The sequence below is a fragment of the Lepisosteus platostomus genome, chromosome 4 (genome assembly GCF_059453375.1).
Source record: "Lepisosteus platostomus isolate fLepPlt1 chromosome 4, fLepPlt1.hap1, whole genome shotgun sequence".
Classification (NCBI taxonomy): Eukaryota; Metazoa; Chordata; class Actinopteri; order Semionotiformes; family Lepisosteidae; genus Lepisosteus; species Lepisosteus platostomus.
The window spans coordinates 51,612,033-51,900,390 of record NC_142614.1 but is presented as its reverse complement, the minus strand read 5'-3'; the positions used below and the strand labels follow the sequence as shown (position 1 = coordinate 51,900,390).

The 288,358-nt window shown below is 35.4% G+C and overlaps 3 protein-coding genes and 1 long non-coding RNA gene across 4 annotated transcripts in view; 3 read left to right on the top strand and 1 right to left on the bottom strand.

Moving 5' to 3' along the window:
- LOC148673403 (A disintegrin and metalloproteinase with thrombospondin motifs 19-like) overlaps positions 1–98,901 on the top strand; it is a 120,535-nt gene extending 21,634 nt beyond the window's left edge. Inside the window, exons 8-23 of the mRNA XM_088629823.1 lie at positions 21,179–21,284; positions 37,983–38,123; positions 41,524–41,674; positions 51,431–51,532; positions 59,808–59,953; positions 60,528–60,697; positions 65,092–65,219; positions 71,193–71,313; positions 72,886–72,966; positions 75,929–76,086; positions 77,318–77,471; positions 78,388–78,523; positions 79,911–80,115; positions 81,178–81,330; positions 93,105–93,282; positions 96,896–98,901. Coding sequence (XP_088485949.1) covers positions 21,179–21,284; positions 37,983–38,123; positions 41,524–41,674; positions 51,431–51,532; positions 59,808–59,953; positions 60,528–60,697; positions 65,092–65,219; positions 71,193–71,313; positions 72,886–72,966; positions 75,929–76,086; positions 77,318–77,471; positions 78,388–78,523; positions 79,911–80,115; positions 81,178–81,330; positions 93,105–93,282; positions 96,896–97,047 — 2,282 coding nt within the window. The 3' untranslated portion in view covers positions 97,048–98,901. The remainder of the gene's footprint in view (positions 1–21,178; positions 21,285–37,982; positions 38,124–41,523; positions 41,675–51,430; positions 51,533–59,807; positions 59,954–60,527; positions 60,698–65,091; positions 65,220–71,192; positions 71,314–72,885; positions 72,967–75,928; positions 76,087–77,317; positions 77,472–78,387; positions 78,524–79,910; positions 80,116–81,177; positions 81,331–93,104; positions 93,283–96,895) is intronic.
- Positions 72,959–93,234, bottom strand: LOC148673404 (uncharacterized). The gene is made up of 4 exons (XR_015936015.1): positions 93,098–93,234; positions 75,057–75,110; positions 74,479–74,572; positions 72,959–73,402 (listed from the first exon to the last, which is right to left on the bottom strand). It is a non-coding gene; the product is annotated as an uncharacterized LOC148673404 (long non-coding RNA).
- A 7,613-nt stretch (positions 98,902–106,514) lies between the features above and the next one.
- On the top strand, positions 106,515–111,786 carry minar2 (membrane integral NOTCH2 associated receptor 2). Its single transcript, XM_088629822.1, has 3 exons — positions 106,515–106,691; positions 107,343–107,588; positions 110,303–111,786. The coding sequence occupies exons 1-3, from the start codon at positions 106,533–106,535 to the stop codon at positions 110,492–110,494; spliced, it is 597 nt and encodes a 198-aa protein (XP_088485948.1). The 5' UTR covers positions 106,515–106,532; the 3' UTR covers positions 110,495–111,786.
- An 11,814-nt stretch (positions 111,787–123,600) lies between these two features.
- chsy3 (chondroitin sulfate synthase 3) lies at positions 123,601–274,258 on the top strand. Its single transcript, XM_088629821.1, has 3 exons — positions 123,601–124,968; positions 129,458–129,741; positions 271,803–274,258. The coding sequence occupies exons 1-3, from the start codon at positions 124,356–124,358 to the stop codon at positions 273,372–273,374; spliced, it is 2,469 nt and encodes an 822-aa protein (XP_088485947.1). The 5' UTR covers positions 123,601–124,355; the 3' UTR covers positions 273,375–274,258.
- Positions 274,259–288,358: the final 14,100 nt, after the last annotated feature.

Here is a 288,358-nt window from a genome sequence, read left to right as displayed (position 1 = left end):
TGGAATACATTGAAAAAAATGGGTAAGAAAGCTGTAGCAAAATTGAAAAGCAAAGTCAAAAAAGAATTATTTATGTGTACACTAGAAAATGTATGTTAAAAATGAGAAACTGTGCGTAAAGAATAGTTTCGACTGAGAAAATCATTTGAAACTTTGCTATATAATATTGTGATAGTCAATATATTATGTAATTGTGATCATATATTACATATATATAAAAATAAGCATTGGGCTTTTGTCTTGTAAAACTAATTTATAACCTTATTCATAAAAACAAAACAATATTTTTCACAGATATGTATCCATAAAAACTTGATTTTGCTTTTACCAGTACAGGGCTTGGATATTAATGCTTTACTGAATATTGTTTAAAGCCTCCTACTTAAACAGTAGGGTAAGGTTCATATACAGGGTAGGACTAAAGTCAGAATTTCAGTTAAACTTTGACATTCAGTAAAATTAGGAGCACATTTTATTTCAGTAAATTGTTACTTCATTCTTGTCACGAAGCATAGTTCTGGACCCTATGCAGATGGTATTATCTGGAAGTAAGTGGAAAAGGAAGTCAGGGAGGAGACGACGAGGATCAGGAGGGGTTGACAGACAGGGGGGTGTGATGATGGTGAACTGGTGCTCGGGGGGCGTACCCAGGGCAAACAAGTCCAAGGATTCTAGGGGGGAAATCCGGGGCGAAGTCCCAAAGTCCAAATGGGGAGATCCAGCCGAGATGTGACAAAACAGAGTTAAAAACCAGAACGGGATCCGGTAGAGGGACGGTGAATAAAAACGGGATAACGAGGCCAGGCGTTTAACCCCGTAGGAGGCCTATGCCCTCAAGCCGCCGACGTAGGGCGACTTGATGGTAGGCGGGGCTCTGTCTTCCAATGCAGAGCCCAGAGTAGCGAGAGTGCCCAGCTTAAATAAGGAGGGGCAGGATTGGAGGCAGGTGCATGACATCATCAAAAATGAGAAAGTGCCAGAACGTCCTTAAGAGGAGGGATTAAGATTGTAACAAGTCTAAATTGAAAAACTTGTGGGTGATATCTGATTCAGGTTTGACATTCAACCCACATGTGCAACATATTGTCAAAACATCTTCATCTCACTTTAGCATTATCACTAGAGTACATCCTATGTTATCGCTATCTGTAGCTGAAAAGCTGATCAACACATATGCCTTCTCTCGAATTGACTACTGTAACGCTCTACTTTACTTTCATCACATTGCTCCTGTCCTGACGTTTACTACTTCAAAATCCTCACGCTCATCTATAAGGCTCTGCATGGCTTGACACCCCAGTACCTGTCTGAGCTTCTATCGTCCTACTCCCCACCTCGCAACCTTCGCTCTTTTAATTCTGGTCTCCTATCTGTCCTCCAAGCCCGTCTACACTCTATGGGTGGTAAGGCCTTCTACTGTTATGCCCCAAAGCTGTATAACTCTATCCCCACAGATTTCAGAGAGTCACCTTCTCTAAACTCCTTCAAATCTAGACTCAAAACCTTCTTCTTTAGAAGAGCCTTTATTTAACTGGTTCTGTTCTTTACTCCTCTGCTCCTACTATATTCTGTACTCCCATCTACTGTCTCTTCTCACTGTGTATTCTCATTATGCAGATGTTGTGTATTTTTTATTATTTTTGTCATTCTGTAAAGTGCTTTGAGAAGCCACCTTCAAAGGTGCTATATTAAATAAAATGTATTATTATATTACATTGTAACAGTTTTCATCTGTGTCATATTGGACTATACTGCATGTTTCAGTATGGTTTAAGGTTTGGATTAGTGTTGTATCTGGAAGAGGATATAGTCTTGACATATCTATATAAGGGTTAAAACTAGAAATCCCATGAAACAGGAATGTATTTATAGTACTGTACAGTGCCTTGCGAAAGTATTCGGCCCCCTTGAACTTTTCAACCTTTTGCCACATTTCAGGCTTCAAACATAAAGATATAAATTTTTTATTTTATGTGAAGAATCACCAACTAATCAACCAATAATAACTATTCCTATACATATTCATTCATATTCATAACCTAGATATGTAATATATTGCAAAATTGAAGATTATTGTGTAGTTAGGGCAATGATAAACCTGGGAGGCTTTGCTCTATGTTATAAGCCTTTCTTTTCACCTGAATGGTATATAAATATCTACAATTGTCTTTGTTTGTTTCTATCCAGCAACAAATAGTGTTTTAATCAAAGATGGTTTTCAAAGACCGCTTAAATATTTCTGGTCATATTTTTAATTTAGTGAAACTGTTGACTGAAACAATTACTACATTCAGTATATCAAAATTAAAATAATCTCCTAAAGCTGCATTTTAACAAAAATGATTAAATGACCACATACGTTTTACTTATACAGGGAAATAAAGAATGTATGACAGAATTAAAATGTAAAGTGTTTCTTCTGTATTAGATAGAAGCTGTTACAACATATGATGCAGGAACTACAGTACAGAAGAATATTATGGCAATATAACCTCAAATGTACAGTATGTTTCACTCCCCATTAGGAATGCAATATTGTAGAAAATTACATTGAATTTATTACATGAGGAATATGAGAAAACATAATTTACTGTACATTCATGGTAATTTATTAATACATTCCTAACATTTAATAATTTTTATATATTGGATAATAGGTGTTATTATTCCAAATGAAATTTGTGAAAGAATACAAAAGATTCAAAGGGAATACTTCATTTAATAATAATAATAATAATAATTGCTTACACTTATATAGCGCTTTTCTGGACACTCCACTCAAAGCGCTTTACAGGTAATGGGGTCTCCCCTCCACCACCACCAATGTGCAGCATCCACCTGGATGATGCGACGGCAGCCATAGTGCGCCAGAACGCTCACCACACATCAGCTATCAGTGGGGAGGAGAGCAGAGAGTAATGAAGCCAATTCATAGATGGGGATTATTAGGAGGCCATGATTGGTTAAGGCCAATGGGAAATTTGGCCAGGATGCCGGGGTTACACCCCTACTCTTTTCGAGAAACGCCCTGGGATTTTTAATGACCACAGAGAGTCAGGACCTCGGTTTTACGTCTCATCCGAAGGACGGCACCTGTTTACAGTATAGTGTCCCCATCACTATACTGGGGCATTAGGACCCACATGGACCACAGGGTGAGCGCCCCCTGCTGGCCCCACTAACACCTCTTCCAGCAGCAACCTTAGTTTTTCCCAGGAGGTCTCCCATCCAGGTACTGACCAGGCTCACACCTGCTTAGCTTCAGTGGTTTGCCAGTTGTGAGTTGCAGGGTGACATGGCTGCTGGCATTTTTAGGCATTCAGTTATGTAACATACCCATACTGAGTCAGCCTGGTGGTGTTTTTTTAGCTGGTTGAAGTCTATAAATAATCAGTTTGATAGGTTTGATAGGGACAATATTGGGAGTGCCTAGTCTTCCACTTTGATCATCAAGAAAAGAATACATCCATAACATTACTCTACAGGGAAGAGACCTCAGCTCTTAGGGTGTGTGCTACAGTATATTCCTCTAACAAGAACTTGAAATGTTTGAAATGTTTTCAAGTCTGCTATATTTTTAGCAAGATATTTCTTTTTTGTATTTTCCCTCTGGTTATCATCCCAATTGTCATGTTCATGACATACAGTGCCTTGCGAAAGTATTCGGCCCCCTTGAACTTTTCAACCTTTTGCCAAATTTCAGGCTTCAAACATAAAGATATAAATTTTTTATTGTATGTGAAGAATCACCAACAAGTGGGACACAATTGTGAAGTGGAACGAAATCTATTGGATTTTTGAAACTTTTTTAACTAATAAAAAAATGAAAAGTGGGGCGTGCAAAATTATTCGGCCCCCTTGCGTTAATACTTTGTAGAGCCACCTTTTGCTGCGATTACAGCTGCAAGTCGCTTGGGGTATGTCTCTATCAGTTTTGCACATCGAGAGACTGAAATTCTTGCCCATTCTTCCTTGCAAAACAGCTCGAGCTCAGTGAGGTTGGATGGAGAGCGTTTGTGAACAGCAGTTTTCAGCTCTTTCCCCAGATTCTCGATTGGATTCAGGTCTGGACTTTGACTTGGCCATTCAAACACCTGGATACGTTTATTTGTGAACCATTCCTTTGTAGATTTTGCTGTATGTTTGGGATCATTGTCTTGTTGGAAGATAAATCTCCGTCCCAGTTTCAGGTCTTTTGCAGACTCCAACAGGTTTTCATCCAGAATGGTCCTGTATTTGGCTGCATCCATCTTCCCCTCAATTTTAACCATCTTCCCTGTCCCTGCTGAAGAAAAGCAGGCCCAAACCATGATGCTGCCACCACCATGTTTGACAGTGGGGATGGTGTGTTGAGGGTGATGAGCTGTGTTGCTTTTACGCCAAACATATCGTTTTGCATTGTGGCCAAAAAGTTCGATTTTGGTTTCATCTGACCAGAGCACCTTCTTCCACGTGTTTGGGGTGTCTCCCAGGTGGCTTGTGGCAAACTTTAGACGAGACTTTTTATGGATATCTTTGAGAAATGGCTTTCTTCTTGCCACTCTTCCATAAAGGCCAGATTTGTGCAGTGTAAGACTGATTGTTGTCCTATGGACAGACTCTCCCACCTCAGCTGTAGTTCTCTGCAGTTCATCCAGAGTGATCATGGGCCTCTTGGCTGCATCTCTGATCAGTCTTCTCCTTGTCTGAGCTGAAAGTTTAGAGGGACGGCCAGGTCTTAGTAGATTTGCAGTGGTCTGATACTCCTTCCGTTTCAAGATGATCGCTTGCACAGTGCTCCTTGGGATGTTTGAAGCTTGGGAAATCTTTTTGTATCCAAATCCGGCTTTAAACTTCTCCACAACAGTATTACGGACCTGCCTGGTGTGTTCCTTGGTCTTCATGATGCTCTCTGCGCTTTCAACAGAACCTTGAGACTATCACAGAGCAGGTGCATTTATACAGAGACTTGATTACACACAGGTGGATTCTATTTATCACCATCAGTCATTTAGGACAACATTGGATCATTCAGAGATCCTCGCTGAACTTCTGGAGTGAGTTTGCTGCACTGAAAGTAAAGGGGCCGAATAATTTTGCACGCCCCACTTTTCATTTTTTTATTAGTTAAAAAAGTTTCAAAAATCCAATAGATTTCGTTCCACTTCACAATTGTGTCCCACTTGTTGGTGATTCTTCACATAAAATAAAAAATTTATATCTTTATGTTTGAAGCCTGAAATGTGGCAAAAGGTTGAAAAGTTCAAGGGGGCCGAATACTTTCGCAAGGCACTGTATGTGTATATTTTAAGATTTTCCATAAATATAGATTATCTTAAATTCACATTTTGATGTGATTTATGGTTTGTGTTAAAAAAGCTTGTCGTATACTGTATGGTGAGATTTATGTCTGGGATAGGGTGCTGGATATATATTAAGTTCTGTGAATAGTAATATTAGTTGTAAATTGTAAAAATGTTCACTAATGCAATCTGACCATTGTCTTGTGCCTCCATTCAAAGTTTGGTGTCATGTCTTCACTACATTTTTGGTTTACTTATTCACTCTTTTGATACTGTTTTTGTCAATGTTTATTTGCTTTTTCTACTATTATTGAAAGCATAGTTTTTCTAGCTTGGTATTTCTTGGTGTTGCCTCCTAAAATCTCTTAAGTGGTTCATGAGCCTGGGATCTTTTTTGTCTATTCCTTCTGATTGGTGTCTCCAGCAAGCCTCTGCTTTGGAGAGGATAGATCTGAATGGCAGTCTCTTTGCTGTGATCTGTTGGACCTAGACAAAAATGTGATCTTGTCACTCAGGCAATTAGCTACCACTGTTTTCCCACTTTGCCTTTTCTCGTAAATCTTGTCTGTTTTGAATCTTTTGTTTTTTTCTCCCTTACTCATAGAATTCTACAGAATTCTGTGGTGGGACCTTTACTATTTAATATTCACAATAATCACCATCATAGACTAGTTTCACTGCTAGTTTTCCCATTTTTTACTTTACTCAGTTAAACCCTTTACTCTGCCTATCTAATACTGAAATACAGATGCCATTTGGACATTTGGTTAAATATATGGTTTACTAATGGAGCAGGCATTTCCATCTCAATTTGAAAGATGAAGACAGCTTTTGTAGCAAACTGAAACAAAATATACATGAATATCTGAGCCAGTGCATGGCAGACTGGTAAATTAGCTTCTGGGTCTTTAAATCTGGAAAGTCTGAACTACAGTATAAGCATCTACAGTAAGTGAATTATCATGCCCTGGAGGAAGAAGATAAAATATGATAACTACTAATCCATAATTAATCTGACAAGGAGGATACTTAGGTAGAAAACTAATGTGAGATCTAATGATTCAGGCCTTCTTACTCTGCCAAAGACCAGGCAGAACACAACAGACAATAGAGCTTTTTTTGTGTGCGACACCACAACTTTGGAACTTACTGCCCATATCCATTACACAGAAGACTCTATAAATGTATAACATTGGAAATCTCTCCTAAAGACCTAAATTTTAATGAAAGTTTTTAATCTTTAATTTAATTTTAGTATCACTAGGTTAATTTGTTGTGCATTATTTTTTCTTTTTTGTTTTACTTTCTTAGCTTTACTTATTTACTTACTTATTTTACTTATATATATATATAATGTGTGTGCTTTTGCAGTGTGCTAAGAATTTTTTGAAAAGTGCTCATAAATCGAATTATATTTCTATTATAAAACCTTTACCAATAGTTTACTGAAGGGCATTCTGGATATCATTTGTACACATGTGATGAAATATTGCAAAAAATCTTTGACAGGAAGTTATTCTGTTTCTTGAAAATAATAACTGATTCTGAGCTGTGGAAGGTTAAGTCTTTGAAAAAATTGGTGTTTTTTTATGAAGCTTTCATATGATTTTCACATAAGGCTTTCTGTTCTATGAAGTAATAGGTCAAGCTGACACACAATATTCATAGACTGCATGTTACCCCATCTTCAGGCATGTACAGTAGTTATTGCATTGGAAAGATTGGCAAGTTTAAGGGAGTAACATTTTGTCTTGAATTTTGTATGCATGTTTCCTAAACTGCATTTTATACTAATTTGTAACAGAGATCCAGTAAAAACCTGTAATCCATTCACTGACGTTACCTCTTACGGTGTATTTATTTTTAGGTCAACTTCCCAAGTTTAAAAGTTATGCATAGATACTGGCTGTCAGAAAACTGTCAGCAGCAAATTTCTCAAAAGGCTGTTTCCTGAAGCACACTGCATATTTAGAATTGTTAGAAGGCTATAAATCTACTGCAGCTCCTCAGTGGTTTGAATGATGAATTGAGTTCAGTAATGGTCAAAACTGTCATTCAGTAAAAAATTACAAAGTGAATAATTTCATCTTACAGTACTCAATAACTCAATGCAGAGTCCTTTGTGGCTTGTTTATAATTTACAAGGAATTATCAGATAACAAGCATCAGCACATCTTGTATTGCAGTTTAATTGTTGTATATCTTTGAACAGAGCTGGTCTTTTTGTATGCAAATGGTCTAGAAAATTATCCTTAAGCATTTTATAATGTTTACAATACAATGCATGCCATATTCAGTCAGATTGTATTGTACACAGAGCTTTTAAAATATATTTTGAAATAACTGTGGGTAAAAATTAATTACTGTTTCACTTAAGTTGAATAAGAATATTAAGAAGGCAGCATGATCAGGTTTATTTTTATTTGTTGTAATTTTAACCTACATTACTATACGAAAATGCCTTTAACTAAAAAAACAAGTATGCATGTTGAATACTAATCTGTATTTAAACTGTTTAAGCTGTTAACAGTTTTAACTGCTTTAGAAGTACAATGTTTGTGAGGCATTCTCATACTGATATGAGATACTTCCAAAGTCTGGGGTAACTGTCTAAAGATCATACTAAGCAGTCTTCAAAGAATGCATACAACATGTTTAACATTTATTTAGATACAGCTGTTGAAATTCTGCTTTTAAAGTTTTAAAAAATTGTCTCTTGCAGCAAATAAATATTAGAATAGTTGCTACAGTAATTTTTGCGTGGAAGTACAAGGTGAATGTTGCTAAAATAGTTGGACTTTTTTGTAAATCTGTTAATACAACAGTTCCTTTACAAGGATATTCCTTCTTCTCTATAGAAATAAATTAAAACAATCACATAGAGTAACCATTATGTACAGTCACATACAGTAATTAATTGTGGTTCAGTATGGAGATGGATTAGAGTCATCATTGCACCTTGACCAATAGGTCTCTTACCCATATTATAAGTCTTACTACAGGTACCTACTACCAGTCTGACTATTACCTATTGACAATGGCCTTCTTCTATGAAGACACCTTCTTCTATTACCTTCTTGTATGACTATTGCCTTCTTATATATCAGTTATTATACTTATCTTTATAAAGATAAATGATTGTACTGTAAGTCACAAGTAAAGATAATTAAGATTGAGTTCTTTGAACATATTTTCCTCTACAGGTTTTTTAATGGTTTTCTCAGATCTTCATTTTACCGTATTTTTTAAGCTTGCCCCTTTAGTTTTTTCTATGATGGCGGGAGAATTGTTGTGGAATTTAGAAGCAGTAAACTGAGTGCTGAGTATGAAAGGATTAGCCTTAGACTGATGAATAATCAGCCTTTTCTGTCTTTTCTGTTTTTATTATACTTACAAAGGTACCAGCTTTCTGTATCTGATGATTATGTTATACATTCCACAATATGAGACAATCACTTTTTTGGCATCTTTCCTACATAAATATCTTTCTTGTCAGATTAATTATGGATAAGTGGTTATCAGATTTAATCTTCTTCCTTCAGGTCATAGTAACTCACTTGCTGTAGTTTCTTATACTGTATTTCAGGCTTCCCAGTTTAAAAAAAAAAACAGAAGCTAATTGCCTGATCTGTCATGCTCTGGCTCAGATATTCATGTCTTTTTTGTCTCAGTTTGCACCAAAAGTAATCTTCATCTTTCATAGTGAGATGGGAATGTGTGCCCCATTACAAGGATTAAGAGTTTCATAGTAGTAATTGAGATACAATTGAAAGAAAATGCCAGTAAAACATAACCTTGTTACACTAAAACCAAATGAGCAAGTTGGGCCAAATGATGCCCTGTGTTTTTTTAACTTTTCTTCTGTTCTTCTGTTTATATTTCAGTAATAAAATAATGCATTTTCCATGCAAATTCCAAAAGCATCTGTACTCATGCAATAGGTATGTATCTGCAAGTAGAATGTTTAGTGCCCTGTGTGTGAGCAGAGGAACTTTAAGATCCACTCTAAATCTCACAGGGATTACAAGTAGTTTTGTTTAGCATGAGAGCTGCAGAATTCTGGACATGCTGAAGCCTATTAAGAACCTAAGCAGGTACAACAGCAAGTAAGACATTACAGTAATCTAATATTGATGAATAAAGACATGGCAATTTATCAGTATGTAAAAGAGCAAGTACCTTAACTTTGCAGTGTTATGCAGTTGGAAAAAATGTTTTTAACATACAGTAGACTTCAAATGACAACACAGTGTGAAAAATAAACACTAAGGTTTCGAACATTGTTCAAGACTTTAATTTCAGCACTGTTGACAACAACACTGAAATCACCAATACAGCAATGCTGATGTTGGAAGCCAGTAAGCATGAATCTAGTCTTATCAGTTTAGCTTAACAAAATTCTATAACATAGCTTTCAAGTGCAGAAACTATACCTTGTATAGTTTTGTATAGATACTCATCTAGTATCTGTGAAATACCATGAGGTATTGGGAAATTACCAGATTTAGCACAGCCAAGATTTATACATCCTGTAAATAAATTTTAAGAAAGCATCAGCAAATTATTAACTTCCTTAACAAGGTTTTTATTCTGTACTCTAAAGACCAAGTTCAAAGATTCAAACAGCTCATTAGATGCAAGATAAAATCCCAGTTGAGCTGCAATGAATGGGATAAACTAGAACAGAAGTTACTAAACACCAGACCAAGTGCTTTCAGCACAGGTTTAATCTGCAAAACTAAATTTCAAGAAGTCATTGATAAGGTTAGCACAGAGTGCAGAGAATCTAGGTTTTGAGTTAAAGCACAGGAGGTTCCAAAGCATAGTTTACCAGCTCAATCATTTAAGTAGCATTTTCCAAGTAAAATGAGAGAAATTTTAACCTGTGAGAGCAGGCATGGGAGAAGGTGAGGTGTATAACTGATTAATAATATTGTATGTCTAATTGTGTGTTTTCTTATGAACAGTTGCTTGGATGTGCTACACTGTTTAATAGTGAAATATATTAACTGGTATTAGCACTTTAGTTGGTAAAATAAAGGACTGTTGGTGTACTGTGACCCATATCAATAAGATTGACATAGAAGGAGGATCTAGCAACCATATGGACATGGGTCACCAACCCTGAGCCAAAAGGGGTTGGTGTGTTTGCCATTATTCTTTTTTGGCTGAATTGAAGCAGCTTAACAGCTTGCTGCTGCTTTTCAAGTTCCCAAGCTTTTAAGAGACTTAGCAAACCTGCACAAACATTGGCCCTCCAGGATCAGGATAGGGGATCTCCACTTAAAGGTATCTCTGTGTGGCAGCTTATGTTGTCCATAAGAAAACAAGGTTTAATAATATCTATAGACTTTTTCTTGGTCCTGGCCTTGAGGGAACCTTGTGTCAGTTGGTTTTCATTCCAACTGTGCCATTAATCGCAAGTGATAATTAACCTGACTGTACACTAGCTGCAGTAGTATTTACAGAAGACTTCATCATACAGAACTTTATGGGAATAAAAATGCATCCAACACTCACAATGAGTATTAGTAGTATTGAAACTCAACAGTGACTACTCACTCTTTAGTTTGATATCCATTAAAAATCCCATTTAATCTTTTGAGAGCTGAAAGCAAATTTAAACATAAATTTAAATTTATGTTAAACCCTCGGACAGAGAAATTTAAACCTTAAATAGAAAATTGAAATCAGTTTGCTTGTAATTAAGAACTCGACTGGAGAGAGAAAAACAGTGATTCACAACCTGTTCTAGTGCTCTCGTGTATCATTAGTTTGAGCTTGCTTCTGACTTGTGGTGGACGTCCTTGTAAAGGCCTTTTTTCCAAAATAGAGTATCGGCTTCAACAATGTGGCTGGTAGCTTGTTTCATAGTCCCACACTCCCTTGGGGCAAAGAAATGCCTCCTGTTCTTGGTTTTAAATGCACTTTCACATAGTTTCCACTTGTGCCCTCTGGTTCGTGTTTCACTGTTCATTCTCAAGGAATCGACTGTGTTGCCTTTGTCAGCTCTTTTGAGAATTTTGAATACTTGTCTCAGGACTCTTGTAGTGTTCTCTCTTCAAGACTAAAATAGTTCAGTTCCTTCAGCCTGTCAGTATAAGGTTTTCCAATCTAAATAAAACCTGGAACCCCGCTGAACATACATTTTCTATTTAAGTATTGGGATATTTTCCAGTGTGAAGGTACCCAAATGGCAGTCTCAAGACATGGCATGTTCCACACATTACAAAAATGCAAAGGAAAACAAAATTAAACTACGTGGAAGTGTGTTCTTGTGAATTCCCAAATTGTGCATAGTGGACATATTTACAGTACTTACTGTTTTGTAAGTTTACATTATGAAGAAATAAAACCACTTGCATTCTTGGCTGAAATACAAATGGTCCTTATGTAGGAATTTCCTTTGTAGATGTAGAGACACTCAGTTCACATTTTTTTAATTACACCGAGATGAATAAGTGCGCTGATAAAGAAATGGTTTAGAAAATGTTACTGTTGGAAGAGGTTTGAGTGACTCCTCTGCTTTTACAAACTGCCCATTGCAATTATTGATTTTGATATTGTGTAAATTTGTTTAAATCTAATCTAAACCATAACCAATATGTGTTCATATTGTTGGGATACAGTAAATAATATAAAGTATATATCTATATACAGTAGTTTGTTGCTTTTGTGTGAATCTGAGATCTTTGTCATTGATAGAAAAGATGTAGAGATATTAGTGTAAGCTGGTGTGACCTTTTGATTTGAGGAGTATACGTGATAATAGTAAAGTTGATCTTAAGTTCCTTCAAAACCATATAAAATCTTTTTCAAACATTCCTTGTGTTTTTTAATGTTCTTGAATGTACTACAATATAGATCTTTTGATCATTTCAAGGCATAGACTTCATACAGAACCTTCTGCTACTGTGCTTTTCATCTTTGGGACAACCTCCTGGTTAGGATTAGGAATGCTAAAGGACTAAATTCTATTAAATCTAGATCTTAATATAATGCTTATGGTTCCTTTTTAATCCTGAATGTACTCTGGAATACTTTGGCAATAATAACAAATTGCAATGGAGTGTGTTTCCCCAGTACATGGGATGTCATTACTAATTTGTATATTGTATATACTAAGACTAGTCACTGGCAATCATTAAATTTTTTCTTATTACGGAGAAATCTCAGTATTGAGCCAGTAAAAACCAATAAATTTTTTTTTGTTATTATTTATATGTTTTCCAATATACAGTATGAAATAAATGTAAAAAAAATACTCAAAATGCTCACACAAGCACATGAACTCAACACTTAAATTAAGAAAATCTCAAAATTGCCTAGATACAATGAGATGTACAGTATAATTGCATGTTAACTGCATATATCATTTCAGTAGTCTCACATCTCATTCTTTCAGGGAGTTACCTAATACCTTATTTTAAACACTTGTTTTGAATATAGAGTCCACTGCCTTTATACAGGTGATATATGGCCAGTAGGGGTCACCCATTACACTATGAACAATCAATCACCCATTACACTGTGAACAATCAAACAATCACAGTCATCTTCATGGAAAATTGTTCCTGTACCATTGTTGTAGTATATTGTTGTATGTCCGAAAAAGCACAATCATGTTGTTTTTGCAATATATATTGAAGTTACCACTCATGTTTATAAAATTACAATTCACAAACTCTTTGATTTAATTTAGTTTAAAGTATCATTTATGTCAATACATTTATGTCAAGGGCCAATGTCCATAACTTATTTCGATGGAGAAGCAAAATGCTCCTGATAAATTTCCATTGTTTTTCAGTGAGGAACATTCAGTGGTTTAGTTACAGTATTGATCAGAATGTAGACTCAGAACATTGTAGGTTTACTATATATTGTTATTTGCGATTATACTATTGGGTGGCACTGTTTAGCCTTCAATTTCACTAACACAGTTCTTCGTCTCCTCCAAATAACTTGGCAAATGATTGTGTTGCTTTGTCTCGGTCAGGGGGGCAGAGTAACTAATATTTTTCCTGTCAAGCAAAGATGGAAAAGGAGGTGAAGTCAGTGGGAGAAAATAATCCAAATTCACATGAGATTACTTTTTAAATCCTGTCCTACAAACTGTTGAATATTGTTGTTTATCATTTATTGCATGGGTTTCCAGGCACAGAGCTGACGATGAGGTGATGCATGTGGTAAGCATCATGAATAAGCTTAAGTGTTCTTGTGTTGTATATTGTATTGCTGAAGTTTAGCTGTTTTTTTATTTTAAAGACATTGTATTGTGTATGCATAAATATAGAATTAGCAGACAAGTAAGTCATTAAAGCAGTATACAATTATAAATACAATAAAACTTTTATGGAATATATATTTATGAAGTTAATAGGGCACATTCTAGAATGAAATAAGCCAAAACCAGTTTATGTATTGGTTTTTTTAAATGAAGAATATAATAATGAATGAGAATCAATAAGAAACTGATAATTACATAGAAAAAATATATACAATATTGATATATACAGGGGTGTAAGATACAATGTTTACTTGCTGTTTGCATTGGATTTATTTAACGCTTATACAGTACATTCAATTGTTAAGGCCTTATTCTCAGTAGAACATTGATAATTTGTGGAGGCTTTTTAATTTAAGAAAATACTGGTCATGAGCTTTGGTGAGTATGTTGCATTTTCATACACACTGTAGTTCTGTATTACTACTGCTACTGTCAAGAACAGAGCTAGATCAGGATTTACAAGAATCAGTTTTGCCTGATACATCTGATATATCTTCTCACATATCTTACATTTTGCAGAGTACACAGGTGTACAGCACATGTAGTGCTTTAAAGTCTGTTAGCTATGAAAGTTGTAAAAAGATTGATGTCTAACAATAAAAATCTTAAAAAGGTTATTGTGTTAGGGTGTAAGGGTGAAATTTAAAATATTAAATTTTAGAATATAGTTTAAATATATAATCTCATATTATCTAATTATTATTTCTTAGTTCGTTGCAATTATTATACTGTATTGTAATATCTCGTAGAAAAGAGAAGCAAAATATTTAAGCATCTTGTTGACTGAGGTAACGTACAAAAATTCCATGCTTGGAACATACTGTATATCCCCTCACTATACTGGGCTCATATTAAGAAATTCAAAATGTTGTTCAGAGAAAACCTTGCTTGAATATGCCATGATTAACTTTTTCTGTCTTTCATTTATCATTTCTACCTTTGTGTGAACCAAGAAACATAATATACTGGCTTGTCATTAAACAGCAGCCAAATGCTCAACCTTCTTTTACTTTCCAATAAAAAACTGTCTACTAAAAAACAGGTTTATTCCTCTTGGTTTAGGTTTCTTGGACAACACCCCAAACCAACAGCATGATTTAAAACCAATTGAAGAAGTTCAGAAGATTAGTCATGGGAAATACCTTAAAGGCACATCAAATCTTACATTCATGCAGTTACTTTTACATACTATAAGTTGTAATTTGAACAAGAGACATAATATATTAGAGGTCTGTGATCACGGCTTGTCTGTACAACTAATAAAAAGGAAGGTTAATGGATTTGTGTTGCTCCCTTTTACAATCAAATCAACAAGTCACAGCCAGTTTCATTCCGATTTTTTACCTTTTATTCTAAAATTATGTAGAATGTACTGCTGCACAGTGGAAAAAAAAGACTTAAATGAACATAAACACAGGCCATTTTGTGCTGCTGACAAATGACCCCATTATTGACAAGACATCTGGGGGTATTAGAAGTCATATCTGGGTTTTCATTTTGTTCTTCACAGTTGACCACTGTTGTGATCTTTAATAAGTTTTATTATTAAGATAAACTCAATCAAAAAACACTTTAGCGTTTTAAATTCAGTATAAAGAGCTTTTAAGATTAAAACAGTGAAAATATTTACTCAGTGTTGTTCGTTTTCATCTGAGATTTACAATGACATTACATGCTGCACATCCTTCTTTCTAATTCGAAGAGAATGATAGTAAAGAATAAAGTTCAAAGTTTATGATTAAAAGAATCCACTTTAGGGTGCAAGACTGAAAATGGTGCTATTCTCATCAAGGTAAAAGACTTTTTTAAATGTGATAGTAATTCTAATTGCACTAGTCTACAATGATTGTGAAATATTTTCATTGCACAATATTGTTCCATAACTAAATTGTGTTCAAACAATCATAAGTCTAATGTCTTAAAAGTAGTAAGTCCTATTCATAAGACCACCTTTATTCAGCAACCACTTGTGCTATACTGCAACTTTAAATCCTCGTAACGATATTCACATTTTGTAGAGGGACCTCTGTCCCTCAAACGTGAGGGGGAGGAACAGCTGCCCACTGAGCTCATGTAAGGGGTAGGCTGCCTTCAATGGACAGGGCTCCAGAGAGGAAATAGGAAACAACCACAGACGTGTCTGCCCTGCTGCTAAGGCATGTCATGTCAGTCTGCATCTTAATTAGGTCAACTGCTTCAAATGGAACTTCAGAGAGTGCAAGTCAGTGAATAAGTTGAACAAAATAAAGGAAGTGCCAACAATTGAAGACACAAGGGTCAAACTGGACAGGTCTACAGCACATGGCAGAATAACAGCTGCTGTTTGCATTTGTTGCAGGGTGGAGCCAATCTAAGACAGGTTTTGGGTAACTTAGGTTTAGAGAGGTGAAGTGGTGTAAAACGTATAATGAATTAACTTATGCTGAATACAGACTTGGGAGGAATGTCCGCTGGTTAGAATAGATTTTCTGATGCTATCAACGACATCACACCAAGTGCCGTGTTCCCATAAAGATTTTAATAAGTTTTTAATCAAGATCAATTTATTTAAAGAGTATGGCTGGAGATAGTAGATGCAATGCCTGTAGATCACATATTTAGAGCAAAACAGAATCAACAGATTATAGTCAGAATAGTGAAGAATCAGTACAACTATGGTTCTGAATGACACATTTTAAGTATTAAAGCAATTCAAAAAGGGAAAAACAGTTAACAATATATATTGTTAACATTTGAAAAGCCCTCCACTCTAGGGGAAAGCAGGAATATATTATTGAATTAGGGAAATATTCACAAGGACTGTAACCCAAAGGGCTGTCTAAATTGTGCACAGATATGCCAGAGAATAACATACCACGTAGTTCTTAATGAATATGCATAAATAATGGTAGAGTTCCATGTAACAGAGTAAACTGGGAGAAGTCTTAAAAGAGCTTGTTGGTATGGTCTTAAAAGAGGATGTTGGTAGACTATAGAGCTGGGCAAAGCAGTCCCCTTGTACAGTAAGTATACAAAATAATTCTTTGCAATATGAGGCATTGTGCTGTTCCAAATAAATTAAGAAACTGGACTATTAACCACATGGAAAAATACTTTGAAATGAAGCAGGAATACAGTGAAAATAAATTAAAAAAAACATTGAAAGGATTTTCATTTTAATACCAACAAGTTAAATTATCCAGTTTAAACAGCTGACGTCTTGTTTACTGTGCTCTAAAGGATAGATTAAATTGGCAGCAAATCATTATATGAATGTGTTCATGAGGAACAACATCAGGTCAAGAATTATATGCATTTGAGGATTTTTATGTAGTGCTTAAGCACAGTATAGTGAGATTTTTCTTAACCTGCTTGGCTGACAGCCAGCCTCTTTGCTGTGGGACAAGGAAACTAGGACCCCCAAAAGATCCATGTTGGAACTCAGCACAAATGGGAACCCTTTCTTAGAGGAAGATAAATTCATGAACATAATTCATAATTGTTGTAGAATCATATTGTAATGTGAGTGAGTATCAGATAATTATAGGTCTGATTAAAAAAGAGATAATACACAGAGATAAAAATCTGTCAGTGGAGATAAGATTGTTGTGTTTCTCAGATTCTGTCTATACTTAGCACATCAGGATTACTACACAGTTTACTAGGCAGTGGTTATATTGTAATAGAAAATGGAGCGAGAGAGTATTCCTGTCTAGCATCACAATGAAAGAAAAATATTCCGAATTTGTATTGTTGGTGCAGATCAAGGATATACAGTACCGCAAAATGCAATTAATAATTGATGTCAAAACCAAATTTATGTAAGCTAGTATAATTGCATTCATCCTAACTGAAGCCCTTCTTTACCTTCAAGGGAGAAGGAAGAATGTCCAATCAAGGTTATTTTAAAGGTTAGGTAAGATCCCCTTTTCAGGCCATAAAGGTTCATGGGGGAATGGCCACCATTTTTCTCAACCATCCAACACTGGAGATAGAGGTGATAGGGTCAGCATCCTACTCTGGCCAGCCTATTACCCCCCGAAGGATTAACCCCCAGAACTCATTTGGAAAGCAGGCTGAGTAGACCTGGGTGCCATCTGGAAGGAATTGGAGCAAGCTACATCACTTGCCCTTACCTGGGATTGAACCTGGGACCTTCCAGTCAGGAGCTAGACACCCTTGCTGTCTGAGCTACCATGGCTCCAACTATCTTAAAGGTAAATGTAGAAAATTAAAAAAAACACCTACGATTGAAATATGGCATCTTACCCCACACAAAACCTCTTTGGTCTGGAGAGATTATGGAGGAGGGAATTGATTCAATGCAGTTAAGGCTTTGGCAATTACTTTAACATCTGTATTGAGGAGTGAAATGGGGAGATATGAGCTACAGTCATGCTGATCTTAATTTTTCTCTAGAAATAGTGACATTGAAGTTTTATACACTGTAGGAAATAAGACTGAATGTGAAAAAGATTCAGTAAGCATAGAATTCAATTTGGGGGGAGAACTGGAATTTGAATCTTTAATAAATCCTATCAGATAGACCCCATCTGGGCCGGGTGATTTATCAATTTGCATGTTGCCTATTACAATAGGAGTTTCATCTTTGGTGCATGGCTCTTAGAGAGAAAAATAAAGATGGAACATCATTTGGAACATCAAAATGTACATGTAAAAACAACATAAAGCATTGAAAAGAGTTCAGAAATTGCAACATTAGCATGAGCTGTTCAAAGTCAGGGCTGATGTTTACTTGAATACTCATGGCAGAACTTTGGTTAAGTGTATTGCATACAACACAGAATAAAAGCAAAATGTGAAACATGTTTGCTAACACCAAAGAATGCTGATCTTTAATATATTAAAGAATTTAATAAAAAATTACATTAAGTCAATTTGTTTCATATCTTGAAAGAGAAGGTCAATACATACTGTATTTCACCAAAACAGTTTTTAAAGCCAATTAATATTCAGCTGTTGCAAATCCAAGAACATCAAATGAACTGCCAAACCTCACAAGAATAAAGGAAGGCACTGAATATACATTGGAGAGAAAAGCAGATAGAGCTATTTTTCATTAGCGAATAGTTTCAGATTGGTGCCTTGTCTCCTGAAAAGGTGTCACATTATCAATTATGGTTTCACAGCTCTACTTATTCAAAACTGTTTTGGTGTGGTGTGATGTAAAATAGCTACATGATATTTTGCAATACTGTATGTTGGCTATCAATTTATAGAAAATAATAAATTGATTTTAAAAAGTAGCAATAAAGGCATGTTTTTTCTATTTTCTTTGACTTCAAGAAGTTTACACTTGGATCAGTTTCTAGAAGTTTCTAGACGTTTACACTTGGATTAGTTATAGGAAGCCAATACATGTCAGGACATAGATATATAGAGCAAGAAAAAATGCTTTCATTTAGCATGATGTTGTGTGTACTAAGGAGATACAGCTGTTTCTTACACATGAAATTAATAAGCATGAAACAGACATGAAACTAACTTCTTTTAAATAAGAGGGTGATTTACATCAAGTAGCCTTTTTATTGAAAAGCTCAACTGTGTTTAATAAGGAGTAAAACCACACCGCATTAATTGCACTTTTGATGTATTAGGCAGATTTTGAAGATTAAAGCTCTCTTTTATCCTGAGAGAAAGCAGCCTGAAATCTGAAGCTTTAGGTGCAGTAAGTGCCAGAGTGTGATATATGTAAACTTGAACGAGTAATGGTGTATGGAATTTCATACATCCTTTTTTTTGCCTGTTTTCACTCAGAATGACTTTTCATTGAATTATTTTCCCTGTATTTTTTCTTGAGTTACTTCTTGGTCATGGGAATTAAAATAAATCTGATTTGCCAATCTGACACAGTTTAAAATACAGCAAGATTGGAACTGAAATTAGAACGCTGGAACATTTTGGAGAGGTACCAAGCAATTACTAGTGTCATGATATTATATAGTGAAGCAATGAAGCAGTCAAAGATTTTAATAGTAGAATTTTGTACAGCATCATGTACTGTATATTAACAACACAAAAAGTAGTCAGATTGCAAATTAGGGATTTCACAAGAAAACCCTTTCAAAATCCTGTTATTTTACCAATTTAATGAGTGCTAAGCCCATGAACCTCTAGTTAGTGTGTAGTTGATTGAACACACAACTTTGTACAGGACTATTTTAAAAAAGTACTGCGGCAAAATATCAGGTGCATGTCTGAAGCAGGTTTAAGTGTTGAGAGTGACTGGTGTGGGACAAATCAGATGTTTTAGCTTTTCTTAAAATCTGAGAAGCTTCGATTCAATTGAAGGAGTAGTTTCCATGACAGAAGAAGTTCAACTTCAAATGTCAGTTGTGTTACAGTCTTACTTTATGCATAAACCTTAGTAATCATCAGTGTTAACTGTGTGTTAACTACAGTGATCCGTACCATTTTCAGAACTTTTTTAATCATGAGTTGATTAAATGGGCTACATATTTACAGAAAAAAAATGGTGGTCAGATGACCAGATTACTTTATATCTATACTATAGATTTCCAAACACTGGAAACTTATAGAAAGTTCTCCCACAATTCTTCCAACTTTTGAAACTAATTGTAATTGAAGACTGGGAAGCTGAAAAACTTAATAATAGGCACAAATACTAGGACAGATAAAGTATTAAATTCATGGCAAAAATTGGAGTCCTGCATCAACCTGCATCATCTTGTCCTGACAAACACATCCAAAAACTCTTCAGCCCTGATTGAATTTTAAACTTTGTACATTTTATCAACAACCAGAGCTTTTTCAGTTATGCTCCTGTAAAGTTGCATCCATAATCTTTATCTCTAAGCAGGTTCTAAACTATGTACAGTATGCCGCTCCTGCCCATAAAGTATGAAGCCGATTAATTATAATTTTAACTTGTATAATTTGGATTGGGTGTTCAACAGGAAGTGTACGCTTTTCAATTGTATATGATATTTTCATATACATATATGAAATATAGGGTTTGTGCATCAACCAGGATGGCTCACTTTCATTTCAGTGTTTGGCTAATAAACCTAAATATATATGTTTATAAATAAATCTGTTTTTGTTTGCTGTTTATACTATTATCATTACTATTTTTATGTATTTTGCTGTTATTAGCAGTAGCACTAGCTCTGTTTGGAGGTGTGGAATTAATTAAAAAAAAATTATTGTTTTTTTAATGGTCCAAAATTGAGTTCTTTATTGTACCTATTATGATGTACCATTGCTTAGAGTAAAGTCTGCACTTGACATTTCAAACATTACTGATCTAAAGGTAGCAAACACTTTTTTTACATTCTTGTTAGAGAACAAATAGTCCTTTACTGCTTATATAGAAATTGTCTGTTTTTTTTGCAAGAACTTTCACAGAGATTCAAGAGACAAGGAAGGAGATTCAGAAGATGTTCTAGCATGTTCTAGCATTCATCACTGATTGGATATTCAGAATCCAATATCTACATGAGAAACAGAACTCACAATTTACCACAGTTTTCAGTTTTTAAAGTACTGATCATATTTATTGAACACAAACATTCAGTATATCATATAAGCAATTAAACATTGTTCTTTGTCATTTGATAAACTGTATTTTGATTCAACTTTTTTATAGGAATCGCATATCTTAGTGGAATGTGCAGTGAGAAAAGAAAGTGCATTTTGGCTGAAGACAATGGGCTCAGTCTTGCTTTCACAATTGCCCATGAGATGGGTCACAAGTAAGTGAATCTTTTTCCTGGAATGCTGGATCAGCATTACATATTTTTAGTGGTAAATATATTGATATCATTCGTTAGTATTGTTGTTTCCAAATGTGCAACATATCTTAAGGGAATTGCTGATGGATTAAACACGTTACATGAGACACATTCTTCTGTAATCCTGAGAAGACTTTTCGCACATGGTTTTAACTCAGACATTTTTGGGATACACAGCACAACTAGGCTTAAGTTGTCTTAAAATATATGCTAAACTTTAAAACAAGCAAGGGGGAAATATTAATCTCCCCATCTCTCATAAGCAGCAACAGACATAGTGTCCTGGGAGCAGTTGAATATACATACGTATGTGTAGGGACACACACCAGCACAGAACAACCTTAATTATACATTTTATGTAAAATGGGCATGAAACCTATGATACCAATAATTACATTACACATGTTTTTGCCTCTACAATCATGACTCATTCCCATCTTTTTGTTTAATATTTAAATTCCCTTTGTCAGTGGACTATCACAAATTAATAGATACTGTATACTGTACCTAAAAGGAATGTTAAATTCTTATTGGTTATAATTTTTCTCCACTGGTATACACTGATAGGCTATGTTGTTTGGTTAACTGTTGGTGATAATTTTTTGAAGACAAATTGCATTTTCTTGTGAGGTTAGTGGTTTATTGAGCAGATGTTTGGGTGGAGGTCAAATTCTCATCTCGTACTTCTGCTTCCCAGTGCACAAAAGCTCAAAAATACTACCTAGCCCATGAAAATATCAGTGTCTGAACACCTTTCTGGCAGCAATGTACTAATGCTGTAAATGCATGAATTTTGGTATTATTGAGCTACAGTATCATGATCTTGGTTTAGACAAATATTTCAGTTTGAAGATGAAAAATATGGAAAAGGTTCAGTATAGCTGGACAAGTTTTCTTTTATATATTCAGACGAGATTTGCATACTGCAATAAATGTTGCATCTGAAGCCTCATAGAGACAAATGCTATTATTTCCATTGTAGTATTAACTAGAATAGAAGTTTGTATTTTTCTATAATATTAAAAACTTTATTAATATACTGTAGGATCTCAGTCACAAACACAACAGATTGCCACCTCAAATATAAAATAGAATATCCATAATATATTGTTTTAATATAAATGGTAATTTGTTTGAAAAGTACTCAATTAATATACTCAAGCAAGCAAAGACGTTTCAGAGGTTTTTTGTTTTACTTGCACTGATTTAATGTACAGAGGATACTATAATGATTTTGTGCCTTACCACCACCAAATTATAGTTGTAAGGCTATACGGTATATATGTATATATGTAATATACAGTACTATACTGTATATATGTAATAAATGGTCATATAATATAGGTAATAAATGCAGTGTGTAGGTTTCAGGAAGGCAAAATAGGGAATTCAAAACCACGTTTTATTCTTTTACATTTGCTGATAATCTTTTTGATATATTGTAAGTGCAATAGGATTGCGAAACAGATCTGGGAACACCTATTTTTATTTAAATGCCAAGCAGCGTATACTGTTGTAATCAAAGTGGTTGTGTGATCCTCACTATGATTACATTTTCAATTACATAGTAATTGTTTTAACTGTTGTACAAGCCTTCTGCTTCTTGGGTACATTGTTTTTAAACCAACACAATTATTCAGACTTTAAAGGAAATGCAAAAAATACAAGAAAAATTACATTTAGTTGTAAAGAAGTAATTTTTACGTTGGACTGATTAATGTAAAGTGCACTGCAGAAAACAAACAAGCAAAAATATATATAATTTATTTAAAAAATCATATTTCATAATGCACAAATTAGGAGTAAATTGGAACAAAAATATCTTTATTAGATATACCTTTATTAGACAATCATTTGTATGTTGATGGTTTCCTGTAGCATTTGAATTGTTGTATTTGATCATCTTATGTTTTGTAAACCTTGGAACCATGCTGGTTTTTAATTATGCAGTAAATGAATTAAATAAGAAAAATAATCCTGAAAGTGATTATGAAAATAATCCAAGAAATTGGCAGACTTCAGCAATCCTGCATGAGAGTTCAACATCATATTAAGATATTAAGACAGAATGAACTGTGAGACGTGTTGCCTTCCTTTAAGTAATTGTCTGTTTTCACTAGATCCTGTAGAAATCTGTCAATAATAATTGCAATGTAAACCAAATGTGTATACTGTACATAGTGTTTGTATATCCTTAATATTGCTGTCTGGAAGCTTGGCTGAATTTATTTCTATATTTATTTAAACATTTGAAAAAGTGCAGATCAACATGTTATTTAGAGAGGTGGTATTTGATGTTGCAGATCAAACCAATATAGTGTGAGGCATGTGTTCCCAGGTTTGTGCTGTAGTTGTTTAGCATATTTTATTACATAATTTAATAATCATCTTTTCATAACTAAAAGAAACAATTTTTATTTAAATTACATTTTTCAAGATAAACTCAGAATTACTCATTTTGTTCATTTAAGAAGAAGTACTGCATAAAATATATCTAGTAATGTCTACATGCTCAGATCAGAATCTAAGCTTCGTTGTGTGGCTTCAGCTCCAGAAAGAGTGAAGTTAGTTTTAATTTTTTTATGTGTGCCTTTTTTCTGTTCTGCCTCCAGTGTAAAGATACAAAAACCCTGGATGAATCTTAGTGTGCTTGCCTGTTTGCCAGACAAACTCAGAGTGGTTTGTCATTTCTTGGCAGTGGCTTTACAAAAGCAGCACTCTTTCATCCAGTGATGCAAACACCCCAACTCTGGGTCATTTTCAAGGCTAAGTGACTTCTGAAAAAACATTTGACAAAATCATGGGAAAGTGGGTCAAATAGTCAAGACTAATTTGTGCTAATGAGGAAGAGCTTTTGGGTTTTGTATGAAAGAGTCTTTGTTTCACTGACAATATGCATTTATTAAAGCAACTCTCATTTTCTCTTTCTGCTATACAAAGGAGCTGGTGAATCCTTGTTTAAGAGGTACAACAAGGACCATGAGCGTCTGTTTGGTCTCTGTTATACTAGTACTCCAGCAAAGGAGAATTTGTAAGACTTGTTTATATTGCTTATATCTTGTGCATTTTGGCCTGACACAGTTTTGTTCTGTATGTATAAGCTTAATGGGATTGCTTTTTATGAGGCATATTGGTTGATTGTGAGCAAATAGCTGAAAGAAAAAGAAAATTCCTCAGAATCCTTGTAAGCTGAATTATTTCAAGACATCAAGTATAGAACATACATGCTCAGTTTTATCTTTAAAATAAATAGAATAGAAATAAAAACATCTAAGGCAAAATTGCTTTGTTATAAATACTTTTTTTCTCCATTACTCTTTGTAAAGCTCCTTTCAGATTTTTATTTAAAATGGGCACAAACATTTTACAGAGTTATTTCAGTTTACGAGACCATTAAAGCTTGTGGCAGCAATCAAGAAAAAGAACAAGAAAATGACCAACGTAAGACTTATTTCTGATTTTACATTTTAGCATTGGTCACAAATTCCATTCTGTAAAACTATCAAAATAAAGCTATGCAGAAAAACAATTATGAAGGAGTTTACAGGTGTACATACTGTGTAGGTGTATGCTTTACCGTTGTGTAAGATGCAAATAAAATAGTAGGCAAAGTAAAACCATTGAAGATAAAAGCTATTCAACTGTTACCATGTACCAGACTGGAAAAGAATTTACCTTACAGGGAATTTAGTTTCAAACACAATGGAAATAGTTAAGATGCTAAGGTCAAAGATCATAGTTTTCTGCATATATGGGGGTACATTTACTACACAGATTTATTATATATTTATTAAATAACATGTAAATTAATGTGTACAAATACGCGTTTAAAGAACTTTCAGGTGTTATGCCAGGCCCGACAAGGTGTTGAAACGGGCTCGGCGAAAATTAGAGTTAGTGAGCCAAGATATGCAGCAATCAAGATAATTTATTCGATGACAGCACTGAAGAGGACAAACAGAGCTGAGACTGAGGAAACAGCTGAGGCAGGCAGAGCAGAGGCTGAGGTCTGAGGTGATGAAGAGATGATTAGTGGCAATGATGACTGAGGAACTGGAAACTGAGGATTAAGAAACACTGAGAAATACTTCTGAGAACCTGAAACTGAAACAAACTCAAAGAAGGGTTAGTTACTCAATGTCTGAGCCCTGAGGAATGGTTCTGTGCAAGGTTCCATAATTGGCCTGATAGGCCCATCCTGATCTCGTAGAGGATGGCCCCAGTGAGTCTCCAGCATGTGTGGAATGCGCATTGGTAATTGGTGGAGCTAATGCGGCGGTGCTGGAGCTCATTGGGACGTAACAACAGGTACAGTAAGTAACTGGTGTGGTGGCTCTGTGGTTAAGGATCTGTGCCTGTGGCTGGAAGGTTGCTGGTTCAAATCCTGCAGCCTGCAGAGGAATCCTACTGTGTTGGGACCCTGAGTAAGGCCCTTAACCTCAACTGCTCTAGGGGTGCTGTATAATGGCTGACCCTGTGCTCTGACCCCAAGCTTCTTTCTCCCTGTCTGTGTGTCTCACGGAGAGCAAGCTGGGATATTTGTAAAAGACAAATTCCTGATGCATGAAATTGTATAGGGCTAATAAAGTGATCTTATAGTCTCATAGGCTGTGAGATAGCTAACAAGTTGCAAAGAGACAAGTGTAATTTCTTTACAGTTTCTTCAATCTAAATTTCAAATGTACAGTAGAAACTATAAATGAGTGAATGAATTAATAATTTGACATGAATTTAAATTACAGTCTATTTCATTATACAGTATATTTTAGCACAAATGTTATTTACCATCTTGCATGAGCTCCTGCTACCCCACTACCCTGTACTGGAAAACGGATGGATGAAGTATTTACCATGACAATATTACCTTGCACTTCCAAAACGGACTTCTTGTTAAAAACGATAACTTGTACAACTGGCTGTGGGCAGTGTACTTCAGTCTACAGTGGTAACTGCAGCATACAACGTTAGCAACCAAGAGCGTATCTTAATGCAAACAGTTTAAACACGTTCCCCAGTTCACTTTCAGACAGTGGTGTCTTTCAATTAGTTAAAATGTATCAAAGAGAAAATGTGAGACTGTGTAGAAATACTGTATCATTGAACTGTCAATCAAATGTCCACGCAAATAAGGGAAATCTCTTAGGAAATGTACTTGCTCCAAATCACTGCACTTCGGCCCTCTTCAAAGACACGCATGCAACCTCACTGTCTAATTGCCATGTCTATCTGCAACGATGTAGAGTTTGAGCAAAAACCCTTAAGGCTTATCTTGCAAAGAATGGAGGAAGTAGTCTTTCCAGCTGAAATAATTTCTGTTATTGTCCTCTCCAATCCTGTTGTAACGTTTATGCAGTCGAAATAAAGTTTAATTTTAGAAGAAATGAATTCCAGAGTGATTGGAAGCCATTTTTGCTTACTATCCTACTGTATATTCTTAAATATGCAACTGATGTTAAAGGTAATAGTTTATGGTTGATATACTTACATATTTATTTTGCCTTGACTTTGACTATATTTATATACTGTATACAGTATATGTTTTGCCTTATATTACATTTTATATATTCCCCTTTAATGTTATGTTACAGTATATGTCGTGTTCAAAAGTAAAATAAAAAAGGAAAAAGTTTATTTTTATATACTGTATCTTCTAATTATTATGAATGAAATAAAATAGTGTTTTAAAAAAGATATGTCAAAAATCAGAAAAAAAGTGTTAAAATTCTGCACCTCAGACTGTAGGAAAATCTGCCCTGAACATAATTTTAATTACATGTTAAGACTACACAACAAAACATTTTCATCTATGCTCCCATATATTGCCAATATGAGTCTTGCCTCAGGTCAAGCTGTCAAAAAAAGAAATGGACGAGTTTGACATCAGAAGCAAACAGTTATATGTTTGTAGGAATAGAATTTCAGGAGGTTAATAAAATACGCAAGGCATATGTGGAGAAGATTAGAAATAGCGTAAGAAAAAAAAATCTGTAAATGGTTAAGAGTTCTGTGATTGTCAAAAGGACCACCATGTCAGAGTCAAGGTTTTATGACATGGCATTCCATTATTTGGAACAAAAAATGAAAACATAGCGAAATTTAATTTAGATATGCAGAAATCTTCAATTTTTTTTTTCAATTTTTGGATTGGTCATGCATGGTAATATTGTGCATGTCAAATTCTGGGGCATGCAAAATCTAATATTTTATGGACTATAATCAGATTAAATTTTGTATTTTAAGTTTATTTTGATTTCATAGTGGGCATTGATGTTTAAATGCAACCCTACATTACAGTATATATCAATGATCAAGAAAACACAAAAGCAAGAAAGATCAACATTCAGTGCAAACAGAAATGTTTTAACATAATAAAGTAATCTATTATAGTAACATAGCTGTGATCTGCAGCTTTTATATATAAACATCTTTGAGATCCTAGAGATACACAGTATATATAAAATCTGTAACACTCCTCTTCAACCATTTAATAAAAATTAAGAGTTACAAATACTAAGATTTACACAATGAGCAGTCTGTCTTACAGCAGAGATTTATATATCTCACAAGAATAAACTATTTAATCTTTTCTAAAAAAAATTAAGAATTATCGTGCCAAAATATACTTTGTATATGACAATGTTTGAAAAACATACAGTATATTTTGTAGTCTCTCATCTAAATTCAGCAAGAAGACAGAAATCAGAAGTGGAATTTCTTGCTATAGTTTTTAATACAGTATGTTTATTATGATAAAGTCCCCTCAAGATTTATTCATAACCCTCATGAAATAAGAGCAAAAACATTACAGAATGAGTTATAGAGAGGGTAATGTGTCTTGCTTAAAAATTTATATATGAAATTGTCATACTGCAATCAGAATAAAGCTGCACAGAACAAAGCTATATTTATCATAAATTATTAACTGAATTCCAGGAAACACAAGGTCACATTTATTCACACTCCTATTCACAATTTAAAGTATTTCTTTAAATATAGTCCAACATATTCAAATCTTCAATAATGTAATAACATTTTACTCTTTGGAACTGCAGTGGAACCCTCTAGTGTGGTATAGAGGCCTATAAAAATATTCTGTTTACCTGGGGTATACTGTAAATGGACATGTTTATACTGTACGTCCTTCCCCTATTCTGTAGTTCATACAGTAATGTGCCTCATAAGGTTAAAGGACAGAGAGCTGTGAAGACTATAGGCAAATGGTCATTAACCTCTACAAGTTGGGGAATGGCTATTAAAGAATCCACAAAAAGCTGAATCTTCAACTTTTCACTGTAGAATCCTTTATTAAGAACTATAAGGCAGCTATTTTAGTGGAAACCCTGCCTGGACGGACGATGCAAGTGGATCTTGCTTTGAAGCCAGTGGATTTTGGAGACAACTTCAGGTCCAATCCTAAATAATTGTACTACCATTGGAACAAGTTAAGTGGCATTTATGGTCAGGTTGCAAGGAGCAAGGCTTCTCTGAGGGTGAACCACAGTTAATTGTGACACGAATTAGCCAATCTGCCAATAAAACAAAACCAGAGTTTTTGGACAAGGTTATTGTTACAGTATTTTCAGCATAAACATTGAAGCTCATCTTAAGATAATACTCGAGCCCACTGTAAAATATGGTGTTATTTTACATTTATTGGTTATAGAAACCTTCTTAAGGCAGAAGCAATCACAAACTTCATCAGCTACCAGGACCGACACCAGGTTACCTCTGCCAACAACTTCAAATGTGATCAAAAATGGACATCATGACAATTATACAAAAAATACATCCAGACTGAGAAAAATAAGATAACTTTATTGGCCATATACAATTTCTTGTATTTGGAATTTGTCTTTTCGCATACCCCAGCTTGCTCTCCATGAAACACACAGACAGGGAGAGAAGCTGGGAGTCAGAGCGCAGGGTCAGCCATTTATAAGGCACCCCTGGAGCAGCTGGGGATAAGGGCCTTGCTCAGGGACCCAACGGAGCCGGATTCTTCTGCCGGCTGTGGGATACAAACCGGCATCCTTCCAGCCACAGGCGCAGATCCTTACCCACAGAGCCGTAAATTATCCACAAAATAAATATTCTCAACATTTCACATCATCTCCAGACTTCTATCCAAATTAAAATTTGTGGTTTGAACTCAAGAAGGCAGTTCTCAAAATCAAACCAAAGGAAATGAAGGACCAACAGCAATTCTGCTGAACCCCTCGACCCCATAGCAAACTACAGGAAGTAGAATTGACAAAATACTATACACAGCAGTTTGGATTAATGCAATCCTTGTGTTTTCTGACCTTAATTATTTATGATAATTATTACCTTGCTGTGTGCAATGCTATTATACTTACAGTATAACATTTTTATTTTTTTTAAAGCAAGACACATTAGCCAAAGCTTTCCGTTTTATAATTAGTTCCTCTTTCATTCGTTCGATTTGTTCAGCTAAGCACTAGATTGTGAAATGAATGATGCTGTACATGCACGCTCAGCTAATTGTGGTAAACCATGATTATTTATGCAAATACAACAAAATTACAGGATGCTAAGAGTTAATTGTGATTTGTATCAGATGTTGACATATCTGTGTTAAAATTACTGTACTTGATCTGCCTGAAAAAGGCCCTTCATTCACTTCTTCAAGACTTGTTGGATCTACAGTACATGTACTCCTTGTCCCTTATACTGTAGGTAATCCTCTACCGGATAATAACAAAATACTTAGGTCTGATGATTATTCTCTGGATATATAGTAGCTCTCTTATATCTCTCCACATCTTCGCACTACTGTTAACTGACCTTGAACAACAGTCACGATACTGTAGCTGACATGGGCCCCAAAATCCAATGCCATGCTTAAGAATTGTAGTAAGTAAAATAAGTAGTAAGTGAATGCTAACCCTAACCCTAGCTCTGGTGTCAACTCAGCAGAACTGCAGTCTATATCTAAACCTCACCAGGCATTGGATTTTGACATGTTCCCAAAACCTAAAAGAATGAGTGTGAAACAATGAAAACCATTGATAAAAGCTCTCGTAAATGTATTCGATTCAGTAATGATTTTTTTGATCCGGCGGACTCACTTTTGGGATACAATCAGCGATGTGTCCATTGAACCAGCCAAGCACCAAAAAGTCTCATGGAAAAAAAATCAGATAGGAGCAAAAAATGACTCATCCTATAGCTGACTTGGGCCTGAAAATCCATCGCTGTGCTTAAAAAGTGTCTAAGTAATAAGTGAATGCTAACCCTAACCCTAGCTGGGGTGTCAACTGAGCAGTTCCGCAGTCTATATCTGAACCTCACCAGGCATTGGATTTTGACTTGTGTTCCAATCAAAAAAGTATGAGTGTGAAACAATCAAAACCTTTGATATAAACTATTGCAAATATATTAGATTCAATAATGCTTGGTTACAAGCTTTGATCCGACAGAATCAGTTTTGCGATACAATTAACGATCAGTCCATTGGGACATCCAACCACCAAAAAGTCCCTGAAAAAAAAATCATATAGGAGCAAAATATGACTTTATCTTTTGCTGGTTAAGTTTTTCAATTAAAATAAAAAGATGCAAAAACATGTTATCTGTTATTTCTGTACAGCATGATACATGAGTACCTTTTATGAAAGGTATTTGAATTCTTTTCCTTCATTTTCCCCTTGAACTCTCAGCTTTCAATAAGACACAGCACTGCAGTAGCCCTCTCAATGTCAAGGTAGAAACTGCAGTGAGTAATGTGGTTATTGAGTACAGCTGGGTCTGAATTTGTCTTGGGATCTAGCACTCTTGCCAAGCCAAGACATTTTTAAGGCAGTGCCTACAGGAAAATGCTGAGACAGTACAATAAAAACAATCTCAAACAGTGAGCTGTTTAGCATATCGTACAGCCCACTGTAGTATGGTATGGTACGAAAGACAATATTGTTTTTAAAAGTACCAACTAAAGATCTTTAGGCACAAAAGTTTGAATATTTCAAAAACAAATAGAGGCGAAATATTGATATAATAACAAAAATATTTATCTGTACTCATAGATGACAGTTGTTTTCTTTACTTTTGCATTTCTTACACCTGCACCCACATCTGCTATGTTTTAATTTTCAAATGTTTTTTTTCTGCTGCTTTTTATTGTTTTCTTTATTCTGTCTCTACCTGATCTGCATTACAAAACTCATGTTGGTCTTTTCATTTTTCTTCCCTTTCTTCTTTTAGCTCTGACTGTCTTTGCAGTACTGTACATACTCTGTATTGTACCTCCAGCCTTACATGGTCCACTCTGAGTATGTTCAAATCTCACTACAAGCAGTTGAATATAATTTATATACAGTACAGCAAGTCTTTTGTGCTTATATGGTCAGATACCTAATTGCCCTTCTGTGTTCTACAAATAAGATGTCTTCTTATTTCTTCATTACTAAACACCAAGCCCTCCCACTATGTAAAACTGAATTTACACATATTATGTGACAAGAATAGTAAAAAATAAAACATAAAAAATAAAATTATATAGAACATAAGATTTCACAATGGTGTAGAAAAGTCTTTTCTCTAGTAAGCTCTGGTTTTTATTTGAGGAACAGAAAGGGGGGTGCCTGAAGCTGAACAGTTCACCTAGGATCAAATTCCATTGTATCCAGGTTTAGACAATTTACAGCACTTACTCAACAGTATACACTGCTCTGACAAAGGGCAATGGGTTTGAGAAATGGTTTTGGCAACATGTTTTTACTCTTATTTCTTACCATAGTGAGGAAAGACTTAATTATATTGTGGTAATTTACTATTAATAGCTTTTTATTTTATTTCTCATTATTGCTAACTTAAAAGTGTTCAGTCTTTTTACTAATACATCCCTCCATTTTCTAACTGCTTTATCCACTAAAGGGTCATGGGAGAGCTGGAGCCTGTCCCAGCACGAGGCAGGACATATGCTGGACAGGATACCACTCCATTGCAAGGCACACAGAAACATATGCGTGCACAAACTTACACCTGGGTCAATTTACTCAAAAGCTGAGTAAGTCTTTGGGCTGGGGGAGGAAACCAACTCAAGAATACAAATTCCACACGGATGACACCTGGAAATGGAACCCAGGGCCCTAAAATCATGAGACAGCATTGTTAACCACTGTGCCACCTGCAATAATGTCATGTAAATTTATTAGAACACCATTTTTTTTCTATAGTTTTATGTTTTTAATTGTACATTAAACTGGAAAGAACTGAGAAAAAAACCTTGCAAATCTATCAAAACAGACAGAGCAGGTTAATTTTTTATTATATTAATATGCTAATGACATTTGCTATGTCTAGAGCTCCTTTCAAATCTTAAGAGAAAAAAGAATACATACTGTAGCTAGGAAACATAGGACTTTCTGGATGTGGGTTTTCATAAAACACAATCATGGATAAGAAAAATAATAAGACTGAAATATTGGTATCATTTAATTTTTTTCAAATATAAGTGTTTTCTGCAACATCATTTTAAAATGTACATTAAAATAACCAAAAGGAATAATAAAAGTGGGTTTTGCAATTCAAACATTCTTTTAAGGGTTGCCTTTAAAAGTTTGCCTGATACACACAGCTGCAAGGATTAATGACCAAACGAAACACATATTATTACAGGTTGGCTCAAGATGTTGAGTTTGATTGAATGAATTGTCAAACACTGTGGAGGATGACATCTTCATTATCCTTGTCCTTTGACATAGTGGTCTGACAGTTAGGGCTGTTGCCTTGATACCTGACTGAGTAGGCTTTTGTGGGGGTTGCATGTTCTGCTCTTTCTTGGGTGTATATGCTTTGCTTTTCTGGCATCTTCCAAAGACATGATGGCTAGGGTAATCCTAAATGTTGCTGTACTGTACAGTATGTGCATGTACAGTATGTAAAGGCTGTTATGGGCATCTTGCCCTGCGTCTGCTTGAGTAGGTTATAGCTCTCTGAATACCTCTGTAGGAAAAAGTCCTCTGTGTATTGTGTGGATTATTACTAAAATTAATTCTGCTATTATTACTACTTATCTATACTACTTCTACTATGTTAACTATTATTCTTACTTCTCACTTTATCATGTATTTCTTTATTTGGTTGTGTGAACAGAAATATAAGTATATACAGTACATGTCATGCATTATCTATATAGCTTGACCCACCAAGCTTCTTTCCCTGTCTGTGTGTCTGTCTCATGAAGAGCAAGCTGAGGTATGTGAAAAGACAAATTCCTAATGCAAAAAATTGTATATGGCTAATAAAGTGATCTTATATTGTGCCAGCAACACTTAACATCTCCTGTCAGTCTATACCAGTTACTGTGGTGATTAATATGATAGGAGACTTGTACCACCTGAGGTGGTGTGGTAGATAATTGCCTCCAGGTGGTACAAGACTCCTTTCGACTTAGACTTAATAGGAGTACATAAGCCGTGTTCTGGCAGTACAGTTCAAGTTCCTGAATATGTTTGTTTCCTGGTTTCGGGACCCTTGCTTTGCCCTGACTTTGTTCATTGGATTCCCCCTGGTGTTTTGTACTGTGTCTATTTGTTTATGCATTCTGCTTGTTTCCCTCAGCTCTGAGTTTGGACTTCCCTTTGTTCTGTGTTTCCCTCTTTACCTGGCTTTGAACCTCGCCCGTTGCCTTGGCTCACCATCCTATCTCTGCTGCTGGCTGTAAACAGTGTTCTGATTGCTCACGTAGCTGCATGCCTGCTTGCTTGTGTACAGTATATCGGCCTGTTTTGGGGTTTATTTTATGAATATGCACCTGTGCTTTACTATGTTCAGCAGTGGCACATTACATATAGATAGATACTTTATTGATCCCGTGAGGGAAATTGATCTATATTTGATCTACTGTATATATACCCTTATATAGATCAAATGCCTAATGAATATAATGTGACTTATTCACATGCTTTCCTTGAATATGAATTTGCTGTCTTGTTTGTCTTTGTTAACACAAATAAAAGAATCTTAATGCTAGTATCTGAACCTCATTTCCTGGATATTGCTGCTAATTCCTTCTTATCCATATTGCTCAGTATTTGGACTCCTTCACTTCTTTCAGCTATTACCTTTTAATTGATGCAGCTCATGTCTTCCTCTCCTTTCTCTGCTTCTTCTCATCATCTGTATATGGCTTAATTGCTCGGTGTTTGTAATTCTCGGTGCTTGTCATTGCTCGGTGTTTGTAATTAAAATTATTTAATTTTTGAGCTTTAGATTTTTTTTACAGTTCAGTACTGGTTTCCAATGAAAGTCACTGCAACAGTTAAAAGACATAAACTTAAAAAAGCATAAAACATTTTATAGAGTATTTTTCATAAATTTGGAGACACAAAACACAGAGGACCTGTTAGGAAGGACAATTTTGTTTATTTTTTTTTAATTCTCTTGGTTCACCAATATATTTGCACGCTTCCAAAGTAGATCATTTGCATGCTCTTTTAAAAAATACAATCAACATTGATATCTAAGTATGTCCCCGCATGTGTCCTGTAGAACTAATCCCGTGATCCTGTATCTCACTATACTTATATTTAAACTACACAATTATAAAGTTCAGAAATATACATTTCTTTGAATGAAGAAAAATTACTTTGAAGAGTCATTGAACAAGAAGTTACTGAAATCTACAGTTCTTTGTTAGAAGCAAAATATATTTTTGTATATTTTGTCACCCAAATTTAAAATTAAGTATGAAAAATATACATTTATATGAGCAAACTTAATTTTTTATATAATACTAAATGTAAAAAGAAAATGCCTGTGGGGCATAGTACAGTATCATATTGATAAAGGCTCTCCACAACAGTTCAGTATGGCTTAAAAATGAAAGACAAATCTGGCCCAAAAGTGGAACACATTGGGAGTGAAATGGAATGACTGCGAAGTCAGTTCTGGAAAAAACGTATCGACTTAATCTTCACTCGTAAGCCAAGATATTATACAGTAATATTCTGTAAGCAAACAGTTCATTCAGCACATCGCTTTCTGAAGTAGTCAGTAACTGAAACCCCGCTTATGGTATTGGGTTATGAGAAATGTCAGTGGATGAACTTGAAGTAGAAGAAATAAAAAAAGCATCTCAGGATTTTTCCCACTTGTACAGCTTTATTAGCTTTGTCTAAATACCTTGCAAAAGGCTTTGGCTGCAGTCCACTGGATACAGCTGTTGCTTAATCAACCTAATCAACCTTGCAAAACTCGAACCTATTCTACTACACATGTGAGATTATGATTTTACACACATACATGTCAGAGGACATATAGAAACTTATTTTGTCACATCACAAATTGAGTCTACATCCCCTTCTAATGCATAAAAGATGCCTAAACATCACTGGATGTGCGTGGTAGCAACCAAATCATAGTTCAGGAGACTTCATCAGTAAAGATATTTCAAAAATCCCAAAGCTTCACTGTGATAAACAGTAAACCACACAACACGTCTGCAATATCGTGGTAAATAAGGTGGTTAATAAGTAATTTGTAATATGTTATTTTTATTACATTGTATTGCCGTGTTACAATTTAAAGGAATAACACCATATACAAAAAATGTACACCTGAAGAAAGCTGCACAGCATGGAATAAACCTTTACTTTGCATAACACAATATATGTGAATTTTCAAAAACATCATTGTTAATAGAACTGTATTGTTTATTTTATTGAAAATTATTTTTCTTATCACCATTTTGTTATATTATAAACCCCATTTATTTATTATTTTACATAGATTGCACATTGTTTCACAAGCTTTAAGTACCATTAAGATTAGTAGTCCATTGTTGTCAAATATGCCTTTTGAATGAGAGAGAATGCAGTACTTAAGTAATGTTATTATCACTGTTTTTTTTCTCTGTCTTAGTAATTGCAGCAGAAATCAAGTTAGAAATATCTTTAAATAAACAAAAACATCTGAAATGTGGTAGACTTGGGCAATTTTGCTGGCATAATGTGCATGTTTGGCAATCGTCTTCTCATGCTGATGTGTTTTATAAATTTAATCAATCCAAAAGTGCAGTTCAGTGACTTAGCTGTTTTTTTCATACATTAGAAATGACATTTGTCGGTTATTAGATTAGGTTTAGTTTCAGATCATTTAGTTTACAAGTTTAGCTGGTTTATGAACTGGCCAGTCCAAAATATGAAAGCTGTTATACTCAATGCATCTCAGATAAGTGTCAAATATGTTTTGCTTTCCAATGTTATAACTCACTGATTTAATACATTTGACTTCTTTTTAAATATTTTTGTGTTTTAAACAAATAAGAAATAAAATAAAATCCTCTTTATTATTTTACCATTTTAAATAATATACAAAATATGACCAAATAAGTGTTCATTGTTATTGTTGGAATGATTAGATATTAATAAAACTACAGAGATCGATACATTTACTGTTTTTGCTGTCTAAATTCAAATAATTAAACTTAAATTTAAACTTAAAATAATTAACTAATTTCCTTTTGTTTTTCTGTTTAGAAATTCTCCTGGTTGATAAAAAAGCTTATTATGAACAAAGAAACCATGAATGAATGCCTTTGCAACATAATATACTGTACCATTCTGTGCATTTATTTCTGTTTGTTATAGGTTGTGAATTTGTTGGTTACTCAATTAGTGCACTTTTAAATACATAGGACGTTTGAAAAATTGAATCTCCTGTGTCTTTTAAAATGAGTTATTTTTCATGTAGTATGGCATTATGTCTTTCTAAACTTAGAAATGCTATAAATGCACAAACGACTTTGGTTTCATTGTTTCACCAGAAGCATATATTCACAAATTATCAGTAACAATATTTTATTCATTTCGTTTCTGAACACTGAATTGGCCAAATCGGACCAATTGGCCAAATTGGCCAAAAACACATCTTGGTACTTGGTACATGCTACTTACTGTACCACATCATACTGTACATGTTAGCATGGTCTGCAGGTTGTAAAATCATGGAAGTGATCTGTGTCGGTATTTATACTGTAGGTTACTGTACTGTGACCCTGGGTACAAAGAACATAGTAATCATGGCTGAACTAATATACCAATATACTGTTTCAACCTAGTAGACAGGAGGTCACTGGGATATTGAGAGCAAGAATACCACTGTCCAGGATTGGAAAATGTCAGTATCCTGGTGTGTGTGGGTTGACAACATCATATCTGACCGAGTCATGTCCAGAATCAAAAATGTTCAGCATCTCCAATTGTCGTAGAGACACCAGGATGTTGACATATCTGGTGGAACCTCCAGGGTGGAGGCATTAGAGCCAGTATTAATTTAGTCACCAGTTTTTGATTTTGTCATAGTCTTAGTCAAGCTGACTAAAGTGTCTGTTAGTCATAGTGACTTTCTAGGCTAGCCCAGTAAGTTCAAGTTTAGTATATACGACAGCTTGGATGTGAATAACGTAAAATAGAGTAAAATTTCATACATGAGCATAAAAACATTCAAACAGAAACTGGCAAATGCATATTAGTGCAATGATGTGTTCAGTGACAAGTCATAGTTCAGTGTGTTCTGGCATTCCAGCACGGAATTTAAAAATACACATTTTATTATGGGTGTGAACTTGGAAATGTTTTATTTAAGTTTTAGGTCACAAAATTCATTTTCTGCTGTTTCACTGATTTACAAATTTAGCATGGGAGTAAGCCATGACAATGATCACCCGACCTGTGCGGATGGCCTCCATATCATGTCTGGGGAGTGGATCAAAGGGCAGAAGCTTGGAGATGTGTCCTGGTCTCGCTGCAGCCGGGAAGATGTGGAGAGGTTTCTCAGGTAAAACAAAACAGAGAAAAGTCATACCATTAAAGGAATCCCTTGTGTTATCCTTTAAGATACTGTATATACTGTGTATTCATATAGAAGACAATGTTACTAAATGTTACTAGAAGACATGCTACTACTATGATAATAAAACATTTTAAAATCTGCTTTTCCAAATTGCATTAGAGGTGTTTTCTTAGATATTTTTACTTTATTGTTACTATAAAAGAGCACAGTGGGATGAGTCTAAGGGAACAAGTTAAGATTTATTCCATGCTGAAAAGAGATGAAAAGAAGCACAACGTTTTGGCTGTGGAGCCTTCTTCAGGTGGGAGAAGGCTCCACAGCTGATATGTTGTGTTTCTTTTTCTTCTCTTTTCAGCATGGAATAAACCTTTACTTGTTCCCTTGCAGCCTATGCATGCTGACATAGTTACCTACTTGGACTACTGCAAAATGATTCCATTTCACTTTTTACATGTTTTTGTACTTCTGGCCTGGTTTGTAAAATGCCATAGTTCACTGCATGAGTTAATTGCTCTGAATTTGAAGCTACCTGTATTGTATGAGGGTTCTCTCTGAAGATGTCAGCATATGAAAGAAACAATGACACCTGAAATGTAGTTTGGAGTGATGGTATGTACACTCCCAGTTTTACATTTCATAACATTTTTTATACTTAAAATTTAAAAGACGTTTGCTAGAGGTCAGATAGTCCTTGGAAGTTGTGAGTATTTAATTTCTTACACAAATTACTGGTCTTTCATAATCAGAATGCAAACCACTTAGGAAAACATAGACTAATAAATATAATACCATCAGGAAATGTAAACTACTGTAAAATTAATATAAACTTGTTTAATGTACAAAGGGCTTTTTTATTTTTTATTTTTTTATTTAATTGTTAAACAGTTTTCTCTGACTTCCATAAAAAACACATACAAATGTAAATCACAGACAAGGTAAAGTGTCTTTAAGTTGTATTTAAATAAATTATTATATCTTCAGTGAAGGAAAAATATATATAAATGCCCCTAATGCATAGAACACATTTTGATAAGTAAAAAATATATATTTACTTGAAAATTACCATAGTATTTTATTGCCTAAGACTGAAATTAGTGTGATTTAATGGAGTAGGCAAAAAATTATGCTAACACAGCACAAGGGTATAATGTACGATGTTTAGAATTGGAATTTATGTTTGATTGCATTATCAGAACTGGTTGCCATGCTACAAAGAAGACATTTCTGCTCTAGAAGTAAAAAAAATAAAGCTATAAGTTGGATACTGTATGTCATACACAGGTGGCCTCAAACTGTCTCCAACAGCAGACATTTTGTAAGGCCTTGATGCAAATATTTAAAATTCTGAATTGTATTGATAAGTCAATCCAATGGACTATTTCAGAATCAACAGAGGAACAAGGGCCCAAAGAAACACATGGAAATTAAATATATAGTCAGAAAGCAGTCCTTTTTACAAAGGATAGTATCTGGAATATACTCAACATCTAAGTTGTTAAATTACTTAACAATTAGATTTTGGTCTACTTTTTTGTAAGGTGCAGTATATTCTTAAAAAGTGTTCATAAAATTGATTATATTCTATCATAACTGCATTGTGTAGGTGATGGAAAACAACATGCATTTACAATCTGTTAGAATAAAAAACACATACTGTATGGCCCCTCCATTATTTTTACTGGCATGCAGGGAAAATATCTGTTGTGAATTGGACAGCAAGGCTGGATGTAACATTTTCGGGGCCTCATATGAGGTTGTAGCCTGGGGCTCCCTTTAATCCTCAATCTAAAAAACAAAGCAATTCATCAGTGTTATAATGTCAGTCAGAGAAACAACTGCAGTTCAAGGATTGCTTCATTTCTCACTCACCTTTTATTTAGAAAGATCAGCAATTATGGGCGTGAGGGTATTATGTAAAACATTAAACATTAACAAAAGCAATTTTAGCTAGTAAATTAAATAACAGGGCAGATTGGTGGCACACGTATTGTTCCCTTGCAGTACTGGGCCATGGGTTCAATTCTGGTCCTGGGGTGCTATCTGTCTGGAATTTGTATGTTCTCCCTGTGTTCACATGGATTGCACTGGTTTCCTCACACAGTCCAAAGGCACACTGGGAGATTAATTGTCGTCAGGAAAGACTGGCCCTGGTGTGAGTGTGTGCATGTTTATTTCTGTGTGTGTGTTTGTGTCTGTGCTGTGATGGACTGGCATCCCACCTAAGTATCCTGCCTTGTGCCTGTTGCTTGCTGGGATAGAATTGGAAAAAGTGGTTAGAATAACCTCTTTGTTTTAATCTCTGTCCCCGTATTTGGGATATAAATGATAAAAAAGAACAGTAGTAGACTATACGGTATATGCTTATATACAGCACATACAGTATGTCAGTAAACAAAAGAAACCAAACACTGTAAAAGTCTGTGAAACTTAAAATTTACTTCACAGTTCTTATTATATGTGGCCATGACCATAATATCTATTTGTGATATTTGATTAGTTAGAACTGTTTTTAATTTAGTAAAAAATGTTTACGTGGTGCAAAACTATTATCAAATGTGTATAGGAATTATGAATTAATTAGGTTTAAAAAACAACTCAATTATATTGTCATATTACCAAATCAATATTATTTTTACAGTATATCTAATTTGTATAAGTTGTTTTTTATTGTTACGTTGACAAATGCTCATTTATTTTATATTAGAAAATCAAAACCTTGTTTATTGAACACTGTTATGTGAACAGAACAAAAGGCATTTGGTTAAAATGATACACCAAGTAATTACTGTTGCTCACATTATTGCAAGATCAATACAATACATACATGTATTTGTGTTAGCAAAAATTTTTGTAAATTTCTGAACAGGTAAGCTCTTATACACAGCTCTAAGCATACACACTTTCCTATATTAGAATTTAACTTGCTTTTTATAAGGTTTTATTTGATGTATTTTGCAGCAGAAACATTAATTACATTTATTCAAGTAGTCTATTTGGCCTACAGTCTTGAAGATAATTGTACTTAGTAGGCTGATACATGTGTGCATCAAGTGCAAAATGGTTTAACTTTGGGTCTCTAAATCACTGCAAAAAGCAGAAATCCTTCCCTTTGGATTAGGATGTTTCTTTAATCACACACCTGTTAAAGAATGGAGGCTGTTTGCTGGATAGTGTTTTAGAATAGTGACAGACAACTGTAGGCTTAACATACGGGAGATCTATTTCTTTAGAGTGATTGTATGTTCATTTCTGTATTTTATTAAAATAATTTGTGCAAGAAAGTACAGTTTGAAATTATGAGTCTTCTAGTTTAATGATTTGGAGGGAATAATATTTTGTGTATGAATAACATGTTTAACAATTTTGCTGTGTATTTTTGTTCCAGGTCTAAAGCGAGCAGTTGCCTGTTGCAGACAGATCCCCTAAGCCTCAATTCTGTGATTCTTCCTTCTAAGTTACCTGGGATGACATACACAGCAGATGAGCAGTGTCAGATTCTGTTTGGGCCAAAAACATCCTATTGCCAAAAAATGCAGGTACAATATGTATAATTACTTAACAATTGTGGTGGCTGCATAATAGAAGAGTCAGAAGCCATATTTAAATTTAAGATCATTACAATTTATGTTGTAAATGATATACACTTGAGAATAGATAAATACTGTATTCAATTAGACTAAAAAATATCACACGAGACAACACTGCCCTCATGACAGTTGACTGTGCTAAATTTACCACAGGATATTTGCAAGGGATTATCATGTCTGCCATAACAAACCTTTATATCTCAGACAGCTTTATTATTGTATACCAGGCAAGTAAAGCATTGTGGTAACACAGAACACCCATGGTCAAGCTACAGTACAAGTAAACAATCGGACAAGTTTGAAAATCCTGTTGTAAATTTCCAACAGTAGACATCCCTCTACAGTATGCAAGTATAAATCTGTTCAATTTAACACTATTCAGCATGTTGTAGAACCATGGTGCACGTTATTTGCTTCTCTATACACTTCCAAGATACAGTATCATTGAAAATGTCCTTCTAAAGGCTCCTTTTCCTGAATACTGTTCTATTTAAACACAGTAATGAGAATCATGCTGATTAGAGATTGCATGACATCCAACAAGTTTTGAATATTAGGACAACAGATGTTCAGTTCAGATTTAATTTAAATATAACATGTACAATAATTTGTGAATTTGTTATGTTCTTTTTGAATACTTATCATGTCTGTATATTCTTACCTTAGAGACCACAAAGATATACTGTACATGTCAGTAAGAGGTTTTACAAGCTGTATAAGTAATGCAGTTAGGAACATACAGTATTCCTCTATCAAAGTGGTAAATCCCTTTATTTACATCGTTTATGGTGATAAAGGAAATGGTACTGCTTCACAGAAAACTCAAGACAGTTCATGAGAAAAGGCAAAGTATGTTACTTTATATCATTGTTTTTTCTACAGAATACTTTCATGGATCATTAAAAAATAGGTGGTTGCTGTCATGTTAGTGTTGTCCTGAGGCTACAATATCTCAGAAATTAGAATGAATATAGTATATTATTAACCTCATTCCCTCAAAACAGAAAAAATATACACTAAAATAAACAACCTGCCAGAATAAAAATAAACTTTTTATAGATGATCTATAATTACAGTGCATTCATTTTTGCTCATGGTGTTTAGTATTCATGCATTTTCTTGTGAGCAGCGAGTAGTGCAGCATAATCAATTTCCATGTGTAACATGGTCTCAGAGAGTCCGATGAAACATCATTCTTTATGATTCTTGATGACTCTTAAGAGTGTTTTAATGACCTACCCCAGTGGCTCAGCATTTGTTTTCGAGATGTTTGACCACTGAAGGTGCCTGAAAGACAGCAAATTAAATTAAGATCAGATTGCAAACTACATGAATGTGTAGTTATTTTAACAAAATAAAGTAGTAATACATATGTAGGTTTGTAAATAGGGTTGATAAGCATTTTTTTTTCATGGCCAAAATAAACAGCCTTAGAGAAGGATGTTTTGTATCTCTTGAGCTCAAAGGACGACACCAGTTTCATGTCAAAAAGTTCATGATCTCATTCTGTTTTCCTTGACAACTGTATAAAAGTATAAAGAGAAATAGATTACTTTCCACAGCTTGAACCCAAATTATTTGCTGGTTATGCATTGGGTTTAGATGCTATTTTATAAACAATAGTTGAGAGAGCATGTCTGGACATTGCAATAAATGTATAAACTCCATTATAAACTATCTGGACAACCTTGGCATATCCAGACAGTCTTGGAAGGTATCTAACAAACATTGTATAGTTCTTTTGGCCCTAAGTGGGGTTAATCAAACTATCAACACTCATCGTTTTCTTCATTCCTCTGACATTATTACAGCAGTGAATATTCCAGGAACTTCAAATTTAACTGCTGCAAAGTACAGCTTAAGACTTTATTTGCCCTGATCAAGCTATCTCGGGATGGAAATTAAACACCGTTAAAAATATTTAAAAAAGCAATCTGGCAGGATGCTGCTCATAGATGGAAAAAATTGAAATAAGCTGTTCAACCTGTTACAGGCTGAGGCATTTATGAACATATGGAGACAGATGGCAGAGCTAGACAAAAAATATACAAACCAATACGAATGTAGAATCTTTAAATCACCTCAACACTAAATAAAGGCAATGCAAAAATTCTAAAATAAAATTATTTTATGTATTATTCTACAAGCTTTGTTGTTATTTAACTCAATTTAAAATTTAACTAAAGTTTAAAAAAATTAGAAAAATTCTGTTCAGTAAGAATTTCATTTAATGATATTATTATTAACCTAAAGGTGATTTATTTGCAATACCAAGAAAGTTGTGTTGTTTTTTTCTTTCAATTTTATGTGTGTCTTGGAAAAGGTTTTCATGTTTTCGCTGTTAGTAATCAAGACGCTAATCCATTTTTTCTAGAAAGATACAGGTATTATCAAAAAGAAACTAAGTTGATCAAATCACCATCTACATTTCTAAAAGTCCATGTTAATTGTATTATATTTCCATTTAAAGTGCAATGTATCGTGTGATACCTTCAAAACAGAACCCTTTGGCAGGGATTCATAGTGACATCTTGTGGCAGCAACAAATCAAATATTTTACTTGCTTAAAAAGGAATAATAACAGCACCTTCAGTGACAGCACCTTCTATATTGTTCCACATTAAATCTTTTGATATTAGATACATACAGTATAAACCAACCTCACAAAACTCTATTTAGGCTTTATCCTATTCTTAGCAATAGACATCAATGAACTGCTTTGACTTATCAGACTTTATTACTTAATATATTATTTTATTTAAATACATTGAAATTAGACCTGGTGAAATAGCAAATCATCATATTCGCCATTGATGTTTCGCATTCATGATGTTCACCATTATAATGAGCAAGAATTTACTATCGATGGCAACATGAAGGCTCATACAGTTAATACTTACTGTGCGTTTGTACGGTTTGAGACATTTTTACAAGTGTGTCATGTTAGACTTTATAACTGATTTCATATACAGTACCATTTAAGAAAATGAATTGCAGAACATAATGCTCAAAAGCAGATGTGACTGGATAATAATATCAAGTATGGAATTTATCTGTTGTGTCAAAGGACATCTGTACAGTGGAATGTCTTTTGGATGCATTTTAAATTCTAATTTTGACCAGCACTAACAAAAGAGATGCCCAGTGTTGCTTTCAATCAAGCAGAATTAACTGGGATCTGGAGTAGATCAGGCTATGATAGTGAGATTGTATAGCTGTTAACTTTAATTTAAGTCTATACCCTACACTCTCTGTATCTGCAAGAAATACAGTACAGTATATGGTCTATATATTTGGTCTAAGCAGACACCTTACACTAACAATAACTAATTGACATAGATTCTTTATTTAAAGAAAATTTCATTTTGTTAAATTGGCTTGGAAAAACTGCAAAATATCAAGTAAAACATAAATATTGTTTTAATATTTTTTTTCTTTCTGGTATCATTATGCTCTTACTAAAAATATTTTGTTCTACTAAGAATATTGTATTAATTGTAATCTATGATTAAAATTGGTTTGATAAAATATAGAATAAAAAAAACATAACCTGGCTATTTAGTCATTCCTAGAATATGCAATAACATCATGTAATCAGTCTTGGATTGGCTTTATATAGTATAGTTGAAAATTAAATATAAAAAAAGATATAAACTTAAACAAGTTACTTAAAATGGTATGAACATTTTCCAATATATCTGTTCACTTTTTCTAATTTTATTATCTTACTTCATTACATTTCTGGCACTCATGTAATGCTGATTTGCTTGACATATGAACTTCATATTGTATTGCATGTGGATGAGTTTAAATACCTGTATGTGACATTCCTAACAGATTGTACAAATACAGAATGTAATTTAAACCAAATGAAAAAGTTTCTCTACTGTAGTAGATGTACAGTGCCTTGCGAAAGTATTCGGCCCCCTTGAACTTTTCAACCTTTTGCCACATTTCAGGCTTCAAACATAAAGATATAAATTTTTTATTTTATGTGAAGAATCACCAACAAGTGGGACACAATTGTGAAGTGGAACGAAATCTATTGGATTTTTGAAACTTTTTTAACTAATAAAAAAATGAAAAGTGGGGCGTGCAAAATTATTCGGCCCCTTTACTTTCAGTGCAGCAAACTCACTCCAGAAGTTCAGCGAGGATCTCTGAATGATCCAATGTTGTCCTAAATGACTGATGGTGATAAATAGAATCCACCTGTGTGTAATCAAGTCTCTGTATAAATGCACCTGCTCTGTGATAGTCTCAAGGTTCTGTTGAAAGCGCAGAGAGCATCATGAAGACCAAGGAACACACCAGGCAGGTCCGTAATACTGTTGTGGAGAAGTTTAAAGCCGGATTTGGATACAAAAAGATTTCCCAAGCTTCAAACATCCCAAGGAGCACTGTGCAAGCGATCATCTTGAAATGGAAGGAGTATCAGACCACTGCAAATCTACCAAGACCTGGCCGTCCCTCTAAACTTTCAGCTCAGACAAGGAGAAGACTGATCAGAGATGCAGCCAAGAGGCCCATGATCACTCTGGATGAACTGCAGAGAACTACAGCTGAGGTGGGAGAGTCTGTCCATAGGACAACAATCAGTCTTACACTGCACAAATCTGGCCTTTATGGAAGAGTGGCAAGAAGAAAGCCATTTCTCAAAGATATCCATAAAAAGTCTTGTCTAAAGTTTGCCACAAGCCACCTGGGAGACACCCCAAACATGTGGAAGAAGGTGCTCTGGTCAGATGAAACCAAAATCGAACTTTTTGGCCACAATGCAAAACGATATGTTTGGCGTAAAAGCAACACAGCTCATCACCCTCAACACACCATCCCCACTGTCAAACATGGTGGTGGCAGCATCATGGTTTGGGCCTGCTTTTCTTCAGCAGGGACAGGGAAGATGGTTAAAATTGAGGGGAAGATGGATGCAGCCAAATACAGGACCATTCTGGATGAAAACCTGTTGGAGTCTGCAAAAGACCTGAAACTGGGACGGAGATTTATCTTCCAACAAGACAATGATCCCAAACATACAGCAAAATCTACAAAGGAATGGTTCACAAATAAACGTATCCAGGTGTTTGAATGGCCAAGTCAAAGTCCAGACCTGAATCCAATCGAGAATCTGTGGAAAGAGCTGAAAACTGCTGTTCACAAACGCTCTCCATCCAACCTCACTGAGCTCGAGCTGTTTTGCAAGGAAGAATGGGCAAGAATTTCAGTCTCTCGATGTGCAAAACTGATAGAGACATACCCCAAGCGACTTGCAGCTGTAATCGCAGCAAAAGGTGGCTCTACAAAGTATTAACGCAAGGGGGCCGAATAATTTTGCACGCCCCACTTTTCATTTTTTTATTAGTTAAAAAAGTTTCAAAAATCCAATAGATTTCGTTCCACTTCACAATTGTGTCCCACTTGTTGGTGATTCTTCACATACAATAAAAAATTTATATCTTTATGTTTGAAGCCTGAAATGTGGCAAAAGGTTGAAAAGTTCAAGGGGGCCGAATACTTTCGCAAGGCACTGTATGTCATGAACATGACAATTGGGATGATAACCAGAGGGAAAATACAAAAAAGAAATATCTTGCTAAAAATATAGCAGACTTGAAAACATTTCAAACATTTCAAGTTCTTGTTAGAGGAATATACTGTAGCACCCACCCTAAGAGCTGAGGTCTCTTCCCTGTAGAGTAATGTTATGGATGTATTCTTTTCTTGATGATCAAAGTGGAAGACTAGGCACTCCCAATATTGTCCCTATCAAACCTATCAAACTGATTATTTATAGACTTCAACCAGCTAAAAAAACACCACCAGGCTGACTCAGTATGGGTATGTTACATAACTGAATGCCTAAAAATGCCAGCAGCCATGTCACCCTGCAACTCACAACTGGCAACCCACTGAAGCTAAGCAGGTGTGAGCCTGGTCAGTACCTGGATGGGAGACCTCCTGGGAAAAACTAAGGTTGCTGCTGGAAGAGGTGTTAGTGGGGCCAGCAGGGGGCGCTCACCCTGTGGTCCATGTGGGTCCTAATGCCCCAGTATAGTGATGGGGACACTATACTGTAAACAGGTGCCGTCCTTCGGATGAGACGTAAAACCGAGGTCCTGACTCTCTGTGGTCATTAAAAATCCCAGGGCGTTTCTCGAAAAGAGTAGGGGTGTAACCCCGGCATCCTGGCCAAATTTCCCATTGGCCTTAACCAATCATGGCCTCCTAATAATCCCCATCTATGAATTGGCTTCATTACTCTCTGCTCTCCTCCCCACTGATAGCTGATGTGTGGTGAGCGTTCTGGCGCACTATGGCTGCCGTCGCATCATCCAGGTGGATGCTGCACATTGGTGGTGGTGGAGGGGAGACCCCATTACCTGTAAAGCGCTTTGAGTGGAGTGTCCAGAAAAGCGCTATATAAGTGTAAGCAATTATTATTATTATTATTATTATTATTAAATGAAGTATTCCCTTTGAATCTTTTGTATTCTTTCACAAATTTCATTTGGAATAATAACACCTATTATCCAATATATAAAAATTATTAAATGTTAGGAATGTATTAATAAATTACCATGAATGTACAGTAAATTATGTTTTCTCATATTCCTCATGTAATAAATTCAATGTAATTTTCTACAATATTGCATTCCTAATGGGGAGTGAAACATACTGTACATTTGAGGTTATATTGCCATAATATTCTTCTGTACTGTAGTTCCTGCATCATATGTTGTAACAGCTTCTATCTAATACAGAAGAAACACTTTACATTTTAATTCTGTCATACATTCTTTATTTCCCTGTATAAGTAAAACGTATGTGGTCATTTAATCATTTTTGTTAAAATGCAGCTTTAGGAGATTATTTTAATTTTGATATACTGAATGTAGTAATTGTTTCAGTCAACAGTTTCACTAAATTAAAAATATGACCAGAAATATTTAAGCGGTCTTTGAAAACCATCTTTGATTAAAACACTATTTGTTGCTGGACAGAAACAAACAAAGACAATTGTAGATATTTATATACCATTCAGGTGAAAAGAAAGGCTTATAACATAGAGCAAAGCCTCCCAGGTTTATCATTGCCCTAACTACACAATAATCTTCAATTTTGCAATATATTACATATCTAGGTTATGAATATGAATGAATATGTATAGGAATAGTTATTATTGATCTTTTAGGTCTATTTTTTGAAAAAGCAGAATTTCTTCTATAAGCATATGCTGTAATGTGCACTGCAGCATTTGTAGCATTTATCCAACTGCAGTAGGCACTGAGGAAACACACGCTTGCAGTCTCTCTGTTACCTGCATACTGTATCACACTTCACCAGCATCTCTTTCATGTTCTGCAATTCTGCAATAAAGTGCATTGCTGTCATATACATTTTCCTTATTCTAGTATCCCCTACAAACTTTAAGATTTACAGTATGCTTCTCATAAACTTGTTGCATTTGATTTAAAATGCATTTTGAAGTAACTGCATTGTCTACAGTATGTGGAAGTACTGTACAATGTACAGAACTTTACAAGCACTTCACTAGTAGATGTGTATCCTATGAGAGTGCCCTCCACTTTTTCGTCTCATTATTGTTTGTCTATTGTTTTCTTCTTGAGAAAAAAAAAAGCTTCCTCTTCTGCAGATATACCATATTGATATTCTTTTAATATATTAGTTCACATAAATGATTGTATATAGTAGTTAGAGCAAGACTTTATGTAAAACTACCTACGAAAACTATTTGAGAAACATGAAGCTTGCAGATGTGGAGTGATATTTTCAAACATTAGCTCTTTCATTATAACATACTGTAGTTTCACACAACTATTTTATTAGTTTTCTCAGTACCTCCTGTGTCATTGCCTGCAATAAACAGCCCAGCTTCAATTTTGTTCATAAAATTAATCAGTTTTAAAAGTTTGTTGTAGTAATATATACTTTTCAGGGAACAGCAAAATATTTAATCTTGTTTCCTGGAGACTTTAATATCAGATGTCACTTCACTTTCATATCAAATCTCCCAAGTCATTCTGTAATTCAAATTCCAAGTTATGTCTTCAATTCCCTGGACACTAATAAATCGAATTTTAGTTTCCTTTGCTTATTTTGCTGCCCTGCCAATTATTTGCTGTGTAAATATCATGCTCACTATTCAGATTTCATTGATTTTATTTCACATGTATGGTCCTCAAATAATGATGTCTGACAACCACCTATTAAGCTGTTTTTTATTCAAATTGTGCAAAAGATCAAAATAAGTACTCATTAGCTCTTTCTCCATTTTGTGACAGAAACACCAATATTATAAAGTGCTGCAGTAGTTTATTAGAATTTCTATTAAATTAAAACTCCTCAGAGAATTTATCAGAGTACATCTGATACATTTCATGCTTTCAAAACTGTGTATTGAACAGAATTTTAACATTTATCTGTCTTCTGTTCTTCTCAGACTCTAAGCTGTGTATTTCTACTCTCAGAAGATAACACAAAGGAGGGAGAGTTCTGGTCCTCATAATTAACTCACTGGGAATCTTGCCCATGTTCTTTTTGCACTGGAATCAAACCTTTGAACTATAATGATGAATACAGTACAATTAACAGCAATTAACAGGATCCTCACGGCCTAACAAGATGCGCATACTGTAGTGCGGAGAGAAACTTTGCATTCAGTTTCTGTATGCATTTCATGCACTGAAAACCTGTAAATATTTTGTTCGACTGATAAAAGTAGATATACTGTGGTATCACCCTGAGAAAACTGATCTAAAAGTGCATACCCGAAATTTCTAGTGCCGAAATACTGAGGATTCATGAGAATAGCTGATTAAAGAGATTAGTCTTAATTTTGTTATATACTGTATCATAATTGTTTCAGTTAAAAGTTTCATTGAGTCAAAAATACAAAATGACAATTGTAAGTAATCTTTTTCTGAAAACCCTTTTCTATGACCCTTCATTAAATTTTCTTTTGTAAATGACGTAATGTTAGCTTATTTTTAAATGACTTCACTAATGAAATTTGGCTTAAAGTTGCCTGTACTTTTACTTATCTTTTATGTTCCAGTAAAACCGAGGACCTTTTGTTTCCTCATTTTATTTCTTACGTAACAGCAGAATAATAAATTAATGTATTGTCTAGATAAAACTAAATCATGCCAATTAGACAAATTAATATGCATTATGTCAGAAGTTATATTTTGGTTAAATATTTATGATTTATTAAATGCTTTGCATTTGCTGTCAACTATTTTTGAATATCATACAGTATGCTGAAATGGATCTGTGTGTCAAGAAAATAAAAGTCTCTCTAACATCTAGTCATACCAACTAGCAATCTGTAGGAGCTCTCCAGTTCCATGCGTGCATACATTCTTTGACTAATGTTTTTAAAATGCTTCGTTTTGTTTTAAGATTATGTAATAATAAAAATAATACAAACTGGGAATTGAATATTGATGAATAGTTTCAAAGAACATTTTGACCCCTTAAGAACAGATTGATTTATCCGCTATGACATAATACCATTGATCAGCAATTGCGTTTTTAATGAAATGTCTTAAAACAAATTACATTTGCATGCCTGAGACCCGGAGTTCAGTTCTATATAAAGCAAAGAATGTCATGTCATTTACCAAACCACTAGCAAACCACTATGTGTCTTAATACCTTTGTTTATTCCTTTGCCATACTCAGCATGTTATTTGCTCCGGACTTTGGTGCAAAGTGGAAGGGGAGAAGGAGTGTAAGACCAAGCTTGACCCACCAATGGATGGGACAGAGTGTGACACAGGAAAGGTAAACTATTCTTACCTTAGAGTTGTACAAATGGTATATATGAAGAGAAAAAAACATTTGTTTTAATCGTTTATTAGCAATAAATAACGAAAATGTCTATTTTGCTTAATTTAATAGACAGCTCCTCATTTTGACTTTTAATGATTCTTAAAATGTGTGAGCCACAGACTGAGAAGGGGTGTGCGAGTGTTTCACCCGAAGACGTGAATGATCTTTGTTCATTTCTGTAAAAAGCATAAATTAGCTGACCTTAATGTGGACATTGCATTTTCTCCTTGTGTCCCCGTGCCCATAGAGGATTGCTCTATTTACTCTGGTATTCCCAGTCCAAAAGCATGCTTTCTAGGTCAATTAACATCTCTGGATTGCCCCCACACACATGCGTGTATAGGCACCCTGATAGGCATTAGCGAATTACCCAGAGTGTAGTTCCAACTGGCACCCTCTGCCTTCCAGGTTGGATTCCATCTCACCTTAACTCTCTAATGAAAAAGCAGGTCCTAAAAACAGGTGGAAAGGGACATAACCATAGTTAAGTATCTGGGATTATTTCTGAATCCCAGAAGAACATAAGTATGGTGCACTTAATCTTAAATACACAATGTATCCTTTGCACTGTGCTTTTCATCCTGAATTGCAGCTTCTGCTTCACAGTGTCCCCTGTCACCATACTAAGGTACCGGTGTAGAAATTCTGTTTCCTACGAATATTGACCCCTACTTGTCCAACAATACCATTTACATGTATATCAGCTTCCTGTTTTCCACTTTGAAACCTGGTTATTAGCCTCCCGTCCCAATACGGACCATGTCCAGCTGTGCTTAGTTTCTGAGATCTGACTACATCAGGCTACAAAGTGGTAATAGTGTGGTCCATTAGTGTGTTAATGTAACTCGCACATGTACTGTATATTTGAATATCTCATAAACTAAGTCAAATTTTAATGTAAGTTATTACTTTTCACCTACAACTGTTATTTCAATACAAAACCTTTGTGAAATAATCGCCTTTTCGAAAAAAAGAGGTTTAACTATGAATGTCTATCTGCAAACAGAGTTCTATAGCATACTCAAAACTAGGCCTGTTGTTTCTGGCACTGTTAATAGACGTTTCTCCATTGAGATTTGGTTAACAGTCTTCCAAAGCATTGTCAGTATGAAAACCAATTTAAAGATAAAATAAAATGTTGGAAATAGTCTTTGAATACGATTACTGGAGTATAAGCCACCCATAACTTGTTCTGTTTGTTTTTGACATTATATATCATTTCTCTGAGGAATTTAAATTTTAATTTCCATTTTATTCCAGTATTATATTTCTATTCTATCATTTTTTTTATGTGTGCCTCCTAAATTACTTGCATGTCTTCTAAATCAAACCTCCTAGAAAAGCAGAAAATTGAAAAGTTATTTTAACTCTATACTCCCAACAGAAGAATGCTTAAATCTCATCAATTGTGACTATAGATATTAATTAGCTCTTTCTATATACAGTAACAACACTACAGGAGACACTGTAAGACTAATACACTAGTAAAAGTTAGCTGTCACACTGATAAACATGAATCAAGGGTGTTTGCAGCAGCTAACTCTTGACTTTATTGCACAAAAGGCCAGGATAAGAAACTGTTACCACAAGACAGTTCAGTTCCCAAAAGCATTGTGATTCATTGCCATCGCTGCTCCCAGCCTAACCTAGAAGGGTGTTAATATTAAGTTAGTCATACAAGTTGCACTTAACACAAAGGTGTAAGATTACAATTAAATGAGCTAAGAGGCAGGAAACTCTCTGTGATGGTGGTAGGCCTGACCAGGAACAGACCTTTAACTGACTAAACCACAGCTATAGTATGTATTCAGAGCATTGGAACTGGTTTCTGGGGAAGTTTCAGCAAATGGATAGAAGAACTGAACACTCAAAAGAGCAGAATGGGCATCAATGGACATCTGAGTAGTTGTATTCCACAACAAGCCAGAAAGGGTTTACAGAGCCCATAGTGCGGGCAGAAAGACTGTCTACTTTTAGCAGAAGTTGTCCTGGAGATTCTGCAGTATGCAGGCTACACAACATTATTCCTGAGCTCCAGTGGAAGTTTAAGGAGAGAGCTGCTGGTCATGGATCAATACTTTTTAGGTCTCAGAATTTAGACTGACAACAGAAATCAGAAAAGATAGTGCAGGATTGTGTCTGTTTGGATCAACCTTTCATAACTACAGAACAATTGAATGAGACCACCACAAAATATATGGTTTGAAACTGTGAAGTGAGGATATTTGCATTAACAAAGTAGTGGGGAGTGTGAAAGGACCATCCATCTCAAAAAGCACTATTAGGAACTTGCTGAATGTATTTTTCCATCACAAAGGACGCACTCGAATCTCTAAAACAGAATCTTATGTTAAGTTTCAAACCATTTTGTTCAGTTACACTGTAAATATTTAGGAATTTAGTACATGTATTTGTATACAAATCTTTTAATTTCTTTAAATTTGTAAGACCAAACCTTCAAAGATTAAACACTTTAAAGAGAGTCATAAAAGTTATAGCACTCATCCGATGAGAACGGTTTTGGAAAAAGAAAAAATGTCTCTAGTGTTTAGTACCTTTACTGAAATAGTGTAAAGATTATTTGGCAATAAACCCCCTAAACATTCTCTGACAGCTGAATTAATGTTCATTTAGTAAATCTGTTTATTATTGCTATAAACAGCTTCATTCTCCTTAGAGATTCCCAAACACACGTGTGTGCAATCAGTTGATCTCATAATCATTGGCATATTAGCCATATCTTACTATTCCTGCTTGGCTTCTTTGGGAAGGATTTGTGGTCATAGGGAATAATGATATAATTTCCAGGCATTTGAAAAAGAGAAAATTGCGATGTGCATTATACATTTTATAACTGATTAGCTTTCTTATTTTTCCCTTTGCTATATGAAATGTCCCAGTACTCTGCTGGCAGAAACTGAACTTACTGTACATTAATATGGTAATATTATTTTATAAGGAACAGGTGAAGGTTTATTCCATGCTGAAAGGAAAAGAAAAGAGATACAATCTTTTGTTTCCTGTGGAGTCTTCTTCAGGTGTCATAATTATTCATAATTATTATAATTAATACAAAAGCAGTAAGGTCTCCCTGCTCTAATATTGTTGGAATACAGTTGGAAACATACTGTACTGTACATGGCCAAGCTTAGCTAATTTGAATGAAACCTCTAATTCATGGTTTCTGGTGTATTTTGTATGTGAAACGACATTCAAACTTTTCTTTACTACATTTTTTAAAATGTGTTTAACACGTGTCACTACAGGTAATTTCACTGTTTAAACAAAAACATATTTAAGTCACATTTATGGAGCAACTGCTGCTTAGTGGTAATTAAGCTGCAGGCAAAAAGCTTTCTATGCCAGGACTGTCCTATCAGGCAAAATCAAAGTCACAAGGCTGAGCCAACATATACTCTGAGAACCAAAAGTGGAGTTATGTTTATCATAACATATTTTTCTTCTTTTCAACAGAAAAACTGGCTTCCAATTCCACTTCAGTCAAAAAAGCACTGAGATTTATATTCTCAGACGGCAAAGCTTCTAGATCCAATTATGCTTTGAATTTTGTTATTTGTATACTAATTGAATTAGTATACAAAAGTAAATAAAAAACAGTTGAGTACGATGACTCAATTTATTTAGGTTTTTATTATTTTGTAAGATTGATATTGATGATTGTGCCCTAATTTATAGTCTAAGTTCAAAGTCAATCAAGCAGTCAAAGGGGAAATGTTAGGCCAGAGGTGCCCAACTGCAAGGTCTGCTATCTAGCAGGTATTGTAGGTTTCTCTTTAGAACAAAGAAAGGTTTAAATTTTTCAACTAGGACAAATAATGAGTTCAATTAGGTAATTTAGGGCATAAATGAAAAATGAAACAGAATCCCTCTGGCCCTTTTGAATCAGAGTTGTGCATAAATGCATTAGGGCAGTGGTTCTCAAACTTTTTGGACCAAGTACCACCCCTGATCAAACCAAAGCATCCAAGTACCACCTACAAGTCATCTTCTCATAGGAACCCCAGAAATTCTCAATGACTAACATGAGCGTGCGTGTGCGCACACACTCACACACACATATACATATTATAATAATAAACTTTATTTGATATAGCGCCTTTAAAAGTGGCTTCTCAAAGCCCTTTACAGAAAAAACAGGAACAACAACAAATAAAAATAAACAATAAAAAGCACCATTTCAGTGAGAGGGGTGAGCCTGTTTAGTCGAGCAAAGCAGATGTGAATTCATTTTGTGAGCCTTGATACAATTCACAACAGAGTCTTAACAGATTTTAAGTCATCAGGGATTTTCTTGACAGCAAAGGTTTCGCGGTGGATGTTGCAATGCGCCCATTCATTTCTGCAGCAACATCTCTAATTCGTGCAACTACACCGCTGTGTCGGCTTGTCATTGCTCTAGTACCATCTGTACAAACTCCGACGCATTTTATCCAGTCGATGCCATTCTATTCTATAAATTAATTTAGAAGCTGAAATATGTGCTCTCCTGTAGTTCCTGTTGGTAGCGGTTTACATAACAGAAAGTCCTCATGGGACGTACCCTCAAACTCGTATCTAAAGTAAACGAGCAAACTGGCCAAATCGACTACAGACTCATCTAATTGCAGTGAAAAAAAATCTGCTCATCTTAACGCGCTCTACCAGCATACTTTTGATATCATCCGCCATATCAATAATTCTATGAGTGACTGTGTCTTTCAGAGGGGGCAGCAGGTCGAGCTGTTTAGCAGCTTTTTCTCCACACATAATACATGTCAGCTCTTTTCCCAATGGTAAATAAAGTTCTTCAAAAATAGTGTGGGGCTTACCTGCTTTAGCAAGCTTGCATTTTTCCCTGTTTCCGTTTGAGGAGTCGGTCTCACAAGTTAAAAGAAGTTTTTATTTCATGTGCATGGGAGCAAAACACAGAGATGCTCTGTGTATTTTTCTCAAATTAACCTAGAACAGTATTTTTCTGTTATCTATCACGCTTTCCTGTGCTCGCAAGATTACCAGCGTTCCTAACAAGCATTTCTATGCATTTCTGTGTTTACAACATTGGCATTGTTCCAAAATCACGCACATTCTCCTACCTTTCTATTTGCTGGAGATAAGTTTTTTTTAATACAATTGGTCACTTATGTTCGTAGCACGTATAGAATTACATTGTAGCTCTGTGTCCACTCAAGTATAAGCGTCCACTGTATCGTAGTACGTAGACTGCGTTTTCGACACGTCTTAAAATAGAAAGTATGAAAACCCGTCCCGATTTTTCAGCGCACACAACAAAGTTCCAGGGTCATATGGCGTACCAGCTGGCGGTGGAGTGGTACGCGTACCACAGTTTGAGAACCACTGCATTGGGGCAATAGGGTTACTGCCCAGAGACAGGATTTAACATGAGAAGCATTTTGCAGTCACAAGTTTTATAATATTTTGAATATGGGTTATTGAATTCTCTGCTGTCCAATATAAAGTAACGACCAGCCATCATTTGTAATGCTCCTGAAATGTAGAATGGCTTGTTAGGGCCTGTCAGTGCCACATTTTTCAAGGCAGATGTAGATTGTTGATTTGGTTTACTTGGCAGCAGCTCCTGAACTAAGACCACACAGCAAAGTTCCAGTCAGTACCTATGGTAAGTTTACATTAGAAACAAAACACCAAGTGGGCAGGCATCCTAATTCTGTCTCCATTAAAATTTTAAGCACCCGTGAACAGAAGCCAAAATTGCTTTCTATCCCAGTTCTTCTTTTTATTATTTTTTGTGAAACCTGTATATCTCATTTAAACCTATGGTTGATGTATTTATTTATTGTGGCACACTGAATATCAGTGATCCCCTTGAAACAATGAAAAAAAAAGATAATTTCAAAGTAAAGTCTCTTTGGCCCCCTTTAAACAAATCATCCAGTATCTGGAGAGAAATTCAAATCCCTTCCTTATCCTCCCTTTGCCCCTTTGTTTGCTTTTATTAGCTTATCTCTAATACAGTGTGGTCCACAGACTATGTCAGCTTCAGACCAGTGTAATGCATGGGAATGGAAAGACATTTTAAAGGAAGAGATATCCCTTTGTCACAAGTGAATTATACTGGGGTCTATGGTAATATTTATAATAGACAGTATGCCAATACCTGATTTAAATGTATGTCCATGTTTTCTCATGTGCAAGTATTACATGAATGGAAACTGCAAAGAGGATGGAAACCATCCAGTTGGTTTCATTAAACACACACAGGCTTGTAAAGTCACACTACTATGATGGAACTAGTGGTGTGATCCTGGAGTATAAAGAGAGCCCAAATTCTGGGTGAGAGGCACCAGAGTCTGGGGAACTGCAGGCAGGGACCCCAGAGCTGCACAATTACAGGAACCGGGCTAATAAAGGAGAGCACACACTGGAAATGAGTAGCAGGTTGCTTGCTGAAAAGCCAGCTGAGTGAATCAAGCAGGCAGGCAAATGTGGTGCTCTGGCTAGCTTTAGACTCAGAGGTATGTGCAGAGCTGAGTGTACAGAGCAGAAAACGCAGTACTAGTACGTAGTCAGGCAGGTGAAGGTCAAAGGTCGGGAAACTCGTTAGACCAGTCTGTAGCAGGTGCAAAACCAGGAGACAATGTCTCAAAGGTAAGGACTGTTCAAAACCGAATCAATCATAGAGAAAAAGCCAAGGGAGAATCTGGGAATAGGGTCAGAAAACAAGGCTGAGGTCAGGAATGCAAGAAAAGCATCGCTAGGGAAACAGGAACAAGAAAAGGACAAAGCTAGGGAAAACAAGGTACAATACTCTGAGGGCTCAGATACAAATCTAAAAACGAGCCCTGAACTCTGTCAGGTCAAAGTATTTATGTTGAAAAACACCTGGAATGGCCTGGGTCGAAAACCATCTCCAAGTCTTGCGATTGGTTTCCAGCCCAGGGAGAAGGGTTGATGGTGAAGTAACCGGCTGTTGTGCCACAGCTAGCTCTCATGGAATTTCTCCTGGTCTATTATAACGTTTTTGTAGTTTAATATGTACAATCACTACAGTTTATGATGATTAAATGCTGACCATATTGTAATGTTTATTAAACATTGGCTTATGCATAGCAATGTCCAAAACATGCAATGGCTCAAAACCCTGATGTAATATGCAGTACACTGAACTCTTCTGAGCATTTATAAATAAGTATAAATTATTGAATCCTTCCCCTTGAAAGATATTGGAAGGAAGGAAGTTGGCAACTTTAATGGCATTATACAGTATTTCTTCAGACAACTACAGTATATGAACTAAAGTGTCCAATGTTGATCTGAGAGTCCAACTGCAATTATTTCAAAAGCTGGACCTCCACCATACTCAACCTTCTGAAAATATTAGGAATCACCAATCAACAGATATACAATGAGTGACAGACAGCACATAGCTGGCTAAGCTACAGTACAATGCCATTATCTGCCCTGGCTAAATAAATACTAGATCGCAATGCTATTAAAACCTGGTGGAACACCTAGGGATTAAGTGTACTGAAATGATTATGGAGTGTTTCATGAAAATTTGACTTAACCTTTTGGCTATGGGCTGACCTCCTGGCCATAGGACGAGGAGGCCAGGACCCCCATACAGAGTGAGGAGTGACCAAGCGGCAGCTGCAGAGGTGCAGATGGGGTGGAGGTGGAATGCAAAAGACGTATGTGAGGGAGAGAAGGGAACATGTAGGGTATTTATGGTATTTTAGCAGAGGAAATTATGTCAAGAGTGATTGCAAATTACTGACAGCCGAGCCTGATTGAACTTGGCCGTTGTCATCCCTCCCAAACTTTTGTTACAAACTCCATATAAAGATGGGCACATGGCACAGTAGTTAGCATTGCTGCTTCACAGCTCTGGGTTCAATTCCAGACCATAGGTGCTATCTGAGTGAACATGTTCTCCCCACGTTCCTCTGGGTACTCCGGTTTCCTCCCATAGTCTAGACAGGAGGCATACTGGTATGCTAATTGGCTTCTGGGAATACTGACCCTGGTGTGAGTGTGTACTTGTCTGTGTTTTTGTCTGTGTCTCTGTCCTGTGACAGACTGGCGTCCCCTCCAAGATGTGTCCCACCTTGAGCCCATTGCTTGCTGGGATAGGTTCTGGCTCCCCTGCAATACCATACTGAATAAAGCAGAGTAGAAAATAGATGGAGGGATATATAAAGAAGGGAGCTGGGGCAGTTTAAATGCTGTGCTGAATCTGTCTTTGCAGTGGTGTAAAGCTGGAGAGTGCATCAGCAAAGCTCCCGTCCCCGAGTCCGTACACAGTGAGTGGAGCTCCTGGGGGTCATGGGGAGCCTGCAGCCAAACCTGCAGCACTGGGATCAATGTCCGGCAGCGCAAGTGTGACAACCCCCGGTAGGCATTGCTCCAGTCTCTTCTTATTTTATTCAATTTTTAATCTACAAAGTCTCATATAGGATCAAGGGTTCGTTAGTCCTTTTCTAATGAAAATAAAGTGAAGGGGAAAGGCATGTATGTGCTACTTTAACACGTTAAAAAAGGACTGCCTGCTTTACTGTACATTTAGATGAGGTTTCACAACTTGTTAGGTTTATGCTTCAAAATCTTTTATGTGTTTATCACAGGGAATGATAATGCACACAATAAAAATCTTCCACTTAGATGAAAGATGGGCAAGCCCAGGTCTTGAGGACTTCTGCTTCAGCTTTAAATGACTTCTTTAGATAAACTGTTTGGATCAGAGATTGCAGAGCCTGTTTTTTTTCAGATCTGTTGCTTATTAAAAAGCACCTGTACAGTAACCATCAAGGAGGAATTGCCCATCCATGCTTTACAGACTACAACCTTTTTAAATGATGGAAATTCATCATGATGATGGAGTATGAAATAGGTTAAAAATTATAAAACAGTTAAAGCTGATTTAAAATGTATATTAGTGACGTGAAGATTGTGTTTTCTGTTTCTGCAGAATTGGTGCTAAGGGGAAGGACTGTCCTGGTCCCAGAACTCAGTATAAAGTGTGCGAAAACATGCCATGCCCTGCAGGTGTGCCAAGCTTCAGGGATTTGCAGTGTCAGACTTTCAACAGACTTTCCTCACAGAAGCACTCTGTCCCATGGTTCTCTGTAACAGATGATGGTAAATAGGATTGCTTTACTATGGAATATATATTACGTAGTAATATTTCAGATATTAACGGACATTTCATTACAATTAAACAAAGCTGTAATTATAAGTCTGGAAAGAAACAATGGCAGACCTACCATCTATTAATTATTGAAACATTAAAATGTCTATTCATGAATAGCATATACAGTATACAGTATATAGAAGTTGTTTATGTTGACATCTGACATTCAGGATTTAATTAAATTAAAACTAAACAAATTTAGTCACAAGTACATGGTAATGCAGTGCTTTCATAAATCTCTTTTATCATAAGATACCTTTAGAATTAGTTTAATCAAAATGCAAACATATTTTTACTGCATTTAGAATTTGCTGCAGTTGCCAAAGCTAAAAAAAATTTGAAAATCTAAATGATCAGATCTGTTTAATCACAATATCATTACCACAGCCATATATACAGCTTAAATACTGCTTGAACCAGTACAGTGTAAATGGCCTTTCAGAAATGACTGCTGTTTATCTGGAAGTGCTTTAATGTGGAAGATGTTAGACATGGCACAAAGTAATCTTGTGAGATTACATCACCGTGAAGACTGTCTGCCTGGTAGAACACAAAGATCCTTTCATTTTGATCCTCTTTATTCTCTGTAAGGCCTGGGAAGCACTCCACAGACTGGCTCTGACAAAGAACAGAATCTTTTGTTTTCTTTGGAAGAACTTAGCTCTGGTCAAAGTATATCTTTCAATACACAAAATAAATGTATTATTAACTTGTAAACAAAGTGATATATTTTTGTATATTTTAAAAGGAAACAATCCATTCTGCATTTAAGAATTAACGTTAATGTACAGAACTGTGGTAATATTTTCTTTCTGTTAGTTTTTGTTATTGCTATTCAGCACAGGTTCAACACTGATGACAGGCACACAATCTAAGCAAAATTGCTACTGACAGTCAGTGATCTGTTAACTTAAAATTAAATAAACACATAGTGCCTTTTATGTTTACATGTTTCTGTTTAATTAGTAGTTACTGTATGTAGAACTTTTATCAAACATATTAAACATTTCCTCTTAACAGCATCTGATTCACTGTTCATAAATGAAGTAATATGAACATTTTTGTCCTGCAATAGTTTCAGGAATGTAAGTTTTTTGCTTCCCAGATTTATCTTTTAGAAAGAAACAGTTTCAAAGAATCATTCTTTAATACAAATTGTAGAACACAAACTTAAGAACATAAGAGCAGATTCAAATTAGAGGATGCCTCTGTGTATCTTCTTGGTTTTCACTGTCTATCTACTTGAGTCTCCTGGTTCACTGAGGTCAGTATTTTTGAGGATTTTGAAATCCTCTTTGACGATGTTAAATCAGGTCCCTTAAGAACATAGTCGTCTCTGTTCAAGACTAAAAAAAATTGTGTTCTTTTAGTCTGAATGTAGGACATTCTTTAAGCCCTATAGTGTATGTGGTTACTTTTCTCTGGACTCCTTCCAGAATAGCAATCTTTTTTCTAACATGGTGATCAAAACTACATAATATTCTAAATGAGATCTTGCTACCAAATTGTACTTGCATTTTAACATCCCTCAATTTAAATACTAACCTTTTAACTATATCCATTTGCCATTTTTACGACTTTTCCACAGAAGATATAAATTATTTCGTAAACTCCAAAGTGTTTTTGATGAATAGCCTTTTCAATTTCAGCATTTCCATTTTGTGTTTTCAGTTTATGTTTCTGCTACATGTACAATATGTAGGATTCTGCCCATCTTTACATTAAATATCACCTGCCGCATAATTGCCAGGTTTTATCCCATTCCTTGTTAAGTATTGTTTTTTCTAATCTTCTTATTTTGAAACGGAAAACTATTGTACAAACTATGCCAGAATCTAGATCCTTGATGTACATTGGGAAGAGCAGTAGTCCCAGGACAGATATATTTTCATATAAGATGCTTAATTATGCCTGATTACATTAAGCAGGATCTGGGTGAACTAGCTTGTTATAGGGAAAACAGCAGTGCTGACCTGGGACACTAAGCACTCCTCTGCCAGATCTACAGCGTGTGCAAGCTGTGTGTTTTGATTGTTAATAAAGCTGTTAGAGCAACTCTACTACATGTTATAATCGTAATTGTCTGATGATGACAGTTCCTTTTTTGGTACAACTTGAACTTGAATTTCCATAATCCAGGTTTATTTGACAACGTTAGTTTTTCATTATACAGTTCATTTTAATACCCAAATACCTTTACAGTAACTGAACCAACAATGCTTCTTCAGGTGATTATTGAAAGGCCTGAAATAATATTATTCCAGTACTTTTATTTATGACTATTTTTATTTTAATAAACTTTTATTTATTTAATTTTATTAGATTCATTAATGCATGTATTTAAAAACATATAATTGCATGCACATATTGTTGAGGAATATTTACTTTTTTAGTTACTTGGATTTTCTTTGAACAAAAAAACAGCTAAAAGGAGAACAAGAATTCCATTAAATGATTTGTTAACACTTTCTTGCCACTGTGTAATTTTAGATTGAAAATATAAAAACTAATAATATGAAAAAGAAAAAAAGTATAAAAATCTTTGATATATCAAGCTGTTTAGGCAGCGTGCATTGCACAGTCTTTGGCAAGGGTACAAGAAAGACCGAAAATGTTTTGGCTTTTAACTCTGAGATTTTTGTGATAGCAAGAACTGGAGTTTGGCTCTTTCCCACATCTAATGGATGCCTTGGATTGAGGTTTTGACCTCAGCCAGTTTTTAGTGCCAAGTCCTGGCATATTGCACAAATCAGACCAATATAATAAACCTGTCTGTTTCTTCGGCATGTGCTTAAGTGTGCAAAGAGCGGGATCAGATGTTTACAGCTTAAGTAAATCACAATGAGCAAATAATGTCAAATAAAAGTTACTTTTCCACACAGCCTTTTTGCAGATACATTTCTTCATCTTAAATTGCTATCCATGATTGAATTATGATGAAGAAATATTCAAACTTTACTTTTGAATTTGATTTACAACATTTTGATTTTTTGTGAAACTAAGGAGGAGTTACACATGCAGGTGTTTTTACTGTTACAATTTTAGATTCTATATCTTCTTTGTCCACTATAAATTAATTTGACCATTTGTTAGTATATTAGGTATCTATGGAACTGAACCTGTTACAGAATATATTGTCATCCCATTAAAACACAGATAGTGCACAAAATCCCTTGTCCAAAGACCAGGTATTGTAACATACAGTAGCAGTGTAATGTTTACTGCTGTTTTGGGTGTGGTGCTTTGTGCCTTATGGCTGTAATTGAATCCCAGCAAAGGTATAGAAGAGCTGCACCTGTCATGTTAGCATTATGAACCATAAAGATGAACAACTGGCCCAATTTAGTCCTAAATACGGGCTCAAATTAAGGTATGTATAAAATATTTTTTTGTCAACTTGCATCTTTGTATAACTGTAAGTCACACATACAGTATATACAGTGTACTGTATACAGTATTTATTATTTTATTTTGTATCATTTTACCATGTAAGTGTTCCATTTATTGTAAAAACAACTGAATCTGAGCACCTTGTATCCCGTAGGTGAATGAGTTCAGAATTTTATAAATATTCTATGATTATATTTCGATTATTATTCTCTTCATAATGGCCTTGTATTATCTCCTGACATCCAGTTTAGGATGTGTTTGGTTAATTAGAAATATTCCAAGTACTATGGTGAATTGTTCCACCCCTGTTACAGTACAATACTGCCTTGAAGATTATACCCTTTAAACTAGAAGACAGTAAAGTTAATTATATATCTTTTATTATTAACATGCCATCTAATGCATTTCTCAGAGAGGTGACCAGCTACTGTATAGTCAGTGTGTTTCTTGATGAATGGATTCCCATCTTGCTTGGCTATACAATTAATTGGATGAAAATGCAATATCATGCAGATTATTTTACAGGTCATATGTACAACTGCCAAAAAATGGAGGATTATTTTTGTATTTATCCCTGCTGATTAGACATGAGCATTTTTTTTACGTGATTGCATACGCTTTCTGTTGTTACTGTAGACATTCGTTTCTAAAAAAGTAACTACCACATGTATAATATAGCCCAGACATACTAATTAAAATAGTGCCCTGAAACATATACTGTATTAAGATTAAAGAATTACAGTGCTTATTTTGTTTTACATTTTGTGTTTGATTTCTACCACGTCCCAAATGTGTTTCTGTTCTTTCTCTCACTTTCTGCTCAGTAAGAATTGCTAATGTTTTACATGCCATTATCCAAGCATAGAGTCAGGAGGAAATTATATATGTAGTCACAAATAGCAAAAGAGTAGAAAAAAACAATTGATAAAGTTTCTTTGTTCTTCCCTGTTAGAGAAACCATGCGCCCTGTTCTGTTCCACATCTGGGAAGGAACAGCCGTTTCTCTTGGCAGAAAAAGTGCTCGATGGAACCTCTTGTGGACCTCAGGAGTCAGGGATCTGTGTTAATGGAACATGTCAGGTAAAGATATAAATTTCTAGTCACAGCTAATCAGTCACACCGATTTATATTTTTAAACCCCATAGTTCGTTCAACTACAGAAATGATACCATCAGTTATAGTCTAATAAAATAATTGAAAATTTCCATTAAATTAAAATCTGCTCTACAAAAATAATGGATCTGTTCATATATAACAACACAGTGTAATTTACTATAAGTAATGTAAATAATGATTTTATCTTTTATCTGAGGTAAGATACAATGAAAATGATAAGACAGAACTAAAAAAAAATCATATTAAACTCACACTATTTAAAACAGTATAAAAAAACATTTAGCACTTAAGAACATAAAGTACATTACTGGAAGCAAAATACTGAATGATCTGTGTATTAGAGATTTTATATTATAGCAGATAAGGCAAATAAAATGGGTGACTTTAAAAGGTCACAGTTACAAGCTGACATATGGATGGCTTGACATTCCCCTCCATCATTTGCTGATACAATACCACATCTGTGAAACTTTTTCTTAGCACTATACAGTATACAGTGTATTTAGCAAATTTAGCAAATTTAGCAAAAAATATTGTCTTCCAACTGAAGAACACCATCCCAACTGTCAACCATGATGGTAGAAGTATTATGGTTTGGGGATGCTTGATTTTGTGTCCAATTATATTACCAGGACTAATGAGTGTATCCATAATCGAAGGTAAAGACACAGTGGGATTCAAAAAATGCAGTAATATATCATCTGTATATATCATAGAGACATTTGTGCTCTACTCCACCATGTGTCACACCCCAAGTGCTAACATTTTGATAACAAGACTAAAACAAAGAAAGAGGACAACAGTGGACAGCACAAAGAGTAAACAACATTAGTGCACACTGAAGCCAATGAAGTGTTTGAAGAGAAATATTATCCTTTAAACTGAGTCCATTCCAAAGTTTTACTGAATGCTGAAAGATTTTTTGCAAAAAAAAAAAGCTTCAGTGTCTAAAGGAAGCAGGAATTTCAGGAACATTGGAAGTGTAGAAATGTTTAATAAAGTACATCGGTTAAAAAAATGACTGAGTTAAAAAAGCATGTCTGATCAGCTTTGTAGGTGATGTTCTAGAACCTTTGACAGAATCTTTATATCTGGATTCAAGAGAAAAATGGGAAAATATGAAACATCACAGCACGTCTTTATTTTTCTTGCATAATACTGCTTGCCGGATTAAGTTCAGGCTTCCACTGCGGCCCTGTACTGGATAAAGCAGTTTAGAAAATGCAAGGATTGTATACTAAAAACTTTATCTAATTGAAAGCTGGAGGATGAAGTCAATGTGAAGGAGATTCTGTGAGAACTGAACACATAAATCGCAATAACAGAAAAGAAAGCATCTCATAAAATTTGATTGAAAAGCTGTCATAGTCTGCGGATGTACTGCTCTGCATAGCCTTCATTGGCCTTGTTAACAAATTTTTCATAAGATAATGAAAGCGAATTAAAGTGCCAAGTGCATCAAGATAGGTATTGGCTAGCACATGAAAGTTCCATAACCGTCGGAGTGCTGTCAGAGTGCAATACATTGCTGAGACATTTTCATGAAGCTAGAGAAAGTAATAGTTTGTTGTCCAGAAATTGGTCTGTGAATATAAATAATGAAAAGAAAAAAGAATATTCCCTTGCAGAAAGAAACACAAATTTCCACCAATCCAAAATTCTGCGTCAAGAAAGGAAGGAAAGAATAACTTTAACAGATTGAAGAGGCATGTTGATTTACTGTAGTAGCTGAATAGTCCTGCTACGGATCTAAGACACATCCAGACTTTTACCCCATTTCAGCTGGTGTGTATGATATTCAGAGCCTTCCTTTTATTTTTTTTTATGATTTAATTTTAGTCAAATACATAAAGGTTGTGCATAGAAGGATATGTTCCACAAAAACGTTAACATTAGTACAGGAAGTGTGTTGATTATTAGCCTCTCCTCTTCAATTTAAATTTGCTGGAAGGCTAAAATTTGGGAAAAAAAGTGAAATTACCATGTAAATTAATTACCATGTAAGATTAAAGAAATATGTGTCCACATCACAATGCCAGACAGCACCACCAATGTATTGTATTTTAACTATGTTTGATACCTCATGGTTATAAGCACTATCTAACAGTGCTTAGAACTGTGATGCGATATTTTAAGACACAGAAAGCTTTAGATTCTATATCTGTACTACTAGATTTTGGGATAGTTTCAACAAAAGGTCAATGAAAAGACTGTTCAATAATCATTAATTCTAATTACACTTAAGACTTGTACAACTTGAGAATCAGTCATAACTAAGAGAAGCACATACAGTATGCTGTAAGCAATATATCTCGAGTGAAAGAATGTGCTATTACAATTCATTTTTTATTACAGATATGTATTTCATCCATTTTCAATGATTCAATATTTTTTAACTATTGTCTGGTAAAATGCAAATTATCATCATAATTTGCTTTATCAAAGAGAAAAAAGGAAAAATTGTTTTAAAGAAATACAATGTGCCAATGAAGTAAATTTTACAAGTGAATTGTAAATGCTTAAGTGCAGAAGACCTCAAAGGATTTCTTGGAAAGGATTTACAGCTGCTATTTTTTATTATGTGTCAGGAGTATGCAATGACATTAATGACATAGCTTTCCAAGAATTAGCTCATAATGTGAGGGCCGACCATTGGTCAGACATTGGCAGAAAAAATGAGATATCCTACAGATAATAACTTTATACTTTATTTGCTATGCTTGACAGTGTACAAAAACATTTCCTCTTAAAGACATTAGTGTTTTCCATTACCTTACAAAATAATTTTTGTCCCCAGTTTTTACAGTAAAATTAATTTATTAGAAACAAGTTTGCTTTAAATTTAGGACCCAGAGGTTTCACTCAATAGTCAACCTCTCTCTCCTCTTCACTGGTTTCCTCCCTGTTGCTTATTCTGTACATGAAGATGGAGCCTGGGAACAGTTGGAGCTCCTGCAATGGAGATCTTCATGTAAGAACATTTGTTACAATTCAGCAAGGCGCAGCAGACTGGGCGGAGAAGTACAGGCAGAATCCGCACACTTGTGCTGCAGGCATCTGTGGAGGGTTAGTGCCCCGAACCCAAACATATGAGCTCATGGGTCTTTGGGCATTTTCGGTGTACTAAAGGAAAGACTCAGGCAGAGCTCGGCGGGGGCAGCCGAAGGTTCTGCAAGGGGGCCAAAGGCTGAGTCCTGGAAAAGGAAAGGTGACTTCGAACAGGGGCGGCAGAAAAAAAAATGCTTGGAAGCTTAGTCTTCGTCAGGACCCAGAGGTGAAGCAGCTACCCGAACTTCAAGTGAGGTTTGTCAGGTTTGCTGGTGGTGGTCACACTGATGCGCAGGGAACTGATCCTCTGTAGAGGTCTCAATGTCAGAGTGCTTCCACCTCAATGTTGAGAAAGGAGGAGAAACTTCCAGAGAGGGAATAAATACTGAATTGTTAATTGGACAAGTGGGCACTCCTTGGTAGGAAAAGGGCTGGACAGAAAAGTGCCTGGCCTGACTCCTCAACTCCACGGGAAAATACTGTGAGAAACTATCTCTACTGCGGACCTCCTGAGTGGCTCAACTGCTAAAGGGACCTGCCTGAGCACAGGTTGAGCTCTGTGATGACATGTTCACAGGTACCTCCTCCCCCTCTGAGTAGTACATAGGGTAGGGTTGATTAGACAGTCAATAACACAGTGACACCAGCAACCTGGATGCCTGCTGGCAGGCTGTGCTGTCAGAGACTTGAGAAGATTTGAAAAACACACCATTGGCTAATCAACATTGGGGGGTAAATCAGAACTAATTGGTGATTCTAAACTTAGGAAAATATACCTAGCAGAATCTAGTGTGAGTTTATGCATTAAGTGGTAAAAATCAAATTAACATGATCTTTGTGTTCCAGTATTTCATGCATTTTAACTACAGTAGATATTTGATATCTTACATATGGTTAAAATAATACAAAAATTATAATTGTAAACTCTATAGTTATATATCATAGCTGCGTGTGAAGAGAATGAAATAAATACTTGATCACCCCTTATTCAACATTGAACTCTGTATAAATATATTTATATGTAGCCAAGCAGACCAGAATGCCTGTAAATCATAAGACTAGCAAGCATCTTTTAAGCCTTTGGCTATCCTATGTTATTTTTATAGACCCCTTAGGGATCAGAATGTGCACTTTATTTCAACAGTTTGGTTTTCCCTTCAGTTCAGAAGAACATTTCAGAAACAAAAATGTTAGTCAGGAAATATATGGTTTCCAATTAATTGAAACCAAGGGAAAAAATGACATTGTTTCAATTCTGATTAGAGCATTTGAGAGGAAAAAGGAGTGATGCAATTAGAATGCAAACTTGTTTCCTTACTTTCAGCTGCTTTGTTGGACAGTGGTTTGTCTATTATTTATGCACATGCATTACTTGCTAGCCCATCTGCAGTATCCTTGCACTGGCACATAACAGCCTTAAGGAATCTAGCTCCAGGGCCAACAATATTCTATTGAGTCCTGGGATTAGGCAAGTTCTCCGGGTGATGCAGCTGAGTTTCTATCGCTGAATCATGTATTGAAAAAAGAAGAGGAGATAATGAATTGAACCTAAGAGATTTCAAAAATGTGTTTTTTGGTACTATCTAAGTGTACAAAAATGAATGAATGACTACAAGCAGTTAGTTACTTTGTATGAGGAATGGAGTTTCAGGATTCTTTCTTAGATTCATTCAAGAAGCTGTTTTCTGGGCAGTTATGGTTGAATTAGAAGGACAATCTATCATTATAGATTGTTTCACAGCTCTTTTATAGGTGTTATTTCTCAGATATTCTTAATTCAATTTTACACTCAGCATACAGAGATGCAAAAGTGATGGCTAGCAATATACATTATCCCTCCACTCAGATAAAGTCTTGCACATTTTCTATCACAATGTGGTGAGCCAAAAACAGATTGCAATCAACAGTTGTTACTGTGTCAGTGTCACCAACCAATACTTTGTAAAGTATAATAAGTGTTGGATGACTGTAGCTAATCATTAGTGGGATGATTGTAGTTAGTCTCTGAGCAAAAGATTACACTAGCAATGGATCCAAAGTTGTTCCTGATAGCAGGTACTCTCTAGTTGACACTAGAACAACTATCTCGTGAGTTTCCTGCCTTATAAAGGTATAAAGCTTTATATTCTGGGACTCACAGATGTAGTTTTTTTTATATATTTGGTGTCTTGTGGAGTAAGATCCACGGCACTCAACAGCAATTATTTCCCACGTCTGAATTTTTTTTTATTAATAATGCCATTGATTAAAGTATTTTCTAAACACTTGCTGTTGAGTTGCATGTAGCAAAAAATCCTTCTTTTGGTGATTATATGCAATTAAAACTGTATATTGTATGCAAGACACTGAAAAATAACAGAATGCCTTGCAAAAGTATTCAAGCCCTTGCTGATTTCATATTTTGTAGAGCTTGTAGTCATGTCAGCAGACACTTTGAAGTAGCTATTAATATTTGTTATACACACATATTCAAAACAATCAAAATAATTGTGAATTAATACAAAAGAAAAAGGGATTGCCTCGATTGCATAAGTAAGTATTCAAATGATTTGTTGTGGCAAACCTAAATTAAATTAGGCACAAAAAATGACCTTAACAAAAAACACAATTAGCTGATTGACCTGTATGTGTAATCTAATTATTTCACCATAAGTAACATGTAAAGTATATCTATGTTTGGAAATATACAGTATACTGTGTATAGTGCAACCATATTCAATATACTCATACAGTAACTACAACAAATTAAACTGCATACATTCAGATTTTATGGTTCAATCAAACCATTACTGTGATTTTTATGATTCAGGTATTATATTCTTTTATACACACAGTATAGCCAACTTAAATAAATAACCTGCTGAGGATAAAACTTTATTGTTGCTGCAGAAAGTGGGCTGTGATGGCGTAGTAGGCTCCTTGGCCAGGGAGGACCACTGTGGAGTGTGCAACGGAAATGGGAAGTCATGCAAAGTTATTAAAGGAGACTTCAACCATACTAGGGGGGCAGGTAGAGTAAATGCTTGCTGTATTTACTTTTATTTTACATACCACTTGCAAACTAAAAAAAAATAATAACCAAGGATGGGAACCTGTTATCAAAGCTACTTTTGTATTTCTTGCAAATAGAGAAAAGGACTATCCCTGTACTTTACATTATTTTTTCACATCACTCAGATGTATATACTGGAGAGAGAACAAAAAAACAATACAACTTTATATACAGCTTTACATAAATATAACTTTGACTTATTGCAAACATATTATTCTACATAACATATATTTACACATCTTCATGTATATCACCTGATTTCCATCATGATGTGAGAAAATGCCATCGACATCAGCTGATAAATCTCTGTAGATGATGTGTTCAGTACCTTGTTTTGTATTGAACCCTGAATCTTGTTTCCTTAAGGTATTTTTTATCCACCACCCATGGCCTGCAAGCCTCTGAAGCTCCGATTTGGCATGCCTGCAGCACACACACCAACAATTTTGCCTCTTGTGAGGCCATTTTCAGGGTATCAGTTTTCTTTCAGAACACCACTCTGAGGAAAAAGCCCTGGTACTTTACTTTCCCCAGGAATAAATGAACATACCACAAACCAGACCTTTCCTTGGCCTTCTACAGAAGGGGTCACTCCTGGGGAAAATACTTCTCTGTATTATTTTAGAAGAGTAATCCCTAGCACAGTTTATTAAAGGGATTTACAGTACCAAGAGCATACACATTGATATACAGTATTGACATTTACTATATTTTGCCTGTGCAGGTAAAAAAAAACAACAGTAACAACATTTTTTGTCACTCATACAGAATTACACAGAAAACCATTAACTAGCTGACTATGTCAAAAATATTTTTCACAAAGTAGCAGGTCCCATTTACAGTATGTCACAACTACAACAGCAAGTAATTAACAGAAGGTTGAGTGAGGCAAACTCATTATGTGTCCAAGTGATAAAGTCCATTTAAAATACAAAAATGAGCTTGGTGGCATACACCAATATGCAACACAGCTAGAAATAAACGTACAGTTAAACCTCAGTTTAATGACCTAATAGGGGGAAAGTGTTCCGTTACTTCCTAAACTCCATTAAATAACAAATTATATTTTTTCTGCACAAAAACACACTGTTATATGAGAAAGCATTTACTGGATATTTTGACAGTCAATGAAAATTCTTCCTGTACTTTTTTTCTCATGAATATATAAGCTCTTTTTATTCAGTGTATCATAAATACAGTGTAGAAAGTTGACCAAAGTATATGAAAAATATCCTTTGTAACGAATTGACCTACTACTATAGAGCACCAATATTCCTGAATTTCTAAACAATGTAATTATCATTTTAACTCTCTTTTATTATTTGTACATTACAACATTGGGGGGGGGGGGGGATCCAGGAATTCTGATTTTAGAAACATATGCCATATTTTGTCTGTTAAATCTGAAGTCTTTTAAAGCAAATTCTGTTAAACTGAGGGTTTACTGTACTCAAAATGTAAAGAAATGAAACATTAATGTCCAGAATGAATGCATTGTGTACAAGATTAAACAGTTTTGTTACTCTACAGGTTACATTGAAGCTGTAGTGATTCCTGCAGGGGCAAGAAGAATCAGAGTTGTTGAAGAAAAGCCTGCACACAGCTATTTGGGTAATAAAGACAGTCATCAAGTAATTTGTAACTAAAGTCAATTTTAAATGATTTATAGTAATGATTCTGTTTAAGCATATAAAAGCAGGTAAAAGCTAAAACAGAAATACCTGTGTAGATGAAAGTAATGTGTGGTTAGATAACTTTACACACTATCAACATTTTAAAACTGCTGTAGGGTGGCGTGTTGGGGCAGTGGTTAGCATTGCTGCCTTGCGGCACTCAGACCCTGGGGTCAATTCTGACCCTGAGGTGCTACTGTACTGTATATGTGTGGAGTTTACATGTGCTCTCCATGTTCATGTGGATTTTCAGCAGGTATTCCCAGTCCAAAGACATACTACAGTATGTCTCTCTGCCCTGTGATGGACTGGTGTCTCATCCAGTGTGTAACCTGCCTTATTCCTGTTGCTTGCTGGGATAGGCTCTGTCTCCCCTGCAAACCAAATAGAACAATTATTTAGAGTGAAAAGGCATGATTTAAATGGCACAGCATACCATGAACGAAGTCATATACTGTATACTGTTTACTCACATTTTGGTAATCACATACAAAACTTAAAGTAGGCATTTTATGGGTTCCCAATTAAGAGTATGTATATATATGTATTTATAAATTGTTTAACAGTTTTCTTTAAGCTTTTTTCATTCATAAGGCAAACATGAGTTTTCATTTGAACAGATTCTTATTTTTCTTTGGTGTCCCTGTCTGAATAATACATTATGGGTTATAGGTGTGGTTTACATTTTAAGATCCAGAATTGTACAATTAATATATTCAGAATGTTGTTTTAAACATTTTATGATGTTATCTTTAAGGCCTTTGCTATTGCTGTCAATTTTTTTAAGTTAGAGGAAGACAATAGAGAAATAGAGAAGTACATGCTGTTCTTACATATTTTAGAAACTTCTCTTTAAACATATGTACAGTAAATGAGATATTAAACCATTTTGTCTTCTGATTTTTAGCTTTTGATTTAGTTACTCTTAAGATGAATATATTCTGTGGTTCTAGCAAAAAAAATTTAAACTGCTGCCTTTAGTTTTCTATTGATTTTGTGTCAGTCTTATTCTGCTAATGTTCTGTCTCATTCCCTTGTGGTCCGCTTTCCTAAAATTGTGTCACATTGTTTTGGACTTTACCTATAGAGGTTCAAGTGCATATTATGTTAAGAGTTGTCTGATGGTTGTCTCACCTCTGTTTTACTCATTAAGCCTGATGCTTTGAAAGCAGTAGACGAATACAAACATTCCTCCTAGCATGTGTTCTGACAACAAGAACACAGATAATCGTATAAGTAAACAATATTTAGATGTAACTTTTCAACTACATACCTACTTGTTTTCTCAGAGAGTTTGAGGACGATTAAACCTTCTCACAATAGCCACCTCTTCCTTTACACACCCATCCATTCATATATAAGAATGTATTATAATGAATAGGTGAATTGGGTGGTCCATAGCATACTATGCTGTTTTTGATGTACTACTGTGTAGAGTGTGCACCTCCACCTTTTCCACCTTTCCGGTCCTGTTGGAATGTTCAAGTAGGTAGCTGCGTCAGCATGCATAGGCTGGAAATGAACAAGTAATGGTGTTTTCCATGCTGAAAAGAAAAGAAACACAACATTTTGTCCGTGGAGCCTTCTTTGGGTGGCTCAGAATGTTGGACTGTTGGAATGTTGTGTATCAGCTAATGCTACATTGGACTAATCACCTTCTGGGATGTTTTAGGGATGTCTCCCCTGACATAGCCAGGGCCCTCTGCCTCTGCCATACTGTGTTTTCTAACATTCTGAATATTTCTTGGAGACATTTTCTAAAGCAAATGTCTTTCATGGAGAACATAATCATCTCTGTCTCTGGACATATTGTTTTAGGAAAACTAAATGTGCTCTTATCAAATAATGTATGTACCAAAAGCCAGTATTCCATGTGGTTCTCATTGTACAGAAGGGGCCATAATATGTGTCAGCTGACAGCTACCAGTAAAATTACATCTGCCAAAAGGCCCTCTTTTATGTAGCTAGATGAATCGTCCAGAATGACTCACATCAATCACAAGGCCTTTACTCTTTAACACAGCTTACCCACAGTCAGACAGCTTCGCTCTGGGCATAGGAGGATCCCTTCTGATCCGGGTGCTTTTTGAAATGAAGATACAGAAAATTACTTTCATAAGCATGAAAGAAAGTTCTGCCTATCTTATATTTAATGGGGCACTCTCTATAAGTCCTTTTAAATAAAATATGTGGGTAATTCTCTGAAATTAAATCATGTCCCGTCCCATGCACTTCTTATCTTTTTTTATACATTTTAAGACATTCATTTTTATTCTCCTGGCAATTGTAGTGGGCAGCATGGTGGCACAGTGGTAACATGGCTGCCTTGCAGCACTGGGGGCTTGGGGTGCCATCTGTCTGGAGTGCCATCTGCCATCTGTTTGTACTATATTCTCCCTGTTTTCACTTGGATTTCCTCTGGGCGCTCTGGTGTTCTCCCGCAGTCCAAAAACATACTGATTGGTTAAATAGCTTCTGGGAAAATTGCCCCTAAGTGTGAGTGTGTCTGTGTGTGTCTCCTCTGAGATGGACTGGTGTCCCATCCTTGCATACCGGTGTAGTCGCTCCCCTGCAACTCTGAATTAGAAGAAATGGCTAGAAAATAGATACATTAATGGTAATTGCAGCAATTTGTATACGGTAACCAAAACAAAAAAAAATATTGAATTTGAAAGGACAACACACCGATTCAATCATCATTGAATTGTATAACATAATTGTCATTTTTAATTAGAAAATGTATTTAGTATTTCTTAACTGTTTCCTTTTTGTGTTACATTTGAAAATCTGGGTTAATATGTTGTTCTGTTCTTTATTTTCTATTACTGGTCATAACCCTTGCTATTAACAGGTCTACATTTTAGGAATCACTCTGCTTGAAAAAACGTTTCTCATTGCAGCTCTCCGAGATGCCAGCAAGCATTCCATCAACAGTGACTGGAAGATCGAGCATCCAGGTTCATTCAACATAGCTGGTACTACAGTTCATTATGTCAGAAGAGGACTGTGGGAAAAAATCTCTGCAAAAGGCCCCACTACTTCCCCTCTGCACCTTTTGGTAAGAAGGAAGCAGACAAGGTTTCTCTGGCATACAATTCTCATCCTATCTACTAAATACTCTCACTTCATTACAATAATTTGTTATTTGGTTAGGTTTTTTACAAGAGGCATTGCTTTTTCCACGTTAATTGTAGACAGTGATAACAGTTAAACATCACAGAAACCACCAATCAGGTTTGAATCTTGAGTTCATTTTAAATAAATAAGATCCTTCAATAAGCTAAATTCTTACATAAAAAAATCAATTTATATATGTTAATTACAATTAAGGCACAGGTGTGTTCTTTTTAAAGACACTCCATTATGCCAAAATATATGTAGAAAAAAATGTCAATAATTGCATGACCCTCTCTACTACAGTAGATATCATCTTAAACCACCTACACCTGAATTTTGTCTTAATACCCTATCTCTCCCAAATGTAAGGTTTTTGTTTTCTTAAATCGGGGAAATTTAAACAGCCTACATGCTCTTTGAATGGACAGTCCCATCTATTACAGCAGCATCCTTTTAATTTGATGAATTTCCGAATGATCAGCATCACTTACCAATCTTGTTAATGAGAACAAATAACATCTTGAAAGAAGTCTGGTCACCCAGTTAAAGAATATTATTTGGTTATGCTGGGTACGCTTAATGAATGCATTTGCTTATTTTCCATTTGATTGTTTTTTTTTCTAATAAAAAATAATTGTTTATTGCAATATAATATTCACACAACCATTAACATTAAAAACAGATGGTGCAACTAATAATCAGCTTTTACCTATCTGTGCCTAGCTGTATTTTTAACAATCAATCTTTTCCCTTTCTCTTGAAAACTTCAAAGCATGTACTGTACGTATTACTTGCAATTATTATTGTTTAGTTCAATAAAAGTTTTTTATCTGTTTAAGATGAGCTCAGATTAAGGGTAAGGTCTCAAACATAACCCCAAACAAACATTTTTTTATAGTTTCCTTCAACATAGAAAGCCATTCATGTTTTAGAAATTGGGCAATTTCCTTTAAGTGAAACAATTTTCCCTTCCTGTTAAGAATGCGCTTTAGCTGTCAGGTGAGCTTGTGATTTAGTACACGGCTACAGGGCGCTTTCACTTCATTTTGTATCCAAGCCTGAAAACCTGGCCTAAGTATGATGGTGCAGGAAGTAAGTCACAATGCCAGAGCTCTTTATAACTTAAACACACTGCCTGCCACACCCTGGTTTTATTGTGTCCTTGGTTCCAGGTGCTTCTTTTCAATGAACAGAACTATGGCATCCATTACGAGTACACCATCCCCATGGAGCCCGTCCCTGAGAACCACAGCACCAAGGCCAATGAGCCTCTCTTCATGTGGACACACTCAGGCTGGGAAGACTGCCACGTGGTGTGTGGTGGAGGTAGGAGGGGACCCTCCCTGTGACTCGAAAGACAGTGTACACTATAATGATGAGGGCACATTCTCATGCTTTGTCAATTAAAATTTGATAAATTCAGTTCACACAGTACATTTTTGTGGCTGGTAAGTCAGCACTTCATCAAAGTGTATCATAAAACAATTTAACATAAAAATATATTATACTGGGTTGCTTCAGTATAAAAAAAATAAATCAGTAACAGGACTAAGATGGTAGTTAATAGCTAGATGAAAAGTTAAAGCAGTATTAGCAGCTTAGAAATTTAGCAAAGCTATTCCTGGTAAGAACTGGGATGGGAGATGTTAAAACTAGGTTGCTGCTGAAAGTGGAGAAGGAGGTGACACTCTTCCTTTGGGATCAAAATTTTGTAACTATTTACCGAGTATGGTGATAGTGAAAGGTGTGCCTGAGCAATTCCTTCCCTTGGATGAGATGTTACAGGAAGGTTCATACCCAAAGATCCTGTGACAAGATGTTAAACCCAGTGTCCTGGCTGAATTACACTTGAGCTTGCACAAGCAGTCCCCCATAAACATTCCCTTTAAATGCAGTTGCTTAAGTTATTCCCCATTTCCTTATGATCTGCTGTGTAGTAGGGCTGCTGGCACCTAACCAGAGATACTGCTGCACTGTAGGAGTGGAGGAAGTACCACCCAACCCCTGGATGAAATGATCTGGGATTCTTTGGAATGACACTACAGAAATATAATATATTTTTATTAGGATAATTATGACTATTATGTGATATCAACTGGATTTTAGTTAAACCACTAACTCTTGACAAATGAAAGGTTGTCTCATTATCTGAAATACATTACTATATTGCAAAGACAGGAACAGCGCTCTACCTTCTTAAAGGATTAATAGGCTTCTCATTGGTTTTTTTCACTCATTGCAGGGGAAAGAAAGACTATAGTGTCCTGCACAAAGATCATGAACAAGACAACAAGCGTGGTAGACAACAGAAAGTGCCGCCACCTGACTAAACCGGAGCCACAAGTACGCAAATGCAATGAGCAGCCCTGCCAGGCAAGGCAAGTTTGTAAAGAACTTCTCTCAGAACTGTTCAGGGCTTAGTGCACAAACAAAGATGTTAGTGTTTAGGATTATTGGAAGAAATGCATGCTGTTGAAATATCGAAGATGCCATGCCTGTGTTTTCAGAAGAAGAAAGGTTATTAGCACCAGGGTGCTGGAAAAATACCAAGATCTAGCTTGGCTTCAACCTTTCAACCCCGACTAAACTAAAAAAAAGCATAATTTTCTCCTTTATCTTTATTAACTGTCTGTATCTCTTCACATTTGGTAGCAACATTTGCAAGTCATTCTTGTTCTTCAGAGAATTAAGACTGGTTACTTTGTCAGCAGTTTTAGTTTTAAATGGAAGTTACTAACTGAGCTTTGGGAGGGATAACAATGACAAGTCTCACACAACTGTACCTAATCACCATCATTACAAAACTAGCTACATATACTGAACTCAAATGCCTCTCCTTGCACTCATCTCAAGCATCCCTCCTCTGGCCCATCCTCTACCTCTTGTCTCAATCTGAATGGGGTTTGAGACTCCTTGTCCCTTGGCCAGGAGGCTACCCATTAATCAAGCAGGTTAAGCCAAATGTTTCTCACCAAGCATTCCAAGCATTCACAAAGCATTCAGATTCTTGGGGGTTGTTTTCTGTAGTGAATTAACATTATTTGTCTAATGAAAAACAATATTTTGAATAAAAAACTAGATACATTCTTGTGCTTGAAATAATATATTATTTTTGCAATTGGTCAAATGCTGACATCCTGTTCTTCACAAAGCAGTTTTCCCTGGAGGTTGTCCTTGTCTGTTCTTTCTAGACAAAAAAAGATTATGATACAATTCTGTAATTATCTAAGCAATTCTAAGACATAATTAGTACAGTGGTCACAGATTATTCATTACCTTCTAAATAAATTATATGCCAGTATTAAAGAAAACATCCCAGTCACCATGACTATAGAAGTCTGCTTGTTCTATCAACATAAATTACAGTAAGTGAAAAGGTTAGTGTCTCTGGTAAAATAATTGTTCTCCTAAAGCAATAAACGTTATTTACAATCCAAGTAGTAAGATTCAGTGCATGACCTAATTGAACTGTACAGTTTTTGTCCATCTGTTATATTAAAGGAAAATCAATATAGGCTGTATATGTTACATATAATCTTTAGGCTCTCATTTATGCATACTACACAGTGAAATTCCTTTCATATCTTCACCATGGCTCAAATAAACAGCTGCCAAAAATAACATTTTGTTGCTTGAGGCACAAAGTAAAGAGTTAGTAGAAACTGATGATCCTGCACCTGTGAGATGACTTTCTGAGTAATGCTCACCATGTTGTTCAATGGAACAAGACTCCGTTGCCTTAGAAACATGTTGTTTTTACCTCAGGTGGATGATGACAGAATGGACCACTTGCTCAAGGACCTGTGGAAAGGGAACTCAAAGCAGACAGGTGGCCTGCACACAGCAGCTGCACAATGGTGCTCTTGTCAGAGCCAAAGACCGTGACTGTGTTGGCCCCAAGCCTGCTACAACCCAGCGCTGTGAGGGACAGGACTGTATGACAGTATGGGAGGCAGGAGAGTGGTCTGAGGTAATATAAATTTCTTCCACCTGCACAAGATGCAAATGGTTGCAATACACAAATCTTTTATTAGCTGAAAACTCTTGTAGAGACGTTGTGACATAGTGTGTTTTTAAAGTTTTTGACATACACTTTCTTCTTGAGCAGTGGTTTGTAACCTGGGGTGCGCACACATTCTGGGGTTTGAGATGCCCTTTCTGGGGGTGGGATTTTCTGGGTGGATGCCAGATTTTTTTAGAAGGTGAATCATCAAAAACACAAATTAAGCACAGGCATGTAGGTACACTACAGCTCACGAGACTTAGATATTTTAAGATAAACTTAAAAAAGAGTGTAACTTTTCATGTATTATTAATTTTACTGCAAAATTCAAATAAATAATTCTACCTTTCATTCTATAGTCATGATATATCTTAGGTTTAAAGCACGGACCTACTTCACCAATTTTTGAAAAGGTATGCAAGAACATCCAAAGGAGTGTAGGATGCAGTAAAGAACCACTGTCCTAGAGCACTGCCTCTAGTAAATATGAAAAAGAATTGCCCCGAGAGAGAGATTTCATCTTAATGGTTATGTAGAGCACAAATGTATACCGTAGAGGCATTACTGTTAGGGATTATGTGATAAGGGTGCTACATTAAAATGCTAAATTCTTAGTCTGGTCCAGTCAGCTTCTGCATTTTGATTTGAAAAGTACGTCTTTACCATTGCCAGCACAGCATCCTTGTCTGGACCTTCCAAAGAGACCCATTAGAACACGTGATTTAATGCCAGTTTCGCACAAGGTATGCACAGGCCAATAATTCACCTGTGGATGTAAGCAATCTTGAAGATCTAAACCAAAACAGCTGCCAGGAGTGTCTACTGACACCAAAGGGAAGAAATATTTTTTTCCCCTTTGATCAGCCGGCTGAATTCTTGTCACAGCCATGTGTGTGTGTTTGGTTTTTTTTTTTCCATGAGACATGTTAGAACAGATGATGGGAATGTAAGGTGACATCTGTGATCTTGTGCAAAATCCTGCCTTCTTTGTAGACTGTAACCACTTGGGGGGGGGGGGTTGCGTTTCAGTGCTCTGTGAAGTGCGGCAAGGGGGCTCGTCACCGTTCTGTGAAGTGCACCAACCCCCGCAGGAAGTGTGACTTGTCCACGCGTCCTCGGGAGGTGGAGGATTGTGAGGATTACTCCAAATGTTACCTCTGGAGAGCGGGAGACTGGTCAAAGGTGATATTAATGTACACTGTTATGACTGTGCTTAGCATGTACCTCTACCAACACACTCTCACAATCTTACTTGATGTAAAAGATTTCAGCAGACAGCACATTATAAAAAAAAACATTACAATTTGTAAAAGATGCCAGGTCAGTTCACAGACTGTAAATATCACACATAGCACATACTGTAAAATGACAAAAGCGTTGTAGTAAGTTCAATGAATGTTTTCACAACTTCTAAATAAACCTACAAAGGCCTTCTTTGTTTATTCCATTCCAACGCCTCTGCTTTTTCAGTTATTGGCCTTCACATATGCCTCTTGTCATGCTGTTGATTTAAACCAGCTGTTGATAGGAACTATATCTTCAGAAACAATACAGTATATACTTTTTGCATATTTTAGAATTCAGACTTTTTTTTTCTTTACCTAGTACCATACTTTGGATATAAATACAGTCAAAGGACCTCAAAAAGTGATACTTTTTATTACACTTTAGTCTAAAAAAGACTTTCTGGAGTGCCACATCAACTGGTATTTATATTGTCTGAAATTACACAAACATCAGCTTGTTACTTTAATATTCTAGCAATTTCTTTTATAATACACTAGTATTGAGCTTCCAGCTCATTATCAGCCTATACTCTGTTATTAATTTCATATAACTGCTATATAATGAAAATTGATAATCCACAATGGAAACTTTTTGTGTATGAGGTCTATAAAATTGTTTTTTGTTTTTTGTTGTTTCTCATAGTAGTAATAATTTTTATTATGGATATTGCTTTTTTATGACTTCATTTTCTTGCTCTTGTTTGTAAAACTTTGGCTTGTTGTTTGTAATGCCTCAGCTTGTAAACTCAGCTGAGTTTAAATTGTTTTCCTTGTTAATTACATGCTGTAGTATTTCATCGCCCTATTCAGCTTCCTAGAAAATCACTCAAGTGTTTTAAGAGAAATGACATTGTGATTATTACTCCAGCATTCTTAATATTCAGCCTAAAAAAAACCTCAAGAATATTACTGAGAATCATCCTAAGTGTGTTTAGTAATACAAGTGCACAGAGCTGCAAGTTTACACTGCTGTGCCTGTTGGGTGACATCAGAAGATTTTATTTGAAAAACCAAGCACTTTATTTTTGCAAAGCTCCATCAAATATCTGACTTTCCTTTTGGTGCTTTGATCTCAACCACAGAAAAATCTTAGCTTGTCAAAAGTCCTCTGAGTTGAGGGCTCTATATTGGATCAGACACTCATCTCTTTTCATTATCTTTGTTGAGGAACGCACCCAATTTAAGTCTTTGCTCTTTACTGTTTTGTATTTATGTGGTTAAACAAATGACAAATCAAAGACACTTAATTTTGTGTTATTTGGCTATTGCTTATGATCAGTTTGCTCCAAATTATTATTGAACATCAAATAACTGATTAAAAGCTTTTATAAGTCCACAGAGATGTTGCATGACATAAGATTAATAAGAACATTTAAAGAGGTTACAAACATGAGGACATCGCTTAGCCCATTTAGAGCATTTGGTTGTAATTAGCTAAGAATCTCATTTCTTTGTTTGTTGAAGGATCACAGAGTATACTGTAAGTCACAACAGTGTAGCTGGGTAGATGGTTCAAGGCTCCCACAACCCTTTTGAAAACAATGTGCTCAGTCTCAAATGCACTTTTACATAAATTCAATTAAAACCTGTTCACTGCTGATCCAGAGAAAGTGCATTGTTTTTCTTAAGGGTTTTAGTATTCTATTCAAACTACATATCAACTTTTTCTATTCACTTCCTTTAACCTGTTTGTATAGGGGCATTGCTTTAAACCTGGGAAAATAAACTGTTTTCATTGAAATAATCCCCATTAACATTACTTTCCATGATGCAAATTTTACATTTATAGCTATGTATCCCAACATTTACAGTATTATGTTGCAATTAGTTAGTGTTGTTTTGCCCATATCTCTGAGGACGGATCAGAAATGTGAACAATATTTGCAATTTTCCTGTTGATGGACGTTAACACTGAGTAATGTTACTGTTCATGGTCAACATTCCTTGTGGTACAACTGGGAAAAACATCCTCAGGTTTTCATAGTAAGTTTGCCATTATGGTGAGATTATTCAATAGTGAGTAATATTGTTTCATATCCTAATGCATGTTGATAAATAAATATGTGTAATAATTTAATACATTAGCTATTTCCCTTTAATTGTATTTACTTATGTAAGGATACTTGTATGTATCCTTATACATAAGGATTACTTGTATCCTTATGTCTGTTGAATGCCCTCTGGATACAGTTATGCAAAATCCCAGAAACTATGTGCATTGCATGTGTGTACTTGTATGTATTATTTGTTTAATGAGAAGTAATTTTTTCTGCATTTTCCTTTTTTACTCTTCTATTTTATGAGGCTAAAATTATGTTTACTTGTTTTGTTTTGTGTGTTCCGCAATTTGTTTGTGTTTAGTGCACATATAGAGGATTTTGAAGTTTCTGCAAACCATGTTTCCCTGGATACCACACTCAGAAATGTTATCAATGTAGTTTAACCCCTGAAAAAATAACACAACAATGTTCAGAAAACAAAATAAATGTACCTTAGTTACATCTACTTTAATTTACATTTTGGTAGCTCTGCAAAATATTTAGAAAAAGATTTCTAAAAGTTTTTTTTTCTAAATAGAAAGATCATTTAAAATGTATCACAAAACACCCCCCTAATCTCCTGATAAAGTAAATGAAGTTCCCCAGTGTGCACATTTTTGGCTTTGGTTAAAGTTTAAAAATATTATTCTTCCTTTGAAAAGGCACTTTACAGACCATTTATCTTATTTGTTTAAATTAACATAACAAGAGGAGTAGAATTAAAGCCTAACCTACTTCTATTTACTGTACAAACATGAGCCCATTCACCAGGCACGTGTTCAGTTGCTCAGCTTGCAGTCTGAATACAGATGCTTTCCTAAAGGTCAGGAAAGGACAGCTGCAGTCTCAGTTTGCTACACCATAGAATATCCTCATGTATTTCTCTTCTTTAAACACAAATTGGCTGGATTAAACAGTTTCCCCTTAAGATTCCTTTGTCCTGAATTTTGCCGAGGTCAAATTATCAAATGGGTCTGTGCTGAACTTTTCAGTTATTGATGGCTATAAAAAATTGAAAACAAACATGTCCTATGGGCATATGCTGTGTTTTATTTTTTAAAACAGGAATTACCCATTTAAGCTCTTATTATCCATAGTTAAGACTATTTTTAGTATGGCTCCTAAACACATAAACACATGCTACTAGCATAAATGTACAATACACTACACTTTAGTTTCAGGATTTTTGGAAACATGGTATTAAATGTTTTTGAAAGCCAAATGTCCTGTTACAGCCACATACAAATGAAATAATTTACTTAAGGGCAGTAGTGAATCAAAACGCAAATGCTTCTATGTAGATTTTGTTACTGTATAGTATTGATAACATCTTTAAGAATAATTAATTATTCACAGAGTGGTTTAAATCAACTTTTTTTTAGATTTTTTATTATTTCATTTATGAAAATCATATTTATTTTTTGTAAAGTTCTGTTTATACAGTTTATATAGCATTTAAACATTAAGTAGCAGTTCATTTTCTGGTCAGGCCTGTGGCAAATTTCTGAATGGGTATGAACTAGTTCTAAGCACATGAGCTGCCATGACATGAGTTTTGAGAGTGGCACTTGTTACACTATATGCATCTCTTGAGTGATGTTTTTACTTAGCTCACTGTGAGGAAAACCCTATTATCTATTAGGCTGACCTCGGGCATTTTGCACTATGTGCATTTATCTACTGTGAGGTGAGCATTAAGTGGTCAGGATAATACTTGTTTTGTTCTGCACCTTAAGGGCCTGTTTACCCTGAGGGGTCAGTAAAACTGGAGCTGAATTTGTCTTGCATGACCTCCTTAATCTAAATCTGTAGTGAATTTCCTGCTCTTTGAAAAGTTTGACATGCAGTCCTGAAATTCAGCCCATTTTCATGTCACGTTAAGGATTGCAGTAAATTACTAAGTAATAATGTAGGAACATTTTTTGAGATTTTATACATACAATTTTATTTATAAGCACTTTCCAAAAAATCCAAAACACTGTATAGCAGACTATGGATAATACACATAACTGGAATAAAAAAGAAAAGAAAAAAGCACTGTAATGGACCCAATTAAATCAATGGTGAAATGAGTTTTAAAAATATTTACAGTCACAAAATCTCTAATGGATTTGGGCAATGAGTTCCACAGATGTGGTGGCACAGAACAGAATGCTCTGTTGCCTATAAAGTGAAGCCTGATATTCAGTAAAGAAAAAAGGCTTAAATGAGAAGATCTCAGATCATGTGTTGGACTATACTCATGCAGTAAGGCCTTAACAAAACATTAAAGTACCCTCCAAATTTCAAAGGGAGTCAGTGCAGTTTACATGGGATGAGAGTTTTTTTTAACACACGAGCTGCAGAATTTTGAGAATATGGACATCTACAGTATAGAGCACCTTAGTAAATACTCAAATTATTAAGACTGGTCTTATTGTAAAATAGAATGTATTAATTAGCACACAAAGCAAATTAAGCACACACATACAAAGCAAGGACCTTAACAGAACAATGCTACTGCTGAGTGATAAAGGTACCCTTTTGATGTTCTTTACATAAGCTTCAAATCACAAAACATGGTCAAGAGAAACACCAAGGGTTTTATTTCAATTAAACCCTGTCAATACAAACACTGAAATCACCGATTTCAGGAACCTACAGTATAACCTCTGTTTTGTCACAGTTTATCTTAACATTTTGCTGGGTTCATATCTTAATGTAAGACACAGATCTCTATAAAGGGCACAAAGTTGACAAACATAGGAAGGTTTGACTTCTGTTGTGTTACATTCTTAAAGATTTACAGAAACCAACTGTTAGAGCTTATAATTACTGAGCACTGTTATATTTGGCATCATACCTGAATTGACCATTCAATGCTGGATTAAGCCATTAAAGAAAGGTTTTCATTGAATGAGGATAGTTATTGCAACTGCTGCACAGACTAGAGTGTGCAGTACATAGCTCGGCAGCACATACATTTCCATGTAGTCAATATATAATAAAATCCAGTTCTGTATTTGAATAAATCTTACATTAAAGAATATTTGACATCTGCTTGTAACAATCAGGAGTTTTTAATCACGATGTCTCCGGTGTAAATGATCTGATGTCTTAGCAGAATTATAAGTATTTATGACTGCCTTTTGTGCTTGGCAAATTTTCATAGCCAGTTAAATACTCTAATGGCAGGAGCCAAATGCAATCCTGGTGTTTCACTCATGCCTTGGCAAACACTATAGGCTTCAAAGTTTGGCTTTGCTTGTGGTAGGATGACTGGTTAACATAATGTATCTGATTAATAATTGAAAGCAGGAGTCTGATGAAAAGGGGAATATTATTATTATTGGTAAAAAGTGTAAATAAATTAATTAAGTATATTTTTCTGTTTTGATCCTTAAGCAGTGTGATTTTCATCTGACCACAGTTTATTTTCTTATTTTGTGTCTGTAGGTTTGAATAATAATAATAATAATAATAATAATAATAATAATAATAATATGTGATTCTGCAAAATGTAAGGTTTAGTATCTGTGTTGCTATGCAGTGTACTTTTAGAATAAAATTACCAATTCAAAATATCCTTTTTTTCTTTGGTGATTGTCAAGGATGATTGTCTCCCATAATTGTCAAATATAGTGGTCTGAGGTACGCTAATGAATAGGTTTTGGGATCCCAGTTTTGGCATCTACAAACTGGTGTTTGTGTTTATGAGTAGCATGAATGGCCCTGGATTGCTGATTCGGACTGCGGCATGTTGTTTCTTCCACTCCCAATTTTACTTTTTCCTATTTTTGTCACATGAAAATTGAAAGATTTTTGAAGTGCAGAGATTCCAATGTTTTCCACAATCTGATGTATCACACATCATGCATCAGAAATGCCGGAAGTATTGTACTTATCTGCTTATTGGCTGCTTGTTTGGTGGAGGATCTTTGCTTAATAAGTACTAAACATCAGTCCCATTTTCTTGCATGCCTTACTAAAGTTACTGACAATTGCCTGGAGATATGCTTCCAAATGATCATATGCTACAGCATCATTACTTGTGCCAGAAGAATAAAGAAGGGAGCTCTTTTTCAGCATCAGCATAGTTTAGCATCTATCTAGCTTGTTGGTGGTCAGGTGTAGCATCATGGTAAAAAATATAAAGGACGGCATTAGAGTAATATTACAACATTCCCTGACTCCTGTCTTAACCTCCAAAGAATTGGTGATGCATAATTGCTGCCTACATTTGTTGTCATGTTTACTGAGTTTTGCGCCATGATTGTACTGCGTTACTCTGAACGTCTGTCATTAGGGCTCTGACGGTCATAATCTTCAAAGGCCTACATTTCTATTGCGTCATTGATTTCTACTGCAGCAGAGGTGGTTCCATTGAAAATGGTTACACAGTCACGACAAACAGACAGCTAGACAGTACTGTCTTCCCTATCCCCTCCCAATGTGGGGTGAGAAGAACAGATTCCTGAAAAGGGTCTTTAGTTTGCCAATATTTCTAGTGCCATATCCACGTTTCCCAACCTTCTTGTAACTGCCTCCTTTGTTCCAGTGTGTCATTAAACACTGGAATCCATAATCCACAATCCTATTTGCATTGTCGCTAACAGGCCACCTTGGCTTTCCAAGAAGGAAAATATTTCTGTCTGTTGCCCATACTTCTTTCTGGTGTTGACACTGCTACCTGGTCTGTAACGGCTTATTTTTCAATGTTATCTCTACTTATTTCTTAGCTAATCTTCACTGACGATTGTTCCACTATAGGTAGTCGCCACTGTTGGAATAGCTACCACTGAACTACCTAGGCTCTAGTACTCTGAGTAGTATAATGACCAAATGAATAACAACCAAAGACAACACTAGAACCAATGAACATTCCGCTTCAGGGACAAAGGCCATAGCTGCACTGGTAGAAAAGCTTATATCCCAATGTGTGGCCAGAAGTGTGCCAGGATATCATTATCTAGAAGGGATGTATTGTGACACAAGGAGATATACTACATTCAAATTGAAAGACCAGCATCTTAGTCCACCTTGGGCAATAAAGGAAGATATCACTGATGTGTTTTCCATCTGCACAAGTATGTTAAACTACTGTTAAAGTGCTGAAGGGTCAAAATCCCGCTCTAGTTATAGAGCACTGATTTTCACTGACCTGCAGCCACTTCAAATATCATAATGTAACGTCTCGTGCAGTGATGACTTTCCTGTGAAATAACCAACCTAGGAGAACCCTGTGTGAGAGATTGTTCAGATATGTCTGTCAGTGGAGGACATGTTAGAGTGCAGGCCACCACACAGAAACCTTCTATCTCCTCTGTCCTTTCCTCTGAGGCAGTGGTTCTCAAACTGTGGTACGCGTACCAGTTGTGGTACACGGCGCTCCGCCAGGCAGTTCACAATATGACTTAGTTGTGTGCACTGAAACATTGGGCTGGGTTTTCATATTTTCTATTTTAATAAAATTAATTTGTGTCGAATACGCAGCCTACGTACTATGATACAGCACGCGCTAATACTTGAGTGGACAAAAGAGCTACAATGTAATTCTATACCATTCTATAGGAATGCGTGCTACGAACGCAAGTGACCAATTGTATTTAAAAAACGTTATCTCCAGCAAATAGGGAGGTAGGAGAATGTGCGTGATTTTGGAACAATGCCAATGTTGTAAGCACAGGAAAGCATAGAAATGCGTACTATGAAAATATTTAATATACAAAAAATACAAAAATATTTAAGAACTGTTCTAGGTTAATTTGAGAAAAATACACCGAGCGTCTCTGTGGTTCGCTCCCATGCGCATGGAATAAAAACTTCTTTTAACTTCTGAGACAGACTCCTGAAATGGAAATGGGGAAAAATGCAAACTTGCGGATGGCTAAAGCAGGTAAGCCCCACGCTATTTTTGAAGAACCTTATTTACCGTTGGCAAAAGAGCTGACACATACTGTATTATGTACGGAGAAAAAGCTACTAAACAGCTCGACCTGCTGCCACCTCTGAAAGACACAGCCACTCATAGAATTATTGATATGGTGGATGATGTCAAACGTACGTTGATAGAGCGTGTTAAGATGAGCAAATGCTTTTCACTGCAATTAGATGGTCTATAAATGTTGTTGATTTGGCCAATTTGCACGTTTACGTTCTATATGAGTTTGAGGGCGTGTCCCATGAGGACTTTCTGTTCTGTAAGCCGCTACCAACAGGAACTACAGGAGAGCACATATTTCAGCTTCTGAATGAATTTATCAAAGAGAATGGCATCGACTGGATAAAATGCGTCGGAGTTTGTACAGACAGTGCTAGAGCGATGACAAGCCGAAACAGTGGTGTAGTTGCAAGAATTAGAGAGGTTGCTCCAGATATGAACTGCAGCATCCACTGCAAGGCCTTGGCCGTCAAGAAAATGCCTGATGATTTAAGATCTGTTAGGCTTTGCTCGACTTAACAGGCTCACCCCTCTCACTGAAAGGGTGCTTTTTTATTGTTAATTTTTAATTGTTGTTTTTCCTTTTGTCATTCTGTAAAGTGCTTTGAGAAGCCATCTTTAAAGGCGCTATATCAAATAAAGTTTATTATAATATTTTTATATGTGTATGTGAGTGTGTGTGTGCACGCGCACTCATGTTGGTCATTGAGATTTTCTGGGGTTCCTAGGAGAAGATGACTTGTAGGTGGTACTTGGATGCTTTGGTTTTATTAGGGGTGGTACTTGGTCCAAAACATTTGAGAACTACTGCTCTGAGGAGTTCACTTCTGAAAGCCTTGTTAAAAACACAATCAGGATGAAGGGAAAGTGTGGAACAATTTCTTCAAAAATTAAAAAAAAAAGTATTTTGTAAAAAGGTGAATAAAGTTTTTAAACACAAAAATAAACAAACAGAATAGCAAAAATTTTTAAGGCAAAGATTAGAAACTAAAAATACAGGTAGAAATGGAAATCTTACTGTACTGTTTTGAAAGCAATAGCTAGTAGCTTAACAATAATTCAAATAAGGCAGAGAAAATGGCAATACCTCAGTTTATGCCCAGAACATGGTAGATCAAAGACACCAGCTGTCAATCAATCCACAGAAAAAGCAAAAGCTAATAGACTTGACAATAAACTGTAAAGATAGAAGAGATAAGAGATAAAATGGTCTCAGTCACTTGCCTAATGTGAACAATGAAAGAGGAAATGTAAGGACTGGCCTATCCATCTATCCCCTCAGGAAGAGGGTGGAGTTAGGACCTCAGGCTTATAACAGGCCTATTGGTGGTATCAGTATAAATGCTTGGTGTGAAGCCCCAGGGGCAGCAATATCACACTGCCTGGTGGCTACACTTTGAAATGGAAGCTTGACAGACTGCAGGAGCTTAGGCATAGGTTTCATTGCCTACAGCCATCTCTAAATGTGGAAGCAGCATTGTTACCTGCTGGGTAGTAAAGCTTTATGAGACATGCTCTGTGTTGTGAACTCAGGATGAATAGCTTTTCAGCCAACATGCAATTATGTCCTTTGTGTTCTCTGCACTATGGAATATATCACCACTAGGTGGTGAATTGTTTTCACTACCATTTCCATGCCCGCTATCCCATTTATGTATCCTGTGAATTTTATGTAAACTGCATGAAAAAGTACAGAGGTACTGTATTATTCACTCTAATCCTCAAAATCATTTGTACAGTGTGCTCCAAGAATATCTGGGACAATAAAGTCCAAGCTATGTTAACCTTACAGTCATGTCTTCATGATCATGAGATTAATATACTGTAAGTACAGTATAATATACAAAGGAACAAGTAATAGGTTTATTCCATGCTGAAAAAAAGAAGAAAGAGAATACAACATTTCGGCCATGGAGCCTTCTTCAGGTGTCAAGGCTTCATGGCCGAAACGTTGTGTTCTCTTTCTTCTTTTTTTCAGCATGGAATAAACCTATTACTTGTTCCTTTGCAGCCTATGCATGCTGACGCAGCTACCCACCTGAACTACTACAGTATAATATACATTATATTTTGGGGTAATTCATACATACTTTCATCATATTAAAACAAGTACTTTGTGTTCAACCCAATGGTTTTAGGGAACTAAAGTATTGAGACACATTGACCTCAATGTGTAAAACTCAAAATTTGGTTGCAGTTTGCTTTGACAGAATAACTGCATAAATGACCACTTTTGGAAATCATTAACTAGTTCTGAGGGTGTACACCAACATTCTTTCTGCTTATATCGAAGAAAATTATTCCATACATTTTGGGTGGTGCTTCACCCAATAGTTTTTTTTTGGTCACAATGACCCAATACCTTATCAAGGAGTTGCATCCTTGAAATCAGGAGTCAGTCTCCAGATTTAATTACAGTTGATTATATATTTTACATTCTGGAGAAGAAATTGAAACACTTATTCAGAACAATTCAAGATTAGGTATGAATTCAATCAGACTGTAGCAAAGTCTCAAATGGTTAAGTGAGCTCAGTGGGTTGCAAACTTCATGCAGCTATTACTTCTAAGGAATATGCAACCAAAAACTGATTTTCTACTCCCTGCACTTTGCATAATGTAATTGTACTACTATTTACCTACAGTCTTTGGCATTTTAATAATTTACTGTTTATACCATGCTCTAAAATGCATCTATTCTGCTTTGAAAACAAAATCAATATTAAGACAAAATACCACCTTTAAACATTTAATTAAAGATTTGCTAGGTTCATAACTTAATATTTAAACAGTGATAAACATTGGAAAAATTAGTGTTCCCTACTGGGCAAGAAGATACTCAGATTAAAATAGTGAATTACTGTATAATGGAAAATGAAAAACAATATTCTACTTTAAATAAATTCTATTTTTTCCTTTCTTAGCAAAATGTTTTCTTTTTTAAAGTCATACAATCCTTGGAGAATATCAAGGTCACATTTGTCAAAGGAAAGCACAACACTGAGGCCACAGGAAGCTCACTAGTCTGTTTTGTTATTTTTTCCAACTCTCCCATGTCTATACTACTGTCTACCTACATTAAGCACACATATTTTAAAACAGTTCTGTTTCAACAAATGAAATGCCTGTGCTCATCAGAGAATTGTACTGTATTTTGTGTAATTAGTCATTTAATGTTTGTGCAAAGGTGTACTCAGGTGAAACAGTTAAATCACTTTGAAACAACAGCATTTAAAGGAATCTGAAAGTAAGAGAAAGGAGCATTCATATGTTACAAATTATATTGTAGAAACATTTTAAATTTTAAAAGTGCTACATTATAACAAAAGGTCACGAAAACAAAAGTGTGCAATATAGTGCTGCTAATTCTTAAGAGCCAATTAAGAATTAGGAAATACATGTGTATTTGCATAAAAGCCTCTTGCAGTATTTCTATTTTGACGTGTGTATGTATCATAATATTTAATAAGTATATAACCTTCATTTCCTTTTAATTTGCTTTTGATTTATGTTTTAAAACAATTTATTTTTATTTCTCATTTTAGACTTTGCATTCACCACAGGCTTAAATCAATACATTTCATCTAACAGTCACATTGACAAACATAGGTCCTTATATAATCTTTTAATACTGCATATTTTTACAGTTGTAACTATGAGCCATCTTTTGCTTAAACTTGGGGTTGTAATATAGATATACTTTACCTTGCAGTGCTCAGTTACCTGTGGAAAGGGGATGCAGTCCAGGGTGATTCAATGTATGCACAAGATCACAGGACGCCATGGCAATGAATGTTTCTCATCCGAGAAACCTGCAGCTTACAGACCCTGCCACCAAGAGCCCTGCAACGAGAAAATTAACGTGAACACTATCACGTCTCCGAGACTAGGTGAGTGATGAACAATAACATATGTTTTGTATACTTATCAAAACAATTCATCCCCTTCCAGTGAAGTCCCAATCTGTTACGTATTCTGGTGAATTACAAATGGTGTTTACTCATTTTTTTAAAGGTAACATTTTAGCCGAATTGAATGCTGAACCTAAACACTTTTATGAGTGAAAAAACTTAACTGTTGGCAAAAACTGCAAATGAAAAATAAAAAAACACTAACTGCATAAGTAATAATTGCATAAGACCGGGGGTCAGTATTTGGTGACTTTCTTTTGTCTTTACTGTATGTCTCTGGGTGTCATTCTTTTTGGATAAATCTCTTTGAGATACTAACTTTGCACTGCAGGATGGTGCAGTTTTCACCTGTTCTTCACCTATTCAAACTCTGTCACATTGGTTTGGAATCATTGATGGATATCAGTTTTCAAATCTTGCAACAGAATTACTGTCAGATTCTAGTTAGGACTTTAACTGGGCCATTCAAGGACATTCACTTTCTTCCTGTTAAGCCACTTCAGTGTACAATAGTTTTGACCTTGTGCTTTGGGTTATTGTCCCCCTGATAAAATGTTTTCATCCCAGTTTTAGGTCTGTAGTAGACTAAAGCAGGCTTGTGTGTTTTGCCTGTTCTTTGCTCCAGCCATTTTCCCCTCAGTTTTGACAAGCTTTCCAGTTTCTGCTGATGAGAAGCAGCCCCATAACAAATGTTTGACCTTAGGAGTGGTGTTTACTGGGGGATGCACGTTGTTGAGTTAGTGCCAGATGAAACGGTTTGCATTTAGATCACAAAGTTTCATTTTGTCTCCTTTAAATAAAACCTTTTGCCACATGTTTGCAATATCACTTAAATGCTTTAATATGTGTTATTGTTCACTAATGGCTTCCTTGTTGCCACCCTTCCAATGGGGCCATCATTTTGGAGAAAATTAGATATTGTTGAGGCTTTGACATTCTCTACCATCTCAAACATTGAACTCTGTACCTCTTTTAAAGTGACCATTGTTAGACACCCCTAACCAGTTTTCTCCTTGCTGGGTTGGTCACGTTTGGAAGGACTGTCTAATCTCAGCAATGTCTGGGTTGTATGACACACCTTCCCTTTCTTAATGATAGACATCACAACAGTCAAAGGGATATTCAGTATCTTTGAAATGTCTTTACACCCCGTTCCTGATCTGTGTGATACATGTCTGATATGTGTCTTTTACACATTTATTTCTGAGGTGTTTTGAAAGTTCCTTGGTCTACTCCATGATATACAGTAGGTGGCTTACGAAGAGAGGTGTATTTTCTTCTGGAATCATGTGAAACACTGTCATTGGTCACAGAGGCCAATTATCAAATTGTGTGACTTGCCAAAATAATTTGCTCACTTTAATTTTAGGATTTTCAAATCGTTACCAAAAGGGGTGAATACCTATCCAATCCAAATATTTGTATTTTTATTTTACAGTTGTTATTATATTATTTATATATCATTACAATGTTTTCTTTGTCGTTTTGCTTTTACCCATAAAAATGTTAAGTTTGAGCATTCAAGTACTGATTAAAAATATTTTTATTTTAAAAAATCTGTACACATTATGTGTAATTCAACAAAATGGGACATCATTGAAAGGGGGTGAATATTTTTGTAATCTTGTAGATACTGTATGTTTAACCATTATTCAAAGTTCTGTGACCATGAATATGATTGTGCAAAGAAAGTAAATTTTAGCTGGTAATACACCTAATAGAAAAGCAAATAAATATATTAATATTTTCTCTGTATTTTTCAGTGGTAGGAACAGGGCTTACCGTAGGCACCCATACATTTTCTAATCATTTTGTCCAATAAGCTGGAGTCTGAATAGCCAGGGGCTATTTAATTGAAATTTAATTGCATCCTTATATATTGTAATGGTAAAACCACTGTAATGATTAAAAGAAATACAGTTGCTAACAAATGTGTACCTGCTTTTGCAGAGCACTGGGTTCAGAAACAGTTGTTTTCCCAGACACTGAGAATTATTTTGTATGTTTAATAGACAACCATTTATTTTGTTTCTTATTGTTGTCTGAAAAGAGATGTCTTTTTAAATTTCTACATTACTTAAAATAGTCCACAGATCAAAAAGGAATTTTCCTTAGTCATAATTTAACAAGAGATTATCAAAGTCAATTAAAGAAGTGAAACAGTGCTATTATGCCTGCACGTGTTATAATGTTGAATTAAATATCTGGCAGAGTCATTCCCAATGGAACTATTCCAAAGTTACATGCATTATAAATCATATATTAACCATATTAGGTGTGGTGAGGCACAGTAATAACATGACAAAGGTTTTCCAAGATTTTAGAAACCTATTAACTACGCAAAACATATGAAGACATACCGAATTACGGTCAAAACAAAGTTATTTGTGTGATATTAACTGAAATGCAATGTCATAAACATGCAGCATTCCCATACTGATTTTGCAGAGGTGATATAAAATTTAAGAAGCATTTTTGCAAACGTTGTTCTTAATGTTCTAATGTCTTTGTAAATCCATCAAGCACTCCAGACAAAGTCTTAAAAAAGCTTTGAAGAAAACTATACTTTGTTTCTAAGTCATATTTGCATCTTTTACAAAATCATAAATCTTCATGTAAACATAACAGATGTTTTTATTTACAAAATACTATTTATATAAAAAGCAATTTTTTTGTGTATATTGCCTATACAAAGTAAAACTGTGTAAATCTGTTTCTGTATATTGAGATGTGGTGTGTTAAGATAATACCTCCAGCACTGACATTTACCCTTGTGGAATCTGTATCTGATTTAAAAATAGACATGCAATCTCAAAAACCATTCTTAAATGACAGCTAAGTATATAAATCAACTTGTCTCTTTTAATTCAATAGTAAAGAATTAAACAGTGGTCTAGCAGTCTTCTATGTAGTCTTCTTATGTCTTTTTATGTCTCTGGCAGACATAAATGTTTATTAGTTTTTGTTTCATTAAAGATCCTTACTTATATAGTTATATCAACACAATGGCACTAAGTATATTTTATGTGTTTCAGTAAACAGCTAGTGTGAGTGGAACAGTATACATAATTGCATACTGTTAACAAATTTAATAGATAAATCTTGTTTTCTTTGTAGTATGCTCAATTGTTAAAGTATACAAATAATAGCAGGGCCTAGGCTGTAGGTGAAAAAAAGCTCTGTATCATCTAATTACTGTATATTTGTGGGAAAATACAATTCTTTTTTTTTCCTTTCAGTATTCTCAAAATATAGAATTACTAAAATAATGCAATGAAAATATTAAAAAAAACGTATTTTTTGTGCTGTCCCTTTAAGTGGTCATGTCAGATTTCCTGCACTCAGCAATGTATTTAGTGACACCTAATGGAGAAAAAAAACTATGTTAATGCAGAAAGGCTGATTCATAATTTCCAGACCTGTCTGGACATTGCAGGAAAATACGTGATATACTAGTAGGTAGAGTCACTTAACTGCCACACATTTCTACTGAACATTTTCTTTTTCAAACTCCAGTTGAAAAATGTCGACCAGTGTAATCTTGACAAAAACATCTAAAATATATGTTGCACGTGTTTTTCTTCTTTTTTAGCTGCCTTAACATTCAAATGCCTGCAGGATCAATGGCCTGTGTACTGTAAAGTGATCCGAGAAAAGAACCTGTGCCAAGACATGAGATGGTACCAGCGCTGCTGTGAGACATGTAGGGACTTTTATGCGCAAAAAATGCAGCAAAAGAGTTGACGACAGTATGAGAATTTGTTTGAAATTCCACCATTATTTATATCAAGAACATGCACACAAAAAAAAACATCCCTTTTCAAGCACACATATTCTGGATAATTTAAATGGTGTAATTTATTCTTATAGTCTGTGGATTGTTTCTGTTATGTCTGTTGTGTAGTGTGTGAAAACAAAAAACATGCTGTTCTATGAAAAATGTAAATGTTTAAAAGCAAATGCCACTCTTTCAGAAATAGCACATTTATTTCAGCCTCGTTTGGCTTAGCCATAGAGCAAGATGTTCTATGGTTTGTAACGGAGTCAGCCCAGATAATAATGTGTAGCTCAGAAATGAAATGTGATAACAGCAGATGTGCTGAGTTTTATAAAACCGTGTACTGATATTAAAGATGGCTGCATATAACCCTATACATTTTATATTAAACAGTATTGGTGCTTCTCAAGACTAATCAGACATTACAGTTAGCATCCCTGTCATATATATCTATGCACAAAAGAAACTTAACATTCTTGTCTAATGGAACATAATATATTTTAAATATTTGAATCATAGATCCTTCCATCCATTTTCAGTAAATGTTTTATCTTTAGTGGCTCATAATGAGCCAGATCCTAATCCAGCAGGCACAGAGCCATGGGGCTACACTTTTGTTGGGACACAATCCATTGCAGGGCACACAAACACTTGCACTCACACATACTGTACTTGCATATGGGGGTAATTTAGAGATGTCTGTTAGCCTGGACAACATGGATTTCAACTGTGAGAAGAAAATGTAGTTTACACATAGATGTTGAACAAAATCACAGAAAATGTGAACAAACATACATATCAAAGAATCATGATATGGTTTTTAGTGTGAGATACAGTATGGCACAATGTCAAAATGAAAATATAATTAAGTCATTGTCAGGAATACCATCCCTGTGTGCTAACACTGTCCTGGCATTATTGATGCGTAGATCTGATGAGCCTGTGGGCAGAATACTGTAGGATATTCCACATCTGGACTGACGATGCTCTATTAGACATAATGATCTAGCTATAGGAAGACATTTTTGCAAAGGTGTGCCATTTTAATACTATCCCTGTGTGGTTTGTCCTGCTGGAAAATCAACACATCTAGACTGACCTGCTGAGGAAATTAATAGCTTAAAGACTTTGCCAATTTATCACTAAGCAGTAGGCTTGCCCTCAATGTGTATACAGTATGTTAAAAGACATTCTTGCCCATGATATCATTCCTTCACTACACCACATATTGGCTTCAATAATACACCAGACACTACGACAACCCCACACATTGTCACCAATCACGTCTGTCAAGGGCAAAACCACATTCTTTGATGGGAAAAACACACCACCACTCTGCAGCCCACAGAAAACAGTGATTCCATCTCTTCTCTGTGAGCGTGTTTCCCCTTGAATAGTCTCCAAACATGCAGATTATATTCAGGTAGATTGATGAGTACAGTTGTTCTTGTGAAGTGTGACTCCAGTTTGAACATTCAGATGGATCAGATAGATGTGATGTAGTGGACCACCATGGTTGCCTTTGCCCTCAACAATATGGTGTCACTCAAAGAAAAGGTTTCTTGTCTTTTGGTCTAGTCTGCTGATTGTTCAAGCTGTTGTAGAACGTTTTTGCAAAAAGCCTAAGACTATGTTTTGTTCTTTTTACAGCACACTTTAAGGTTAAATATGCAGAACATATTGAATGCAAACTATAGTATAGTGCCCATGGATGATACTTATTTTCTCATTAGTAATAAGAATGTGAACATGACATTCTTATTTTCTGCACATACTGTACATGAGTGGTATACAGTCATGCTGAAAGCAGAATGACCAAAGTCATTGAAACATAAAAAATGTTTTTAAAAATGTCTGGGTGGATATTTTATATTTTCTAACTTGTCTAGCCATTTATTATATCCTTCACCATAACAGTGCATTAAATATATTAGCTAAATTCTGTATTTGTGAGGTGCAACTTTAAAATATAAATTAAGCACGGTCCCAGTTCTAGTCTGGCAAATTTCATGTTTTTATTATTTTATCATTTCAAAGTTGATGTAATAAACGCTACTGTAATTCAGAAATATTCACAAGAGAAGCTGGTATCCACCCATTCTCAAAATTATATTTCAAGACATCAATAAAAATATAGTGGTTCATGGAACAGGTACAATATATACAATTAATTTTTTTCCTTCAGTTTTATTAGAAAAGTTTTATTAGAAAACAGCAAGTATGAGATAGTTGTAAAACAGTACAAGTATCAGATTACAGTGTATGTGGAGTATGTGCAAAATATGTCTATCATCTAATAGTCAGCTTGTGAGAATGGGATTGGGATATCAATTAATCAAAATGCTATAGAAATGGGTCAAAAAAGGAACTGTTGGCTGTATTTAGGAAAATAGTTACAGATGGAAAAATTTCAGCAACAATAGAGTGCAACTTCTTTCACTGGCACTTGGAACTTTAGTGTCACCTGCTGGCTAAAGAAACACATTAAGTCCTTTCCCTCAGGTGGGGGGGCAGCTTTTCAAGTTTTTCTCAAACTTAGTTTATGGTCTTATCAAATACATTATCAAAGCATTTGAGCTCAAAGGTTGTTTGAAATAATCTGAGAGGAGTTTTGTTACATGTGGCTTCTAATATTATGAGGTTTTACAACAATTATCCATTGCAGAAGGTATTTTTACATCAAGGTTTTGCAGCTTCTAGCATTTCAGGTCTGCTGTTGTTTTAGTGTGAGAAGTCGTTTTTAATGACAAGTGGATCCGGAGGAGCTGGAGCTTTATGATAACTAATTTATTTGCTTTCTTTTTATTTCAGCCTCTTGTAATTTATGGATTTTAAGAGCTGTGCAATACATATACATTTTTTCCATTTTATTATGAATGTTATTTGTTTATCTGACACCCTTATTCAGGGCAATGTACAAACTAGATTTTATGTAACGACAAGGAACTATTGTGCAGGTGATGATGAAGAGGCGCTGTCTTTATTATACTGATTTTCCTGTTTACTCTTCCATTTAGGCCAGAACAATGTTAAGGAGGTAATAAAAAAAAAAACAAGTACGATGCTTAAAACTCAGACAAGTCTGAGGTATTTTGAATTCATTCCATAAGACCTGTCTCCCAGAATCTGTGACTTATAGAACTGTGTACTTTGGAAGGTAACTGTAAAAAACCTTTACATGTAACATTTGATTTTTCCATACTTAAATAACCTGTGTTGTAGGTACAGGAATTACTAATTTTCCAGTCCATATGCTGCAATAAAGATTATCAGTTGCCAGTCATTTTAAGCTCAACATGGGGACAGAAAGACATAATAAAACACTAAGACAGCTGCTGTAATAGCCAGTTATTCTCATAAATGGCAACCTGAAAATGGATTTCTGCTGCCTAGTGAATCCTAAAATCATTTTTATCAATGTTTAAATTTTTTTTAATTTAATTTTATATCATATTTAACATTCCTCATTCTCCTTTGTAACAATGGTATTGAGGTGACTTACTGCCACTAGGATTCTGTAATCCCTTATCATTTACTACTACTTAATATAAGAAAATCATATATTTATGATTTACAGAGATACAATGAACCATCTGTATTTTCTTGTTAATTTCTGACTTCTGTGAAAATGTGAAATTCTGTTCACATTCTTTTCCCTTTTCAATGTTTTATCCCAGTGACAGATTAGGTTTAAATCTCGTGGTGGTCTGCCAGAAAGAAGGGTTTAAAAGAAATTGGTATTTAAATGGGTAAAGAAAAAAATGCTTCAGCAATGCGATTTGAGTTATTCTGGGATGCTAATTAACTAATTAGCTTTGAGAAGTTACAGAAGCTCAGGAAGGGTTTTTTGTTGGAACACTTATTAGACAAAAATGTCTGCTGGGCATTAAAACATGAAAAACAAGTGAAACACAGTTCAGATTAACTATTGTATTCTTTCAAGGTCATGCTAGTAAATTGGTGTTTATTCATTTTTTACTATAATTCTTTTTCTAATATTTCACTTTCTACCTGACTGCCAGTGGTTTCATAAAGTAGGGCAAAAATGAATGAAACTATAACATTCATGTTAAACAACATGGGTATACAGTATAAGTATTGAGAGTTGTTTGCAGAGATCAGATAAACAAGGCTTTGAATTAAAACAGATATTTTATTTCAAAGCCTTTATTTCATTAAATGGTTCATGAAGCTCCAGGAGCATGATGTTCTAAACAAAGAAAAACATGCCTTTCTCAGAATCTTCCTTATCTGCACAGAGAGGTAGAGCCTAAATACTTTCCTCATTCCACTATGTTAGAGTCTCTTAGTATTATAGAGTGTCTTCTTTCTATGGACAGCTAAGTCACTACTGAACTTTGCAGCCAGTATACACTGTAGCCTCAACAGTGTTTTTAAGAATGTGTAAGGAATGTACTGGAATGCATTACCATGTACCCCGTAGAATGTTGGTATGAATAAAATACTGGTATAAAAATAATCAGAATTCTGATAAATAATATTAGGATAAAATAATTTTGTTGTATAAGTATATTTACTTCTTGTGATGAATTAAATAATAATAAATAACAAATTTATTTGCAAAATCTTCCAAAACACCAAAGAAATTCAATGTACAATATCAACAAAGTGTTCTTGGCAGCACCTTCTACTCCCTCCATCTAGATCTTTGTTCTTCTTGAAATAAGAACTGTAATTCATCACAATGTATGACCTCTTAAATTTGAACAGTTTTACTGTTAGTGTATGTTCTGTTATTGTAGAAATTCCATGCAAGGGTTCATTTAAAATCACTTAAAGCTTGAAATACAGTCTAAGTTTTTCTAGGCATAGGATCTCTCAGCAAAGGCAATATTAATCTGTAGCTTACTGAATTCAGGCTGAAACACAGTGGCACCATTAGGAAGCATAAAGGGAAAGACCCTTTTTGAATGACAAAAACAAAAATGTAACTGGTATTCTTCTGGCAAATGTTTAAAAAACTAAAGGGAAATTATAATGACACTTATAGCTAGATTGTTATTCACATTATTTATCTTTTCAGCAATTATGTAGTTTTATTTATTTGGTACACCACTTGCAAAGGTAGTGTTGTTTATGTATTATGGCATGCTCTGCCACATATTAAAATATAAAGTCGTGGTCTGAGCTTTAAAGTTGACCTGTTGCTCAGCTGCTCTACCGTTAAATAGGAAAATAATCTGCTGTATATCATGAATACATTTCACAAAATATAAAAACTATTAATCTTTTGGTATTGTGTGTTATTCCACAGTCTTTACTTGAATAAACATATTTAGAAAAAATAAAATAATAAGAAAACACTGTATATTTTTACACTGAATTGCTGTCGCACTGGTTTAGACTTGAAAAGGTCTTCCATCAGGACATCTTATGGTGCATGAATACTGCTTAATTTTATCTTCTGTTATTCATATGAAAACAAGATGTTGATAGCTCAAAGCATTTGATAGGTATGATATGAAAAATCTACTCTATTTCTGTTATGACTGTTATGCTATGCCTACGTTTAGGCTGTTTCTTGTTCAGTTTGTAGCATCATCTTTGGAAAGTTTTGCAGGTGTGTGAAACTTTGTGTGGCTTCAGTTTTCTTTCTGTGAAAATACGCTCTGTACATGATACATATGATGTTACATTTTCAATAAAAAAGAACGTAGTATTCATTGAATGTGTATTCTCAATTATTTCTAGCTCCTGTTGCTATTGGAAATAACATCTTTGTTTAGAAGAAAAAATGCATATTGAAATATTTTATATCTTCGCCATTTGTGTTTGGTCACAGTACCTCTATCAGTTGACCAAGTGAGGTATAATGTATTACCTATATGCAACTGATGAAAAATACCTGAACTTATCACTTATGACATGTTTGTGCTAATTTCAATAACTACTTTTGAGTGTTTCTCGATGTACTGTTCTTGAAATCACAAAGATGTCAAAGGATTTTATTTAGGCAGTTTGCCTAAAAAAATGTCAGCCCCAAATCTGCATTTCAGGGTAGATTAAGTGCTTACTCAGGTTTTTTGAAGGAAGGTCACTCCAACATTGACTTCATTGTGAGACATCAGGTGACATCATTGTGAGAGTGTTCATTGTTTATTGTTTTGACCTCCCACTTCTATTTATAATTGGATGTTATCCTTTGTTCTGTTACTTTATTATAAAGTGTAAGGAAGAAAACAAATTGGGCATTGATTCAATATCCCTTAGTGACTAACCTCTAGTCCACTGATAGATGTACTATCCATACATTTTATGAAATGATCCTGTTATTACATAGGTTACATTGAGCAGGTCATCAGATTAAGACCACCTCTAATAGTCTTGTGCTTATCAGAGAACACAGCTTCAGCAGCAGCAGCAGCAAAAACTAATACCTGGGAAATTTGTAGTTTTTAACTGAAAACTCTTTTCAGATTGTTTTCTAAGACTAAAGTATTTAAAACACAAATTTTACAGGAGAAAAAATGAATTTACCTAATTTGGTATTATATTTTTGGTCATGTTCACATTTGAGTATGGCAAAGCACAAGAAATCTGATAATGTATAACAGTGAAATTGTTTCTGTATGCACATTCTTTATGCAATTATGAGATTTTATTACTTTACGTTTTCATGCTCACAGAATGTGTAAAATTCACATCATTCAACTCACTAAAAACACTATAGGAAATTTAAATTTAAATTAGCATAATCACTACAGCATTTTCATCTACAGTGTATTAGGCTTTGGCTTTAACCCTAGGATGCAGGACTGAAAAAAATCTAGACGTACGGTATCATTCACTTTGAGTCTCAGAGATCCAGGGTTGCATCATAGGGTTAAACACACACCAGGTCTATGTATTTGTACAACACAAATCATTGACTCTAAAGCTTTGATGGGAATGTACTTGTTTAAAAGGAGTTTTAAACAAACTTGTCTTTCCCTAATTCCTTGTACCAATCTATAACCTTTATAGATAATATCACTTTTCTTGATTACTCACTTGTATGTTTCATTTTCTCAATTGGTGTTTTCTATAACAGACACAGACCTGCCTAAAGAAAACCATAAACTCCAGCATCCAACCAATCTGGAGTACTCAAATACAGTCCCCGCCAATCACAAGTTCCAAGGGGTTCCCTTTCCTTCTTCCTCTCCTTCTCGCTGGCATCCTAGTGCTGTAGTCCAGGTGCACTGCGGAAGAAGAAGGTCTGAGATTCCTCCTTACTTCAGGATGCCTGCATCCCTTCAATGGCTCCTCTGCTCAGCTCCAGGTCTGCACTCCTGACCTTCTGCTGAGGTCACAACCCATCTTCATCAATGGACCCTTCTCGATACCCTTGATTCCAGTTCTCCACCCCTACACTTGGCAATCATCACCACCACCCAGTCAGTGGAGTAACTGGGCAACACTCAGTTCCAGCTTTGTATCCCTTGCTTTGGTTCAGGTTGTCACCCCACTGCATCAGTGGAATCACAGCACATCTCTTTGCCTGTTCTTCCCTGCTCCCCTTTTTTTCTTCTACCTTTTCCTCTTTGCAAGCAGGGCCAGATTTCCCATTAAGCACTGTAGGCACAAGGCCTAGGGCCTACGAAATGTTTAGGGCCTACAAAGGAGGGAAACACTAGTGACTAACGGAAAACGAGTTGAAACAACATGCTTGTGATCGACTCTAGGTGCTCCAAATCAATAATCATACGCCATCTAGCAGCTGTTTTAGAAACTTAGAAGTATCGAAGTGATGATCGCTCCATCAATCACGTGGTTTAGCATCAGAATAGTTTAAAGTGCATCATGTCAATCGACATAGTTCAATTGGCCTTTACCCCTCTTTTTGCACATTTCAGAGTGAAAGATCCTAGGGCCTACGAACACCAAAATCCGTCCCTGTCTGCAAGATCTAAATCTTGCAAATTAACATCTCGGCAGTAACTTACACTGTAGTAAAGGGCATTTTCTTCCCCAGATTAAATTAAATGAAAAAGAAACGTACTAATAATTTCATCATTACTTTGTGAGGTTAGGTACGTTCAGTATGTGGATTCTTGCCCACAGCAGCATCTTCAATGAAGGGCCTTAAATTTCTTCTCTGATTAACACAATGCACAATGCGTTAACAAGTCTTCTGCCTTTCCTCTGAAGTTGGTAATCCTTTACCTAAACCTGATCAAAGCAGCAGATCAAAACTCTTAGCCAGTGACAACCAGCATCACTAAATCCATTAAATTTATGCCTCTGCTGGAGCATCCTTAATTTATTTGTCACTCTCCATCCATCATTTTGCTTTATTTCATTGATGCTATCCCTGCTAGAACTCTTTTAGCCTTCACTCTGTTTTTTTTGGGCTTCTTCCAGCACAGAGAAAATTTATGCACTTTTCCTTCTGCGGGCCTCTACAATTTGTCCTTGATTCTAACCTTTCACGCCTCCTTGCCACAAGCCAGGCATTAAGTCAGTTCTCACCTCTTCTTATTCATGTGAGCTCTCAAACCTCTTTAGTCACTTAAACTAGCCTGTAGTTTGTGTGCATCATCCCTTAGGGTCCAATGTTATATTCTCGACCTTGCTTTGTCCATAAGATCTCTGCACAATGATTAACCTGCATGCCAACTGCATAGTGAATTAAGGCTGGGGTTCCTGCTTCAGGAGCAATGGATGGCATAACATTCTATAATGACTGCCTTCTGTCTCCTGAAGACCTACTGTACAATTTCGGACTGCTGCCTCACAGTGCAGAGGGTTATTTGTACAGAGAAAAATAGTCATGGCTCCTGGCCTCATGAATCTTCTTGGATTCCTCTTAAGTATTATTCCAACTATACATTTTCGCCATCACCGCTCTTCTCTGGGGTAGTCTCTTGAAGCCAAAATCTTTCCTCATCCACTCACTGGCTTAAAATAAAACCTCTTTAAACCACATTTTTAGCACAATATTGGATACCAAATTGAATAAGGGTTTGTTGATCATATTCTTTAATATTTACAATTAAAACCTTAATATTTACTTACATTTAATAAATCTTAATATTTATATTAAAAAAATTAAAGAATATACTGTTTGAACAGTCTATGGACTATGTAAATACAAATACACTATTGAAAAGTGAACATTATGTTATTGTCTTATTTTTATCTATCTACAATGTTATCACTCAGCTAAAATGTATTAATTAAAATAGTACACCGAGCTGTGTATTACATTTTCTTTCAAATGGTCTTATGTTCTTCAAGACAAATGGTCAGAGAACCCTTCTAGTAAAAAGTCAGTGAAAATATAGCCTCTCTCTCTACCTAACCCTTTCCTTTCCTTCAGTTGGTGCAGCTAAGACAGATAGAGTTTCACATAACTGCCAGAGCTGCTTACATCATAAATAATTTGGAGATGGAGCGGCTTAGCTAACACAGTATTTTCTGCCACGCTTCATGAAAAGCTTGCTAAATCATGGATTTCTCTGTTCTACCCAACAACAATCATCCCGAGAAGTTCTTGCAACTTGAGGTGAAGTCTTTACCAATCAGCCCAGCTATGGCCCAGGCTGGCTTTGCAGCCGGAGCAGCCTTGTCTGGACACAGGCAGTGGCAGAACAGAGTCTATCTGCAGGTAGGCCTCTCTCCTCATGCCTACAGAAATTAGGAATGTTTCTGCTTCTAAAGACAGGACTGAACAAAATAAATTAATTTACTTTACAGTACATAATATTTTATGGGTATTTTATAGCAAATTCTTTATGTTAAATATTTCAATTTGGAGTTGTTTACATGTTGTTTATTTAGTGATTGAAAGAAGCTAAATTTCTTAAACCACGTAGAAAATAAGAATTTGTGCATAATTACATACATAGGGAAATGTTTGTGTATCTGTTGCTTTGTGTCTACAATATTTATTGGCGATAATCACACATTACATTTAAATTAATAGGCCATTTTCTTCTGTTTTTTTATTTTGATATGTCTCATCTTGTAATATATATCAAATAATAATAATGTTGAGTCAGATGTTCATTTTTTGCTAAACTGTTATCAAAAGTCTGCAGAAATGTAATACCACACTGAATGTAAAATAATAACAAAACTCAGGTCAAGGATATCATAAAATTTGACTTTTCCTATTTTATAAAGGCAGCTTTGGATACCATTGATACAGTATCTTTCTTATCTGAATCAGCCCACAGAGATTTACTGAGTGAACAACCCAAAGAAACCAGAAAAATGACATCCTGTTATTCTGCCTCCCATCTCTCATTTCCTGCAGATAGAGAAGAGAAATTTAAATTACTCTTATGGCTGGAAATCAACAGAAGGCAGCCCAGTACTCGTTGACAAAAGCCTCGGGAAGCACATCACCCCAGTCACCTTGAAATCCAAGATAAAGAGGAACCCTCTTTACTCAGACATAAGGACTGTTGATGGCTGGGAGAGCAAGAAAACACAGCCTTCCTGGACCATTCAAGAATATGATCGCCATTCACTGCACTCAAACCTGGCAGGCTACTTAAAGGTAAACATGATTCTAGTCAGGCTTGGCTAGTATTGCTGTCTTACAGCAATGGGGCCCTGGGTTCAATTCCAGACCTTATCTGCTATTATGTGAGTTTGTATGTTCTTCCTGTGCTCACTCCTTCTTTCCCAGAATCCAATTAATCTACCAGTATACAGTGTATGTTTGGACTGTGAGAGGTAACCAGAGCACCTTGAAAAAACCCATACAAACACAGGGAGAAACTACAAACTCCACAGAGTCACAGAGGAATTGAACCCAGGGCCAAAGTGCTATGAGACAGCAATGCTAACCATACTGCCCGTATGCAGATCCTTAAAATAACAATGAGAAATCTCAGTTATAAAGATGAAGGCTTTTTGCAAGGGATTAAGATAATCTAACTCAATAATCTAAGACGTATTATGTAGCATAAAAGAAGAAGAAACAATAATCATCACTTTACATTAGCTGGCATTAGCTGAAATCCAGGGATTGGTCTTAATATGAACTTAATAAAAAACTCAGTAATCAATTCAGTCATGCATGAGGATTTGGGTAAAAATAGGATGTTTAGTGGTCATGCTTATAATCAGGAGGTGACACCTGGCCGAGTGTTGGTCCTGAGACAATTACAGATGAATATTATAGTACCTGTAATACTACATGTTCAGACATTCCTGTGGAAGAGTAGGATCACTTGGCATTTGTTTCATATGGCATTATTTAAAATAAACTAAGAACAGTCAATTCATTGACTATCTCTTTTGTTCGAGGATTATTGTCTTACATGAACCCAAAAGTGACTGAAGACCGAATTTAAGACGGTACAATCTTGTCAAAATGAAATATCAACTATTTTTTCTAGTTTTTCTAGTTTTCTAAATTTATTAAACGGGAAATACTTTAAGATGAGAGGTTGTTTGCTTGCAATAGTTGATGTAATCTATGGAGGTCATAACAACAGGAACAAATTGTTTCAATGACAACAGAGTGTAGATAAGGAAATAGAATAAACCCTTTTATCTCCATCCCAAATCAAATAGGAATCTAGACCCTGAGGCTAGATCTTTTGTCCTCCCTTCATTTAATTGTATTGTTGTTAGGAGTGGAAAGGAATTTTAAGACAGACAATAGGCTTAACCTAACTAGAAATAAAATTAGTTTTTCAAAACTCCTTTGGAAGCAGAAGCATTATCACAGACATAGCTTCATTTGGAAAGTAATGATAGATGATGCCATGTGATTCTGCTTTTACTGTCATTATCTACTACTATTATCTAAAAGTCTAAAGCACTGCTGTGCAGTTTAATGCAACAGCACCAAAGAAATACCCAGTGTTTTGTCAGAAGACTGTGCAATGATGTAGTGTGAACCTGCTGTAAATCAGCAGGGTACCTCAGATAAGAAAGAAAGCGAAAAAAATGCTCTGTAACAAAGAGACTGCCAGAGTCATGTTACATGAGTGTAAAAGATAAATAGCTTAGAGGGAAATGAAAAACACTGTATATGTGTTAATGGCAGACAGTGGACAGATTTAAAAAAAATGTGTCAGACATACAAAAAACAGGTACAGGTAGAGTATTATATGTCTTCCCATTAAAGATGTGACACAAAGAGGAAATTATCATGAAATAATTACTTTCACCTTTAAATCAAGAGAAAAAAAACATATCTGCTGTGTAGTTGTAGTTGTTTTTTTAAATATAAATGTGTTATTTCCCTGCCTTTTATCACATCCTTTTCTTTTGATTTCAATTCCATCTTAGAAAATATCAAAGTTTGCATTCCTTGGTTTATCTTTTCTCATATCTCCACCACAGTTATTCTGATTTACAGCATACTTTATCATATTTAAACAACAAAAAATGCAAAATCTCCAAGGAATAAACAGTTTGAGTTGGGAATTAAATATATTAGGATTTTTTTACAGTTCTGATTCTGAAAACTAGACATTTAAAATACTTTAACTGCAGTTAAAGCTGAACAACATGGCATGTTTTCGTAACGCTGACAGCATAGGGCCAGCATGCTGTTCATCCCAGCTTTTATTGCAAATCCCTAACCCACATAGATAAAACTTTACAATGTCATATTTTTCCCAATCCTTTCAAAGAAAACTGTTTTATATTCTGCACAAAAACTGTCAATACCCTGATATATGATGTGACAAAGGAAGCACTAGGACCTGCTCTGTTCAGGAGCAGCACAAGACACGAATAATGACCATTTTTGACATGTCTGCCTTAAGTAAATCCTCATATGTCAAATGTCAGTTCCACTTCAGAGAGAAGGAACAGTACCTTTCAACTTGCTGCAATACTACTGACACCTGAAGTGAGAATGATAGAAGTTAACAAGGTTACTTTAACTTTAACGTTAAGTCCTATAATTGTATAGTTTAACTTTAAAGTTTGGAATTGATTTGGTGTCAAAAGAAGCTAAGGCTTACAACCATCAAATTAAAAAGAATAAAATGATCATAATATTGTCGATCTATTCATGTATTACCCTTTAAGGCTCCAAGTTGACACTTATCTGAGAGAAGATAATCAAACATTTAACATGCTTCTAGCTCCTTGCTTCCAGCTGATACATAACTGAGCAAAGTTTCAGAAAATAAGGAGCTCTTGTTTTCTAATGTAACATAAAGGCAGTCTATGGTGAATGTTTCATGCAACCTTTTGAACCAACAAAGGGTTAAAAAAGGTGACAAAAATAATATTCTGTTTCAGGAAGACCCCAGCAACCTCAGTTTTTGGATGGAAGATCTCTATACTCCTGGATATGATTCCTTACTAAAAAAGAAAGAGAATGAGCTGAAACGGAACAAAATTTGCAAAATAATCACCTTAATCTCTGTGTTAATATGCATTTTCATTGTAATTGTCACAGTGCCTATTGTTGTCACAAAACATAGGAATTAATGTTGCCAAGTATATTCATTATACTAATTTTAACCACATTGTTAATTTTATATATAATAACATAGCTATTTTGTTTTGCAAAGGTTCTAATAATAATAACACTTATATTATGCTTTTCTGGACACTCTACTCAAAGCACTTTACAGGTAATGGGGACTCCCCTCCCCACCTGGATGATGCAACAGCAGCCATAGTTCGCCAGAATGATTACCACACATTAGCTATTAGTGAGGAGGAGAGCAGAGTAATTAAGCCACTTCATAGACTGGGATTATTAGGAGGCCATGGTTGGTCCCCATCACTATACTGGGGTATTAGGACCCACATGGACAACAGGGTGATCGCCCTGTTGCAGCAGCAACCTTAGTTTTTCCCAGGAGGTCTCCCATCCAGGTACAGACCAGGCTCCCACCTGCTTAGCTTCAGTGGGTTGCTAGTTGTGAGTGTCAGAGTGATATGGCTGGTGGTTTAAAGCATCACATTTAATCATCACAATAAACTTGTCATGTTGATGTAGATTTTGCTTACTTTTTATGAGTGCCCCACAAACTGTAGCACAGTAGCTCACTATTACCTCCACTATTATCATCTCAATATTTTATTATTGTTTATTAATTATTATGGTTTTAATAGTGTAGTACATACAGTACAATACCTTCCAAATGTATTTAGACCTACTGTATGTATAGTTTTCCCATTTTGTTACTGTAGCTTGCAGTCAGCTTTGTAGCACCAATTAGTGTTTTTCATGTACACACCCTACTCCATGCATTCCAAGCAAAGAAAGAAAAGTAAATGATGTAAAAGAAAAATGGAAAAGCCATGATTGCATAAGTATTCAAACACTTAACTATGGCAAACCTAAATTCATTTAGGTTCACAAAATGCACCGTAACAAGCCACACAATTAGTTGTGTGGCCTCTGTGTGCAATAATAGTGGTTCACATTATTTCAGAATAAGTACACTTATCTCTGTAAGGATCTTTGGTCAGGTGGTGAATTTCAAACAAAAAGTCGACCATAAAGATCAAGGAGTTTTCTAATAACTCAGAGATACTGTATCTCAGACACTGCCTAGATCAGGTTGTCCCTCCAAACTGAGCAGCCAGGCAAGGAGGAAACTGGTTAGAGATGCCCAGCAAAGTGCACTCATATCACTCAGTTAATACCATCCATAGTGTCAAGCATGGTGGTGGCAGCATTATGATAAAGTCCTACTCATCAGCAAGGACTGGAAAGCCCGTCAAGACTGTAGGAAAAATAAATATACAGTAGTTCAGGTGGGTAGCTGCATCAGTAATAGGTTTATTCCATGCTGAAAAAAGAAGAAAGAGAACACAATGTTTCAGCCGTGGAGCCTTCTTCAGGGGTGAGAGCCCTGTCTCTCTCACCCTTAAAGAAGGCTCCACGGCCGAAACATTGTGTTCTCTTTCTTCTTTTTTTCAGCATGGAATAAACCTATTAAATATACAGTAGCAAAGGTGGATGCTGCACATTGGTGGTGGTGAAGGGGAGTTCCCATTACCTGTAAAAAGCTTTGAGTGGAGTATCCAGAAAAACGCTATATAAGTGTAAGCAATTATTATTATTGATTAAACATCTGGCAAAACCTGCGACAGATCTAAACCTGGGTCAAAACGTTACTTTTCAACAGGACAATGATCCAAAGCCCTGGAACAAAGCTACAGCAAAGCAACACTGGGGTGGCTTAAGAATAAGAAAGTGAATGTGCTGGAGTGACAAAGTTAAAGTCATAACTTGAATCCTATTGAAAATCAGTGTAAGGCATTGAAAATTGTTGTCCATAAGTGAGCCCCCTGCATCTTCATACCTGTAAAATTTGTAAAGTCTGCTAAGAGGACTTATAGCTGTAATTGCTACCTAAGGTACTGTACTTCCAACAAATATTGAGTTGACAGGACTAATTATTTATGTAATCATGTTTATCAATTTTTTCTCTTTAATTTTTGCTTATCTGGCCCTTAGAAGTCTTCATTGTAAGCATTCAAGTTTTGATTAAGATATCCATGCATCCATCCATTTTCTAAACCACTCAATCTAGTACAGAGTCATGTGGAGAACTGGAGCCTAACCCAGCAAGCAACAGGCACAAGGTGGGATATAGGGGATGCCAGTCCTTCTCAGTTAATAAAATAGTAAGTTTAAAAAATATGTATACATCTTCTTGAAATTTCACCAAACAGGACACCATAGGTGTCTGAATACTTACAAGGCAGTAGGTCAACATGTTAAAAAAACTTTAAATGAGCATATACAATTTTTTCTTAATTGTCTAACTTCTTCCTTCATTACTGTATAATCATGCTTTTCCTACATAATATCACAAATGCTTTCACTTTTCACAAAAATAAACTTCTTACTCCCCAAAATGTTGTGATTGAAAGTATTATTTAAATGTTTTTCCTATAACAATGGAAGCACACTGATACATTTTATAGAAACATCCATGGCATAGGTGAAACACATCTGGATTCTTTATTCTAAATAAGAGATAATAATAATAATAATAATAATAATAATAATAATAATAATAATAATAATAATAATAGTAATAATAATTGCTTACACTTATATAGCACTTTTCTACTCAAAGCACTTTACAGGTAATGGGAACTCCCCTCCACCACCACTATCCACCATCCACCTGGCTGATGAGATAAAAGGCTGGCAGACATCAGACATCCCCTTCTGAACTATTGAATGGCAGTTTCACATGATAAAGAACTGCACTGAGTAAATATCTGTGTTGTGGAGTGTTGTTTACTGTGCTTGATTGTACCAGTCTTTGTTATCTTGTATGTGATTAATTATAAATAAACAGTTTAATGAACAGGTGTGTGATAAAGCTATCTATTTTGTGGCAGAAGCCAGGCAGGGGAAGTGAACATGTGGGACTTGTGGACATTGGCTCATCAGGAGTCAATCTGTAAACAGCTGGGGAAGAGACCTTATTTTTTTCCCACCCAAGTAGGAAGTGGGAGACAATTAGAGCTTCAGCAACATCTACTACGGTAGGTACTGGAGATGGTGTAGAACTGGAAAGGAAACTAGGAAAGTTAACCTGAATTTTCCCCATTCTAGTTCATTCATTCATTTTTTTTTTGGTTACTTATTTTAGCTTGTTATTGGCAAATATATTTTATCTTTCCTTTTTGTATGCGTATACATAGCAATCTCTCACCCTGCAAATAAAACAGTGTGCAACAAGCTTTGCATCTACAAAAATTAAAATAAAATAAACATAAAGTGTTTAATAAACGTAAAGTTTATTAAACATAAAGTATATGACTCCCTTCTGCATCTCAAGGGAGGGAACTGATATACTGATGTGTTCTGACATGTTTAATGGAACATCCACAAACACACTTAATGCACCGTGTGGAAATACCAGCTTTGGACTAGGAGAAACACAGAGTTAGCGTTAACGCTTATAGGTGACTTGAATGTAGTATTCCACATTCATAAATTTAATCACTAGTCCTCTGTCTTTGGTTGTCAAATACTGCTTTCCAATGTTTTCTGTGTTATCAGGTTGTTGTCTACACCGAGCATAGCCTGATTCTTGGTTTCTCTGGACAGGTTTGCTGATTGCTGGAGCAATCATCTCTTTGTACAAACAACAGCACTCAGTCAATCTTCATTACTGACAGAAGTCATTATCATGCTTTCTCTTCTTGTTTGATAGACATCTTGAGCTTTTTGGTGGGCTTCTTAGTCACATAATCAGCACCCTCTGCCTAGGTCAAACATAAAGTACACACCACAAGCCTATTTTGTTAATGCATTTAGTTTTTCAGAGTTTACAATAACAGTGTATAACATTTCACCAAAGCACTCATACACGTGGTAGATTTTACATGCCTACATTGTCCTTTTGGTATTACATTTGAAGTGCTTGTATTTTCATTTTGCAAAAGTGTTGTTAAAAGCTAAGAGGGTGTGAATAATTGAAGACAGGGAGGATAAAATAGAATCAGGTCTTGACACTAGATTGCCTAGCAAGCAAATTATAATAGTCAACAACTCTCCCTATTTGACAGAGAATACTGAGGAGCCTGTTTCCTTTATTCTCCTGTGCAGTGAGATAACAAAATATTAAATCAGGCAACAAATATTAAAGAGACAAATATTTAGTTGTAATAATTTACAAGCACAAACACACGTCTATTCCTATTATGCACAGATATTTACAAGGCGGTGAGTACCAGGGCCCTGCCTTCAACAAAAACATGAAACATACTGTAGATCTTACCCCTTCAATTAAGCCACATACAGTATATACTATATACTAGGAAACAGAGGGAACCTGTTCTATATAAAATAACAGGCCCAAGGCAGGAATACATCACTACTTAAAATGGATGCTAAAAAAACGGGAATCTGTTTCACTTTTCAACAATAGGAAGTAAATATTGCCACAATTACTTTATATGACAACAGTCCTTTACCGGAAACTTAAAGTCGGGCTCTTCATTTCCCGAATTCTCCATCTAAAGGTGGAGTCTTCAAATGGTTCTGTTTCTTTGAATTTCAACCGCTTGATTTATTCTACGTTTATATCCACTTTTCCAGAAGGCTGGCTTAATGACTTCACTAAGAATCCTTATCGCTATTAAATATTAGTAAAATTGACAAGCCAGCTGGATAGCACAAAACTGTTGTCAGTGCTCAATAACATGACTGTCACGATCGCTACTCCTCCTCTTAAGGGCACTCCAGCCCTTCCTTGTTCTGCCCCATTACCCGCACATGTTCCTTATTTCAGCCCCTCTTCAGTTCCCCCTTAAAAGCCAGACGCAGACGTCATTCGAGGCTCTTCATTGAATTCCGTTTCGTGAGAGCTGCGTCTGGCTCCTTTATGCTTTTAACTTTCTGTTCCTGATCCCCCCTGCCGGTCCCAACCCGGTTTCCTGGTTTTTAATCCCCTGGATGGATCGCCTGGCCATGGACTTATGGTTCTGTTTTGGTTTCCTGTTTGGACTTCGTCTTGGATTGTTCGCCCCGGACTCATTTCCCCTGGACAACTGCACACCTAGGACACGCCCCCCTGTCTCCATACCCGTCTCCTGCATGACTTTTTCCCCAGTGTTTCCTCACAAATCCGGATTGTGTCGTCTGCATAGGGCCCAGAAAGAACTGTTCGTGACAATGACAAAATAAGGGACAGTTATGCAAATGCTCCAAAAATCTCCATAGTCGTACTAAAGAGATTAGTATACTGCTTGTTTGTTTATCTCCTCACACATAACAGCATGTTTAATTTTCTTCCACAATACCCCCAATAAACCAATACACAGCAGCAAATATGGAAAAACAGCAGTAACAGTGCTTTCCTTTCCAGAGCAGTACTTGTTGTTGACACTTGGAATGTTCACAGTGTATAGTTCTGGTTATGAATATTATTGGAGCTTCACATCAGTGAAGCATAGTTTCATCATTGCTGATCTAGTCTCATGTTAACTACATTCTTAACATTTTTAAGAAACAGTGTTTGCTTTATCAATAATAGCAGTCTTAAAAATAATTATGCCTCACATATGTGATTTTTTTACTCAATGCCAGAAGTCAGAAAGAAACAGATGAAAAATACAATCCCTACTTACTTAAGTTACTTATAAAAATCAAAATGTTTGGTTAACTGGTGCTGATACAAGTTTTAAACAAATTCCTCCATCTGCTCTACTCTAAGAGTAAAGTAAGATCATATAAATTAAAAGTATTTAGAAAAGAGACTGGGCTGGCTAACACAGGTTGACTCAAATTCTGCGTATTTTGGTCTCAGAATAACTCTTGAATTGCATCTGACATATAAAGCAGAAGTGTGCTTGAGCAAAAACAGACTTCTAATCACACTCAGAAAATGTAAGTGCTATGTTTTTCTCCCAAAGTGTTTACAGGTACTAAAGTAGAATTAATTTTACATACCTGTATATAGTCAAAGAACTGAATCAAGGTACACTTTAAGTTACCGTCTGACACCAGCATATATTTGTGCAGGTTCGTTCACACTTTTGAAACCAAATAGATCATATGTTAACTCAAATCTTTCCATCACCTTTAAAGCTCTTCCATCAGACAGCTCTATTCACACTACCATCAGGGGACCAAAGAAATCTCAAACTTACAGTGTTTTAACCTGAGGCTAGCCTTCAGCACACTGCTGGACAGGTGAATTTATTACTGTAAATTGCAAGTTGGCTGACCCACTTGTTTTTTTCTTGTTGAAAAAGTGACCTTATACAATCTTTACAGCTGAATAAAACACGTTTCATGTCACAGGGGGTCCTCTAATCTACTTTGTGTGTGTGAGGGGTGTCTCTGAGTTCTGCAAATGTTAGTTTTCATCCACTTTTACTCTCTCTTCATTCTTCTTCTTGCTAGCAATATTAATGTATGTTATTTTTTTTTCAATTAAGCCTTCCTTTCGAATTAATGAGTTGATGATGGGATGTTAGTTTATACTCAATATCTCAATTCTCAATGTAATAGATGACACCTGGACTGAACTGTCTGTACAGAACAGCAATAACCAGGAGTATAAGAAATAAGATTGTAAGTAAATGTAAATAAAAAAATATTCAATTTGTCAACTCAAAAATACATTTTGAGTGAACTTGATGGTGATGTCAGACGAAACTCCATGTTGCTCACAAAGGGTCTTAATGTAACATTAATTTTTGTTCTGAGTTATGTTCACTTCAAACAATCATCATTAAATAAAAAATATTGTATGTTGTACTTAATCACTGTCTAGAAGCAGGAAACTTTTTCATTCTACTCCGTTTCCAGACACATCTTTATTATTTTATATCTAGACTTTTTTCAAGGGATGAACATCACTTTATTAGCCCTATACAATTTCTTGCATTAGGAATTCATCTTTTCGCATACCCCAGCTTGCTCTCCATGAGGCACAGATACACAGACAGGGAGTACAGCTTGGGGTCAGAGAGCAAAGTCAGCCATTGTACAGTTCCCCTGGAGCAGTTGGGGTTAAGGGCCTTGCTCAGGGGCCCAAAGGAGTAGGATTCCTCTGCCGGCTGCGGGATTTTAACCGGCAACCTTCCAGTCACAGGCGCAGATCCTTAGCCACAGAGCCACTGCTCCGCCCCTTTTTTTTAACACAACATCACTTTATTATATATATCATTAATTTATGGATAAGTCATAATCTTAATAACTGTGAAAACCAGTTAGTACACAAATTTCCAGATGATCTCAGATGATGTAGTGGGAATCCAGGACTGATATTTTTTCTTCTTTATTATGCATTATACAAGCCATTTATGACATTTCAAACAAATATATTTTTTTATTATATTATTCATTAAAAAGAATACTGTTGTACATATATTCAGAATTTCTTTTGTTTTATTTATGAAGCATTGGCAGAGTTCTGATACGCTTTCAACCTATTCACAGATTCTGTCATTTAGAAGGCACTATCTTAAATTCAGACCAAGACCAGCTAAACTTCAGAGATGAGATGGGATGTGAAATCAAGGTGATAGAGCTAGAGTGTCTACACATACTAAAAATACCTCAAAAGCTGTCTGATAATTACTTCCTTTCCAGTGTCTCACTACTCTGTTCGTGTGTCATTTGTCACCAGCTGACAGAATTGCTCTGACACTGTCAGGAGGCTTCAGCTGGAACGCTGTCAAAACTGGTGACCTTACCGTTCATCAGTGACAATTTGGTTTCTTCTATTCGGTCATGTAAATTCTTTATAGAAACAAATTTGCAAATCTTATGGGTTTTAGGCATGCATTATTTATTCTATGCATCATCTTTTGTGACCCCTTTTTTGTGCTTGCCATTATTATATTTTTCCTACTTGAATATATCTTCTTTGATTAATAAGACTACATGTATTTTATATAACCATTCAGGACCTTTCATGTCGTGCAGCTAAAGATTATGATTTGTTTTTTCAACTTCCTATTTTCTGAACTAGGCTGATGTCTTAGAATGGGGCTGTATAGTACTAGTCCCACAAGGCCACTGTGTCTGCAGGAAGAGCTGTTAAACCTAAGCCAATTCCTACCTGATTTAGCTCACTAGGAGCTGGGTTGCAATGTAAACACTCAGATGCAGGAAAAAGTTGGACAATCCTGTCACCGCAACACAAATGATAGGGGGAATAATACGTACTGTACATTAATGAAGCCATCAAAATAAGTGCCATAATTCCCTAAAATCAAAATAATACAGAATATGAAATTGTTGCAATATTCTACATTTTGTCCGTTATGTTTTATCCGTTGCTTTTTCATTGCTTACTGTATTCATGTGAATCTCATTAAAGGAAAAAGCTGTTAGCCCCTCCAGTTTAGCATGGACCCTATCTGCCACATTGTTTAACTACGGTAGAAACACTAAGCAAAAATCTTAAATAAAACTTCATTTATAGCTTTTGAAGAGCTAGGATGCAGTTTGTCCTCTTTCGTCACTACAATTCTAACATGTACTGTATGTCAATATCTTTCAGGAATCGTGCAGATCTCTTTGTAGAAGAACTAGGAAATTGACTTTCATATGAATATACAGTAGTTCAATCGAGCACCATCTAAGTCAGCATGAGAGACCTGTGATTACTAATGCTATGGCCAATATTTCTGTAAGAGTTCTTGAGAAGACAAACACCATTGAGCTTCAATTTCAATCTGCACTCTTAAACTGAACTCTAGTAGCCGGAGAAAATATGCTCTGGTTTCTGAGGGTTTCTTCTGCAAATATGTCTATTGTTTTTTAATGTAATTACGTTTATTTCAGGTATTTTAAGACAGTCTTGATTACTAGGATACTGTAGGTGTGTCTTAAATTATTAATTTTCGTCACAGATCATAAGAATGAAGTGTGTGTGCATCCACAATTTCCCGTAATTTAACAAGATTGTTTCTAAAAATTTTACAATGTGTAAGGTGATCGAGAAAGAGTATCACCACTAGAAGGAGCTCTAGGACCATAATAAAGGTTAACTTGCATATTCCTTGTTGCATTCGAATTGATTATTTTATTGAAAGACATAAATTATCTGTCTCTTTAAATACACTACAAATTGTTATAATGGTTTTCTTTAATTCTGTGTGTAACTAGCCAGCAGAAGTGGGATTGCACAAGCTATTTTTGTAATTGTATACTTCAATGAAATAAAGGAGGAAGGCCAGTTAAAGACTCTCTCCAGTTGTCCTCCTACTGTATTTTAAAAGATTAAATTAATAGCTGAAACATACTATATATTCTAAACAGACAATGCTTGTAAAAAATATATGGTTCAGTAATCACTGTGTAAAATGATTTTCGGTTTATCATTCTACCGAATGTATTTTCTATTTTCAGCAATACATTGTAGAATAGAGTATTGTTTAAATTTGGAAGCATAAATTGAAGAATATGCTGAGTATTCTTTAAATATCAAAGATTAAAAATTAACATGTGCAATTTAATTGTGCAGCTTGTTCGTTTAATTATATAATAATTAAGTAATTACTGTATATATGTGGCATTATTTGCCATTGGACACTCTGTTATGTCCACTGTGTTCAGAGATATGAGTCAGAAAGAAACACAAAGAAACACTTAATATTTTGTTGAACTTTTCTATGGTTTTCTCATATAATAATGGAAATCCTAGAAAGTTGTTATACTTCATAACTATAATTTAATGGTACAGAAAGTATGTCCTTTTATTTATTTGTTAAAATCCTGATATTCTGCACTATCAAAGATGTAACACTACTAGATAAACGTAAGGGAGTTACCACCTACCAACATCAACCTCCACCCCCTCTTAAAGTAATTCAATCAATCCTCTCTTTTAGCTTAGGTAGAATCTTCCAATCTGAAAATACCTTTGTTTTTTCTTACTTTCCAAGGAAAGTTTCATTTCTCTTGCCTGTTACAGATGTCAGGTCACATGATAATGAAATTATTTTACTGTACATAGCCCTGACATTCTGACCATTTTCATCTTGGTTGGGTTTTGCGTAATGTTTTCCATGTTTTTCTAGCGATGTTGTAATTTTTTTCTCCATCCCATTAAAAGACATGTATATTTTGAAAAACTAAAAGCGACATACATCAGATAAAGACTTCAAGTTCACTTTTGAAGCATCATCTCGATCAGCTGTTGTTGTTTACATCAACATCATTGTTTTCTGGTTTCTCCCAGTCTACCCTTGTTGATTCTTACAATTCTGGATGAATTGTCAACACAGTTCGTCTGCAGACCTATGAAGAACCATACAGTATGTATAAAATGTATAAAATACTGGTTTGTATTTTTCAATTTCCAAGTATTTCAGTTATTACAACTTATGAAAAATATGCTCATCAAAGTTAATTAATACAACAAAACTACATTTCACCTGTTTAAATTGTGCTATTATTCCAGTTTATAATAGTTTATAAGAGATTCCCAAAGGTTACCAAAGTACCTTATAGACGAAGGGACCCACATCGCCCACCAATGAAATACATCCTCTCTGGTGATGCATGGAAGCCATTCTTTACCAGATACAGTATATGGTGAACCAGACCATATAAATAGGGCCGTTTAGGTAAGCCACATTATGTCAGCAAATGGAAAATCGGTTAACAACTCTACTCTTGAAAATAATACCAAGGTATCTTTAACGACCAAGAACCTTAGTTTAGTGTCTCATCTGTATAGTGTTTTCTTACTATGTTTTCTATATTTTGTAGAATTCATATTAACAATTTGCATTTTTATACAGTCATACTGTAGTACAATTATATCTTCATCAAATAGCTCAGGAAAAGTAGCAAACTGTACTAGAGGTAGTGAGCCTGTATCACATACAAATTATATATTTATTGTAAAAAATCAATGATACCTTATAATTGAAATTTAATAGTGGGAATGTACTTTGGTTTTAAAGTGAATTTATTATTGGATAGTTTTGACAGATCTTAATGATACAATTAGAATTTGAAAATAATTTTTTAAGTATTTTAAATGTCTTGTCAATCTTCAAATACATTTAAGGAACAAATTAGTAATGTTTGAATACATTTGTTCACATAAATTAGTTAGTGGAAAAGTACATAATTAAAATTGAGGCGGGTAGCTCCGTCAGCATGCGTAGGCTGCAAAGGAACAAGTAATAGGTTTATTCCATGCTGAAAAAAAGAAGAAAGAGAACACAACCTTTCGGCCGTGGAGCCTTCTTCAGGTGTGAGAGAGACAATTAAATTAAATTAATTAAAATTGAACTACATACTGTATTATATTAAGAAGTTTGCACATCATTCACATATGGTATGATATGTCATGTTTTAAAAGTGGATGTAGAACAATTGAAATAGCTTACAGTTGTATGCAGAATATATCTTCATTATGCATGTTTCTAAATTTAATTCATAAGAGTGTTCATATGGGAAAGATGATTAAAAAGACCTTCAGAACAAGAACTGCTCTATGCAGAGATAAGAACATATTAAATCTTAACCCATTTTAGATATGACTGTCAATTTGTGAAGTCTGCATATACTGTAACATTGCCGAGAGCCAATTGCTTCAATCAGAGAGAGATCATATAGAAAAACAAGGGTAGTTTTCCCAGAACAAGTACAGTATATAATAAAAATATATTTTCTAACCAGTATAGTTAAGGACTTGTTTGCTTGTGGTTTCTGTGCCTCCCACCTTATACTGTCATGTAACTCAAATTTTGCGAGCACTTAAGACTTAATCTCTGAGCCACAGTAACACTACAGACAATAAGCCATGAACCTAACAATAGAAGTATTAGGAGGCAGTATGGTTAGGGAAAGACTTTTTATAAGAATCTTATTCTGGGATCAATAGGGTTTTCCGAGACAGGATGAAGTAAACCAGTTTTTGATTTTTCTCTACAATCCTAGGTTAAGTGTGTGGCCTAAGCACTGATCCCTATGTGTTTCCATAAAGACAAGACAGTTATTACTGTATGTGTCAGATAAGGCTTTCACCTTGGACTTTAACTCATTGGTATTAGGCATGGAAAACCACACATTTTAAATGACATTCCATCAAGATATAATGTATTATCACTGAGCTTTACTTAATATGTGGCATTTTAGTATTGTTAGCGTATAATCAAATGGAAATGTTGCAGCTGGCAATGGTATAGAGGTAACACCTATGAATAACATTTTATTGTTCTGATAAACGTCTAAAAGCCTAAACGTTAGGATAGGGACCTACTTTATGTAACTGAATGAAACTTCTTGCTCTTGATGCTGACAGCCCTCTAAAATACTAATTCTTATTTTTAATTAACCATGTGAACAATGAAACAGTGGGGACATCCGAATATTATATACATTTATTATATTATAAATGTTATATATGAATTTGTTTAACATATATTGTGCCTTTGTTCATAAAATACAATTCAGTTGCTTTGCAATAAACGAAATAGGTTAAAATCTTAAAAACAGTAACATGTTACGGGTTATTTTTCTGCGTCGAGCGACCGTAAAGTGGAAAAAAAAGATAACAATCAGCATGAATTTGCTCCGAAAAACATTCCGTAGGCTAGAATAAACAAAAAGTAATCCTATGGTACCGAGGAGAGAGTTTAAACTGCGATTGCTAAAACGGGAAATATTTTGTTGAGAACTTTATATATTACAATCTCGCGAAAAGCTGTCGTGTGTGGTATTGCTTTAAGCGGAAATAAGACATCCATTATCACTAGTCGATATCGATTTTTCCTTTCTTAATGGCATACATCAGTAGGTTTTTTTGATCGTGTCCGCATATTTATTTAACACTGAGAGTACATTCTTACACACAGGTTGTATTTGCCTTAGTCTTTAAGTCACCTGTCTGTGTTACTGCGTCGCTGTAGTACATACTTTACACTAGGCTAGAACTATGTTTTCTGTTCTGTTTAAACATTATCGATTCTCATGCCTCTCCATTATCATCCTGTCTTCTTTAACATTTAACTAAATACCCGGTTAGCAATTAGTGATGCAGCATCTCTCCTCCTCAAAGAACTCCCTCAGGATAGCAGCCTGGGAAGAGGAGGTTCCTGAGCCGCTCTTAGTCATAGCCCCTCCCTCTCCCCTCTGTCTGCCTGGCCCCAAATAAGTCTCTCCGTTACTTCACACAGCAATGAATATTTATACACGTACTGTTCGCCCGTTTCCAAACGGCGAGAAATTAGAGAAGGGGGACGGAGAAAAGCAGAGTTATTTATCCTGACGTCAATTTGTAAACAAAATGGCGAGCCGGGCTGGGAGGAGGAGCGCGACTTGAGCAAGAAGTAGCAAATTACAGCTTAGGAGCTCTAATTTTTATTCATTAAGTTAGCAGCATGAAATCTTTGAAGCCCTCTTACGCCTCGAACTTTTTGATTCAAAGAAAACTGGCCGCCGGTATGAGTTACAGATAAGCAAGAGAGGGATATACACAGAAGCCAACTTTCTTTCAGTAAAATGCTGATACTCTTTCCAATGGAAAGGAAAAAGGAACCCTGCTTTCAGCGTTGCATCAAATTCTGTCTGTATTGCAACTTCTTCCTTTGCGCTGGACATTACAAATAAAAAGGAGCAAGTAATTTTTTCCAAGAACGGCTACATGACAGACGTTTGAGATTCTTAATGTATTGTCCTTGGATGTATTTATTTGTTTCAGTTTGGTTTCAAAGATGTTATTTAAGGATGTAGTTTGGATCAATGTTCTCACACCTAGGTAGCATTACTTGTTAACATACTTCTTCGATGTTCTGTCATGAGTAATTATCGTTCAGTGAGATAAGGCATACCTTAGGCGAGCCTTGAAAATAATATACACTCTATATTTCAACTATACAGTATTTAACCATGGCCGTGAGGTCCAGGAGACCCTTGATGAGTGTGATCCTTGGGCTGATTGTTGGATTTACCGCGGCTTCTTGGCTTATAGTCCCCAGAGTCCTGGAAATCAGTGGCAAGAAGAGGAAATCCACGATCTGCTCTTACTACAGTAATGTGGCTGGCATCGGTAAAGTGGCTGAGAGTATCGGCAGTAGTGCAAGCAGCAATTCGTGGCAGAAGGAAAAAGACAACACTCTTTCCAGCCAGGAGGAAAGCGAGGAAGAGGAAGAGAGCAGATACAGGACTGGCAATGGCAGTGGAGATGGCGGGGGACCTATATCGCGACCTAGGCATTTCCTATACGTTGGTGTCATGACAGCTAAAAAATACCTGGCTTCCAGAGCCGTAGCCGCTCACAGGACATGGACCCGGTCGATTCCTGGGAAGGTGGAGTTCTATTCTAGCGAGGGATCTGACATTGTGCCTGTGCCCATCTCCGTTCCTGTGGTCTCCCTGCCTGGGGTCGATGACTCCTATCCTCCGCAGAAAAAGTCCTTCATGATGCTGAAGTACATGCATGACAACTACCTGGATACATACGAGTGGTTCATGCGGGCGGATGACGATGTCTACATACGAGGTGAATAAGTTAAAGTTCAGCATTTACAGTCTTATGTCTTGTGGAATTTGAAATTGAAACTGGCTCAGTGATCTGTAGCTGTTTTTTCTTTTTTCTGGAAGAGCATCACTGAAGCTCTCAAACTTTGTCATTGCATATTTGAACAATTATCAAGACAGAATTAAAATAAAACTCAACTTAGCGCAAATAAAATATAAGCTTATATGCTTTCATCGAGATTAACATATTAAAGCTACATAAATGATAACACGTAAATGTACTGTTGATACCGGCAACTTGTATGGCGTGACTAATTTAGGTTTAAACAAAATAAAAAGTGCTCCAGATTTTTTCACATGAGCGCTTCGAGCAAGCATTGTTGCATGACTTACACGAATAAAACAAAAAAAAACATATAAAAGTACGTACTAAGTCAATAGCATTACGTGTTGAACGGGCCAGTAGCGTATGAGACCTTTTTTATGCAAAAAGGAAACAAGCATCATTTTATGAACTGTTAAATTTCCTCTAGCTTTCCACTTTCACTTTCCGTTTCTTTTGCAATGAATAATAACCTAATATTTCTTTTGAAAAATAAAAACACAATCTTAATTTGACATTTGAGTGTAGTATTCCAATATTTTAAAATAAAAACAATTGTCCCAATGTTGTTGGTTTGAACCTTCTTAGTGCTTGACAGGCTGCTTAAGTATAATAAATAATGTACAGATGTTCAGATACTTGATAATATGATGGGATTTGTCTGCCACTTCTGCATAGATTTATTCAATACAACTCGGATTGCATAATTTATTGATATGCAGGGTTTTCAGGAAAAAAATGGGGTTTACTTAATTTAAGACAGTACTGAGGTATCCTGGCTTGGGGGGATACATACCATAAGAGTACCCTGGTCAGAACAAAAAAAAAAGTTTCCACAGTTGAGCTTTATCTCCTGTTTCAGTTAAATAAGCAGAACACACAAGGAAGTTATAAATACAACGTTAGAAAAAAACCTTGCAGAACACATGATGCTCAAACTTACAAGTCTAGCATTTATTTTGAAGTAGAGTATATACAGTATTTCTGATTTATTCAATAAACCTGAATTTCACAGTAAAATGTATTTGATCCCAAACAACAATTCTGTGATCTAGAAAAAATAGTTAACATTATTAATCTGATTTTTCAGAGCGGACCAGCAACAATTAATTAAATCAGACTACTGAATGTAGTCAGCTGGGGTTAAGGGTTTTTCAAGACCTTGTTGATGGGCTGGTCATTCTTATAGAATCAATGAGGAACAAAAGTTATTTTTTAATGTTTTTAAGGGTTATAGAAGTCAGCTGGCTTTTAACTTACATCCGACAATAATGTAAATGTATTCTCAAAAGCAACACAAATGGAACATGGGAGCATTTAGTAGAAAGATATATATTGTCAGAGGGGGCTAAAATGCCATTACTGTCTTCAACGTTAATTGGCTTCATGACATTGCCTTATCTGCAAAGAGGTATTACACTAGCAATCTAATCTGGAGAGAGTGCAGGGCTGCATATGGCAGGCGTAGTATTTATTGTATCTCAATAAATTATTTTAAATGTAAGGTTTTTGTTTTATCTTTCCTAGGTTAAAATTAAGGGTGGAAATGCAGTTATTGCTGCTTGATATTATAATTATCACAGTATCCTGGAACTGAATAGTGCAACTTGCTTTTTAACAGCATGCTTTCATGGCTACAATTCATTCGGAATCTGCTTCATTGGTTTAAGATAATATATATTTCAAAACTGCATTTCCAGTTTTTGGCTTAATGGAGTAGAAGAAGTTCACTGTGATTTAACCCAGGTCTGCATGCTTAGTTTGTCGCTTTGTGCAATGATGTTGGTATATTTTGCACAACCTTTTTACATATGAGACTTACAAAAACGTGACAAATGAATACATCAGAAATAATTTCTTACGGGCTTTTGCCACAACAATGTGGCTGAAAGAGTTCGTCCAAACACACCTCTGAGATCAGAGGGGAGTCGCGTGCATGCTTTCAGACACATACAGCTGCACACAGATTATAACAAATATCAAAGATGGAACCACTTCATGAGGTCTTCGAACACTTTTTCTTGGTACACATATCTGGTCCCAGAGGGCCATGGTCCAATACAGTTTTTAGGTCTATTTACATCACTACTTGGGCAAGAGTTAAATGGCTCAGTTAAGTAAACCATTAGTTCAAATACCTGAAAAAAGCCTGCTGGAAGCTAGATTTGGAGAGCAGAGGTCCAGAGTAGCGTTTCCTCATCCAGATCTTCATAACCACGTTTGCTGTTTTTTCCCCCAGCTGAGCTGTTGATTATTTATTGAGCCCCAAATCATGTCCTAGATAGACATGTTCAAATTATTTTCACTTCTGAAAATATTGGATATTGTAGTTTAACTGTGAATATTCCTAAGTAAGTCTTTTTTAGAACAGAAAACAGTGGGGGAATTCCTAATTGTATTATCTGTTGATTTTAAATTAATTGTTAGTTCATTTAAAGCTCCAACTGACCAATTAAATGTCTGTTTGAATTGAGAATCAGCTGACAATTGGGTCACCAGGACCAGATTTGGGAGCCCATAGCTCAGGCAGTTTACTCCATGTTCATTTTAGCACCCAACCATTTACCTTAATGCTTTCAGGTAAGTACCCTTAGCTTTAATGCAGTACAAAACACAGCTAAATAATATCCAACAAAGATGCACAAAAACACTACTTCTATTGTTTCTTAAGGAACTCAAAATAAATGTAATTGCTAATGGCTTAGCTTTTTTTTATCTTAAACATGAATACATTGTTTTAAATTTCAGACCTCTGTTTAGAATGATAGGCTACAATGAAACTGCAAATGTATCTCTCAAAGTATACAGTAGGTTTGTAGCATTCCATGTCAAGCATCTACTGGTTTGACTTCCATGCTTCAGGACTTTCATTAACCAGTGAAGTGTATTTAGTGTGATAAAAGATATGCGTGGTACCTGGAGTTAGCTTTCAGCATGTGAAAAGGAGCACACTGGATTTGAGAATCAGCAAGGACATATATGAATGCATATATCCTTGTTTGTTTTGACATTATGCACCCTTGAGTTCTTCAAGGCAGTTTTTTACCATTCCTGGTCCTGGAGGAACACTGTGCCTGCTGGTTTACATTCAAGCTGAGCTCTAAATCTCCGATGCTAATTGAAGATTTCAGAGATCTCCTTTCTTGTTCAGACTTCTATTTAAGTTATTTCTTCGGTCAGTGCAGAATGTAAAAAATACCCCCACTTCAGGGGTACCCTTTCTATCAATTGCACCAACTTCTGCACAGACGTCTGCACGGCTCCTCCTCAACTTGCTTGTCATTATTCGTGACTAAACAGCTCCTGCTAGTCGATCGCATTATGATGAACAGATACAGATGGGAATTATGCCGAACACTCTCATAAGCGTTTTGTTCCTTCTGCAGAGGTTCAATTGGCTACATATCAGGCAACGCACCTGAACGAGGGCAGGTGAAACCCTGAAATTGCTGCAGGGTTGATAATTACAATTACAAATCCCATTTGACCGCTTAAGAGCTGAAAGCAAATTCTCAGATATGCCCCAGATAGAAAACTGAAATCAATTAGCCCGTGATTAAGAACTCAGCTTGAGCAAAAAAACTGAAGAGACATTTTTCCTCCGGGACCAGGGTTAGGAACCACAGCTTTAAGGTATATGACATACAGCACTAAATCAGTTGGACTCATTGATTAGTTTTTAGTACAGTACGTCTGGTAAAACCTAGGAGGATATATACTGTATACAGTTTCAACTTAGATTTTCTATTTTAATGTATTAGATCAAAGCAATTACTTATACGGTAGTGCCATTTATATAGTCTGTTTTGAAGATTTTGGGTTTTGATTAAGAGCCTTTGTTTTGTAGTTTTTAGTTCATGTCCACCTGTTTTTGTAGATTTTTAAACCCAAGAGAAAGTAAATTACTGTATCACTCTTACTGGAGGTTCAGTTTCTTTCACTCTGCTGCCTCTATGCTTTTTATAGTGATGACATCGTACTAGGTGTTACTGTAACAGTACAAGTGTGCCTGTTATAAACTAACTCAATTGTTCAGTTTCCTACTAGACCATCTAATTTTTAAAATATATACAATTTCTATGTTTTAAGGGTTAAATACAAAGGATCTCCTTATGTGGTTAATGTTTTCTCAAACAGACGCCATACAAAAAGTAAATTGAATTTTGTTTACGCTACCTTATAACAATACTAAAGAGCCCTACTTAAAAGTATTGCATTTTGTTCCTAGACAGTAAAACTAAAAAAAAGGCTTATTAATTTACCATCTCTGCTCTCAGATGAATTGTTTAATTTGCCTTTATTTGTTTATTTAGAATTAAGATGCCAAAACACTGTGAATTTAAGCGGAAATTTGTTGGAACAGTGGTGAACACATATAGCTAAACAATGTATTCTTTTGTTTTGAAAGGAGACAAATTGGAGTCATTTCTTAGATCCCTGAACAGCAGTAAACCTCTTTACTTGGGGCAGACTGGACTCGGTACTACAGAAGAGCTGGGCAAACTAGCGCTGGAGTCTGGAGAAAACTTCTGCATGGGAGGACCTGGCATGATCTTCAGCCGAGAGGTGCTAAGAAGAATGGTCCCACACATCGGGGAGTGTCTGCGGGAGATGTACACGACACATGAAGATGTGGAAGTGGGTAGATGTGTTCGAAGATTTGGAGGGACCCAGTGCGTCTGGTCGTATGAGGTAAGGAACCAAAAGTGGGAAAATTCCTACGACACAAATGAGGCAAAGAAATCCTGAAGTGAGCAGTGATCCATGTTTATTGGGGTTCTTGATCTGCGCAACTGAAGTTAGTCATATTGTTCAATTTGCTGGGGGAAATTTCACAGTTTTGAAACAACTTGGCTGTGTGTGAAATAACAGTCATTCTCCTGAAATATGTTTTCCTTTTAGATTGTGCTCTTTGTCTGTAGCACAAAAATAAATAATAACTTCAAAGGACCTGTAAGATATCAGAGAACACTCACTTGTGTGACACAGGTATCATTTTTAAACTTGGCACTCCATCGGTTATTATATTTTTATATTAAAGAAAAAAACCTTCAGTTCTTTGATCAGACTGTTCATCTGTTGTTAATCCAGAGTCAGTTCTATCCCGTGATGCAAATTCTTAATTTTAACCTAATGTACAGTACCAGCTTTATCTAAAAAATAAAGGGTAGTACTATATTAAGTAAGTGTAATGTGTCTGTGCAAAGGCACTCTATATTGATATTCATAATAAAATAGAATTACTGGAATGAAGGATAGCATCCTTAAAGGCTATAGACAGGGTCAGTGATTTTTAATATTTTTATGTATTTGAAGAAATGGACATTTTCTGTAACAATGTAATTTTATTGAGTTTTATGTAGTCTCATCTTTGGTAGTAAGTGCGATTTCCATTAAAATGGAAAATTGCTTTTGATGGGTCATCACTCTGGACACTGACCGAAGAAATGACAAAGCCAGGGGCTACACTAGAACTGGTAATGGTTTTACCAAAAAGCAAAGCATTTCAAACTCTGTTACTTATCAGTGGCATTTGCACAATTAGAAGCTAAACAAAATGAAACTGAACTTACCTATAACCTACTTAATCCTATACTGCTGTAGTTTTTCTAAAATTTCAGCTTCCTTTAGGATTCATTCCTTAATCCATATATTTCAAGAATTGTAGGAACATAATTAAACAAAAAATATATAATGAAGGCAATGCAATTTCATTGATGAAATGTACCCCCGTGTTTTTCCCATCTTAAAAGAATATATTTTTTGGTTTGTGTTGATTTTTTTTGCTTTTTCAGGTAAAATATGTAGGTAAAAAGAAGCATTTGGAAGCTTACAGCAAATTGCTCAAGAGCAAAAATGACATACTGTAATTTTTGTCTGTAACACTAAAGGGAATGGCATTTTGCTTAATTAAAATTAAATTGGTATTAACTGAAGTTCAAATCTGTCAATTTAATAACTGTAATTTAACTTACAGCTATTATAAGTGAATGAAAGCCTGAGTATGTGGCTGTTTGGCATCTGGGCAGAAGTGTGGAGCAGTATTGGGAGTTCAGGTTTTGTAACTTAGAAGGTTGTGGGTTCAAATCCCAAGTGAGACACTGCCATTGTATCCTTAAGCATGATATTCCTCCTGAATTGTTTCAGTAAAATACCCAACTGTTTATATGTTTGGAGTCAAACATTACTCTGGATAAAAGTGTTACGCAAATAAATTAGTTAGAACCACATTTTGCAAATATGACAGTTCTGAAAGAGTATATTGCTTTTATTTTCATTAATATGTAAACAAAATTTGTAGTATTAACAGTGCAATGCCAGTCATAGGAGGAGATTCAACCCATACCTCAGAAGCCTTTCCTTCACTTTAACCTTGTCCTTACATACTGTAGATGCTGATGTACTGTAGGGTGGGTGTTTGACACCTGGTACTAATCTAGTCCTTCAGACATTCAGATGTGCAGCACTGCCTTATTAAAATTCAGCTCAAAAGGATGGTCTTTCTCACGATCAGTCTATATCTTATTATTCGTGTTCAAAAAAAGAGTTTTGTCATTTCACTGGCAAGACATACAAAGTGAATCATAGGTTGTCCATAAACTTCGAGCTGCAGTATTTCACATTACTTTGCTTGAAAACAACTTTAACTGTGTTGTAGCTCATCAATTAAAATTGAAGTTCCTTAGAAAATTTAAATTTCATAATAAGAGACATGCTTTCTGTTTTTAGCATTGCAATTTTGCTGTATTTGTTATTGTATTGTGTGATCACTTTATTCAGCTGAAAGGATGAAAATGAAACCTTCAGTAAAACAAAGCAGTTGTCCGATAGTGGAGAAAAAAACCCATCTGGACATGCAAGGACATGAAGAAAAAAAATCTATGGTAATTTTTATCATTTAAATAAATGCTTAAGAGGAAAAAGGCAATTTACATCAAAATGTGCTGCTTAAGATGCAAAACTACTGACAGCAGTGTTCACGAAAGTGAAAGTTGCTTTTTTCTTTGGTGTACTAAAAATGAGGACCAGTTGTAAAGAGCTTCTGATGCCTGTTACCTTTTTCATCAAGAGGAACATTAATTTGGCAGGGATGAATTATAACCTATGATACCTATCTAATTTGAATTGGTAATAAACATATTGCACATTTAGCGTTTCCTGGTAATGTCTTCAAAAATAAAAAAGAAAACAACTATTACCAGATATTACAGGAACATTTAACCTGAATACTGGAGTTAAGCTTCAAAAACCTAGAATTATGCAATGTTTCAATTCATCAAGACAAATACTAAAATATGAACTATTGAGTGATTGAACAGTACAGCCCTAAGAATATTTGGAATTTAAGTGTTCGTCTCTCTTATTCTATAGCTTGTGACTAGTTTGCCCGCCTTTAAGTTAGGTGATTTTCCCACAGGTCTGCATGGTGACTGCTTTTTTTTTCTTTGCTTCTCTGCTTTGCTCTCTGATGCTGAGAGGGCATACTTTTCTCTTGACTTCAAAGGCTAAATTTAAATTGTAGCAATTGTTAAAATTTGACTGTCAGTAATTGCTTTGTAATGCTAAGATCTGTTGGTGCAAGGGCCAGAAAATTCCTTTATGAAATGTTATGGAAAACGAGTTTTAAAATAAACTGGGGGAAGGTATAGCTATGATATTATTGGAGTTGCAGACAGTGATTGAAAATCAGTTTCCAGCCTTGCAAACAATGGACCAAATATTCAAAAACACTAAGGTCCTTAAATTCCCATATGGGGCATTGGGAATTTCAGTATCTAAATAGCTTAAATATAATGGCCAATGTTTTTCACATTTATTCTTCATTACATGTTGATGTATATAGCTGTTTTTGCTATGTTTTTGCTTTCGTTTTGCTAAAGCTTCCAAAAATATTTTAAAGTGTATTCAAGCGCTACTATGCTCAATCTGCATAATGATTAAACAAACATATCCTTGTCAGGCTCCCTAAGGCTTCTATGTACTTATAATTCTACTGTGTGAGCCTCACATTTCTACAGATCTATTCTGGATTTTTTTTTTGTTTCTTTTGCTAAAATTTAGTTGTGCAGTTTAATTTCCAATATGGTTTCACAACATTCTGAGATGAGAAATAGTTTTGGACACTCTTTTGTACCCAGAACCCTTTGCATTTAATTCTATCTTTCCATTTGTTCGTGTTCTGGTTGACGTGGCAACTCAAGCACGGGAAGCTTCAGAGAGGTGTAAATATAGTGAATTTGGGTAAGAAAGAAGCTAGGAGTACAAAAACAGATTATAACAGTGGCTTTGAAAAAAATTAAAAGGTACTGAAGCAAAGGGTACTGAAAGGTAAAGATTTTGACATTATACAGTTGAGATTTCCTTTACTTTCAAAATATTTGCCCATTGTGGGCTTTGCGAAATTGATACCTATGTAAATATGTATTATTTACAGTACATCCATCCATCCATCCATTTTCTAACTCCTACTTCCAGTAAAGGGTTGTGGGAGCCCCTCCCAGCAAGTAATGGGCAAAAGGCAGGATACAGTACATGCTGGAGAGGACACAGGGCAAACACAGACATGCACATGGTCACACTAGGGCTGTTTTTCCCAGAAGCCTGGTATTCTACCAATACTTCTTTAATCTTGGAGGTCTGGTTTGGAAGAAACCAAAACACCCAGCAAAAACCCACATGAACATAGGGAGAACATACAAACTTCACGAAGATAATACCCCAGGTCCAGAATTGAACCCAGGGCCCAGTGCTATGAGGCAGCAGTGCTAACCATTGGATACCATGCTGTCTGTATTATCTGCTGTAGATACAGTATGTAACCTAAATATGTGCACCTGTTTCTTTTCATGGTATGAAGTAAAGTACACACTTAATACGAAACCTACACATAATGTTTGCGGTTGCTACCTCTTCCTGAATGTGACTTCTTTCCTATTTATAGCTGTTTCCTGGAAAACATACTGCATCAGCTCATAGTCTTAGAAGAACATTGATGATATCTATATTGGCTTTTCATCACATTAAGAGGCTTCTTATTGAGAAAGGTTGCTAAAATTAATTAAAACAGTTTAGATAACAAGTGCTTTTTACAGTATGTTCCCTGATTTCAGGTGTCATCTGATTTAAGAAGATACACAGTTGGCCAAGTGATGACCATGTTTTCTACAACACTGCTGATGTTTGTACAGTTAACAGTTATTTTCAATTAAAAATATTACCCTTTGAAAGCAGATCATGTTTATTGTAAAGGCATTACATTTACCTTCCATGCATTGAAGTGATATTTGCTAGACCTTTTTTTTTAACTTTTGTAATGTAAGACAGTCTTTAGTCAAAAGCATGTTGGTATATTTTACATATATTTAATGGTTCAACTATTTCTTACAACACAGACATTAAACCACACATCTAGATGCTAGATGGTTTTCTAGCTGTAACTTCCACAAAATGTTAAGGCCATCTAATTAAGAAGTATCTTATTTTCCTGCTCCAATCAATCATCAGCAGTTGTTTTGTGATGGAAACCACACTTTATTCAAGCTGTTCATCTGCAAATGCAGCACATTTTTAACTCCCCCGATAGCTTTTGAGATAAATCCTTATTTAGTTGCTGCTATACTACCTGAATTTCTGAGCTGATTTGAAAAGGACGTGTATGCGTATATAAAAAATCTGAGCACAACAGGTAATGCAGACATAATATAACAAAATCCTTTTGATACCACAGAAAATACCACATTTGTGCCCTTTGAAAGCAGGATTCATCTCTCACAATAATTATTACTAATACTAGGAAGGAGGGAACAGGTCTGAAATCTAGTGCTTGTGAAATGCTTTCATGTTGTCATTTCCCTTAGCATGAAGCCAACGTGAGTTACTTTGTTTACGGTTTTTATCCTGTGCAGAAAAAAACAACAACTTTAGTTTGTGTAGGAGGGATGTGATAGACAGGGTACATATTAATAGCTGGAAGGTCGTGTGGTGTTTCTGATTTTTTTTCTTGATGGGAAACAGTTACAGTAAATTTACTGCCTTTTGGATGTTGTTAAATGCTGGCAGAATGTTGGAAATATTTATGTGATGTACATACAATCTTTTACTGTAGGATATTTAATTTGATTAAGCTCCCATTTATCAATTCTGTCTGGCTGTGCATGTTGGAAAGACAGCTATCATTCTTCTTTACTGCATCCCTCTCCATGCCATTACAGATGAATGCAGTGTTTATTTGTAACTGCAGTTTGTTGACTTGAAAGAATTTAAAAGATCACTGGTGTTTAAGACCTCCAATAGTCTGTCTAAACCTTCTAGCAGGTATTTGGGCTGAAAGGTCACAAAGAAGAAAATACTTTCTTTTGGAGACTGAGCGAACATTTTTTTTTAGACTGGTTTTCATATAGTCATTTTTCTGGGGGTAGGGATCTAGTACAAAGAAATTCTGCGATAAAGTTAATAGCATTGCCAAATACCATGTGCTTAAAACTCAACTCCTGTTGTGTAATTCACGTTGGAATAGCATTTACAGGGAAGCTGAAGCTTGGCTCTCTGCTGGAGCTCTGTGCATATTTTTTGTCAAGGCTTCCTTTTTGAATAATTTTACCAGATGGTATTAATGATCTGTATTCAGCCGGGATCACCTTCCTCTCAACACACTGGGGTACGGCAACAGCAATACCACAGGGCAGACTTTCTTTCAAATCCTGCTTTAGTTAAGATTTAAAAACAGTTTTTTAATAGCTGTTCTAGAAGATTTGCAATTTTTCAGTATAAATTTGCACTGTTTTAACCATTGAAATACATCACAAAAAGATGAATAAATAGTAATGACTCAAAATCATAGTAAATAACATTGTTTGTTGTGACCAAAACAGTTTAGAAGACCACTATACAGAGCACAAGAAAACTTATGAACACAGACCATTCAAACCAATGGCTGTTGTTAATTGCTTAATAATTGAAGACAGCAATTGAGGCTCTGTCTTGAATGGGCTTTTTGCCTTGGTCTCTGTGTTGAGTATCAGCAAAAGTCAAACAAACAATATATCAATCTCCTCTAAAACCTGGATTAAAACAAAACCACAAATGTAAATCTCGCTTGTGAATTTCTATTTGCAAACCAAATACTTGAATACCTATTGGACCAGAGGAAGTACAGTAAACTGTCAAATAAGCTGTGACCTTCAAGTATTTTGTCACAAATTGCAAATGGTGGGTATGCTAAAGTTTTTATTTAAATGTGTACCTAATCCTGTTGTTTTCAATGAAATTGGTTTCAGTCCTGGTGTCATTGCACTTTCTTTGGACTGCTTTCAGCGCTGATGTGTGTTTGTGGTGACCAGAGCAGAACACAATACTCCAGAGGGCTTTGTGCTAGTGCAGTAGTACTTTTATTTCTCTCTTTTTTTAATTCAGGCTTTGGTGTAGAGAGATGCGTAAATACATGTCCACTCTTGGAGACCAAGGCAAAATGTATGTGGAGTTCATACTTTATTCAAGACAACATTCAGTGTACATATTTTATGTAAGAGATCTGTAGTACTGGTCTGGGGGGTGTCCTTCCATACTGCTTACTGAATCGGTTTTAGGCAATCCCAGGAAGCCAGTTTACTAGGATGCTTTCACAGGGATAGGTCATAGACAGTCATTCATGTACTGTATAGTGATTGGAAGGGGTATAATTTGTTTTCAGCTCAATGCACCTGGTTTTCATAAAGCATTTCTGTCCATTTGAAATGAAAGCTTTGCTGGCTGAACCCATCTTTGAGTGTAACATGATTCTCTCAACCCATTATTGCACTGCAAACATCTGCACTATTTGTTGGCTCTTTTGCATAAGTAAAATGTAATTTCATGCATTAAGCTACATTAGGTTACTGTTGGAATATACTTAAAAGTCATTATACACTATAATTAAATTCTCTCAAAATGGAAAATTCTAAAATATGTTTTTTTTTCTGTATAATTAACATAACAGTATGAGTTTTAATCCTGTAATGTTTGCACAGCACGGGTAGGTGTCAAAGATTCCAGATTTAAATAATGGAAGCAAACTGTTTTCCCAAATCATTTCCATTTCGAAGTACCACCATTCTGCTTTTGTGTGAGGCAAAACCCACAGGTAGTCCTGAATGGTACTTATCTACCACTCCATAGATCCTGGCAAAGGTGCTTTCACAGGCTGTTAATTACTCTCATGCAGCTTTATAACTGTTGAAATTAAAACTGTATTTCAGATATGATGTTAGAAAAGTGTTTTAAATGAGAAAGATATGTCTGTAGTTTTGTGGCAAACTAGTGTTGATTTACAATATTAATTTGCCTTTCAGACAAAGAAAACAGTATACACATATTCCACTGCAAATAAGCATGTATTTTGAAGTCAAGTTATTCCTTCTTTGATGAGTACAGAACAGGCTAGACTAAGAGTTTTTATTTTCATTTGCCATGTAGTTCAGTTGCCATGAGTGTTATCCTTCAAGGATAAAAATACCAAAACATTTGCAGCATGTCTTCTAAAATGGAACTTAATAAACACTAATTTGTATTTCAGGGTTTTAAAAATGACAGGGTTTGTGAAATGCATTCCTATTTATTCGCTTTTATTGAGAGTGAAAATAAAAAGGAAATATGATTGCCTGATTTATGGAAAAGAAAATTGAACATTAGTGCCATGAACATAATAAGCAACAATAGTGTTTTCATTCAGGCTCCTGTGGAATGCTGTGCGAATCATGATGCTAATAGTAACATTGAATCTTTGCTGTGCTAAACCTCAAGATTATTATCTGTATCTGTATGATGTCTCTTCCTCAACCCTTTTACACCTGGGTTAAAGATATATTGAGCAGAACTTTCAAAACAGTACCTTGTAAAAACCAGAATTTAATATCCAGCAACATGAGACATCTCTAAACAAAACAATACTGGAAACAACTTATTTCCCCCCAAATAAACTTCTTTATACTCTAAATGATGTGGTCTTAGCATTTCACTGATTATTTAGTGTGTTTGTTGATAGAAAACATTTCATACTACAATAATTTTTTTTTACAGTTTACAGATTTTCATTCCTATTAATTTACCAATTAACACTGTTCCAAATGATTTCAAAGAGTTTAAAAATGATAGAAATCATGATAATTGTTGTTTCTTTTATTATTTTTAAAAATCATCAGTGGCCTTTTATGAAGTGTCAATGCGCTAAATAACAAAAAAGGGGGAAAATATAGAAACTTAAAAGCAGACAAAATACATACTGTAACTTTTTACAGTAACAAGGTGATTTCCAGATCTGAGCCACAGTGGGTCATTGGGCCAGAGCATATCCTGGATTCTGTGATGATGACCAAAACAAGAGAGTACCTTGTTTTGGTCATCATCCCCATCCCATCCGAATTTGACACTGTTCAATCGCAGGGATAACCCTCAGAAATGCTGGTCCCCATTTATACATCTGGGTGGACTGGAGCAATTGGAGTAAAAGAGCTTACTCAAGGTGACTTACTGTATATTGTATATTGAGGCCTTCATAATCAAGGAAACTGTGATCACCATTTTCACTCCTCCACTCACACCTAAAGCATAAGAAACAAATCACAGTTGTCTGAAAGCCCACGTTCTCATTTTGCTACTAATCACCCATGAAAACGCCTTACTCCCACCTGCCTGCATGCATGGATCCACTTCATAGGGCTTCTGTATTTTCAGTGAAGTGATTCAGACAAACTTTATTAAATAAACACAAAAAATGGTACATACAGTACAACTATGGCATGTACTGATCTAAGGGACTGTTCCTAAATGTCACCATATTCCTATCTCTAAATTTAACAAAGTATAACGTGTATGGGATATCTTATAGAAAAAAAAATGTTCAATTAAAGTTAAGCCCAGTCCACTGTCCGACATGCTGTATTTCTCTCGTGGATGATGTTACAACACTAAAAACAGAGCATGTGAATGAAGGTATTTTAATTGTGCTTTGGAGGTTTTTTTTTTATTTTGTTTTAAAGATGCATACAAGGGCAATTCAGAAACCTAACTCTGTATTAATAAAAACAATCTTAATTTTAAAATTATTCTTTCGAGCAGTCCAATTTAATTTTAGCCTGCCTCCGTTGCTGGTATGGCAGAGGCCTAATGAGGTCTTTTGTTATGTGAATATTACTGCACAAGCACAAAAGAAAGTGCCTTTGGAGAGCTGAGCAATTATCTCAAGTAATTTAAGGAAGAAATTATATGCATTTTATTGTTTTTTTTGGCCTAGCATTGTACCACATATTACCATAGATGCACAAGGGGTGATAATTGTTACTTTAATAGCTGCTAAGTTAGAAGCTCTTCCTTAGCTTTTAAGTGTCATTGCCTCCCTCCAATGCTTTCATGATATTTCCGGCGTGATACAGAATGCTGAATGTAATTGATAGTGCTGACTTCTCTGTTGGACAAAAGTATTTTGGTATAGAATTGAAATACGTTTCTTTATTGAAGTATAGGGAAATATCAAATCCATCAATGTAAATATTGTCAGTTGGAGAGCTGTATATCAGATAGCAAAATACACAGCTGCACGACTGTTGTAGCCTCAAGAACGATCTATTGTTAGAAACAGCTTTCTTTAATTCATCATGGGTTGTAGCCAGACTTTATGTGACAGTTCAAATACATTAGTACATTTGCATTTTACTTTTATTTTCATGACTCGTTACACATATCGATAATCTCATTTCAAACTGTTTCCTAAGAACGCCCATTATAATAATAATAATAAAAAACTTTATTTTATATAGCGCCTTTAAAGCGCTATATAAAAGCTATATTCTCAAAGCGCTTTACAGGATGACAATAACAATAAATAAGAAGACTACAATAATTGTCAAGTAAAAAGAAAAAAAAATCTTATTGGAGAAATTCAGTACTGTTAGCATTCATCACTTGGTTACACATAGTAAAATGTATTCTCTTTTGCAATTGTTTGATTAGATGTGTTATTATTTTTCAGAGGGCATCAAATAAAAGTGCAGAACCGCCTAAAAAGAAAAACCTCATAAATGACTTTAGTCATTCTATAGCACTGAAGAATGAACCCTAGCCACTGTACTTCATCTAATCCCTTTACCTGTTCAATTATTTAAACTAGTGAAACCTTACAAATTCTAAGGAAGATCATAATTGCTTTCTAGACATAGTTTCTTTCAAAGCATCATTTTAATATGTAAAGTACTGTATGTTAATGGAATGTAAATAATTTACGGTATACATTAATTTTAATGGTGAAATTCTTCTTCTGATATTCTACAGTCTATTCACTGAGGATATGCAGAATGGGAAGCATCACAAAGAGATCTAAAAGGGATTACAAAGAAATTATATATTTATCAAATTCAGAGATTACAGTTAGGTTACCTCCCATAACATTCAATTTCTATAGACACATTCTGTTAAAGAGGGATTTAATCTAGTAATTGCATTTAAATCCAAATGCTCGATTCTGATGAGACTGCATTTTATTTTTCATCTCAGACCTTTAAGTCTCACCAAATTTAGATATTTTATATACATTTGAATAATATTTAATTGAAAAAAACATTATGTAAAGGATCAAATGGGTGACATAAACATATGTGATATTTTCTGCTTTTGTAGGTCTTAATATCTAAAATCAATTAGTTATACAAAAAATTTACAGAACAAACACAGTGATATGCCATTTAGCTTAAAATTCACCCATAGCTGTAATTTCATATTAAATATTTAGTTACTCATATGTACGTTTGTAAAACCATGAAACACCCAGTCACTGTACTGATGTGTGTCTCTTCATCACAAATCTGCTGATGGGCAGAAACACTTTTCACTCTCTGCAGAAGATGCTGTGCTCGTTTAGCACCATGTTCATTTCAGTATATTTCTACAGTTGGAACAGCTAAAAATAGAAATTTACTGGAGCATGGTATGGTATGTCAGAAAGAGAAACGCTTGTATGAATTTGTATTGTCGTAATCTTCTAATCTGGTAGCTGTATTGCATTTAGTGTTTCTTACAGTCCATGGCTGACCTAGCTTCCACATAAAAATGCGACACTTATTAAAAGGAAAAAGAGACAGATGGAAAGGAGCTGCAGTTCAAGAACCAGATTAAGTAGAGAACTGCAGCCCTCCTACTGATCACAATCCTAACACTTGTTGGCATTTCTTGTCAGAAGCCAGAGGCTTCTTAGAAAGATTACAAACAATAGGAGGCCAATTGACCAGTCGTTTACCCAGTAACAACCTGACACCCACTATTGTCCTTTGGAATTTTTGATTGGTGGGTGGGTGAAATATTGACATAATTAGGCCCTATACACTTGTGCAGCAGAACTGCTGTATAACGTGGGAAGAGTGAATTTTTCACAAAATGTTGTATAGAGAATTGTTACATGGCTCTGCAATTTGAAGGGCACATTTAGGAATTACAGCAGAAGTAAACGTTGTGAATTGTGAATTACGAATTACAGGAGTAATATTGGCAACATGATTCAATAAGATGCAGATAAGATGTTTCTTAGATTAGATCTGGATCTAGACATTTCAGTTCAGCCCAGTATGAAATTGCTTTCCATGTGTACAGCAAAAAATGGTTAAGCACAGTTTTCGTTATATGGGTCTTGCCTTTGTCTGCTGTATGAATGGCTGAATATTTGCAATATTAAACATAACTATAAAATATTAAACATAACTATTAAAGTCATATTTTTAGCATGAGAATGTATTTTAGAACAATACTTGAAAGTCGAAGGTACAGCCAAATTTACTTCCTAGATCTGTTACATGTGATCTGAAACTAAAAATGGTTCTGAAAAAGATAATTTCTTATACTGATAGTATCCAATTTATGTAGCATCATGGACAATCTGGTGCTTTTCTATACTTTCAAGATGCATGGATGTTTTGTTTTCGTGAGAGACACTAATGTAGTAAATACTGCAATACGAATACATCTAGTGCCATTAACAGTCCTGAAGGTCATTAGATGCAGACCACATGCTTACATATAGCAATTTTTAATATTGGTGTAGATTTATTCACAAAAAGCAGGACAGTCAAATGATGAATTGCATTTTGTAGTGTTAAGCACAGAAAGAGCACTATACAGTATGTTAATAAGCGATTTAGTCGCAACAGCTCAATGATCCTTTGTACTGGAAAACGGCTTAAGATCCTGTCCTTAAGGAACAACCTGTCTGCAGTAAATAAGCATGTGTTTGGCTCTGTGCATCTTCTTTCAGATGTTCCAATCAATTAAAGAGTTTCTTAACCAAGACTATTCATAACTTCATCTATTAGGTAAATGAGTAGCCAGGTGAAGACAAACTTATTTTTTTCATTGTTTAATAAAATACTGCTGGAGACCGTGGTCACTTCAATATTTTATACATTTACAAACGTTCGGCTTCATGCTGTTGCTTACCTATCAGTTTTGATATTATATCACTCTTACAATTCCAGATGTCTTCTACTTGCTGTAATGCTGAAATACCAAAAGAAGTCTTGTTGGAGAACTAATCAAAGCAAAAGCTTAATAGCATTAGAATAAAGACTGTTTATCATGCAGAACAGGAGATGTCTTGTGAAAGGTCACAAATGTAAAAGATCAACACAAAAAGAGCATTACTATAATTGATTTATTTTCTTAAAGTAGAGCTTGTTCTTTTATTGTTTGCCAAAAGATATCCACTAACAGCATCTCAACAACAAACTCAGTAACAACTATTAGCTTGTCAGTAACCTCAGTATACAAGGTTACTGACCATCTACAGGTAATTGCAGAAACTGGGCCAATATACTGTAGGCTGATTGCTATTACAGGACCTTTACTGCAACAGCGGTCATATTTAAGTTTGTCTGTGAAGATGCTCCTGGCCTCTTATTATTTTTTACCTGATGTCTAATAATATATACTGTATACAGGATATAGTGTATATATTGTATAGTTATCAATTTATGTGGGTAGCTGCGTCAGCATGCGTAGGCTGCAAAGGAACAAGTAATAGGTTTATTCCATGCTGAAAAAAAGAAGAAAGAGAACACAACGTTTCGGCCGTGGAGCCTTCTTCAGGTGTGAGAGAGACAGGGCAGTAGGCAAAGGTAAAGTAGCGGGAGAACAAAGGTTGGGAGGGAGGAGGAGTGAGAGGCGGGAGCAGGGGACAGAAAGAGAGGCCAATCAAGAGGTGTGAAGTCAGAATGGGTGCAGAGAGGTGTGAAATGAAACTTCCAATGAATGGAGAAAATTGAAAAGAACAGTAGTCTGTCGTTAAGGGAAGGGAGAATGTGTGATCCTAGCTGCAGAATAATTTTAGTTACGGTGGTCTTTCTTATGTATGAGTTCGGAAAACCGTCTTTGAGAACACAGACGGAGAGATTAGAGTGGTCGTGGCCGTCAGAGGTGAAATGAGAAACAATGGGCTTGGAGAGATCTTTAATCTTCACAGCCCTGACGTGTTCTCTGAAGCGGTCTCCGAGTCTCCTTCCTGTTTCTCCAATGTACTGTAGATGGCTGGGCATTTACTGCAAGAGATACAGTAAATAAGGTTGCTGGAGGTACAAGATGCTGTCTGGGTGATCCGGAATTGTCCTGAGGGGCCTTGAATGAGTGTGGTGGTGGCTGTGTACTTGCAGGTGATACAGCGAGCAATTATCAATTTATTGTACTTTATTTTAAATTTAGACTGGATATTATTTAATAGTTAGTGTAAAGTGTGACTGTCGGTGAGAAGAATTTTTGTGAGGGAATTTATTTTATCAGATTCATATAATAAATTCTCATGGTTTGGAAGAAAGTCCAATGGAATTTGTTGCCTCAAATTTGAAGTAATAAATTCAGAAATATTCAATGTTGTTTTTCTTAAAACTGATTGACCTGACACTGTTTGCTCTTACTATTATAATAATGAGGAGTTTTCTTAAGTTGGGAGTCATCAACTTTATCAACTTGTTTGGAAGTTTAGTTGCTTTAGAATTTATCAAGTATTCTAGTAAACAGATTCTGTATGATGCCTTGGGTCAATATGATCTTGATACAATATCAATGCAACTTTGTATGCTATGTTTTTAATCATGCCTAAAATTAGTTTTGTCTGTTGATTTTTTTCAGGGTGATTAGTGCAGGGTTACTTCGGCTCCGAAAGGTGAATCTTGCACTATCCTCGGTTATTTTCGAACATTTTGTTCATGGGTTAGTGCCAGATTTAGGAGCTTAAAATTTTTTTTAGGATCCAGTTCTTCATACTAGCTGGTGTAGAGCTTGGATAGAGGACTGATATTTAAATTCTTTAGCAAGCCCAGTACAGCAGGTTACGTATAACGTTTGGCTCAGTGTAGTTAATCAAAATTGCAGGAGCACAAGTTGTAAGAAGTAACATGAGTGAAAGCAGATTTAACTAATTAAGGCAGAACATATACAATGTAGTGTCCAATGTATGGAAACACAGTGTAGAATGTAGGCTTTCAAAAAGAACAACCTTGTTCATTCTTCACTGTTATTCCTAGAGTCACTAATATTTTTACATATACAGTAATTAAATTATTTTAAATTGCAGCAATATAAATTGTAGTTTATGGAGACATACGGGAATATCAATAGTGATATAATGTTTATTAAGTTTAGTTGTAAAAATAAGATATCTAATCAATTGTATTCTACAAAATATATCTTCTGTGATATCAGACAGGAAAATTAATAGCTATATACAGTAGGAGCTTTTTTCTAAACTGAATCAAATTGGTGCATTTTAATATCCATTAAAAGAGTACAATTCATGTCAAAGTGACAGTAACATGCCTACCAATCTAAAAAAGAAAACAGAACAAAGCTAATTAAATTAAATTAGTACATTTTTTGATAAAGCGCCAGTGAAAAAAACACTTCTATAATATACAATCTACTTGTGCACTGGTCAGTGAGCTCCATATACAGTAATGCAAATGTCTTACAGAAGTACATTATAAATAGTCATTACTTAAAAGGAAAATATTCTGGAGACAAATTAAGGCAAGCTAAAATTAAATGTTCAGTTTTTTATATGAAAATGTATGCAAGTTACTTTTCCCAGTTTCACGAGAAAGAAGACATAAAAAGAAATGTAGAATACGTGGGCCATCTGAAAAATATTTCCATAAATTTTACATTCGATTTCTTGGCCAAAGGGGTTTTTCTGCATAAAACAGGTCATCATTAAAGTGGGAAAACTCTTCTTTGCTTTTGCTTGAGCCACAGAGCTAATGAGAACAGTCTGGAAAGCTAACAATTCAAAACATAACACATAGCCAGAGCTACAGTATGTTTACTAGACCTGAAGGTATTAAAAATGCTAAAATGGGCCTCTTGACTGGTTCAGCTGGTAAAGGTGGTCAACCCAGTGCAGTTCATTGACAATGGTTTTGAGCCTCGATCATGTCACTAGCTGACTGTGACTGGAATTCCCCATGCAGTGCTGCTGAGGGTAAGGTGGGGTTATTAGCCAGAGTTCTCTCTGTGACATGTGCTTGTAGGCATGCAGAGTGTTTAAAAGGCTAGTGGCTTGAGAGTAGGTAGATTGTAGAAGTCTGCTTACAATTCCTACACAATTGGTGATACCATACTGGGTGAGTAGAGCAAGATTCGGCTGAATTTATCAAAAATCTGCATTGATTTAAAATTTAAAAGAGGAATGCAACAAATGAGAAGTATAATCAATAGCATTTGTTGGCTTTTTATGCCTATCAGTATATATAAACAGGTATTTACTTTATATTTTTTACTGCAGCAGATTATACTACGTTATCTTTAGTGCTGTAAGAGTGGGTACTGTTACGCTTTGTTATAGGTAATAATATCATATCCTTGTTGATTTAAAAATGTTGTGCGTAACGAGTAGAATATGGAACGGATGGACAGATATGTAAAATCTCATAAGGTGAACCAGCATCTACTGATGAAGCCCATAAATCACTTTCGTTAAAGGAGGAAATTACAAGGAAGTGTGCTGTGGTTAAGCACTGCAATAGCTGAGTCCATTGCTACTGAAGAATTTCCATAGGACCACTGCCGTTTATAACAATTACAAACGTGTGCCTCCACGCTAAAACGATGAAGCAAAAATCAAGACTGGACAGAGCAGAAGAATAAAACTATGGATTTCGGAACAAACGTCCAATAATTGTTTATATTCTGATAAGATTAACAAAAGCACTTTGTTTTTTTTTTCCTGAAAAAAGATGAGATCTTTATATTAGTATTTGGAAATGAAAACATTTTAGGGGTCAGGAGATACATTTTAATTAATTAAACAATGTTTCTTCTTTCTCAAAATCCCAGTTTGCAAAATGAAATAACTTCAAAATTGTAACCAAAGGAATACCAGTATTATTGGGGGCAGAGTGATAGTGGCTCTGTGGCTAAGGATCTGCGCCTGTGGCTGGAAGGCTGCCAGTTCAAATCCTGTGGCCAGCAGAGGAATCCTACTCTGTTGGGCCCCTAAGCAAGGCCCTTAACCCCAGTTGCTCCAGGGGCACTGTATAAATGGCTGACCCTGCACTCTGACCCCAAGCTTCTCTCTCGATGCCTGTGTGTCTTATGGAGAGCAAGCTGGGGTGTGTGAAAAGACAAATTCCTAATGCAAGAAATATAAATTGTATATGGCTAATATAGTGATCTTATCTTATTGCAGTTATACTGGCTATTGTAAATTTGAAAAAAGAAATGTAGCAGAGCAAATAAAAAATATGATGAGCTATTTATCAGATGTTAGTTCACAAGGATTTTAGTGTTTTAAGATGGAAATTGGATTATGAGCTTGCATATGCTGTAAGAAACTAGAGATATGAGGTTTATTCACTTGCAATTATTGTAAGCACTTGCACTGTGGAGGTCAGAGTTTAAATAAAAAAATCATTTGTATTCTAAAGCATCAGTGGTAAGCATCCCTGCCGTGTTTTAAGTATTGCAATTGAAAGTTACTTACGTAATGTTAGTGTATCGTATGTGATTATTAGCATAATCAACCTCAGGTTCCTTTACAAAAAGCTCTGTACTTTGTGGAAACCTGGGTTTCATGCAGTTCATCACAATACAAATTCCCTTTCAATAATAATCCAGTATTGTTTACAGACTCATGAGCAGAAAAAAATTACATCCTTGTTTACAGCACTAAAGATTTTATGCATTTTAAAAATAATTTTGCTGCAAAAAATTGGAATTAGGTGGTACTATTGATGTCATTTGACATTCAGAACATTTTCTTTTTGAAAAGTACAAGAATGGCAGCTTTTGAGGGGAGGCTGAAGCTAATGTAATGTGATTTCCAATTCTTCTCCCCTTTAAACACATAGCACAGTTAAAACAACAAAGCAAATTAGTTAACAAGGTCACACTCCCTGCTTTTTCCCTACATTTTCAATCTGGTACCAGAGGTGGGTGTTAGAATCAGACAGCCAGAGTGCTATCAGTTGGTCCAATTTAATGTGTCTTGTAACACACAACATGACAGCCCAATATTACAGGTTAATTTTCTTTGTGTTGTTTATGCGTGGTGTTTTATTCTGCTTACACTGTAGGCGAGTAAACAATTTCACGTATCTCTAAACTTAAATGAGGAAATTCTGCCCAATAGGCCATGGTGCGCCTGCACCAATTAGCAATTTTATCAGTCACATTTAGCCAGAATAAACAGTGACAGCCTTCATCATGATCAAGTTAGGGTTGTGATCATCAGAAGATGATATACTTCTTGCCTAACAATGATACTGAAACATTGTCTAGATGAGAAATCAAGACAAAAGGCAGTGAATGTAACCTTGCCATTAACACGGTTTAACAGTTCCCATGTTGTTTTAATTATCTGCTGTTTTAAAATGTGTTTAAAGAGCAGAAAGACTGGAAATCCCCTTACATTAACTGCAGACTATAACCAAACAATTGTAACGAACAGTTCTTTCCGGACCCTATGTGGACAACACAATCCGACGAAGTGGGGGAACACTGGGGAAACGTCATGCAGGAATACGGGGCAGAAGACAGGGGGGCGTGTCCAAGGTGCGCTGGTGCACGGGGGAGGCGTGGCCGAGGCGAACAATCCACAAGAGTAATCCTTAGAGTATCCAAAAACACATGAGTAAGTCCAAAACCAGGAGATCCATCAAAACAAGGGAATTAAAACCACGAAGGCCGGGTCGGAACCGGCAGACAAGGAACAGGATCAAAGGTTAAAACCTTAACGGGACCAGGCGCTTCCAGGTCCCGGACTCGCACGATATGGAAATCAGATGCAGAGCCCAGATGAGCGTCAGCGCCTGGCTTTTAAGGTGGGCTGGGAATTGTGAGCAGGTGCATAGAATAAAGTCTTGAGTGAAAGGGCTGGAGCACCCTTAAGGAGGGGGGACTGATATCGTGACAACAATACTGTACCTCAGGGTTTTAAGAATGTGTCAAATGTTCCTGCAACAGTATAAGGCTATTCCAGCCAGAGTTTTAATTTTACTAAACATTTCTTATTCACAGAGATTAAGAACACACAAATAAATTAGATTAAATACATTAGATATTTTTTCTCTTTTACCATTGTCTGTGTTCGTTGCTGACCACAGCAATGTATTTTTGAATTGCTGAAATGTATTTTTAATGTGAGGAAAACAGCTACACTGGACAGTGATTTGCCAAATTAAATACCAGCCAGAAGGGCTCATTACTGCAAGTAACAAGAAGTCTGTCGATTAATGATGTCACACAATGTGACATAGCTAAAGTAGATGCAATTTGAGCTAACTTGGTCCACTTGTTCATTTCATCATTCACACCTTGGCAGTTCTAAATAAGATCACTTCATTGGCCATATACAATTTCTTATATTACAAATTTGTCTTTTCACATACCCCAGCTTGCTCTGCATGAGACACACAGGCATGGAGAGAGAAGCTTGGGGTCAGAGCACAGGGTTAGCCATTGTACAGCACCCCTGGAGTAACTGGGGTTAAGAGCCTTGCTCAGGGGGCCAAACAGAGTAGGACTCCTCTGCTAGTTGCAGGATTTGAACCCACAACCTTCCGGCCACAGGCATAGATCCTTAGCCACAGAGCCACCACTCTGCTTTTGATATAATTGATAAAGAAGCGACCAAGTTATCCTTATTTGTATTTTATTATATAATTCAGGTTACATAATATTGTTAAAGACCTGTTTTTACTATCTTGGACCTTTTAACTGATCTCATCTCTTTGGATTATCTGATCTCTATAGCTTTGTTGTTTGCAATCCAGCATCCAGTTTCACCTGAAAAAGCATAGATATAGTACATAGGTTTTGGTCTGTGGCTAGATATACAGATACCTAAAAGAAAATGTGCACTGTAATCTCATTGCAAAACAGTGCTCACTGCTTGTCTTATGGTTTTGTTCATAAACTAAGAATGTATAATTCTAATTTGTAAATAATGCACTTTCAGTACAAAAAAATATTAAGATCACTAGGTGTAAACTACTGTATTACACAGACATTTTTCTCAAAGTCTTGAATTAATCACCATGCAATAACTACTAGATTTTAACTATTAGATAAAGTGTTATTGATGCAAGGGATGCACATCTTTGGTCAAATGATAAAAGAGTACATTTATTTCTTGGTAAGTCTGGTTTTGGATTAAAGGGTAGACTAAATATTAAAAAAAATCTATCTTGTGTGCTTCTATCTTTCATGGTTACAGAAATGCTGAAGCATCAGGCATCACTGCTGTGGTGGTTTTCAGAAGCACCTACTCCCCCTTTAATATTCTGGACATTTTGCCTTTAAATCTCACTTACAGTTCCTGTCTGGAATACATATGGTGTGTTCTAATTAAGCTGTTTCCATTCATTTTACAGCCAACTAACAAATAACTGCTTTAGGCCTTCTGTAGTGTTAATTTGATTGCATTGCACAGTGTGGGCTTTGGGGATTTGTTTTAAGATATAATGGCTGAAGATGCTGCATTTTTTGCTTTTAATAATTGTGAAAGCTTGGGGCATGGGTTAGTGTTATTGGTTATTGGTTGGATAGTGTGTTTCCTGGAATTTACCTTTAATAGTAATTTCTCAACCCAGCTGCTGTATATATGTATAACAACCAGCATTTGTGTGTTTTTTTTTACATTTCACTTTATATGTTTGTTTGTTTCAACCAGCAATCATGTTAGTTGTGGTTCTTAAATAAAAAAGTAATGAAACATTTAGGAAACTAGCAACACCGAAGGCACTGTTCTAGCTCAAGAGTTAGTGCTACTGAAACTGGAATATGCTGTTGGCCTTGTAATAATGTGATATGCCATGTGAGAATGTTTTAAAAAGTCTTGCATTTTTTAGCACAGTTCTTCAAATTCAGACTGTCTTGTGAAATGAAGTATAATAGTATGTCTACTACTAAATACAATTATAAATAATCGATTCATATATTATTTACCACTTTCAAGGATATGTACATAACTTTTACTTATGGGTAAGGGAAGAAAGCTGTATACATTTTTAAAGGCAAGCTTTTAACATTGCTTAATAGGGTGACATGTTTATCCTCTGAAAAAGTGCAATGAAGGAGGTATCCATCATTGAATGAATTTGTGTGTTTTATAAAATTGAAACAGAGCACATACAGTATATACTGTACATAGTTGTCTTTACTTTGGACTCATCACCTCAGCAACTGGAGCGCATTAAACTTGCAGAGAAAGTGACGGTTAGATGGAAAATTAATTAAATAATGCCAGCACAGGGATGGGCACAGCTAGTGAAGAAACTTATGTTGCTCACGAGTTAAGCCTTGGGCTTTGCCATCAGCCATGAGCTCACTGTGACTGGAATGCCTCAGGCAGTGACACACAGTACTTCTGGTTTGGATGGACTTGAATTGGCCAGGAATCTTTGGTCTGCAATCTGTAAACCCTGAGATTACATGGATACTTGGATACAGGGCTTTCAGTAGTTATGGAGAACTGCCTCGTTCTTCCGTTTAATGTTGGCTTTCCTGTATGCACCATGAAAATTTCAGCTGGCTCCAGCAGTGGACATCTTGGAAAAAAGTAGGCGAAGTCCTTTTTCCTCTAGTGATAGTGCAACATTGATTTAAAACTCCAAATTAAGCTGGGGAAGTGTGGTGGGAAAGATAATGCAGGACTGATATCTTTCAAGGATCTTTTTCCCTTACAGAAGACGCAGAGAGGTCAGGTAGGGGAAGAGGAAGTCAGTATAAAGAATTGGCAAGGTGTGTGGAATATTGCACATACATTGCACAGCAAAGTTAAGAAAAATGTAAATATGACTAGTGGTGATTGGTAGATTCAGCTTTCTGAAGCGTGCTGTTCATTTCAAGTTAAAGTAAGACACGCTTCGCTTAATTAAATATCCTTATATGTTTTCCACTGTACGGTGCTTTTCTAAAAAAGCGAACTTATTTTATTAGTAGGACATTATGATTTGTAGGATCACACTGTATTTATTAAACAACTTTGTGATCAGTGTAGTTAGATGAGTCAGCTTACTGAGAGGGTAATGCTCAAATCAATATATATATACAGTAAGGCTGAATTATGCATTTCACTATCGTATTCATCGTGTTGTAATTACGAAGCATAGCTGAAGTAGAGCTATTGATCTGTTCTGTTGAAGCATTAGCTAATTATGAATAGGAAGGATCTTGTTTTTAAAATGTGGTTTGGGGTCCTCATTTGCTTTAGCCCGGAGCAGTCTTCAGAGATGTTCTTACTGGTGCTGTTGCCGAGTGTTCTCACGGCTGACAAGCTGAAATCAGTAGAACTTGTCAGGAGGCTAAAACTCCAATGTAAACAGGACCTGTCTCAAAGCTTATACAGTATAAAGCAGACTTGTAAACAACACTGATAAGCGGAACTTCATCCCTCAAACCACATTTCAAACTGTTACTCATGTATTCAGTATGACCGCAACAAATACTGTTATACTATACTACTGTATGTAGCTGTTACACTTCATCTGATCTGTATTTCTCCATTTTTGTTTTTTTAATAGAGTTGCCCCAAACTAAACTATTTTAAAATTTGCTTCTTTCGGCTAGCTAGCTATAATTTCCAACTCTTTACCAATGGGGGTAATTCAAGGTAGCTTTCAGCTTGAGTTGCCAGAATGTCATTACATGAGAAGAATGAGAGCTCAAAGACTTGCCCATTTCTGGAACTTGTGAACAATTTTTTGATTGCTGCTGGCTTCTGGTTGATATATAGACATAATCTTAAGTCTGCAGACTCAGTTGGCTGTTCAGTGCTATAGTACATGTTTAAAGCGCACCATGCCTTAACTCATGCTGTGAATGATTCTTTTTCTGTCATAAAAGAAATGGCTTGGATTTTACCCAGCAAGCTACCTCGCATGAACTCTGTTTTAGAGAAAGTTGCCTGAAGACTTTCTGTTACTGTGTGACTAGAGACACTACCTTTTATAGAACCCAATCCAATGTCAAAAAAGATGCTTGTGTTACTGTAACGTTTGTATTTTTAAAATTACAGAGAATAAAAAACGTGCTTTGTCTTTATTGTATCCCATAAGCTTTTTTAATCCATGAAAATGTGATATTGTGCATTTTAGCTGCTTTTAAAACATTCTGACATAGTGTGGGAAAAAACTATAGTGCTAAATGTATCAGATTTAATTGCTTTTTTTAAACTTGATAGTGACTCAAGGATTTGTAAGTGGAAACCACAAATGCAAGTGACATTCAGACCTTGTGGAAGAAAGCTTACAGTGCTATATTTAATTAGTTATAACATTAATCTCATTTTCTGTCTCTGTGGTGATTTACATCGCTGGTACACATACAGTAAAAGCCGTGGTCTATGAAGAAACCAGGATGATGTAATGAATGGTTGTGTAGGAAGATGGGACTGACTGTTCATCTTCAGGCTTATGGCCAGATCTTCCATCTGTTCCAGTCTTATTCAGAAGGATTACAGTATTCATTCAGTCCCCTTCTCTCCTATCAATAAACTGCTTGAACCAGCTAATGTGTGTGCATTCCCTCCCTCTACTGCTAACAACGTAATGCATTCATGCAATCCTTGCACACCCAAATACATAATTTTTATTAAAAAGTTGCTGACCTTGCTTCCTGCAGTCATGACAACAACGCCCCTTCCTGCTTTCACAGGTTCATGTTTCTCTCACTTTACTGCTGGTGTTACTGCCTACTGTATGTAACTGAGTTAATAGCTCAGATGAGAGCTTCCACCTGTGTCCTGGATCCTATTCTTATTCCCCTACTCAAAGCTAGTTTCTCAGCTCTGCCCAGTTGCTACTTACCTCATAAATGAGTCCCTTAGATTCGGAACTGTTCCCATAGGTTTAAAGTCTGCTATTGTCACGCTTGTGCTAAAAAAACCTGTCCAGATACCAGCTACCTAACATTTTCCATCGTATTTCCAATAAGCCTTTTCTCAGAAAAATCCTCAAACAGATAATGGCATCTAAATTGCAGTCACAACTTGAATTTAATTAGCTTTTCAAACCTTTACACTCAAGGTCTTCTGTCCTCTTAATGTTCATTTTCCTCTGGATTTTAGTGAACTATCAATCATCCTACTGGATTGAATGTAAAATTATTGGGTTATCAGTAGTGCTTTCCTTCACTAGTTAGGCTCCTATTTGACTTCTAGCAGGTAACTCATAAATCTTTGCAGTTTTGAAATGTGAGATTGTCCCACTTAGTCAGCATGTTCCACCCAGGGTGAACCTTGGTTTCACTGCTATGTCGTTGACACTCAAGAATATTTGCAGACTAGATCAGATACATCTATGGTAGTTTCTGCATTTTAAAGGTGTCCTTCTGACTTAAACATATTCATGCAAAAGAAATTTCTTTAGCTAAACTGTGACAAGAATGAGACTGAGGCTCGCAGATTTCAACATCACCTTTGCAAAGTTGGCAACTTCAATGTGATAGTTGACAGTGCTGAAATGAAACCTTTGGTAACAGAAAATGAAAATGGTTTTATTTGTGACCCTATGTTATTATTTGAAGTGCATGTTAGGTACTGTATCTTTCTGCCACCTGCATAACATTGCTCTTTAAAGACCCATGCTCGGCCTATCTGGTGTTGAAATATTCATAAAAGCTTTTATTTCATCAAAATTAAACTACTGTTATTACTTATAAGGTACTTAACAGATTCAGTATTTCCAGAATTTTACAGCTTGTGTATTAACAAAAACTACTCCACATCAGCACATAACTGCATTACTCCCAGTGAAAGTTATAGTGGATTTCAAAGTTCTTCTGCTCATGTATAATGCACTCAATGGTCTTACCTCTGTATTATCTTAATAGTCTTGTGTGAGAGGGTTCTAGCTCTTAATCTGACATGTGCTGTTTAATTCCTGTGAAAAACAGACTCTATACAATTAAGGAGACACTGTTTGGCAAGTATACCCCATTACTATTTTATCAGTTCTACAAAGCAGCTATTGACATTCAGTGACGTACTGTATTAATCTGTATGTTATTGAAATTGTTGTTAAAAAACGCAAGCTTTTGATATTTTTGGTTATTTCGCACTTGATAAAAAAGGTTGAAAATCTACTATTGGTTCCTATTTACTATATTATTCTACCATAAAGCCGGTTGGAATCTGTTGTTTTGTGTTTTCTTGTAAATGTGACACTTGCAGTTTTCCTCCCACTTCTGACCCTGTTGTGCAGCACAAAAAAGAACAATTACAATAATAATGAATGTGGATCTTCTGTGAACAGGACTGTCTTTTATTAAGAATAATGTACAAAAGGACCTTTAAGCTTTATACTGCATCTCATTATCTATCTAATGATTTTGAGGAGTGACTATTAATTACATTGTGTTGATTTTAAAGTAATAGAAAGGATACTTGAAAGAGTGCCCTGTTTTAGTTTAAACCTGAAAACCTCTTAAAGAATTTCTTTTTCCTGCCAGTTCGTAATAAATTTACAAAGAGCTAGGAAATCAATTTGTTTAACTGTTCCAAGGGCAATATTTAAAAAGGAATCTGAGTGGTTCACAATTTATGTTCAAATGAATATAATTAAACATTGTGACAAAAATGTTTTACTGATGTTACTACCACAGTGGTCTAAATTATTAACCATACTGTTAAGAAGAAGGTTCTCATTTTGTCAATTGAAATGCTACTTCTTATTGTTAGTTAACCAGTAAAGGTCACATAGGATGAAAATGTACTAAACACCTACCTGAAAGGACTGGATTTTTGTACTTATATATTCATTTATTAATTCCCACAGGAATACCAGTGCAGTGGCTGTACTGGATTTTGTGTGAAACAGATTGAATTTTTTTTTAGCAATTTCTTAATATCTCTTTTCCACTTTCCTCTACAAATAAATGTGAAATCTCAAAGACGTTCCTTTAAATAATATGACTCAAAGTGTTTGTATTGCATTCCCTTTTATTCAGGTTTGGAGGAAGTGTTGAGGGAAGCATAGCATCGCAGTGATTTTTATGGAAAAAAAATCTGACAAAAATTTCTGTTCGTGAATGTTTAAAACTTGCAATATATATACAGATGCAGCCATTCAGACTTCGCAATACAAACCCGTACCGCATGCAACTACCCACAAGCCACCGCGCAGTACTGCAGTACGTGATTGGCTGACCAAAATGACCGACAGGGGCACTCGTGGTGCATCGGTCGGTAGTGAAAAGATTTAATCATGTAATTTCTTTACTGTGCACATTTTAATCTGCTTAGTATTGAATATTTATATGGAATTTTACAACTAAAGGGAAATTTTTGTAGCTGAGCATAAAAAGAAGAGGAGCATAACACATTAATTTAGGGACATAAACATATTATGTAAATTGTATATTGCTGGTATTGGTAGTTTAAAGAAAAAATACACACCAGTATACCGTTTCTCCCTAAACATTTTAAGCATCAAAGTCTTACATGTGGTTATTTCGGAAATGTTTTTACGTGCTCCTTCTGACCATATTACTGTACGTTTATATACTTTGTGAAAAGTGATCGTTTTAACCTTTTCTGTGAATACGCTCGTTATCGGAGTAAACAAAAGCATACTTTTAGAATTTGATTAATAGGGAATATAATATGGAATCGCGTATCTAAATAAATTAATAACGATATAAGTATATTCAGGTACTGTAGCACAAACAGTAGTATAAGACTTTCTATTGATATGTGTACGGCTGTTTCAATACTACCGCTCGTTTTGAATGGCTGCATCTGTATGTGTGTGAAGAAGTTAAAATGCAGTGCAAATATAAATAACTGGAAAAGAATGGGGAATGTTTATGTTGTACACAGTTTAAATTATAATAATATAATTTTCTTCAGAATGTTTCAGACAAATATACCCCTTAAGCTGTTTTAAAAGAATTGTCATATAGGTGCTTGGGTTTGTTGAAGCTCTAGAGTACCTATTTTGTTTGCTGCTTCAGTACTTTTTAAATAATTTACTTTTTACTTAATGAATTTAGTTTCTAGGAAAAAATACTTTTACCAGAGGCCTTTCAGAAAAGTAACAGTGCATTTGCTCAAGTAACACTTTTGGTGTACTGTAATTTATTTATTGTGTAAAGATATACATATCTATACATTGAATTCTAATCTAAAAACTACGTATTAGACAAAACAAAATTGGTAGAGAGTTTTAGCCTGAAGAAGAATAATGTGTGTGAATAAGCTGCTCTTCAGAGTATAAATCACCCTCCATTCCAGCCTTATAAGCCCAGCCTTATAAGTACAATTATATAGGAAGGGATGAAATACTTCTATTTAGTGTACTTTAAATATCAAAGAAGTACTTTTGCTAGAAAATGTGATTCAAAATTGTCTCTATCTTTTACAAAATTAAAACATGTAGACTTGGTTGTCCCACTGTCCAATGATTTCTTTAGTGATAGAACCTCATCTTACCTGTTCCAGTTCTCCTCAGAAAATCCTGGACTCCCAACCAGAGGAATAGTTGTGTGAACTGGTATCAATGAGATTATTCTGTCTAGGGATACATAAACTGAGGAAACTAGCCTGTTTTCTAACAATGCAAACAAAGATGTGTACAGTAGCTACAGTATGCAACGTCTTTCACAATAAAACCTGGCATCAAAAGGAGTGATATATTTAACTGAGCATTGATCTTGTCACTCCACTGCTTTTTCATTTCTTTTGGAACTTTGCCCAGCCCATTGACATCAACAGCATGTTTTCTTCCCAGTGCTTTTAAAATGACACTTTTCCAGGCAGAATTTTCTAATGGATGTAAATGTGCAGTTTAATGTAACTTTGTTTCCCACCTCATCTTTACCTAGGGTGTGGTATACTTCATGTCAAACACATTATCCATCCCATGTTATACTGTACTTTACATAAAGGTGTTGCTCTGCAGCTGTAAGCTGAGAAAAGCCAAATACTCTTATGGAAGACATTTGTTTGGAAGATCTTGCATTGTCATTTCCATAAACGTTTTACATTATTAGAAAATGTGGCAGCAGTTAGTACTGAATTTCGTCTAGAAGACATTGTGGGTTTGGTCTTTAGCCACACCGTGGTAAGGCCAGACACAACTCTCAAATAAGTACTGTGAGGCAGACTATGTGTAGGTGGAGAGGGAACCCTCACCGGGCTGATATTCGATGTCAGCAGACAGATACTTGGCAAAGAACATAATAAAAAAAATACTTGTACAGTAATGCTTATGTCCCTGAAGTAGATAGCACAAAAAGATACAAATCCATCATTTGAGAACCACACAACACATTTGTCATTATTAATTCAGCATTTCAGAAATGACTGTAAGACTTGTTGTGCAGCAGTGGTGGGTATTCCTGAAATTGGAGGTTTGCTGCCCTACAAGCTTGTTTTAGATATCTAAAAGCCACCACCTGCTTGAAATCTGGAAACAATGTATTTTTTTTAGTTCAGTAAATTATGATTTCAATTAAGTGATTAAGAGCTCATATAGAAAAAAACATGTTTCCATGGCCCTCGAGTATAGGATTGAATACAGCTGATTCGTCCTCTTTTTCTCAAGCATAAATCCTAAGGAAATATTTGCTGTATTTATCATTTGTCCGTTTCCAGAATAGCTTTGTCCAAAGTAGCCACTGTATTTTTTCAGTAAATTGCTGTATGTATTTCAGAACTGTTCAAACAAGAGCGGCTGATTTATTTATTGTGCCCACAAGAAAGCATTGAGTGTTATTGGCCTTTAATGTTTTTTATTAAATGGACATAATTTTATTTCCCTATGAAGTAATACACCTCAGTCTTATTACAGGGTGAGGGAGTGAATGCTTTTTAATGTAGGTCAGTAAAACAAGTGAATTCATAGTATTAGAAAATAATGCTCCTTTCACAACATTTTGAGGAAGAGTGTATTCAGTGTAGCAATATAACGTTGTTTTAGTTGATGACGTGATACCAAAATAAAAGCTAAATGTTAGAATTATTTCGTTGTTTATTATATGTTATTCTGAGGTCTGTAGCCAAGTAGCAATAACAAAATTATGTAATTAAGAAATATAGATACTGTACATGTTTGGTCCTGTATTTCATGTTTAAAGCTGCCATGAAATTACTTTCCAGTATCCTTGAATGTAAGCCAAAGAGTACACTCCATAAAAAGGGTATTTCTTGATTAGTATTTTGAGACCGTCATTGTAATCTTAATTTGAGAGAAGAAGTGTCCTAAAGGCTAAATGAAAATGTTTTTCTAGCTCTAAAACTGTTTGAGCTTTGTGCCAGAGTGAAATGGAAACTTTTATCCAAAGCAGTAGTAATTTTATCCTTTAACAGTGCTTTTAGTTACAGGTGGCCAGGAATCAGACATTTTGCATAATGACCTCAGATTTAGTCATCAAAATTATTCAACTGTATTCCCAGTAAAAAGGTTTCTGTTCTAGTACTTCTTAGAATAACTACGTCTAGCAGACACGTGTTCTGACTCCAAAGATCTCCAAATTAGGACAGTTGGGGGAAAAAAGCAAAATAAACTAAATGACAAACATGCAAATATATGTACTGAACAAAAAAAGTAAATCACTATTTTATTTGTAGTAAAGTTGTCGGAATAAAGTATACTGATTTTGGATATTAATTACCTGTATTGATGTCAGTTCCATTAATTGATCATTTGGGACTGATCATGATACACTTAATGATATCCTGGTGTAAATCAAGAAAGAGAAATACAGAAAAAGAAACAATTATTGTGCTCATTCTTATGTGACAGCATTCCAGTAAGAGATGTGTTCTCACCTGGATGGACTGGGGCATCTAGGACTCAGAGACCAATGAACAATAACTTCCTGTCCAGGCTTTACAAGAGGAATGGGGCTGTATCCTACATGGCAGCATCTGAAATCTGGTGCATCACATATTGTTTCCAGGGGCAACCACACACGGTACAAGTCTGTGATGTTCACAGTAGACATCTTGTTTTTCAACCCTGTTGATGACAGATGTGAATCAGTTTAATTAATGTTCCTTTGCTATAGGTAAACATGTTCTAGTAAAGGTTTATCTTGATCTCGTCTGTTCATAACATGTTTTCCAAAGCCCTCTTGCCATATGTTTGTACTTCTGAGCAAATGTGAAGCTTGGAGGAAGTAATGTACTGGCCTAAGCATGCATGATTACCTCTGGATCTGGATCACTCATCTGTCTTGATGATGTGTCTGATGATGGCTGCAGCAGACCCCATTCTTGAAGTTTACAGAAGCATCTTTAACCTTCTGTATAAGTTGTCTGCTTTGGTAGCAGAAATGTTTTCATACTGGAAACACTTGGTGTGGCACTTTACCGTGATGTACAGTATGACAGAGACCGAAAACATATGGTCAGTGGCAACCAAGCAGTCCATCTGGAGAAAAAAGTGAAAAGTCAAAGAACAGCCAATCTCCAGACTTAAATGTTACATGATGAAGACAAAAATTATGTCAGATCACCCTAGAATAAGCAAAAAATGAAAGTGGGTGTAGCAAAAGCTTGGCAAAGCATCTCAAATCTCAAAAGCATCTTAATCATGGCTGCACAAAGACTTTGGTAAACTCAAAGGGTTGCAGAATCCATACAGTTATTGCTTCAGATTGGTATGCACCCCAAATATTACTTAAAGTGAATGTGTTCCCAATTATTATTGTTTCTTATAAATCGCTGGGTTGAGCACAAAGCATGTTTTTGGTCATACGATCAACTGTATGCATTAAATTAGACAAAGTGAAAAGAAGTATATTAATATTTTACTGTACTTTTCAATCATCTACAAATAAAAATTGCTGTACTATAAAATCAGAAATAATAGGTTTCCTTTTCCTGTCCCAATACTTTTGAAGGTTAAAAATCATATCTTCTAGCATTCGATGTATAAGGCTTTGAAAAAACCTTTTTTACTTTTCCAAAACTTTTGGAGAACTGTAGGCCATGCTCTGAATAATAGAATCCAGAATATGGATTATGAGATTATTAGAATTTACCTCCTTCTCCTATTGTAACTTACATTTTTACACTTTGTGAATTGTTGAGTAAAATATTAAAACCTTTTTTTAGAGAAACATTTTTGCTTCTCGAGTGAAACATCCCCAGACCTTCTCTCCAGGTGGCACCTGTGCTCCAGGAGTTGTTCTCCCAGTAGTACTAATATTTCATTCATCTTACTACAGAAACACAGGGCTCTTGATAGCTTGCCAGCAAACCCTCACTGTCTGTGACAGTCGTAATTCTAAATCACTCACACATCAATCACCCTGCATTTCGTATTATCACTGAACATTTAGAACCAGGCCCTTGTTCTGAAAACAAGTAGACAATCTTCGATTGCCACTGTTTAATAGCTTAATTGAATTTTATTAATTTGCTGAGAGACACTTGCAAAATGGCTAAAACCAAGTGTGACAATATGGTGTCAAGCCATATTTTATGGATGTGCTCAGATTGCTAAAGCACAGAGGGATATTCAGTTAATCTGCTGCAGAAATAAATGAACGTGCATGATAGAGTTTTGAGTCATATATTTATCTGCCATACATGATTTTATTCAGAATAAATATTGTGGTATTTAATTCATTTGTAAGCATTAGAAATTCCATTTTGCTTTTCCATGCTGTGAATGTCTCTAAAAAAAGTATTCATTTGTATGTTCTTGCATTGATTCATGTTGTGAATTTACCCTTTTGGTGCCTACAGCATGTATTCGTTCACATAAATATTTATACAGATTCTTTTCTGCAGTTTAAAAACTCTTTTTGATATTATGCCAAGAATTAAACAAAGTTACAAGAAAAAGAAAAAAAAAAACTTGAAACTACAATGTCATATGCAGGGTTGATGGAAAATAGCCAACATTGCTGAGAGGGTGAGGGCCTTGTTCCACATCATATTCTGGTTGCTCTTCAGGGAAAGCTGTAATGCAACCCCAATTTCTTGCTCCACAATCTGGTTCAATTGTCCTTTATGCTTTCTGTACAAAAAATTAACTTTCTTAAGATTGAGGACCAAGCATTTAATCTGCAGAGAAATTGCATTTAATTGATACAACTGCAGGAAGGTAAAGATTCATTCTGGTGTAACCACTAGAGCTGCAGTTTGGGTAATCCTTATTGTTTTTAAAGCTTTAAAACTCAGTGTAAACTTTCTACAATATTTGTTCTTTTAAAGAACCATACAATACTTGTTCATTTAAACCATTTTTCAAAATCCAGGTATCAATTTGCTTCCACCTATCAAGCTTTCAGAGGATGGCTCAGAAAAATGGTGTTAGGGACAAATGTAGTAAATGTAAATGGAGTTGTGCCACAGTGGTTGCACTGTACCCTAATGGTCTATAGTTTATGCAAACTAGTCAGTATCAGCACTGGATACGTTGATGACATTGGTTAAGTTTTCAGTGTTATTGTGTTAAACTGTAACATTAACAACAGACTTGACTTTCATAAATTTATTCCATAGTAAGGGTTATACTATACATTTTCCAGTTTTATCCATTATTTATTTTCTTGCAGATATTTCAACTATTCTTACTTTTATTTCTCACTTGTTTTACTGACAGTGGCAGACTCATTACTGGACTGTCAGAAACTGATTTATTTTCACCTGGCCAAGAAATGCTTGGCATAGGCTTTTAGATTTTAGGATTAACAACTTATTTTTTGTCATCACAAACAAGCTCAGGTGCAGGTTATCTGTTACTTATGTAACTACAGTTTGGAGGTAAAAACATAAAAAGAAACAGCTGCTCTACCACAACAGTTGTGTTTTGTGAAGTTGTTTAATGTGAAGAAATCCAGTTTTAAAATAATATATATGTGATGCTTTGTGTTCTCACTTTCTTATTTATAGACTTTATTAAATGTATTTTCTTAAAACTTTATTGTATTTTAGAAAAAAAACATCTCTGGGGATGTGTGGATGTCTTTAATAAAAGTACTCTGTAGTTTTTATTTAATAAAGCTTGCACACCAATCTTTGGTCCATTCATTACTTTCTTCCTGATTCCATTTTCTTTTGCTTTCTACAGTTTATAGAAGTGCCTGAAGCTGTGATTAATGTTAAAGTCATATCATGTGGACAGCTTTGTTTCTTTTGCACCAAATATTAGACCTGCTGGGACATCAAAAAGTAAAGAGAGGGTGATTTCAAGTCACATTTGAGTTAATAAATAGGACAATTGCTAAGGAATCTTCTCCCCATTTGAAGACACTTTGACTCTTTTTGAGACTTTGTGGCTTTGGAATCAGCCATTATCGAAGATGACTTTGCTCTGAGAAGGATAAAAACCTCTGGATCAAGTCTTATTCAGTTTCAACTCATGAGAAATAGTTTCCTTTGTACAGTTGTACTCATAGGAAAACAGTGAAATGCTGCTTCCCATGAACGTAGGGAAACAATGATAGACAAATATTCCTCTTTGCTTCACACTGATGTTTTATGTCTCCTGCCATATCTCCTACTGTCTCACAGTCATCTCCTCCTGGATGCACTCCAATCATCTTAAACTAAGCCTCCTTCTTTTCCTTTCCCTTTTTTGGGCCTCTCCTTTCTTTTACTTTTGACTTTACCACCACCTTATCTTCCTTCTGCCCCTCTACAATTTCTGCATTATACAGTGTAAGTCATATGAAGTTTGCTCATTGAAAGCAGCTATCGTACGCAGACCCTTTCAAGTCAAACGTCCATTTCTTATGATTCACTGATATGTCTTTAAAGGACGAATCAACTGAATCATATTGTAACGCATACGGCCGACAGGCACTGTGTAAGAGCCGGCTTACCAGAGCAGTGACGCCAATACCCTTCCCTGTAATAGCAGGACCACAGCCGCTGGGCTGTGGAGAGATCACTCTTTCGCTCACCAGGCTGGGTCCCTGTTTAGTGACGCGGGAGTCCTGGGTTCGAGTCCCCGACAGTGCAGGGCCGACCTGATGCAGCAAGGGCGCCCGCCAGAACCCCGAAGCGTACATTGGTGTCAGAGCGGGGTGGGATAGCCCTTCGCCGAGGACGGCGAGTTAAGTGGGGGAGAGTGTAACGCATAAGGCCGACAGGCACTGTGTAAGAGCCGGCTTACCAGAGCGGTGACGTCACCGCCCTTCCCTGTAATAGCAGGACTACAGCCGCTGGGCTGTAAAGAGATCTCTCTATCTCACCGGGCATCCTGGGTTCGAGCCCCCGACGGTGCAGGGCTGACCTGATGCGGCAAGGGCGCCCACCTTGCCACCTGAACCCCGTAGCGTTACAATATTAATCGGAGAGGTTAATGGAAAAAGTCAAGTGTCAGACATTTTTTAGCATTGTGAATATACCGCCATCTAACCGCTTCTTCTAATTCAGGGTCGCAGAGGAGCTAGAGCCTACCTCAGCAAGCAACGGGCGTAAGGCAGGATACATTCTGGATGGGACGCCAATCCATCTCAGGACACACACAGACACAGACATGTACACACTCACATCAGGGCCAATTTTCCCTGAAGACAATTAAAATACCAGTATGTTTTTGGACTGTAGTATGAGACCAGAGCACCACAAGAAAACCCATGCAAACATGGCTGTGGCTCAGCAAGCTTTCCCTCTTCTCCACTTCTTCAATGCTACCTTATTATTCCAGTCACTCCAGTGGCTCTTCATTGCCATGCACATCTGATTCCAAACTCACGTTACTGCCTACCAGTGTTTCAGTCACTCTGCTTCCACTAGTCTTCAGTCTCTGGCCTCATCATGCCCTCTGCACTCCTGCTTTTCCGCCACTCAGACCTGCTCAGTCCCCAAAACCATTAGAGGCTCTTTCTCCACCTTAGTGCGTATGGTGTACTTCTGTCACAGTCATGTGAAATTCCAAACTAGAATGGACACACGTAATGCTAATGATGGCATTTTAATCCAACATGTAAAAACAGCAGCGATGCTTTTCTTTTAAACATAATTGATAAAAAAAACACCAAAAGAGGATTAGAAAAGCGAATTTGAGGACATAAACTCACAGCAATGTCTGGTCATGGAAGGTATCCACTTTGTGATCAGCAGAACACAACAGCATGTTGATTACTGTTGTACAGTAGATGATAATATGAAGCAGAAATTGTGCTAAATGGTATTAACAACCCAGTCAAGGTTTTTTTTTTGCTTCGGTGCTTCAGGAGTTATTCTGAACTGATTGGTATAGAACATTTACATACTGCATACTGATTGTATTGCAGAGATAGAAATAACATTATTTTTTTGTAGTGTTTGGTGAAAAAAATGTGGTTCAGCAGGCTTCATTCCTTCATATGTCTTCTTTTTTTTATCCAAAATGCCATTAGTATAGGTCATTTGTAATTTAGTGTTACATTATTTAGACTTCTACTCATTTAGAAATGGAAAATATTTTGGTAGGCAGAATTGAATGCTGATAAATGATGTCAGGGTGTGTTATTCGTAAGTAAAGAAACACATTTTTATGCTAGTGCACACCCTGGACAGCAGGACATTGACTACATTCCATTAACTCAGCTCCTTTCTTGATAGATATGACAAGTCACAGCATTTATGAATTATGTTGTAGAATGCTGATAAGGAACAGGGGGAATGAAATACCTTACAGGGATTAAACCAAAGCAACAAGGTATGCAGACAATACTTTTCATCCACAATGATTAGGACAGCAGCTGTTTCATTGACACTTCCTGTGTCTGGTACATGTGTTGACTAAACCTTTGTGTCTTCCTCTTTTGACCTTCTACAGTTTTGTGTGTGTGTGAGTAAAGCTGACAGTCTTCAGCAATCAGTAATATGCAGATTATTATTTTACTGTTGAAAGTCATGCATATGCAGTTGTCATGGATGGTTTATTTTCACAGATGTTTTAGCAGCAAAATCTAATTGGAGTTCTGTGTTTTGTAATTGCTGGATATTTCAACTTTGGACAGCTAGTTGCTTCCTTAAGTTAAAAAAGAGGTCTAACATAATGTGTGGATTGTATTATACATTAATTTCAGTAATTACATAGCAATGTAAAATAATATTTCTGATTATTATTAAAGAAAAGTTGATTATTTTAATATCTTACTACCTTTTAAAACAATCCTCAGCTACAGTATAATTATCTCCATTAGACTATATACTACAGTACTTGGTATTACTGTGTTTTGTGGTTGCTGCTCACTAGATTTTGTTGCCACACTGGCATCAAAAGGCAAAATAAAGGCTATACCAGTATTTTAAACTAAACCAAAATAAGTCACTTCATACAGTGAATGTTTTTCATATAATAGCTGAAAAGATAGGTAAATGTGTGGGCTGATTTGATGCAAATACAAAACTGACAGAAATCAGGAAGAAATGTTTTTTGCCTGCTGAGTTGATGCAGAGCAGAGATGACCTTTTCCTTCAACTTACACTGATAGAAACAAATTGCATTAAACATTTTGCTGATCTTGCTTGTCGCTGGTGGCCTCTTGTTTTGTATATTCATTATATAGTCTTTTCATTTGCACTTCTGCTTATTGTATTAATTTTATTCAATGATTTTTGATAGTCTTGTTTGCATTTTATGTGCACAGTAAATAAGCCTGTGTGCTTACTGCTATAAATATTGTTTAAATTTATTCACTGACTACTGTTCTTTGTCTTTTTTATTAGTTGCTTAATAACATGGAGATATAAAGCTCTTCTTTTCACAAATTCAGTTGAGATATTTTAGCTTTTACTAAACAATTAAAAGATCAAAAGGATGCATATTTAAAAAAATAAAACAAAACTATCTATGAACCTTTCATAAAAGCTCATAACCTTAGCCTTTCTGTTAAAAAAGTGCACATCATAAAATACATCTCTAGTGAGCCACTGTAATATTCCTTTCCCATGGTGCACAGTGTTCATAGAACAGGCCAGCAGAAGGAAAGACATAAAAGATGGCCTTTAATCATTTAGACTCTACTGGAGGCTCTTACAGTTCAAGGGAATACTACACTAAGGTTGAAAACATGAATTACATTTGTGCATGTTCCATTTATTTAGTCATACTAAATTTATACTAAAGTTTACTGACCTACTGAACGCTTGTAGTGTGAGACAGAAAATCTCTGCCGTGCACTGAGTTCAATTTAAATCTGAGGTGACTGATTCAGCTAAAGACAGCACTGACCCTCACCAAATACTGACATTATGCAGTAGTTTTTGTTTCTTTTGCTGTCCTACAAATAGATTAAACAATTCCATCCCTGGTTTATGGAAGCTTGGGAATAATTGGTATCTTTCAGCATGCTGTTTCATATAAATTGCTAATAAACGTTAATGTATTTTCATATTGCCTATGGTTATAATATGACAAACATCACAAAAATGAATAATGGAGAGAGAATTTGTTCTGGAAATTTCCGTTATTGTCTATTTCATATTTTCAAATTTTCAGTGAGATTCATATTAATTTCTCTAAAATGGTGGGACTGTAATGTAATAGGAAATGACAGTCTAACACAGACATATCCTCAAAGTGGGTTTACGTCTGTTTCTTACAGTATATTGTTTTAGTTCAGAAAATTAGAAGTCCATTATAATAGTTTTACGTTTTATGTTTTTAGGCGTTATGGTATTTTTGCCAGGTACCTTACAAAAGCATCTTGACATAATAGAATAATAAGTATTCTATATAGCCGGAACATGTATGTACCCAACAATGTTTTAATACATATATATTTACTTACATCCGTTACTATTGGAATTACTGAATAATGTTCTGACTGTATCTGATTAAATTTCTGTTCTGTGTATCAATGTTAAAATCAGATTTAAACAAAGGGATATTGAAAATCCAAAAATCTGCAGCCCATCATACCTCCTAGGCAGGTAAAAAACAGTCTATCTATTTTAAGCACTTATAAATCTGTAACTTGTCGCTGAAAACTTTTTAGGTGGCTGTGACAGATCAGGAATGCTATGTGCCTGGAAATATGGGTGAGGCAGACATGAAATCAGACAAAAAGTTCTTCGTTCATACTGCAGACTGATACCTAAAATAAAAACACAGTATCTTGGACATACACATAAACAGAATAATGATGATTATTATTTTACTGTATTATTGTATTTATTATTTGTTATTGTTCCCAGGCATTTTTAGCCAGGAGTTAAAAATGTAAAAATGGTGTCTCACTGTGTGGGTTGTGTGCTTGACAGTTAGAAGACACAATATTAGGAGAGACATTGTTCTCTGTGAGCCAGGGAGACACTAAAAATGATACTGAATAATCTGTCAGTGGTCTTGTGCAGGCTAATGTGGTCCAGCTTTCTACATTATTCACATGGTCTTATAGTACTTTCTTCTTTCTGAGGTTGAAGAGTTAACATTCTTCACCACCTCATCACGCTACAGCATATAGCTCAATATCACTACATGTTATAATAGCTGCTGGTATGTTCATGATAAGTTAAAATCATTCTTATATACTGTATTATCTGCTTTTGTTTAAAAACTCTTTGTCATTTTCTTGGTATGGTAACTATATTTGAAATGTACCAAGATAGTAAATGTTCTTTACAGTATAGAATTTGTTATATATACTGAGCTCCAGGCTTCCTTGTCTTTGTGCTTACATTAGACAAGCATCTTATTGTCAATAAGATAGATATGTTTTCTATTAGGTATGATGGGAGCAATCTCATACTCAAGTTCACAGTTCCTGTATGTCGTTTTTTTACCTATGCAAAATAATCTGACCCAATAATCAATTAGAAGATGGTAAGATGATTTATTGAGCATTTAATTAATTATAGACATACAGTATATCACAATAACTGGAATGTTAAAATGTCAAGTCGCTTTAAAATTTTGTGATATTATTATTTTGTTCAATGACCACAGCTTAGTACTACTTTGCAGGTATCCAGTTCTAGTCACAGTCACAGTACTAGAACACATTAATAAATCATTATTAACAGATTGAACAACTGCAATTATTTTTGATTAGAGTTGCAATTGCAGTTACAGTACTTGCTGAACTCTGCAATATCAAAGTCAGCAGTATTGACATGTAAAAATGGTCAATTCCATTGTGGTACAGTTCCAATGTTCTTGGCCCTACCTGGTTTGTAACCTTTCTCCATTCTTATATTTTAGCAGAATTAGAGTGCAATTAGAATTTTGTAAAACACTTTGTCAATAACTTTAGTAATTTATTGGCTGCAGCTCCATGTGGGGTGATTAATATAGTATAGAGTATATGGAAAAAAGTCATGAAAAAGTAACTTTACAATAATTAAAAATAAGGAACTGCAGACGTAGTCTATCAATGTTCTACTTTTAAAAGGCACTGTATATTACTCAACACATCCACTGGAGTGTATTGTGATTTGCCCATATTAAGTTGTAAAATAGTTTCAGAAAAATCAGTACCTCAGGGTGGTAATTACTTACGTTCTCATTCTATTGCAGTGCTGTCTAAAATATGTGGATTCATGAATAATTGAAGTATAGAGAAAGGGGAAGTAGGGGGGTCGGCACCCTAATTGCAAAAAAAAAATTGAAATGGTGTCACTTGTGATTTACTTAAGCTGCAAGCATTTATGCATAATATAGCGGAACAAAATGTGTGGCTACAGCTTCAAGTTCAGAAGTGTTATGCGCTACATGTTAACAAACGTTATTTCAGTTCTGCATGAGCTTTAGTGCCACAAATGGTTCTCTTAGAAATCTAATGAAGGTAACATGATATGTGGTTTAAATGGCCTTTCAGACAACGGCACATTCCTGGTATTGAAACATAGAACAGGATTCTATAATGGGCTTAATTTCCATTACTCAAACACAAGTTACTGTACCTTAGGCTGCCATATGATTTTTTACTATTTCTCATTTTTATGGAATCATTTTTTAATTATATTTCTTCTCCTTTGCTGTGTGAGCACTATTTTTGAGTTTTAATACCCATAGTCTGGTATCTTGTTGATACCAATCTGGCCTAATTCAGACTTCAAGATTTATTTTATACCGTTTTTTCTTTCTCAATGTAAATTGAGCTTTGGATATATAATTATGTACTTAGCTACAGCTTCACATTTATTAGAAAAAGTCACTAAATCACAGAAGATATACAGTAGCATTCTTGTTCTGTTTTCCATATACAGTCCTTGCAGGTAAATCACTCTTCTCTTCCAGAGAAATAAAGGTATTGACATTCTAGAGTATTTTAAATTAAGATGGTCTTCACTTGTTCCAGGGTTTGCATCCTATACATATTTTTTTAAACGTATCTTACTTTTATGTTCTAAATTGCATCACTGTGATATACAGTGCAGCCATAAGGCGGAGTAATGTTGTCTACACACCCAGTGCACAATCTGTGGGATTTGAGGAGCAAAACAAAGGGATTGGCCACCTTTATTTGTTTGCTGTTAAGAGTTTCATACAAGCCTTTAGCAGAATGTTACAGATGAAGGAATTTCCTGGTACAACATTTAGGACAATATAAATCCAGCTTCCAAAACACCTACCCATTGAATTATTCACTAGAATTTTCTTCACAGAGTTAGCTGAACCCTCAAAGATAAGCTGATATGAAACTACTGCAGTTGACAGTTTCCCAAGTATGCTTGGCCAGGAGATTTTGTGGGCACATTAATACCCATGTTTTGGCAATTCCTGAATCTCATTATGTTTGAAAACAGGTTTTTTTATCCACTGTCTTAAGGAAGAATATGCCTGAGGTTTTTTTGTTCAATGTTAATTCTTGGGTTCTTGGAGCAGTATAAACTGGTTGGGTTGCTGGTGTCACTGTAGTTAAAAAGAATGTTGGTAATACAGATATTCTGCCAGCCTACATTCCCATCTTGATATAATTCCAATCCTGAGAGCTAGCAGGGAGAGAGATGGAGTCCTGGAGTGCTGCAACAGAAGGATTTAACACTTTTCCCCTACTGCAAAAAGCCCCTATCATACCGTAACTGTCTTGGGGATTGTTTGGGTGGCAGCTTGAGGAGGATACTATAGATGGGGGCATGATAATGTATTAAACATTACCTGTGTTGTTCTAATTTTTACATTAATAGAAAACCCTGCTTCCTAAGCAATTATAGTACTGATAAACTGAGACAATATGTATGCAAATGTTACAAGTTTTGCAGTTAGTTAGGAGATACAAAGTGACTGGAAATGAAGCATATTTCATTTTTATATCAGCTTTTATGGGGATGTGTAGCATCTAGTTGATGAGCAGAGTTTTTGGTGTTTTTCTGATTTGTCACATAGATTAATGTAATTTCTTTATTAGATTATATAGCAAAAGTAATACTTTATGAAGCAATACTTCATAAATTATTCAGCATTCTGTAATAATGTGGAGATCATACTCAGTACTCTAAATTACTTATTTTTTTCACTTAATATTTATATGCATACTAACTACTTTGAGATCAGCTGTGTATACATTTTAGAAATAACAAATCACAGTGAATGTTATATCACATTTCTCTAATGCAGCAGGGTAAGGTGAAATGTAATCTATGTTTTTAAATTGATATTTTTCTTTCTTTGACTATTTCCACTTTGCCTTGGTGCCTTCTTGTTCATGCCTTGACTCCTGTAGGAAATGATATGTTCAGACAGCATCTCATGTCTTTAAGCCCTTATGTCCAGATTAATCTACATGGTGAAAAAGCAGGATTAATTTGTGTAAATTAGGAAGTACTGTACATAAAAGGTCCTTCTAGTTAGACACTAGCTAATACTGTATTGCATGTGATTCATTGATGCCTCCAGTTTCTTGAGAGTAAATCATTAGTATGACTGAGACAGAAGTGGAGTAACAAAATAAAAAGTAATTCCTGATCATTTGTCATTGTCTTATAGCAGTAGTGTGCAGTTTTCTGTAACAGAGAGGATGCTTTCCTCCAGCCCATAACCTTGTTTTCTGATCCATCTGCCCAGAGATTTGCCACTGTCTGAAACAAATTTGTGTGGCATTTCTGTGCCCTGTGACCAGGTTTTATTTTCACAGTCCTGTTGCTGCATAGCTCTGGTGAAATTATAAACTATTGTCTCTAACACTTTGCCAAAGCATGTGCATTCCAGGACTGGATAACCAGTTTCACGTTAACCTTTGAGAATATATATTTTAGAGGCGAAAATCTGCCTGATGGAATTGAACATACTCTAAATTGAGTTTCCCTTCTTCAGGGAAATTATTATTGTTTCTGTTATTGCATAGCAACTCTTCTCACTCCACCTGAGCATTAGCACAATGTAAGATCTCTGAACCCTATGCTCACAGATTCCCAGCTTTAGTGATCTACATGTTAGGTTTTGCCAAATTTTTGGCAAATTTAACCTGTCTATATCTGGAGTTCCTCGAACCTAGCCTCGGAGGTTAGGTAGGTATTTTACTGGTCCCTTCTGGGTACCACTCAGCTACATGCCGAGAAACTAGGGCAATGCTCTTAAGTAGTTGATCCTGAAGTGTTTCTAATGCAACAGCCTTACACACAGCCTTAATGGGCTTAGACCCTGCAGCATCCCTAGTTCTTCACTTGTGGACTCAGAGCATTGGGATGTTGACAGCTGCCTCTAGCTTATAGCAGAATTACAACTGAGGCACATACAGTACTCCCTCCCTCAGTCTTAGAGCTACCCTCAAAACTCCTCTGGAGATGGGAATCCTTGCTGAATATGGAGATAAGTCTTGGTCTCAACATGAACCTTGATGTCCTTGTCACTCACTGTCCAAACACTCTCAATTTCAAGAGATGACTCAGCACTGTACTGTTGGCACTAAGAGGGCTTTCACTAGATATCTCTATCTAGCAAGGGAGAAGATATGCTTCTCTCTTGCTTTTGGGCCATCAACCTTGGTGCTTACCCTACAAGAGGTCTGGGGAGAACTATCCTTTGTTTCCCCTACTCTTTGGATCCCCTATCCAATCTGTCTGTCCTTTGTACTGAGTTGATTTAACTGCACTTGCCTTCTGAGACCAAATTAAACTGTACTTTTTTCAACACAAACTCTTTTTGGAGTTTGTATCCTTTGTTCTTCTTGTTCCTCTACCAGAGAACCTTGATTTTGCTACTCCCTTAGCAGTGAATCTATAGAAATTACCTCCAGGATTTCTGATCAGATGATCTTCAACCTATTAACCAAACCAGTTATTTTGCTGCTGTCAGGGTTGATAAATCCAGTCCTTGATTGATAACATGATGTTGTTAATGTCCCCTTGCGGGGTAACAGAAAGAGAGAAAACAAAAAGTCTGTTTCTCAGTAGCTCGTATTGAAGCAGTGTAAACCCTCTCTCGGTTGATCCCATTCGGCTATATGCTTTCTATTGTCTACTTCACGTTATTGGCAGTCCTGATATAGAAACAAAGGAATCTGCTGCTATTTTACACCTTTACTTCTCAGTTTTTATATAGTCTAGCGCTTTATCCAGCCTGAGTTCAGTTTAAGGAGCTCCTTCTCCTCACACAGTTGACCACCTCTTCTACTCAGGTCCTACCAGCTTTGTGTAGACAACCCTCTGAATCATCTATCTTTAAAGAAACACTCTCTTATTAGAACTAAGATGCAAGTGGATTTTCCATTAGACAAGCCAGATAGCTTGCTAAAGGCCTTTTCTCTCCCTCTCTCAGGTTCTTTTCTGATCATTCTCCCTCTTGCAGTTTCTACGCCCTTCTTATATCTACTGTAAGTGATTAATAACCGGCAACTGTAGGCAGACTGTCTGTATGCGTGAACAGTTTAATGTCTTCTCTCACATGAAAATGTGTGTTCATAAGCCTCGCCCACATTTTCTTGTTCCTACTAATCATCGTATGGATTCATTGCTTTCTCTAATATACTTTACTTCTAAATAATTGCCATTTTTTTCACATGGAAATGTGTGCTCATTATTACTGCCACACATTTGTCAGTCTTCTGTCAGTATTTTATTCCCTTGCTTCCATCATTACCCAGCTAAAGCACATGGTTTAAGACCTTACTTCAATCAATTTTGTTCTGAAAAGTGAAGTGCTATCAAGACTGCTTGACCTTATTCTTAGTTGGTTTTCCCCCTAACTTCGCATTTTGGTTATTTTCAGACTGAACTAATATATTTTCCATCATTTTAACTTACACAATCAGGCTGTTGTTTCTTTAATTACTGCCACTTTTAGAAGCCTATTGATCAATCATTTGTATGAAATTGTACTTTGTAATTTAGTGCAATTAACCCATATTGGTAATTCCTGGAGTACACAATGGGAATCTAAATTATTGCACTGACATTTTTCTCTGGTTGAGTTATTAGATTTGGATCTTAATTTCCTCTGTCTCAACAGGCCCCTCAACAGCACTTATCTGCTTTGTCTTTTTTTCCTGTTGCCAACCAAGCCAAGGTATCTTGAAGCCTAGGAGCACATTTATCTCTCACACGGTAAACCACAATAAATTTCAGTTGGTGAGGACACAACTGTTGCAAAGCTTAAGTGCTGTATCTTTGTTACTCTAGGACCTGAGGCTACTGCCTCAACATGTGTTGATCCATGCACTATGCCTTTCATCATGTTTGCCACATAGGCAGCAATATCCTCTTTCTAACTTACTTTTTGTTCCTTTTTTTCTGTAACCCCTGATCAAAGCAGGATACCACCTAATGACATACAGCACCAGTTTTGAACCCACTTGAAAGCTCTTTTCTAATACTTGTGCTGTATTGCATTGCTGATGCTGTATGAATAATTGGTGCCAGGAATTGTAACACAGTGATCAAGTACAGACACATAAAAATAAACTACCTTGCCTTATTTATTTAGTGAAATACATGGTTAAAACACTTTATATCTTTAGTTTGGCCTTAGTGCAATGTATTACACTGCCATTTAAACATAATATAGTTTAATATCCTGGCATTTAGTATAAGCATTTTCCGCTCACTTTGTCAACTGTACAGTATATCACACTGAAAAACAATAATCAATTATACTCTTAAATGTAGAAGGTAATACATTAGCTGTGGTTTTTGTGCTCTTTTATTCTTGTATCAAAATATGATGGAACTACAATACTACATGATATTTCATGTATTATAACAATAATATGTGTCATATACAGTATATCTGTTTCAGTGTGCAGTATTGCATATTCGGTGTCATAGTTTGTGAAGTGGGTGGATACCTTACTCATTTTACAGTCATTTCAAAGACATAATCTGAACGTATGAAGAATGTGAGGATATTGTATTAGTTAACTATTGCTTAGTTAACTGCATTATTTAAACAAAAGTATTTTTCACATAATTTCTATTTTTGAGGCAAATGCAGAAGCTGTGTTGAGTTAGTAAGAAGAAAAGTTCCAAAGGTAGAAATACAGGCAGGTCAGTTCCAACTTCAGGTTCTTCAGATGTCTTCAATAACACTTGCACAGGGAATGATTTTTGTATGAGTCATACTCGGGAAATCCATCCTCATGTGTTCCAGGCATAGTTAGGCCATCTGATACGTGAGAATCTGGAATTTGGACCTTATCTTTCCATTTTGTAATATAAGTATCTCTTTTCATTCAGGTTGAACTTACTTTCAACTCCTCTGGACATATTTCTAGCAGTTGTAGTGTGGGGTTTAACAAATAGACAGTATTATTATTATTATTATTATTATTATTTTTATTATTATTATTATTATTACATACCCTATTATAAGGTTTGCAATGTAATTAAGCTATTAGGGATGTATGTTATCTGTAAGAAAAAAAATCATGAATATTTTAATTGCTGTGCTTAATTTGAAGTATGCATTTCATGTCATGAAGACATTATTAGAAAGTTCATTGAAAGAGACTTCCTTCCTTATTTAACAGATGGAACATTGAAAGCTTTCCGTTGTAGTGAGGTATATACAGAAACCTATTTTGTTGGATCAGATTACATTTGACATTTTTAGTGGCATTCATTTTTGATCCTTTTGTGGTTGACAGCTTCTACAAATGGCAGCGTGCCACTTGATATACATTTTTGTCCTTGATTAAGGTCTGAAATAAGCTGTAGTAAAACTGGTCTGCTGTATTTTAGTTGTCTGTGTCATAGAAAGATGAAGGTGACTGACATTATCATTCCAATAAGCTCTGTTTTTTATTTTGTTCTTTTTATCCTTGCTGCCGAAGACAGTTCTTCTAACATACTGGCTGATTAAATGCATAATCATATTTCTCATGCAAGCCTGCATGTGATTGATTTGAACATTAACACTCTCACAGGGAACAATGTATAACTAGAAGTCTGTGGGTTCAGGCCCCAAATGTAGATTCTACTGCTGTAACCTTTTATAAGGTTTCCTGAAGTTACCTGATTGGTCTGGTTAATTTAGCTGTATATTCTCAGTTTGTTTGTTACACATGTTTGGTAAACCACTTGGGCTTATGGAGGACTTAATTCTAAAAAGAAATAAATTCATCCTTTTGGCACCTTTTAAAAAAAAAAAATTTTGTCCATCTTTTTATCTTTTTTAATGTAAGAAGAATCAGTGCATATATGAAACTAGTACCAATAAACAAATGCTTTCTTTGTTCGTTTTACCCTAAAATAATGTTTCTTTAACAAAAAACTGAATATTACTTCTTTGCTTTAATTACAATATTTAATCGTAGTCCCTTTTCATAGCTCTTGGGTTTCGGGTGTAAAATATGTATAACTCTGATTTTTAACAAATGTTTATGAAAGTTTGTCACAATTGTCTTATGAAGAGGCAGATGACCCCACAAAACAGCAGCCATATTCTTGTGTAATGCATGTACTGTACTTTAATCTTGGTATAGTACTGCATTTCAAAATCTGCTAGAAGAAGCTGCTGTGGAGATCCAACCCCATCCAATCATCTACAAATATTCAACCCCTGCCAGTGTTCCCAATGATGAAATCCCACATTTGCCTAAAAACGTTCTTTGAGCTCTTCTTTCTGTTCTGGTGCAGCCAATTGCTTGTTTAGCCAGAGTACTTGGCAAACACTTTTAAACATGTGTTTTTACATAAAGTCATATTGAAACAGTCTGCTGTGTAAAAAAGACTGCACCGTACAGTCAGTGCCATATTGGTGACTTCGGGATTGAACAGATCCAAAAGCAGGGAACAAGAATATTACGTGGATTTAAGGTCAATACTAGTTGGAGCAAAACCTGGAATTTGTTTATACAAACAATGTGTAGCTAAGATTTTTTGAAGAGTATTTCTTTAGCATATAATTAAAATACAACTGAGTTGTGACACAATTGTAAACATTTTGTAAAGAAAAACATATTTGTTGAATAAAGAGGAAAGCATTATATAACCATCATACTGTATATCCTGTATTTATGTTTAGAGCAACACATGCCTGTATTTGTGAATCTCTGCTATTAAGAACATAAGAATGATACACACAGGAGTAGACCGTTTGGCTCATGTAGCCTGGTAGCTACTTATAAGCTATCGATCTCAGGTTTTTATCCTGCCATTTCCTGAAAAATGTAAATGGCTTCAATAAAATGGTTAAGTAGCCTGATCCATTCTCATTCTACACATCAATTAAACATCATCTGCCAGGTGTTTGCCAGGTCTGGCATTTGACATAAATCTTAGTTAAATCTTAGTCAGTCCAGTTTGAGATTTTTTCACTTAATTGTTCTTAATGAGGAACTGAAGGGTACTTTCAAGTACTGAAAATCTCTGAAAATCAAAATACTCTATATATTATACTCTTTGTGTCCGTTATTGCTATTGCTAGTTAAATGAACTGTAAGAAGGGAATACATTGTGACATACAGTACCTTTTTCAAAATCATTGTTGATTATTCCCTAGCACCATTCATTTTACCATGGACAACAACATCAAGAACTGAGTCTTTTGTGGATGTCAGGGATATTTGATGGGTTTGGTTTTGCTTGATGTGCTTGGTTAATGGCTAGCCTTCTGGCCATAGGATGAGGAGGCTTGGACCCCGTTCAATGCAGAGTGAACCAAGGGAGAGCTGCAAGGTGGAGATGGGGTGGAGGAGGGATACATGAGACAAATGTGAAGGGAGGTGTTTGTGTTTTATGTATATAGCTACTTTCCATATTGGTGATGGTGATTAGGAACAGCGGTGTCAACTTGTCGTTGCCTTCAGTTAATACTTCCATACTGTATATATATATTTTTGTATATAAACATATGTAAACAGTATTTAGCCCTCTTCAGTCTTTCCTGTCTCTCTAGAACAGTGTCTATTAATTCATATTTTATTAATCTCCATTACTTTTAGCCACATTTCTATGATTCCAATCCCATTAATGTGGTAGCTCCTGTCTCGTACATTTTGTTTCAAATATTTCTAGAATTCCGTTTAGAATTTAAGCCTTCTTCTGGAGACCATGTACTTATCAATAGATTAACATTTGACATTCTTCCCTTTTCTAAGTGTTAAGATTCCAGTTAAGATTACTGATTTGGTTCTGTTCTTTAGTTAGTTTTCAACGAGTCTGAATTTGTTCCAAATGGAAAGTACAGTATGCTTGTTTTTACATACAGTAATGTCGATGCCAACATGGATAACAGCTACTGTTTTTTTGCTTGTCTTAGCTAGAGGCCTGTTGACTCTGTGGATGATATCAGTCACTTTAGCTATAGGGAGGCAGCATACTGATGTTGTCTTATGCCCCGATGCATATTTCTGTATAATCTTTGAAGAAGAGAAGCGTAGTGAATAAATAAATCAAGTTGATGAGACAAATGTGTATGATTGAATACAAAATTGGGCCATCTGAGAACTCCTTTGTAAAGATTGGTCTGTTATTTTCCAACACTTCAGTAGCCAAAGCTAAAAAGAGTAGTTTTCCGGCAATACAGGCTGTTAAGTGTTCATTGTACCTGACTGATCCCATTCATACGTTTAAACAGCGTTTTTTAATTCCAGTTAAACCCGTCCCACAGATTGTGTGTAACTCAATTTAACAGCACAGAGGAAAGTAGTCGTAGCGTAATAATCGACAGAATATTCCGCATTACTCACAAATTAATGGGGCATGCTGACAGACTATCACAGCTGATAAGTTGAGAGCTTTAAACTATGAAAGGGACAGGAAGAGTTAGCTTGATTGAAAGCATATTATAGTTTCTGCAAAACGGTGACTCTGTCGTCTGGTATTCTATGCGGTTCAGTATGAATGCATGGAAAAAGAATTTTGACTCTACTCCATGAATACTTTTTTTTCTGTTATTCAAGTTCTTGGATTGTCGTTTTGTCTTTTTTGCCGTCTGTAGTAACAAGTCAACTTAGAAATCAAACTCCAATGATGAGATATGCTGACACACCTCAAAAATATTAGTAGGGAAATTAGCTGCCAAAAACATTTATTGCCAGTGTGGGAAGGGTATATAAGGAGAGCACTTCTTTAAAGGCTGAATATAGGCAATTTACTGTAGAAGAAACTAGTATGGCTACATAATAAAACTTTATTATCTGATATACTACACACCTGAAGAAGGCTCCATGGCCGAAACGTGTTTTCTTTCTTCTCTTTTCAGCATGGAATAAACCTATTACTTGTTCCTTTGCGTACTACAGTATATACTGTATACTGTATAAAACATTTTTTTCTCAAATGTTTCTTAGCTAAGTCTAATGTTTTGAGAGACTTTATTTGTATGTGAATCTTATTAAGTAGTCACAACTCCAACATAAACCCCCATTCTCAGGATCTCAGGATCTTCAGTGAGATGGTGGTATAGTCACTTGTTCATTTATAAATAAACAAAATATTGTCATAGTTTTTTTTCTTAATCTGTCATAATTTAACCAGAAAATTATAATATTTGTTACTTTTCTTTTTTACTCTTCACCTTTCCAGGTTGATTCATGACAGTCCTAGAGATGTGTTGTTTACACATGGTTATATTTGTGGAAAGATGATAGCAGTGATTGATTCACCTCAAATAATGTTAAGGCAGCAACATTTATTGTAAAAACATGTTTTTTAAATAAGGCTTAAAATATGAAAAAGCATACAGTATGCGCCTGAACATGTTATGTCAAAACACAATAGGCAGTTTAAGCAGTTTCATATTGGCAATCTTATTAATTTTTCATTTGACAATTGAGCTGCTAAAACAGACCACAGTTCTTTCCAGACATTCATTTTTTTCTTTACATGAAATTGTAGTGTCTGGACACTTACAAGCTTTTCCTATTCACTCAATTTCATTAAGTATAGTAAGAAATATATAGCAATAGACATAATGAATTGATTTTCTTCCCCTCAGGGTGAAAAAATAGGACATTATGTCTTGAAGGTTACATAATGTAAAGGATTGTAGCAATGGGAGAATAAATGTAAGAAATAAGCAGATCTGAAAAACTACAGAGTTTGACATGATTTGCTGAATCAGATGGCTAAGATTCTTTGCGGTTCAAAATAACCTGCCTGAAAATAACCTGCAGACTGGTAACAATGAAAGTAGGAATAGCAATGTCCTGGCCGGCACCTACTGTATCTTGCCAGTGCTTTCTACTACTTTAGGAGATGTGGGGAGAGTTCAAATTTTTGTCTTTTACCTTGGTCTGCTGCAGTTGTTTAGTACTACCTGCAGACAGCATACTGTATGTCATATGACATATGTCTCTTAAATAGCTGTGTCCTATAATGGAGTATGCCAGCACCCTGCAACTCACAATTGGCAGTCCACTGAAGCTAAGCAGGTGTGAGCCTGGTCAGTACCTGGATGGGAGACCTCCTGGGTTGCTGCTTGAAGAGGTGTAAGTGGGGCCAATAGGGGACAGTGGTCTGTGTGCGACCTTATGTCCCAGTACAGTGATGGGAACACTGTACCATAAACGGGCGCCATCCTTTGGATGAGATGTAAAACTGAGGTCCTGACTCTCTATGGTCATTAATAATCCCAGGGTGTTTCTTGAAAAGAGTAGGTGTGTAATCCTGGTGTCCTGGCCAAATTTCCCATTGGCCCTTACCAATCATGGCCTCCTAATAATAATAATTGCTTACACCTTATATAGCTCTTTTCTGGACACGCCACTCAATTACCTTTACAGGTAATGGGGACTCCCCTCCTCCACCACCACCATGTGCAGCATCCACCTGGATGATGCGACGGCAGCCATAGTGCGCCAGAACTCTCACCACACATGGACCCACATGGACCGCAGGGTGAGCGCCCCCTGCTGGCCCCACTAACACCTCTTCCAGCAGCAACCTTAGTTTTTCCCAGGAGGTCTCCTATCCAGGTACTGACCAGGCTCACACCTGCTTAGCTTCAGTGGGTTGCCAGTTGTGAGTTGCAGGGTGATATGGCTGCTGGCTATAATAATCCTTCATTAATGGCTTCATTACTCTGTTCTCCTCCCCACTGATAGCTGATGTGTGGTGAGAGTTCTGGGACACTATGGCTGCTGTCGCATCATCCAGGTGGATGCTGCACATTGGTGGTGGTGGAGGGGAGTCCCCATTACCAGTAAAGCAATTTGAGTGGAGTGTCCAGAAAAGTGCTATATAAGTGTAAGCAATTATTATTATTAATTGTTACCCAATGGTTTTATACCCAGAAGGTTTGCATTACCAATGTTTATTAATACAGTATGGTTTTGCACTCTGTGCCCTTGAGTACTATATGTTGACTGACAGGATTTCTCAACTTTTCACAACTCTTGCTTGATTTTAATCATGTTGTTAACATCAACTTCCTCACACACAACTTTAAGCAGCCTCTCCTTGATCTTTAATGATAATTGCAAATGGTAATTACATTGTATCATACACAAAATGAGCTTTTTTCTTCTGTTTCTTCTGTAGATGTTCAATAGGTTATATTCCTCAATGAGGACAGTTCTGAAACTCAGAAATTAACACAGGGTTGATACCAATTACAGATATCATTTAACTTTTCAAGAGCTGAAAACAAATTCGAGCAGGTGTGAACCTGGTTGGGATATATATTTCTTACTTGATTGCTGGATTCAACCATCCTTTGGTTCACACCTGAATTTTCCAATTTGACAGTTTAATTAATTTTAGAATTATCTCAGTATAGCCATTTCTGAAACAACTGTTTATTGCAAACAAGAACTTAATCTTACTAAAACACTTGACAGCTTGCAGTCTATGTCACCGTAAGCCAAAGAAATTTGGCTGTTGTTTTTGTTGTCCATATTTTTTAGTGTTTTCCTTTTCTGACCTTAACCAGGAAACACTGCTGCAGTGTATTTATGTACCCTGAATGCAGAATGTTAGCAAAGAGTCTCCCAGCTGTTGATGATCTTCAATAGTACATGAAAGAAGAATGTAGACGGAGATCAACGCAATGCACTTAGCATGGTTTTTACAAGTTGGCTGAGTGCTTTGTTGCTTGGTGCAGTGACTTTAAAGTAAATGGCAGAATACCTAGGTGTTCACCCAATTACATAAAAATAGCAATTTCACAAAATCTGTTGCCAGGCTTGAAGCAAGTGAGGGCCGGCATTGATTACAGTAACTGCTGACGCCAATGCTAATACAGCTGCAGACTGGCTGTAATATGTTTCTTAAAGGTATCCAAACCACATTACTGTTAGCCCTGTTTAAGTGAGAATTTTCTCGCCTCTCAAAATAGACTTGCAGAAACAGAAGATTAAAGAACAACTTTTAGGCAATGGATTTTTTGTTCTAATGTATGCTTGCAGTCCTTTTATTTTTATTGTTCCAGTAATATTACATTCCACAGTCCAAAGACATACTGTACTGGTAGACGTAATTGGCTTCTGTGAAAATTGTGAGTGTGTGCGTTTGTGTCTGTGTGTGCCCTGTGATGGACTGGTATCCTGTCCAGGATTTATCCTGCTTTGTGCCTGTTGTTTGCCAGGATAAGCTTTTGGCTGCCCTGCAGCCCTGTGTTGGGTAAAGCATTTAGAAAATGGATGGATAACATTACATACAGTAAATATAAATATCTTGGGCATGTGTAACTACAAACAGAAACAGTATTTTCAAGGGGAAAGCTTCAGTCTCTATGTATGAAAAATATATATTAGCGGTTAACACATAATTTATTGTTTTAATGTTATTTCCAAAAAGCAGACAAATATTCCTTGTTATATTCCTTTACCTTAAGATATAATTACCTTTTAAACTGCTATTTCTGAAAAGCCTAGGTGGCACATTAGTTAGCTCCCTATTCCTCCCTAGAACCTTTGCTTTTTTAATACAATATTCCAAAGTGATGTATAGCTGTATATTATAACAGTAATTCTTAAAATCATAAAAAGGTTATACATTAGAGGAGGCTATTTGGCTCATCTAACCCATTTAGAAGTTGGTAGCTAATTGATCTAAGGATCTCATCCAGCCATTTCTTGAAATGTTTTGTTTCAGTTTCAAAACCATAAGAGGATAGCTTGTTCTATGCTCCCAAAACCATTTGTATAAATACTGTAAGTGCCTCCTGTACTCAGATTTAATTGCACTCCCATGTAATTTCCACTTGTGACCTCTGGTTTTTGTTTCACTGTTGATACTGAAGAAGTTCTCCGAGTTGACTTTGTCAGTGCCTTTGAGAGTATTAAATACTTGGATCAGGTCCCCTTGTAGACTTCTCTGAGATTTAAAAGGTTTAGTTCTTTTAATCTTTCAGTGTAGGACATTTCTTTAAGCTCAAATCTGTATCTGGTTGCTCTTATCTGGACTGATTCCAGAGCAGCAATATCTTTTTTGTATGATTATTCCTTCTTGATTCAATAATAACAGAAACATGGCTCACAATATATAAATAAACAAACAAACATGTCAGATGATGAATTCTGCTGTTCATGTGAAATTATTTTTTAATTTTACTGCAATATTAAGAGAACCTCACAATACTAATGCACATTTATACATCATACAGAATATAATGCATGATGTACATTTATACATCATACAGGATATAAGGTCAGAATATGTGGAAGAATGAGGGGCATGAGACATGAGGAATGGAGAAAACCATGACACTGTTTTTTACGTGGGCACAGTACCATTTAAGGTGAACTAGCCCTTTCTCAAGACTAGCCTGTTTAGCCTGTCTTTTTATTGTACAGGTAGTTATTGGAATTGTTATACATGATATTGTTTTGCTATTCATTTTCTTTACACTATAATTTTATTTTTATCTCCTTTTGTTCTGGCCATTTCATTATGTGATGTCGTTGCAGCAAAAAGAAATGTTTAGCACTTTGCTGTGGTGCTCACTGACAATATTATCAATAATAGTAACACATGCTACACATTTGTGTAGCTAGATCCATAAGTTAGAACTTTATTGGTTTAAATTCTATACCCCTCATCTTGCAGGAAACAACACCAATCTTGTTCATCATTGTTTTTGTCTTATATGCTTTTTATTGCCTTAAGCAGCACCATATTCTTTAGGGAGAAAAACTTAGGTTTCAGCAGCAAGGTGGCACAGTGGTTATTAGCATTGCTGCTGGGTAGTGGTGGGGCACTGGGTTAAATTCCTGTGGTGCTTTTATATGTTTCTTCTGTGTTCGCATGAGTTTTCTCCGGGTGCTACAGTTCCCTCCCAGAGTTCAAAGGCATACTGATAGGTTAATCGGCTTCTGAGAAAATTGGCCCTGGTGTGAGTGTCTGTGTGTTTGTGTCTGTGTGTGCTCTCTAATGAACTGGCTCCCCCGCAACCCTGTATTGAATAAAGCGGTTGGAAAATGCATGGATGGATGTCCATAGCAGATAAAAAATGCTAGGAATAAATTCAATATAATTCATTCACCCACACTGTAGATAGCACCCCAGGAATTGAACGCAGGGCCCCAGAGCTACGAGGCAGCAAATGTTAACCACTGTGCCACCATACTACCTCAGTTCACTATAATAAGAACTGAAAATATATATTTAATCAAAAATGTTGTTGCAGTAAAAAAAGATCATCTGATTATAATCTTGAATTGAGTTCTATCTGTGTTTATTTTTTTGAAAAATACAAGGGCATCCACAAATGTTACTGTATTTAATTGGGTTTTAATTTTAAGGTATTATTGTGATACTCTCTCTTTTTCTGATTTCTAGAAGAGCTACAATTTTCATCATATTTGTGATTAATGTGACAACTGTATAGTCAGAAATGATCACAATGGAAACTCACTTTCCAAGGTGTTAACTTGATCACTGCCACTGGTAGGGTCTGTACACTCTGTATTGCTAAGTCAGACCATTTATTTTAAAAGTGTGAAAGACATATTGCCGGCAAAAGACATATTGCCGGACATATTGCAAGACATATTCCTGAACACAACATTTGCGCTGAATTTCTCAGAAAATGCCTGGATAAGTAAAACCACCATTTTCTGTAATTTTAGCACTAACTTGATTATCCTTTATAATAATATAGTTTACACTATTTCAGTTTTGGAGTATGCAAATAGAATTGAGTTTCAAGATATATAAAGCACTCTATATTTATAAAACAATTTGGTCAATAGTCTTTCATGACAAATTGTTAAAAAAATAATTCAAATTGGTTTCAAATATGATATTAGACATTACAGACATTAATCCTTGAAATCTTGTCCATACCAAAATATATGGTTGGCAATCTCTGAAACATGATACCCAGAATGTATATCATAACCCTGATAGTTTTTTCACATAACTCAACCATCCAGTTATTCATGGGTGAAAGGGGTTTGCAAAGTGTCAATTTACTGGAGTAATTTTCACAGCATTGTCAAGGAAGCTGGACACAACACCAAGTCTTCTGCTGCAATGATTTCTAATGACATTTATGCTTCTTCACTAGCAATAGTGAATGACAATTTTCTGTTCTTGGTATCAGCAAACACACAAAAAAGGTCTCAGTAAAGCAATCTCTGTAAAAAAGAAAGCAAGTCCTCAGTTTGAATAAACAGGAGACTGAACTACTCATTATTTGCAATGCTTTTGTTTCTGTGGGTTGCACATCTATTAAAATCTTGATGCCTAAGGACCATGCTATACAGTACAACTCAATTTCTAAGGCTTATTATACTGTACAATATTTTAAAAATGTCCACTAATCCTTCAGTTTAAAACATACTTTTGCTTACCTAAGTACTCTCCACAGTGTGGGTTTGGACTAAGGCACTAGGCTATGAGCAGCCCATTTAAATGGCAAATACATGGCAGCAGAGATCCTTAACAGGCAGGGGATTGTTCAGTCTGGTAAACATTGTCCAGTGGTTGCTGAATGCTAAGGCCGTTAGTCAAACACTGTGCACAGCAGTTGAATCCTGAGGGATTCTGTGGTCAGACTTTATGGAGCTTGAGGTATGATTTGGTTAGGAATAGTTAATAAATAATTGTGTTTATTGGGAAGCAAGAAATGGGTATGAACCAGCTCGCTGTTGAAGCTGATTATGTACACTATGTCGAAATGATGTCGATGATCATCATTATTCATTGTGTCATTGGGGTTGGAATACACTGGTACAGAATATGTTTATTTTTTAGGTACTTTGATGGCTTATATTTCTCTTTAGCAACTACGCCTAAAACTAGGATCTGAAACCTCTTTGCAGTCCTTTTCAGTATCAGCAATGTTGGTAAACCAATTGAGAGAGAAGGTACTGTAGTCCTAATGCCAAATTACAAAAACTCAGGGAGCTACAGTCACTCTGTACTCCAGACTCATACATTTGTACCATACACAAAAGAACTGTTAGGCAGGATTACTTCCCAAGGCACAGTGCAGAGCAAATGAAGACTTCCTGGGCTGCAGCAGACACCAGAACCATGAACATGAATTCTGGCTTCTGCAGAAAGATGGCCCATTTCTATGAGACTTTCTAATGCTGTTTGGGTAGTGTTGAATCCCTTTAGTGTTGCCAACAAAGACTAGAGGGGATCTTTTGCAGCATCATTTGCTATTGAACTAGACAGAGTCAGAAATCTATGCCAGAGAAAGCAAGAGAGGAGCTGGTCCTTGCAGTGTTCCTAACAGATCTCCTGATAAGGAGAACAGTGTAAAATCAGAGAAACAGAATGTCATGACTCTCCCTTTGAAGTCGTTAGGGATTCCCCTGTGAGGCTAACAGTGACTTTGAAAAAGCTAGAGTTATATGACTGAATTGGGAATTTGAATTCTGTCCATATCATAGACACTCCACATAGTTGGTCTGTATGGCAGAGTGAGAAACCCATCTCCAGTATAATGCATTTGCAATAAAACTTTCTACTATAATATAATATTCCTTACACTTATATAGCGCTTTTCTGGACATTCCACTCAAAGCGCTTTACAGGTAATGGGGACTCTCCACCACCACCAATGTGCAGCATCCACCTGGATAATGTGACGGCAGCCATAGTACGCCAGCACACTCACCACACACCAGATATCAGAGGGGAGGAGAACAGGGGGATGAACCAAGTTCATAGATGAGGATTATTAAGAGGCCATGGTTGGTAAGGGCCAATGGGAAATTTGGTCAGGACGCCGGAGTAACACCCCTACTCTTCTAAAGAAACACCCTGAGATTTTTAATGACCACAGAGAGTCAGGACCTCAGTTTAACGTCTCATCCAAAGGACAGTGCCTTTTTACAATATAGTGAACCTGTCACTATACTGGAACATTAGGACCCGCACAGACCACTGCCCCCTACTGGCCCCACTAACACCTCTTCCAGCTACAACCTTTGTTTTTTCCAGGTCTTCCATCCAGGTACTGACCAGGCTCACACCTGCTTAGTTTTAGTAGGGTGCCAGTTGTGAGTTGCAGGGTGGTATGACTGCTGGCTAAAGCTTTCTGGTGATAATGCAAGCATGTACAGTAGCAAAAGGTATGGTGGTCAAACAAGACAGAACTTTTGGTGTAAATGTTAAGTGCTGTGTTTGGCGCAAACCCAACACAGCACATCACCCAGTCAACACCATCCCTATGTCAAGCATGGTGGTGGCAGCATTATGTTATCAGGCTGCTTTTCATCTGCTTTGCAGAGACTGGGAAGCTTGTCAAGACAAGCTTGTCTGGGAAGAAAAGTAAAGGCTAATCTTAGAGGAAAACATGCTTCAGTCTAAGCTTTCTGTTTATCATGTCATTGGTTGTCTTCTCTGCTAGTTTCTTACCAAACGCGTTACTTTCTTCCAGTGCAAGTATTACTATCACTGAAAGTTAAAAAAAGGCACTTTTGTGGATGTAGTACTCACAACATGTACACAAAATAAGCTACAATCAGAATTTAAAGTAGTACAGCTTCACACACTAAAAACAGTGAACCCATGTATTGATGCAGATCAGGAAACCAAAGTATACATAAATATTATCATGAGTGATCATCATAATTTTTATTTAATTCAGGTAATTTTAGAGCATTCTAAATGCTTTATATAATTAGCTTTGTGATTTCTATTAGTTGATTTGAATAATTTACAAATTAAAAAAGAACTAAAATGATTATTTTTGACACATTGCTGCCTAGATTTCTTTATTTTGATATCATTACAAACACCTCCACTATCTCATACTCTCATATTACATGGGGTACCTGATGTTTACCGACCATCGTGATATTACTGCTCTTGAAAAGGACTTGATTGTTCTTTGATCCTTCACTTGTTTGAGGACAGGGAACAGTTTATGGCCAAAGGCAAGAATTTTCTTTGTTGTTTTTATGTCCTTACTGGTCAAATTATTTTTTTTAAATCCAACTTAAAAGGCACAGTATGTAGGTTACGGAAACACATGTGTCCATTATTGAATTTAAGACTTTTTACCACACTTCTAAACACAAAAGATTTCCTTTAACTCCCACCGCATGTCTGTACTAGGGTTTTTTTTTATATGCATTGGTTTGTACTGTATATTGACAGGAAGCATTTGTGTCAAACAAAAATCCTCAAAGAAGGAACAATTACATGGGGCAGCTCACTACGTATCAGTTTATCAATGTACTGTAACATCTGAAAAAACAACATGGTGTGACAATGTTATTTTATTTTGTGCTTAATTTTGCTATGTCACATAAAAATATGTTTTTATTAACATAAACATGTTAATATGTCAAACAGAAAATATTGTTTCTTTTAAAATCTAGGTAGAAAAAAACTGAAGCTTTTTACATAATGTGAAGCACAAAATGTTGACATAAAAATGTAGTAATACAAGACTGATTTTGCCTTGGAAGATTCTGATTTTCTGTTATCCAGATGTGAAGACTTTCAGTTTTACCAGTATGTTCTTTACTTACAGTATTTAATTTTAATGACTACAAATGTTAAACAGAGCAAATAAGATTCTGTAGCCGAATGTTTCTTAATAATAAGCATAATGGTTTGGAGTTAGTGAAATTGTTTGTAAATTTTGACATTTGACTTTAGATTAGAATGAAACTAAATTTATACTCAGCATCACAAGAAACAACGCGTCTAACTGCAGCAAATTCTGCAATTTATAGCAGGTGCACAGACATTTTAGCAGAAAGACACAAGATTCAATATGTTGATAAACATTTGTGCTCAACAGGATTGAACAACACTGCATTTAGTGTGGAAGTCACAGGCTAGTATTGTCTTTGACCACCAGTGAAATCAATACAAGCTTTACACCTGAGATGATGTTGTGCACAAGATTCTCATGTCCCATTCCTCTCATAGAGCCTGAACAAGCAAGTGACTATTCACATGTTTCTAATGAGGCTCACCTCTAGTGAGCAGGCCATCCAAGGCAGGTCTCTTTGTCAATTCACAAGAATGCTATTATTAAACAAACTGCAGGAGGAACTGCATTGTCCTGGAATGTTGTCATGTCGGGATGAGCCCCCACGAATAGTATCCAGTGTGGTCCCAGGACCAGATCAATATAGTGCTGTAAAGACAGGACCTCCCCATCGATCAATCTGTCAACTGTCAACAGTCACGTTCGTCATTCGTCACGTTTATTATACATGCACTGGTGTTCATGATGTCCAAGGAGTCTACATAAAGCCTTTGTTCATCACTAAACAGCACATAGCTCCAGTTCTGGTGAATGGGACAACTCTGGTGTGACTTAGTGCAGGTGGTTGGAAAGACAGGGTGGAAAGGGTGGGTCAGGCTCACACAGGTAGTTACTTGTAACAGGGTTCCTTTCCAGATTTTGGTAAATGGGCCTGCAGTGATCACTGACACGGCAAAAAAGGGACAGTAGAAATCTCCCTCTGTTTTATAGGAGAGGAAGAGGAAAGAGTGAGCCTAGTAAAGGAGGAAAGGGCAGAGGTCATGGGACAGTCCAGCACCAGGAGTGCAGAATGCTAAAATATATACACACACTGCACTCCAGATTTATTAGGATCTCTGATGCAATAGGAACAAAAACCTCATATACAGTACATGAATGAGTTACAGATTGGATAGTATGTCTTGCTAAAAATAGTAAAAATGTATATGGGAAAAAGAAACGCAACACCTCCTCCTCCACTCTCTGAGCCTCCTGTGAGCAGAGGGCCTCTGACAGGTTGCCTTGCTCTAAGGCCAGCAACATTTAGCCTAACTGTCCTGTCACTGATGAGGGCATTGTCTGGCAACGCTGGCACATGACATGCCTGCCTGCAGCATGCCAATGGTCCTCTCCCTTGCTTCTGGTGACAATCAAGGCGTTATGGAATGCACAGAAAACTGACTAAATGTGTTCTTTTTCTTGCAGTGACCTAAGCTTTGAATTAAGGCCTTTTTAAAGGTGACCTGATCAGGCATTGCTCCACCTGGACCTGATTGGCAAGTTGTAATGCCTCACTGCACAAGCTGTATTGCTGGTCAGAGGGCTTAAAACAAATTGACAACTTTTTGTGAAAGTACATAAGCCATAACTATAGTATTCTCATTCCAGAAAATGTTGCGTTTCTTTTTTCCATCAGTATATATACAGTAGATAATGATTTAGATATGTCATGACATTAAGCAAATCACATTATCCGATCCATAAGTCTTCCTGCTATGTGATGTTTTTTGTTCCTGTACCATCATGGGTATGAATATTTCTGGGAGACACTGTATGTATAGTATAAAGCATGAGTACATCTCCCAACTTGAAAATGCTTTGTTTTTGTGATTTATTTTTCTTGTCTCAGTTTATTGCATCTAGTTCCTAGGTTCACTGAATTTGCACATTGCACAAAGCTGAACAATATCCAAAGAAGACAGCTGCAATATTTCCTAATAATGACAAAGTTTTATAATTGCTTGCTCAGGGTGTGATGTTTTAACCAAGGCAAAACATTTTTTTGTGTTGTTTACCCTAGATTTGGATGATTTGTCTACTGTTTAATCTTTTCCAATCCAGCACACAAGGTTTTAAAATATGTGCAACAGCAGGATTATTACATTGCAGTTGTTATAATTTAAATCATAAATGGACAATATAATAAAATGTTCACTGGTGGAATAATGTTACAGTTTTAATCCAAAATAATAGAATTTGATTTACTTGTTTTCAATAGATTGCATGTATGTTACAGTATATTATGTCATGTCATTTGCCGAACCGCTTCAAACCATACTGTGTCGTGGGAAGCTGGAGCCTACCTGGCAAGCAACGAGTGCAAGGCAGGGTACTGTCAGGAACAGTTCTTTCCGGGCCCTATGCAGACGACACGATCCGGAAGGTGAAGAAACAATACGGAAAAATATGCAGGAGCGGGTCAGAAGACAGGGGGGCGTGTCAGAGGTGAGCAGGTGTCCAGGGGAAGTGAGTCCGGGGCAAACAATCCAAGCATAAATCCAAAAGGGAAATCCAGTACGAGAGGCAGAGTCCAAGACCAGGGGATCCATCCAAAGTAATTTAAAAACCAGAACCGGGTCGGGACCGGCGGGACAGGGAATCAGGAACAGGAAACTAAAACCATAACGGAGCCAGACGCGGCAGGACCCCGGGCTCTCACGAAACGGGATTCAATGAGAAGCGCCGGGCAAGCGCCTGCGTCTGGCTTTAAAGGTGGAACTAAAGAGGGGCTGGAATAAGGAACAGGTGTGGGGAATGGGACAGAACGAGGAAGGGCTGGAGCGCCCTTAAGAGGAGGAGTAACGATCGTGACAGGTACACCCTGGGCGGGGAGCCAGTCCATCGCAGGGCAAGTACAAGCCAATCATATATTGAGACAATTTGGACACCATGGTAAAGGCTGAGGGGGGGAATTTGGCCTGGACACCAGGATTGCTCCCTATTCTTATTGAGAAATGGCCGGTGATCTTTAATGACCACTGAAAGTCAGGACCTCGGTTTATTGTCTCATCCGAAAGAGAGCACCCATTACAGTATAGTGTCCCACCACTATACCGGGGCACTAACACCACTTCCAGCAGCAACCATAGCTTCCCAGGAGGTCTTCATCCAGGTACTGACCAGGCTCAACCCTGCTTAGCTTCATTGGGTAGCCAGTTGAGAGCTGCAAGATTATATGGCTGCCAGCTTGTTATAGTACAGTATGTCCATTAGCTTTTTGTTTCAAACTCAAATTTCACGTCTGTTAGGATAGATAAAATGTTCTTGCTTTGTACTCTTTAAGGAAAACACCTCTTTTAGTATTGCCATTTGTTATCTGTCTTTACAGAAATAGTTGTTTCAGTTATTGTCTCAGATGTATGTTGTTTTCCCAGAAGGATCATTGTATCACACTGTGTTCCTTCAGACTTGGGAGTAAAAGTGACCTGATAGTAAATCACTTCAGCATACCAACGAGACCCCAGCTGTGCAGTCATCCTTTAAGGCATGGCAAACAGGAGCTAATCCAAACCTTTCTCACTGGGATGATTATATCAATCAAATCCACACTTCAGGTTGAATAGAGAAAACAGGCTGATGAGATAATAGGTGCCTTTTGCTTCTCTGTCATTCTGTTTCGTGATGTAAATCATGCATTCTAATGTAGGCTGAAACAAGAACAATGAATTTGTAATATTCAATATTGCAATATTCTTTGCTGTCTCACTCGTGACCATTTTTATATTGTGTTTTACCTCTTTTTGCAGTGTGCATTGTACTTGCTTTCTTCAGCTGGATCGGATCTTTTTAAAATTATTTTCTAAAGTGCTTTCTTTCACCATACATCTGTCTTTGAATTTTATTTTTTATATAGTGAAAAAGGCTATCTTAAAAACAAGAAATAGTTTGTTGGGCTCAAAAGAAGATTATTTATATAAAATATCAAGTTGGGGCAGTTTCTGGTCAAGGATATTGACAACTTGTGCACTAACTGTGTTAATCTTGCTTTCAAATCCTGTCTTCCTAGGAGGGCACTGAACAGTGAGTGCTACTGTAGGTACTTTGTGATTGAAAAGACCTGTTTAAGAAGGCAGTAAAAAGGGAATTTTAGAAAGTTTAGAGTCTTGGTACAATATAACTACACGTTGCAGAGAGACGCTTTTCGTTTCACTTCAGCTAGAAAATCGAGGGGTTGCCAGAAAAAACAAGGCCTTTGCACAGTGTGTATACTGTAGTGGAAAGAATGTGTCTTTTTGGAAAGGAAAGCAGCACAGCTGATAGGGTGAAGGCCTATCTTTAGAAATGAAGTAGTGACTTGCTTCCTTTTAAAAAAAGGCTAAAAAAGCATTTGGAACTGTGCTGGTGTGCAGATGAATGTCTAGACTATTTGGTATTAGCATCATTGCTGCTATCACACCTTTTACTGGTGCTTGTAATAACACTGAACCTGTGTATAGCTGGTGAAAAGATGTGAAGAACAAGAGCTGCTTTAATATTTATAGAGGTGTGTTCATTCATTTAGTAAGGAACTCATTGGGAAGCAAGTTCACATGGAATATATTTTATAATCAAAAGTCATATTTTTGGGACATTTCACTTTCTGTTATGAACTTTTTGGGAGATTTATTTTTGGTAAAAAAATCAAATTGAAATGAAAATCTTCTTTAGGAGCTGATAGTATGAAACCACAATCAGGAAGGTTATTTAATTCCCCAATTACATGGCAGATAATTGGTACTTACCTATGAGTCACTTCTGCTAGCAACGTACCCATCAAATACAGTACTTGCAAAACCAATAACTGTCACATAACTTTAAATGCACATTTGCTAGAGGTTGTACAGTTCACCAGTTGTCAGAAAAACTCCGGTGTTTATAAAGCTAAAGCTTATATAATGTGTGCAAGGAATTACATTGATTTGAATGAATAAAAAACTGTTTTCAGATAAGTCAGACTTCCACTGTATCCAGATAAGGCAGTAGATTATTAATATTGCAATGGCACAAAAGACATGTGCTTGCTGTCTCAGCTTCTAAAATCCCACTCTGCTTGTACTGTACAATAAGTTGTATTTATAAGGATGAATGGAAAAAACATGCACAACAGAATGCAGAAGAGTTTTTTTTCCCCCTGTGGGAATACAGTGTGTGGTGACTTTGCTGGGTAATGTGGTTTGTTTAAAGCTTTGGTAATCTTTGTTTCAAAGTTATTCTTTTTTCTCCAGTGCTGCTATCCATCATGTTGATAACTCAATTTAAAGGTGCACTATTGTTTCTTGATTTTTCTTCCGGTATCTAAAGGTGCTGAAAAAGGATTTAATTAAAATGGCTTAGCATTCAAATGAAAAATACACCAATAATTAATGCCCATACAGTATGCACATCTTAACTACATTTCATTAATTACAGGTAGCAGTACTTAAAAGTGTCAACAATTGGTCTTGATTAAATAGCAGTATTTTGCAGAAAAATATAGATTTACTATTGTCATCTATCAGTAGTATAAATGACTGATTACTTATTAGAATTATGGTCTTGCTGTTTGTGACAGTCTCGGTTCCGCACGGGGTTGTGCCCCCCGCCGCCTGTTCCGGACCCCACACCTGGGGCGCGAACCCAGGTCTCCGGCGTAACGCAACAGGGCACCAACCGGTTGAGCTAAAGGAGACCTCCCTCAGCCCAGGCAGCTGAGGACCCTGCTACGCGCAGTGAGGGCGCTGACGTCACCACACTAGCTCCGTTACATGTGGAATGGATAAGGATATAAATCTGAAGAGATGAGATAAGATAAGAAATATTTTTTTAGGAAAAAACAAACCCTGCCTTTTAAAGAAATGTTTTGTAAGGAAGTAAATATTCCTTACAAGAAGAACAATAATCAGATTGTGTTATGTAATCCTCAGAAACCTAATGTGTCTTGCACAAACAAAATTATAATTAAACAGTATTGAAAAGCGCTTCACAGGCCCAGCAGTGTCCTTCGAACCTGATTTCAAATCATCGAAACATTAGTTAATCCGAGTCAAACGTTAAGTTTAGAATGTGTTTGTTCTGTTTATATTGTAGTGTATTTGCAATGGAGGTGGCATATAATGTAACTTGAAAACCTGGAATCATAGGGAGGGTCATTTTTATTAAATGCACATATAAACAACCAGTGTAATCAGTATCAGCCTTATTGGAAGAATTTATAGTTAGAGATGGTCAACACAGCAGAGTCACTCATACTGTGGCTTTTGGTGTTCTGCAGCTCTTGAGACTGACAGCTGTTCACAGAGCTCTCCTTGTTGCAGATCAAGTTATGTAGGTGGATAGAGAGGAGTGACTGTAGGTGAAAAGGCTAAAATGAATCTTTGTAGCTGTGTCAGGCAGGCTATGAAAAGCTACAAAATTAGATTTTTTTTAACCTGATGGACAAAAAAACAAAACACTTAAAAAAAGAAGTGCTTTGCTTCTTTCTTTGCAAAATGTGACCTACTACTATGAGCCAACAGCTAATATTTCAAATGTTGAGGATCCAGATATGCTAAAGTGAAAGCCAGCATCTGTCACTGTACTAGTTTGCAGTAATGGTTGAAGTAAATATCTTAAATTACGTCAGATTATTTACATTCGATTTATTTTTGGGTGGAATTGACCTAGCATTGAAAGAAAGTCAAGGCAAGCATTTGAGATTATGCCTGTATACTTAATGCAGACTTAATCATTTATAATTTTTATTAAGTTTGTGATGTCAGTGGAGTATCATTCTGAAACAGGGGTAATACCTATTATGTTTGAGCTGTTTTCTAAATGTAGTAAACAATGCTTCAGGCCAATAAGATGATATTTATCAGTTTAACATTGTATATATTACAACAGTGCTTTCAATGTGTCTTTTAATGTGTATTAGTATTGTTATTATGATATCTGGAAATTGGTTAGATCTGTTTGAAGTGATGTTTGTAAAAACAGTTGATAAAAATCAGTGCTAGGTTTATATTGGAAGACATTGTAAGTTACAGCCTCTTTATGATAATGTACAGTAAATTCTGCACATCTTTGTTTGGATTGACAGAACAACTTTGATCTAATAAACCAGTATATACCTCAGTTTATCGCTGTACATTCAAATAATATTTTACACTTATACTTTATATTCATACATTTGTCTTTACATTAAGTATAAAATAAAATTACAAGTGTTACGTTTCTTACGTAAGTCAAAGAAAAGCTCATGTCATTTGTAGAATATGTAAGTAATTATGGAACAGACGCCAGAGTTGGACATAAGATTGATCATTTTGAACTTTTTATTTTAAGCTAACTTAAAATTAGGACAGTTTGAATCTCTAGACAAGATAAGCAAATTTAGTGAAAATACCGTTTTAAAATGAATCTCATTTGAACAACTATATTTTATGAGTCTTTACCAAGCTCTGCATATTATACTAGCATAATTGGACAATTTAAATATGTTAATAATACTGCATTAGAATCAGACAAGTGCATGGAATCAAACGGCCCCAGCGTGTATCTATGTAATTGAACTTAAAGTTGCTCCATTTTGAAACACTAAATTAATTTTAAAACCCATGAGGGAAGAAATCTTAAAGAATCAGATTATAATCAGTTCCACATGTCTTTGGCTAAACACTGTGCAAACGTTTATCTTATTTTTGTATAGATGTGTTTTTGGGTGCATCTGTTCTCAGATTTTTTTTTTTCATTTGCCAGCAGTGCTACAGTGCCTTGTACCTTGATCTGCTCAGATTTTAAAGATTTTAAATTTTTAAGCTTTTAAGCTTGTCTAGAGTACAGATCTAGGAAACACAGGTTACTGTTGTGAGTGGTGTTGGCAAACCAGTAGGTAACCAGAATTACCAAACCAGTGCCCCAAAATTATGAACTGGAACACTTGAGATGCCAGACATCTTATGAGAGAGTTCAAGCGGGTAGCTGCGTCAGCATGCATAGGCTGCAAAGGAACAAGTAAAGGTTTATTCCATGCTGAAAACAGAAGAAAAGAAACACAGCCTTTACTTGTTCATCTGATGGGACATTAAACTTAGGCCCTGACTGGTCTTTAAGGATCTCATGGTACTGTTAGTATGAATGGGGATATTAATCTCAGTGTCATCACTAAATTCCACTCTAGGCTTTTCAATTCTGGCCTTCCTTAAGATAATGCTTAATTCAGTTTCTCACATTGCTGCCTGATGTATTGTGGAGTGGGGCTGCTGGACCATAATGATTGCCATACATCAGCCAGGAATGTACTTAACTTCCATAGTGGATGAAGTTGGCTCTCCTTCCACAGTATGTGTAAAGAGTTTTGGGACCCTTTGGAATGAAATGTGCTATACTGTATAAATGTAAGGCACTGATACTTATTTTATAGTAATGCACATACTTTCAGCAGCTATACAACTCTTGTTTGGAAAGGAGAGCACACTATGCTTGTGAGTTTGCTTTCTCATCAGGTTTTACAACAAATCGATAATAGTTTTATTTTTCATAAATTCTTTTGCCCTCACTGCAGCTTATGTTTTCTGTTTATTTGACACATACTGTATTGGCTGTCATATTATTTTTTATTTGAGATGTCTGCTGCCACCACACTACCAGGATATTTGTCGCAGACATATTTCACAACAGGAAGGCAAAGTGCAATTAAACCATAATAGTTTACAAGCCCTTTTTTCAACTTTTCCATGATTGAAAATACTCTATGCTACCTTTGTTTCATGTTTGTTATTGAAGTTAAATGAGATCATCATTAATCTTTAGGTATTCAAGCTTGATTCATCAAGAAGCCAAGGGAAAGACAACACTGTAGTACACTTAATTTTGCCTTCACCTTTAGGCTTTCTGCCATCATTGCGACTCTCAGTGTCTTGCAAATGTGTTAAAAGTTCAAACGCATGCACTGGATTTAGTATGATATGAATTGTAACATTTAGAAGACAGGACAAACTATCATACTATAAAAAGGTTAGGTATTGTACTGTGATTTATCCAGGAGCTACTGAATCTATAGTATTTCTTGCAGGCTGTGCCTTGACGCTGGTGGAATAGGAAGCAGCAACAGAGAACAGCGTGGCAGCATCTCTATTTTATCCTTGCATTTTCAGCCAGTTGGAAGACTTCCAAGTGAACATTTTTTTAATCGGACAAAATGCTCTACAGTTTGCCTGGTATTGTTTTGCGTTATAGCATTACGGTATTTCTAAACACCCAGTTTAAATGCAGCAGTTGTGGAAGGTTCTCAAACACCCTCTCCCATTGTTTGTGCTTCCACATTCTTCCACAGTGCTGTTAAAATTATTTTATGTTCAGATCAAAAGAAAATCGTTTCCTTTGCCCGGTTCTCATGAATACTACTAGCACATCAGTAAATGTGACTGAAAACCACAATAATTTCAATTTTCAGTAGGGGAACCACTTTACTTACCTTTTTTGAGTAGCAAAAATGAAAAAGAACAGTAGTGTGAAATACTATGGTTACAGCTCTTGAAGCAGTATTTTGCTGGTATTAATACAGCACAAATGTGCACGAACTATCCATTATCCATCTTCATTTACCTCTTTATATTTAGAGGTTTTCATTTGTATATATATTTGCTTAGTGTGGACAGTAAGCACCTTCAGCACACAACATTTACTTCACCTGGGTATAAAAAATAAAGCTTTTATTGATATAATTACTGGTAATACTGAACTAAGCAAAACTGTGCCATAACCATTATAAAGTTTTATTTTTTTTAATTGGCGAAGACTATTAATTCTATTAATTCTATTTAATAAATATTCAGTGTGGTTCTGCAGATTACATTAAGTACACTTGTACTCTGTCCTCTTTTAGAGTCAAACTGTATGTAAATTTCTTCTCATTTTACCTCTATGGCAAAGACTTCTTTGATTACATTTGGTATAGACCCAAGATTCCCAAAGTCCAAACAAGAGATCTGAAATGTTTTCCCACCTCCGCAGAAGGGAAATAACCTCAGGCAAAAGTAAAATATATATATACCAAAAACTGAAAAATTACACACCCTGGAGCAGCGTGTCGTAAACAGGAACACTGATAGACAGGTCTACAAAAAACAGACACATAGCAGGTGTAAAGTAAAGACAAAGTGTTCTTTTATTTCCAGTGCAAGAAAAATAAGCCAACACTCTTAAACATAAACAAAAGCCTAAGTTTGTCTTTCAGCTTCTCACTGAATTTCTTCATTTCCTCTCTAACAGTAGTCAGGCAGCTTAACTGCATACTTGCTTCAAAATAAAGAAACTTTTTTTCTAAAACTCTGAAAACTTACAAAGTTCCAGTTCTTACTTTGTCAGATGATTCTCTACCTCTGCCACAGTTTGCATATCAGAGGATCTGCCTTCTGTCTCCAGACGGCAGATGTTGACTAAACGTGGCAGGGTCAACTTCCTGGTTTTTAACATGTTTTATACCAACTGGTCAGGTGACTGAGGAAGGCAGGTCATTCCCCACAGCTTTCTGGGAAATTAAGTTCAGCCAGAATCTCCTGTCTTGTCAGAATATACTGCTCTCTCACACTAGATGCCAAGAAACTCTTTGATAAGGTCATGTTAGGAAGTTAGTAATTTCTGGTAAAGACCCATTCAAGTGCCATATTATTTTTTCACACAGCTGGCAGTATATGACATCAGTAAATCACATAACATTTTTATACAGTAGAGTTATGATTTCATTCACATGAGATAATTCCTTATTAATCCGTTTTATTTTAGCAGTATGTTTTCATAGTACATAAACATTCATAATTCTGATTACATATTAATATGATATTGAGACTAAAAAGTAATTTGTTTCCTAAATATTGCACTTTATACACCGATTGTTTAAAAACTCCTGTATATTCCTTTGGATATCTGGATAAGAGGCAATCAAATGCCTCTAGCTTCTATGTCAAACTACCTTGTACTGAAGAAATGTTTTTGTTTTTGTTTTTATACTCCTAGCTAGCCAGTATCGTGCCACTCTTTCTTATAATAATATTATGACTGATGGGGAGACTTTTTGGGCTGAGACTTCTCTGGCACTTAAAAAGCTGCAATCTCTTTATAACACATTGTAGCAAAAAGTGTGCCGTTCTATCCAAAATATAACTTTCCATATCTGAAGTATTAGGTAATACTGCATTGCATAGTCCTGCTTACTGATAAATTGTCACCTGACCAGAGTAATTGGATTATAAGTACTGTATGCATACAGTATGTAGGTTTTCTGTCAGTTTTCTGGTACTCACCAAAAACAGTAAGATTGCTAGTCGATATTATCAACATTACTTTTTTCTATGTTGCAGTGTTTTATAACAACTGAAAATATTTTCTTCCCCTTTTACAGTGAGAATAACTTTACACAATGCCCTAGAATTTACCACAATGACAAAGACATATTTTGTAATGTCTCTTACCTATTTTTCTTCCCCTATTACAATATTGATTTGTGTTAGATTAACATTTTAGACCGATGACCATGCATTGGAAGAAGCAGTTAGAAAATGAATGGATAGATGGAAATATTTTAGACATTTACTACCAAAATGTAGACAAATTATGTTGTTGCATAAAATACAAGTTAAATATTTGATGCCCAGGCATTGTAAAGGTATAAGAATCTTAAAAATCTGTAGCATATTTCAGACTGTAGTGTATTTTAGTTTCCTGCAATATATGTAATATATTACCTACCTCTGTAAACACTTTCAGTGACCTTGGAGAATCACAAATGCTAAGGTAATAAACTATAATATAACATGCAATATTTATTTTTCATGTAGCATTAACTACAAACAATACAAGAAAAAGACCTAATCTGATATATCAGAGTTGCACATATCATGCAGAAACTCTAAACAGACTCAGATTACCTCTAAATGTATCAGAGTAGTGAATTCTTCGCTAAGTCCCACCAGTTAGCAAAACATCTACAGTACTGTATGTTCAGATGCAAACTTTGAGGTAGGGAGGTTGGTAAATTTAAAATACAGTACCTGTTATTTTAAAGTATTAGGTAATTGGACATTGATGTTAATTAGCTTTTTCCAAAAGGCACTGATGCTTTTCTTTAAAGCATTAAATCCTTTCATCAGAAATCCATCAATCCACTTCTGAACAAAAAAGGCAATACAAAAATTAGAAAACGGATCAGTGAAAGTGAAGCGAGAGACGTGAGAGATAAGAAGACATAAAATATGATTACCTTATGAAGTGAGATGAAGAGTCTTAAGTATTCGCTTAATCATTGATTTTATCATTGAGTTATTTTGAACACATTAAGCATTACGATCTTTGAAGTAACAGTGCACAGATCCTCTTTCTAGAAAAAAGTCTTAGTATAATTATTGATTTAAACAACTATTACCCTTTCATACTTGCAAATGGAACATTAACTTTGTCAAATAACCTTTAGAGATGTATACAATGTCACGATTACTTTGTGTTACGTTCATGTGTTCATGCAATTAACTGCATGGTAAAAAAAACCTGCATCTCTTTTTTTCTTAGTTCAAGTAGGTGACTGCGTTAGCATGCGTAGTTTCCTTTTCTTTTCCTTTCAGCATTGAATAAACCTTTACCCGTTCCTCTTTTTTTCCTAAGGACAAAGGTGCAAATACAAAAGTTGCCAAGAAGCTAAAACAATCACACCCATTACATTCACAAGATTATAATACAACAATTTAATGTTAAGGTACTTCCAGCCATTTGCGGTTGTTTATATCAGAGAATAGCAACAGCCTTTTTGTTCTTGCTGTAACCTTGTGAAACTCACTTTTTAAAGTCCAGAGCAAGAGTGGCAGGAAGCCAGAACTCTTCTCTTCTTACCCCCTGAGGAAGGACACTGTGTGGCAGGACTGGGACAGATTGATGGGATGACGGAAAACTCCAATACAGATGAAAGTGCATTTTCTATAGCAAAACAGAGTATCTCAGTCTCTCCCTGCTGTCAAAAAAAAGAAACAAAAGCAATTAGATTACAGAAAGGGATTCTTTACCAAATAAAATAATGAAATATTGAGCATAAAAGATTACTTAAACCATATTTTCAGGTTGTCTTTGTTATGTTTAAATGGATAACTATCATCACCCAGTACTGCTGAAGAGAATTATTCAAAATATCAACTGAGAAAGATTTTATTTGAACTCTTAGACTTTGGCCTGGTGTGTCTTCAAGAAAGGGGTAATCTTTCACAAAAGAATCTGCATTCTGTTTAAAATCCAATGACTCCTGATCTATTCATACTCGTAAAATAGAGTAATTGAGAGTTGAATTTACAGTAGCCATCACCTGCAGGTCTACATTCATTATTTGTGGCACAGATAAATGACAAAACAGAAAAAAATGTAAGATCATCACAACTGAATATAAAAAACATGGTATTCTGATATTGTCAATAAATGTATGTATTGTCAATAAATATTGAGCATTGTATATGTATATTTTTCATTAAAATTATTAAATTATTTGGACAAATTAATTTCTGTGATACCCAGCACTGATAGTCTTACAATTCCTGCCACAAACACTGAATTTATTTTTTGTCTGGAATTAAGATCTCTGTGGTCCTGATGATGTAATTAAAATGACATTGTCCAAGAGGCACAGTGCACAGTTTCATTATACAGTTTCTATAAAAAGCTCCAACTCCAACTTTAGATGTTCTCTTAGCATTTACTGTATATACTATATTTTTTAAATCATTGGATAGTTAAGAGTACTTTAATGCCTTGATTTTAAATTCAGGTTTCAAGGTACAGCTGTTCGTAAAGCTGAACAAGACCCTACAATCCTGACATTTAATATAGATATGGTTCTTTTCATTTTATTGCTGTCCCAAATTCCATCTTATAATTTACTGTATGTTAAAAATCACTGAGAATGCACAAAATGGCAGTAATTCCCATATGTGTCCTCATATCAATTAACACGGCTGTAGTTAGCACAAGCTCTGTAAATTACAGGATTTTTTAGACTATGTAGAGGTTTCACAGTTTTTGTTAATGTTTAAATGACTTGTGAAAAAAATCATAATGCACACTAGTGTGTAATTACAGGCTCCTAATCTTCCTGCTGACTTCTTTCACTCAAAATGTACTGTGAGCTGTGTCTTCTACATTTCTCTTTCAGACAAATGTTATTCCCTTTTAAACATAGTGAGATCACAATACTGGCCATCATGATCTTGCTGTTTTTTTAGTAAGTTGCAATCAGCCTCAGCCTTCATGTTGTACAGTATTTCCATTTTTGAATAATGCATACTTCTGAAACAAACTCCTATTTTAACACATTAACATATAACTAACTCAAATAATTTGGTTATTTACAGTAGATAAATATTATGTACTGCATAATAGACAGAAAACCTGGATTGTACCACTGATGTGTCAGTATAATGATAGCATAATATAGTTCAGTTTAGTATAATAATTTTGAAGACTACTGTATAATTGTGCACAAATTTACAAATGTCCATAGGAAAGATAAAGTTAAGATTTTCAAAACAGGAGGGTGCTGAGCACAGTTCTTGGAAAAGAGCAGGCCTGTATTTTGCTGCATCGTATAACTATCATATTAATTTATCATACTTCACTCATGTAAGGACTTAACAACATGTTATAGGCCACCTGCTTGTAATAGAGACATGTGGTCAATAACCTTATTGTATGAAAAGATCGGAAAAGTACATAGCTCAAGTGATGTAATACTACTGGGAGATTTCAATATTCCACACATAAAGTGAGATGTACAGTAGTGATAGGTAATATAAAGGCTGAAATCAAAATAGCTGAAATAGTGATTATCTCTTCTTAACGTGTTTTGTAAAAGCACCAGGGAAGGGAGTCTTATTGATCTTTCTTTTCAAACAACCAGGATATAATGAGAAAAATAGTTGTGATACAACCCCAGGGAAATTGTGACCATAATGTAAAGGAATAAGACAGATCTTGAAAACTGGGAACTGTAAAAAATGGAATCAGTCCATAGAAGAAAAAGATGGCTATACTGTAGGTAAAAAATTTAATGTCTAAATGCTCAAAAACAATTGAATTATATGAATTATTACCTATAACTTTAAATTCAAGTTAAGGAAAATGTGGCCTTAATAGTTTAACGGAGCAATTAGTAATAAAAATCTGAAAAAAGAGTACTCTAGAGACTTCAATGATATAAGGAGATTAGAAAGAAAAAAGCAAAACAAATACAATATTTCACATTTTTTACTATATAAGAGGTCAATTAAAATCCCATGTCATAGAACAAAGTCCGTCACTATTGGGTTCACTATTTTAGTGTAACTGACACTGCGATTCTACGTCTTAAAATGAATAAATTGAATCCTAACATTTTTCCCAGCTATATTACTGTAAATGTGAGACATCATTGGTAGACCTTTAGCCAAGATATTTCTACTATAATAACAATTCATAAAAAGGGGGACAAAACTGAACCAGACAACTAGTACCTATAGTCCAATCAGTCTTGATTCTGTTGTTGGTAAAGTTAAAGAAACTTGAGTGAGAGCTAGAAAAAAAAGGAAATTCATACAGTGCAGTCAATGAGTATTTAAATAGTTACACAAATTTTGCTGTTTTGGCTCTATACTCCAGCACATTGGATTTGAAATAAAACAATGACTATGAGGTTAAAGTGCAGAATGTCAGTTTTAATTCGAGGGTATTTACATTTCATAGTTTTCATACATTCTTAGTCATTGTTTCATTTCAAATCCAACATGCTGGAGTACAGAGCTAAAACAACAAAAATTGTGTCACTGTCCAAATACTTACGGACTGCACTGTATACTTAAATTTCGGGAAAGAATTTGATAATATGCCCATTAAAAGGTTAATTCAGGGACAGGCTATAAGAAGAAACAAGAGTATGGAGACAGGAGGGAGCAGTAAAATTAAGAGGTAGGTTAAGAAAAAGCTCTTCAGTCTGGTGCAAGCACACGCAGATAGCCAATGAACAGCGAGGAGAGAAGTTGCATGGGACAAGTGAGGCACAGCAATTCCCAAGCAATCCATGGAGCGTTGAATGACTTGAAAAGGGTGTTGTGCTGAAGCGGAGAGGCCAGCTGGGAGAAAGTTGCAGTATTCCAATCTGGAGAGAACAAGGTTATGCAGTCATGTTTCATAAATCACATTTTCTGACTGATTAAACTGGACCATGTAACTGTGGAGGAGAAATACTATGCTTGTATGGTTTTTACACCTCTAAGCTGCATAACATACTGTAAAGCAAATGACTACATATCACACCATTCTACAGAACCAACGTACAATTCTACGACTACCACAAAATCCAACCTGCCAGTGTCAAGACCTTGCACTCTGCCCTTTGTTTTTCAAATCCTACATACAGCATTTCCTGATAAACAGCAGAGTTCTCTTATAAGAAGTAAAATTGGTTATTCCATAAAGTTATATCCTTTACTGCAAAAAACACTTTGGCTGTATACACATTTTTTTTATTTAAAGACCATTTACAATGTTTTTTTTCACTTTCATTATATTCTAGTTAATATTAAAGTTGATGTCTTACTGTATACAGATGCAGCCATTCAAAATAAGTGGTACAACCCCGTACCACGCAAAATTACCCACAGTCCACTGCGTTGTACCGCGGTATGTGATTTGGCTGGCCAAAATGACCAACAGGGGTCCATTGGTTGTTAGCGTTTTGAATGGCTGGATCTGTATATGGTATATTTTACTCCGACATATTTTGTACTTATGCTATTGATGCTTTTACTTGCTATTGAAAGATTCCACCAAATCTGACGTTATACATATGTCTCACACAATCCTGCATGCTGTCAGTAACAGGATTGTAATGCATTTGCAGGAATTCTAACACTATTGGATCTCTGCCAGCTTTGTATATTATGTGGTGATCTTGTCTCAGATGGGGATTATTTGCTTTTTAGTGGATAGTGTGAGAACCTCCCACCATCATGATTTATCCTAACAATTCTGTTAATGAATTGACATAAGAACCAACCTAGACAGTAGTCTGGATTTTATTTAAATACTTTGCCTTTAAAAAAGTATATTTGACACCTTGATTGCGATGTAGTGTTTTAACATCTAAGTTTGGTTACTGCGCTAAAACAATGCAGAAGAGCCGACTGTCTTCATGTTTCCTAAAGATGTTGTTACAGACATTGTGGGAAATCTGTCATGAAATACAGTGTATCGCACTATGACATGGGACTGTATAACTCAACTAGTTAGATAGTTAATGCTGTACAGTGAGTGTCATTATACACTATATTCTTTTGATTCTGTACTGTATGTATGTCACTGTTCTAAGTAATCACATACATTCACTTAATTTAAGACTGTACAGATAAATAAATATTGTGATCATGTATGGAATAAGACCCCAGTAGGAACACAATGTTAATTTTTTAATAAATTGCATCTTGAGCTTTAAACTTAAGTAAACCATCTTTGATATAGCGATAAACCCAAGTCATTTATTTAAAATAGCACATGCATAATCCAATATTAGTATCATCATCCTTAGAATCCTTAGAATTTTTACTTGTGCAATTTGATCAAATATTTTAATTGTCACTTATCCTACTCATTTTATCTATTGGGTGGCACTAGAAGAATGCCATTTGTGGGTTTATTGAAATAAGCCAATGTCTAGATCTGAACAAATTCATTTTGGCTACTTTTGGGAGATTTCTCTAAGGTAATCTAGATTCAGGAAAGGGTTGTTCATTCCCACAATTCTGCCTCAAACTCTCCTAAAACACATTCATTCCAAATGGGTTTGAGATCAAGAATGAAATTTGCCCATTTTGCAGGTTTTTCAACCCACCAAGTAATGATGTTGATACAATTTCACTAATTGTCTTTAAGATTCATCATAACAAAGCTCTCGTGTGACTCAGATGAGAAACATGGGATAATCTACAGTACCTCCTGCATTTACTGTATCATGTTATTGTTCTTATAGTTTAACTTCTTCATCTCTCCATCTTCAGAAGTGTCTTTCTGCACTAAAATAAACAGGGGCACAACACCCTTCTTGCCACTCTTCCTTATGTTTTATAGCCATATTTTAAAACTGAACTATTTTCATGGGACATTATTTTGCCCACATATGACAAAATGATATTGGCAAATAATGGTTTTGATTTAACATATATTGTACAAGCACAACATCAGTTTAGTGAAGCAAGAGAAACAGTGAAGAGACATGGACAACCACCAGTATGTTAGATGTTTCTGTTAACAAATGTCATCCATCATTTTAACATGGTATTCTCCTTAGATAAGTATTTATGTTGGATTACACAGGAATCTACAGTCATTTATATCAGTTTTCAATACAGACTTCAACAGGAACTATATTGCTATGTAATAACTTACAGTACAGTCTGTTTGGTTTGTATGGTTAACAACAGGAGCGGCAACAGCAATAATAAAGGCCAGTGGTTATAAATCTGGATTTTATAAAAAGCATTTTGGCAAGATACAGTAGTGCCTCCAAACATAAAAATATGTGTAGTTATTTGTCTTATATAAAACATTACATACATTGAATGTTTATAAAAATTTAACACCATAAATGTTTTGGGGTTATACTAAACAAAGTGAATTTTAAGAAAAAAAATAGAATTTAAGAAAATAAATACATGGTTGCTTAGGTAAAATGCATAAATTACAAAATGTAAAGAATGAGACCTGTGAGTCTCCAATCCTTTCAGTCAGTAAATTATTTTAATGTGCTGCATAGTTACAGTATAGAAATATAGCAATGCAAAGATACTCTTAATTTTTAGCTAACATACCGTAAAGCTGAAAAACAAATAATTATTGTTTGGAAGCTGTAAAATAAACACGGCCTTTATTGATAGAAATTTGTACCATAATGGGTCCTGTAAGAGTCTCAGCCACCAAAGAAGTGGCAGGGGTTGAGCTCAATGGCTCAGGTGCTGCAAGTTCAAGCCTGGGTCATGTTGGTAACCGAACGTGACTGCGATTCCCTAAGCAGCAGCACAGAATTCACAGAGCACCACAGGGGGCAGGGGTGGGTTGGGAATAGTTGGTCAGGTTTTACTCAAGCAGTAAAATAGCAACTACAGCAACTTCCTGGGTTGCCTGAGGGTTACAGCAATGTCAGAGAAAGACAAGCCATTCCTCCAGCTGGAGCAGAGTCTCCTTGAGTGTCGAGAGCTGAATGGCTTTGATTGGAAGGCAGGTTAGAGGACATACCTGCCCCCCCCTTATTCATCCCATGTGTTACAGGAGGCATTTGTGGGATATAAGACACACCGAAATCAATGAGCAATTTTGATCTTCTTGAGTGTAAACAATATTTGGCCATTGTAAATGTATAAAAAGAAATCTAATGATGTAAAAGTCCAGTACTTAGTTAACTTTTTTATGTTTCTATTTTATTCTTTTACACAGGTAGTTCTGTACTTTTGTATGTATTACTGTATATGCATTTTTAAACAAATACGAAATATAAGTCTACTAACAAGCAGTTTGCTGTTTTTGACTGTGCTGTCTGCGTTTTTTTTTGCTGTGCAAGTATAGAAAAGTATAAAAAAACTCTTAGACTGAAACCTCCAATTCTAAACTATTTCATTTGAGAATTTATTATCTATATAAAAGACTTAAAAATTATTGAGCTACAGTATATCTTGCTGAAATGCAATCTGTAAAGTATTTGAATCACTGGAAGATTCAAAGTATTTTGTATTTGAAATTAGGATTAATTATTTGAATTCTCTTATCATTGATCAATAGGACCCCCCTGCTCCCCTATGAGTATTTTCTTTTATACCTAACACGTTTAGTTCTGTCAAGTCCTAATGATTGGATAGAAAAGAAAACAGCTTCTTCTTAGTGTTTGACTATTTTGCATTCAAGTACATCTTTAAACAGGAAAAAAAACAAAGGTTTATACAGAGATTGTAGCATAAAACAGAAAAATGTTACATGAGCTTATAAATTTACTATCAGTGAACATTTATTGCTCCTAGGATGCTTGTGATTTCTGCGAAAATGCTTGTAAATGTTTCAGCGGTAACAAAGATAGCCCGACTTTTTCCAGATCTGTGAGGTCATGCTTTAGAGTTTAGGTGTCAGAGTCAAATAAACAATAGTAAGCCTCTGTGAAATCAATGAATCCACAAGTATGAACTCATTACACCACTTTGGACCTAAAACTGTGTTTAGTATTAATCTACTGTACCTTTTATCTTCATTCACTGTAACACAAACACATTTTTTTAAATTGTACAGGATTAAAGCAAAGGTTTCCAATCTGGGTCCCACAGAGCCCCATTCAAACAGATCAACATGAAACTTCGAATGTCTTGGGACAGTTTAGAATTTGTTTTCCTAGTCAATTTAGGACACGTGATCAATTAAGCTAGTGAACTGATAAAATAAAGGTGATTTTAGACCAAAATCATACCTTTCAATCATCATGGACCAGAGTTCTATTAATTGAGCAAACTATCCAATTGATTAAGACTTAAAAAAATGTGATGTAATACACACCACTGAAATTATTAATTATCTTGATGGCAGAGAACCAGAACATTTGGTTATATGGATGGTTCAATTCTTAACATATTTATCTTCATTTAAAGTGCTGTGGCACAGTCAGGGGTGCAGCTATCACTTCCAATTTGCATCTAGGGGAGAGGAGAGAAACTTGGAAACTACAAGCCCCAGAATTTTTAGCACACAGAAGAGGAAATCAGTCTCAGTTAATTGGTATAAAAGGTTACTTAACAAAGGCTGACGTGTCTGTTTCTCTTTTACCCCAGGCAGCCTGTAAGAAGACAGAGTAGGACTACCGTGCTTTTGAAGAAAATCATATTTTCTATGTAATCCCTTATCTAGTTTAGGCCATCATTGCGTTTGGGAGAACATTCTTTTCCCTTGTATTATCCGATGCTTGTCAAATCAAATTGTGTAACGATGGCTATAAAAGTGCATGTCACCTGTTTCGACCTCAACAATAAAGTCGTCTTACAGTAGAAACCAGTAAAAGGTATGGTCGAAATATCTCATTGCTTTACCAGATCTGTTACATGTGAAGTTTTATTTAAGTAGTACTTATTAACACCACTTCAGTCCTTTGAGGCTATTATGCCCCTCAAGCAGGATCACAGATTTTTCAGTCGTAATGTAGCACAAAATAGCAGTGAATAAGTATAAATGACAGCAACACACAAAGAGTAGATTTATTTTAGAAAATAAATTAATTTTTTGATTACTGTGGGTGTACCATTATGAAAATAAAATTATGACTAATGATACCTTTATTTGGCGATCTGACAGTGCAAAGCAATGTAATTACATTTCCAGTTTCAAGATACAAAATGTCAGCAGCTACTTCTAATAAGATGTGCATTCATTCTCGCTACCTTATGTTTATAATAGGTTCTGATACTCGATTATATAGAATAGATTCAAGGACCATGTTCACTATTCAAGGGTTCATTGACTTTTTTCCATCAGACAGGATGAAGTTAAAAGCCAGAAAGAACACAGCTGCATTCTGATGTCAAGATTTCTTGAGTGTATTGCAGGACACTGCAGGGTGAATCCAGACTTTGACAGCTCCTCTCAGTTCATTGTTAATCTTAAAACCATGGTACAGTAAGTGTAATTGAATTTAACAAAAGGAGGAATACAATATATCAACAAAATATATGATAAACGCAAGAAGGTCAATGGACAAATCAAGGTGAAAATAATCTTTAGATCAGAAAAGTACATTTCATGCATCAGTCTTCCTAATTCTATTTTGAATGTGTAGTACCATATGACACATCAGTATTACAAATACTAATTCCTATAAAAGGAAAAATAGTTTTACATGTAAAAATGACAGAAGATTGTTGGATTTTTAATCTACATAAAATAATTATATTTTAACTGCCTATACTTCTATCAAGTACTACTGGACTGCTTCACTCTACTGCTAATTGTAGATTGTTGTAATCCACTTCAAAGTCAACATTATGTGACTGAATCTTAACAGCGGTGTCTGTGTTTGAACAGCTGTGTAAAAGGCTTATACCAGCACTGAGATGGCATATTTTATGCTGTGTGAGTGTTTTATACCAGTGATGAGAGAGCATATCTATGCTGCGTGAATGGCATAAAACAGCAATTCTTGACTGACTCTTCAGATGCTTCCACATAACAAGCTGTATGTGAATGGGGTGCTGGTGTCTGGATTGAAGTAAATTTCAATAGAGAATTAACAGAATGCTTAGAATGATAAACAAATAGTTGTTTTTTTCATCTGAACCCCATGGCTTATGCATACTCACAATTTCTGAGTCAGTTTAAGAGCAATCTTGTAGGGTCATGACCCTAACACAGAAATCACAAAGGATTATAGGAGGTGTTTAATCATAAAATAAGGAATGTTGGATTTTAAAGTTAATAATGCTTTGAGACTTCCTTACACATTTTGTGTTTAACCTTTAAAAATGCAACAAAGCTCAATTGCAGTTAAGAGTGCAACTTTGAGTGAATGCAGTGTCAATGGGAAATATATATTTTTTGTCTGGTTAAAGTGCAAAAGGTGATGATCATTATATACAAAAAGAGTAATTTACTCTTAATTATGGGTGGAAGCACTGAATTGTATCGAGTTCATTAGGTCATAACTCCAAAACGTCTGCTGTAGCAGATTGCTATATCTACTGTATTTGTGAGCTGATGTTAATTTTCAGAAATCTATAATATACAAAAGCTTTGAATTATGGCTGCTTGTAGAATGTTTAAACATTTCTCTACTACACCAAGATATCATAGCACCGTTAAGTCACTAATACTTAGTCTAAAATGGAATACATTTTAGCATTATAGTTGAACATTTGGAAGAGTTTCATAGTCTTGTAGAATTTATACAGCAAACATATAACACACTTTTAATATAATTGTTTTATTTTTCTTTGCCTTTTGTTCAGAAATGTATTTTTTCTCTCAAAAAAGTGTTCAGTTAGAGAATTCAAGAGAAGGGGACATCATTGAATAGTCTTGCAAAGCAATTCTGCATTTTCTACCTATCTGGAATATTTTTCACAATGTGTCATGTCCTTCTCAAGTACTACTTTCAATTATTGTTTTTTTTAGTAATCATAAGTAGAACATACAACTTCCCAATTGAGACTGAGATTGTAACAATTTTGCAATCTCTAATGCACTTGTCTCATCATCAACTGAATTAAACACCCACGTTCTTTTACATTTGCTTCAGTTGTACAGCAAAAGGTCAATATTGAAATGTTACCGAATCTTGATATTTCAAGAAGATTCTTATCAGAGACTATTCACAACATAATGCATTCAATTTTTAGATAAGTATTTTAAATAAAATCTGAAAACATTTTTTAAACTTCATCTTGGGTAGTTTGCAGGGTTATGAAAAGGTTAAAAAAAGGAAGGGAATGTGTCCTTATGGATGTAAACATGGACATTTCTGTGGCATACCAGTGGCCATTGAGTTCTAGAGAATGTCTGTCAGTGTGGCAGTTTCACAGTGGTGGGTGATGGTTGGAGGCTTGAACTTGGAGATTGGATGTCTTCCCAGTTTCCACATCACATTTTCTAAGTGGTAAGTTTAAATCCATTCTGTCTGCCATTCTTCTAAGTTCCACATAAATTTCAAGCTGTTACATCTTACTGCACTTCAAATGTAAGTCCCTTATGTAAATAATTGTTAGGGAACTGTGGTACTATAATTGGTTGGTTTTGTTATAATCCCCCCTGCTTCTATGTGATTTCCCCCCTTTCCGAGCCAAAATTATTTATCTTTTTTATTTGTATTGGTCTTTTGCGGTTATACCGTGTGTTGTAGTTTGATCTTCTTTTTAGCTAGTATGACCCTAGCTGCCTAACTGAGCCTGTGTTTTTCCTGTTTTGTGTTGTGCGATACCCTTTTAATAGGAGATTTTTAAGGCTTTGGCTTTGAATAAATGACCAAGTCTGGATAGTAATTTCTTAGCCAAACTTATGAAATGAGGGATTTGCTGATAGACCTGTAGCAAGGATATTTTAGTTTAGTTGAGTGGGAGAAGTACCTACAGTTTTAAGAACTGAACATGTATCACTAAGAATTTTACAGAACAATGACAGTTTAACTAACATGGATTTAGACAAGGAAAATCTAGTTTAACTAACATGCTAGAATTCTTTAAACAAGCAACAAAGAAAGCAGAGATCCTTTTGACATCTGATGTGATATATTTAGATTTCCAGAAACCTTTTTAAAAGGTCCCCCATAAATGGTTGATTCTCAAATCAAATAGAAACCGATATAAAACCAATGTAAGAAATGCACATAGATCTAGAATTAGTTAACAGGCAAGAAACAGGATGTCACCCTAATGGGTATAATCTCTAGTTGGGCATACTGTAAGTAGCGGACTGCTTCAGGGATCTGTTTAAGGCCCAGTCTTCTTGAAATATATCAATGATTTAGAGTGATATGGTAAGATAAAATAATTATTGAAAGATGAATTTTGACGTTGATTAATACAAAGGTCATATCACATGGGTGATGCTAAGCTGCAGGAAGCTCTGCACAAAAGGAATATGTTATATATACATATCATCCAATGTCCTTATCAAGGCAATGTAAAGAAGCAATAAAAAAGCACCCACCTGTATTACAAACCACAATGTTTTTGGGCCAGCAATCCCACCACACAGCAGATGCGTTATGGAGCATCAGGAAGAGCCCTATGCCGGTGGGTTCCGTAGGCAGGAGCGAACAAATCCAAAGGGGCTAGACAAAGTCAAAGTCAGTGATGAGCAAGCTGTGCCAGGATCCAGACCAGTAGAAGGGGTCATTCTCAGAAGGTCACAGGAGGAAGAAGAGCTCAGGGAAAACAGCAGACTGTTCAATACCGAGCAGTGAAGTGTGAGTTGAGGAGGGTTTAAATAGAGCCATGTGCGGAATGTTGATTGGTAGGGTGCGAGGCAGCCTGGAAACGGAACCGCTGTGCGTTCTGGATGAGAAGAGCCATGGCCCAGTCCAGGGCTCGACCAGAGAGGTAAGAGACAATGTAGGCTATCCTCTCACGGTCAGAAAGGAAACAATTGGGATGGAGTTGGAACGCCATCCAGCACTGGGCCAGGAAGCCCTGACACTTGGCGGAGTCACTGTCGAACTTATCCGGGGTGGGGTAATGGGCTAGCGGGTGCAGCAGGAGGCTGAGGCAGTAAGGAGGCCGAGGCTTGCTGAGGAGGTGGTGATCGAGCAACCTTGGTAACTAGGTAAAATTGCCTAAAAAAGTAAAAGTAAAAGATCTTTAGTAACCAAGCAGTCAGAACCTACAGTAGGTTTACCCTTGCAGTTGAAGGATGGTGCCTCCTACACACACTATCAGTTTTCACCACATTAGGGCCTTTGTGTGGAAATTCCAGTCCAGTGTGAAGTGTACAATCTACTGTCATGAAGCGTCTTTCAGGACCCTGTGCAGACAGCACAATCCAGAGAGGAGTTAGAAAACATGGGGAAAAAGACTAGGATAGGTGCTGAAAGAAGAACAGGGGGCGTGTCCAAGGTGCGCTGGTGTTCGGGGGGGTGTGTCCAGGGCAAACTAGTCCAAGGGAGTCCATGAGAGTGTCCAGAGAAAGCCAATGTCCAGAGAAAGCCGGGTGATCCATCCTGACACAGACGAACGAAGTTAAAAAGCCGGTATCCGGCAAAGAGTCGGGGGAATAAAAGGGGGTAACGGGGCCAGGCGCTCCTAGTCCCATACCCATATGGCCAGGACGCCATTGTGAAGCCTATGCCGCCGAGTCACTTCTGGACTCACAGGTAGTTGGGCTTCCGGGCGTCCATCTTCCAAAGTTGAGCCCAGATTAGCAGGAACGTCTGGCTTTTATAGGACGGGGGCAGGAACCGGAGGCAGGTGCAGCAGAGCAAGAATAAACAAGGAAGGGCTGGAGTGTCCTTAAGAGGAGGGGTTTACGATCGTGACACCTACTAGTCAAACAGCACTTACAGAAGAGCAGCAACTTCTTTTTTCTTAGATATCTCCTATCCCAGTACTGACCAGAAATATTTGTAATAAGATATTTTTACTATGCTTTTTTGTTAGTGATTTATATTTTATTGCATTCTAATTTGTGAATCTTTACTATGTTTGAATTAGTAGACTTTTTCAGAATTTGTAATGGACAGGCTGCATTATCTGCATCAGCATTAACAAATTAATTCATAATTCATTGTGTTACAATATTAGCACTAACATTAGTTTCTATAAAACATAACAATATTGTTTAAAAGGATAATTGCTTGATGTTCTTAAAAACAAATCAGTATCTTAAACCTTTTGTGAAATATTGTGAAATAAATTTTGACTTTTGAAGAGAAATGTTTATTATAGTTGCAATTTAATATCTTTCTATAGAGGTGAAAATAAATACTATAAAGTATATCCGTCTAATGTACTGTATATACTGAGAGGCATAAGAAAGTGATGGATATTATAGTCTATCTAGTACTAACAGTACATGTTTTTTTTAAGGCCTCTTAGCATATACTGTATAGACCTAAAAGGACTCTCAGTAACAGTTTGTAATGTTTAAAGTCATCACACTTGTGATCCCCACTGTAACCAACAAAAAATATCTTTATCAGCATTCTGTGCAATGGATGACATTTTATTCGTTCAGTGAGAGTCTGCACATTTGCTTTCAATATATTTCTTTTCGTTATGGTTGTTTCTTCTTATAGCCATTTGAAGAATATTGAATTTTGTTAGAATCTGAATTGTGTTCAAATATGTTCAGCTACAGAATCAGTGGTTTGTTCAAAAAGGACATTTACTAATGTTTGTTAAGGAGCAAAGCAGTGCTGGCATTCAAATGGAAAAAGGCATATTGCACTAAATGAATAAAAGGCACCGCATTAGAGAAGAATGATGCCAGTATCACTGTAGTCAATATCTAAGTTAAATATTAGAACTTGGAGCTTTAGGTCTCTTTGTTTTTCATGAAAATTATCTAATTCACCATCATGTCCATCAGTCTCAGGGACTTACTTTTACAGCATATCTGGTCACTAACTTTTGTGCTGATGGATCTTGGCTGGTCTTTATTCTGCATAGTGCTTATCTGATTTAGATAATGCACTTGCTTAGTCACCTGTTAAAAAAGGTTGAATCGACTGATATATAGAGATGTAAAACTTTATAACTGTAAATGGAGGCTTCTGATGGCTTGTATTTATATAACTACATTCTGGGAAATATGCCAGACCACTTCTTCCACAGAAACATGCACTGGAATAGTGTCTGTATAGTCTATAACAGGGAAAGCATTAATTGTATCAGTTACTGGGAACAAAACTCAGTCTATGTCAAGAATAAGAAGACTTTCTCTTTGCCCTTATATGTGAATATGTATGTGTTACTGTATATGTGAAAACAGTGGGGGTAGAATGGAAATGATTAAAACGATGCTAAAATAAGTTGCTTCTGAGTGTCAATTATGTTCATTTCATGCTCTTATATTGCTTTATTTCTTAAAGCATCTTACATATTTTAATAGTGGAGTTAGTGCATTGTAAGCTATATACCAACAGTCACACTCATTAAGGAAAAATATCCTTGTCATTTAGCCCATCTAGCCTGTTTTGTAGTTTGTAGCTAATTGATTCAGCATGTCATGGAGGAATGGTTGAAAGAAGCCATGGTATCGGCATCAACAACATGGCTGGGCAGCTTATTCCTTTTACCAACAGCTCTTTGGGTTAAAAGAACTCTCTTCTAGTAGTTGACACTTATTTGCTCTGGTTCATTTTTCTGTGTTTACTCTGAATTGCATTTAGGATTTTGAATATTTGTATTGGGTTCTCTTGTAATATTCTTAGTCTTTTTAAAAGACTAAGACAAGACTCAATGGTGTATGAGGTAGAAAAGAATCAATAAGTAAGAATAAATGTATGTGAATTAACGTCAACTCCCAGTTTACACAATTAAGGGGGTAATTAGAATCAAAAGTTAAAACTTTATACACATCCTCCCCAAAATAGAACCCAAGGTCATTGTCCTCCTGGAGTGGATATAATTCAATTATGGATATGGATATGATTCAGTTATCTTGGGAAGTATACAAATACGTTCCTGGCTGGGGTTTTGAATTCAAGTGAACCCTTTTGGGATCTGTGTACCTTAAATTTTTGTATGTCTTATTCAGTACACACATTAAAAAGAAATATCCAGAGCAAAAATGGAAAAAAACAACAAGCACATCTTATTGTCTTTCTTCAAAAGTCAATTTTGCAGGGTAAGGGTTAGGTTTGGCACATCTAGGATGTAAATTTCTCCTTATTTATCCTTTCTATTATGTCTACTACTACTACCTTGGATAAAAATCTGAGAGTGATTGAACAAATATTTTTTTTAAATCTGCATGAATTTGTTTTGAAAACAAGACCTGGAATTGTTTTCTCAGCCTTCCATAAAACGTAAAATAAATAATAAAAAATAATGAAAATAATAATTTACTATTTTAATGTTGCATTTCTCTACTGCCAGTCCTGGAGAGTCTTCTTATAATGTTTATAGTTAAAAAAATGTGTGTTTTTACATTTGTTTTGCATTTTTAAAATATTTATGCACTTGTATGCTGTGTACTTATGAGAAGAAAGTTTAAAAAATAAAAAAGCTACCATTACTTTATAATCCTTCCATTCTAAGTCTATGAATGGCCAGGATTCCCTGAATGACGGCTATTTCTACCTATTTGATTAGCTTTTTTCATAGCCAGTTTGTCTGAAAATATGCAAGAAACCATATTTCTTTTCCTTTCCCAGCTCATGTCAGTTTACTGGAAACACATAATGACACAATCAAAAGATTAAGTCAAGTTCTCCTCAGAAAAAGAGTAGTTGATGCTCCTCATTCTGCAGTTTGGAGAGGATTACAAAACCATTTCTAAACATTTGGCGCTTTATCCATCTGCTGTCAGTTTATAAATGGAGAATATTCCAGACCATGGTAACTTTGCCCAGGACTGAGTGTCTTGCCAAGATCTCGCCAAGAGCAACCTGGAATATTATTCAGGAAGTCACAAAGAACCTCAGAGTAACATCTGTGTATCTGCAGGCCTCTCTTTCTGTGACTATTGTGAGTGTTTGTGCCTCAAGCATCAGGAAAAGACTAAATTGTTTTCAAGGGGGGATAGCCAGGAATAAACCTTTTCTCTTTAAAAAGAACACTATCACCTGTCTCCAATGAACACCTAGATGATTCAGAAGACTACTGGAAAATGTTCAATGTACAGATTAGTAAAGAGCTTAACTTTTTGGCCAAAATAAGAAATGTTTTAAATATTTAAACCATGCCTTCCAATAGAAGACCCTCATCCACCAGCATGGTGGTGGGGTTATAATGGTTTGAGGCTGTTTTGCTTCCTCAAGGCTGAGACACATCATTCACAGAGCCACATATTTGGTATCTTAAACATACAGGTTTGTCTGTACAAGTAGATCTATAGTACAACAGAATGGCTGAAGAAGGAAGTTCACATTTTGGATTGGTTTAGTCAAAAGTCAAATATAAACCTCATAGAAATGTTATGGCAGGACTTGAAGTGAGCAGTTCATGCAAGAAAAATCCTCAAGTGTCACTGACTTGAAGTACTGCAGTTCTATAAGGAACAATAGGCCAACAATCATAAAATCATGTAGTCATTGCTGCTCAAAAAGGTGCCACTGGTTAATGAATCTAAGTGCTGATTAAATAATCCAAATATTTGTCACATTTGTCACATGTATGTTTAATGGGATTATCTCCACCTTTTATTAAGATTTTTGTGAAGATATAATTACAGTATGTTTTTGTCTTAAATATATGAGAATACAGACCAATCTATGAGGTTCACAAATATTTTCTCTGCACTATATTAAATGAGTTGCTTGTCTACTACTTTCTTTGCTTCCACTTAATTGGTTAATGTGGTATACAAAATAATTAGACTGCTCCAATTTTGTTTTAAATAATTGCCCATGTGTACGAATGTACTTAGTAGCGTGTGATTATCATCTATTAGCAGACGTATGCAGTAATGGCATTATTTTAAGCTACTGTATATGGCTTTATATGATTTTTCTTAAAACTTACGTTTTAAGTAAAAAAAGATTTAAAGTTTAAATCTGAGTTTGAAATACCAGATAGTTATCTTGGATTTCATGATTACCATAACCTCAAATGTAAGACATGTTAGGATTTCAGTTATTACAGAACTTAAGCATGAATACCATACAGTATATACTGTACCTGTTCAGTGTTTGGAATAACATACTGTATTCTTAAATAATTCTGAAAGATAAAACAGCAACACATACTGTATAGCCTTTATGATGGTGTTGTGCTGACTCATAAAGCTACATTCAATTAACCACAACCATAATTTTATGACCTTTCCTTTTTATGAACTATGATTTGTCAGCAATTTAGCAAGAAAGGCATGCACTTATGAAAGATGCAGTGCTGTGGTGGTATTTATTGTATATTTTATTTACCTAATAAGCTCCCATTTATTAAGATAGAGTTGCATCAAAGCTATCAATGTAGGTTTTTGGAAATCAACATTTCTCACATTTGTGTTTTAATTTTACACAGGTCTGTTGTTATTTAGAATACAACAGGAAGGACTGTTATCTCTTTTTATCTTACCAAGGGTTCAGTACAAACTGTTTTTCATTGCCCTCATAGACAAGCCCAATAGCCTCCACTATGTTATAACCTTTTCCTTTTTATTATTTTATAACTACAGATTTTTAGATTATCCTTATGTATTGTGTATATGCCATGATTAAGGATTCAGGAAATTATCTGAAACATCATTATCTAAGAAACCTGGTGGCGTACTGAAGACGGAATCTTCAGTATGGACAAACAAAGTGGACACTTTTGTTGTTAGAAGAGCTTTCAATATTTCAGTATTGAAGGGCTTTCAATATTTACACTGTAGCTTAATCACATTTTGCAATCCGTAACTGACATGCCTGGAATGAGAAAGGGACCTTTTGAGACTAAGGCATTTCCTGAATAGGGAATGATAAATATCAGACTAAATCACAACTGAGGTCACAAGATTCCAAGTATGTTCATTTAGAGACGGGTGATATTTTCTCTCCATGACTGAATTCACTTAACCAAAACAAACTGAGGACAGTTGATCAATGAATATTTTTTACCTGTTTTTTACGCCTTTTTATTAGGTATTGCAGTTTAGGGAGTTAGTTTGACAAATTATAATCAAATATAAAACAACTAAAATATAAAGTATAACAAATTATTATTTTTTTAATTGAATTAAATTGAAAATAAAAAATATTTAGTTTTTAGATGCAGTATTCATTTTCCAATATTCCTTTTTTCCTGTTTCTCTTTCTTACACTGATTATATATTATTCGTATTACATTATTCTGCTTTTTATACTCAGTATTTAAATCAGGGCTCTTCGAAGGCTGTGAATTCAGTCAGTTTCAATGTACGTTTTGATACATAAGTATCTCTTAAGGGCTTTTTAAAACGTATTGAGAATTTTTTCAGGCTACATCTGAATGAGATAATGTTATACATGCATGTGTAGGGTACAACAGTCAGAGTGATAATTGGTTTGTGTTTTCCATAATTAGGGAGACTGTCATTACATATTCTAGACTTTAAAACATTGTGATGGTTTTGGATAAGTCATGTACTGTTATTCTATTGAAATATATATATGACATACTGTACTGTATAGATTTAATCATCTTTCACAAACCCCCATCCACAAATACATATTCTCTAAAACATGCAAATCACATTAAAAATACTTTTATTAAAACATATAATGACATTTTAGTCTGTTCTGTGGTCATGACTGTTATACTTATTGAGCAGTGTACATCACTAATCCACATTTTTTGTAAGATCCCATTGTATCAGAATCCATTTGTCTAGAATCTGTTTCTGACAAGCTTCCAGCTACAGTATGTCACCCTTCCCACTCTCCATACTAAGGCAGAAATTGGGTATCACCTGTGGACTGAACACACTACAACATGCATTTGTGTGACTTAAATCCCACACTTTTTTCTCAGTATTGAAGCTTTTTGTAAAGTCTTCTCAATCACTACTGCTGGCGACACAAGTGCACAGCTAAGTCCTTTGCAGGTTGCGATTTCTTTAATTTTAGATGAAATATAAGAAACACTGAAACTAAGTCTCACTTCATGCTGTCATTACTAAGTATCTAAATAATAGTTAACTGCTGGCAGAGACAGTTGCCAGATTACACAATTAATTCATCAACCACTTTTGCAGCATGTCTGTTTTTGCATGCTTGCAAAGCAGGACATTTATGTAACAGCAGAGACGGCATTCTGTAAATAAAATCTTAACAGATGTCTTTGTAAAAATATTCTATTTTTACAAATGTGAAATAGTTGACATTGTTCTGCTTTAAACCCTTTTCAAATGCTGTATACTTTAATTTCAGTTTAATGTCATTTTACATGAAAAATGCTATTTATACTAATGAGAGGAATGCAGCAACAACAGCAATATCATGACTTTAGTTTTTTATTCATTTATTATTAACTGTGTTGGGAAGGATGTATTTCACATTTTGAACATTCATATTATCACAGAGGCAGGAAGTTTATTTGCTGCTGTTTTAAGCAATGATACTCAAAGTATGTATATGTATAAGTTCTTACGTTTTGATTACACAGGTCATAATATCCTATTCTTGTAGCTGATCAAAACCAATAAACCAATATACCTTACAATTGCGTAAATCAGTTAAACTGAAATTCTCCAAAACTTTTTTAAATGAAAAGGTTGTAAGTATGGTTTTTACAGCCTTATTGCCAAGTTTGTTTTCAAATCTGAATTTGCCAAAGCTCTCCTAAACCTTTTGTGTTTTTTTTGCTTTAGCATTGATAAGATACTGTAACTGTATTTTAAATTCTAGTCTTGATTTTCTAAGAAAACTCTATGGACTGTATAATGAATTAATTAGTTTCTAATGTTTCAAAGTAGCCAATTGGCATTTCCCAACCTTTGTGTTGTTTTTAAAAGAAAATAAAAACAGTTAATTTGACAAAACAGCAACAATTTTATAACTGAATAAAAAACTAACGTTATAATAATTCATTAAATAAGAAATATGGTTGATTTACAGACAGATACATATATGATACCATTCAGGTCTTAAAATGTTAAATAAAAAGTAAAAACAGTATCAGAAAATCAATAAATCAATTTGGTAAAATGTAAGGGGAAAGCAACCACTATATAAAATAACTAAAAAACAGCAGGACCAAATAAAAGAAAAAGAGTACAATTAACTGCATCCACAGGTATAAAAGATTTTGAAAAGACGAAGACAGAGCTACTGTAGAAAGCAATATTGTTTTGGAGACTAAGAGAAATAATAAAACGTTCTTTCACTACTACAGCAGCAAAAGAAGCATTAAGGAAGAAGTAAAATGTATCTGAGACAATGATCTAAACCTTTAGATTTTGAAAGGGAAATGGCAGAAGTACTAAAGGACTAGTTCACTCAGATGTTCACCAAGTAAGAAGAAGACAACATGCCTCAGGCAGCAGAACGATGTTCTTTATTAAACACGATTAGCATAGGAGAAGCAGAAAAGTTTCAGGTACTTGAGAGATTCAAGATCAACAACTCTCCAGGGCCTGAAGGAATCTTACTAGTTGTATTCAAGGAAATGAGATATTGTTATTCAGCTATTGATGTACAGTTACTCTTCCAACAGTCACTCAAATTAGAGATAGTACTCATGGACTAGGGAACAACTAATGTAGTGCCCATGCATAAGAAGGGAGACAAAACCAGTCCAAACAATTACAAACTATTAAATCTAACTTTTATTACATGAACATTAATGGAACTAAATAAGAACTAAACTAGAGGGTCACCTACAGTATAAAGAAATAATATCCTAGGAAATAGTGCAGTCTCACCTACAGTAACCAACTTGTTAAAGTTTTCTTTAACAAGCAGCAAAAGTAGTGAACATGCACAGAACAAATGATGTGGTCCATTTAGATTTCCAGGAGGCTTTTAATATAGTTCTCCATAAGAGATTAATTCTCAAAATACATGCAGAAGGCATTGAAGATAATGTGTGCAAATGCATTGAGAACTACTTACTAAATAGGAAATGGCATACAGATAAGGAGTGAATGTTCAAATTGGGTTGATGTAATTAGTAAAGCAGTACTGTAAAAGGATCACTGCTCTTAACAATTTAAATCAGTGACTTGACAAATACCTAACAAGGTATGTTTATGTTTAGTCAAAACAAAAATGTGAATACAAAATGGGAAACACTGAGCTTGAGGAGGCTTTTGAAAAAAGGCTTGGGTGTTTATATTATCACATGAACTTACATCTTCTAGACAAGATTGGGAAACAATAAAAAAGGAAAACAAGATGTTACACTCTAATGGTATAGATTTCAGATCCAGGCATGCTATGTTAAAATTGTACAATGCACTAGTTAGCCCTAACTAAGATTTGGCAGAGGTGTTGTGTATTGGTCACTGTTTTCAAAAAAGATATTGCTACAGTGAAAAGCAAGCAGATGGAATGACCAACACTGACAGATTAAAAAAAACTGAATCTACTGTATGTGGAAGTGCATTTAAAACTGAGTATAAGAGGCACTTCTTTACCCCAATGGTTGTGGAAGTATGGAACAAGCTACCCAGCCATGTGGTAAAAGTCTCCCTCAGGAAACAGCCAAATGACTAAATAACTGCTACCAAACTGCCTAGATGTGCCAAATGGTGTCCTCTCATTTGTAATCTTGCTTATGTACTTATGTAACAGCAATAATAATTTCTTTGCATTTATATATATAGTGTTTTTCACTCTAAAAGATGTCAATGAACTTTACATATAGGAGGGGACTCACATCAACACTGCAGCACAGTGTAGAAACACAGTCCAAGGTGACACATTATGTGCCAGCAGCCCCAACTACACAGCACGTTATGCAGAGTAGTGAGAAATTCACCATTTTCGTCAAGGGGGAAGTTTAGGCAGGCTTGTTCATGCAAAACGAGTGGAATTAAGTAAAGACAATAACTACAGTATAGAGTTAACTTCCCAGTGCTTGAGAACTGAGAGACCTTTCATTACCAAATGGACCTCAGTTAAATGCCTCTTCCTAAGATTTGTTCCTATTCGTTTTCATCACAAATATACAAACTGTTAATTTAAATGTTTTGAAAACATACTGAATAAAATTCGCTAAAGCATACAAAACACAAAAAACACCCATTGTATTGACCTACACCAATAGCGCACCTGAATCTGATATCCCTGAATGTTAAACCCATGTAGTATTTATTTTTGCCTTGTTTTATTAGTTGAGAACCCTGGTATTGCTGATATTTTAGATTTTACAGAAAAAACTCCCTTTAGCAGATTTTCTCCGTTAAATCCAAAGGCTTACTGTGAAGTTCGTTAAGCCAAGAGTATACTGTATGATGAGTTTAGGTTGGAAGGTGGTAATACTGCTGATATATATATATACAGTATAAATGTAATTAAGTTTTTAACATTAGAAACAGAATGCCTAAACCCTTTAAAGTATGTTTCAAATTGATTTGTCAAAAGCAAATGACTGCAGACAGGTTTTTCACTCTCTATAAGTCATGAGTGTACTTTCATTGCTGAAAACGCCTCATAGTTATTATAAGAAAAAATATGTAATGTTTCTAACATTAAAATGGGTCATAGCACTTTAATCTTCATAGATTTAATAATTTATGTGGATCACATATTCTTGGTAGTACAGAAAAAATCCCTGACTGTATTCAGCAATATGAAGAACAGCAATGATATTTTTACTTTCATCCGTTATATTTAAAGGTAAAGTTCAATTCAAGCAATTCAAAATGCTTCGGATTTGTATAAATACATTTTATATCTTCTTGCTAACCCACTGATCTAGTATAGAACATATAAATACTTACCAGAAACAATGTAAGCAATTTAAATATTTTGTCAAAGTTTATTGCCGTCTTTGTGTAGATTGATCTTGATTATTGTTGTCCACCTTTTAAGTACAACCTTATGATGTAATTTAATGGTAGATCCTAACAAACATGAAAAATCATGCTCAAATGCATTCTTCTTCTGAGACTTAATAAAATGTTTGACTATTTGAGCATGGCATAATCAACAATAAAGCACTTGTTGTATCCATAAACTGTACATAAGATAGTTACACAATTTGACACACAACCAGTAGATTTTTCTACCATGTTTTGTCTTTAATGAAAATTAAGTTCAGACCGAAGGCAGTACATGCTAAATGTAATATCATACGTGTATACACATTCATCAATTCCACTTAAAAATAGACACTGTAGTTATTTACAGTCTCAGTCATGTCGGGAAATTCAGCTAATAAAAGTCCTTCTCTTTTTATCTGTTCCCTACAAAATGTAGTGAGTGCTGCTCATAAGCTTCCCTTCTGTATTGCATTACAGAACTTTGTTTAACTTTATTGAGTGTGCTGTAAGTAGCTCCTCAAGCTTTTCCTTTGGCAAATCAGTGTGAGAACTGGCCTTGCATACTGTTGAAATGTCCGATCTATTTGAACAGTTTACAGTTGTGTGAAAAGTGTATTTGCAAAACTTTTACTTTTTTTCTGTTTGTTTGTGCTTTAATACACCTTGATTTTTGAAAAGCTATTGTGAGGTTTAAATATTTCACATACTGTAACTGGAAATAACAGAACCTGTATTATTAAAATGTAATCTTCACATGCTGTAATCAAGGACTGTGAGTTCTTGAAAATTAGAAAATTACACACACATTTCTGGTCATAGGCAGATGATAATGGGCAGCCTTGTGATGGACATTATCATAAATCTGTATTTTAATAAACTGAAAGTTAATAACCACATGAACATTTTCTTTATTGCCAAAGTACCAAAGTAGGTGACTCATAAATCTAATCACTTTCAATATATTTGTGAAAATGGATTATACTTATCACATGTTGACTGATTTTGTTTTTTATAATAGATCCATTTCTCTCTTTTTTAGGGCTAGTATGTTACACATTTCTGATTATGTTAATTGTAATTAGTGTATCCAATTATATTTTTATATCAGAAATAGCAGTAAAGAGTTAATGAACTGTACTTTGTTTTTCATACTGTAGATCAGTTTAGGAATTCATGAACTGAGAATAGAAACAATTGAATATGTGGAAACATTTAAGGAAAAATACTGTATAAACCGAAGCGGATTTTGTTCTCTAATATCAGATGTTCTTTACTGTATATATTTTTCCTAGTTGAAAAGTTGTACAAGTTGCTTGAAATCTAACCTTGAATATGTGTGTGTCTTCTACATGCATGATCTAAAAACCCTCAAGTTGTACTTATTTGGCAGATATACTGTAATATAAGACCATGGATTAAATTAACCATTTGATTAAATAACTCAGATTTCAAAATTCACTGACAACATTTCTTTGGCCCCGAGAAGTCATGCTGATCATTTAGAGGGTGTTAGGCTGTTATTCTATAAAGAATCAAAAGTTATTCCCCTGCCTAGCCCCAGAGTGGCACACAGTAGTGTGCATCAGTCTCAGTATTTCAAGTGCCAACTGACAGTGGGATATATTGAAATTAATCTCTAGGTATTTGACAATTCTTTTTTTTTCAATAACCATCTTGCTCATGGCAACATGACTAAAACTCTCCACCTAGAAATCCATTGTAATGTATGCTAATAGTGTTACCAGCTGGGCTTTTTCCTGTGTTTTTTTTTCTGGTCAGGCAAACTGTTACAATCATACTGTATATGGCCAGAAATGTCTGGCACGCTATGATTATTGTGAGCAAATTAGCTTGTAAGAATGGTTCTGCATTGTTCATTTGATAATAATTGAAGAACTCACCTGGTGGTGTCTGGTAAATATAAGTAGCTTTTGCTGAGTACAGTATATACTATGATGGGAGAGCTACATTTCAGCATGCAGTAATTGGAGTATTTAGGATAACCAAGCATGAAAACTGCTTGACTGTGGTGCAGTTGAAAAGAAGAGAAATGTATAAATTCAGCCCCTGTTATAAAGAGTTTATAATGGGCGTCTCTGTGAGTCACTTTCCCAGAACTGACCATATTCTTTAAAAGGTGAGACCAGTTTAACACTTAAATAAGAAGAATTTAAGTTTATGTGTAGTAGACATAAATAATAGACCATTAGGGTATTAATGGTATTAGTTGTAATACCATATTGAAGAATGAATCAATAAAACAGAAGTACAAAATTCAATCAATCTGCTTTCTGTCACAGGACAGGACAAACATAAATAGAAACTGAACCTCAACTGTAAATGGGATTATTTTATTAATTTATAGAACACATTTTCTAGCTGTTCTATACTGTTTAAGTAAGAATGTGAGGCAAAAATCCACCTCTATTTTAAATCTCATTGTGCTGGTTGTAACAGCAGTTATACATTTTAGGTGTTATTATGTGCATTAGAAATACCATTTCATTCTCTGCTGAATGAGTAAGAGCCAGATTTTGACTGATGCCAATTTACTATTTTCAGTAGTGATTTCTTAAACAGGGCACATTGTTAAAGACATATAAAGAAAGTATAATCAAAGTCTATAATTGTACCAAATGTCCTTCTTTCTTTAAAGCAGGAAGGACTTAGATTGCTATTGTGATTTAAATTACACTGCATGTTGCAATACAACTTAGCATAGCACAAAGAGAAAATTCATCCCGGCATTTTTAAATATGTGTGGAGCTTGAATATCATCACAAAACAAAAGAACCTTCTGTTTCCATGACAAAAGGATAATGTATTCATGTAAAATCACAATGATTCCATTTCCTCTGAAATTATGAACATTCTATAGCAATATTCTTTTATAAAGAGACATTCTATTAAGTTGCCTGTTAATGAAAAAAATCAGTAACTTTTTTCTTTCTACAGGAATTTATTTTAATAGTTAATTGTCCCCAGAATGGTTTGTACATAACACTACATTAGTTAATGCATACCATATGTAGCATTCTTAAAATAAATCAAAATTGTGATTGTTAATTGCAATTAAAATTCTGTTAAATGTGGTCTGCTTATTCAGTTGTATTATATTAAGTAAAATAGCTACAACGTGAAAATTTGAGGATTAATGTTTTCCAATTAAATACTCCAGTTCATGGGCAAACATTTTCAGCAAAACAGGTTTGTACAAAATCTTTTTCCAATTCCCATTTGCACTAACGGAATTCTCTAGGTATCTATTTGCATGTGTTCTTGAGGGAAACGGAATCTAGGTCACGCTGACTTGATGTTGAAATAATCCATTCATCTGTTGTACTGAGCATTTAAAACAATGCTTTGCTTATTACTGCAATTTTTCATAAACTTATCATCAGGAAAAGGAGTTTTTTCTGTAACAGGTGCAGAGACATTGTATTAAACAGATATGACATAGCTAAATTGATTATGCTGTTTAACTATATGCTGCAGCAGAGGTTAGCAAACTGAGCCTTATGCGTTCAGAGATTGTTCTCAGGGATCTCAATCAGCTGACGATATTCACAAATGAATTCTCTCTGGACATGTCCGTCCAGAAAGCTCATCATTATGCAGACTGCACACTTGCAAAGGCCTCAAATTGCTGTTTTAATTTGTGTTTTTGTCCAATATCCTTTAATTATTAAATTACATGAATTAAAATAGCCCAAGGCTGAAAGAAGGTTGAGTATTTAAACTTTTAACATTTTTAGTGTCTGTCAATAAAACAGAGCGCCTTGCAATACATTTACTTTGGTGGGTAGGCGCGTCAGTCTGCGTAGGCTGCAAAGGAAGAAGTAATAGGTTTATTCCATGCTGAAAAGAGAAGAAACTAAACAGACAACATTGTGTTTGCTTTCTTCTCTGTTCAGCATGGAATAAACCTATTACTTGTTCCATTAAGTAATCAAGTTAAACATCTATTTACATTATCTACCTGCTCTGCACAAAATATGTTGGTCATGGGGAGGTACAAAACCTGCTTAATATTCATCCTAGACCCCTACAGGTGACCAGAACGAAATTAGTAAAGCCTATTTAATCTAAAGTCGAGACAATAGACAGATGTAATCAAGTTTACTATTCCTTCGGTCATTTACGTTCTGTCTCCGCTACACCAATGCACTAGAAGTACTGTACAGTATGTATACTGTAGGTACCACATGCTATCCCAATTGCTGACCACTAATGTTTAGTGGGCTTGAAGTGTGGCTATTGGGGTATTCTGACATAACTGTCACATTCTCATCTTGCAAAAAAATTAGGACTTTCATTGCCCTTCCAGAACATTGTAACATCAGGATTAACCCACAGATAAGGATAAGGACTCTTAATGGAGAGACACTTCTGCCCCCACCATCATACGTGGTTCTCCCTATTGGTTGGTCTGTTTTGCACAACAATTAGCATATTTTTCTGCACTTCTTGTGTCACACTCATTGACATCCATCAGGGTGGTCTACACAGAACCTTGATTCACGACCCTCCTGGGTGTCTCAATTGTTAAAGACAGGTACATGAGCACAGCTTGAGCTCTGTGGTCATGGGTGTGAGCCTGGGTCATGTCACTAGCTGACTATGACCAGGATTCCAAAACTTGTAGGGCTCAGCCATTTTTTTTGCATAGATTGTTATAATTTATGATCTGAATGAAGGGTTTGATTCCACCCTGGGTCATCTTCCATATAGTGAAGATGCTCCCCACCATTCCTGTGATTAAATAGAGTTTCTATTTTCATGTGTGTCCTGTGACTGGCATTCTCACCAGGGCGTATACTGCCTTACCCTCACTGTCTACCAGTTTCAGCTCTGGTTTACCATAACTCTGTTGGTCTAAGGGGTGACAGAAAATGGTTGGTTAGATTTGGATGATGTGCAGTATATTTTACTACTTACTAATATTATTGTGCCATATTTGGGGAAAAAAAGTTAGTCAAGTACTTAAAATAGCTTACACAGTCTAAATATATCTTTGGTACTATTGAAAAATCTCAGCTTTTTGAGCATATAGATATTTCAAAGTAACATTATTGCAATTGTCTGCAGGAAAACTGTTCTGATGAATATTTGACCATAAACTAGGCCAAAACTATTTTATGTAAAGAAATATGTTTAGTTATATACAAATGAACCAAATTCTGATAAGTGTTGATGTAACATTGTAAGCGTGCTAAAGTTAAATTGAAGGCTCAGCTGTTATGCCACATTTTTCTTGGTGAACTATAGAACATCACAGTTAAAAAAACACTCATGTCACTCTGGTAGTAGCAGAAAGGCTCACAACTGAACAAGTACATCTTGAGGGTATTAATTATAAAAACCAAAACAAAATGCTTTTAAAAAATATCTGTATCATAATTGTTTTTTCCTGTTTTGTCCTTTTTTGATTCAAAACACAACGGGTTCTACTGAAATACATTGACATTTTATATAATTTGGGAGGTTTGTTTGGGATAATTATGGGACATATACAGTAAGTGAACATTTCATTGTAAAAGCCATGAAAGTATTAAATATAATGATAGCTTTTGAAATTGGTCATGTGTATTTTAATTACAGAGGTAGACATATGCTGCCTGAAACTAATTTCAAATCTATCATTAAAATAACAGGTTTAAGAGGAAAGCGAGTAGATACAGCAGAACATCCTCTTTAATGCAAATAGTGTGTAAAGGATAAGGCACTACAAACAGCAGTTCAGGCTGAACCCCCCCCCCCCCTTGTGGTGAAACCTAAAATGCCACATGTCAATAAGAAAATGGTCTGAGGGTTGCGTATGTTTTCCAAAATCTTTTTTAAAATTTAGTGAATCAGCATCACAGGATAGGACCACAGTGACCTCTTCCTTTTTATGCCAGCAGACATTTTGGCTCTAGCCAGCAGCAGTTGTTTTGTAGATGTGTTCTCCTTCAGCAGCTGCTGTCTGTACAGGAGACAGTAGTAATTGTGGGGGAATTGGTACAAGGTGCTATCCCCGTGAGATTTTGTGGTCTCCGTCTTTTTCGTGAGAGAGAAGGCTTTACTAGTTACATCTGATATTCAGTATTAGTCTTCAAATATTTCAGCTTTGTCATGCCTCAATGTCTTGTTTTCTTCTATCAATGTCTCTGGCCACAAAAGTCTGTTTTTCCTTTCCAGTTTGTTTTTTTTAGCTTTCTGGAATTTGTTTTTTCTGATTTTTTCACGCACTCCCTGTTTCTTTCTGAGATTTATCATGAAGGCTAAACTACTTATAAAAGATTAGAAGAGTTTGCTGTGTGCTTTGTGTGTCTTTTCTGGCCCTCTCACAACTAAAATATTTGTATAACACATATACAATACAACGTAGTTTTCCACATTTTTTTCACCCTTCCGTAGTATCATGTAATCAGTCGTTTTTAAGAGAAACATCAAACTTTTAGCAAGTATAACTTTGACCTTATTATTTAAAGTGTTAGTACTGTATATGTTGATCACAATCATAAAAAAACCCCAACAATTTTTGCAAAAATCACATTTAATGTATTTGAACATAACTGTGTTATTTCTTGTCCATTTTATATAATTGTATTTCAATTAAGAATACACTTAACAAAAGGTACATTATACAACAATGCATTTTCTTACGGAACCAGATGTTGTTTAATTTTACAGTACCTTCTTTCTTTCCAGTGGTGCTGCCTATTTACAGTATAAATGCATGTATTGGTGGGGAGCTGCTGTAATATTCACAGTCCCATAATTCACAGTGACTCTGCTAACAAAGACACAATATATGTGCCAGCTGCACTAGCAAACATTACCTATGACCCAGGGATGAACCTAATAAGGGCAAAATAGCTCTACATGACTGTCAACTTTGACTTTACAAGTGCAAAGAGAGATGAGAACTCTATTCCGATTCTTCTGGTTTTCAGCATTGTAAAAGGAAAGGTTATTAAAATGAATGTTTAAGACATATGCAGTATATACTGAGAGGAAAACACATCAAATACTATTGTATCCAAAATATATTTTAATGCCTCACTTTACTGTATATATGTTCAGTATATTTCCTTAAATAATAACAGACTGGCAGATTAATTCAAGAGAGGAGGTGTCAAAATAAGACAACTGCTCAGGACACATTAGCTTTTCTGATGATGAAAACCTCTAATTCACTAATGTTTATTAAAGACGAGAATAAATTCAGTATCCGCCTGAGAGCACATTTATTTCAGAGTCTTTAATTTATTGCTGCTGACAGGTATTACAAGTTGATAAATGTTGGCATCAAATTGGTGTTATTTTATGCAAAGCGACAAGTCAGGAAATATCTTTGTCTTGCTTAGATACTGATCGAGGAGCATTAACTACTTCACAGTATATTCCCAATGCATATCTCAAGGATTCAAGGATCTCATTATCATAGTAGTACAAGGGTACTGTTTTAAATTTGTTATCACTTAGTGCTTAAAAAATGAAACCAAGATTTCTCAATAAGATGGGAAACATTCTTCTTCACTGAAACCAAACTACAGTAAAACCTGAATGTGTTCATAAATTGCCTCATTTAAAGGGACTTTTGACTGTACAGTACATTACAATTTTGGACTCAAGTTAGATTTGCAAAGAAGGCACAGTTTCTCCACTGTCGAGCAAATCATGCTGCAGTGCTGGAGATGCTGGAGAGACAGATTGTTCAAGCTGAGGAATCAGACCCTAGTCAGTGGCTCCTAAGACAAGCTCATCACCACATTGCCAAAAGGCCCAGACCACCTGACAAAAGAGTAACATGCTCCCTTCCATTAGCTGGAAAGCACACAAACTGCCTGCAGATTTAAATACTTTTTGTTTTCCATACAATGCAAAAGTTGGCACTTGACGATATTTTCAAAGCCTTTGGATTTATGTTTTTTAAATGAATAGAATTTTTAATATAATCATTAGGCGCTTTTAATTTCTTACAGTCATACTGCAGCTTGTAAAAGCTGATCTTTCTTGTGTTACTGTTTCATTTATTCAAATGTACATCTGTTCAGGTTGTGTTTTTTTCTGATCTGATTTTTTTTTTTAATGCTTTCCACAAATATATTCAAATGTTCTGTTTCTGGGCAGCATGGTGGTACAAGTGCTTAGCATTGCTGCCTCATAACACTGTGGCCCTGGCTTCAATTCCTGGGGTGCTATCTGCTTATATTTTATGTTAATGTGGGTTTCCTCCATGCTCCTCGCACAGTCCAGAGACATACTGGTAGGTTAATTGGCTTCTGGGAAAATTTGCCTAGATGTGAGTGTGCTGTCTGTGTCTGTTTATAAATTACATCATGAAGAAGTACTCGTAACTGTATATTCATTTTTGGACTGAGTTTAGATTTGCAAAGAAGGCACAGTTTCTCAACTGTGGAGCAAATCCCATCCAGGTTGTATCCTGCCTTGTGTCCATTGCTTGCCAGGATAGACTCCAGCTCCCCCTTGATCCTGTGTTGCATAAAGCAGTTAAATAATGGAGGTGTGCCATGTGTATATATTTAGAGTGGAATCTGATTGATAGACAAATACAGACTTGTAGTCTTGAGATGTCAGTTAAGTTGCTCTGGTGAAGTTGATCTACAGAATTATTGATTATCCATAATTGCTTTATTAATCATAAATGACCTCTTAATACATATGAAACAGTTATTGACGTTCAGTAGTACACATATTAAGGGCAAAATTAATGACACCTAATCTATAATCTGAAAAGGGCAAACCACGGCAGGAAAAAGTTCAGCATTGCCGATTACAAAAGACCACAGAGAATGAAAAACAAAACCTATTATATTGTCTTCCTTGATCACATTAATATTTGTCCTAAGATAAATATTTATCTTCCTCAGAGAGAAAAAACTATACAAAAAAATAGATTTTTGAATACCCAAGAAAACGAATTGGGAGAATTCCTTCAGCAAAAAGGAATGAAGAACAAAAAACAATACTTACAGTAAATGCTTTTCTGGTGGATTTTAATAATGACACCTGGATTTTCTTGTACAGTATATTGTCTTTATTAATTTTATTAATAAAGGTTTATTAATATGCACATAAGACAAGGATAGACGTTTATGTATAGAGGCTAAACCAACTATGCATTGCAAAATTCATTTTTATTATTTATCTTCCAGGAAATTAGTATAGGGTTATCTGTAACCTTTGTCGTATTGAAACTTAGTTTGCTCTGGGATCTTTAGTTGTCATCACCTTGTGTCTATTTCCCTGGCAATTTATGTTAGCCAAACTTACTATTAAAAATATTAAAATGTCTTTTTTGCTGGATGACCATAGACATCTTTTATTATTAGGGCTACGTGTTAACTAGAGAGCAACTAGAGAAATGTGTTCGTTTTCATTATTCCTCATTATTATAATCAATCTAGACAGAACACATCCATATACGGTATTACAATACAACACTACAGACTAGGACATACACTTCTGGTCTGTGTTAACAGTTTTAACAGTTATTTAAACCTCAGCCCCTCGGGTGAGGAAACACTGAAGCAATTTCAGAACTAAATAGACCACATACACTTCTTCCAAAGATGCACAATGTACATTAAAAAATTTGGAACAGGACCTGGTGTTTGAGTGCTGTGGTCTCTTCTTCATTTTATACAACACAAGCTCTTAATATAAATTAACAAATTATTTGCTTGATTAAACCAATTTAATTATCTTGTTTGGTCTTAAACTGTTGGTTATTTAAAGAGATCTACTGTATACTGACTGCTGTCAAACCAGAGAAAACAAAATTGAACATGGGGCTCCAATGAACACAGGTACAACTGTATAGTTGTTGAAGTATAAATATTCCCCATTCAAGCAATACAATACATATTGTACCTTTCAAATTAACAGGGAAATTGCTCAATTGTTTTTTTTCATTCATTTGTTCTTGCTAGCACTGTTTTGTCACCCATACTGTCCCTAAGACTTCTACATATTCAGTGCCTCATCCACACAGCAAAAAACCTTTTGCTTATCTGTTTATTTTTGTACTGTATTCTGTATGTAGAAAAGAAATAAGATTAATCAATGAAAAAACATAAATTTCTTTGGAAATACAATAATGAGAGCATGCTTTTTGTCCATGTGCAACAAAATGTTCTTGCTGTTAGTGATCTGATGTTCTGATAATGCTAAGTAAATGTCTAGGATGAAAATGGCAAGCAATGCCTATGGCTATATGAGTCTGGTATGGCAGCTACATGCATCTTTGAGAAAAATCACAGCCTGTGTATGCGTCAGAAGAGAATCATTTTGTGTTGATCAAAGTAAAATCATGAATTTAGTATCAATCTGGATGGGTGGATATGGAAGATAACTTTCTAAGAACAATAATATAAAACAACAGCTGCGCTAAAAAACAAGCCCCTGCAAATGGATTTCTTTGAGTCCCTGTAGTTCCAATCTAAAGTGCAATTTCATAAAATTGTTCTCCAGTCTACCATCAGTCTTGAAGTGCATCTTCAGTCAAACTGATGGGCATCTGAGTGAAATGCACTTATCCTTCATTTATGTTGGGCTGATTGATCTCAGCCACTTTGCAGGCATTGGCTTCAGTCATAAACTCGCCTCCCCAAATTCACGTCTCTGTCTGCCCTTAATTCAATTTGTTTTCTGATCACAGGAAAATAAAAGTCATTTTGAAACCAGTGGCTCATATGCTGATTCTAAGAGCAAGCCACAAATTGCTCAGAAATGATGTTTTATTGAAATTCTCTCACTATTGGGAAAATACAAAACAATTTGAAATAACAAATAAATATGAAGCTATTTCTGTTCCTTATCATAATTTGGCTGGACAAATGAGGGTCTGTGTTTTTTAATCCTAAAAATAAAGCTACATGATCTTTGCTTCTTTGGATGTTTTTTTTAAAGAAATAAAACCCCTCATTTGGTATTTGTGAAATAATTATTCTATACTCTTTAGTGACCATTTGTAATGTATGCATTTTTCTTATTAGAATGATTATCATGTATAACATTTTGAAGTCACATTTATGTTAGTATAGTACCTCAGACTCTTGCATTTTGTGAAATAATAAAATGATGCATACACCTTTTAAACTGATGTTTAATAAAAATGTTTTATTCAAAACTGGAATCCACACCTGAATGGATATCTTTTTAGTGTAAAAGTACAGTAAATATTAGCATAAACTAAAGAGGAAAAAAGTGAAATAGGTTAATTACATAAGAATTCAAACCTGTGAACTCAATATTTGGTGGAAGTAAATGTAGCAGCAATTATAGTCACATGTCTTTTTTGATAAGTAACCAAGTTTGCAGCTTTGGTGTAATTTCTGCCCTTTCGTTTTTGCACATTTCCTCAAGCTCTCTCACGATACTTGGGAATCACTTAAAGACAGCAGTTTTCAAGTCTTTCCATAAATTCTCAATTGAATTCAAGCCAGGACATTCAAGGACATTCGCCATATTATTCTTGAACCACTGTAATTTAGGTTTGGCCTTGACCTTTGTGTCATTGTCCTGCTGAAAAGTGTATTTGTGTTGCAGTTTCAGGTCTGAGGCAGCTTTTCCTCTAAGATCTTCAAGTATTTTGTTCCATCTATGTACCCATCAATCTTGACACGCTTCCTAATCCTTTTTGATGAAAGGCAGAACAATAGCAGTACTGCTATCATCATACTTGAAGGTAGGGATGCTTTACTACAGTATGTTAGATTTGGGTCATATACAAGATTTTGCATTTAGACCCAAAAGTTCACATTTTGCCACATCAGATCACAAAATCTTCTGCCAAATGCAATATCACTTCGGTGCTTTTTTGCAACCCCCTCGTGGGATATGAGATGTTTTATTTTTTCAGTTTCATACAAGCCCCTGTTCTGGAGTGGATGGGACACGAGGACATTTTCTCCCACCTCTGTGTTCAACTCTTTTCACTCTTAGCTGCTTCTCCCTTGCATGGCTGCTCAGTTTGAAGTGACAGCCTTATATAGGCATTGTTTGGGAGCATTCCACTTCTTAATCATCGACGTCACCAAACTCAATGAGAGCATAAGGGTCTAAGAAATTTTTTTATACCCTTCTCTTGAACTGTGCCTTTATACAACTTTAGTGCTAAGTTATTTTGAAAACATATCTCCAATTAATGCTTCAATACATAATGTATGGCCCAACCTATAAAGTATGTAAAATTAGCATAAAATAAACACAAACTCTTTAGGTTCTTCCAGCTCCTTAGTTGTTGCCTCTTGGTAATGGAATTCTAGCATCTCATTCACCTCCTCTTCTCTGACATCTTCAAACTTTTTAGTGTGGTGAACTTATTAAGGATTGCAATTGAAATCAGCAAAAGCATTCCCAGAACAAAGCAAAGCTAGAAAATCCTAAAAGGCCTATGTTTTGTGCACTGGTGATGAAATGCTTACTGCCCATTTTCTTATAAAAAGTCCAGTTTCCTCTTCATTTCCGTTTAGTCTTTTGGGAGCATGTCTCTCCCCCTTAATGAATTCCATCATCTCTGGCTTGAATTGTGCTGCTGTTTCATAAGAACATACAGTAAGAAAGGTTACAAACAAGAGGAAGTCATTTGGTCCATCTAGTAATTAGGAGTTAATTAATCTAATCCAGTTGATTCTTGAAATAAGGTGTTGGCTTCAGGAACATGGCAGTGAAACTTGTTCCATGCTGCCACGTCATGATATGCTGAGCAAGGTTATATTTCCAGCTTTACATTCTGGAGGGTACTGTAAAATTATGTTTATATTTTTTCAATGCATAGATTTCTCTTAGGGACTTGGGGAAACTTAAGTATTATACCTGGTGCTGTAAGTGCTGGTAAGAGAACAAAGAGAAAAACAGTAATGCCTCTTCCTGTCGTGTGTCAGAAGAATGCATGCACACATCCTCATTCATTTTGTTTACAAGAGATGTGGTCGCAGTCCAATTGAGAAATAATCGTAAGTTTTAAGAAAAAATGATTGATTTGTAGTAACCATTACCACTGACCTGATGTGAGTGAATTTTAAACAGGCACCTGCTGTTATACTGTATGTGACATCTCAGGAATAGCTGAAAGGAGGGAATACAATTTTCAGGACTCAGGAATAGCCAGTGGGCCATAAGTGGTCACACATAGACTACCAGCAGCCAGCCAGCAGCCATATCACTCTGCAACTCACAACTGGCAACCCACTGAAGCTAGGCAGGTGTGAGCCTGGAAAAACTAAAGTTGCTGCTGTAAGAAGTGTTAGTGGGGCCAGCAGGGGGCGTTCAACCTGCGGTCCATGTGGTCTTGATACCCCAGTATAGTGACGGGGACATACTGTAAACAGGCGCCATCCTTTGGATGAGACATAAAACCGAGGTCCTGACTCTTTGTGGTCATTACAAATCCCAGGGTGTTTCTTGAAAAGAGTAGGGATGTTATCCCAGCATCCTGACCAAATTTCCCATTGGTCTTTACCAATCATGGCCTCCTAATAATCCCCCTCTATGAATTGGCTTCATCACTCTGCTCTCCTCCCCACTGATAGCTGATGTGTGGTGAGCGTTCTGGCGCACTATGGCTGCTGTCGGATCATCCAGGTGGATGCTGCACATTGGTGGTAGTGGAGGGGTGGAGGGGAGTCCCCATTACCTGTAAAGCACTTTGAGTGGAGTGTCAAAAAAATCACTATATAAGTGTAAGCAATTATTATTATTATTATTATTATTATTATTATTATTATTATTATTACCATTCATGGTAATAACATACAGTAGGGTTACCATGGCAGGATTAAGATTAAAAAAGCCTCTGTAACGCTGCTGTAATATGGGACTCTTCTAGTGTTCTCTGGAAATGGCCATTTTCATCAGAAATTAAACTCATGTAAAACCTTCACTGAACTGCGCTATGACTCCTCACATCCCTACAATTTCAAACTCTATTACATTCTTTCATGACTCAAGGAGTGGCAAGGAGAGTCTTTTCAAAGATTGCCAAGAGACTTTTCAAGATCACAGGGTCTAAACTGAAATTTGCTGAACACTCCAGAATAACTCAACATTCCCCGTAAATGACTGGGAGAAATTCCTTATAGTAATGATCTATAATATATGGATCAGCCTCTGAAATGGTATTGCTGCTGTTATGCAAAAAAATGCAATTAAATAACACATCAAATGGACCACTTTAGAATGGTAACCAGTGCCTCTTAGACTAAGTAAGATTTCACTGTGTGGTCTTATTACTTGAACATGCACTGTTATTATTTCTAATATACTGTAACAATGAAGCTTGTCAAAAGCCATCAGAAGAATTTACTGCATGCAGCATGACTACTCCTTTATCAAACATGATTAAGCATGGGACAATCTGTGTATATGTATGCTGCCAGTGTTATGGCTATAAAATATTCTGTGTGGCTGCATTTATCAGTGCATATCTGAGCTAAGCACAATAAGATAATACCGTACTTGCATGCTAACAAGTTCATTTTCAGTACCTGTACATAATGTAATCAGTCCTTTGATGAAATGTGTTACACTGGATTTCATATGGGGAGGAAAAGATGAAGAGAAAACATTTTCTGTGTTTCAGTGTTTTTCCTGACAAGAGTCTCCTGCTGTGGCTGTATGTGTCATTCATTCCACAGGTCGTATTTCTGTTCAGAAAGGAAAAGATTTGGTTTTAGTGAAAGATGCCTTTCCTTGAATGGGCAGAAATGCTAACCCACTCCCTTATGTTAGCAATCCAGCTCTTTAGTCATGTCTGGATACCTTCCGTCCTAAGTTCCATCATCTTAAGAGCATAGTTGGCATGGCACAGCAAACCCCATCTTTGCTTCCATTGCTGTATTCCATTTTGACCTTTAAAAGGAGTTGATAAAGGATTGGAAAAAAAAACAGTAGGCAGACACAGTTCCTTATTGCTGGTTTTCTAATAAGAATCAGAATGATTTACTAGGGTTGTACACAACTTTGTTTACATATTAAGACTGTTTGTCAATAATAGAAAATGTAAATTTACTCTTTACCATTATTCCAAACAATCTGCCAAATGTAATTGAATTGAAATTTTAATATTATAAATGCTGTACAGTCCACGAGCAACAATTAGAATAAAGCAGTACCATGTTGTTGTGAAAAGCCCTTTCTTTCTAAATTAACATAATTAATTTGATTCAATCAACAAAACGACAAGCAACCTGAGAGTTTGCCACCTGTCATTTATGTTTCCAGCAGTTGCTTTAGATAATACTCACACTATACACAGTTTGAGATCTTTGATCTTCTCTGTTCTTATGGAAAATTCTATCTTCTTTATTGGTGATTTTTTTACATTTCTTTTCATACAGTAGGTCACTGTTTCTTTCTGTCATCACAGTAGATAAACATATCAATCACCACTAATCCAGAAATATTAACAATCATAGATGGGTGTACTATGAGTTCTCGGAGACAAATATTATTACTGTTGCATATTGGTGTACTGTATCTCCCCTGGTGTAACAGTACTTGTACAGTCATAATGATAATAGGTTGCTGGAGGCTGCAGTCCTGGGAATCCTGATCGTATTATCCCATCTGCTAATGGAGTTTCACTAAAATCCCTGTGTCCCAGAATTCAGTAAAAGTATGGGGACTCTAAGATCTCTCAGTAAGCACTACTGAAATATACTAAATCATGACTGTTTTACTCCACATTACATAGATGAATATGATGAGATTATTAAAAAGCTTAGTTAATAGTCCTCTTATGAGAAACCTTTTATACACTGAAAAGGTTGTAATTACATGATCCACAATGATTCTAAAAATATGTTTTTAGAATGTGCATACAGCATGTTTCCTGGCTTAATGGTTTTCACTTGTGATTACAGACCCAGAGGGAAAAGCCTTGCTTGTAATCTAACGTAGAGAAAAAAAAAGTCAGCAACAAGGTAATTTCCAGTTAATGGTTTGTACTACTATATTACTACTCAAAGTACAATTTGCTGTATTTTGACAAAGATCACCAGTCAGCATTCTTTCATCTATGTGTATTAAAATAATGAATAATAAAGATAAATGTTGTGAAATATAACTACAATAGTAGTTTAATGCTTTCAGATCTGTGCATTTACTTTCTATAGGCAATAACCATGTCAATACTTAGGAGCTGGTTCATAGCCAAATACCTTTACAGTATGGGTCAGGACAAGAGGGGTGTATTTTGTGTAAATATTTTTTCTACAATTTGTTTCAGTTTTTATTATATTTAACTGTATCGAACATTTTCAAATGACTTGATTTCCTGTCATCAAGAGAGACTGAGGATTCATGGGGTGTCTCTGATCCTTTTCCAAATCCTGGTAGATTTGGGAAGTACAGTAATCAGCACATGTCTTAGTAATGGGGTAAATACTAATAAAATACCGCCAGGACGCTGGCTATCCCAATTATGAGACCAGCTGCAAAAAAAATATACTAAGAAAGAGTTTATCATAAAATAAGAGTTTATTAAAGCTTAACCATTAACCATTTGAAAAGAAAATGTAACAGAATTATGATGGAATTTTCCCTTGGTAAGATCACTTTATTAGCCATACACTGTACAATTTCTTGCATACCCCAGCTTGCTCTCCGTGAGACCAACAGGCAGGGAGAGAAGCTTGGGGTCAGAGCACAGGGTCAGCCATTGTACAGCACCCCTGGAGCAGTTGGGGTTAAGGGCCTTGCTCAGGGACCCAACTGAGTAGGATTCCTCTGCCAGCTGCGGGATTTGAACCGGCAACCTTCCAGCCACAGGCGCAGATCACATAGCTCTAGAAGTATATCACTGTCTTTCCCATTCAGTCCTAATCATCTACTAGAACACATTTTTGATGACTGCGCTATTTTTTTAATCTCTCCTATCAACGTCAGAACTGACAAGACCAGGTCATCATGACTTGTTGTTCTCCATTCTGCTTTAAGGGACAATAATTTGTAAAAAAAAAAAACAAATGTTCTTTCTTCAAGTTATATTTCTGAGGATACAGCAGATGTTTAAGTAAAGCATTGATGTTAAATGGTTGCTAAAATAAAAATATATTAGCAGTTACAAGGGGTTAATTGGAAATTGTGTGCTCAGGAATGAGAATCATTTGCATTGGGTGAGGATACTCACAACTAGTATTGCATTTAGAGATCATGCCTGAAGAAAGTCTTGGATACATAGAATAGTGATTGTCACACAGTAGCTTCATACTGTAGTTCCTCTGTAAAAATGTTCAGTTTGTAATTGGCCTTTGCATGTCAATTAAAAAGATCACTGCATCTGAAGTATGAGCATATGCAGCACGTCAAAAAGACAGTTGAGAAAACTTTGAAAATGTAAGCAGTTTTCAAATCATATTAAGATTTCTGTTCCTACTTCATTTATTCCAAAACTATTTTTTCAGTAAATCTAAGATATACTGTACTACAACAATTCTAATCCCTTTATCTGTTTAATTATTTCTGAATGGTGTTTGTCCATCTGAAGCCATTTGTGCAGCCATTTTAATTCTGAAATACAATTCTTTTTATTGTTGGGTGTGAACCATTATGAAACAAATAAATATATATATATATATTTAATTCTGTAACAATTATTTTGATTAAATATCATGCATTTAGTTTTGGCTGTTTTTGATGGTTATTAAAGTAAATTCTATGATTCATGTGAATCTTTTTCCATTTTCAATTTTGAAATAGATATTGGATTTTCACACTTCTGACATAGGCTCCTTTAGCGCTGAAGAAAAACAGGGTTTATAAGAAATGTACTTGATTTGGTGGGTTGACCTGAAATATGATTAACAGCCAGTTTGATCTGTCATTTAAAAATAGCTTTTTAAGGAAAATAAATTTGTTGTGCTTTCTTTTCAGACCGCCACAGATAGATCTCATTTGTTCAGTTGACATGATAAATAAATTGCTATTTCTTAAAGTTTCACAATATAATACGTTTTTTAGACAGATAATTCATGTTTTTCTTTCTGAAACTAAAAGTTATTTATTTCCAGTTTCAATAATTTTTCATTAATGCTATTTTTCTTTGGGTTTCACATTATAGTTATTTACAAAATAATTATCTAAACTTTCAAAATTATATGTTATCAGAACTTTATTCAGTAATAAGTAAATAATAATAAACTTAGTTATATTTAACAGATTTTTTTTCATTTAAATAAAACTAATAACTGTTATTTGTGATTTCACAGAATATCTGTATTAAAATAGCTTTATCCCTAATTATTAATCAAAATAAATAGGTAAATACTGTATCTACTGTAAGTGCTCTAAATTACATATATTTTAGTCAAATAATTGTTAAATACAGAATTCTTTAAAGTTATAAACTTAAAATTTTATATAAAACTTTGATCTGACAGTCATAACAAATTAACATAAATGTAAGTAGAAATTTAGGAATTAGGAATGTACTGTACGTTTGAATGTATTCAAAACTATTTTTAGGACTTTAGTATATTATGGCAATCATAACTGTACTTGGCCAAATCTGACATTAATTTACTGCACTTCTCACAGACTTGCCATTCTGACTTAGACAAACAGACATACAGTATTTATCTTTATACTGAAAAATGCTTTAAACATTTTTAAGATGTTTAAATTAATAAAAAACTACCAACACTTAAAGTTAACATGTGAGTAATAGTTTACCTGAGCTTTTAGTCCTTGCAGTGCAGGCTAGGAGTATATATTTTTACCTGTGCTTAATTTGTAAATCTCAAGGTGCTGGATCTCAATGAGGCTAGGAACAAAGGATGACAAAGGTATCAAAATGCTTAACTCGGACATGTGCATAACACTCACTGCACATGTATTTGATTTTCAACACATTTTCAAGCTAACATACAGTACTAACAAGGTAACTTAACATTTTAGTCATTTTAAATACCATAAGCATACGATATGTTATTAGGTCTCATATATTTTGTAAACATCTCCACTATTGATCTGTCATCAAGTCCATAGAGCTTAAGATTCTCACTGCATGATCTCCCAGTTGCCTGTAATCTACTGTATATGTGATAAAGCTCAGTGCAGTGGGCATGATACAGAAGTAACATCACCTCGTTGAGAACTAGGCAGCGTAGAATTTTGCTACTCTATATAAAATACAGCAGAGTTCAGCACAATAAAGTTAACTCTGAGAGATTTAGTCAGAGAGATTGAGTCCCAAAAGAGGCAGATCAAAGCATTTTTTTTGTTCCAGTTAGTAATCTCATCTGGCCTTAGTCAGATTTTAGGAGCACTCTGTACTGTTTTCTCAAACACATTGCTTGTCATTTCTCAGGAAAAGTGTTGTTGATTGCTTGAGCATGGAACATTGAAATGCAAAATCCATCCCATATTTGTCCCACTCAATTGCTGAAAATTAATTTTGTATTCAAAACCATACATGGTTTTAGACATTTGCCCTCATTGTAAGCAATGTGGAAATCTCTGATTGTGGTGGATACTTTATATGTTCAGATTGATCGCTGATGATGGTCTGCACTAGAGCATCCCCTTTAGCTTTCTCAAAAAAAATAGTGGATGCAGCTATCATAGAGTATTTGTGCCTTTGTCTGAGCATGTCCAAATTCCTCTAGTAGTCTTAATGAAAAAGAGTATATCTGACAGCTTTTGTCCATTCTTACATGGATGAGGTTAGAACTTCATAAGTATTAAAAGCTGTTCCTACACTAAAAACATTTTAAAGTTTTTTTTTTATATATCTGAGCTTGCTAAACCCCTTATGTGCCCATTGTAGTCAATTCTGCAGGCTCTACACTGCCTGCACATGCAGCAAGGAAAATTGGGAAGCTCTGGGTCCTGTTCAGCTTTTTACACTTTGAGTCTGTTTTCAAGGTAGGTTCAAGCTGTACACAAGCTGTATTTATTCTTAAATAAATCTATAAACTGGCTTCTTCACTCGGTTCTGCTCCCCACTAATACAGTAGCTGATGTGTGGTGAGCGTTCTGGCGCGCTATGGCTGCCATCGCATCATCCGGGTGGTGGAGGGGAGTCCCCATTACCTGTAAAGCACTTTGAGTGGAGTGTCCAGAAAAGCGCTATATAAGTGTAAGCAATTATTATTATTATTCAGATCACAATGAGCTCCAGGAGCACATATAATCTAAACTTGATAGGTGCTGAGGCTCAGCTCTGATAAGCTCTGGCACAAATTATGCCGATTTGTTATAGTTAAAAAAAATAGAAATAAAACTTAAGAATCCCTAGGCAACATGCAAATGGTTTAAAGTTTTCTGCTCCTTTCTGCTTCAGGACTGCTTAGAAATATCCTTAAATGTGGGGTAATTTGTTCAGGCTTTCACATGGTTTAAAACACACTGTGTGGACAAACCACAAACATGCAGACTGCAGTTTGGGATATACACTGCTTTGTTGACTGGAGTGGCTATCTTCTTTCCAATGATTTTATTTGTTGGTAAGCTTGAATACTGTGTACTACTGTCAAGAACTGCAAGGTATCTTAGAATCAATCAGGATTGCACAGCACGAATGTTCTAAGCATCAGACATTTTACTCAAAGATTCAAGTGGTGTTTCCAATGGTCCACTGTTATAACAACTTTATTATTAATACATCTTAGTTTTTACTGGATTACTAAGCAGATACTGTACTGTATAATTGACTCACTGTAAGGGTATCCTCATCATTAAACATATTTCACCTTGTACACATGAAAAAAGTTCAAAGGCTAGTTTTTTATGTCACAAAATACGTTTGCTAGAAATAAACATCAAAGGGTCAAGTACTTAGTATATTTTCCATTTAAGCAACTTGTAAGATTTAATCAATTGAAGATTGTCTTTTACATGAGATATGAAAATAGACTGAGAATGAGGTAACACATATAGAAAATCAACAGCTTCAAGGTTAAAAAGAAAAAAATAAACATGCAGAAGAAATAAGTAATGTATTTTCCAGTTTACCAGGTTCTCTCTCAGGTCACTGGTGTATAAAAAGCATAGACACACAGTAGCTGGGCTGAGTAGAATGACCTTAGTCGTGTCTCTGTGGGCTACATGCCTTGCAGTTATTACAGAATGGGTTGTTTCTTTCTACCTGAGTGAAGGTAGATTTTTCAAAGCTAAAATTTTGTGGAATGATGAGCAAAAATAGTCTTGTTACTGGAAAAAACTAGTAAAGAGTAAAGATTAAAAAAAAATCTTTATCAATGAGAGGGATGGCACAACGTCTTTGACGATTTTTCTTTTTGAAGTATTGGCTACAGAACAGAGTATTCAAACATTTAATTCAGTATGTTTTTTTTTTAAAAAAACGGTGGCTGTGTTCATTTATTATTTTTAAATATTAATACACTATCTTAAAGTGATTGTGTCCAAATAAATAATGAATAATAAATCACTATCGCTAGTAAGCTGAGAATTGTAAAATGCGAACCTAGTACTACTTGCTAGCTTTCAGCTGGACAGAAGAAACAAGTACAAACCAATGTCAAGTGTCACGTGCCTTATTTTGTGATTAACTAATAGGTTTAGAGTAGGAATCCTCAAATCTGGTCCTGAAAGGCCCATGTCTATGCAGAGTTTCCAAGTTTCTTTAACACACCAGCACCTGAAGAGCAAAGAGAAGCTAACTGGCTCACTCACCCTATAATGACCTGATTCGGTCCGTTAACATCCCAGTTCAGCCGAAAACCCCAGTTTAGAGTCCATATTTTATACAAGCCTCCCTAGTCCAGGGGAGCAAAACTCAACAATTTAACTCCTTAATTACTTAAAAAGCTGAAGACTTTCCTTGTTCTGAAAATGCTGTAACTATAAAGTGACCTACAAGATATAATCTGCTAGACACTAGCCCTTGAGAATGGATGGTGGACATTTCTACTCTGGTCTCTATTTTAAAACCATACTTATCCATTTATTCTTCCCATCCAGGAATAAGAAAGCTCCTTATTCCTGGTAGCAATCACAGCTTAAACAATATTTAGAACAAGTAAAGATGATTGGGTTGATTGGGACTTTTCAATAACCCATCACCTACTGAGACATTATATTTGTCAGGTTTAAAACAACAAATAGTATCTATAAAAAAACATGATTATACTGATATAATCTGTGTTTTTACATTGTTTTAGATAACAGAATAATTGTTGTAGCTTCAGGTGTTACAAGGTTCATTAACCTTATCTTTTTATCACAATGACAATTATGGTTCACAAACCATGCCATTAACCACACAAAGTAAAGGGGCAAATAGTTAACTAAAACAAAGAAAACATTCTGCTCCCAGGTAACTGTCTCATTTTTATGAAACAACTTTAATCAAGCCTATTCATTCACAAACACTAGTTAAAGACAAAAAAATCTTTTAAAGATACCAAAGCTCTGAGCTAAATAAGAATCTGACTTATTTTTTTTTTGAAGACGTAACAGATGGTCCAGACTATTGAAAAGACAAATGATGCATTCCTTTGGACCAGATTTTGCATCAAATTGAGAATAATTGCTAAACAATTTCTCAAAATGATTAAATAGGAATGTTACAGAAAGTTACTAGTTACTCGACTGCAGAGTTTGCCAAGATGTGATATTAAGGGAGCAACACGTATATCTAGGATGATGTTATTGTTATCTAGCTAATTTATATACATTTCTATAATTGAGAGACCGAGAATCCAAGCAGAATTTGAACAGGCTTCCCCCGGCTCTTATAATGTGAATTTTTTATAAACTGTTAGTGGCTACAGAATAATTCATAAACCTTGGGGAGTTGAGATGGACAGCACAGTGGTTAGCATTGCTGGGTCCCTGGGTTTAATTCCAGACCGTGTGCAATCTGCATGGAGTTTGTAAGTTCCCTTGATGCTCCAGGTGCTCTGGTTTCCTCCTACTGTCCAAAGACATAACGGACTGGTAGGGTAATACTTGCCATGGTGTGAGTGTGTCTATGTTTACGTTGGTATGTAAACCGTCCGTGAAGGACTGGCTCTGCACCCGGGATAGGTTCCAGCTCCCCCATGACCCTGATTTAGATAAAGCAGTTAGAGAATGGATTGATGGAAGCTGTTATGAATTATGCAGTACAGTATGAAAATGCCAGGGAAATATGTAAGGTGTTTCCTTAATATACTGTATAGATCATTTCTGCCTTTGGATTTATCAGCAGTGGAAGCTCTATTGCGATGCAAGGTGAACATGTTTCTTTAATACTAGATTATTTTCAAGTAAAATTTTAGTACAGAACATATCAATGTGATAGAACCTAAATCTATTGTATATTAATGTGATCCATAAAGTATTCGTATATCACCAATGAACAAAGAACAAAGTGAAAACATTTTTCTGTTATTTCTTTCAAGTGCCTGCTAAGTCCCTGTTTTTGACAACCATCTAATGGATAATGGAGAGAGTAAAAGCATATTCATAAATACAGTATGGATGCTTGTGAAATGTATGTTCTTCAACTATTTTCAGTAGGATAGGATAGGTAATCACAGAAAATGAAGGAATGCTGTTTCCTGTGTAGAAGCTTATTACAGTGTAATTTTTGGTAATGTTTATGTAGGAATAGTGCTGTGCAAAGAGCACATCTCGATCTGCATGTTATTTTGAATCTCAACTAAAATAACATACTGGTACCAAAAACAATGATCCGTTTTTATATCATACTGTATATGCCTGAGGTTAAGGAGGTTTTCAGAATATGTAGAAGGGAATATGCTGAAGTGTAACACACTGAGCTTCTGTTAGAGAGCGTTGAAGACACTATACTTATTCATGAGCAAATGAATTTCATATGCCACTGTTAGCCCAACATCAGCAGGCAACCAAAATTGCTTCTATCACGTTTAAAAACTAGAAATTACACACTGTGAAGCTAAACCTTAGACTTTAAGTTTCTCAAAATGTTAATGTCAGTCTATGACCTGTTTATCACTGATGAACAGATCAGGGATATACAACAGTTCACTTTAGGTATAGTCCTCCTTCTTACCTGCTGTACAGCTCTTGACTCTACATGTTGCTAATCTAGAAATGGTAGGAATGTACAGTATATCTGTAAAGGGATCTACTAAAGCTAATCGTTTTCATGATGTCATGACATTACACCCATGGTATAAATATGAGCCTTTTTTCCTGAGCATCTGTGTGAAGCTGTCCAAAAAGACAACTGTTTATCTGTTTAACTGTGTTCTTGGTGGCTTTCTCTTGTAAATGGTTTAGTGCCATATTCAGTTTATCTCTATGTCACAGTTACTCATTATAATGTGCCTAGACTTGGTACAAAAAAATATAGAAGAAAGGAAACCACTTTACATGTTCAATTTCTAGTAGTTTATTGATCTACAATTCTCTTCTAATCTTTCCTTGATTTATCCTTTTAAAACTTGATCCAGAACATCAATTGGTAATTGTTGATTAATACTGCAGCTTGATGCTGCACTCAGTCCTGAGTCTGGGGCATTTGAATACTATGATCCAATCTCCTCAAAGCTTTTTGTTTTCCATAAAGCCACTCATTTGTATACACTGACTGTTTATGGCATTCCTGTCAGGTCTAGGATTGCTGTTGTTGCTCCTTTTAAGTCTTTGAAGAATAGAAGTTCTTGTGATGCAGTGATGAAAATTAAAGAAAGACAGACACTTATAGCATGCCTGATTGGTAACTGCTCATTCTGAAGTAATCTAGAATAACAAAATGGATAACCAATACATTTTTATATGTAATTTTCATTAACCTGCTTTTTCATCAGATACCAAAGAATCATCACATATCATATCACATATCACTTCAGAGAACACGTCAGGGCTGTGAAGATTAAAGATCTCTCCAAGCCCATTGTTTCTCATTTCACCTCTGACGGCCACGACCACACTAATCTCTCCGTCTGTGTTCTCAAAGACGGTTTTCCGAACTCATACATCAGAAAGACCACCGAAACTAAAATTATTCTGCAGTTAGGATCACACATTCTCCCTTCCCTTAACGACAGATTACTGTTCTTTTAAATTTTCTCCATTCATTGGAAGTTTCATTTCACACCTCTCTGCACCCATTCTGACTTCACACCTCTTGATTGGCCTCTCTTTCTGTCCCCTGCTCCCGCATCTCACTCCTCCTCCCTCCCAACCTTTGTTCTCCCGCTACTTTACCTTTGCCTACTGCCCTTTCTCTCTCACACCTGAAGAAGGCTCCACGGCCGAAACGTTGTGTTCTCTTTCTTCTTTTTTTCAGCATGGAATAAACCTATTACTTGTTCCATCACATATCATTGTCATATTATATTTAATAGTATGGCATTCACAGTTTCACTTAAGATAATATTCAGCTTGACAATTACTGGTATCTTAAAATACTTGTATTATAAATGTATAAAACAAGGGATTACATTTATATGTTCCCCACGTTTTAAAGTATGAAATCATATGCATACACACTTTCTCTCAATTCTTAAAAAACATAAATCATTTAATCTTTTTGCATTTCCCTTAGGATCAGTGTTTCTAGGTTCTGCCATCCAGTTTTTGTTTAGTTATGTAATTGAAAGCTTCTTGAATTTAATAGTTTAATTTATGCAGTCCTTAACTGTGGTGCTTAACTGTAAAATAACAGTTCTCTATATCATTTGTTTCCAATCCTGGTCCTGAAGGAACAGTGTGTCTGCTAGTTTACAGTACATTCAAGCTGATGTCTAAATCTCCAGTGCTAATTGATGATTTCATGGATCTGCTTTCTTGTTCAGACTTTTATTTATTACTTCATAACTTGTTTCTTCAGTCAGTACTGAGTGTCAAAAATTCCCTATTTCAAGAGTACTGTTTCCAAGCTCCTCGTCTTGCTTGCCATTATTCTCGACTCAACAGTTCTTACTAGTTGGTCAATCACACCCGAGGGCAGCTCTGTAAGTTGCAGGGTGATACCAATTACAAATCCTATTTAACCTTTTAAGACTTAAAAACAAACACAAATTGGTCTAGATAGAAAACCAAAATATGTTAGCCTGTAATTGAGAACTCAGAAAACAGTGTTTCTCTAGAACCAGGCTTGGGAAGCACTGACATTTATCAGTATTGTGTTAACTGCACTAGTTCACTACATGATACCTTGATAAATTCATCCATACAAATCTATTGAATGAACGTGACTTACACCTGCTTACCAAATGCACCTTCCATTGTGCTACAATGCACACTTTGAATGACTTTTAGTGTACAAAAGAGCTATTATTTAATAATTCACAACATTCCAGTCCTTTATCTCAGATTCAAGGACAATAAGGAGTTCAGGTACATGGTTTTCATGCACATTAAATATACAGTGCCTGTGACAACAGAAGTGTGCTGATAGACCCAAACATACTCAGAAAGGGAAAGTACAGTAGAAAACAACATACTGTATGATGCGCAGCTTGATTGTGTTGGATATCTGAGAATAGGCAAAGTGGTGGCAACAATTCCTTGATTAAATCCTTTCCTTTATTATACCCAGATGCTCTTTTCAGATCATCTGATACAAGAGCCAGAAAGAAGGCAGTGCACTTTTCCTATAATGCTTTCTCTTTTTAATTTAACAGAAGAAAGGTCGCTTGTCAGTTTAACAAAGTTATAGCTTTTTGTTATATAGTTTTGATTTATTTTAGTATACAGTATGTATTTTATTCCTGTTGGATACATCTATATTGAAATGTAGTCAATAACGTATAAGCTGTATTAATGTACTGTATGCGGTAAAATAAGGCTAATTAGTAAAAGGCAAGTACAATTTAAATTAAAAACATTTAATTTTCAGAATAACCTGTAACTTTAACACTGTGAGTTTCACAGTTTCATGATTTTTTCTCCATTTACAGTAGCAATCTTAGAGGTTTCTGTGCTTTAGAGTTTAGAGTCCTAGATGGGAAGGCCAAAGTTTTTTTGAAAACATAAAACAGTATATACATACTTTTTATATTGTTGAGCATTTCCTAAACAGGTTCCTGTAGAATATCCAAATATTTACTACATTTCTATTGATTATAATATTTAGAATTTTTGAGTTGGATGGCGTTTTTGAAAATGAAGGTAATTAATATTCTATTGCTTTGATTTAACATTCCCTAATCCAAAAATCACATGTAATGTTAAATTGTTGAAATCTACGAGCAAACAAAATTCACAGAATGCATCTATGTATTGAATAATATCGAAGGCTTTGGGGCTTTTTTAATTATTACAGTTGCTTTTGCTTCTGTAGTTATGCTTCCTATGTCAAGAGTTGGTTAATCTTCATACTGTAGGTAGATCAGTCTCTGTTAAAACTTTTTCAAGTTAGGCTGCAATTACCAAGTGATGGATATCCCTCATACTACCATGAGTTACTGTCACAACCATTATAATACAGACAAGAACTGTGGAACTGTTGATTATTTCAGTCACCATGCACTTCTAAGCCATTTTATTTAAAGCCCAATATAATACAATGATGTGCATACATTACTAAATTATGGCATGTTATAACTAAATTTGAAATTTTTCATGGTGGTGAACAGCTTAAATATTTAGAAAATTGGTAATTGTGCATTGTTTGTCTAAAATGTTCAAATAAAGGAATGCTGCTAGGTAAGGTATGCATGAAATTCATAATCATTATTCATTTCAATTGTGAATGTAGTTGCACATGAAAAACAATTATATTATTTAAATGTATTGGGATCTGTCATTCATTTTATCTTTGATAAAGTCCTGATGTGACTTTTTACAGTGTTCTTTTCATGAAAGACTAACATGAATCATACTCTAAAGGAAAAGGGCTTCATGAGGTGATTTTTGTGGTTTACAGATCACATAAGGCTAACAACTGTGTTAACTTTGGCAAGGATAGTTAATGAAAATGTCAATGCATTTATACTGAAAATCGTGGGGATATTTAAGGTGGTGCAAAGTTTTCCAGGTCTTCAACTGCTCCATGAGGAATTCCTTGGCTTGAAACAATGTAACAGCTGTGTTGTTTTTTGTGTCTAATGCTTCTAGCAAGAAGAACAAACTATAAGGCATGTTCATATGTAATGAATTTATGCCTTTTTAATGATACATGCTCTAGTGCAACACATTAGCATTTTTTCTTTTTTAAATTCTACAGAATAGTTTTTAATATGTTCCTAGTTTATTTATTATGTGGTCCATTGACAATTTTTAATAATTATTTTTTAAATACAAGACTCAACATTAGTTTCTATTTAAGCCAAAACTTATTAGCTTGAAAATACATTCAAAAAACACAATTTCTATTTTTCTATGGATTTATTATCTTATTGTGCGGTTTATATTCTAATTTTCAGTTGTAACCTTTGTCAAATATAGACTCACCTCCTCATTTAACACAAATCAAAGATGTTTTTTGCCTTGCAGAGTAAAAGTAAAAGTAAAGATTTAAAAGTAAAGCATAGTTTAACAGTCATATTGTCAAAATGTTCTTGTTTAAAGTGATGAGTCAGCTTAATGAGTTAGAAAACAAATAAGATTTTTATTATTCATTAATTGTTATTAAGCTACTGAATTCATTTACATTAAAATAAGCAGCAGAATCACCTCACTCCCTACTCCCCATCACAATCTACAATTTGTAAGTCTCGCTGTACTGTGTCCTCTGTTTTCACTTGCAGTAATCATGTGTTATCTTTGCCCTACTGATACACCCCATGTCTGGAATGCCAAGGAGACTTCTGCACATTACAACATTTTTTAAAAGTAAATTATATTTCAAGGGAATGTGTTTCATGCTTGTCACATAATGAAACATAGCATGCAATGCGTGTAGTCAAAAGAAACATTAGATCAGGTTCAAAGCAGTATTCCACCTTCTCCAGAAAGGATCAAATTAAAACCAATAAACCAAAAACAATTTAACAAACATTATATACAGTAAGTTATATAAGCTGGTAGTCCTACCAAGGCTGGGCAGGACCTACAGGACTGAATGAAGCAGGACTGTGGATATCTGGGAGTGTAGTTTTTACAGGCAGTGGAAAGACTGGATTTACAGTATGTTTTACAGTTTATTCTCAAAAGCTGAAAAAAACTAGAAATACTGTGGCAGAGTTTTCTTTCACAAACTGTTTCGGTGGCACAGGACACAGGTACAGTGTAATGGGGAACTATGTTACTTATAAGTTATATAAGTAACAGTATTTTATTCAGTAAATACTGCAATGAATGGAAACAGCAGCTACAGTTTACTGTTAAGGCAACAATTCCAACCTTTTTTCCAACCACAGCACATTTAGTAAAAAATATTAAAGCTCACTATACCACTTTCTCAGAAGTCAAAATTAAATAAAAAACCATTTTAACGTCCCCATTCATGATGTGATCAAGAAAAGCTGACATTCTAAATACTCTTTTGAAGTTTTAATTAAGTGATCTGGATTTTAATGACTTTTTTTTAAATGACTGGCATTTATTAGTTTTACATGTTTAAAATAATTTAATTTATTTTATTTGTATTTTTCTTTTTTTTACATACATATTTGACCTCAACTGACAGCACACCAGTGTGCGGCAAGGTGGTTGGGAAATTTAAGTCTTCACTGCGCCACCTAGCAGGATTACACAGTACTGCAGTCCTCTGTACACCACTGTGCATTCTAGATGGCCGCATCTGTACAAGACATACAGCAGAAAACAAAATCTCATACACTTTGTGCTGAGTGAACTTTACTATAGACCTAAATAGCAGATTACTAGTACAGCTATAATTAATAGAGAAGTTTACAACATTTGCATTTGTTTTCATTACAGGTCTTATGTCTACATTGTCTGTGTCAGTATATTTGTTATTGTTGACTCTGCACAGATTGCTCTTAGGGGAAAAAAATCGAAAAGATTTTTCAATGCTGAATAAGAGGAAATGAGAAAGGTGAACTACATTCTATGCATGTACAGTACACAGTGTGTACTCCTATTCACCTCAAGAAGGCAGCACTTAATGTATGTCTTGTCTAATGTTGTTTGTAATTTACAGGCAGTAATTTAAAGATTCAACAGCATTTTAGAAGTCTTATTCTATCACTCGGATATCCTTTGCAGCTTTTATGTCACTGAATCTGCATTGTCATCTGTGTGGCCACGATTTATTAAAACAAATACTGTATTTATCCATTATTATAACACATAGCTGAGAACATGGTGTGCTGAAGACAGATATCTGATACAGTACATCTGAATGAGAAGACCTAAGGATCCACAAAGTAGTTCAAAACGATTTAAACTAGAAATGATAAGAAACAAAAGACTGAAAGGGAGATCCATTGGGAATACAATGGTCAAATAGACAACCCCTGGAAAAAATAATATACAGTACCACAGAACTAGGTATTTAAATGCTTATTCCTTAACTATAGAAGTATTAGGAACAAGATGCAAGCAACTTAAGTATTATGCAATTAAACATAGCTAACAGAGAATTGTGGTGACAAATACAACCTTGGTGGATAACACTGCATTTTGTAATGACATGGAAGATGGAAGAGAGGGAGGTGAAGCACTACACTGAGTGGCCATTTTATTAGGTGCACCTGCCCTTCTCATATAATTGACTACTCAATCAGTGACAGCATCAAGTCTTCAGATAATGCTGTTTTAAGCAGGTAGGCAGGTACATACTGTACATATTGTGTGTGTGCAATTCAGAGGGACAATTTTGAATGCCATATTATTGCAGATCAGGTGCATCCTTTCACGGCAGCAACTGCGATCAGACTTTTTCAGCAGAACCATGTACAGTACCATACCACAGGGCTAATAAAGTCCTAGAATGGTTTTAGGAATGTGACAGTGAATTCACCTTAATGCAGTCGCCTTCCCAGTCATCAGATCTCAATTCAATGGAGTATCTGTGGGATGAGATGGAGCAAGATAGTTCAGATCTACTACCAGCTAATCCGCAACAACTATGGGACACATTGCAGTTGACATGGGCCAGCATCCCTGCGCCACACTGTCGACACCTTGTTGAGTCCTGCCAAGATGCCATGATGAATTCAGGCTGTTCTGAGAGTAAAAGGGGGACCAACTCGCTATTAGGTAGATGTGTCTAATAATGTGGCCACTCAATGTATACATGAAAAATAGCATAAAGAAAAATAGACACTAGATTATGTCACAGTATTTTTTTAGTTTTAGAATTATGTACAGACCACAGACTTTTAATAGGAATTATAATTATGTTTTAGTCAATCAAATCGGAGATGTACAGTATGTATAAAAGAAGAATTAGCTTCCATGGGACACACAAAATCAGTAGGAATGTCAGCAACTGATATTGAAATAGATATGGATAGTTTGTCAGAACACCTACTGTGGGGAATGCTTATATTGATTTAATCTTTTTCAAACAATCAAGACATAGTGATGAAAATAGAGTTGAGAAAACTTTAACAGAATTGTGATCATACTGCAAGCTTTGTCTAGGTAAAGTCCAAAACAAAGTTTGACAATTTCAGGAAAGCAGGCAATGAAAGAATGAGCTACAGCTTAAAAGAAGCAGAATGAGACATACAGTAATAGATGTGGAATCAATAGAACATAGATGGCTGAGTCTTAAATATATATATATATTATAGATAATATAAAATATTTCCTATAAGTAAGCAAATCAAAGTCTGGAATGCCCCAGATGGTTTAATGGACCAATTAAATAATAAAAGGAGAAAGAAAGAACTGTATAAAAGGATAAAAAAACAGGATACACTTAAAGAAAAGTGTAATTCTCATGTAATAAAGCATTTTAGAAAGATCAACAGAAAGATTAGAGATTAGAATGAATATTACAATAGAGGATAAGATAATGCATTCCATATTATGTATTTTTTAGTATTACAGTATAAAAGAGCAATGAAGTATAAAACGAAGTGACTCAGGATAATAATATGTACCGCCAAGCATCTTCTTTTATGGGTCAAACCCAGTTAGTGCCACTTTATTATGGTCAATCGTACTTATCCTGGGAGTTGGAAACCTGAATACCCAGTTTGTGATTGTGAAAAGGTATTGCTGAGTGGAGACTGGAGCATGACATTAAAACTGAATTACTCATTCTTTTAAGTAAGGCAACATGTACACATTGAGAGACTAACTGTTGTCACCTGTTTAAGTAAGGACACCATTGGTTTAAGACTGTGACATTGCATTACCAAGTATGAGTCTAATTTTTAAACCATAACAATAAATAACTTTTAACCTGTTACTGTTACTGAATGCTAATGCCTGAATCAAAGCCATTTCATTAGAATAAATGGAGCTTTTTATGAGGAAATAGAAAGAATAATCGTAAAGGGCCAGTCTGTGATACACAGAAAAGGTTAAATAATTTTACTACAAGGGCACCCAAATGATTTTACTTTGTTAAGCATATTGTTTCTGTTAACAATTTCTATAATCTGTCCATATACTGAAAGGAATGTGTAGCCAAGGTTCTATTAAACACAACTGCTCTTTTAATCTTAATTTGTCTGTTCTTTACATAAATTACAGCTGATTACTTAGCTTGTGCTATAATTTTAAGCCTTAGTGTTTTCAATAGGTTTGCAACTGCACTCGACTGTTTTTTGTTTTATGCCTTTAAAAATAAAAGTGAAAATCTGTTCAATGAGGTAATTAGGAATGGTTTATTCAACTAAATAATATAAAGTGTATCAATGTTAGTGTCAAAAAAGTGGTTAAATGTTAAATCTCTGTACAGTTAACTTTGTAAGCTTTTGCTGTGCACTGGAGAAAGACTGTGAAGGTACTAGTGATTTTTAATACTCTTTACCTCACAGAAGTAATTTACACTAGGTTTTTAAAAAGGCCAAAAATGCATCTTCATGTCAGTAAACATCATAAAATAGTAATTAGCCGGAGTCCTTTTTCATTTTTTGTTTTTATGCGGTGGTAATCACACAATTTAAAAACTTGTTGAAGATGAAATCTAGTCATTTCACATGATCCCTGAAAATCTGATTAATGAAAATAATAGGTCAATATTGGTTTGGGAACTAGGCAATTCTTTATAAGATTGTCATGTCACTCCAGATGGCACATTTTACATTATCTTTAAAATGTGTCAGTACCATAATTTAGAAGAAAGAATGAACAAAAAAGGGTTTTCAATTACTTTAATGGATTACCAGTGTCAGGTATGGACATTAACCAAACACAAACACGTTTCTTTGTTATGTAATCAGCAACATAGTAATAAATTACCTTATTGTTTTTGCTGTCAGTATCATTGGAGCTGGCTCCATTGAATTGGTTCTGATTTCTTATTTATCTGCAGAAATGGTTTTGCATTAGTTTCTTTACAAAACTGAATGCATTCCTCCTTTATGTTTCACAAATAATGAAAGATGCCAACAACAAAAGCATGCAAGAACTAAAAATGCCTGTATGATGTAGAATTCTGTAAAATACAGTACATGATCTAAATGCCACCTCAGGTTCATGGATTATTAAGGTCCAAATTGTAACATTGTATTGGCTTCTTGTGGAGATTGTGGTCAGAGATATCAGCAAAAAAAAATATTTCTTTTTCTGTGTGTTGTTGATATCTCTGAAATGAAAATTTTAGAAAAGTAGCACACCAAGAAAGGTGTTTGCAAATTAGATAATCTCACTACATTAACACAACTTCTGAATGCAGAAGCTCATCAAGTTTACTAATAGCAAAAATAAAGTACAAACCCCATTTTATACCATTACCTGTATTCTCTTCACTAGGTTACATTTTTTGAGTTTTTGGATTCTCAATACAGTTTAAATTGGCTCGAGTTTTTCCTCATTACTAAGAGAGGTTCTCAGCTAAGCTCTACAGTTTCAGGGCATCCAGCCAAAATTCTGCCAGCATACTGTATGGCTTTTCATTTGAAACTAAGAACTCAAGTGATAAAGCAATCCTTTCATCTTAAAACTGCTGTAAATGTTAGATTGTAACTAGCTCTTACTCAGTTGAGCACCAGCATAAAATTGCTAATGTAGGTTTACTGTGGTATGTACAGTATAACCTTATTTTCTTTGCAGTGATTTCATGTGTGAGCCCTTGTTCATACAGTATTATATTAACATGCAGGGTGTCAAACATGTTGCTAGAGTCTAGAGGCTTTCTAAATTTGTAAAGAAATATGTTTTTTTACTCTAAAGTTAAATTTAAAGGTTGATTTTACTTCACTTACAGTTAGTGTGCAGTGAGGAATTAGATATTTAAATATTTAGTCAATTTTATGTATTTTTTCAAGAACTGTAGGAAATGTAGGCAACTCAACTTAGTTCTCAACTTAGAAATTCAAGTTAAACTATCACCTCTACAACAGTTAACTAGTTCTAGAACAGGAATCTGCAGTCCTGCTCGTAAAAGGATACTATAAGTGTTTACTGTATGCAGTATGCCCTCCACTGAGTTCTTTAGATGAAGTTATACAATGAGACCTTTTGGATGCAGTTACTGTACACATGGAATCCTGTTCTTTGTGATGCAATTAAGGACTTCATCATAAGATACTTTATTCACAACTGCATACTGTATATCTCAGTAAAATTACTTTATTGGAAAAGTAAGCTGGCTTTTCTAGAGCATGTTCAGTAGCTCATGTGTTTTGAGACTGAAAATCAACAGACCTTATATATAGAACATATATACGGTATATACTGTATATAGAATTATTAGTTTAATGACAGGTGACCCAATCATTTACTAGCTTTGAGACTCAACAGCAATTGACACATTGACACAAAGATATTTCTTCCTTTAAATCTACATAGTACCATTATCAGATATTGTGCAGATATACTCAACATCTATCTTTTTTATTCTAATTCTTATGTTCAGACCTATTTAATTGGACGAATTGTAATTTGCTCCAATCTTTCAATTTGCCTTGTCTTTCTATTGCAGAGTAGGCTGTACTGGACTTATAGTACAATGCAAACATTTTTAACACACTACAAATTTTCTACATTTTGTGAAGTGTGATCATGACACTTTCAAATAGGACTTTAAATTTAGAATCTTCACATTTCTCGTCATGATTACTTCATCACCAAATGATAAAGCTAGAAATGTTGATCATATTTAAATTATTAAAAGATTCTCAAATGTGTATAGTGTCACCATTTTCTATGTCTGAGATATTGACATGGTTGAGCTTGTATGGTTGGGTGACAAGAGAGAAGCCTTTACTGAAAAAGTCTTAAATCTTACATTCTGTATTAAGTTACTGCAGAACAAGGTTTTATGGGCTGAGGAGACAAAAAATGAACTTTTTCATCTCAATATGAAGCACTCTGGTGCAAGCCTAGCAAAGCACAAGACCCATTCAGGTGGTACCATACAGTATATTATGTGGATTCTTTTCATTAGAAGCAACTGGGAAATCTTGCAGGATTCAAGGAAAAATAGGTAACTCATAGAGGAACACCCGATTGAATTACCCATTAATCTAAAACAATGTCAAAAATTCACATTTCAGCAGGACAATGAGCTGAAGAAAATAATGAATCCTTGAGTGTCCCTGACAAAGTCCTGACTTTCCAACAGAAAATGTATAGTGAGGTTTGATAACTGTAGACCATCAGTTACCCCCCTATGAACTTGTCAGATCTGGAACAATGTTGTTGGAAGAATGAGCATATTTACTGTACTATCACACTGTGCAAAGCTTGTAGAGACTTAGCCAGTAATTGCTGTGAAAAGTGCTGTTGTCATCATAATATGATATGTTTTGAAGTATATTTTGCAACTGTATAGGTTGAGTTTAAAGCAAAAGTTTACAATTTTCAGAAAGTAGTCTTTGAAGGCATGACTCAGAGCTTAAGAAAAGTAGCATGAGATGTGAAGTCAGTGGATAAAGGATGGCAACAGTTTTAACAGAATCTGCTTGAAGCAATATAATGTACTTTATACTTACGGATGATACAGGTTTTTATGTTGACACATCATTTAAGTCTTTTAGACAACATGGAAAATAATGTAGGGATGGATGTTAGATAAACAAGGGATATTATGTTAAATTGTATATACAGTAAAATTGCACTAATGTGACAAGAGAGAAGTAGGTCTGCCTAATGGTGGTGGTGGAGGGAAGTCCCCATTACCTGTAAAGCGCTTTGAGTGGAGTGTCCAGAAAAGCGCTATATAAGTGTAAGCAATTATTAATGTCATCATAAGCCCTATCTAGAATTGAGCAAGGGGATTGTTCTACAGGAATTTCCGTGTATTTATGGATTTGAGAAAAGAAGACTTGAATGGGAATCACATAAACACGGGTCAAACAGGTATAAGGGGACCTAATACAATTATTCAATATCCTCAAGGGCATTCATAAAGTCAACCCAGGAATAAGCTACCCAATCAGTAAATTTCACTTTGTACATTTTTTGTTGCCTACATTCAGTTTACATTTTACAGTGTTCAGGTGGATTATTACAGTTTTGAATACAATTTTTCATTTAGAAATAATGTTATACTTATAATTCTGCTAAATGTGATATTATTGGTAGGGAGTGAATCTGCAAGGTCTGTATATCATTGTTTGAGCTAAAGGAGCTTAATTACCTGGAATTTATGGCATTTTTGGGTCCCAGTTGGTTTCTCTGATGTATGATTGATACAATCTATGATTTAAATGCCATTTTGGGGGTAATTTTAATAGTGCTGTTACTGTATATCCAGCTGTTACTGAGGAAGGATAAATATCTCCCAGTTCTGTACAATTTATCTCTTTGACTTGCTCTGATTGCAAACTGTATATTAAGGTGCTTTAATGCTGGTTTGAGGTCTGACTGAAGTATTATACCATGATCAGAAAGGCTTGATGAAAGGACATCTTGTGTTTAATAATGTTCTCTGCCTCCTCAATATGATATACAGTATAAAACTATGGAAATTGCTTTGTCCTGGTTTTCCATTCACTGGACATATGGATGATTCTGACAAGCTTGATTAAATACTTGGTTGATTCTAGATCATATGTCTTTGGATTCAGATGTTTTACATGAGGATCGGCTTCATCTGTTACTGAATTGTGATACCTACAGTACAGGTACCATAATAATGCACAGCAACTTTTATGCACCAGTGGCCTGACTACACAGCAGATGGCTTACAAAACTGACAAATATTTCACCACTGAACTTTCAGTAGTCCAGAATGTGCAAGCTCAGAGCAGAATTAAGCAGGCACACCAGAGTTAGCATCATAGTCTCACAGACTACTGTACAGTATGTCATGAGACCTTTAATGACCAAGTAATCAAGAACCCAGTTTAACATCTCCGAAGAATGGCTCCTTCTGCAGCAGTGTCCCCAGAGCCATTGATTTGGAGATTCTGGTGTAGAGAGAAGGGTGTCACCTACTGGTTTACCAAACACCACCTGCAGAAGTAATGTGGTTTTCCCTAGTGTTTTCCCATTCCAGTACTTATCAAGTCCACTCACTTACTGTAGCTTAATCAGGCTATAATCAGATTAGGCTATAAGGTGGCAATGCTGCTTAAGATTCAGGTAAAACAGTAGGGGGCACTTTACGTTTATAATCACCTAGGAGGAAACCAAAGTAAATAATGAATTATTTCCTAATGCGCAAGCTTAAGAAAGAATGTTTATTTTTTTCATACTGTGGTTCAAAAGTAAAGATGGTTTTCAGTGTACTCCATTATCCTATAATCTCCACATTTCCAACTTTCATAATGAAATTCTGTTGAACACAAGAGTTTGACATCTAAATTTAAATAAAATGTCAGACTCCAAAATCAAAGGCAATAAATGCATTGTGCTCGCTTAGCTCTTCAAAAGGAGCCTCTTACAGGGAAACACTTTTACAGTGCTTCACAGTCTGCAGATGGTTAGTGGCACTTTGCTTTTTGTCTGGTGTTTAGCACCAAAGATATGCACAAAAAATTTTTCAAATATGAAGTGGGTTTTAAAGACGCACGAGAGTGAGACTTTGTGAACTCAATTTACACTTGCCCTTCTTAACACAAAGACCCTGGGACACCTGAAAAGTGGGTTAAGGCTCTCTCTACAGGCAAATCCTTCAAAGGTTGCCAGATTGAAATGAATTCTAGTCATTTGCTGGATTCAACCCAGGTCCCATAGGCAAAATGCAAGTGCATTTAAGATGAGCGTTAATTCACCATGCCTCCCAGTGGTGGTTCATATCTCATATTTCCATTTTCTAGCCATTTTAGTTTAAGAATGCACAAAATGCTGTGAAAATAATCCTGTAAAGCAAAATGACTCAATAATTGAAGATGACAGACGTTTTGTGGAAATTCACATTATAACACCCAAAAGGCCAGAGATGCTTTAACAAGAGATACTTCATCAAAACACTAATTCTAACACAATCTGTTCAAATTTGTTCTTACAATTAACTTCCATGTTATGTTTGTTTACATTTTATTATCCAGTGAAGTTATTCTGTACAGATGAAAAACATTTTAGAAAATTAATGTAATTTCCAAATTCTGAGCTACACCCTGCATTTATTGATGGCTTGAATGCCTAATTTTAGAGATAGTGTAGTCCTTGATTTTTTCAGTATTGTACACAAGCTGTAACTACTGCCAATTCTGCTATTATACATGAAACAGCTAAAAATGTAATTATGGGGAAGTCTGCATGCTGTTAAATCAGTTTAACTACAGCCATATGCTGAAATTACAGAGAGAATGTCAATACTTGACCTCAAATAACCTTTCTTAATTTTTAAAACCGCTTGAGTTTATTGTTTGGTTTGAGATGATCACATTAAAAAATTCAACTACTTACTGTAGTTAGCGTTGTACTGTATATGAATTGTTCTAAAAATAAATTGTTTTAATATCCTCGTATTGAGTTCACACACTTCTTGACTTCTTGAAAATGAGATTTTATTCTAAGACAGTACACTACAGTGGTTTCTGAAGATTTAAGACAGTTCAGAGTATAATTAAGAAATGATGCTAAGCTTGTAATTATAAAGACACTGGAAGTAAATACAAAGAGCTGTTAAAGGGCAAAACATTATATTTAGGATTGGGAGCTGGCACCTGTTTCAAGGAATACTGGTCTGGAGTGGAGATTCCTTTCTGTACTATACTGTACAATATGTAGTGTTGTTTTCCTAAGAACCACATTGTTTAAAATGAAATTTTTGTAATGTAGACTTTAATACTTACTGTAAACAAGATAGCCATTTTCAAGAATTCAAAAGGAAAGGATCTCAAATTTACCTTTCCCTTTTTTAAAATAGGAAGATTCTTATTTAATACAAATACAAACTTTTCTGATGTGAGAAACATTGTATTTGTATTCTCACAGCTTTAACACCTCCATTAAAAATCAGATTCGCTATTCACTTCTTAGTTGTCAGTGATTTAAAACTACTGTATCCTGCATGTCAAGTGAATAGTCATTATGAGATCAATTTGAAGGTAAAATTAGTAACAGATCTAATTGCAGTTCATTTAATTTCTATTTAAGTGGAGTATTATATATTTGGTTATAATTTACAGGTCTGCAGTTTTCACGTTTCTTTTTAATTGTGATTGTTTTCTGTTTATTGAAATAAGCTCTATCCTTAGGCAAAGGTACTAATAAGTAGTATGAATGTGCAAATGCAGTTTAAGCCCCTAGGAACAGGCTTATACAGTAGAAATAAAGTCCTAAAATTATAAAACATATTCTATAATATTTAAAACAGAACATTGCTATAATGCACAAAAACAAAAGCAATAAAAACTCTGATAGCATCAATGCTGTAAGTTGTATTTAAAATTAGCTCACAATGTGCTTTTTCTGTACTTGATCATTATAGTTGTTTGCAAGATGGGTCAAATGGCCTGGTCTTGCTTGTACCCTTACCTCAGTTTTTCAATAATTTCCAATCATGACATTCAATTAACTATAATAATACCTTTGGCAATTTAAAAAGAGAGAAAAATAGCAATGTAATCATGGTGAAGTAATTTTGTTGTTTTATATAGCCGTGATACCCTAAGGTAAATTAAGCTGAAAAATGAAAAAATAAATCAAGTATACTAACAGTTTTTTTTTTCAAAGTTACTCAGCTCAGAAAATCATATTTCGTAATACAAATTTTATCTCCAATACCTGATTTTACATTTGGGTAGAGGAAAATTGTGCTGTTGGTTTAAAAATCCAGAAGTGTTGATAAATTCAGGTCACCTCATCCCTCAATTGCTAGAAATCACTTCAAATGCCACACTCGCCTCAGAGGTCTTTAAAATAAAGTAAGCAGCAAATGTAATGAGTCACATATTGCATAGATAAGCAGACTGTGCACTTCATTGTAATTGAATCACATATGAATGTTGCCGAATCCCTCCCATCTAATTTAAATTAGTATGTATTCCAATTTTAGAGGCTCTTCGTCATCCTGCATCAATAAACATAAATACAGAGTAAAAAGATCACTTGATGTTATTTCTCAGTTCTGACTTTCAAAAAATTGCTTACAGCTACCATACATTTTAAGTAGCTTAATAAAGCAGTCAGATGTCGTATGAATTCTAAAGAAATTGCAAACCGATGTCATAGTTTTTAAAAGCTGGGTTCTAGAGGATGATCCTGCTGTTTATCTTATGGTAAGTGGGTTTACTATAATAGTTACTGCATTACTCTTTAAAATAATAAAAAATATATATAATAAAGATTCCATGCATTAGTCTTTACTGTTGTTGCAAAGGCCCAGTCTCCAACTGTGAGACAAGAACATCTAAATTCCTATTTCACCATACATTTAACCAATCGAAGTAAATACTATGATATTGCTTTCTTGTCAAATAAGACTATAAGAAAGGTTACACATGAGAAGAGGTCATTTGGTGCATCTGCTGTGCTTGGCTGCTGGCAGTTTATTGTTCTGATGGTTTCATCAATCCATTTCCTGAAAGAAGCAATGGTGACGGCTTCAGCAACAAGCCTCGGCAGCTGATTTCTAACTTCCACTACCCTTTGTGTGAGAAATTGCTTGCTATACTCAGATTTACGTCACGCATTCCTGCAGTTTCCACTTAAGTCCCTTAGTTCACGTTTCACTGTTGATTCTGAACCAGTTCATAGGATTGGCTGTCTGTGCCTTTTTGAATTTTGAGTACTTGAATCAGGTCCCCTTATAGTGTTCTCAGTACAAGACTATAATAATTCAGTTCTTTAAGTCTTTCAGTGTAAGGAATTCCTTTGAGCCTGTGAATGTTACTAGTCACCTTACACCAATTCTAGACTAAAATAATTTAATTTGCAAAAGTGATGATCAGAAATTTCACACAATATTTTAAATAAGGTCCTACTAGTCCAATGTGCAATTTTACATAATTCCCCTTGAATTAAATTACATTTCTTCACTTGTTGTCATGTCAGGATGATTCCACAGGATGGGCAACAAATTAAGTCCCAAGAATTTATCAGTGTAGAGTTTTGCAGTCAAATTTCTATCAGTCTCCACAAGAATCTCTATTTTCCAATCATCTATTGCATATGACACTTGTTCTGTATGTCTATACCACAGGTGCTGAAATTGGGTTGGTCTTCACAAAACTGATTCCGCATTAAAGAGAACATGGTTTCACAGTGGTTCCTAATGTGAAAGTCCATTAGGTGTCACTCAAATATACTGATAGAACAAAGACATTGTTCCTCTTTTATTTTTTAATTGGCTTATTAAACTATTTGGGTTGTAGCCTTTTACCAACTTACTGTATACTTGGGTTGAATGTACAGTTCTCTTTGTTTTCCTTTCTCTATTTTGATTTTTGGAAAAGACTGCAATCTAGATAAATACAGACTTTCCCTCCTGTAGGTTTTCTGACAAACCTGGTAAGAAAGTTGTCATTTTACCATATCAACCATTTCAATTTCTTCCCTGAAGTTTTCACTGTTTCACTCTTCAGGTGTTAAAAAAACTCAAAAGTGCCGTACAATAATATTAATATTAATTTTCTCTGAAAACAAACATTTTCCAGGCTAAGTACTTGCAAACAAATTCCCACATGGTCCCTAGACAATGAAACAGCTTTCAGAATATGCTGTAAAATCTGCTGTGAAATATTTAACCATTTTTAGTCCAAGCTACTGTATGTTGCTTTTCCAGACATAAATATCTTCATTAAAGTTTCATAATTTAGAATAAAATGAAAAAGAATGTTTTAAAGAAATTGTATTATTTCTTGTATTATTAAAAGTTATTCAATTTTTATTCTAATCAAACTAATTGCTTACCATAATGAATTAGTAGTGTTTGTTAAATTTGTGGATTTTTTCAGCAGTTAGTGTAAATGAAATCCCCTTTCATCTGAAAGAAAATGTTCATGCTTTCAAAAGCTTTTTTCTTATTTCTTCATTTACAGTATACACAAACTAAATCGAAAATACCTGTGGGGATTGGCTACCCACCTGTTTATGGTTTATGAATACTTCACAGGGAGGGCTTTGTCTATATCATAAGTACTTTAAACTGAAAACTCAGGGTTTGTTCTCATTAAGGTTCAATCTTAAATTAGCATGTGACCATATGTGTTCCTAATGCATTTAATGTCTACTTTGCTGACAAATATTCTGTAGATGGAAATAAAATGCCTTAAATTAAATTCCTAATAGAACATAAGACATTTGCAAATGAGAGAAAGCTTTTCAGCCCATCTGACTCATGTACTGTAGTTTTTAGTATCTTATTAATTGATTACCTCATCTATAAACGTTTTTGTCAAAAACACTTCACCTTAGTTTCCATTTGTATCCTTGCATTTGTGATTCAGTTTTACCAGCAGAATACCTTTTGATATTCATGTACATTTATGTGTATTAAAGTATGTTTCTTTCATACGGGGATCAAATTGACAACAAGTAGAAAATTATGTTATTTGTCAAATGCACCACAAAATTTAGAGTGGAGTTTAAGGTTGTCCTGCTCAGATATAAGACACTGAATAATAAGACCTATTGGTCTATAATTACTCGTTTGAGTTGATCAGCTTTTAATGGATGGGCACTATATTAGCAATTTTCTAGTCAATGGTATTACCAATTTGTTAAGAGACTGTGAAATAGTTTTGTTAACAGCCAATGAATAATACTTCTGTTTTCTAAAGATCAATTAATAGAAGACAATGAGGCCCTGCACTCAGGTGGACAGCAGACCTAATTATTTCTGAATTGCCAATGTGGAAGGAAGGGGAGTTTACCTACTATCATTGTCATACTTAGATCAAATATTGTATCTCTATTTGGGGATAATCTAAGAAATCATCCTCCCCCCACACCCCCGTTAGACATTTCTGCATTTTTAAAAACATAAACATATTCTATGTACAGTATGTTCAGTACTTATTCCTGATTATTCTTGATGTCCCTATAGATGTATCCGCAGCAATCATGTGTTCTATCATCATTTTACAAACATATGTAAAATGACATATAAGAACAAAATATTATTATATCAGAAAAAAAGTGTTATATTTTTCCAGCACATTGTTTTGATTATTAGCTACACATTTACATAAGCAGTATTAAAAATGTCTACATGGTTTTGACCTTACTCATGTTTACTATTTTTCTGTGGAACTAGAGCATAATAACCCATTGCATCACTGTATCAAAATCCCTATAACAAAATCTAGTAGACTACAGCTAGTGAAACAAAAAGGACTACAATAACCTACTTATATACTGTACTAGCTGGATGAATACAGTTTAATTGAGTCAGTAAATTTATAATTCACTGACAAGTCATAATCATGCAACAAGTATTTCTAATGTGAAATAAGATCATAGAAAATTTAGTCTGGTCTTTTACACACCTTTGCTGATTTGTTTTCATGATTATGTTTATTACGTAATGAGCATATTTTGCTGTTACCAGAAAGATCTGTAAGAAAGTGCTTCAAACTGTGAAAATCTAAATGTTGTTAAAAGCCACTGTATGATTAAAGAAACATTAAAGAAATACTGATATTGTGAAAGCTGTTTAATCTTATACCCAACAGTGACACTTTAAACTTCAAAGGTGGTTTCACACCTTTTAAATTTCAAAGAATCCATTTTTATTATACTGTAGTAGATTTTCAAGCTTAATTCCAATGTCTGGCCATAGGCACTCAGTTGAAAGAATTAAGAGCATCTGATACTTTTGATACTGATACAGGGATGCACTGATAGCTTCAAGGTCAAATGGATAGTCTTGATCACTGTAACACAAATTTTTTACAAAACATACACACTCAAATCAATGAAATTACATAGACGGCTACTGTATAAAATATCTTAAACCTGTCCAAAAAATCGGATTATTTATTGTTTCAACTCATTTGTTATTGGATTGTAGAGAAATACTCCAACTTTTATCACTGAATAGTAATGATACCCATTTTAATGAGAATGTTAACACTTGGTAATATTTTTGTGCCAGATTATGAGCAGTGTTTTCATTTTCACATAGACACCACATTCAAAAGGTGGCATAAATTAATTCACTCAAGATCTGCGAAGGTCTGTGAAGTACACCACTGTCACTGCTACAAGGTTGTTTAGCAAAAAATGATATTAGACATTTGAACTTAATATTCACTGCTCTTGAATTCACTTTTCCTGAATCTGTTCTTACTGTAAGCATTATATAGGAAAAGGTGAGGCAGTTTTGTGATTTATTTTATCTCAGACCTTGCAATCCACATTTCCCATCTAACAGCTGATGCCAGAGAAGGTGGGGTTGAAGCAGCTGCTGCCATGGGAATATTGCCTGACTGCTTCAGTTATTTCATGAACAACAAACAGCCATTTGTCTGGACGTGAAGTTTCCATTCTAATCCCCCTTCTGCCCCCCTCCTCATCTTGCAGCCATTAAGTAATGAACAACCCCACCCTGGCATCCACACTCAAAATCCAGGGACTTGATTTTTGACTCTCACAAACGTGAATTCCATTAAAATAGACTATAGAACTGACACTGAACTAGGCAGAAGACATCTGCATTGTCTGTAGCCTAAACCTCTAAAGGATCTGTTTGTAGTTTGAAACTATAGCGAAATTAAAATAGCATGGAAATGGGCTTCGGTGCAATGCCTGAAGGTGTTGAGATAAACATCAGCTCTTTCCTTAGAAAAAACGACAAATTACAGGGGTGTGCCAGTGTTTGTGTCTGGGGATATTTTCAGACAAGATCAAGTGAAATCAAGGGACTGTTCTGTGACCATCAACCAAAACAAATTGATGTGAATCGGGCCACAGTCCAGACTTAAGCTTAGCAAAATGTATAGCTATTTCAATTAAAATGTAAACAGCATAGAAATACAGTATAAGAATTCTTAATATATTGATTCATATATTTCAACTTACTGTATGGCATTCGAACATGGAGCTGTGTTAGAGGATGGCTTCAAAGAAAAAGCTAGAGGTTAATTCCTTGCTTAAAACCAGAAGAAAGAAGAAGAAAACATTTAGTGACACATCTGAAGAAGACCCCATAACCAAAAATCTGTTTCAGCATGGAATTAACTTCCTATGTGTTCCTATAATAGTAATAACAATAATGTGTGAAATCTCATGATTGCAGACATATATATATTGTATATGAAAAATATTTTCTTTGGTGTATTTAGTTTAAAATGGCTTTATTTATTTACAATGTATTTTTAAACAAGGACAGATTGGGCTGAAGGTAAGAAGTATCATTAATCAAGTTAGATGACTGCAAAGAGGATATTTAACTGTTGTGAAAGTAAATTGCACAAGCGGTTCATGCTTTATCTCACAGTATTGACAGTACTGGAAATTATTCATGGGAATGCAAATTTAAAATTGTAAAGAAGGACAATTAATTTTGTACCATTTAAATAATTTTCTTCCCTACATATACTACAAACTACAGTTTTTGTCCATTATTATAAGCACCATTTTCACCTCTTTTGCAAAAATAATTAAATACTATTTAGGATACTATTTTATTTTAAAAATTCTTTTGGAGTGGGAATTGTTTACACACCATAAATCTAAAGCTCTTTCCTGTCTAGTTTTATCTTAGTTTTTGTTGTTTAGATATGGATATAGACAGTGTCTGCATATAAATATGTTGTGTGCTTGGATTATATCCAGCTCCTATATCGTCCTGTGGATTTATATTACAATGATAGAGGGACTTACATTTCATCACAATTTAATTAGTTTTTTATGACAATGCTACATTTTGCCTAATAAGAAGGCCTTTTGTGGCTCTACTTTCATTTCCACGGAGGCTTTTCCGTGCAATTAAATTAGTCTCCTTTGAAAACAAGCCAAATATGATTCGAGTTAATTAAAAATTAAAATAAAGCTAAATATATCAGGGAGGCAATTGGTTTTTGAGAACCAAAAATAAAGCCTTCATTCCTCCCCACCCACCAATCACCACTGCCAGACCAACGTGATTAACATGGTTCACTAAAGGAGCTCTATCCAGTATGCCCAGTGTAATTAACTGCCTGTCATAATGGCCACCTTTATTCTATATGAGGTACTTGGCCTTTGAATTGATCAAATGCCCTTGGCTAGGAATATTTTTCTGTAGAACTCTTGAGCAATAATTTAGTGCCCTGTACTACAGCTAATAGAACACTTTGTACTATCCTAGATGTCCTTGGATAAAAAGGAATAGAAAAAGAGCATCTATCTATGTACAATATAATGAAACAAACTTCTCACTATTATTTTTATATAATATCTATAGACCAATGCTCATGAGTTGATATTTTCTAATGAGCAGAGAGAAAAAAGTCACCTTTCCATGTGTTTAATGGGAACCAAATTGTGTATAAATGGAAAGTTTTAGTGCTTGCAAGCAAATGTTCCGCTTCAGTGACAAAAACCTTAAGTCTTAGATATTTCTGTCTGGGAGTACATGGTATAGTGTATGAAACACTGGAGTTTCAAAGATAAGTAAACATTTTCACTAGTGCATGAATAGCAGAGCCTGCACCAAAACTTGCACATGTGTATCAAAGGTTTTTATATATATTTTTAATTTTCTTTTTCTTTTTGTTTTCCTTGCAGATGCAGCAGCTCTTCTATGAAAACTACGAACACAACAAGAAAGGATATATCCAGGAGTTGCACAGCAGCAAAATCCACAACGCCATTACACTTCATCCCAATAAGAGGCCTGCATACCAGTACAGGCTGCATAATTACATGTTGAGCCGTAAAATCTCTGAGCTGAGATACCGCACAATCGAGCTCCACCGGGAAGGAGTAATCATGAGCAAGCTGAGCAACATGGAAGTGCAGAAGGAAGATCAGCAACTGGGAATGATGCCTTCCTATACTCGCTTCCAGCCAACAGAAAGAAGTGAAGTAATTGAATGGGAGTTCCTCACTGGGAAACTCCTGTACTCCATGGCTGAAAACCAGGTGCCTCGGCAGGGACTCGGCAAAGTGTTACGGGCTGCTTTAGATGACACGGTGCTTCAGGTGATGGAGATGATTAATGAGAACTCAAAGGCGAGAGGCCGTGTTATTGATTTCAAGGAGATCCAATATGGCTACCGGAGAGTAGATCCTTTACATGGGGCAGAATATATCTTGGATTTGTTGCTTCTTTATAAAAAGCACAAGGGGAGAAAGGTTACCGTGCCAGTCCGACGGCATGCCTACCTCCAGCAGTCATTCAGCAAACCCTTCTTTGCAGAAGCTGAGGAGCTTGATGTGGGAGAGCTTGTTGACACCATTAACAGTGACTCCCAGTCCTTTTCTTTCCTCTCAAATTCCTTTAAGATCTTCTCTCCCTTCCAGTTTACTGAAGCAACCAAAGAGATGAGGGAAAGGAACGAAAAAAAGATCCACTTCCTTGTCCCTCTCACAGGAAGATATGAAATTTTTGTGAGGTTTATGGAGAACTTTGAGAAGACATGCCTTATTCCAAACCAGAATGTAAAATTAACTGTAATTTTAGTAGACAATGACTCTAACCAAGACAAAGAGAAGCATTTGGATCTGATTATGGAATACCGTAAGAAGTATCCCAAAGCTGATGTAGCAGTCATTCCCATGACTGGAGATTTCTCAAGGGGCTTGGCACTTGAAATGGGATCATCACAGCTAGACAACAACACTTTGCTGCTGTTCTGTGATGTTGACCTTGTGTTTAATGCAGATTTCTTGCAGCGGTGCAGAGACAACACCATTCAAGGGGAACAGGTATATTACCCCATCATCTTCAGTCAGTATGATCCAAAAATCGTTTATGCAGGCAATCCTCCAGAGGACAGCAACTTTGTATTTACAAAGAAAAGTGGGTTCTGGAGAGAGTATGGATTTGGAATCACATGCATATATAAAAGTGATTTCTTAAAAGCAGGTGGTTTTGACACTTCAATCCAAGGTTGGGGATTAGAGGATGTAGATCTCTTCACAAAAGTCATAAATTCGGGATTAAAGGCATTTCGTAGTCAAGAGGTTGGAATTGTCCATATTTACCACCCTGTTCACTGTGACCCAAACCTAGACCCTAAGCAATATAAGATGTGCTTAGGGTCTAAAGCAAGTACTTACGCATCCACGATGCAACTAGCTGAACTGTGGTTGGAAAAGCACTTAGGTGTGGGGTACAACAGAACTTTGTCCTGACATTCCAGTTCATTCTCCCATTTTGGGAGGTTACCTCAAGTTTTGTGTGACCTTGCAGAGCAGATGAGTCACATGTGCTCTTGACTGTGTAAGTGGCAGTGTGTAAGTCTGTTATAATTATAATGTCTTGTTTGGTTTTATTTGAAGTTAGTTTCTATTCAGCCGTCTTCCAAAGGACTTCTGCACATCCCAGTGGCAGTCCCTCCATTATTTTGATATACACCTGAAAGTGTTTGATGCCGGGTTTCTTGTATTTTTTTGTTTTGGCTTTACATTTTGAGAAGATCCAGTGCATCAGAACTATTCTCAGGAGCACATCCTCCACAAAACCAATGGCTACTTCAAATGAATGTGTGCTTTGTGGCTTTGTTCTGTATAGGCTTTAAAGTACAGTGTTCACCATGTTCCTTTTCAGGCTTTGCTGAACCCAATGTGATGATGACAATGATAATAATAATAATAATAACAATAAAAATAATAATTAAACTGTTGAAAGTACCACAAAAGTGCTTTACGCTTCCACTGGGGAAGGAACTCTGTAATATAGTTTGAGTTTTCTAATTTATATAAAGTCGTAAAAATGTAAACAGAACTTTCGTCATCTGCAGTATTTTTAAAGTATGTGAATAATTTTGATGATTGTATCTTTATTTTTAAAACTATTTCCTTGACGTAAAAGGTACTGGATACCGATATCCGCTGTCTCGAGACCATTCTGATAAATGATGTATTTCTCTTTTTCATGTGGCCATGCTTAAAAAGCACTTTGATTGCATTGTTTCAGCTTTGTGAATTTCAAGTCTTTCAGTTTGCTGACAAGAACTAAGAAATTCTATTAAAAGGGGTAATTTATAATAAAGCATATACATTAAAACTTTTATAAATACCTGGTTATGTGAGTTTTATTTAGCCTTTTTCTAAAATGATGGCAAATGTGAATCTTTTAAATAGGCCAACAAAATAATCATTCAGACCTTCGATTTGAACTGGTTGTGGGCAACAGCTGCGTTGCTCTGCAAATGTGTGCACTTAACCCATGTGTACCAAAATCTCTTATAACCCTGACACAACCAATTAAGATAGGTGGTAACATTTATACAATGGAAACTTTTAAAAAAATATATAATAAATCAACATCTACAAACCCCGTTATTAGAAGTTTTCTAAGTAATGGGAAAAGTGGAGAATGAGGACTGGCAGACATGATTTTTTTAACATGCTACAAGCTCCAGTGTGCCTGACAGTTGAGTTAGCACTGAATGGATGAGCAGCCCAAACCTCAGTGATGTCACTCCAAACCTGCGGGAGCCTGACAAGTCACCGTTTCACTGAGAACAGAGTGGCCAATGAATGTAAGTTTGTCTTTTCATAAACATTTAAGGAATAAGGTTTTTTTTTTTGAATGATTAAAGTAGAAACTCTGCTTCCATAAGCTACACGGCTTTACCATGTAACAAGAAGCACCAAAAACATACAGTAGGTCCATTAATCTCACCATCACTATTACAAGTGATATCACTAATCTATAATGCTGCCTACTTGATGTTTTATTATTTCACATTATGCTTGTCTTCATTCTCTGTCCAAAATCACACAGTTTGAACATTTAATTTGAAAATTTGACAGTGTATTATTATTGAAACACAAGAAAGAAAGATGACATTTCAAGTGCATAACAGACTAGGGTAAAAAAAAACTGGTAATCAAGTTCTGATTACAGTATATCCATTTGATTATATCCAAGTTTTAATCATATCCATTTGTTATCATTAAACCTTTTCAGTTGCTTACAGTATGTCTGGCATGCTGGAAAATAATTATCAGTTCTCTGTCCTTGTTGTTTAAGTTATTGTTGAAGTACAGGCAAATTAATGTTATACTGATGTTTTTGGTAGTAGACATAATACAGGATGAAGAATATAAAAGTGACTCCACTATTTCCCATTTTGTCCTGTAATAATTATGAGAAACACTTCCCCCTACAGTTCCGTTAACCTATTAAACCTTCAATAAATATTTCAACATTCAGTTATCTTTTTGAACATAGCTAAGGCAAAGTATCAGTAAAAGCTTTCTTTCAAAGCAGACCTGTGTTTAATATGGATCTCTAGATGCTTGTGAAGGTGCTCCACATGTTTCTTCTTGGAAATCTGTATAAAGCGGTTTTAAAAGTGAGCTTTAAAAATTTAATGAACAGGCCATGTGTCTGGCTTTCACACTATTGTATATGGCACAGACACACTGTTACAGAATATTAAAATGAAAGAACAAAAAGAATACATTTTTACAACTATGCCTTTACTTAAAAAAGTGGGACAAGGGCACATAGACATTAATATTCTGCTATTTTGGAAGATCATGAACTTGAACAGTTTTTAACTGTTTAGTAAAGGACAAATGTAACTTGAATCTACCTTTATCATTTTTACCTATAAATCACAATGGCTGTATTAAACGTTAAAAAATGTGAGGTGTTTGACAAATGGCAAAATAATAAGTATCAATCACATATCAAATATCAGGTTCTGAAGCCAAAATGCTATGCAAACAAATATGTAAAAAATAGCATTTACAATATACGCTCCCTAGAGTCAGGGAATACAGAATGTAACAGTGCAAATGTTTTCTTTCTTCTCCAGACACAGGCGGCTAACTTGAATAGGACAAACAAATATGTACTTGCAATAATTTACAGTACATCTAGACAGCACACAATGTTTACAGCAATGCACAGATATTTACAGTTCTGCAAGTCAGAGTACTGCCTTCAACACACATGACAAAACATGGAACTCTCCCTGGCAACAGTGAGAGATACTGTACAATAAAGAGAAAAAGAGAGAAGGAACCTGAGTATTATTAAATAAAGGATCATATTTAGGATTCAGTCATCTCCAAAGTACTGTAAATGCTAAATAAATGGGAACCTATAGTATAGAATTCAAAATGCTTCACTAAACACAGATATTTATTTCTGCCTTAAGGATGTTACAAATAGGAAATCAGTGTTTCCAACTAATATAAAACATGTACCTTACATAAGGCTGTATAATATATTTATAATACTGTATAATCCAGTCCACGTTTACTCTCTAATCACCTGGACAGATTCTGGTGACTAGCTGGTCTGTTGAAAGAGATTCATCTTGCAGCGATTTCTTCTCTCTCCAGTCTTTTCCTGTGCCTTCTCTTTAAAAATTTAATGGACAGGCCTGGTGCCTGGCTTTCACATTACTGTATGTTACAGAATATTAAAATGAAAGAACAAAAAGAATACAATATTACAAATATGCTTTCATTGTAGAAAAAATGGGACAAGTGCACATAGACATTAAAATTCCGCTATATTGGAATTGAACTTGACATGAACTTGACAGTTTTGATTTCCAAAACTGTTTAGTAAGGGGCACCTGTATGTTAACCTGTATAATACCCTGTGTGTTTTTTTTATCCTCTATTATCTTCTAATGATCCTGTCATTGTTAAATATTACTAGAATTGTCTGGTCACCCAGGTCGTTGGTCATTGCAACTGCTTTAGGTGAGATCAGATAAGGGAATATTATAAGAAGCTGGGGTATCTTCAGCAACATTGCTCAGTAGCTTATTCCATATTCTCACAAATGAAACTTAAGTCCATTTCAAAACTGCTATTGAAAACAGACTGAAAATGCTGATACTTCTTGCTTCTTACATACAGTATCTGTAAACAATATCAATTGCTTTTTTTATTTGTTAAATGTAATGTTTTGTTAAGAATACTGTAAGCACACTTAAAACTTATGAATTATGAGCTTCATGAAATTTGATCCTTGATTTTTAAAACACTGAACAAAATGCTCTTATGTTTTCGCAAGTTCCACGTGAAAAGAGACTCTTTTGATCTGATCTGATCTGATCCTTTAAAATATCACCTGATAAAAAAATATTAATATTTTAATTTAAAAATTAAAAAACATTAATTGCCAGTTTGTTGAAACAGTAAAAAATGGCTAAAGATGCTTGTGTATATTGGAGGATTTCCAATTATTTAATTTCTGACTTTTCTCATGCTTATACAGTATGCTCTCATAGAAAAGAAGAAAACAAACTGAACATAAATCAAGTTGTAAAGTTGTTGTAAACACTGTTGTGAACTTTGGGATTAAATCTGGAATTCAGATTTTAGATTTTGACAAACTTGTTCTTGCACACATCCTCATCCTTATTCTATAAGGCCATGGCAAACATCTGCAAAACCACCTTAAGAAAAACAAGTTGGCTAAGGGTTATTTAAAGTGTTCATTTAGAGCAGGTACTGTAGGTAAACATGGCAAAAAAAACAACTGTCAAAACAGAATTCAGAGATACTAGTTTCAGACAGTAGGTCAAATTTTTTAAAACACTAATTCTAGCTGATGAGATGTCTTCTGATGATCTGCAAGCTAATAGCCTATGAACAGATGCATGAATGCACATGAATTAACAGGATCAGGTCCTGTTCATAATGACAAATCATACTGGATACTCTCTTTAATGCTATTTGATTACTATACAATTCTTATGCAGAAACCTGGCATTGTGTAGTGTTCATTATATAAACTCCTTGACCTGAGAACAATTGAGAAGGGATCTGATGATAAATGGCAAGTTGTGCATTTATTCCAGTTGGAGTAATCAATCCAGCAATTAGAACTATGAGACTTCACAGAGATTAAAAACTGAAATCAAGATGTATTCCTAAAAAAATATAATTTATTTTTAATAAAATTAAAAATAAGTAATAATTTATTTTCGGCAATCTAGTAATATCATTTTCAGACAGAGGGAGCAATTCACTGAAGCCACAAAACTAATGAGACTTGTAACATTCAGAGCTTCAGAAAGGTTGTGTTAATCAATTTTTTTTCACTTATCATGTCTAACTAAAAGATGATCAGACAAATGACAATTATTTGAGGAAGATTTTTAATGAGAATATAAGCAAGCTAAAGAAGACAACCTAAAAGAAATATTCTGTGTAGATAGTGTTGGAGATGCAGCATAAAATGAAGCAGATACTGTAGGTGCCTGGGGAAGGTAGATTAGATACATTAATTATGGAAAAAGAGCAGATTCTAAAGGGCACCAGAAATTTACTATAATTCTACCAATGTGACCTCTTGGCTTCAAGTATTCTATCCCATCTACAAACAATGAACCCCATTCACAAAAGCTTCTTATTTGATAAGGTGCACGTTATCCAATGATAAGCCTATGGATAAGGTGCAACATATCATGTAAGAAGCTTTTGTTAATGAGTCCAATATGTCACAGCACATATTTAACTGGAACTACTATAAAAATGTTGTTGTTTCTTTTAATGTGCAAGCTAGTTATCATCTTCTATTATTGGTATAAATCTTTACAATATCCATGTTTCACAATCTACTTTTGTGTATAACTTTTTTATTGGAAAACATACAAAACAAACACAAATGCTGTCTTCATGAAAACCCTTATGGTAGGTACATTCGCAGTGGATAATCTCAAGATTTTATGAGAATAATAGAGATAGGGAAACATTAAAAAAGAATAAACATTCCTTTTTAACTCCAATAAATGAACAAAAAACAGACTAAAATAAAGTACAACAGGTCTCAACAGAAAAACAACACACTCCCAAAAGCATATCCTAAAATCTGTCACATAACAGAAAAAAAAATAATATTCTCATTGATCAAGCAAACACTTCTAAATAGACTGGTTTCAACGATAGTGTGAAAACCTCATCAGCTAAACAGCCTTTTTTATCAATCAGCTTCTATAGTTCCCCAGAAAATTTGGATACTGCCTCCCTTGATAATTTCACGTTATGTAAGTAGACTGTAAAACTTTTCAAAGTTATCAAACCACCCTTTGATAGACGGAAGCTTTTCAGTCTCTGTAATCATACAACAAAAAAGAAAAAAACTATCTTGTCTTCTCTTGAATGAAAAATAAACCAGAGAATAATGAACAATGAGTACCAGAAAAGTACCAGAAAGAAGAGTCCAAGAAAACAGCCTGACTAGTTTTTTAATGACACCAGACTCGTGGTACTCCACTAATTACATAATCCAAACTCGAACATTCATTCCTTATCAGTACTCCCATTAACTAATTCTCAATCCAAATACAATCCTGACATGCCTACCACCTGTAATTTGAGAATTAATCTTTTTTGAGGAACTCAAAGTTTTTAGCATCCGAAAATCTAAACACATCATATACTGCATATACAGTGCATATCCACTGTTGTTGTTGCTCGTTCGAAGAATCCTTAAAATGAAGTTTGGCAAGTCCTACCATTCCTATTCCCCATGATATCACTTTCAGTGAGGTGATACTCTATTTCTAGAAATAACATTACATGTAATAAATATCAGACTTGGAGGATCTATGATTGGGTCAGATTTGTTACCTTTCTATTTGGGAACTCCAATGGCACATTTCTAGTACATTTGTACTTTCCCTTATTTAAGCGACTAACAGAAGAATTGTATCAACGGCCTCTGAATGACATCAATTGGTAAGATACAGTACCATCAGGCCGCAGGGATTAATTAACCTTGAGCGCTTCTAGAACCTGAAACCTGTGTACCTATTCTATGCTTATACTGTGCAATAAAGAACTTCCACTGCCTGAGGCATGTACAGTAGTTGACTTCTTTCTTAGTGAATACCTGAAATACTCATTATGTCAGCCATGTCCCTTTCCTTGTCTAGAAGTTTCCCTCTGTTGTCCTGGATACTTGCTGTTGAGGTACTGAAACACCTTTTCTTGATTTTAATCTCAGCTGCAGTATTGTTTTCCATCTTTTTCTTGGACTTTGTAATTTCATTTTTTAACTGTGCTTACATTTCATTGTGGTTTCTTTAATGTTGTACGAAGGATAGAAACACGAGAATAGAATGACCAAGAGGAAAGACAAAAGGAAAAAAGACGTTATTGGAAAATATCATGTCAATGATGCAGACATAACATAAGTATTAGTAAGGGTTCAGAAATTTCAAGCTGTCAAAATAAAAGAGGAAGGGCTGCTATGCAATATGAAATGTATTACTGGTGCCACTAAGAGAGTATCTAGTATTCTTCAGTTTGAGAAAATACAATATATCTCTGCTTCAGCTGTCATGGGAAGGCAGAACAGCATGTCCCAAATGCCACAAAACCACACAGCAGAGCAGTAATACTGTGAATGCCATAATATTAAACTGAACTTTGAAAAAAGCCATCTTCTCAGGTTTAATGTCAAAACCTGATACAATGTGTAGAATCAATAGGCACCTTAAAGACAGTACATGGAAATACAATTTAAAAAGGATTTCCTAAATGACACTAATCTTGGGCAGGAGCAGAACATGTGTATCAGGGAGGCTGTCTACTGGTGACCTCTGACACATGAGGTTTCTATAGCTGGGTATATTGTGGCCAAACTTGTTTTGCACATACAATATGTATTGAATAAAACCCCTTGAACTGAATCAAGACATGATGCGCACAGATCACGGGAGGATGGTACTCTCAGCAAAATAGAATATCACATGTTCTCTTCAAAACTGAAACATACTGTAGGTCTTGCTCCCTGGCAGCCTGTAGCCAGTAAAGGTAAATACAGGAAAGCAATGTATGACAGATTTTTGACATTTTTTGTCCAGATTAATTAAAAAAGTTAATGTGCGATGTGGACCTTATTTTGTACAAAAGACCAAACTTAAAAGCATCAACAAAAGTGTAAATGAAAAAATTACATTTTACAGATAGCTACTCATTGATGTAAGAATATTACTTATAAAAATATAAGTATAAAAATGCATATACCTTAATCCATTATTATGACAAGTATGAAAATAAATCCCACTAAAAAATAATAAAATATTATTTGTTACAAATGGAGAGAGCATTTACTGAAACCCCAAATGTTACTTAAACTAAGACCACATCCTGGGTTCCAAAGTTTAAACTTGTAGAACGCTTACAAATTATTTCCTATCAAAGAAATCGAACTCTTTCTTAGATATACTCAATTCAAATAAATGTTTTAGTGTGTGTTTCAGAATTGATCATTTTATTCCAGTTCCTTAATTTTACACAACGAAAATTTATTTGTATCTCATAACATGCAAAGATTGCTCAACCATAAGGAAGTATTGAAGTCTCATTGCACTGCTTAATTTGGAAAAAAAAATATTAGGATAGAGTACTGTACCGTATACCTCATTGAAATATTGGTAGAATTTTCACAGTATGAAACTAAGAGAAAAGGGATTGTGAAGTTGAAACAAAATCAGTTCTATCGCTGTTACAGCCATTATTTCCTAAATTTCAGGTCAGTTCGCTGTTAGCAATGTTGTGCTACAGTACATGTTGAAAAAAAAGAGGTACAATCCCCATTATCAGGAAGGGTAGACCTACAAAAGATCCCCAGCCCCAGAGGGGTGAACCGCATACCTTGGATCCTGAACTAGAGCTGCCTAAATCCACTTTTTTTGTGAGATGAGGTTGCTAAAGGGAGCTGTTTTTTGTTTCACATGTTTTAGAGCTGCCTAAAACTCCTGAAGGAGAAAATCTGCCTGAAGGGGAGGAACGGCTTGAGATCTCTATGACAGTTCAAGAGGGGCAGGAGCTGCCCTGCCATCTGACAGAAAGAAAGTTATAGCCTCTGAACCAGAAAAGTAGAAGCAGTAATCTTCAATGCAATGATGGATTATTACCCTCCAAGATGGAGTGTATGGTCCTAGAGGCCATGAGCCAACCTCCTTTCCTCTTTGTACAGCCTTAATCAGGTGCATCACATTCGCAATATGAATACAAGCTAGAGCAGATGCATGCTCCTTCCTGATTAATGAAATATGTCCTGACTGCCTGGCCTGGGGTAACTGACTGATGGAGAGGCAGGAAAAATTCTACTTTGCACTGGCCTATCAGTTATTTGACCTCCTGGGGCAGTCACCACTCCATTTCCTAAAATTATGAAAGCACGTTGCTTTTCTTTTTTCTGTCTTGGAGATGTATATCCTCTATTAACAAGAAATATATATATTTTAGCCATCAAGTTCATTTTTTGGAATAAAATCCGTCTTATGATATCTACATCTCCTAGTGTTTCCTGCAGTACATACAGTAGTACCAATATAAATGGTACTTCTAAAGTTACTTGGCCTGTTCACACAGTGTGGTACAAAATTCTTTGTTTTTTTTTTATATGAAATTCCAGGGTTTTTTAAATGAAAACATGAGAAACATTTTGAGGGATAATTAAAACACTAACATTACTGGCCCTAACAGCTAACTTAGATTGGTTGTATTGCCAATGTGGAACATGCCTCATTAGACAGGAGTTTTAAAAAGGACAGAGGGTTGAGTAAATGAAAGTGCAGTAAGGCAAGAGACAGATTCACGAAAATAAGTTAAATTAGACATGCCAGTAGTCAATTGGTGTAAAGAAGAAATACAGTATTTTTGCACATTTTTAGTCATTCTTCATGAGATAACAGTTCAGTATTTGGTTTTCTAAAGGAGTGTTTTGAAGTGTCAAGAATTGAGTGGTACTGTATGTTTAAGGGTTGTACAACAAGATCTGCTTTATCTAAATGTGTTGCGTAAGCACTAGATGAGTACAGACTGGCATGGCAATACACTGCTGGGATATCAGAGTGAGCACTAACAGTATTTCATTGCACGGTTGTACTTACTACTTCAGTTAGTCAATTTAGAGGAACAGTGGACCCATTCTGAAATACTGTACCAGTGTATCTTACATCAGGAGCTGCAGTGTGCAAAATCAATTGGTTTGAGTAGGTAATGTAAACTGTAATCAAATCTCTGAATCACTGGCACTTTCAAAGAAATGTTGGAGGAACTAGATGGAAAATATGGCGATGTGCTTTATCAACAGGTAGTTTGGTCGCTATGTCAAAGTAAAGTCCTGAAGTGATTTTTCAACATCTGAATCTAAATAAAACATTTAATGGAAGAGAAAGGAGGCAAAGAAACAAAGGTGTCAGACAAGAAAGGACTTTGATATCTTACTTTCCTGGTTGACATCACAATTCTGAGTTCTTTGAATTTGCAAATGTAGGAGAAAGAGTGTCTCATTCATCAACTGTACGACAGAATTAAGGCGCTGAATTAGAAACTGCTGTTTCTTGAATAATAACTGAAAGTTCCCAGTCTTGCTCACTTTGCAAACCTTAGAGAAGTAAATGCAGGTATAGACAGGCTGCATGCCAAAAGCATGCAAAGTATGCAGCATTCACTTCAGACCATCTTGCAGGAATTCAAAAGCTGTTTGTCAGAATTTTCACACCCACGGACTTCCATGTGGATGACTTGCCCAAACAAGTGGAGAAACAATTGAATTTCAATATGAAATAGAAAAGTACAGCAACTTTCCTTTCCAAAACTACTCCGTGCTTATCAATGCACAAAAATACCAAATCATGCAAAAATATGCTCAGAGGATGTTCTCCATTTTTGGAAGTACTTGCTATGTGAATAGAAATTTAGCTATTTGAAAGTGAATAATCATGAATCAGAGAGAACCTTAGTGATCTCCACTTGCAAAAATCATTAGCAGTTGTCAGTTCGCCATATCATCCTAAATGTAGAAATAATCATGAGATCAAAGCATTAATTTGATGTCTCAGTGAAAGGTATGGATAAAAGTTATCTTTAAACAAAGTAAAATACTACTAATAATAGAAATATAAAATAATTATACATTTTACAACATTCATATGAAAATTGGCCAGACAAAACACTGTTTTTTAGTTATACAAGTATTTCTACTGAGAAATAGTGAATGTTAATATTCAAGTGTTCATTTTATATCTGCAAAAGGCAGAAATAGGCCAAATCATCTTAACTGCTTTGATTGAAATAAGCTTCAGTTTCAGTCAAATCTGGTGAACAGCCCTCCAGGCCTAAATGTTTGGACACCCTTGATAAATCATATCAAACTTAAATGCAGAAACTGAGAAAAATATTCTTTTCTGCACTATGTTATTAAACAAGTGCTACTTAATTAGTTGTCAACATCCATTAAACATATGTGCATAATTAGTCGGAAAGCTTTTACTTCTTATACGCACATACTGTGCATAAAAAACAGGAGACAGCTCCTTAACCAAAGCTCATAAAGGAAAAAGGGTGACACTACTATTGCAAAAATAAGATTACCTTTTTCTTGCCCAAGTCTGGTAAGATACGTACAGTATAAACAGGATTGTATGTCTCATCCTGGATTGTATGACTAAAATATGAATCCTTAACTGATATACAAAATGTAAGTCTGCATCATATCTAACAAGGTCACGTACAGTACAATATTTCTACCATCAAGTACTGTACCTCCTCAGTTCAGGCAAACCTAATTATAAGCTTGTTAAACATAACCCAAAGCTTAAAATAGAGGATAATAGTACAATCACATACAGTATTTTCTTACACAACTGCATATAAAAGGATCAAGCAGGTGGATCTAAATTTGTAAACAGCAGACTCCATGTACAGTATTCTAAAATATTTGAGACCAGTGCCTGGATATGATTAGAGAATAGTAGTAAACAATAAGAAAAGAGTGTAACAGACTCTACCCTTTATAAGAATTCACAATTACTATCAAAGTAAAGTCCATGAGATTTTATTGTAGGTTTTAAAACCTATTACAGTAGATTTTCAACTACAAGGAAAACTGAAAGCCACCATTAGCACCATGCAAGCACGTTTTATATCATACAGACCACTAATTATTTCCATGTGCATTTCTCTATCAATCCTCTATCAATCCCCAATAATGCAATTAACAGAGTGACACCCAGTGAGTCTATTTACAACAATTAGACACCTTTCAACTCATTTAATTGGCAGATTGGCTGCAACTGCAGCCCCTTCATCTGCTGGCCTACCACAAAGGGGATCCAATGTTTCACTAGCACTGGACACTAACAATATTTAACTAAAAGTGGTGACTCTGTGCTTTGCTTAGATTTTATGTGAAGTAAAAACATTTTTTACCATGATTCCTACATTGTATTCAATCATGTGCATCCACAATACAAAAAAGGTGTATATTGGTGCACATGAGTATGGAATGATAATGAAAATATTGACCAGCCCTTTATGCAGGTCCAGAAGTGTCTAAGGTGGGTTCACTAGGTTGCAAAAAAGGTAATCAATGTTGTCCACATATTTGATCTGAGAAAAAATACCCAAATGTAGAAGAATAGGAATGTGGTTCTAGTGCAAAAACCCATGTGCATTATGAGACCAGATTCTATTCCTGTTGCAATACAAGATCCATGAGCCACAAACTTGCACAATCACACCATCTGTGTGAGTATAACTGAACGAGTGTGTCTAAGTCTAAATTTTAGACTAAAGTTTATCAATTATCATAAACTGTACTCTATGTGTGGATACAGAACTATCAACAAATTTGTCTCTTTCCACATCACAGGCCTGCCCATAGCACATAATATTGCATTTTTTCTATGCAATGTAATCAGAGATGACATTTACTCATCTGCAGCTGTTATTCAACAGGATAACTTGAAGTAGTGTATTAAATCCGTTCCACATTAAAACATTGACAACACTTGCACAATTAAAATAAAAATGAAAAATATAAAACAATAAACATTTAGTTCTTATTTGGTTTGATGTTCTTTGTTTCCTATAACATTAAATGTACTGCTTCAAAGCCAATGTTAAGATTTTTAATATAATTACATTTCAAAATGTTTATAAAAGTAAAACATTAAAATGTAGATAAGAAAGCACAGTCTGGTTTATGCATGTATTTCTGGTTCATACGTTGGTACTTCATGTAGTCTCAAGCATGTATTTCACCAGGGAGCTCCAATTATCCAAGGTCAATGAGAGGAACACAACTGCAGCTTGCTCATTAATCATCCTCTCAGTGGAGTGGTTCGAAAGACGCAACAAATCAATGACCTGCAACACAAAATATTACAAATATATACAAACATGGCATAATTGCAGTACCTATTGTCGGCATGCATTTCTATCCTATGGTATTTGCTGAAAGTATGAGAGTAATTTATTGTCTTGAGTTGATCATATACTGTATGTCTAGATTTGGTTCCATTAACTTTTTAGGTCATTTTCCTCAATGTAGTTAAAGGGCCTACAGTATGTTGTCCTCCTAATATTTATGTGATTAATAGTATTGTATTAGACCTCTATTAACATCCAGTGTTTAAAAATATAATTATCTTTTCAAGTGTAAGGGTCGTACCCCTCCCACACACACACATATCACAAATGGATTATTCATGATTTCTTTTATACTATATTTTATATGTGCAGTGACCAAGTGAATTGATATTAAGTATGTTATGTTATTAAGTTATGTTATAAAGTAGAATAATGGCATTATGTACCAGGAAACACGAAAGAAGATAGCTATAGATTTTAATTTGCATTGTTAATTATATGGTACCAGACATGAGCAACATATTTAATTGAGACAAAACAGGTCAGCGTAAGCATACAGAGTTATGTCAAATTGTAATGAGAGTGAGACCTGGAAATGCTTTAAGCAGAGATTTACAGTATGTTGTATCAGGTTGCATTAGCTCACAGTGAGGAAGATAAAACAATCACACTATTTCTGAATATTACTGGAGGAGAAACATTGGACCTTTAAAACATTTTTACCTCTTGAAAGAAGAAAAGAAACACGATGCTGTGTCAAACATGTGAAAATTAATGCTTGTCCCACTGCAGCAAAACCTACCTTCAGTATTTTTATTTTTCCAGCATTTGGAGTCCTTAAAGTTATTTTAGCTCTCTCCAGTACATATTATTTTTTCAAGTAAAAATATTTTCTGTGAAAGTTATCACAAGTGAGCAGTAATAAGAAAAAGTTTCATGAACCACCAACCAAATATCGTTGGTCCATATTCTTGTACTGTACATGTGACTTAAATGTACTGTAATTAGGTTTTCATGAAAGCCTTAATAAAAAGTAACCTGATTAAACATAAAGCACTTGTAAAGTAAGGTAAGAAAGTACACCTCTTAAGATTCTATGGTTTTACATATTAAGACATATCTGATCTTCACCTAGTCCTCATCGTAGATGAATCTAACCTCATGTGTCAGATAACATAAACAAAATTTACTTTGTCTGTTTTTAATAAAATGTTCAGCCAATATACGGAAGACTTGTGTGAAAAAATCCATTATTTATCCCTTTATTAAGTAAGGTGTGGTGCTTTAGCAGCAATAACTTGTAAACCAATTTAAACTTCATTACTTGAATGTTTCCTGTAAGAAGTTATCAGTCTGTCACATCACCTGGGAGGAATTCTGGCCCACTACTCCTTACAAAACTGCTTCAGTTAGTAATGCCTGAAGGCATTTAAGGAGGGTGTTGTAACAGAAGCGTTCTTTCGGGACCCTATGCAGTCAACACGATCCGGGGGTGAGAGAGGAAAACACGGGGAAAAAAGCATGCAGGGGTCAGGAATGTGCACAGGTGCACAGGTGTTCAGGGGAGGTGAGTCCAGGGCAAACAATCCAAAACAGAGTCCAAAGGGAAATCCAAGACGAGGTAAAAGTCCAAAGCAGGGCGGTCCATCAGAGACAAAGACAAACAAGATTAAAAACTGGAGCAGGATCCAGTGGAGGGTTGGGGGGAACAAGGGGGGAACGGGACCAGACGCTACCGGTCCTGGACTCGCCTGGTACGGGAACCAATGCAGAGCCCGGAACAGAGTGAGCGTCTGGTGAGTGGGAGCAGGTGCACAAAATCAACTCAAAAGGGAAAGAGCGCCCTTAAGGGGGAGGGACTACAATCGTGACAGGTGTACTTTCCTTTACACAGTCTGGCGCACTCTTTACACACAAGTGATAGTTCCTTGGGGCTGGGGGGTGGTACCTGCTCTCACAGCAAACCTTGTCTTCATACCCAAAGCTCCAATGCTACCAGTCTCAGCATTCTTTTACTAGTGCTC

What these genes read in the sequence shown, in the direction of transcription:
- minar2 (XM_088629822.1), top strand. Translation starts at nt 106,533, where the DNA reads ATGGATTTCTCTGTTCTACCCAACAACAATCATCCCGAGAAGTTCTTG. An exon ending in AGAACAGAGTCTATCTGCAG is followed by an intron (nt 106,692 to 107,342) that starts GTAGGCCTCTCT and finishes CATTTCCTGCAG; the next exon opens with ATAGAGAAGAGAAATTTAAA. An exon ending in ACCTGGCAGGCTACTTAAAG is followed by an intron (nt 107,589 to 110,302) that starts GTAAACATGATT and finishes ATTCTGTTTCAG; the next exon opens with GAAGACCCCAGCAACCTCAG.
- chsy3 (XM_088629821.1), top strand. Translation starts at nt 124,356, where the DNA reads ATGGCCGTGAGGTCCAGGAGACCCTTGATGAGTGTGATCCTTGGGCTG. An exon ending in TGACGATGTCTACATACGAG is followed by an intron (nt 124,969 to 129,457) that starts GTGAATAAGTTA and finishes TTGTTTTGAAAG; the next exon opens with GAGACAAATTGGAGTCATTT. An exon ending in AGTGCGTCTGGTCGTATGAG is followed by an intron (nt 129,742 to 271,802) that starts GTAAGGAACCAA and finishes TTTTCCTTGCAG; the next exon opens with ATGCAGCAGCTCTTCTATGA.